This window comes from Tamandua tetradactyla, chromosome 7 (assembly GCF_023851605.1).
Source record: "Tamandua tetradactyla isolate mTamTet1 chromosome 7, mTamTet1.pri, whole genome shotgun sequence".
NCBI lineage: Eukaryota > Metazoa > Chordata > Mammalia > Pilosa > Myrmecophagidae > Tamandua > Tamandua tetradactyla.
Window position 1 is genome coordinate 153,550,715 of NC_135333.1, and position 288,358 is coordinate 153,839,072.

The window sequence follows — 288,358 nt, forward strand, 5'->3', positions numbered from 1 at the left end:
TTTTTTTCTCTATAAATTTACAGTAGCATCTTATATAATGCATAGCTGAAACACACAGCAGTACTTTTGGAGAAACTGGCACTGGGAACAGAAAAACTTACAGAAACATACATAGACAGTCAATCCTCCTTTCTAGGAAGCCACATATGTTATCATTTCTGACCTTTCTTGACACATATGCTTCATATTTTCTCTTGCATTTGTTGCAAAAAACAAATCAGAAGACCATGGAAAAGTACAAAAATATTTATAAATAGTAACGGCACCACGAGTTCCCACTTTGACCAAGGATTTAGTTCAAATCAAGTTAAACAGAAAGTAAATCTGAGTATTTTAATTTGTTCCACTTAACATTATCTGTTTGTAACCATCCAAAAGACAAAAATGATGCAAATGGAACTTCTCTTGTTTGAAGTGATCCTATCCCAGCACATCTGGAAGTTTGGTACTCCTGCAGGTAAAACCGTAATCTACATTATTCTGGTCACAGAAGGAAATCTTAATCGCTAACTAAATGTGTCAGGATGCCAACCTGTTCTACAGTCATGCACACAATGAGAGTTTAAACCCTAGATTTCTCTCCCAAAGAGAAGTTTCCAAATTAAAATGTATTTTTGACAGCCAAATATCAATATCTTATGAATATGTTTTATCAGGTTGAAGAGCAATGAAATGCAAAACACAATTATTTCAAGATGCTATTAAGATAACCATTCTAGCTAACCATTTCCCTCATCTAATCCCTTACAGAAATGGTTATACAAGGGAGGGAAGGAAAGAAACACAAATCAAAATTTAAATATGTCCTTGAGCATCAGTTCCACTTCCTAATACTGAAACTGTATGCTAGTCTGTACTATGCGTAGCATTCCTTTATCTGATTTCTTATTTGGATTGATCTTTACTATGAAATAAAAGTTTTCAGTAACTGATATCAAGATGTACGTAATCAGAAAAATATTTTGTTTTAAACCAAGTTTCTCACATGACAGATCCTAGAATCTGATCATTCCCATTAGAAATTAATCCCCTCATGAAAATGCTGACAAAAGAAGGTAAATTATTTCCATTCTGCACCTAGACTGCCTCTTCTATTCATTAAGGAAACCCATTAGTGGATAGACTCACAGAAACTTAAGTCTCCTTAAGGTAAAGATGGAGGGACCCCCAATTCTTACTATAGCCAGATATCTTCAGTGGCTCTACTTGCTGAGTCTCAAAGCCACTGCTGGAGAAACAGCCATGTTGGACTTTGGTAGGATAATGCAAAAACCTCTTTTATTCCATATTCGTCATGAGCTGGAATGGTTTTGCTTCGATAATTTACCGCTTCTCCTTGACACGTGTTTCCATTTTATTTTCTTAATATATTTGATGTAATATAGCATTTTTCCAACAGGTGTTCTAATTACTAGATGGATTATTTTATATATTATTCACACATTTCCACTGTAATCTATTTGCTTTGTTATATATTACAAGCTCATTAAACTAAGGTAGCTGATGAATATTTTCAATTTCCTTTTTAGTGACAGTCTGCAGTAACAAATTGACTTCACTGAACATCTGGAAAGCTGGATGAAAGGCAAACCAGCTAACTGGCCTAGCATCCCATTTTCAGTTCTCAGTGATGTGAGAATGCTTTGCTGGCTTATTAGAAAAGTGAATAATGATGTGTTCATTTCATGACTACACATATGCAAAATAACTTTCTTGCCCTCACAAATAAAAATACAAATGAATAGCTTCCTTCTATTTATCTATGTAAGATATTACATGATTTCCTCTATCTATGTGAGATATTACATGCTTCTCTTTTATCCTGAAATTGAATTGAAAAGAGAATGTACAAACTATACAAAAATTTAATTCAACATATTTTAGAGCATGATAAATTTATGTCCAACATCTATCTAATACACTTATTCAATTTGCTTTTATTCAGAAATAGTATTTTTCTCATAGTGATAAAATTTTATTGGAATGCGATTCTCAAAAAAATTTATCAATGCCTTCCTAATTTTGAAAGTCTATCACATATACTATTGAGAAAAAACATTATCTCTGCTTTTCAATGATCATTGTTAATGCTTCTTCCCAAAATGTTATCTGAAAATAGACTATCTCTACATCTTTTTCAACTACTACCCAGCTTATAATAAATAAATGCATTGCTTTTCAGGATAACATTGTGGTTATACTTAACAATTTTGACCGGCATCTCACCCCCTTGAATTGCTTTCTGCTATTATTTATACTGTTTGTGTTTTATGGTGAATTACAATACATACTCTAAGAGATTTGTATAACGTCACCCAAGTGGTCAGACTTGCTAAACACTACAGAACTCACTCAGAGTGACTGTATCCGATGGGAGTACAATTTGTATTGGTTTTATAATCTCATTTTGTTATGAAGTTACTAGAACACGTGCCTTTGTTTGTACATAGCAGCTTGGTTTTAGCAGGTAAACAAATTAAATAAAAGCCTCCAGTCCACAATGACATTGTAGCTTCAAATCACTTTAATAAACGAGTTTCCTAATTGTAAAAAAAATTTGGCAAAAACCTGATTTTTCAGGAATCTAAAAGTCAGAGATACAAAAGAATGATTTAAATATGGATCTGGAATTGCATAAATATTTATATAAATAAAAATTTATGCCAAAAGTTACAAACTCTTGATTTTATGCAATTAGCCTACACTTATTTTCTAAGAATATATCTTTACTTATGGATATGCAAACGTTTACAAATTTAATTGGTTATATATGCAGTTCTTTCCTTCTTTAATCAGAAAGGAAGCCAAACTTATTAGGCAATAGTCATCTGTTCATGCACACATATTTTTATAATGTTCACATATCATATAACTTTGTGGCAAGAAAGTTAAATATCATATTATAGCAAGATCTTCAATTGAGTGCTCATAACTCACATTGCAGTCCATTAGTCTCAGATAAAGCTTACAATAGTAGACATGATTACTTAAACAGTTCAGGAATATATGATGAGCGCATTATTCAGTCATCTACTATAAGTAATCATAAAAGATACATTGCAATTTATTATACTTAGATCAGCCAATGGGTCCTGACCTGCCAGCAAAATTATTTCCTTTTATATATATACCCAACTCATCTTTATAAGTGGGGTCTCAAGAAAAGAGTCACTGAGACAGAAAAAGATTACGGTTTTTCTAACCATAGTGTGGATATCTGATTCTATTATTCATATAAACTATAATTTAATGTCAGCAAAAAGCAGAGCTCGACTTTTCATTTTCCCCGATGAACAAGTAAAATGCCAAAACATCTTAGAAATTGGCTTTGATTCACCTGCAGGTGCGAAGAGTTGAATGTGAGTAGTCATGGTGATTGAATAAATAATAAAAAAAAATGTGGAAAAAGTATACCTTTGAGATTTGAAATTTGACATCAGCCAAAATATGCTGTAATATTTGTAAGAGGGATTTTTTTTAAAAATCAGAATTAAGGACGTAAAAGCTTAGATGTGAAATTATGTGTTTTTACAAAGCAACGGTTTGTATTTTTTTGGTAAAGAATTTACAAACCCTTTTATTTTTCTAAAGCCATGAGATTCTTTAGGTATCTTAAAATTACATTTTCTATGAAACATTTAAATACATGAACCATATTTATTTTCTAAGGATTTGCTTAAGAATGATACTAGATATTTGAATCATTTCTCCAGAGTGGGTATATAGACAGTGATTAAATGCAATTATTGACTTTTTAGGAAGTCATTTTACAGCCATTTAATCAAGTCAAACTTATATGAATCTGTTTTGCTAAATATAAATTCATGTAAACTTCAACTATTATTTGAATGGTCTTTCAATTACAAGTGACCTGTGATTGCCAGAAAATGCATATCTACAATACAGAACTTTCGAAATGGCTTATTTTACTTTCTAACATTTCCTTGCTATCAAACTTGATTCTAGTTTCTCTACCTTCACAGAATTTCTCATGAGATACAAATTTGTTTTATTAATGTTTAATATTAATAATTAGACATTAAATTTGTCAATCACCAAAAAATTTCAGACAAGAGAATCCTATCTACACTGGGCCAATATTTTCAAATATAAATGAGCTATATGGAAATATCGCTTGGACTAGAGGATAATTTAAACTTCCTTATCAAGCATACGGCAAGTCACAGTGGCTCAGCAGGCAAAGTTCTTGCCTGCCATGCTGGAGACCTGGGTGCAGTTCCCAGTGCCTGTCCATGTAAAGAAAAAAAAAAAAACAGTGTGAAAAGAATAATTTAATTTTGTAGATGGTAGTACAGAGGATAACAACAATCGTATTATTGTTACTCTTAATATGTTGACATTTTAATCTAAATTAAGGTCCTTAAGGATGATGGCTGGCATCCAAACTTGCTAAAACGTCTGTGGCAAGGCATTTGGTTACTCAGGTCCTCATGCTAAAACATATGCAGAAGGTCTTTGGCCTGCAGGTGTAAAATTTGATGTTGTCTGTGGAATAAATCCCCACAGCCTGCAGAAAATACCCCGGGCCAAAAATCCAGGTAAACTAAAATTTAAATCTGCTTGATAATTTCTCATTAGATGATAGTCAAACCTTGTCATATAACTGGAAGAACGGACTACGTAATCCAGGTTTGTTTAGTACAGCACCATGTAATCTTACAGCCTCATGATACGGCCACATACAGAGGCACACTCATTCCACATACATTCTGTTTTCCAAGTTCTATCTTTATCTCCTGCTCAAGGATGTCCAATATATTAACACTTTAAGGGGGCCCATTCTTCTTTTCCTGGACCAAGTTGTAAACCCATTGAAAATGTACACAGGTGTGGGAGGTTCATTTTTAAATATTCTGTGGACATTTTAAATTAATGTTCCCTTTTAGTGATAGAAATAATACAATGGACATTAATGGAGTAGCATAGGATGCAAAAAAAGTGGAAATGGAATAAAAATTAATGTTAAGGAATATTATTACCAAGAGTGGAAATAAAATATATATGACATCATATTTAACAGAGGTGGGGGAAATTCTGAGTTAACCTTTAAAGTTTTTGTAGAATTAGGTGAGGTCAATTAGGTTGAAAACACATTTGCTTGAGAGCTTTTTCTGTTTTTGACAGTCTTGCAATACTTTCATCAACGTGTAATTTTTTTTTGTATGCTATATGGCGGGTGTCACACAGTTCGTTCTTTTTCATAGTGAGTATTCCTTTATTGCAGCATCATTTGCTTAACTTTTTTTGTTTGTTTGGTTTTTCGTTTGTTTGCTTGTTTGTTTGTTTGTTTGTTTGGGAAATGCATGCATGGGCCAGGAACAGAACTTGGGTCTCCTGCATGGCAGGTGAGAATTCTACCACTGAACCACCCTTGCACCCCCTCTTTATTGATTACTTACTGTGTTTCAAGCTATACAATAGACAGATTGTGGAAGAATCAAATAGTTATTCTTTGAAGATGTTCATAGTCCAATGAAGAAGAGCTCATTACTAATGGATTATTTCTGTGTTAAAGGATTACCACAGAAACATACAATGACACTCAGGACAGCCTAAAGGATGAGAAAAAGCTCTGAGGTTGTATTGATGCCTAAGGTTAATCTAAAAGGGAGAGTGCTTTCATGTGATGCAGAAACAGCTGATTCCCATTCATTCTTTATTCTACACTTCTACAGTAAGAGCATGTTTAGATGGGTTCATGAAACTCAAAAGCAACTTTTCCAGCCTAATTTGTAGCTATCCAAAGCTATGTAACTAAGTTGTGAAACAAAAGCAATGCATGCAATTTCTAATGTTCTTCAAATAAAGGGACATTTCCCTCTGGCTGAATGAATGTAGGATGCGCATGCAGATGAGGAAGCAGATACAAATCAAATGTTGGTTTCATTACTGAGAAAATCTTATTAATGAAGTACTGAGGCAATACTCTAGCACAGCAAAGGAAGTGAGTATAATCCGGCCCCTCACAAGTTTCCAAATCAAACATAACATAGAACTCAGTGCCTATAAAAAAGAAAAATAAATTTAAATTCTTTTAGCAATTGCTATTTTGGGTCTGTCATGTGAAGACAAAAGCATATTCTTATTTAAGATCTTAATGAAATAAGAATGAAAGGGAATTCCAGGTAGAGAAAACAGTTAGCTCACTAAAGACTCGGCCTTAAGAAAGAGGATATTTTTGCTACAACTAAAATGTGTGATAAGTATGTAAATAATATCATCAAATTCATTGTAATTCACTCTGAAAACTTAAGATTGAAAAATGTTGAGAATCAAACTACTGAATAAAAATTAAACATAATAGCAACTGCTTATCCAGACATGTTAAACACACACATAAACAGACATACATAATGCCTAATGGCTAAACAAACCTACTTTGCAAATATTCAAATCAAAAAAAGGATTTCAGAAAATAATGAGGGTGGTTGCATTACAACCAGCTCGGGATATTAAAAGATTTTGGAAAATCTTAGGTTTTAGTTGGATCTTAGATGGAGTTAAGATGTAAACAGGCAATAAGAAAGGGTTTTAGAAAATGTGAAATAAGGTAACAATAGGAAAAAGATTCATTTGGTAGGGTATTATAAAATAATATTAAATTGATGGGGAAGGACCTGTGAAAAAATAGAGTAGGGCATATAACATACTATTTTTCACTTTTCACTAATGGTCACATTCCAGAAGAATTTATTCCTGTAGCAACATATTCAGTGCAGAAAAAGAAAGAAAAAAGGATTAGAGGACAAATTAAGGATAAAGTAGTGAAGTTATATGGAATATAATTTCAGAATTTTGATCCTAAGATGATTTGATCACGGTGATTCAATTATCAGGAATTTGAGAACCAAGAGTTCTGGTGACAATGATGAGCTCAGTTTCCTAAATGCAAATCAGTAAATTGGAATTACTTATAGGGATAGTATAATAGAATAGATACTTATAGGATGCAATTAGGTGAATGTATATATTCATTGTCATGTCATTTACTCTATTTTACTTACCTAGATAACAGTATATTTGTTGAAGAATAACGGACACTAAAAATAACCCACCACTTTTTATTTATTAGATATGAATAAACAATCCTCTATTGTATATTTTACCCTAAATAAAGATCTTTTATTTATATAATACAAGCATGAGAATAACTTGAGGATAATAAGCAAAAATATGTGATTTTGATGTTATTTTTGTCCTTTACTTAGAGCATACACTTATATTGGGGTACAACCTGGCTTAAGTTTCAGACTCTTTCTTACTCATAAAAACAATAAACCCTGGAACTTCTTGCAGTCAACTGTTTATTCAAGGTCTCAGGACATTTGCTTCTTATTTTATAAGAAGATGCTTCGTTCTATTATAGAAAATACGGAACTGCCATGATTAATGTGTATTACTAAAATATTCTCATTTTTCCCTTCATGAAACCTAATTCTAATACAGTTCAGAGATCTATCTCTCATCACAAGACAGTTTCATCTGGAATGATGATTTTCTAAATATTGTCCCACTACTCTTTTCTACTCTCAGACACTAATGCAAGCACACACATGCACACTCACAAAATAAATTTAAAGATGCCAGTTATTTTACTTGTTTTTTTTTTCAACAAGACAATAACATCAATAAAAATTATTTCCACTCTGCTTTTAGTTGGCCTATAGCTAGGTATCAGCCAGAAAATGCAAAGACATTCTGGTAATACTCCTAATTTTTTTTTCACAAATATGCTGCCAATTTTGATCAATGTGTAAATTTATTTTGGCAAGAATTGAGCACATGTATTTTGCTGTGATAACTGTCAGCCTGAAATTTAAGCAATGTAGATTTTGATAAAACTTACTTTGAATAAAATGCTAAAGGCATTGCATATTATTAATTCTTTGCCAAAGAACTATGGCGTGTCTTCTGAAAAGTGTGAAAACTTTGCCTGGTGAATATTTATATTTATGCCCCTTCAGGATAGTAAACAATAATCTCCTAACAGTAAGAATGATAAAAATTGGCTGACCAAATGAATGCACAAAATATAATGATAATGAATTAAACTAAATCCCTTCAAACTTGCCAAATCTATAAACATATCAGAAAACACATACATATTAAAGCAGTGAGAAGCACAAAATTCAATGATGCATTCTTAATTTATTCATTTATTTGTAATTTTAATATTTTAAAAAGCATGCGCTATCTCAGGTATCAGATATGGAAGGGTAACTAAATCACATCCCTATCATTGAGGAAAGAAGAGAATGGAAAACTTGAAACAATTCTAACACATTGTAAACAGTAGAAATTGAAACTTTTAATGAAATTGGTGCCAATTTTCTGAAAAAGACACCATTATTTATCATTGTTCTGCCTCCTTATGATGAAATAATAAAATAACATAATGAGTGTACCAGTTTGAAACTAATATGTACCCCAGAAAAACCATGATTTTAGCCCTAATCCAATTTTATGAGAACAAACCTATTATTTAGGGTGGGAATCATTAATCGGATTGTTTCATTGGAGATGTGACCCACCAAGTGTGCATGTGGCATATTGGTTAGATGGAGATGTGATTCCACCCATTCAAGGTGAGTTTTGATTAGTTTACTAGAGTTCTTTAAAAGGGGGAACATGTAGGATCCTCAGATGTGGATGCATAGATAGCTGACAGACCCAACTAGTGACCCAGATATTTGGAAATGCAGAGCCCAGCAGACATCACCATGGCCCTTCACATGAGATGCTAAGCAAGCCAGACCTGAAGAGAGCCAAGGGAAACCAAGAGATGACACGAAGAAGCAAATTGAGGAACCCCACAGGAAACAGGCTGAAAGCAACTGAGCCCAGGAGCAAGGGACCAGCAGATGCCAACCAGGTGCCTTCTCAGCTGACAGAGGTATTTCAGATGGCATCAGCCTTTCTTGAGTGAAGGTAACCTCTGTTGATGCCTAAACTTGCAATTTTGTTATACATCTCCTTTTTCAAACGTCATTCCATTTTTGGTGTATTGCATTCTGGCAGCTTTTGTAAACCAAAACAATGAGACAGTAAAGCAAAAATAATGAATATGAATCTTTAAATGGTTAAATAAATTATTCATTTCTTGGAGATTTATAATGACTTAAAGGGAATGCCACAAGACTTTAAAACTTATAATATTTAATTTAGGTCCTTTAAAATCAGAAATTCAAAACAAATATACAATAATAATATATTCTATATACCCTAAATAACTGATTACCATAATTTGTTTGTGTTAACAGCTAAAAGAATTAAAAGTTGGTAGAAAAATCTTACTAAAAATATCTGTGTGATATATAAAGAAGAACTACAAAATATATAAAACAGACAAAAAATTAAAAAGAAAATCACCTTCACAAAAACAAAATAAGGTGAAAATATTCTGAAAGTTTAATGTGAAAGAAAGACAAAGAAACTCAAATACATATAAATTATGTTTAAATGTAAAAACAGCAGCAACAACTTAAAAAATATAATAGTAGGTTATTGACCATTGTCATAAAGTAACATATTGGCATTTTGGAATAATAGGCAAAAAGCTAAGAAACAGACCAGGGTTTTGTGTAATATAATTAGATTTATAATGACAGTAGTGAGAAAAATCCAGTGGAAAATATTTGTTATTATTAGATAGATGATGTTGGAATGTCTGACTGTTAATTTGAAAACAAAAGATATAATAATATCTCATAGCATACACATAAATTGCAGATGCATTAGAGTCTATATATAAAGTAAAATCACTAAAATACAAGCAAATGGATATGTAATCTTTGATTATGGAAGGTTATCTCAACATAACTCCAAAGGCAAACACTGTGAAACAAATTGGTGACTAGAGTTGACTACATTTTTTGTACTAAAATTTGTATATAAATGTGTCAGAAATAAAATTAAAGCCAAATTACTGACTTGAGGTGATTTTTAAAGTTCTTTAAATATTTAAGAGTTGAACCTTTCTATTTTATGTCATTTGTTGATTAATAAATAATACTGTTTTTCATAGTTTGTATTCCGCTTTTCTTTAACTGTGCTATTGTTTAATTTGTTCTTCTATTTCCAATAATCTCTATAAATTTAATCTGGCTTTACCAGAATACTACATATGAGTTACAGAGTACTTCTTATTCCACAACATCAGGGAGCACGTATTGTCAAAAATGGATTCTTAGATTCATGAATTTTCCAATTAATATATCCACTGTAATTTATTCCTTCAATCTTTTCCTTATTAGTTTAGACAGTCATTAATAATCACTAACTAAATCTATTATATAATTACTGGTTGCAAATTTGTGGTTCCTTAATTCCTTCCTATGATTTTATGTGCTAATTCTTCTGTTAAAGGACAGCTTTCTCTTTTTGTCTCTCTTACATATACATTTTTCTCTCTGAAATATAGACCATAATGAGAAAAACAAAATGATTCTTTACTTTTATCCAATTTAAGATTAATGAGTTGGTTCTTTACCAATTCTCAATGTTGATGAATATAGGTATTTTAGTATTTTTATAAATTATTGGATGCTTATGTATTTGATGAATTTGCCTCCATTTTAACAATATTATTTTTATTCTTAATATATATTGTTTCTTTATTCAAATTATTCCACATTTGACCAGTGGGGTGCCTTGAGTTTGACTGCAATTTCTTTTGACATGAATGCTGAGCGGTTTTTGTTTGTTTCTACTGAGTAAATGCTTTTGTTGCTTAGTTATTTAAATTGGACATCTGTTTTCTGATTGGCAAATATTTATATATTTTTTTCAATATTAGAGATATCATTTATTATTGCTTATTATAAGAACAAAAATTATTATATGTATGGCTTCTGGAGTGACTTAATTCAATATAAGCTTGGATCTATTCCCCAGATGATTTCCTCCCTCTTCAATCATATGATTTTACTTTTTTTTTTTCTTGTGGAGACCAAACCTGGAGGAGAAGTCTTGATAAGACCCAGTGCCTACAGAATCAAATATGTTCCATTCAAGACACAAAATTGTAAATTATTGTGATATTTTTAAAACCTTTCTTACAACTACGTTTTGTGGGTTTTTTTCGCATCCCCTGACTTAAATGTTTTATTTTTCTTCTAGAATATGTCAAAATTTATCATTTTTTATTCATTCAGTAGTATTGTATGCAAAATTCATTATTATTTTTCTGTTTTTACTGTTTACTACTCTTTATTTGTTGCCATTGTCATTTCTATTATGTTCTATTCTTTTATCTCAACTCAATTTAAAAATTTCATAAGTATAAAATATAATCAATCATTAATATTTGAATTCGATTACATTGCTGTACTTTCTAGTTTTGAGAATTAGTTTAAATGAAATTTTAAACTCTTTCTGTTCTCATTATCATATTTTTTGGCCAGTGTGTATTGTTTATAGTCTACATTTTAATATACTGAAGAAAATATTGATTTTATAGAATAATCATGAATGTACTTATGCTTTAATCAAATGAGAGTTTTTCTATTACTTAGTGGGTGTTTCTGAATCGACCTTTCCATCTTTATATTTTGTCTTACCCCCCCATTTTAAAAATCATAACACCTTAGCTTCGAAGATCCTTTCTCTGAGGAACTCAGTTACTAATCAGTTGTATAATAGGCAAAATTTTATTTTTCCTATCAATAACAAATCTATTCCAGTGTTAGCTGGATAAATAGCTGGAATGTTGATTCTGGTGTCAGATTATTTAGTCCCTATATGAAGAGACACATAAAAGAACCCATGGTCTCTACACAATGCAGGCAATATAATTGATACAAATAAAAAACTTCACAATGCAATTTGTGTGGAAGCAGAACTTTTTTTTTTTGGCTGGGGAAAATAGGGAAAAATATGATATAATGTCTTATCTTTAACTTAACATAAAAAAGTGAAAGGTAAAACTCAGGAGATTAATCTGACCTGTCTATTAAAACCACATGGAAGGAGATTTAACAGAGCCTCTCTTGCCAGACTGTTAGAATTATTTTCTTAGCCTGAATCTAGCTAAACTCCCTTCCAGCTACATTTTCTTCATAGTTTTCAAGAGGGATTTTCCCCATCTTTTCTTCTTGATAATGAAAGCTAAGAGAGATTTGCCTATATCTAAAGGTATTCTCATGGGATACTTAAACGTGTTGCCTAAAATGCTTTATTTCAAAACAAAAAGCTAAAATCACCACATATAATGCAAAAGGGCTCTCATGAATAAGCCCAGCTGAGTTGATTCTCACAAGAAAAGGATACCTGTGCTGCTTTCAAATTAAACATTTCTTTAAGACAGAAGAAGAAAAATAACTCTGTTAAGAAGATGTGTTTGGGTAGAGACTTAAGTTAGACAAAATCATTTCAAGAATGGGACAGCTAGATGAGTAGAGAAATGTCGTAGGATCACAGATAGTACTCAAGAACCAATTATAGTAAAACAGTGCTCTGTTAGGGGAATTTTCTCTCGCAGTTCTCACCAAATATAGTGCAGGCAGATAGCCAGGATTTACATTTTTCCAGGGTTGTTTTGCTCTGAGAATGCGAAAAAGAACAACTTTGATATGGTGCTTAGGCGATCCGAAATAAAATATTTAAAGGGATGGAACTTTGACTTTAAGAAGGGTAATGCATGAGTGCTGGGTGAGGCAGAAAATAAGAGTCAGTGGATTAGATGGCCTGAGGCAATATAAGGAATAGGATTCAGTAAAACTGAGTGGAACAGACCTCAAAGAGGCTGAGTTTTATTAAAAGAGAAGCCACCATCTAGAAACTGCCTTGAGATTTGGGGTGAGGTAATAAATAAAAATGGAAATCCTCAAAAGAGGATTAAAAGTAGGATGTAGAGTTTTAACCAGTCAGGGAATGATTTCAGTTTCAAAAGACATGGAAAGATTTGAGAGAGAAGGTGGCAGTTTAAATCACCAGAGAGGAAGCTTCGAGCACTTTTTGGGTATAATTAATCAGGTTATAGACAATGTCATCATTTTAGGCACTGAATAAAAAACAATCACAATAAACTTCATTACATTGGGCATTATTGACTGATAACTTGTTATATAATAAATTACGTAAGTCCCTAGTGTCATAGCAAATGCTCAGAAGTAAGTAAGGATCTTCCTAAGAGGTCTGACGTCTGCAACAGGACCAGGAGAAGGGACCATATCAGGTGGCTGAGAGCAAATGTTATTCTTCTTTTTGCACTTGCTACTTTCATTTGAAGTCCTCGGGGAAGGCATAGTGATGGGCAGAGTAGCTGGGATGGCATATCATGACCTGGTATTTTGCGTGGAATCACATCACATTTTGAGTATGGCTTTCTTTGCTTTGCACTATGGGAAGATATGTCCATTAGAATGAAATTGCTAGGAACTAAGAGTCTTCTTCCAAAATGTATTTGGATGGTGGCATATATTTATAGCATTTCTATTAATTATATTCTCTACTTTCAAGAAATTTAGATAAAGAAAAACGCTAGTTCTATGGACCTTTTTCTATCATGTAATATAGGGCGGGGGTGGGGAGGGAAAGAAGGTTAGTAGAGGCGAAGCTGACTTCTTTTGTTAAGTACCAAAAACAAGTAATAATAACTGATTTCTCTATTTTAAATTTCAATAAAATTAATACGCTGTGATCTAGTGTTCAATCTTTTTAAACAAGATGCATGCAGATTGTTTTATTTCTGGACTATTGTTGACAGCATTATGATTTCTGTCTCCTAAAGATAGACATAATTATATGTGAAGTTTTAAACCACAGAAATGGAGATAAGAACGACTATTTTTTCCTTAGACTAAATGGGCAGAGATTATTTAACTATTTGCCTATATCAACAAGGAGGTTTTCTGCAGTTTTTCTTTTAACTATCATAACCTAAAATTAAATTTCCCAAGGCACAAGCCTAGAAAACTTTATTCATAATGGCAATACATTTGATTATTTGATTGACAATCTCTCATTGATTATCAAGAAGCCTAAGTTGTGAATATCTAGAAATTGTTTAATTTTTACTTTTCATTAAAAAATTTCCTAAAAACTGTTTTGAAGTGATGTGATCCGGAAGTTAAGAAGGCCAACCTGAATTTATGGGCCTCTTACTCTTTCAGTAATATTGCTCCGTCTACATAACTTTCAATGATTACCTTTTTTCCATTAGGCTCTATTAATAACAGACTCATCTCCTATGCTTAGACTAAAGTGAGAATTACTCATATCTTAAGTTTTTGTTTTTACAAGATCATCAAGAAACCATAAAGGAAAATAAGAGAAATAAAGAAGAAAAAAACAAACAAAAATCACATGCTTCCTTTTCTGGTTTTGTTTTTCACTTCATTCACTTTTTCACTACAACATCAAGTTTTTTTTCTTGCTTCTATAATTCCATACTCCTGGAAGACTCCACTGGCATCATTTACCAAAATTATTACTTCTAGGGCACTATTAATAAAACTGGGATATTGGATTAGTGAATTATTACCCATTGGTGGAGCTATGAAATCAATTTAGGATTCGGAATTTAATAGAATTTAATTGAAAATAAGAATGGTAGGTATTATTTCATGAAATCTGAATTTCAGTAATTATTGTATGTGCATGCATTTGCTTGTGTGTGTGTAATAGGTTGCAACGTGAAGTGTACTAATGGTCAAAAACATTTGAAAACCAATGTCCTAGGTAACACGTCCTCGTCTTCCAGGACATGCTTTCTAAAAAATCATGATTATAAAGCATTGCATGCTATCACTCATCTACATGAAAATAGCAGATTGCTTTTTTTGCAGCATATTACTGCCTATAATGTCATGTTGCATCTATTTGTTTATATGCATGTACTTATTTGAAGAGCTATATTCTTTTGATGGAACAGAATGATTATTAATTCTTCATATCCACCAATTTGAATCGTCTTGTATATAATAGACATATACATGCTTTTCAAATTCCTGGATAAAGCAGTGCATAATTAATAATATGTTCAATTCTGAATAAATTTATACTACTTTAAGTGAGTGCAATTCATAACTGACATAGCATTTCAACATTACAATCTAAGGTTTATTTACCTTTAGAACATACAAAACACATTTGGAAATGCTATACTACCAAGTGACATTCCTAAAATAAATAGATATTATTGCTTGATTAATAAAATAAACAACTAATGTGAGTTGCCACATTACTAACTGTAATATTTGAAAGCTTTATGGCCACAGTTAAACTAAACAATGAAGAAAGCGCCCATTTAAAGTGCAGATGTGACATTTGTGCCATGGTATCTATAGACAAGATTTAGCTGCCCAAACATCTTTGTAATATTACTTTCTAATATTTGTTTCTGTGAAGGATCTGCTGTGTTTGCGCAGGACGTCCCATACTGAAACTAGCAAAGCTCTTTGCCCTGGTAGCATCAAATTCAGTCAGCCTTTCTTTGGCCAACCAGGAATTAGTTGTTGTGAAGTGAGAAATAATGACTCTACTCTATGACATTCCTATTATGGTTTTTATTCAAGCTATTTTATTGATGCATTCTTTACACTTATACCATGAGGTAATACCTAAGTTTTCTATTAAATAAACATAAAAACACAAGATGACTCCATCTTGAAAATTTTGCAGAGGGTCTGGTTGGTTTACTGGTATTTTTGTGACCATCTCTTTCTAACATGACCAATCCCATACAGTTAAATTACTATTTAATGATTAATGAAGGAGTATAGACTGTGTGAAGATCGGGAAAAGCAAGCTTCAGAAATCAGTCCCTCCAAAAAACAATGATTGAACTGTCAGGAACTCTCTTAATCAACTATTTTGAAATCCCAGATCTACTGCTGTGCAGCATCCAGAGAAAAGTCAGAGGAAGAGGCTGGTAAATGGTAGTACACACCAGTGACTTTCACTCTCTTTGCAACTGCTCTATCCTGCATGCCCAGACTCATGGCTGTCAGCAGTGGGAACTGCAGCCCAAGAGCCAGGTACGACTTGCTGATGCTAAGCGAGAATGTAAATACCTAACCCCCCAAACTCTGAGAATGTGTGGTCAAATTAGCCTGGGGCAAAGATTTAGCTGCTTTAAATCACAGGATAGAGCAGCCAAGAGGAAATAAAATTCTATTTCAAAGGGAGTAGAGGGGATGTTCAATTCCTCTAAACTGTAAACACAGTTTACAGCACCAGTCCAGGAAAACAAAATGAAGGATCCAAGGCTCCACTGGGGCTCAGACAGGTCAGAGAGGACCCTTCATTTTGCATTCACCTCAGTCTGGCCTTCTTGATAGGCAGATGAGTTTTGCAGGAGACTGTCAGCCAAGGCAGAACCAGTTTTCAAGGGCTGTGAAAGGTGTTTTTTGTTTTGGTTTGTTTGTTTTGGTTGGCTTCACGTGCTGAAGAAAAACTTCCTATCAGTAGCTGGATACAAACATAAGGAAGTGACAGTTCAGGGACTAAGTCACAGAATAAATACTTTAAAATATTAAAATTCACATAAAGCAATGAAGACTTCTGGTAAATGGAGCCATATAGTAATTGTAAATACCAGTACTATTGTTCAGTACTTTTTTTATGTGTATCTCCATATTCTATATAGGTGCTAAGATCAAATGTACAAAAATAATTATAAATTTATGGTTTGGGATATAAAGTTTACAGAGATATAATTTGCCACAAAACAAAAAAGAGGTGGAGGGAAAGAGCATTTTTGGAACAGTGTACAGGCCTGCTATTGAAGTAAATTTGGTATCAAATAGTATATTATTTTTACACAACTAGGATCTTACATTTTTAATCCCAAGATAATGCAAAGAAAACATATGAACAGTGTATTAAGAAAGCAATGAGAAATGACTCAAAACAGTACAAATAAATGTGAAAGTTGGCATTAATGGAAGAATTGAGGGTCAGAAAAGGTTTAAGAGTTAAAAGACAAAAATGCAGAAAAAAAATCCTGCAGTGTCTCTAGTGACTTTAAATATAAACTAATTAAAATCTCCAGTCAAAAAGCAGAGAGTGGTAGAATGAAAAAAAAACATTGCCACACTACATAGTGTTTACAAAAGACTCACCTTAAATTCAAAAAGACTATGTAAGTTGAAAGTGAAATAATGAAAGAAATTAGACCATGCAAACAGCCAAAAGAGAACTGGGATAGCTTTACCAATATCAAATAAGTTTAAGTCAAAACTTTTATGAGGGACAGAGTCAATTCAATAAAAAGACATATCAATTATAAATATATATGTGCCGAATTGCAGAGCCCCAAAATATATGAAACAAATACTCTCAAATTTGAAGGAAGAAATAGACAATTCTTCAGTAATAGTAGAATTTCCTACATTAATAGTAGGAAACTTCAAAATTCCATTCTTAATGATGGGCAAAAAAATCTAAGCAGAATTAATAAGAAAACAGAAAAACCCTATGATACTCTAAACGTAAGGGACAGATATACATACATACATACATATATATATGAATCATATATAAATGGAATAAAGAAATAAATTCCATTTATAATAACAACGAAAAGAATCAAATATGTAGGAATAAATCTAACCAAGGACATGAAGGACTTGAACAACAGAATACTGTAAAACATTGCTTAAATGAATCAAAGTGATCTAAAGAAATTAAAGGATATTACATGTTCGTGAATTAGGAGACTATATATTATTGAGATGCCAATTATACCCAAAGTGATTTACAGATTCAATGCAATCACAATCAAAATTCCAAACAGACTTCTTTGCATAAATGTAAAACCAACCATTGAATTTATATGGAAATGTAAGGGGCCCACATAGACAAAACCATCTTGAAAAAAACAAAGTTCGAGAACTCACAGTGGCCAATCTTAAAATGTATAACAATGTCACAGTAATCAAAATAGCATGGTACTGGCACAAGGACAGACATACAGACCAACAGAATCTAACTGAGAGTTCAGAAATCAACCCAACTGACTTTTGACAAGGTTGCCAAATCCACTTAACTGAAAAGAATCAGTTCTTCAATAAATGGAGCTGGCAAACCATTTGCCCAAATGCAAAAGAATCTCTCACCATATGCCAAAGTCAACTCAAAATGGACCTGCATATAAGTACAAGAACTATAAAAATACTACAGGAAAACAGAAGGGAGCATCTTCAGATTTTTGTATTAAGTAATGGTTTCTTAAATTTTACATCCAAAATATGAACGTTAAAAGATAAATGAGATCGCATCTAAATTAAAAACTTTTGCACTTTTTATTATGAAATGAAAAAGATAATTTACACGGTGGTAGGAGAAAATATTTGGAAACCACATATCTCATGAGACTTTAATATACAAACTGTATAAAGAAATACTAAAATGTAGCCACAAAAACAAACCAATAAAAAAAAATAGTCCAAAGACTTTGATAAACATTTTCCAAAGAAGACATACAAATGGCCAAAAAGCACACAAAAAAATGTTCAATGTCATTAGCCATTAAGAAATGGCTAATTTTGTAAATCAAAAATCACAATGAGATACTGTTTCACATACACACAACGGCTACTATTAAAAACACAGAACATTCAAAGAGTTGGAAAAGATGCGGAGAAAAACAGGAACATTAATTCATTGTTGGAATGTAAAACGGTGCAGCTACTGTGAGACATTTTAGTAGTTCCTTAGAATGTTAATTATATGATTACCGTATGACCCTGCTATCCCAGTGGTAGGCATAAACCCAAAGAAATTGAAAGCAGGGACAAAAGCTTGTGCTTTCAAACTGATGCTAACAGTGGCATTATTCACAAAGGTGTAAGCAGCCCTAGTGTCCATCGACTGATGAATGGGTAGACAAAACGTGGTATATACATAGAATGAAACATTATTCATCTGCAAAATGGAATGAAATTCTGATATATGCAACAACACGGATGGACCTTGAAGAAACCATATTGAATGAAATAAGCCAGACATAAAAGGACAGATATTTTACCCTGTCACTGATATGAATAATTAGAATAAGCAAAGTCATAGAGCCAGAAACTAGAATATAGGTTACCAGGGGCTGGGGTGGGAGTAGGGGATGGAGGGAATTGTTGGTTAAATTATACACTTTCTACTTGGGGTGATGGAAACGTTTGGTTTTGAATGGTGGTGATGACAGAATATCATTTGAACATAATTCACAGCAGTGAATTACATATTTGAACGTAGTTAAAGAGGGAAGATTTTAGGTATTATATAGGTTTCTAGGATTAAAAATTAAAAAAGAAATAACAGTACTGTACAACACAAACAGGGAATCCTAATGTAAACCATAGACCACAGTTTGTAGTACAATTATAACAATTTCCTTTCATCATTTGTAGCAAAGGGACCACACTAATGTACAACAGGGATAACTTTGTATTTTGTGCAGGATTATTCTGTAAAGTGACAACGTCTCTAAAAAAATGTATTTAGTTTACTGAAGTAATATCTTGATTATATGCACAGCATCAAGAAATATATTATTTGTTTTTTCCAATATATTTTTCATATGAAAAATTATTTGTCAGATATTTTCAAAAGGGAAGCATACCCATTGTTTTGCAATGATTTGCTTACAATTTATTCTTTCACAATTAAAGAGAAAATTGAGAAAAGAGAAATTAAATTCATTCAAAAATATTCTTTACTTAAAGTTTTCATTAAAAATATGATTTATTATTTTATTTCTTATGAAACTAACAATCATTTGGGTATTAATAAATATTACTCATAATTTATGAATTGTGATCATATTTAATTATTAACATCTTATTAATGGTGAAAAGTGAAGACCTTCAATTAAAGCAATTCTACAGGTACTTAAAAAATAGTTTTATATAATTTACATGGAAAATGGCTTAACAGAATTAAAATTTACAATAACAATACTACCTAGATTATTTATCAAGCAAAGAGTATTTTGATTTGAAGTTAAATGATTCTTTTAGAGCCCTCTTGTTTTTTCTCTATCAAAAAGTTAAAAAAAAACTGATTATTTTATCTATACATAACATGAAATTACATTTATTTGGCATTTCAATTAAAACTATCAAAATTCATACTAAGGACAAAACGATATTTCTCTTCCAACTAAGCTTTCAATTTTCATGGATGAAATAAAACAAAGCCTGGTATATATGTATTAAATTATTAATACTCAGAATTCAATGGATAAACATTATAAAAATTAGCAAATAAGGGATTTTTATTTTAACTTGTCAACTAATATTTTGGGAAAGTATTATGATAACTTATATTAAATTCTCACTTGCTTTGGGGTATCCAATGCACTATGCAATTGGATACCTCAAAGCAAGTGAGAAGCAAGGTATTTTGGTGTAGTCAGATTGCTTTGTTATTTCAAGTATGACCAAACAATAACTTATTTTAGAAAAGGTATATTTCTATTGCTTCATTTCCGTGACAAACAGTTAATGCTAAAGATAAATTCTACCACAATTTCTGGCCAGATTAAAGAATGGCCAATGATTTATCAGAAGTTCAATAACCATAATCTAGCTTTAATTCTAAGATTTGAGAATAATAATTTTCAAGTTCACCCAACAGAAGAAATTGCAGTTTCCAAAATACTAGTTTTCTTAACAGAAATTGAGTTACACTGTTAATAATTATTACTTTTCTAATCCTCCCTGCTTAACAAAACAGAAACTAATCAGACTGTAGAAACTCTTTTTAAGTCTGGTTGCAGAGTCCTATAACCAAGCTGAGGAGCTGACACATCTAACATACTTATAAGACTATTCCTATAGATTTCTTTAATATTTTCAAAATGCAAAAATAAAATGTCGGTGTCAGTAAGGGCCAACTAGAAATGACTGTAATAATCCTAGTACCATTTGCAAAACATTTCCAATATTCATCATTCTAGACATAGGGTAGGATCATCCTGCCCTATGGTGACCTTGAGATGGCGGCTGCTTCATCAGCCTGAGTCACTGATGGATCAAGATGAGTCAAAATTCCTCCCCTAGAAAGTAGATAACATGAGCAAGAAATAAATATTTTAATAAAATTGGGGGACTATTACAGCATCACAACATTGCCATTTCTGATTGTTAAGATGACAAATAAACCTATGAACTTTGGCATTTTGCTGCATGTCCAGGGCTCTTTTACTATTACAAACATCATAGAGTGCATGTAGTAATCTGCACTGGGTCATGAAATGAACATAGCAGGCAAGATCTGGATTTTTTTAAGCAAACAAACAAAAAGAATAAAAAAGCAGTGTAACTAAATTCATCAGTATGCTTAAATATATGTATATGACTATATAACTCCATGTATAGTTGTGAGATTTCCTTTTCACTTATACATACATACAGTGTAAATTGTAGGTCACAGTAAAATACATAATGTAAATTATAAGATTTTTAATATAAAAAGAAAGAAATTATAAATATAAAAATGTGCATGTTGTAGGTAAAGTGGTGCTTAGAGGCAAATGTATAGTATTAACCACTTATATTAGAAAACAAGAAACATCTAATATGGAAGCTTAGACTATTGAATTACAGGAAGGAAATCAGTGAAGTAGCTTTAGCCCTCAGGCACATGCAAACCAAATCACAAGGAGATCCCATTGTAGACCCTCAAGGATGGCTAAAATTGAGAAAAAACAAAGAACAACAAAAAGAAAAACCCAGCCAGTATCAAATATTGGCAATGATGATATGACCCAGGTATTTCATTCCTAGTCTTACCCAATAAAAATAAAAATAAAAATATATGTCTGCAGCCATGTACCTGAAGATTTATAATAATGGTCATTATAATAGTAAAAAACTGGAAATAATTCAGGTGTCCATCAAGAGACACATGGAAAAACAAATTATGCCCTATGCATGTAAAGTATTCTATTTAGCACTAAAAAGGGACAAAGGAGCAAAACACTCAACAAAGTGGATGTATCTCAAAAATATGATGCTGAGAGACAAAAGACAAAACTCTGAATGCTATATGATCCCATTGATGAGAAATTTTAAAAATGCAGGAAATATTTTATATTGACTGAAGGCAGATGATTGCCTGCAGTCAGGGACAGAGCATGAGATGCTGCAAAATGCTAGAAGAGAGCTTTCCCAGATCACAAAAATCTAGTCTTCAGATGGTGACTACACGTGTATACATTTCTCAACACTCTTCATATTCTACATTTGAGTGCATTTTATTGTAAACAAACTATACCTCAAAAAAGCTAATTCTGAAATCCAATAAAATAATTGATTAAAATTTTAAAAGTAGGTTCATGATGGAATTTCCAAAATCTGAAAGTATTCCTGTGGGAGAAGCTGCCAGCTTTTTGCATTTCCTCCTCAGCTAAGATGCACAGCTAGGCTGCATGACTCTATTCCATGTCAGTTAGGCATGCCCGTGGGAATGATTCTAGCAGTTACAATAGGAGAGCAGTGATAGTTCTCACTTCCAGGACCGGCTTCTGAAAAAAGACTGTCACATGACATCCTTTAGGTTCTTTTTCCTTCTGCCAACTGGATGAAAATAGCTCCTGCAACTTGGAGGAAGTGTTTCAAAGATGGAATAGTCTTTAAGTCTGAATTCCTGAATGACTGTATAGCGATTACCTCCATATATATACATTGTCCTAGAAATCGTGGGCTTTTTATGTGAGTAAATAAAATGCATTTCTATTTTTTTTGTTCTCTTAAATCAACCAACCAATTCTGATATGATTTCATGGTAAAATCCTGCAGAAAATAATACTGAATACATACTCTTTTTTTGAACAGTTTCTAATCAACTTGAGAAAAAAATGAAATACTTATATTATGTAGAAGGTCTTGCTCAAGTTTCTGACTTCATTTTCTAACACTCTCTGCCTCTCTCACTATTTTTCAGCCACAATCACTTTCTGGTATTCCTCAAAAAAAAAAAAAAAAAAAATGCCAGCATGTTCTGTACCCAGAAATTTTGCAACTGTTCTTTCTTCTGCACAGAAAAAATAGCCCTCCAAGTAGTGACATGGCTCATTTGCTCATTTGATTAAATTACATTTTCCAATGCCACCTCCTAAGATAAGTTTTCCCTGCCCATATGCTCCATTGATAAAATAAGAGTGTAGTGCCTATCTCCTTTCATTTTACTTTAGACACTTAGGACTATACAGTTATCATATAATATATTTCTGTGTTAATGTGTTAATTTCTTGTCTCTACTACCAGAACGTAAATTTCATTAGGACATGAATAGCAACTAGATGAGGACCTAACACATACTATTTTCTCAATAAATGTTTGATGAAGAAATTAATTAATAAATGAATATATTCATTGAGAGTATTGATCTTAGAAATAAACAGAGCAGTCAAGTAAAAAAAGAATACATTTTAATACGTGTAGATCTTTTTTTTTTTTGGCATGGGCAGGCATGGGGAATCCAACCCAGGTCTCCGACATGCAAATGAGAACGCTGCCTGCTGAGCCACTGTGGCCAGCCCTAGTCATACTTTCACTGCAAGATCCTTACTTTTGATTAGTTTAGCCTACACTTTCACCGAAAGATCCTTACTTTTAATTGCTCAAAGCATAGTTATCAAGCTTATTTCATTTGATCTGCAATTAAGGATTGGAGAATCAGACAGCTAACATCAAATAATTAACATTTCATTAAATGTGAACAAATAAAGGATTTGCTATTATAAGGAAACTTGCCTTTGTTTAGGTAAAGTCTTAGGTTTAAAAGTTTCCAGATATTACATTTTAGATCTTAGAATACACTATTAAATTAAAGCAATACAGTGTGTATTAAGAAAAGCACAAGTCAGAACAATTTTCCTGGAAAACTTTTCATCAGTGTTGCACGTATTTAACTTCTTTGGTTACAAGGATATATTACTTATAACAGTAAATGAAATTTAAAATACTATAAATTAACTTATGAGGTCATGTTAATTAAAGGCTGACTTTGTTTACCTAAACATTATTTCTTGGTAAAGAATCATTTTTAGTTAATACGGGAGTCCAGATAAATGCATCACAATGATATATATATATATATATATATATATATATATATATATATATATATATATATATATATATGTATGTATATATATTTGCATGACTCTATCTTCTGTTTGTATGCAGCTTATTTAAAACCAAGAATGGTGTTCCAGTCATCATTGTATCTGCAGTGGCAAGCACAGATCATCAATCAATACATAGCATGTGCTAAATGGAAGTTTCTTGAATGGAGAGATAAAACATTCAATCAAATAATAAGTGAGTCAGAGCTTCTGGCATTCTCAGCATTCTGGGACTCAATTCTAAATCACACAGTGTGATCAAAAGAATTATAAATGCACTTCATTAAAGTGCTATGTTTATTTAGCCACTCATTTTCTATTTTAATGTGCATAGGAATAATCTGAGGTGCTGAAATTAGTTTGATATTTAAACTTCACCATTCAGTAAATCTAGGGCAATGCTTCGATTCTGCATTAGGTCTTTTTTCACAAGTTTTAATGATCATTATTTCTCATATATAATATTTAACAATATAAGTTACCTGGCTTTCTAACTCAAGGCAAATTAGCTTTGGCATTCCACAAAACCTAGAGTGCAGATAATATCTAATGCTCCACCATGAACATTTTTGCTAATATATGCGTTGGGTTTAAAACTTACAATAAGATAATCTTATTGCAAATTTTAAAGAACAATAAAGAATTATTTTAAAAAATCTACCAAACTCAGTTTATATATTTCTCAAAATGCCTAACTGTATCATTTGAGGTAAATCCATACCTCTAACAAATTATCTCTTGTTTCACCTCAATCATCTTTTTGGGACTCAACAGCTTTGCCTGAGATGTTTTTACCACCTGGGTGGTTCTAAATTTGGCAAGCCCGGCATCAAGTCTGCGTGATTTTATAATCCCTAAAGTATAAAAATTCAGCTTCCAATTTACAGCACATGAAATGTGCAGGAATTTGTTTGTAAACTCAAACCTCTTTTCTCTTGAAAAAACTGTTAAAGAAGGTAATAAAACTAGTCTCCCGAGTGGTCTCAGCTTTATCATTACAAAGCAAGTAACCAGCCATGGAGAGCCGTGTATTGCCTTCTATATGATTCTCCATATTTTGTTTTCCCTATGAATAATTTACTATCTAATCTAAGCTTCCTTTCTCTTTTATGATCCATACATTACTTCCAAATGAAGGAAATATTACTTATATTAATTAGTGTCATTATTTATAATAATAGTGTCATTAATCAGTGCCATTTTCACCAACTTTTACTCCTGCTTTTTACACTTTTTCTCAACAAACTTCTGGAATAACTTATCTTATATATAAATATATAAAAAACATAAAAGAGTCTTATAAAAATTTTATAACTAGCATTTAACAAAATAAACCAGAGACTTTTAAGTGATTCTAACATATTCTCCTTCCCTCTAAACAGTTCCATAATTGTGGGAGCATAAAAGGAGGAAGACTCTGAAAGGGATAAAGGTGAAACAAAGGATTTTAGAATTTTAGAAACATGTCTATGGAAGACAGATTCCATGACCCTATGAACAAGGAAAAAACTTTGCTGAAGTTTCCACATCTGTATAAGGTAATTATATTAAATGTTTTCCAATCATGTATAAAAGCAAAGCATTCTTGGTCTACTGGTGAGAGGCAACATTGAGAGTTCTATGTGAATATGTTTCTTTGTGTGTGTGTGTGTGTGTGTGTGTCTGTGTGTGCATGCACATATTAACTAAAGCCTTTGAAAACAACTTCTTCAGCTGGTAGAAATACAAATATTCCGAATAAAAGGGCAGTGTCAATACATTTTTCCCAGAAAATTATTGCTTTCCTAAAGGATAACTTTAAAACATTTTAATGATTATACACAGATTTTAAAAAATGCTTTATTTTATAATATGCAGTACTGCAATAATATATCTCATTTGATACTATAATTAAATTCTTCACTTTAATAAATTGTTTACAGCAAATTTTTTCTAATCATGAAAAAGCACATTTGAGATACTATTTTAAAGTATGTGTGGAAAGTTTTCTTCCTTAAAAGATAAAAAACACTACCCTGGATGGAAGCAGGAAAAAAAATTACAGAATGGCAAAACAAAAATTGAGAGAGTGTTACAATATTCTATGCCTCAATTTCAATATTTCTTATACTTACTTGTTTTTTTTAATTCCCTTTTCTTTTTGTTTTAAGAACATTTTTTTCATGCTGATCACTCACTCAACCACACACAGCAATTACTGAGAAAAAAAAATGTAATGAATCTTAAAGAATGTCCATGCAAAATTCAGCAAACTGGACCCAACAATATGTAACATTTAGGAAACAGAATGATCAAGTTAATTTTATCCCAGGAATAGAAGGATGGTTTACTTTATAATATATATGACCATAACTCCACAATTAGAAATTAACAGTGCAAATTCAATGCAATCATTTGATAGATACCTTAAAAGCGTTTGATCAATGTAACATTAATTTATGACTAAGAAAATAATAAAAACACACTAACAAACTAAAAGTAGTGCCATTATGCTGATAGAATTTAACAAAATTCTACCCCAAACATTTCTGGATAAGTAAAGCACAGACTTTACACCTGAAAAAAATATCAAGTACTCTCTAGCACATTGGCCAGAAAGAATGAACTTATCTAAGACTAATTCTTTGCCCCAGAAAAAAGTGTGGCCCATCAACATACCAGAGGGTAAGCCAGCGCTTTCTGGACTGGTTTAAGTCTGATTTGGCAATAACTGCTAGCCTGCATCTTTATACATTAGAGTTGAACTTCAGGCTCCTACTCCATCTCCATTATTCAGGGAAGTAGCTGGTGCTCTACCAGCTGCAGACATTGAGCTCAAAGGATATGACTGAAGCCAAAGTTCTGCTAATCATACTGCTATTTCATCCTAGCCCCTTTTTACATTAATAGATTGACCGTGCTTCTCTAATTGTGAAGCTTAAAAACCCCACTGCTCAACTGTCATAGTCCCTTTCCTACTTCTCCATCATCTAAACATCATCTGACATTGGTCTGAACAGATTGCTGGGTACTACCTCAGAGTGAAGTGGGCTGAGAGACCCAAACATCTGCACACACATAAACTGCTTGTAATTCCATGAGATTTCCCCCTAATAAACAAACACTGCTGCAGCAGGCTGTGTGCTTGTGGCATGACCATTTTCCCTTGTTTCCGTACCCTCCCTTTTTTTTTCTTTTTTAATATCATCCTGGAGGTCCTACCCTGTATAGGAGTACCAGAAACATAAATAAATGGTGTAAAGATTGGAAAATAAAAAATATATATATCTCATTATTAGCAGAAGATATGATAATAAACACAGAAAATATAAATGATTATAGAGATTGTATCAGAGAAAGTAAAGCTAGAGATTGTGTCAGGGGAAGCAAAGTTCAACAAATATTGCACCTGCTCTCCTATCTATCTTGTCACTTGCAGTTAGCCTTGGCCATGTGACTAGGTCTGGTCTATGTTATATGAATGGTTGTAACATGAACAAATTTTAGACTGAGGCAGTAAAAATTTCATGCATGATTCCCCAGTGTCTATCTTGCCCTGTTGTCTTGACTGAGAAATGAACATGTTCTAGAAGGTACAGCTACAGTTGGCAGAACTTCTATGAGCTTATGTCTTCATTGACTTTTGACTACACCCCCTGCGACCACAAAGAGACTAGTATCAGAGGTGGAAACAATGGCAATCTGATATGTAAAACAAAGGGTTAAACTGCAATAATTTGTGGCTTGCATGATATATCTGATAAATATGAGGTTCAGAAGAAAGCGTTTGGGAAATAAATAATACAGACTGGTTCACATTGGCTGCTCATCAAAGGATTGACTGTTAATATCAATTCTTTTTGTTATAGGGAAAATATAAATAAATAAATAAACAAATAAATACATAAATGCTCCAATGTCCACTAACAGTGAAATGGATGAATAGATTTTAGGCTATTTACACAGGGAATATAATACAGGATTGGAAAATGGAAGGACAACCACTGAACAGGTCATAAATGATAAATTTGTGATCCATAATATTCAGTTAATGAAGACCATATTGACATGAAGTCCAAATACAAATGAAATTAAATAATGCTTTATTAAGAAATCTACACAATTTGATAAAATGTGCAAAATGATTGAATTGATGACATTCAATTCATCATGGTGATTCACTCTAATGGAAGCAATAGGATAAGGATGTAAGAAAAGAACATATACATCGATGCTAAAATTCAGCAGTGTTCTAGTATATTAAGTCGTATAAGAATTCACAAATCCTAATTTGAGTATGTGTTTATTTTCCACTATGCACTATAACCTACACTTACTATAAACATATAAAACAATTATGATAAAATATTATAAATTTATCTTTATAACATATCCTCCTGAAAATAATTGTCTATGCCTCCTTGTAAATTTGCTATACATGACAAAATTGTCATGCTATATCATTGCACATATAGAAAGAGGACGAGACATTTTGCCACATATTTACAAATTATGCAGTCCTGAGCAAATTTTCTAGTACCTGTAGGACTTTGTTTTCTTATCTATAAAATGAAAGAGAGCAAAAATAACTCCCTTCTGCAGTTATCGTGATGATCATATAAAATGATGCATAGAAAGTATGTAACACAGTCCCTAGAAATAAACATCTCCTGGTGTTTTTGTTTTCATTCATACTACAAAAAATCAAAACTTATAGAGCAAAGACCGACATAAGGTAACTAGAAGGACATAGATAGAAGTCTCTGAATCTGGAATGTTTCAAAGACAAATAATAAAAAATAATAAAATAATAAAACTTGTGAGGGTGTTCATCCAGGGAACAGATAGATTATAAAGAAATGACCAATACTCAATAAAGACTGAGTATATAATTTGAATGCATATTCCCAAATTTCCTTCACTCCCATTTCATTAAGTTTAAATTCAGTATAAATATTTAGACTCATTTCTTTTCACAAATATATTGGATATTTTCATTTCTATTGCCATTTCTAGATACATGTGCTGTTTTGTTATAAAATTTTTATTGAAAGACTTCATAAACAAATCTATATTGCATGTGATTAGCTTTATATTTAAAGTTTCTTAAAAAATGAAGATGTATAACTCTTTCATAATTACATTTCTTCTCTTCTTTAAGTAATGAAATGAAATGATATAGAGTTTTGTTCTTAGAAAATACTAGATGTCCTATGGCTTTGGGCATATGTGGTGGTTTGAAGTTATGCATGCTCCGGGTAAAAAAGGTGGTTAAATAGCTAATTCATTCCTGTGGATGCAAGCCCATTGTAACTAGGACCTTTTGATGAGGCTACCACAGTTAAGGTGTGGCCCACTTCAATCAAGTGGGGTGGGGGGCTCTTAACCCTATTATTGGAGTCCTCTATAAACGGATTAAATTCAGCCATGAGCAAAAGAATAAAAAGCTACAAAAACAGAAAGCTGAAATCAACAAAACCTAGAAGAGGAGGGAGAGACTAGCAGATGCTGCCATGTTCTTTGCCATGTGGCAGGAGAGCCGAGGATCTCTGGCAGTCAGTCTTTGTGAAGAAAGCATTGCCTTGAGATGTTTTGCTTTGGACATTTTCCCAGCCTCAAAACCGTGAGCGAATAAATTTGCAATGTTTAACCTGACCCGTTTCATGGTATTTGCTTGAGCAGCCTAGGAAACTAAAAGAGCATGTAAATGAAAGGAAGGTTTTTCTGTTTCATTTAGTGAGACAGATGTAAAAAAACAATCTTATTGAGCTATGAAAATAAATTTCTGGATCAATGATGATACAAAGAATCAAGAGGTTTTTTCTGATTATGTATAATGTGATAATTTTACATTTTTAAAATATTGTCTCAGAGCAAGATGTTTGATGATATAAATGATTAAAAATTATAAATTTAAAAATATATAAAATATCAATCAGGATTTGTTTTGTCTAGTTAATATATGTAAATAATCCATTCTTTTTTTATTTCAAATCATGGTAATTTTGCCCTAGTACTTTTAGCATCATTAAATCTTCAGGGTATAAACAGAATTAATTTAGAATTAATTTTCTAAATATCAAATGCCACAAATTTTTCAGATAATTATTCCAAGGTTTTGACCAACAGATGATGTATACAAACATTTTTCAGAAAAACTTTTCAACATTTTTACATCTTGATTATTTTATATAATCATCCAAGCACTCTTATTTGATCTCATGTCCATGCAATTAGAATGTTCACAAAAAGCCAAAGAAACCAATTTGTTTTGGTTTTCCTAATTTCCTAAGCTTACATTTGACCATGGCTTTTCAACTTTCTGAGCAGCTGCCAAACTCTATTTGATTTAAATCACTTTGACAATTGTACCCCTTGCCTAAAGGAGATAAAGAAGAATTTGAATCACTCACATCAATTATGTCAGAGTAAATTACCATTGTCTTACCTTTCTCAAGCATTCCTTCACAGAATCACCACCCAAAATGTGTGATACCACAGGCAGTGACCACATGTGCAAAAGGATTCTTACTGCCCCTATTCTTTTCCTGTAGGGGGAAGCTAGTCTCAACGCAAAGGATATATTGCAGTTTCACACATTTTTATATTGAATCATGTACAGAGATGATTTCTGACTACTGACAAAGAAATCCTTGGATGAAATTTGAAGGTATATGAGATTAGAGTCTGCAAAAGTACTCTCGAATAAAAGTCAGTCAAATGTGTAGATACTAAAGAGTTTGCCACATTCCAACTGCAACATCTGATAGTCATAGTAACATTTCTGAATTTTAGTCACATTGTAACTGTTGACATTGATAAAAATGTTGTGTTGTGTGTAACTAACAGGATTATTGTACGGATTAAGCAAAGTGATAGAGTATACATTTAAACTGCATTGCAAAGTAGAATATACAATAGACATTGAGAAAGTGATGATTTATTCAAGTTAACTGATATTGAGATAACTAGATAATTAAATGTTTTTAAAATATTAAACACATGCTTCACTATTACTACTTTGATAAGAGTTTTTATCTTAAATGGATGATGAACATTATCTTCTTTTTTATCAACAAGACTATTATATATTACTTTTCCTATTAATGTGGTGAATTAATTAAACACTTTTCCAACTGAATCGACACTTCATTCCTGGAATGTCTGGGATAAAGCCAAATGGACCATTAGGGATTACTTTATTTAATATTTTTCTGGAGTCAAATTGTTATTTTGTCATTTAGAGTTTTGATACTTATAAATATGATTAGATTAAATGTTGTCTTTCTTTCATTAATTTTGTCAGGTTTTGGTATCACTTATCCTAGCTTCATAAAATGAGCTGGTAAAAGAGCTCTTTCTCTGTCTTCTGGAAGTGTTTATCAACGATTCTAATTTTGTGTTACTCAAATTCGGTTAGAAATTACTTTAAAGCAGTTTTTCTTTTTTGTGGTTGTGGTGGCGTTGTAATATAAAGGAGGGAACTAACTCTAGAATAAACTTTTTAAATTATTATGTGACTATTTGGCATTAAATTTCCTCTTCGTTCTTATATGGAGTGGATTTTTCTTGCCAGTTTTGATAAACTACCAGTTTCCTCCAAATTTTTGAATTAATTGTCATAAAGCTGACTGTGAATTTTTAAAATCTTTTGTTTTCATTTTAATATGAATGCCTTTTTTCTCTCTCTCTCTCCTCTCTTTTTTTTCTGTCAAATATTCTCAAAGATCTGTTGATTTTTTTAGCACAAGAGGCATAATATCAGGGGATTAGGTAAGAGGGATGTGTGTGTGTCTGGCTTGGGGAACGTAGTCATTGGGAGGCCATGACTGGCTTCCCAATGATGAAAACGGCTGTCTTTAACTCTGAGGGAAATGTGAAGACCCAGAGGGTTGGGAGAAGGTGTTTTCGGGCATATCAAGTTGGTCTTTTAGGTGGAAGGGCTGGCACAGTGAGGACAGGCAGAGTGGTTGGGAGGCTATTGCTGTAATCTTCAGGAGAGTTGTAGAGGACTGCACCCACATGGTAGTGGGAGAAGTGACAAGATCTGGATGAATTTGAGATATATTCTGCAAATATTGTCATTATCATTTGAGAGAAAGTTTTCACAGATGAATACAAAGTCTTTGGACTGTATAACTGAAATGTGAGTGGTAGCCAAGGGAGGAAATCTGCTGGAAGAGCAGGTTAGGGGCCACAGTGACAGCTACAGGAGAAATGCAGTTCGTAGGCATTGTGATTCTCTCGCTGTTGTTTGTATGTTTCTTTCGCATGTAACAGCAAGGTTTGTAATAACGAGAACAAATGCAAAACACATTTAAGATTTCTTTTTTTTAAGTTTTTCTTTTTTTTTCTTAAGGAAGGACTTCTGCCTTTTTGTCCACTTGACAATATAATATTTCTTAGACATGAGTGTTTCATGCTTTTCAAATTGTTTTTCCATTTTTTTTTAATCCCCTTTTACTTTTTTCTACTTCCAGCATATTTTACCCAGAAAACTATCTTTAAAATTTGGGTCTCAGTTGAAATGGATTTCCCCCATCATTGAGAAACTCAGATGTGTGGCATTCTTATTTAATACCACTAAATTGATCTCTTGGTTATAGTCCTTTATTTTTCAATTTAACCACATTTACTCAACTATTATCTCTCTTCTATCACGTTTCTTAGTCAAACAAATATATATATGTATTTTACCTACCACTCATCCCACATCCTAATACTTTCTTTCATTTTCTCATGATCCACTTGGGTCAAGGAGAAAAATATTAAACTGAGAACAAATTGATTAACTTTACTGTGTAAAGGCAATTGTTTTCAACATAGGAGTGACTCCAAACCTATGGTCTCAGTCTATAAATACAGATTTCCTGACCATATGAGGCAGGAAAAAATTACATAGCATTTATAACTTACATACTTTGGCAAAGCTAAGTAAAACACTTTCATATATACTCAATGGCATTTCAAAAGCCACTTCCCCAATTCACTTATTGATTTTAATTCAGCTCTTCTCACATTCAAATCTTGCCAACAAGCATAGAACCTAACAGGAACCTGACATGGCTTCTCAATGTGCCTTTCTCATCTCAATTTCTGCTTCCCTCAAAGATGCAAAAATACAATTTCAGGTACACAATTACTATGCTGCAGCTTCCATTATTTCTCCAAAGGCCATAGCTCACAAATATCTATTCCTGGATTTCTATCCACTTTATCTCTAGAGTCTCTTCCTAAATTTCTCTTCTCTCTTTCTGTAATCATTACCAACACACTGAACTTTCATTACAGACTAGGGGGTATTACAAAAATAATCTTTCTACAGAAATCCTAAACCAACATTCAATTCCACTGGGGACAGGGAATTATTTCAATTGGATAAAATGACTCCTCAGGTGATTCAAAAGTTTAATCTTTATGGTCTCAAGCAGACATAGACTTCATGTTTGACAGTTTTATGTAGAAATGGGAATAAAGCTATTTTCCTGGATAAGATCAGCTTCAAGTTAACCATGCCAACTAACACTAATAAATGTTCACAAGGTTTTGCTAGCTAAGCCTAAGTGAAAAAATATTTTCACTTTATTTATTTCCTTTTACAGACAATATGCTTTAAATACAAGTGGTATTTTGAAATATAAAGCCTATGAGATTTTAAAAACACCTCAGGAGAATAATACTTAGAAATATCATATGATTATCCTCAAAAATATGCACTTCAGTATGGTATACCTATGTAAACAACTTTATAGATTTTCAGTAAAGATTATAGTAAATCTTAATTTTAATGAAATTTCATCATTATTAATAATATCCAAAACAAAGGTAGAAGACCTATCTCAGATTATTGGAAAGAAATGACAAATAGCTGCTTTATTATACAATTTTATTAAGTGTTTAATCAATGAATTATTAAAACAGTACAGTTTGCAATGCCACCTAGTGGATTCCTGGGTGAAAATGGCCCTTGAGTATAACTGATACATAATATGAAACATATGCAAAAATAATGCTAACCCAAACTTCCTGTATGTTAACACAGGTACATGATAAATGATAGATAGATGGATAGATAGGTAGATAGATAGATAGACACACATTTAGTAATTAACTTTAAAATTTAAAGCAGTAAACATTTATGTGTTCTTTAAATTGGTACAGAAAGAAAAAAAGTATATTTCTGAAAAGTTTTTCTTTCCATTTTCTAGAGAAATAGAAGGTTTGGGTTGACTCTCAGAGACAATAGGTAAATGCTTTACACCGTTAAGATGATTAGAATGATGGAATGGCAAACTATATAATGATAATTGTATCACACCAAAGTGTCATAGTCTATTGAACATTTAATTTTCAGCCCCAAGAAAAATGATCTGAATAAGTAAAAGTGATTTGTAAACCTGGCTGTGTAGCAAAGTCTTCTGATTAGAAATCTCTAAGGATGAAACTCAAGAATGTGTAACTCTGCACAGCTCCACAAGTGATTATGATACACAATCATGGCTGATAATCGCTCATGTAAGTCATTATCTGGACTCAGAGACAAGTGTCCAGATTGCCAAAACTAGATAAATAAAATCTAATTTAGAATATTGTATTAGACAGGTTTATTTTGTGATTAGATATTTTTGTAGCATGGAAATAGCCATTAGGTCCAGTTTTCTGTCAGCTTTAAACGCCAGCATGCCCTATAATATTGAATCTTCTCTTGATCTCTGTTTGCATTCTCATGAGCTCGCCTAATTGTTTACCATGATTTCAAATACCATATTTATATTGATGTTTCTTCAAAGTTCATGAAACGAATCTGTATCTATATCTGGACCCCAAGCAAATATAAATAAAACTGCCTCCTGAATAGCCACACATATTCACACCAATTTTGAAGTGCCCAAAACTGAAGTCATGATATGCCACCCCGAACCTCCAAAGATTCAGCATAATCTGTGCCTTCTCTCATCTATTTAATGTAACTAGCACCCATCGAAATAAGCAGAAAACAAAGATTGAAACCTGAGACTCTTCCATTTATTGATGTCTCACAATTTAAAGTCCTTCAGGTCTATAAATTATACTTATTCCATCTTAAATGTACTTAATTGTCTTCTTGTACACTACACTACCTTAATTCAGGCCTCCCTAATCTCTTTTTCTCATCTCGGACCCAGTTCGTTTCCCTTTAGTCCATCTCCTCTTCATAGAGTGATACTCAAGTAATCATCTTAAAATATATTTTAATCTCTTACTTATCAACTTAAAACTCTTTAAATAGATTTCAAAATAGGTTCGTTCCCTTTTATCAACCATGCTCCTCAAACTTGCCTTAAAACCAACAAGGGGTGTCTTATGATAATACAGATTCAAAGGTCTAAGCTTAGACTATAGTGGGGATCTTCTGAGAGACCACCGAGAACTAAATGCTGGAGAAGACACATTTTTAGGGACATACCTGGTATTATAATAGTTAGGAGAGTTCTTCAAGGACACTCGCCAAAAGATAAGGAGTCAAAGTTGTGCCAGATCTAGAAGAACAGTCAAAGCTGCTATAAGTTGTTTCCTGTAGACTGGCCAACCAGACCATCACTAGTACTGGTACAGCTCCTGAGCTTGGCATTCTTGTATTGAGATGATAAATTTGAGAGCATTGGGAGTTGAAAGGGTCTCAGGTTAAATTTGTCTCCTGGCTTCCATTTAAAGCAGATGAAAATCCTCTCTGGACAAACATCACCCTAGGTTAGCCTGACAGGGGCCTGCCAGATGAAGTTAGAGCAATGTTCTTACAGTAAGACAACAGCAAGCATATACAAAGGCAAGTGACTATGTACACAAATCAAAGGAAAACAACTTTTAAAAATGTGTCCTCTTGGACTGCAGTTATTGAAATTGTCAGATACTCAATTTTAGCAAGCAAAAATTACATGAGAAGATCAAACAAATTTAGAAGAAAATGTACTTAGATAAATAAAAGATTATTTTTGAAATACAAAGATTCAACAGATTTGATGTCCATAAACATCCCTGGAGGGAATATATAAAAAGTAGAACCAACAACATATATTCATACCCTGAGAGATCATGATCTTCGTAGGCTGAGGCAAAGTGGAATTTGTTGATATTTTACTCCAAATTACTCCTTATTAGTTAAAAGTCATTCATTGATTTCCTAAAAGATTGCAAAATGAACTGCAATCTCCAGTAAAAGATATTTTTAAAGCTATATTAAAAATAGACTAAGTACATGAATGATAATTATGGACAGTTTATATTAAATATTATAGGCAACAGAGTATCATTCAAGTTGAGATAGTTATATCTTTTAGGAAATATTAGTTTGTTCTGAAGACAAGCAATTCCCAAAGAACAGTAGTTGCAAGAATCAACATTTATCTTTGTTCGTGCTCAGTGTTTTGCGTGTTAGCTGTGGGCCTGTCTGCTATCATCATCACCCTCACCTTAGGACCGGATGGGTATTGCCAACATCTGGGCCATTGTCAGTTACGGAGACAGAGAGAGAGAGAAGCACAGAAAAGCACTCACTAGTCTTCAAGTTTCCACCTGGGAGCGGCATACATCCTTCCTGCTCAGATTTTGTTAGCCAAGACAAATCTCATGGCCACCTCTTAATTTAAGTGGATCTGAAAGGAGGTATAAATGGAATATTTCTGCCTTACCTGAAATGTCTACCACAGTAGAATAATTTGGCTTATGGAAGAACTGGAAATTTGAAGCAACTGAATTATAACAATAACAGTTGCAATCCAACAAGTAACTCCCTCTTCCACCACTCTTTCCTCTCTCTCTCCCTTCTTTTTTTATTAAGATGGTAGTGTTTTAGTGTTTAGCAGCCTGTTTCTTTCTGCAACTGGACAGCAATCCCTTAATGAAAGCAGTTATATAAACACCACCCAATTACTGTTTCCCTAGATAGATTGGGCTTATCTATTAGAATGGAATAAAAACAAAACTATACCATCACTATTAAATAAAGCCCCAAGGAGAAAGAAAGCGTTCTTGAACAGAACTTGTGCAGAGCTAAAGAAATAAAGACAGGACAATTTAGACCCATGAGTTAGACAGAACAAGACAATTCTTAAAATGTTAAGAGCAATTTTGAATCCATCCCAAAGTAAATAAGGCTTCAAGGGAATTGTCTGAAGAGGAAGATGAGAGTGATGTGTTCCTGTTTCTTTGTCTTACTTAGGGCAGTAATGCACAGCCAAAAAAAATATTGTTAATCCAAGCATTAAATGTCACTAGTAAATATAACATGCACTGATCTAAAATGCAAAAAAAAAGGGAAGCAATTGTCAGTATTTGTGAGCACTGAGCTTAACTCTATTCTGCCAATTTGTCTTTAACTTATCACTTTATGCATATATTTAATAAAAGTGTTGATATTTGTCTAAAACTTAAAAATGCATTAAAAGTAAACTTACAAAGCAGAATAATTGAGCAAAACAGGCCTGATTTAACTATACTCTTAGCTTATGCCAAGCAATATTTTACTTTTAATAATATTGCCTCTGCCTGATGGACTTTAGTCAGGAGGAATTAATCATTGAAAATTGTTGTACTTATGTAAAATTATTTCATTTCTTTTGTTTCCATATATTGGTATGTTAATTTGGGAAATGATATATATGCATATTGCTTTTTTAAATTCATCCTTTAATACCCTGGGTGATAAAGAACAATTCAATACTTCTTTTTCTGTTTCACATTGGTCATTATTATGAATTGTTATTAATATTTGTGTGTTTAACTATTAATATACTTTGATTCCCATTCTTGTAGGTACTTCATAAATCTTTGTGCTCATTGTCTGAGAGAAGTGAATAAACAGGCCGGATACCGGAATGCTACTGTTAACTAGTCAGAGCACATTTACTATCAAATATGTCAAAGTCATCTTGATCTAGCTAAGAGTACAGGTGTGAAGAAATTGAATATGTAATGAAAGCTTAGGAAAGACAGCTATGTTCTCAAATACTTTAATGAATCATCATTCCATCTCATCTTTTTCATTCTTTGTGAAATGTTTACCCTCCACATACTCTTCATTCTCCTCTACAAGGAGAATGCTTGTTAATAGCCTCTAAAATGTATATATTAATGTTATTAACACGAGAGAAGAACCCGCTGGCTCTTTGATATAGATTGACAGTCTAGCAGAGCCTTCTGTTTGGTTAACCTGATTCAGGTGCCTTGCCTGGACAGCCTCATCATAGTAGAAGGATGTGTGCCTGGTGTGACTGGACTAACGTGGGTCAGATTGCACCACGTTTTGGGCCACAGAGCTATGGTGCTGTTAGTACAATAACATGCATAGGATCCAATCTTTGAGAAAGAGAGATCACTCTGAAATTGGTACTACCTAAGCTTATTATCCTTTCACTATTCAATTCCCACACTTTCTCCATCTTGAAATACTTCTTTATGTTAGGAATAAAAAATTATATTCTATTGATATTCTATAGATCTGAGGAAAGTGAATATATCTCCCTGACACATGATACAGAATAGAAATAAAAAATAAGTTGTAATCATTTATCTATATGATAGAGATTAGTTGATGAAATCTCACCAAGATCTTACAGTAAGGATCTCATGCATGGCTTTTACCCAAGGTAAGCCAATTGAGCTAGGGTATATCACTTTATATTATAAATAAGCCAAAACTTCAATCAAATCTATGCCAAAAAAAGAAAATGTATATATTTTCTTCATATATATGAAAAAATAAATGAATGATATGAAAAATATATGTAAAAATACATATATGAAAAATAAAAAATATATATATATATATAAAATCTTCAAACAAACAAATGAGAAAGGACATGAAAGTTATTAGGGAAAAAGGGCCTGGAAAAAGTAACAGAAATATTGAAGTTTTTCTTTTTTTTAACAGACAATGTGAAATCATGCAAACAAATAATAATTCTGCTTTTCATCCCACTTCTTCAATGCATGTCATGCAATACTCAGTGAATAATACATACAGGAAAGTCTAAATATTTTAACTGTATAAAATGAAGTGTGAAATAATGAATGTGAAAAACACTCCATTTGAATGTATTCCCTATACTCTTTTCAAATAACTCTTTTGTTTGTAGTGGTTATCATGTGTATTATGAAACATGGAACTTGTCATTCAAGGAAAAAAAAGGAACTATTCTTTCTGTAGAGAAATAACTCAAGGTCTGCAAATAATCATTGTAAGAAATATGTCTGCCCGTGATATATGTATTCAAAATATCACTCAGGTCTTTCCCATGAAGTATACATACAATTACACAGTCCAGTTGTTCTTCCTAGAGTTGGAAACAAGAATTTGGCCCAGCTTTTCTACTCTCAACTGTTGCCAGTATGATGGAAAATGCCAATCTACTAGGTAATGAGCACAAATTTCCATGACACCGATACCCAATATCGAAACGTTTTGAATGATTTGTTCCTAGCAACTGAACAGTTTTCTTGGTGTGTCGAAGAGGCAGTGTAGGCTAATATAAAGAGATTGTTTTCCCTTTTTCAAAAATGCTGATATTTTCTATCACTAATCATAAATTCAGATATAAAATCATATACTTATATGAATTATGGAATGTAAAAAAAAAATCCAGGCTTTAAGATCACTGGATTTGGAGGGCATTGATTTCTTTGGGAACAATATTTTAATAACAACATGAAACTTTTAATACAGTGTTATTTAATCCTATTTTAGTTGATGCCCCGACTGCTGAGCAGCATTTGTTAAGCTTTAATATCTAGAGTTTATGCAGCAAAAATGTATCTTCTTAATTTCTCAAATATGAAAGCATTTTAGTGTTTGGTGTAAATTTCTTAGTGCAACATTTCACCTTCTATTCACAGAAAATTTAATTTGCTCCCTTAGAAAAGTTTCCCCAGCTCATGACTAATGGGAATAACCCTAATATTTATTTCCTGCAAAATGAGAATAGTGCTTATGCTTCAGAGGTGGTGATGAGAAGTAACTCATTGCAATACAATACCCAAAAGTACCCAACACATGTCATATAAATAACAATCAGTCAATATTTTAAAATTATTGTTAAAATGACATCTTAGGGGTGTTTAATAAATATTTGAATATACATGATCAGTAATTATTTTTGACAAGTATAATAATGTAGGGATTAAGTTGTGTAATCAATATAAACTCCCAAGTTCTCAGGGTTGATTTCTCTAGCATTCTTTATACTTGAATAAGCTGTTATAAGAGTTACTGTACTCTCAATAATGGGATTTCAGTCTCTGAAGCCCTTTCTATAGTCCAGGGATTATTTAGCTGGAGGCGTCCGTGTATGGATTATGTACGGATGGTGTATAGAGGTAAAAATCTTGAGCTGTTGTTTAAAATGGCAAAAATGAGAGTTAGCAGATAAGGAAATTAAAAGTTATAATAACTGTATTTCATAAGTCCAAGAACCTAGAAGACTAGGATGTTAGAATAGAAATATGGACAAAATAAAAAATAATTGAATTAAATTTTCAGAGATATAAATTAGAGATATAAAACAGAGCTGAAGGGAAAAAAATAGTGAACTTGAAGATATAGCCATAGAAATGATCCAGAATGGAACATAAATAGAAAAGATTCAAGAAATAAATAAAATAAGAACAATATCAGTAACTGGTAGGACAATTTTCATGAGATAATATATGCAGTATATGTCACAAATGAAATTGCAGTCCCCAAAAGAGTTGATGGCCATAAAACATATTTGAGGAAATATTGGCCAAATATTTCACAAAATTGATAAAAATATAAACATGCAGTTTCAAGAAGCTCAAACCCCCCAACTTACTAAAAGTGGCAAATCATAAGGGGACATAAACACAGGGCACAATTGCATAGTTGTAATTTTTTAATGAGGCGGTACATTTGAGGCAATGCTTTACATGGGGATAACACTTAAAATGTCCAAAACATTTTACGTAATCAGATATATATTTTGTAATTTTTTAATAAAAAAATTTTTGTAAATTTTTTGATAAAATTCAGATACACATTTTATTGACAGATCAATTGATTTTGAGATGTGCAAGCTTTATCACATAATCCATATTAATTTCATATTCCTATAATAATATATTGATTTCATTTGATACTTGATACCAGACTTTGAAATTTAAACTTTGTTTCTTTCGGCAATCAGCAATTAAAGAGCAGCAAAGTATTTTCAACTTAATGTAAATTATCCAAGACATTCTTTCATGGCAGCAAAGGGAATTTAGAATTCCTAAATTAGAAATTCTGTGAGGGAGATGAGGGTAACCAGCAAAACTAAGTCTAGAATTAAAATCAAACATTCCCTTGTGTAGAAAGAATTACCCCCTCTCTCTAGTTCTGGTCTTCTGCCTCAGCCAGAAGAAGACATTGAAATTTTAGTAGAGAAGACTATTGCAGTTATAAATGTCTAAGAAATAGTAATCAAAGATTATTTGTATGCACCCTGAAACCCAGAAGGAAATGTTTTGGTAATGGATAGTGGTGATGACAACAAAACATTGCGAACATAATTAACATCATTGAAATATATATCTGATTAGTATTAAAAGGGGAAATTTTAGGTTGTAGATATGATAACATGAAAACTATTTTAAAAAATCCTTGAGGGCAGGCCACGGTGGCTCAGTTCTCTCCTGCCAGGCCAAAGACCTGGCTTCGTTTCCTGGTGCCTGCCCATGTTGCAAAAAAAAAAAAAAGGTCCTTGAAACTCTACTACATAAACAGTGACCTCTAATGTAATTAATGGATTTAATTAATAGTACAATTATAAAAATGTGTTATTATCAATTGTAACAAATGTTCCATACCAATGCAAGATGGTAGTGGTGGGGTGGGAATCCTCTATTTAATCCACACCTTCTATAATAAAAAGCATTAAAAGAAGAAATTATTGCTTGAAAAAAATCAAGAAATAAAGGATTTTGTTACATTTATTATTTACAGAAAAAAGTTATAATTATGTCAACCAAAATTCTGTATCTTGGTTGGAGTTCTTAAAAGGACAAAAAGGGAGAAAAAGAGAATGCTTATTAGCTCAAATGTGCTTTTATAAGCCTAAATCTGATATCATGAACAATTTATTGAAAGATACAGTTAAATGACTTTCTTTGGAAAATGAGTGAACTAAAACATACTCTTCATCAAGCAAATTGTTTAAGAGTTACTTTCCAGTTCAATGCTTTCATTCTAAAGTTCAAGTTACATAACAAATAGTTATAATGAGTTAAAATCTGTGGTGGCCCATAATATTTTTTAATATGTGCCAACGATCCTAGAATATTGCATACTATAAAGACTGTGTATACTATTTCATTCCATGCTGTATTTGGAAAGTGATGTGGTAAGGATGTTGCATTAGAGTCTAAGTTTTCCAAGCACCTTGCTTGGAAATGTAAACAGACTTGTGAAAGAAGGGTAGGGCTCAAGTTTCCCTAGTGAGGGTACCTTCGAATCAAGTCCCTGGGTAATTGGTTGTTTATCTTAGAATTCCTCATGTGGAGGGAATTCACTAGAGTAACACTTCAAGGATCATTCTCCACCAGTTATCCACTTCTCTCTGTGGAATGCAGAGTGAGTTTTCTGATTAGAGACTTAACAAAAAGGAGCTGGCCATGCTTAGCTAGTTCTTTCCTCTTTGACAGTCCAGGGGTCTCTCCAAACTATAAATTTTACAGAGGCAGCCCCAAAAGAGGAAGTTTGTGGTTTTCAAGCTATGTCTGTGTACCTAAAAGAATAAGGATAATTCTCTAATGAACTGTTAGCGAATCATGTCTCCCAACCTAGATTTTGTCATAAATAAAGATGACGTATTATTTTTCCTTCTGACTCCTGCATCTAAGTCACAGCATCCTCCTGTTGCACTCTTTGTATATATTTATGTAGGCTGATGTTTCATTCCATTACATTTCTGCTTTATCCATCTCTTCTACTACATTGTCAGCTCCACTATAAGCAAGGGACATCTACTCTATTAATCTAATTTAAATATCTAAAAAATCTTTAAACATAGGAATGAGGCAATACATGTTTGTGGAATAAATGGATGCAAAGTGCTGCAAGAATTCCAAATTCTAAAGTTTATCTTGCATATATATAACATAACAAGTACTAAAATAAAGCTCCAATAACCTGATTCAATGGGCCTTTTGCTGTTCAATAGAATGCAAGACATAAAAATGGTAGATTAGTTATAATTGGAACCATAACAGGGAGCCAGCCCTTACCTTAGCCTGCAGAACTACATAGAAACAAAAGGAACTCTCCAGGCAATTAAACACCCTTTGTAATACATGCATCTACATTTTCTGTTCCTTCTATTGGATCGTTCATCTCTTGATCTGTAGTTCTTCGAGATTCTTTCGACCTAGATAAAATCAGAGGAAATTGACAGTGAAAGAAGGTCCATTGGTCAACAACAAGAGAAAACCTTTGCAAATACACATATTTCTTCATTCTTCTAGCATGCCTATCTTTCTGGTCAATCCAACTGTTTAATTCTCTAGGATCCTGTCACTTAGAATATATCAATCTTGAAACTATTGCAGCATTGTTTTGTGCCTGTTTTTAAATAAATTGTAGTACAGATATAGAGCTGTTTGTTCTTTAAAGGTAAAATCCAGAAAGCAGAAATGTAAGAAGATCAAAGTATGTAAAGAAAAATTCATTGCTGAGTGTAAGGAATGCAAAAACAGTATATTAATATATATTTCTGCAGCATTAGCTCATGAAATAAAACAAAGACTAGCATTTTTTAAGCACTAAGTGAAAAAAAAATCACTTCTGGGCCACGTTATAATACCAAAACTTTGGGCAAGAATTTTTCCATTTCCGTAGTTTTCTGAGAGGAAAATAATAGTAATAACTATGATATTGAACCTCCTCTGAGATTTGGTGGGGTATTATAAAAGTCCAACCTGCACATTTTTTGGTTTTCATGACCTGAACTGAACATGACCTTAGCCCACATTTCCAACTTCCTTTCCAAAATTGAGAATTTAGTGATTTATAACATCATGTCATTTTTGGCTAAGGTAACATATCATAAATGCTGTTGCACGTTGTTACAACATGCAGAGTGTTGAGCAAATATTTCTCTTTTCTTACCTTTTTCTGTGTTGTTTGTTCACTTGTATTCCTAAGAGATGCCAACTCAACACAGAACTTTCTGGCATAGAAATCTCTAAATGGGTGGAACTACACAACTACATTTTGGGTTTAGGACTTCTGCTAGCTGTAGAACCACTCAAGCTTATGGGAAGAAGCTATTAAAATGGATTCCCTACATGTTCATTTAAAATGGGTCAAAAGGTTACATAACAGGATAAGACGGCACACTAGAGCTTTAAAAAATGATTTATACTTTGTCACATTTATTATTTCTAAAAAATCTGAACATTTTATAGGGGGAAGGAGGGAATTCACTTTACTCTTGAAAAATAGCATGCCCATCTGTGGACATATGGTATTTGTAAAGTATCCTTAATCAGAGCTTTATGTCCTCATTTTTAAATTTTCTGTGAAACTTGGTTTTGTCTCACATTTAGATCTTTACTCTTTGTCCTATTGAAAAAGTGATTCTCGGTATTAGCAGCAAAACAAAAATGTAGTTTTCATATATCATCACAGTATTGTCAAAAAATATACACGAGTACTTTAAAGGGAATATTTAAAGGAAAAGAGAAGACATGATTTTCAAGTAATTTTTACTATAAAATGCTTTACTTATTTACTTTATGTAACAAAACCTTCCTGCCTTTAATACTTACTGTGCCGGTTTGAAATTATTTGTACTCCAGAAAAGCCATGTTTTAATCCCGATCCAATCTTTTGGGGGCATCTGTTTCTTTTAATTCTGATCCAATACTGTAGGTTAGAAACTTTTGATCAGATTAAATCCATGGTGATGTGGCATGCCCAATTGTGGGTGTGAACTTTTGATTAGATGGAGATGTGACTCCACCCATTCTAGGTGGGTTTTGATTAGTTTACTGGAATCCTTTAAAAGAGGAAACGTTTTGGAGGGAGACAGAAATGACAAGCCTCAGAACCGATAGAGAGAGCAGATGCAGATGTTTAAAGAACAGTTGTTTCAGAGAACAAAGACACGGATGTTTGGAGATGCTTGGAGCTGAATAGATATCACCAGGAGATGTTAAGCAAGCCAGAACCTGGAGAGAGCCAAGGGAAGTCAAGAGATGAAAGCAAAGTGAGGAACCCCCACAGGAAGAGAGAAGTAAAGCAATAGAGCCCAGGAGCAAGGGACCAGCAGATGTCAGCCATGTAACCACCCAGCTGTCAGAGGTGTTCCTGTCCCATTGACCTTTCTTGAATGAAGGTAACCTCTTCTTGCCTTAATTTGGATACCTTTACTTCCTTGGAACTGTAAACTTGTAACTTATTAAATTACCCTCTAGAAAAGCTTTAACAGTTCTGTTCCAGCAGCTTGCAAACTAACACATTTGTCAAGCGTTGTTAGAAACTCTACGTTCACATATTAACTCAGGTAATTCTCATGCTTCTATGAGTTAGCTACTATAAGCATGCTAGATATGCAGTGCTTAAGAAACTTGTCCAAGGTGACTAAGCTAAACTGATGCAGCTGGTTTCAGTTTGGACTCCAAAGCGTGTGTCATTGCTCTTTTCTCAGTTTACTGAAACTCTAGAATGCCAAGGGGGTTTAAAAAACTCCAGAATGCTGCAAAATATTCTTACCTATTTACATTTTTCCCCATGCCTATACCAAGGAAGTGAATTTATATTTACAGATATATTCACAGTTACACTCATGATGTCTATTCATTTTACCTCATGTTTATTGTATAATTTTACCATCTGTTTTATTTTTTAATACAAAGCGTATACAACTATTAATTTGAATCATGCATGAAATATCATCTAGTGTATGAATCTATCCTTTTCTCCATTTATGGAGATATAGATCATATAATATTTCTCTTAGAGATATGAATCCTAATACTATTAATTGTGGTTAATATATATAAAGTATGGCCGAATGTCTCTATTTATTAACCCACTTAATACAACAACATTGAAAACATCTACAGTTGTCCATATTTTAATGAGTAGGAAATTGGGCACAGAAAGATCAAATAAATAATTGGATATCACACAGCTTTATGAACAAATGTTCAATGTGAATAAACAGTCTAACTAGAATCTCTGCTCTTATTTATACTTCATTCCCTTGCATTGAATAAACCTTTGTGCACAGGGAGCATTATGAGTCAAAGGGTATGAGTATTTTCGAGGCTATGGGTGCCTTTGGCCAGTGTGATATAAGAAAGGATTGCATTATTTCTTTATGAAGCTGGACTGGAAATTTCACCCAACATCTGCCAGAATTGGAATCTCTTTCTCTCCCTCTGGAAACATCTATTTTTATATTTCTAAAAATATATATATGAGTATATATATATATATATATATATATATATATATAGAGAGAGAGAGAGAGAGAGAGAGAGAGAGAACATTCAAGCAACAATAAAACATTATTTTAAAAGCAAGAATACAATATAGTGATTTAAATATGCACTTATTTTCGTTATATTAATGGAAGCTACATTCTACCACATACATATATTGACTACTCTTGTTTACAATTGAGTACTTTAATTTACTTTTATTACATATTTTTTCATGAGATATATTAATGTAAAAAACATTGTCCTATTCTAACTTATTTGCTGCTTCTTTTATTCTGTTCCCTCATTTTTGAAGAGGTTCTTGACACAATGGCCCCAGAAGTTTCTGTGTCACATCTTTTCAATTTTAATCCACAGAAAAGAGTTTATGCTTCAAGTTAAGAACATTCTGACTTTTATATGAGTTAGAATATTTTATAAAATTTGGAACTGTTAGTCAATCAGAAAGGATTGATATCAAGAAATGAATCACTTATACTGATCTTCGGGAGACACACAGTCCAACAGGAAAGAAAAGATATGTAAATATATTTATTTTTCAGTAATTTTTCACTTTATCTGTTTAAAGTTAGAATGATAAATTTTAATCATTATTGAAATAGAAAATGTTTATAGCCTCAAAAGTTCAGGCAGATTCCCCTTGAGATAAGACATATGAATAGTGTAAATTTTGAAGAAGAATATTATATGCCTGCCCAGCACAGACTAAACAATCTAAGTGAAAGAACTTTGTCATTTTGGAACAAACAGATGAGAATAATGACAAGTTAACCCAGTGCTTATATAAACAATGTGTATCTGGAGAAGGTATTTGACAATGTACAGTGGAATCATTATAACATTTCAATAATTGTTAATGTATATCTTACTTTAAACAACCTTGATAGGAATTTCCTAATTGTTTTAATTTTTTTTCTAGGCTTTAAAAAAATGACTTCCTTATAGAGTCTCCATTTTATGTAACATATAAAATAGCAAGTTTATAGAAGCATTTTGAAGTTTTTACTTTAAATTACTTTTTGATGAAACACTTTATATAATGGGCATAAAACTATCATAAAGATTTAGAGGTTAAAAAACAACACCACATTTGAAGGGGAAAACTATTACCTTGGTTATTGAAATGCATGTTTTATATAAATGACAAACACTTTCTGTCTACAATAAGGCAATTTGGGTTATCTCTTTGGTCCATACATTTGAGTCTGATCTGCAGATTTATCTTGTTCAAAAGTTGTTGACTTTTGTCCTCTCACTATTTTTCAGAACCACATAGTTTCTCTCAAGAAGTTAAAATCTCAATGTTCCTTGTTTATTGTACTGGCAAAAAATAAAGAATACCTGGACTTCTTTTCCATATGCTATGAGAATTTCTCATATGCTATAAGAATATTCCTGACACAAAAGACTTTAAAATCCTGGCTCAGTGTGGATAATATTTGTTAGAGGAACACTTTACTTGCAAGTGAATAAAGAAAATCCCTAGAGGCCAAAATATATATTTTTTTATTTAGAAGAAAAGAATCACATTTTAACTCTAGCTATGGTAACTAAGAATCCTGAGGTTTAATGCTGTACTTGGGTACAACTAGTGCCTCTGCGAAATTGTTGACAAAAATCCTCTTACACAACAAAGATAGCTGAAAAGGAGAATTGTTTGACACTTACAATATAGTCAAGCAATTTAACACTGAGAAAATTATATTAAATAGGTACAAAGTTCGTAACAGTCAGGAGAAACTGACCAAAGTAAAATAGGAAGATTCCCATAGATGATGTCTCACTAGATGAAAAACTCTATTCAACATGACTTAAAAATCCAAAACGCTGAAGAAATATCCATTAATAGCAGAATTAGAAATAAAGGAACGTCATTGGATGGAATTTCGATATATATATAAATATCAAAAGTCTTTTATTAAAAAATAAGAAGAACAAACAAGTCTCTTATTCTGTATTAAAATTATGAAGATACAGCACATAAATTTCTGCAGTCTGTGTGCCACCTTTGCAAAACAAAGGACCTTTTAAAAATGGAGGAAATGGCATTTTTATGGCAGTGAAATTTTTCTGTAGGTTACTGCAATAGTGGATACATGGCATTATGTGTGTGTCAAAGCCTATAGAATTTTAGAACACAAAATGAGTCCTTAGGTAAACTATAGTCTTAATCACTAATAATATATCAATACTGGCTCTTCTATTGCAACAAATGTACCATACTAATGCAAGATGTTAAAATAGGAGAAACTATGCATGTGGAGATGTATCTGAGAAATTTGTAATCTCTGTGAAATTGTTTGATAAATCTAAAACTACTTTAAAATAAAGTGAAAAAAAGAAAAAAATGGAAGAAACAGAAAGGATTTTATCATGAAAGTATAATGACAAATTACACAATGAGAGAAAATATTTGGAAACCAAATATCCAATAAAGATTTACATCTAGAATATATAAGAAATCCTCTATCTTAACAACAAAAGGACAAACAAACCAATTTTTGAAATGGGCAAAATACTTGAATAGGCATCCCTCCAAAGAAAATATACAAATGGGCAAAAGTATATGAAAAATGCAAATCAAAACAACAATAAGACATCGTTAAACACCCATTAGAATGGCTGCTATTGAAAAAAAAATTACAAGTGTTGGAGATGCAGGGACATTTATGCATTACTGGTTGCAATGTAAAATGACGCAGCTGCTGTGGAAGATGCTATACCTCAGAAAGCTAAGTATAGAATTACCACATAGCTTGGAGATCCCACTACTAGCAGGGTGTATAAAGTAGAGACTTGAATAGATATTTGCACCCCGATATTCATAGCAGCATTATTTACAGTTGTCAAAAGGTGGAAGCAGCCTAAATGTACATAAACCAATGAATGGAAAGACAAAATGTGGTATCTACGTATAGTGAGGTATTTTTCAATCGTAAGAAGGAACAAAGTCCTGAAACATGCAACCTCATGGATGAACCTTGAAGCTATCATATTGAATGAAACAGGCCAGACATGAAAGGACAAATATTGAGTGGTATGAAATAATTAGAATAAAAACTCATGGAGTTGGGGCAGTGCAACAGTGGCTCAGTGGCAGAATTCTCACCTGCCATGCTGGAGACCCAGGTTCTAGTCTCGGTGCTGCCCGTGCAAATAAAGAGCAAAAACAAAAACAAAAAGCTCACAGAGTCTGAATCTAGAGTATAGGCTGCAAGGGGACAGGGTGGGGATAGGAAACAGGAAGTGAGGCCTAAAATGCATAGGGTTCCTTTTAGGAAAAATGGAAATGTTTCGGTCATAGATGGTGGTGATGGTAGCACAACATATATATATAGTATGTGTATATATATATATGAATGTGGTTAAAAAGGGAAATATTAGGCTATATGTATGCTATATATGTATACATGTTAATAGAATAAATTTTTTTTTAAACATCCTGGAACTACATTACACAAACAATGAACCCTAAGTTAAACCATAGTCTATAGTTGATAGTAAAATTATAAAATATGCTGCCATCAATTGTAGCAAACATTCTGTACCAATGTGAAGTATTAATAATAGGGTGGTATATGGGAATCTTATACTTTAAGCATGATTATTGTGCAAACCCATAACTTTTCTAATAAAAGAAACCTTTCTAAGAAAGATAGAAGAAAGATCATAAAGGCTACTTTTCTTTTGTGTTTCCAAATGGTCACTAGTCACACGTCATTCTGCTTCTTTCCACATGTTCTTAGATCACAATACATTGAAAACTCATTGTATTAGTTTTCTAAACCTTCCAGAATGCAATACACCAGAAAAGGAATGACTTTTAAAAAAAGAATTTATTAAGTTGCACGTTTACAGTTCGAAAGCAAGAAAAATGTACAAAGACATACAGGAAAAGATACTTTGACTGAAGAAAGGCCAATGTCTGTCACATGGCAAGACATGTGGCTGGCATCTGCTGGTCCCTGTTCCCGGTTCCGATGTTTCCCGTTTCTGATACCAGTGGTTTCCTAAGTGTCTGTGGGACTTCACTTAGCTCCTCTAGGACACAACTCTTGGTTCTGGTTGCTTAGCATCTCATGGGAAGGCACATGATGACATCTGCTGGGTTCTGCCTATGTCCAGGCATCTACTATCTCTGTCAACACTCCAAGAATTTCCAAACATCCATGTCTTGATCACCTCTGAAGCAACTGTTCTCCAAGTGCCTGCATCTGAGATTTCTTCAAAATGTTCCCCCTTTTAAAGGACTCTAGTAAACTAATCATGTCCTACTTTGTAAGGGTGGAGTCATATCTCCATCTAACCAAAAGGTCACACCCACAACTGGGTGTGTCACTTGTTCACAGAAACAATCCAATCAAAGCTTCCCATCATAAACAGTAGGTTTGGCCCCACAAGATTGGATAAGGATTAAAACCATGGATTTTCTGGGCTACATAATAGTTTCAAACCATCACACTCACAGTGAACAAATATTGGAATACAATAGTGTTTTTCACTTTGATAAATCAGCCTTCATCTTTTTTTCTTTTTTGAGTAGCCAACAATATTTTTAATATCTTTAGAATTTGACTTAAAAAAAGATAGATTATAAAAACTACCTTATGACACATTTTGCTAGTTTGAGCTAAGATTTTTAATAAAAATGACAGTTAGGTGAAAAAAAAAATTGAGCCTATACAAGACCACAAATTCATGAAGTTATTCAAGTACATAAAGTTTGCAAGAGTGAAGTCACAGCAAGGTAAGTCAAGTGATTTTTATACAATTTCCTACATAGAGGAGGAAGGGTAATTCAACTGTTGAAGGAAGTTTTAATATAAAAATGAGTTTAGTGAACACACTATCTTCCAATCAAATAGACTAAAGAGTTGTTGCAAGGATGAATGAATAGTGATGGGTATATGTTATGCTTTATTCCCCTAGACTAAAAAAAAAAGACATCAAAGGTGGGAAAAAGTTTTAGGAGCATAAGAAATTAAAAACAAAATCTACTAACTCGATAACAAGAGCATGTCTTATTTCAGTGGTGGATTTCAGAAGTCCATCTCAGGCAGTTCTGAGATCTGTCCTATTATAAAAGGATATGTTTGAGAAATTGACCTATGATTCATCCAGACACTCAGGGAAAACTGGGGAATATTCGGGGGTTGGTTTGTAGCAGGCTCTTTCACCAATTAAACTGGCAGACAAATACTCAGTGTCTAAGAATAGTCAGAGAGGGTGAAGGGGAAAAACAACCAAACAAAAGAACCAAAACCAGAGTCATCCTTGTCAATGCTCTTTTTTCGTAAAATCATGAATTAGAATCCCTTTAAACGCTATAAAATTTTGCTGATGAGAAATATGTCAAAGGTGCCACAGTATTTATCTAGTAAAAGTAGTAAGCATTTATCATATTTTTTATAGCTTTATTACCTTACCTAACAGATTATATAGCATGCAATTCCATCTGTTGTGGAGTTGATTTCTTCATCAAGGAGGAGACTAGAACACCTTGGCTTTCTTCTTGTGTATTCTGGGCAAGGTCAAGCCAACCTCCTCTTTAGAAGTCTCAGCAGTCTAAGCAATTTTTCATCTGAGTCAATCAGACTGCACTCCTCTCATCTCCCGGGACTGAGAGAGGATAGCTACTTTGTTTTAAGTCAGATCCCTTTAGATTAACTCCTTTCAAGATATTTGCTCAAATTCACATCAATTTGTCTTGAGAACAGTTTAAACTTTTGGCATGGGAGTGGTCAGTCTCTTTCCTCACGGCTCAGAAATAATGAGTTTTAGCCAATGTTCTATAGGACCAAAGATGAGAGAGCAGCACTCTTTATTTTTTCTGCGCATATAACCACTTATCAATACACAGTGTGTGCCAGCTTCTGCCACTTTATTTTAATTTGTGCCAGTTTAGGGAGCAAACTTCCCTATACTAAATTATCTATTAAATTTAAGGTTGGTTATTTGGCAATAAAGTACTGGCATTGAGTCTAGAGCCATTCATTCCAAAATACCTAGGAACGATGGATCTTTCTCCAAATTATGAAACTTTGAATTATGAATTTTCAACTTCTTAGACACCTATAACATTATCTGACCAGAAACCATGCACACACTTATCCAACTTTTAAACAGAAGCATGAAAAAGAAACTCTTTTTGCACACATTTGCCAGTAAAAGTTTTATGGCTTATTAAAGGCCAATACATTTTTCGTTTGCAAAATGTTCTAAGGAGAACCTCATTTTTAATCCCAGTTCTCTGAGCAGCATGTTTGAGACCTTTCATCTGAATATCATTTTTTTAAATCCAATGAATATTCAAATATCATGGAGTTCACAAGTCACTGTTTTCTTTTGATTTGCTTGTTTGGCTTTTGTTTTTAATTTTCAAAAAGAAATACCTGCCCCAAAAAAGACTGCTGTCTCTTTCACATGATACAACACAGTTACTCATATTAAAACTACCCCTAAGAATTTTCTTCTTCCTTGTCATATATCTCCTTTTTTTTTTCCTTAGTGTTAAATGCTGATGCAAACGAATTTTTAGGACTAATTTCCTATCTTTCCACATTTAAACTTTAATGATTAACCATTATCTCTCTGTAAAGTTGCCAGCTTCTAATTGGGCAGAAATGCTCAATATTTTCCCTAACCCTGGAGTTACCAGTTCATTGTCTTAGTCCATAATTTCAGCTTTGAAGATTAAGGAAAGTTGCCAAGAGATACAGTTAAAGAACATAAAATTTAGTTTATATTAAATTAAATGAAACATTTGCTATGATGTAGGGATGTAGGGAGCACTGCATTATCACTTCAATTGTTATGTGCTTTTAGAGTTCCTCTCTCTCCACAAAGACACATAGCTGCCAATGCTGCCACCTACACAAAAGGAGGACTCTATCAGGCAATGTTTGCATTTGCTGTTCTGTGGGCTGTTATAAACTCATACCCCCACTTCAGGTTGTCCAAAAGACTCCAGTTATATACCTGCATATGAAGCGCATGGCATTAGCCTATGCTATTTAAAGATATCTATCTTGCATTTATAGGGGTTTTGTTTGGAGGGGTACAGAGGAGGAATTTAGGAGACTGACATGACTGAGTACATGTCCAATTGTGCTGACAGTGTCCTGACCTGGTCTGGGAAACATTCCATAGTGGTTTGGAACTTTCAGATATAGAGTAGAATTGCCTGGGTTCAAAGCCTTGGCTATAGCCTATTGTAGATTAATTGTGTATACTTTCTTAATCTTAATCCATTCTTGTGGGTGTGAACCCATTGTAACATCTTTTAAAGATGTTACATTTAGTTAAAGTGTTGCCCAACTGAATGAGGTCAGATCAAATCCTATTACTGGAGGCTGTATGAATGCAAAGACACATGATGGGGAAGAAGCCAGAAGTCAGTGGAACCGAAAAGGAAATAAGAACACATTGCTGTGTGCATTACCACATGAAAGAAAAGCCAATGACCCAAGGATCTCAGACAGCCAGCCTTAGAACTGCGCGGTCTTGGGGGAGATAACAGCACCTGGTTGGCACCTGGCTTTTGTATTTCTCCCAACACAAATCTATGAGAAAATAAAGTTTTATTTAAGCCAACTCGTCCTATGGTACTTGTTTTAGCAGCTGAAAAACTAAGCCAGTCTGTTTTGAGGTACGTAATGGTAAGTAATATACGTGACTCTCTGTGCATCAGCAATATCCTGTGCAAATGGAGTTTATGAGGCCGGTTATTACTATGCTGTAGTAATTATTAAATTTAAAAATATAGATAGATAACTGTGTAAGTGCATATATATATATATGTATATATATATATATATATATATACATATATAGAATAAGTGGCATAGAAGCAATAAATTTTTTTTATCTATTTTCTTGTCTTACTACAAATATGTGTGTGTGTGTGTGTGTGTGTGTGTGTAGGGTGTGCAGTGTGAGAGTAATAGTATAATAGTCACAGTAGAATAGGATTAATGGGTTTTAGATTTGCTTTGTGGTTAAAATTAACAGGAATTCTTGCAAGGTCAAACATATGCTTTAAGGGCTTAGGGAGGAACAAGACTGTTCCCTAGCCTTTATGATTAATGGTACTATTTATTAAGATGAGAAAGCCTGAAAAGAAGGTACAGAGACAGGATCAAGCAAAGCAAAGCAATCAGAGCCTCATTTGTCTATCGCCACAATTCATGCTTTAAGCAATTCCTATTAACCCTTCATTTCCAGTTATTTTGCTGCTTGCTTTGTGAAGAACTCACTTTTCTTTGAGAAATCTCCCTCAAGAATACTTCCTAATTACCAAAGGGACAGGGGTTTGCTTTGTTTAAAGCCCCTACACCCCCAAGGCACATCAAATAAACATGCAATCTAAGTGAAATGAGTGTGTTAATTATGCAAACATCCCTTCAAAATGAATTTCCTACCTTTCTCTGCAAACACAGAGCTACCTCGTAGCACTTTCTAGATAGCAATTTTGCATCATTCCTCATACAAAAATGAAAGATTCATGTAGAAAGCTCACTGGAATAAGGGCAATGGATTACAGAGAAGACAATGTCTTTAGGGTACATCAAGAACTCTAATTGGTGGATCATATGTAATTGTCAACATTTGAGCTTTTTTCGACTGGCAATGAAATGCAGTCTCAAATAGTTCAACCAAACAATAGACTTGACAGAAGCTCTGGGAATTTCTCTGAGAACTCTATTGGCTGCCATTGTAAATTTAAGAGTTTGTTCCTCTGAGAACCGTCATGAATATTATTCAGAAAATCTCTTTGACCCTATTTTTCTGCATATATTCTTCTACTTCCTCTGTCAACTAATGAAATATTTCTCCATATTTTTATGCATTTTCCTCCAAATAAAAACCTAGTTGGTCCAGTCATTTACCATTGCTCCTTTTGGGGCTGGAATTTCATACCAGATGTCACTATTTTCTAGAGTTTCAGAATATTTCAAATATATGGAGTTGATAATTGACAGGTATTTCAATGCAAAATTCTACAGTTATAAGAGTATCTCTTACAGATATGAGACAAATGGCTTTAGGAAAATTATAACATTGGTTCTGGACATAATTTTTATATCAGGTAACCTCACAGGAAAGGTTTTTGTCTGGGGACTCTATCCCAGACAAGTCTGTAAAGGAATCACATTGTACAGTTTTCCTTAGCAAGGGGTTTTGTCATGAGCCTGCTGGAAAAATGGCAGTTTGAGAATTCTGATAATTGATCTATTCAAATTGGAAATGTAAGAAAAAAATAAAAAGAAAGGGAAAAAGAAAAAAAAAACCCATGCTGAAGAGAAAAAAACAATATACAACATACTTTAAAAAGTAATGAGAATAATGGGCAGTGCTACGGTGGCTCAGTGGCAGAATTCTCACCTTCATGCCTGAAACCCAGGTTCAATTCCCAGTGCATGCCCATGCAAAAAAAAAGAAAAAAGAAGAACGAGAAAAGATTTATCAGCACTCCTTTTTAAAATATCAAACTGACTTTGAAAATTTCTAAATTGCTTAAAAATGTAGAAATTAACATAGTATTCAGTGAGAAATTATTTAGTGACTACAATAAGATGTAATGGCACACTTTAATATAATTATTTTTATAACAGGCCTATGGTATATATCATACATATATATATATTTGAATTACATCAAAATAAGCTTAAGATTTTATCAAGTAAATACATTAAAGCAAGGAACAATTGTCTTATTTGGTTGAAAATAAGATTTAAATAGTTGTTAAAAATGAATTTTAGGTAGTTTTCAAAAAAACATTTTCATCAATTTTCTTTCTCTTTTTCTTTTTGGCAAAAATAGGAAACTTCTTCCTCTAATCAGGGTCAGAAACACCATCAAGAGAAAGAATTAATCTTCAATCCTGAAAAAAATCTCAGAGTACTTATGACAACCACTTATATACCACTAGAGGAAACTGACAAATGAGCAAATTTGAAAACCAGAAATTATGTTGCTAATGACTTGATGGCATTTCATAAAAGCAAATAATGCTTGGTGAAACACATTTTCAGAATTTGTGTTTTATATATGACTAACGTGTCTGCATGCCAAGCTTTAAACAAATTAAACATTTTAACTTACTTCTTTTTTCAATTTTTAGTGTAACTATAAGGAAAAAGGACTTCACACTTATGCACGGCAGTTTTCCTATAGAAAATTTCACATTTCAAAATTTTCAGCCATCGCTATCATATAAAAGTCATAGTTCGCTTAATCAAATATTTCCTAGTACATTAGAAACAAGACTCTGCAAAATCCAAATTTACTAAAAAAATTTAGATAATCAATGAAATAAAAGAAACTATATTAAGCAAAATTAAACATAGTTTGCATTAAATTATTTAAGAGATTGAATTTGTCCCTGGGCAGTTCAGTTCTATCATTTTTAAGTTCAAGTGCTCTAAGAATCCTGGAAGCTAGACTGACATCCCTGAGAATGCCAAGAAATCCGAGTATCTGTTTCCTGACCCTGAAAATGGAGTTATGGATTTTTACCATATCTAATTCACAGAGTATTGTGTGGACAACAATGAAAACATTATTATGAAAGAACACTATTAACTTAGAACACTATTAACTTTAAATCATTATGAAACAGACTTAAATATCTATTATTCTCAGGTGAGGAAACCTAGACATAAAGAAGCTTCAAACTAACCCAGAAACATTTTCTGCGTTTTTCAAGATCTTAGCCTAAACTGTTTCTGTTGCTGTTTAGTTCAGTTCTCTGGTCCTGCACTGGAACAAATCGAGAACACCTGTAGTAGATCATTCATTTCATTTCATACAATACTATCATTAGTTATCTTCTGTGTTTATTTTTAACTTAAGGCAAGCAAATCTAATTATTTCAGTCTGTACTCATCAACTTAATTGTCTAGCCATTTAATCATCTCTTTTCCTTTTGTCTGAGCACTCTACAATTTTTCTTATTGCCATTATATTGTGGGGTACTGAATTTGGAAGCATTATTCATAAAATGATTTAGGCCAGTGAGGTGTTTAGTATAATAATTTCCTCATATTGTCTGGCTAATATTAATTTTGATTATTTCTGACACATTCTTGATAGTAACTCTAATAGGTATTAATTTACTGTTTCAAATAAATTGTGAACATCTGCTGACATCCATTCTCTTAAAGCAGGAGTATGTACATAATTCTCATATTGATGTTATTATAAAACATCACTTTTTTCCTGTTGCTTCACTATATAAATGCCTTATCATTTTTCCATTAACTTAGCTTCCTTTTATTTATTTATTTATCTTTTTACATGGGCAGACAGCAGGAATCGAACCCAGGTCCCCTGGCCTGGCAGGCAAGCATTCTTGCCTGCTGAGCTACCAGGGCCTGCCCAACTTAGCTTCCGTTTAGAGAGGGGATGAATGGTTAGCAATATATAAAAGAACCCACAGTTGTTTGTTTATGGTATGAAAAATATATAAATACAGTATAAAATAGAATTATATTCATTTTAATGAAAATATTTTTTTTTGAAATTTAGCACCATGATTATTGTTTTTTTCAAAATCTGAATGTCAACTCAATTGAAGGAGAAATAAATGGTCAATGTGGTCCTTCAAGTTTTCCTTGCAAGGTTATAGTTATTATTTCCAAGTCCTCTTTGAATTTTTCTGGCTGAATGAAATATCACCCACATACTTATAATTTGTTATTTTTTGCTTTGTTTTTTGCATGGGCAGGCACTGGGAATCTAACCCGGGTCTCTGACATGACAAGTGAGAACTCTGCCTGCTGAGCCACCGTTGCCTGTCCTTTTTTTGTTTGTTTATTTGTTTTGTTTTGTTTCATAATTATAATTTATAGACAAAAAGTTAAGCATGCACTTGGTGAATTCCAATATATAACCCATTCTATAAAGAAGCTAAACAAAAAATGTTGTTTCTTGTTAAGTAATGAAAAACAATGGTAAAAATATTTTGATATATTTGTAAAATATTGTACAATGACAATCAAATTTATCAACCTTAATCAATTTGTCTAGTACTGTCTTTTGCTCCAATTACAAAGAATTGTTTTGAAAAATAAATTAAATACAAAACTTTCCCCAATTATTCTTTAAGGAAATGCCATCCCAATAATAAAAATCCCATATAATTACCTGAATATTTATTAATTAGATCTGATCTATAGTTTAGCAGAATAGTAAGGATCTCTGCATTAAGTACTACTTGATAGAGAATAAAATGCATTTTTTATAATTATACGATTATGAAATTTCTACTTGAACCACAGTAAGGATAAGTTTGCAGGAAATAAAAATGTTCACCTGAGCCCTGAAAACAGCCATGATTGAGAAATCCCGCAACCTTTTATTTTCCCAGGAAATGGCTTACCACAAAAACCACCTTTCCCATATAACTTACCTGAACTTGTCCACTCTTTCTTATGATTCCCATTAGACTCACGTGTGCATTCCTTGTTTCCCTGTGAAAAGGCCAAATACAGATCATCCCCCTTTTGCCTAAACCTACTGATAAGGCAGACCCAGACTCTCCAAATTCCCATTATTTGCCTCATGAATAATTAACTGAAGTGCTTGCCCGTACACTCTCCACATCCCCTCCCCCAGCAAGACTAGGCAGAGAGATAAACATTCCCTGCTCAGATGACTGATTGACTCTTCCCCTGATAGAAAAACAATCTCCAACTGTGTCACCCCATCTATAACTTGTCTATCTCTCCCTACGGAAGTATAAAGCCATAGCACCCTGTCGAAATACCTTGATCGTCAGACCTCAGTTGTCTCTATTGAAATAGCCTGAATGAGATGAATTTCCTTACTTGTTCTATATTTGCATTTGACAGATGTGCACCTTATAAAAAGAAGAAAGAGGACCATATTCTGAAAGATTTACAGATTCATAGAATCTGTGGCCATTACTTCTAGAATACAACCCTATCTCTAAATCATAAAGGCTTTTTGATCTTGAGTAAATTTGCCTAATATTTTTGCTTCAGTTGTCCTAACTGTAAAAGTGGTATAAGTCTATTAGCTACCTCATAGTGTTATCATGAAAATGAGTATATATATATATATTAAATGTACTTGGAACAATGTTAGCCCTTTTAGATGTTTGCTTTTGCTGCTATTGTGATTATTGTAACTCTTATAATTTATTTCCTATCAAGTAAGATGCAAAACCCAAGGGAATAAACCAACAAACTCTGCTTTGAAAAATGGAATAAAATTGAACAGACTGGAATTGGGAACATCCCTAGATGCAGTTTGGCATGAAAGAGAAGCAGGGAATGTGGGGCCTAAACTAGGAATGGTCAAGAAAATCCATGTATGTCAGATGGAGCAAGTAAGTGGGCTAGGATAAAGAACTCTAAATTGTGAGTAGGGGTAGGGGTCTCAGTTTTAAGGACTAAGAATTAACTTATATGCATATATACACACATTGTTATAAAAAGAATCCCTGCTTCCTTTGAAGACCTTGGTCCACCTCTGTATGAACTTCATGCAAATAACTAGTACAAGAAGAATCAATATTATAAAAGCATGAATAACCAAATAAAAAAAATATACTACCCTTTTAGTCATATGTTCATTCATTCAACAAATGTTTCCTGAGAACTCACTGGTGCTAGGTTCCGTTATTTTTTAATACAGCAGTAAAACAGACAATGTTGCTGGCCCCCATGGAATTTTCTTTCTTTTTTTTTTCATGGAGATGAGTAAAGACAGTTTTAAATGAGCAACTTTTTGTTCTGTTACACAGTGATAGACACTGGAATTAAGAAAATAATTAAATAAAGTGAAGAGAATCAGGAATGGTTAGTAGTAAAAAGGGAAAGTTCATGGGATGCGGCATTAAATAGGGTGATAGAATGATCAGGATAATCTTCATTGTAAAAGAGAGAGATTTGGTCAAAGACTTAAAGAATGTGAAGCAGTTAGTTAAGTGAATCGTGGAAAGCACGCCAGGCAGAGGGCACAGCTGGAGCTAAAACTCTAAGGCAAAAATTAGCCAGGTGCATTTGCGGAAGAAAAAGAAAACTAATGTGGCTGAAGAAGAATGAATATTAGAGTCGTAGGAAAAGAAGTCTGAGAAAGAATGGGATCCGGTCATGTACAATTTAATAGACTCATAATGATTTTGGATTATCCCTCTGAATAATTAGAAGACACAACAGGGCTTTTTTTTTTTTTTATCCTTTTGGTATTGTATCAAAAGAAGGCAAGAATAGTTTAATATGAATATCTTATTAATGCTATTAAATATGTTGACACATCGAAGTGGAAAAGACATGATCTTTGAAGAGACTGAAAAGACCTTTGAGAAATTCACCACCTATTCTTAATCTTTAAAACTGTATTAGTTAAATCTGAAGAAATGGATAGTTTCTAAATAATTTAGCCAAAAGTTATCATGTTTAATGGTGAAACACTGGAAACATGCCTATCAAAGTCAGCAACAATAATTCTAGAAGTATAGTAGGAGATATTCAATGAGAGAAAGAAATGAGTGGTATAAAAACATAGAAGGGGGCAGGCCATGGTGGCTCAGAAGGCAGAGTTCTCGCTTGCCATGCTGGAGACCCGGGTCCGATTCCCGGTACCTGCCTATGAAAAATAATAATAATAATAACAATAATAATAAATAAATATATATATATAAAAGGCCAAATTGTCATTTTTGTGAACAATAAATTCAAAATAATCTATAAACTAGTAAATCTAGTTAGAGAGTTTAGCATGTCCATTAAATTGAGGTCAGTACATGCAAAAAATTCAACAATATTCTTGTCTATTATTATAATTAAAAATGTAACTTAAAAATGTATCATTTCAAAGAAGCACATGAAAAAAATATTCAACATAATTAGCCATTAGGGAAATGCAAAGCATAACCATGATATCACTACACACCCATCACAATGGCTAAATGAAAAAGAATGAGAATTGAAAACAAGGACTTGAACAGAATTTTGGACACAATTGTTCATGGTGGCTTCATTTGTAATAGCTCCAAACTGGTAACAACCCAACGTCCATCCATGGGTGAATGTTAAACAAAATGTGATATATATATATACATATATGTATATATATACACAATCTAACAGGATTCAGCATAAAAAGAAACTACCATTAAGCGCAACATCTTGGATGGATCTTAAGGATATTATGCTGGACAAAGAAAGCCAACCAGCCAACCCTGAAAGGCTTTATATATATATGATTCCATTTACATAAAATTGTTAAATGTTAAAATTTTAGATGGAGATGGAGAACAGATTGGTGGTTGCCAAGGGCTAGGGAAATCAGGGAAGAGTGAAGGTACAAAGGTGTAGCATGACGGAGTTCCTTTGTGGTGAGGGAATAGTTCTACATCTTGATTGTGCTGGTGTTTATACAAATCTACACGTGTGGTAAGATGTCACAGAGTAATACACAAAGACGTACCCAAAAATGACTGTGTGCAAAAACAGGTGAAATCCAAATAAGCTCTGTAATTTAATTAACTGTTTGGTGCTAATGTCTACATCTTTGTTTTGGTAATGCAGTTTTGTAAGATGTTACCATTGGGGGAATGGTGATGGGTAAAGGAGACCACTCTGTACTATTTAATTTTTTCATTTTGTAATGTTTTTGTGTGTGTGTGTAAAATATATGTACAAAAAAGCAATCAATTTCAAAACACATTTTAACAGGTATTTATAGAACACATTTTAAAGTTTGGTATGGGTTATAGTATCATGTTTTGTTGTTTTTCTTCTAGCTTCTCCAATCCTCATATTCAGCTTCATTCAGTGGACTTACATTATTGTGTTATCATCAGGTGGTATTGTGCTATCTGTTTTTGTAATTTTTACAGTCAGTCTTGGTATACAATCTGTATTCCTTCAACACCAAATGCCCAATCTCGCCCCCTTTCTATCTCCTGATAACTTGGTTCTTAACTTTAACTCTTAAGCTCACTCATTAAAAGTAGTTCATATTAGTGAGAGCATACAATATTTTTCCTTTTGTTTCTGGCTAATTTCACTCAGTATTATGTACTCAGAATTCATCTATGCTGTCACATGCTTCATGACTTTATTCTGTCTTACAGATGTGAAGTATTCCATTGGATGTATATACCACAGCCCATTCATCCACTTGTCTGTTAATGGTCATCTGGACTTCTTCCATTTCTTGGCAATCAAAAATAATGCTGACATAAACATCAGTGTGCAAATGTCTGTTTGTGTCCTTACCTTCAGTTCCTCTGAATATATACTTAGTAATGAGATTGCTGGATCATATGGCAGTTCTATACTTAGCTCCATGAGGAACAACCAAACTGTCTTCCTGAGCATTTGTACCATTTTACATTCCCACCAACAGTGGATAAGAGTGGCTTTTTTCATCACATCCTCTCCAGCACTTGCCATTTTCTGTCATTTTTTTTTTATAATGGCCATTCTAGTGGGTGTGAGATGATATCTCACTACAGTTCCAACTTGCATCTCTCTAATAGCCAGTGAAGTTGAGCATCCCCTCATGTGCCCTTTAGCTTTTTGTATTTCCTCTTCTGAAAGTGTTCATGTCTTTTGCCCATTTTTAAAGTGGGTTGTTTGTGTTTTGTTATAGAGTTGAAGAATCTCTTTGTATATTCTGGATCCTAAACGCTTACCTGATATGTGGTTTCCAAAGATCGTTTCCCGTTGTGCGAGCTACCTTTTTACTTTCCTGACAAAGTTCTTTGCACAAAAGTGTTTAATTTTGGCTTCGGGAAGATGATGGAGTGGAGTGAATTCACTCCTGCTCCATGAAACAAGATAGAAAACAGGGAGAAAATGTACAAGACTGCAGGTACTGAGGTGTGAGTTGTCAAGGAGCTCTTTAGGCAGTTTTTGAGGGGAGAAGGATTGAAAGAGAGCAAGTGGGTCTGGTGACTGGGATCCCCACTGCGTGGGCAAGCTGCAGTGCAATGGGGAGGTGCAATAGGAGGGAACTGACCCTTCTCAGCTCCAGCCTGCACAGCAGCCAGCTGGAGAAACTTTCCCCAAGTGGCGGGCAGAGCTTGCAGGGACCCCGGAGTCCAGTGAGAGGCCTGAGGGTGAAAGAAGTGATCACCCAGTCGGGTGCGGGAAAAGCTGCCCACAGTGGTGGTGTCTGGCAGGCCCACCAGTACTGCAGATTACCTGATCAGCTGATCCTCCACACGCTGGTCGGCTCCCTGGACCCCAGCAGAGACCCACCAGCTGGCGGCCCCTGGCAGAGTAGCTCCTCTACCCAAGAACGCCCCTTTGCTGAGCACACATCACTCCAACGGGGTGGGGGGTGGGGGGGCTAAGGCACGAAGAGACTCGAGCACCATTTGCTGGACAAATGCAGTAAGTGCAGGTTGGTTACTCCAGACAGGAAGGAGAGAGCTGGAGGGAGGCGGACCCTCGCAGTCGCCACCTGCTGGGGAGAAGGGGCTAGGATTCACCTTGGATAGCCTGCGTGGTAGTCAGTCATTCTGTCGCTGGAGTACCCGTGTACCCCAGCCTACCTTATAATAGACCCTTAAGTTGAATTGTATCCCCTACATGAGATCTGAACCTTGATTTGGCAGAGATTAACCAACAAACAAAAGGCAAAAGGAATCATTCAGCAAAATTAAAGTAAATACAAAGCTTAAGAAGAGTGAAGACACCAACTTGCATAATAGCCATATCAAGATAAACAAATGCCCAGAGCACGACAGAAAATCATAAAGAACACGAAGATCCATGCTGAAATGGCCCAGCCAAATGACCAAATCAAAATTCCAGAGGGGACACAGAATATGGAACAACTACTCAAAGGTATTTATAAAGAAATGAAGGATATCAGGAAGACAGTCAAGAGCATAAAGAAGAATCTGGAAGGTTAAATAGAAAAATGGCAGAAAAATGGCACAGAAATGAAAGATACAGTAGGCCAAATTAAAAAATATATACGGGAAACACGATAGCAGATTCAAAGAAGCAGAAGGAAGAATAAGTGAGCTAAAAGATAGAGCAATAGCACTAGACCTCACAAAAGAACAAATGGCAAGAAAGATGGAAAACATGCAACTGGATCTTAGAGAAATGATGGCAAACAGGAGGCACAAAAATGTAAGAATTATTGATGTCCCAGAAGGAGAAGAGAAGAATAAAGGATTGGGAAAGTTGTTTGAACATATAATCAGAGCAAACTTCCAAACCCTTAGAGGAAACACAAATATGCACATCAAAGAGGCCCAGTGAACTCCAAATAGAATAAATCTTAACTAGCCCACTCCGAGACACATACTAATCAGACTTTCAGGTGTTGAAGAGAAACAGAAAGTCCTGAGAGCAGCACGAGAAAAGCAATCTACTACATACAAGGGAAAATTCATAAGACTGACTTGAGACTACTCAACAGACACCATGGAAGCAAGAAAGCAGTGGTACAATATTTTTAAGGTACTGAATGAGAAAGGCTTTCAACCAAGAATTCTTTATGCAGCTAAACCATCCTTCAAAGTTGAGGGAGAGAGTAAAATCTTCAAAGATAAAGAAAGATTGAGAGAACTAGTCAATAAGAGACCAGCCCTACAAGAAATACTAAAGGGAGCCCTGTTAGCTAATGAAAAAAGACAAGGGAGGGAGGCCTGGAGGAGGGCACAGAATTGAAGAATATGAGTAAAAGGTAATTTAAAGAAAAAGAGAGAGAGAAGAAAAAGAATATACAGATCTGACAAATAAAAACTAAAGGACAAGATGGTAGAATCAAGAACTGCTTTTACAGTAATTACTTTGAGTGTTAATGGACTAACCTCACCAATTAAAAGAAACAGACTGACAGAATGGATCATTAAACATAACCCATATATATGCTGTATACAAGAGAAGCATCTTAGACTCAAGTGTCTAAGTTAGATTGAAAATGAAAGTATGGAAAAAGATCTTCTATGTAAGCTGTAACAAAAGGAAAGCAGTAGTAGCCATACTAATATCAGACATATTAGACTTTAAATATAAAAATGTCATAAGAGAAAAAAAAAGGATACTAAATGTTAATAAAAGAGACAATCACCAGGAAGAAATAACAATCATAAATGTGAATGCTCCCAATCAAGGAGTTCCAAAGTACATGAGGCACATATTGGAAAAACTGAAGGGAGCTATAGACATACCAATAGTAATAGTGGGAGACTTCAATACACCTCTCTCCACTATAGATAGAACACCTACACAGAGGATCGACAAAGAAATAGAGAATCTAAACAGCAAAATAAATGAATCAGATCTAGTAGATATATATAGATCATTACATCCCAAAACACCAGGATACCATTCTTCTCTAGTGCAAATGGAACATTCTTCAGGATAGATCACGTACTGGGACATAAACTAAGTCTCTATAAATTCAACAAGATTGAAATTATTCAAGTACTTTCTCTGATCACAATAGAATTAAGTTGTAAATTAATGATCACCAAAGAACCAGAGCTTTCACAAATATATGGAGATTAAACAAGACACTTAAATAATCAGTGGGTCAAAGAAGAAATTGCTAGAGAAATCAGTAAATATCTGGAGATGAATGATAATGAGAGTACAACATATTAAAATTTATAGGATGTGGCAAAAGCAGTGCTGAGAAGGAAATCTATTGGCCTAAATGCTTATATTAAAAAACAAGAATGAGCAAAACTTGAGGATTTAACTGCTCACCTGGAAAATTTTGAGAAAAAACAGCAAACTAACCCCAAAGCAATTAAAAGAAGAGAAATAATAAAGACTAAAGCAGAAAAAAAAAGGAGAACAATAAAACAACAGAAAGAATCAACAAAACTAAAAGTTGGTTCTTTGAGAAAATTAATAAAATTGATGGTCCCCTAGCTAAATTAACATAGAATAAAAGAGAGAGGACACAAATAAATAAAATCAGAAATGAGAGGCAGGTTATTACCACAGATCATGAAAAAATATTAAAAATCATAAGAGATATTATGGATTACTATATCCAACAAACTAGATAATTTAGATGAAATGAACAAATTCCTAGAAACACATGAATTACCTATGCTTACCTGAGAAAAAAATAGAAGATCTCAAAAAATCAATCACAAGTAAAGAGATCCAATCTATCATCAAAAATTTTCCCACAAAAAAAGCCCAGGACCTGATGGCTTCACAGGAGAATTTTATCAAATTTTTCACAAAGAACTGACACCAATTCTGCTCAAAGTCTTCCAAAAAATTGAAGAGAAAGGAATGTTACTAACTCATTTTAGAAAGCTAACATCACTAATATCAAAATCAGATAAAGATGACACAAGAAAAGAAAACTACAAACCAATCTCTCTAATGAACATAGATGCAAAAATTCTTAACAAAATACTGGCAAATTGTATCCAATATCACGTTAAAAGAATTACATATCATGACCAAGTGGGATTCATACCAGAAATGCAAGGGTGGTTCAACATAAGAAAATCAATCAACATAATACAGCACATTAACAAATTAAAAGGGAAAAATCACATGATCACATTGATTGATGCTGAAAAATCATTCAACAAAGTCCAGCATCCTTTTCTGATAAAAGTACTTCAAATTTAGGTATTGAAGGAAATTTTCTCAATATCATAAGGGCTTATATGAAAAACCCATAGCCAGCATCATACTTAATGGTGAGAAATTGAAAGTATTCCTCTTGAAATCGGGGATGAGACAAGGATACCCATTGCCACCACTATTATTCAAACATTGTATTAGAAGTACTAGCTGAACAATTAGACAGGAGGAAGAAATAAAAGGCATCCAAATAGAAAGAAGTAAAGCTTTCATTATTTGCAGAGGACATGATCCTATATTTAGAAAATCCTGAGAAATCTATAGTAAAACTACTTGAGCTAATAAGCAAATTCAGCAAAGTGGCAGAATACAAGATTAATTACAAAAATAATGTCTGTATACACAAAAAATGACCTATCTAGTGTGACAACTAAGGAAATAATTCCATTCAGAAGAATTAGTTATTTAGGAATAAGGCTAACCAGGGATGTCAAGGACTTATACACAGAAACTTATAAAAAAAATGCTAAAAGGAATAAAAAATTACCTAAATAGATGGAAAGGTATTCCATGATCATGGATAGGAAGGTGGAATATTGCAAAGGTGTCAATCCTACCCAAACTGATCTACAGATTCAATTCAATACTAATAAAAATCCCAACAACCTACTTTGAAGACTTGGAAAAACTGGTCATCAAATTCACATGGAAGGAAAATGGACCTTGAATAGCTAAAGATATCCTAAAAAAGAAGAGCAAACTGGCTTTAAAGTTTATTATAAAGCCACAGTGGTCAAAACAGCATGGCACTGGCACAAAGGCAGAAGGGTGACCAGGAGAACAGAATTGAGAGTGCAGAGATTGACCACCAAATTTATGGACATTTGATTTTCAATAAGGCTCCCAAATCCGCTGATTGGGACAGAATAGTCTTTTCAGTAAATGGGCATGGGAGAACTGGATTTCAGTAGCCTAATGAACGAAAGAGGGCCTCTACTTTACACCCTATATGAAAATTAATTCAAAATGAATCAAAGACCTAAATATAAGAGCCAGTATCATAAAACTTCTTGAAAAAAATGTTGGGAAACATCTTCAACATCTAGTAATAGGAGGCAGCTTCTTAAACTTTACACCTAAAGCACAAGCTGTGAAAGAAAAAATAAACAAATGGGAACTCCTTAAGATCAGAAGCTTCTGTGCCTCAAAGGACTTTGTCAAAAAAAGGTGAAGAGACAGCTAGCTCAATGGGAGAAAATATTTGGAAACCACATATTGAATAAAGGCTTGATATCTTATGTACATAAAGAAATTATACAGCTCACCAACAAAAGAACAAACAATCCAATTATAAAATGGTCTGAGGAAATGAATAGGCACTTCTCTGAAGAGCAAATGCAGATGGCTAAAAAGCACATGAAGAGCTGCTCATCTTCATTGGCTATAAGGGAAATGCAAATTAAGATGACAATGAGATATCACCTCACACCTATAAGAATGGCTGCTATTAAACAAACAGGAAATTATAAATGTTGGAAAGGTTGCACAAAAATTGGAACACTTATTCACTGTTGGTGGGAATGTAAAATGGTTCAGCTGCTGTGGAAATCAGTTTGGCAATTCCTCAGAAAACTAAATATTTAGTTGTCCTATGACCCACAATACTAATACTTGGTATATACCCAGAAGAGTTGAGGGCAGTGACTTGAACAGACATTTGCACACCAATGTTCAAAGCAGCACTATTCATGATTGCCAAGAGATGGAAACAATCCTGGTGCCCATCAACAGACATGTGAATAAATAAAAGGTGGTATGTACATACAGTGAAATATTATGCAGCATTTAGACAAAATGATGTCCCAGAACATATGACAATATAGATGAACCTTAAGGGCATAATTCTGAGTGAAATACATCAGATACAAAAGGAGAGATACTCTATGATTCCATTAGAATGACTGATAAAACTGCCAACAAGTAGCTAGAAGGAAAAATCTGAGCTGAGGGCATGGTAACCTATGACAAACTGTGGACGTTGTTCTGTAGCTGCTTGTTGAAATGTGTTTTGGAAATTATTGCTTTTTTTTCTTTATTCTGTGTGTGTGTGTGTGTATGTTTTATTTTACAACTAAAAGCAGTTTTAAAAAAGTGTTTAATTTTGAGGAGATCCTATTTCTTTCTTTCTTTTTTTTTTTTTTTTTTTCTTTTTACCTGGGCAGGTACCCAGAACTCAACCCAGGTCTCCGCTCTGGCACGGCAGGCAAGAACTCTGCCTGCTGAGCCACTGCGGTCAGCCCTATCTAATTCTTTTTTCAATGCTTGTGCTCTGGGCGTAAGAGCTAGGAAAATACATCGTATTGCAAAATTTATAAGATATTTTCCTATGTTTTCTTTTATAGTCTTAACTCTAATGTTTTTAGGTCTTTGATTCATTTTGAGTTTACTTTTGTATAAGGTGTGAGATATGGATGCTTTTTCATTCTTTTGCCTATGGATATCCAGTTCTCCAAGCACCATTTATTGAAGAGGCTGCTATTTTCCAGATGGTTGGCTTGACCACCTTATCAAAGATCAATTATCCGTAGATGAGAGGGTCTATTTCTGAACATTCAATTCAATTCCATTGGTCAGCATATCTATCTTTAGGCCAGTACCATGCTGTTTTGACTACTGTAGCTTTAGTAATATGCTTTAAAGTCAGGTAGTGTGAGACCTCACACTTCATTTTTCCTTCTCAAGATATTTGCAGCTATTCAGGGCACGCTGCCCTTCCAAATAAATTTGGTTTTTGGTTGTCCTATTTCTGCAAAGTCAGTTTTCATGATTTTAATTGATATTGCAGTGAATCTATAAATCAATTTGGGTAGAACTGACATCTTCACTGTGTTTAGTCTTCCAATCCATGAATACAGTATGTCTTTCCATTGATTTAGGTCTTCCATGATTTCTTTTAGCAATTTCTTGCAGTTTTCTGTGTGCAAGTCTTTTGTATCCTTAGTTAAATTTATTCCTAAATATTTTATTCTTTTTCTTGCTATTTTAAATAGGTTTTTTTTCTTGATTTCCTCCTTAGATTACTCATCACTCACTAGTGTATAAAAACACTGCTGAAATTTGGATGGTGGTCTTGTACCCTGCCACTTTGCTGTGCTCATTTATTAGCTCTAGAAGCTTTGCTGTAGATTTTTTGGGATTTTCAACAAATAATATCATGCACATCAGGTTGTTAAGCAGATAATTGACATCCTCTAACTTGTGTTTTAAGGATAATATTTAAGATTAGTATTTAACAATTAGTTTTAAGGTTGCTCTTTTGAAAATGAACTACAAGGACAAATGAACTAGATGATGGGAGACCTTTTAAAAGCTATTAAAGTAAAAGATAGCAGTCCTCATATCAGGATAATAATAACACATTAATAAGAAGAGTTCTGATCTGGATGTATTTTAAAGGTGAAGATGGGGGTTGCTTGTGCAGTGTGAGAGAAAGAGAGGAGTAAAGGATAAATGCAAGGTTATTTACTTTAGAAACTGGAAGGGTAGAATTACCATTGGTTGAAGGAGATGTTGGAGGACAGAGAAGGAGTTCCATTTGGATATATTGAGTTTTAGATGCCTATAAGTTATTCTGGGGAAATTTGCATAGGCCTTTCCATTATTGAGTCTGTATTTGGGAGAGAAGTCATGAGTAGGGATATATATTTTGAAGTGTTTGTCATAGTAATTGAGTTTAAACAAATAAAATCCAACAACCAAGGGATAAAAGAGGAGAGAGAGCAAAAGTATACAGAATCTCCACACTAGAAGGTAAATTAAATAATGCTAAGAAAAAAATGAAGACCTAAACAAAAAAGTTATATATATACATACATATGCACAAATAGATGTACATATAATATAGACAAATCCTGTTCATGGATTGGAAGACTCAATATTGTTAGGACACTAACTCTCCCAAATTGATATAGATTCAATGAAATGCCAATTGAAATACCAACAGACATGTGGCAGAAATTAATAAGCTGTATCTAAAACATACATATTAATAAAAAGTACTTATAATAGCCAAAATAATATCAAAAAAGAAGGGCAAAGTTAAAACATTTTCAGAGTAATTGTAATCATGTGATTACTGTCATAAATATAAATAGATCATTATAACAGCACAACAAGTTCATAAATAGCCTAATACCTCTACCATTAATTGTTTTCCAAGAACAATTATTAAGGCAATTCAATGGAAAAATCTCCTCAACAAATATTTCTGGAACAAATGAATCATCACATGGATAGCCAAATTCAAAAATTACTTTGAGATATGTCACAGTCCTAAAATTAAAACCTTGAGTAAACAGAAAAAAATATTTTTATGACCCTGGAATAAACAAAGATAGTTCATGTAAAGCACAAACTATAAAAGAGAGATACTGGATAATATAGCATCAAAAATAAAATCATCTGCTCACTAAAATATACCTAAAGAAAGTGAATAGTCTAGCCACAAACTAAGAAAAATATTTCAATACATAAAACTAACAAATGACTATCCAGAATATAGAGTTCCACAATTTTCAGTAAAATTTGAAATATCCAGTGAAAATGGACAATGGACTTGGGCAGTCATTTTGAGAAGAAGAAATGAACAATAAGCGTATATAAAAGTGCCTAACATCCATAATATTCAAGGAAATGCCTTGTATAACTACCATGAGATATCACTTTACCCTGATGAGAATAATTAAGATTAAAAGCATTAGTAGCATCAAATGTAACGGAACAGACAAGATTTTTGCATATCTCTGTCAAAGCAAAAATTGTACAACCCTACTGGCCAACTATTTGGAAGTTCCTTATAAAATTGGTCATCCCCTTACTTTAGGACCCAGCAATTCCAATCCTAGGTATTTCACTAAAATGTAAGTTAAATGTCCACAAAGATATTTGCACAAAAATGTTCATAGAAATTTTATTCATAAATCCAAGTTAGAAACAACTTAAACATCCACACTTCAAAATTAAAAGCATCTGCTCCATTATGATGCAAGTGTACAAAACAGAAAATTCTTAGAAATTAAAAATATGATCACTCAAAACTTATTATATTAGTTGCAAGAAAATTGGCAAATTGCCATAGAACTTTTTTTCACAAGAAAACTCAAATGGAAAGAAAATACGAGAAAAAAAGATAAAAGACACATAAGATGAACACAAAATATCTAATATCCAAGTAGTGTGAATATAAGAAACTGCAGAAGAGGTCATTATAAAAATAAAATACTAGAAACATTTTAGAATTGAATTGAGATATGACTTTTATAATTAATAAGTCTACAAGTATAACCAGGAAAACTGAAGTATAAAATGAAAGGGGTAGGAGACTGAGTCCCACGGAGCTAAAATTTTTAGGTATTCTCAATGTGGCATGCATCTCTGGATATATGTGTCGGCTTCAATTCCGGTCCTCTTCCAGCTGGAGGAAAGGAGAAAGTTTCAAGGCGAGTGCAGCCCGTTCCCCTTAAGTTTGTGATCCATAATTGCCCATCACTTCTGCTCACATCACAGTGGCAGCACCTAGTTTCTTTGGTCCTACTTAGCTACTGGGGAAGCTGAAAGTGTAGTTCTCAGGGGAACAGCAACATGCCCAGCTAAAACTTCGTTACTACAGAAGAAGGAGAGAATAAATAGAGTAACAATGAGGAGTTTCTTTGGCAAAGGGTCATTAAAGTGATCAGTGATAATTATGCTTAATGCTGATATGTGGTCAAGTAATTTCAGGACCAAGTGTTAAGTGAAAAACAGAGTCTGGAAACCAAAGTGCAGGAAAAATTTATTGAGCTAAGTGACACTCCTGGGAACAGAAGTAAAAGAAAGTTACTAGTCAAAGCAAAGGGGTGGAGAAACCGCTTATATATCTGCTTAGAACACAGAAAAGGTGTGGGGGAGCAAGCAGAGGAGGCAAGGAGGAAGTGAGCTCTGTGAGTTGTCTGGGACAGGTCATCTTTGGATACTATGAATCTGCAAAAGCTGCTTAGGCAGAATGTTAGTGTAGGAATGCGTTTATCTGGTGAAAATAAGCAGATTTGCAGGTGTCAGCTTGACTTGTTTATCACAGTTCCTCCTTTTCCATATAGGCAGGAGTCTTAGCACGGCAAAAGATTGTTGGTATGTCAGCCTGCCTCAGCTATTTTTTGTTTCTTCTTTGAAATTTGCTGAATAAAGATGGAAGTTTAAACAAATTAAACCAAAATTATTTTAAAGCTGTTTACCATTCTAACCTCACTGAAGAAACCACTGGATTTATCAAAACAGAGCTCACTAATGACATTGACCCAGTTGGTTTGAATGGAATGGAGGTAACATGAATCTGATTTCTGCGGTTTCAAGAGAGATTGTGAAGTTCAATAATGGAGACTATAAATATGGAAAGAAAGGTCTTAACTTTAAGATGGTATGTAGTAACTCTGGTCTCCAGTTAAAAGTACCCTTCTTAAAGCAAAACAAAAACATGACATAAGTAGAGACAAATGGTCACACAATACAGAGGGAAAAACTTTATGTGTATTTGGGAATATGAAGTATTTTCTTATGCTTTGTTTATAAGCTGTCTTTTTCCCAGAATGGTTTTATGACATAAAAACAATCTCATCAAGAATCAGAATGGCTATACAAAGACAAACAGGAGCTAGCAAAATTAAAAAAAAAAAGAAGCGAGAGAGAAAGGTTAATGTCAAAATTCTATGTGTATCTATAAAATATTTTTGAAAGTAACTAATGAGAAGAATCCCAACAAAAATCTGTTCCCTTGATAGGGGATTTTAACATTAAAAGGTGGCATAAACATAGATAATTTTAATATCATTGATTTATTTGCAAAAATATTCCATGCGTTTCTAGATGACTGGAAGCTGACCTAGCAGAACTGGAAAGGTTATAAGCCAAATTAAAATAAGAGACAAGAGATTCAATAGTCCCTAAATATCCTTGCTATATGAATATATCCAGCATTAAATGGTTCACACATAAGGGTATCAAGAAACTGGTCTGTTTTTAAATGTCAGATTTGTCAATTATTTTGACTGGAAAGTCAAAGAACAGAAAAACCCTGCAAGGAAGGTAAAACAAGAAAAGGATGTTTTTTGATAATGATTGATTCTTAGAGTTGCAAAACACCTAGCTCAGAATGATCCCTAGAAATGGATAATGTCTTAGATTCCCAGCTAAAGCAAACACATAAAATGTGTTGGCTTAAAAGCAAGAATTTATTGGCTCACTATTTGGAAGCTAGAAGCCCGAAATTGAGACATCAGCAAAGCGGTGTGTACTCCCCAAAGGCTGTGGCAATCTGGGGCTGAATGCCACCAGTCCTTGGGTCCCTGGCTTTTCTGCAAATGGCGATAGCCTCCTTTAGTTTCCAGTTCCTTTGATTTTCAATGTCTCTCCATGTGGCTTAGTATTTTTATGTATACATATTGTATGTGTGTAAGCCTCCATAACAGGAGTGAAACCAAACATCATTCAGTTGGGCCATACCTTCTTGAAAAATAACTACTTCAACAGGTCCTATTTATAATGGGTTCACACCCACAGAAATGGGTTATGAATATGTTTCTTTCCAAAGTACATAATTCGACATTTCACAGAGAGTGTGGTGAGGAACTGAAGAAAACAATTAGTACATGGAAGGTATTCAGGGCTTAAACGCAAATTATGTTTGATTTGGCACCTCTAATTGTCTTTCTTTAAAATTTTGAAAAAGAAAAAAAATTGAGAAGAGCACTTCTTTGATTCATATTGTTAAATACTTTTTGGAAACAATTTTTATCTCAAGTTTTCATACATTTAGTACCATTTCACAAAGACATTGAGAAGTGAAGAACTGATAAATTTATGAAACTCAGAACAGCAGAGATTTTTACTACAAAATCAGTCCTTATTTTATGGCATCCCATGTCTTTGAAAGAGCACATGGCTGATTCCTATTCTGTGAAATGTAATTGGCAGCTACTATGAAATGGGAGATATGTAAAACGTGAAAATAATTACTAATAGGTAAAAGAACCAAAAAAAAAAAATTAAGAAAGGATTTTCTTTGTAATCTCTCCTTCATTAATAAATGCTTTTCGACTACCACTGTGGAATGAGTCCATCTAAATTACTCAAGACTGCTGCTTTTGAAAATAGTCTATTTGAAATACAAATAAAATTTACCCAACTGTCTATTTGAAATTTTTGTGAAAAAGGGGATTTTATTGAAAACTTTACCCTTGAACTAATAAACTTCTATTATAGAAGAAAGCAAATTATGTCCAATTAAGAATGAGATGCTTATAAATACCAGAACAGTTGAAATTAAACATGTAGGAAACATTAATTTGCTCCAGAAACACTGTGTTATGATTATTGCAACATAGTCACAAAATTTATCTTCTTCTTAATGGCGACCATAAATTCCTTTTAGTAACAACAATAGCCTGCTTGATTCTTCTTTCATCTAAAGTTTCATTTTTTGTATATATGATGGAAAATATTAAATAAGCCAAACTCTGCTCCCACCTGAACATGTGATGTTACTTGTGAAAGCTCAATATACACCTAGGTGTCCCTGATGAGTCCCAGCTTTCATATGTCTGAATGAAAAGTCACAGGGCACTTGGAGTCTTGAGGTTGAGGCAAGTTCAGTCAAAACAAGTTGGAAGGCAGAAAGGAGGGATCTGGAGTGTAAATGTGAAAAACAGCAGAGCATATACATTATAGCGCAGACAGTTTATAAAAGACATTTGTTTCCCCCTTCTTTTTGAATGAACAGAGCTAAACTGCATCAAATTTATAAGAAAGATCTAATTAATACCCATGCTATTTTTATTTCCTTACTGTAGGTATGCCTGCTTTAGAACAGATAAACACACACACACACACACACATACACACACACATGCAAATGAACCCTCACATATACTTTTGGAGGAGAAACAGGCTGTATTATTTTCAAGTTTGTAAGGAAAACGTTTTTAATGAATGTGGCCTGGTAACAAAATTCATATTTAAATATATTTTGTTTAATTGTACTGAATTACTCTGCAATGTTAAAATTGTTTTAAAAATCCAAAAACAATTCAAGTAATCCTTCTGAATCACTTATGACTTTAAAAATGACTCGCAGAATTTCCCATCTAGTGCCCAATTAATAGGCAAATGTCACATTTCTCCTTTCCACAGTTAAAGAAAAATGTTTAGGAAATTAAGTTCACTGATTTATTACATGGTTGCTACCATATGCTGGGATTAATATCAAAATTTATTTCTTTCAACACATTAATGTTGGAAAATATGACTTCTCAAAAATTTTAAAAATACCCTTTCCTAATTATTCCTTAATACCTTGATTTTCTGTAAATAGGGACTAGTTCTCTGAAAGGAAGTCTATAAAAAGCCACAAATTTTATCAATATCAACATCACTATGCAAATTGATGTTGCATATATTAGCAATAAAGGAAATGATGAAAAATGCCAAGATATATTCTTGTGGCAAGTATGAGTAATGACCAATGAGACTCAGAATTTTGACTTATAGCATGGAAGCAAATATTATGTATCTGTTAAAGCAGAATTTATTAAATTTCTGAAATTAAAATAATTATCTAGAGGGTTGCAAAAAATGATGAATTACTGTGGTAGTTAGATTCAGTTGTCAACTTGGCCAGGTGAAGGCACCTAGTTCTGTTGCTGTGGCCATAAGCCAATGGTACGTGAACCTCATCTGTTGCCAATTTACATCTGCAGTCATCTAGGAGGCGTGCCTGCTGCAATGAAGGACGTTTGACTTAATTGGCTGGTGCTTAAATGAGAGAGCTCAATGTAGCACAGCCCAAGCAGCTTGGCATACCTCATCTCAGCACTCACAGCTCAGCCCAGGCTTTTGGAGATGCAGAAAGGAATCACCCCAGGGAAAGTTGTTGGAACTCAGAGGCCTGGAGAGAAGGCCAGCAGAGATTACCCTGAGCCTTCCAACGTAAGAAAAACCTCAGATGAAAGTTAGCTGCCTTTCCTCTGAAGAACTAATGAAATAAATCCCCTTTTATTAGAAGCCAATCTGTCTCTGGTGTGCTGCATTCCAGCAGCTAGCAAACTAGAACAATTACCATTCAGAATTCATGATTCAGAAACTTCTGAAAAAGAACATTGTATTTACATTTTTAGTAAACAAGCTCAGTGATTCATATAATTAGAAAAATTTGGGAAAGCAGTATTACAATATTTCAAATATTTCTTAAAGGTATAAAAGAATAAATTTAGTCATATGATCTTTTTTTTCTAAAAAATGTAATGGTAATTAGATGTGTGCTGAGTTTTGAGAACTGCACATACCTGAGTGGTATGGAGATGTGGAAGATTCACTCATCCTATGCCTTTACAATGAACCCCTGCCCTCACATGCTCTGAAGCAATGGCTATTCTGAATTTTTTCCACCATAGATAAAATTTGTTCTCTATCATAATGAACCAACATGAACTCTTTTAAGACTTCTTTCACCCAGCATAAGGGTTTTAATATTGACCCTTGTTGTTGAATGTACCAATTTTTTGCCATTTCTGAGAGTTGAGTTCAATTTTTATTAATGTATCAATACATATTTATCTATTCTCTTGTTGTAGACATATAGAATATTTCCAATTTGAGACTATTATGAATAAAGCTGTTGTGAATATTCTTGCACAAGTATTTTGTGGACACATGTTTTCATTATTCTGGATAATTACCTAGGTTTGGAATGCCAGGTTCATAGATCAGGTGTAGTTTTCATTTCATAAGAAACTTCCAGATCTTTCTCCGAAAGGGCCGTAGCATTTTACCTCCCCCCAATTATGTATGAGAGTTCCCATTACTCCAGAACCTTCCATCATTTCAGATGTTTTCAGTCTTTCTATTGTGGCTTTGCTATGCTTTCTTTTTTTTTTTCTGAATGATAGTGTAGCTTTTCACATACTTAATGATTTTTCAGAGACCTTTTCTAGTGACTTGTCTTTTTAAGTTTTGCCCATTTTTTATTGGGACATTTATTTTTTACTACTGAGTAGAAGTCTAGACCTTATTTTCCAGCAACAGTGCTCTTCCGAGTGACAGTACTGAGTCTTGGCCTTTTGCCCTCTTTCCAACTCAGAAAATGCTAAGTGAAAATGCATCATCAGGATGTTAACCAGTCTCTCATGAATCTGGGTTCCTCTAATCTGTTTGTTTTATTATTTTCCCATTGCCTTTAAGAGTTTTTTCTTTCTTGGTTGGTGCTTTGGGTTTTGTTGTTGTTTTTAAGCCTGGTCTTTCCTTTTATTCTCGGTGGACATTGATTGACCACAAGCTGTACCATCATAGAATAGAGAAAGTCTCAACAAACACACATTTAATAAATTGGACAGATTTATGTTACCTACCTGTTGGGGACTGAATCATTTCCTCCACCAAACGTCCTAACCCCTGGTTCTGGGGGTGTGAATCCATATGTAAATATGACCTTTGATGACATTATTAGATAAGGCAAGTCCAAATTGAATGAGGGTAGGCCTTAATAGGATATAGCTGAAGTCCTTATAAACAAGGGAATTGGACATAGAAAGGAGCCATGGGGAGCAACCAAAAGCTGGAAGTCAACAGAATTCAAAAGAGCAAAAAGATGTCACCATTAGTATTCCAGTGACAGAAAAGTCAATGGTCAAGGATTTCTGGCAGCCAGCCCCAAAATGCCTACCATCTTTAAAAAGAAAGCATCACTTTGCTGATGGTCATGACTTTGAACTTCTCCTAACCTAAAAACTATGAGCCAATTAATTCCTGTTGTAAGCCAATCCCTTGTATGATATTTATTTTAACAGCTAGGAAACTAAAACACTACCCTATGAGAATTAGCTTATCTGTCTTTTGCTTACATCTCTAACTGCATCTCCCACTGCCTTCTGTTCACTATGTTCAAACAGAACATACCTTCTTTTTTGTTCAATGATCATACCAAATCTATTCTTATCTGATGGCATTTGAACTTGCTTTATGCTTCTTCTGTTTGCAAAGCTCCTTTATAAGATATTTTTATTGCTGCCTCTTGCTCATCATTCTTCATTCAATTATATGAGTTGGTGTATTAGTTTCCTATGGCTTAAAACAACAGAAATGTACTCTCACAGTTATGGAGGCTAAATGGCCCAACATCAAGGTTTTGGCTGGGACATGAGCCCTCTGAAGTCTACAGGGGAGTATCCTTTCTTGAGTCTTCCAGTTTCTGGTAGTCCTGCACATTTCTTGGCTTGTGGCAGTCATAATATCAATCTTTGCCTCCATTATCATTTGAACCTTTTCCCTCCATGTCTCTATCTCTGCATCTAATTTTTTCTCTTCTATGGACACCAGTCATATTGGATTTAGATCCCAATATAATTCAACAGGACCTCATTTAACTCAACAATTTTATCTGCAAACAGTTATTTCCAAATTAGGTCACATACTGAGGTTTCAGGTGGACATGAATTTTGAGTAAACACTATTAACCCAGTACACATGGTTTGGGACACTGCAAGTAAGTGCTGCTAATATTGCAACTGGTTTATTAGAGAAAGTAATAGGCACTAAAGAGCTATGCATGGAAATAGATGAACTTTGTTAAATATTTGGAAAATGTATCTTAAATTCTGGCCTGCTTAATTTGGATATAATGCTGACCAGTTAAAAAACATAAATGTAAGATAATAATTGCTCTGCTATTATTCAGAAACTTTCTGCCTATGGCCAGCAATCCAAGTTGACTTCAAGAATATGATAATATTCCCTTTGCGAAGCTAAGAAAGCTGGAGACCATGCTAAAGTTAGTGCAAAGAAATATAGGAAAGCAATAAATTGTCAGTAACATGGTACAACCTGGAGCTATAAAGAACAATAGATAAGGGAGATCCCTCTAGCAATATATATTTTTTCAAATATTTTTGTATTATAACTTCCCTTCTGGGACTCCAACTGCATATGTTAGAGTATTGCATTTGTCTGATATTGTCTGACAGGTCACAGAAGCTTAGAAATTATTTTTTCAGCACTTTATTTCTCTGGAGTTCAGTTTTTATAGTTTACATAGCTATATCTTCAAGATCATTGATCTTTTCTCCTGCAAATTCTAAATTGCCCTTATGCTCATCCTTAGTATATTTTCCTCCATTGTCACTAAATTTTTATTTAATGTTGGACATTGTATCTGGACTTTGCTGACAAGGTTTAAAGATTGTTAAATGTCCTGGTTAGTAACATATACATGTTACTTATGAACCAGCTTGATATTTCTGAGGTTTAAGCATTAGTGGTGGTCTCTTGTAGTCTTTACTCAATTGTTAGTTTATACCTATTACTAAAGCCTGAATTTGTGGGCAAGGGCAATATTTATTGAATGTCAAGGAGGTTTCTCCACTGGAACTGGCTGGACCTTGGATTTATAAACTGAATTTGGAAAATCTAATAATTTTCTGTGGCCTATTATAATTTAAATAATACTGAACTATTTTATTTTAAAAAATCATTAAAGCTCAGCAGGTATCAAACCAGATCTAACTCAGCTTTCAATATATATTATTTAAACTTCCTAATTATTTGAGGGCAATTAGTCTATTCAAGATTTCCAACTCCTCTTAAATTAGTTTGATAATTTTCATGTCTCTAGGTAATTATATACTTATTTTATGAAATAACAGAAAGTATTTTCTTCAAAATAATTTAATCTGATTTAATCATTTATTAAATATTATTTAATATTGTATACATATTTCTTTATCTTTTTTTCTTATTGAAGCTGCTGAGACTTTAGTAAGCATTTTAAATTTAATGAATGTTTATTATTATATTTTTTGTTTTTGTTGGTAGTCTAATCTCACAAGTAAATTCTATATTATCTTCAACTTTTTATCTTTCTTCTTGAATGAATTATTGATGACTACAAATTTTCCATCCTAAAGCATTTAGTCCATCTCATCTGTTTTGGTAGAATTGTTTTCCTCCATCTCATATGTTTTGGTAGAAATCGTTTTCCTTTCTTTCCAGATAGTTTGAAGTTTCATTATTTTTAAAATTTTCTTTGATTCCAGTCACTTAGATATGTTTCCAGATTTCCAAGACACTAATTGATGGTTTCAATTAAACCTCTTTTAAATTATTTATATGTAACACTATTAAATTGTAAGCAGAGGAGATAATAAAATCTTAACATTCTAAGTTTTACTTGTGGCAGCAATTTGAGAGGTTATACTAACATATATTCATAGGTAGTTATATAATGTATGTATAGTATCTATCTGAAAAAGTTATTGTTCTCACTTCCTTCTCTTCTTTTCCATCCCTTCTTCTCTCCCTCCTAATCCATTTCTCTCTCTTTCTAGCTCTCAAACTATTATAATTTTATTTTGTTTCATTATGGAACTGAAAAATGTCATTATTTTATATCTGAAAGAGGTGATTGAAGGCTTCCAATGAAATTACATTTTCATTCAGTTCCACACCACAATATTTGCTGTATGCATGTTTATAATGATATATCTTCTTAATAAAGACTCTTCACTCTACCTTTGTCCTCAAATTTCATTATTTTTAACATCCTGTTCCCTATTTATACTAATTTTACTTACATTTGTCTGTATTTCTATCACCAAACTAACATTTTAAACCTTACTTTATCACTTGATTTAATCATATCCTTTTTTCTGAAATTGTATTTAATTGATTTTATTTATTTTGTGGTAACCTGAACTGAGAGCCTTTGTATTATAAAAGGAGAATTCAATGCAGCCACATTTCAAATAATGGTAAATATGAATTTTATTAGATATCTGTATTTTAGATATTAGATATTCCTATGTTTATGCTATGTTTACATTTACATTAGCCATGTACTTTGCATTTTTACTTTCCCTTTTCTCATTTACCATGTTATTTCTTGCATGACATTCATCTATTCTTTCCTTTGTTAAATGAGATAATTTACAACCATTTAAATTTTATTGATGAATTCAGTTTCTCCCTGCTCTTTTCTACTGAATTTCCCCATTCCTGTAAGTCTGACCTTCATAACAAATTTATTCTACCTCTCTCCTCTCTTGTTTACCTCTCTCCTTCCTTTCACAAATTTCAGTGACATTTTGAGAACCTTTTACTAACCTCCTCCTCCCCATAAACTTCAGTGTTTGTTGAAACTGTTTATGAAGTTTAAATGCAGTCTATTATTAGATTGCTGTAGTATAGCTCTTCTTTTTCAAAACCCCCCTTGTTTAGCATGTTCCCCCATAATGCTTCATTTTCCTTTTTGAATTAATGTTTACTGCTAACCCCAAATTTTCTCATGTTTTTCCCACTCTTTGGGGATTCTGATTCATTTGTTTTGTGATTAAAATTATTTTTCAATAGTCTTTTCAGATATTGTCTTTATGTAGTATCTCTGAATTCTTATTCATCTGCATCAATTTTTCTTTCCTTTTGATCTGAGTTATCTTGGTGGGACATTTGATAATTTGGTTGCAATCCTTGTCTTTCAGTTTTCTTCAAATATTATTAAATAATGTTCTAGCTTTTAAGGAAGGAAAAGAAATATCTATCTTTATATTCCTTGGCACTGAATCTTAAAAGAACATATAAAAAATGGAATAAGATAGCAATGATTAAAAATAGGATATAAAAAAAGATTGTGAGATTAAAAAGAAGCCAGACATGAAGTGGTGAGTGATATATACAGAGCACATGAAATATCTCTATATATGTATATTCTAATATTTTACTCTAAGTTTCTAGTACTGTCATAGTTTGCCAGGGCTGAAATAGCAAATACCATACAATAAGCTGGCTTACACCCATTATAGTTTCATGGTTTGGGAGACCAGAATTCCAGCATCAAGGCACTGGCAGGCCTTGCTTTCTCTAAAAGTCTGTAGTACTCTGACAATCCTTCGTCACAAAGTCATCTCTTTCTCCTCGTGTCAGCTCCTCTGATTTCCACCACTTGCTGCCTTCTTCTGACTTCTACTTCAGTAGAAGTTAAAATATCCCCTGGATTCCAAACATATGGGTTAAAGCTTACCTGATTCAACGGGGCCTTACCAAAATAAGATCTTTGAGATTCCTATTTACAAACGAGTCCACTTTAACTAATAATACCACCTTCAAACTTGCTACTTACTAATGAGTTCATACCTGCCAGACCATGGGTTAGGACTTGAACATGTCAACATGAGGAGCATGATTCAATTGCCAACTAGCAATTAAATTTAAAATATAAATATAAAACAAATGGAAATACTAGAACTGTAAACTATAACACCAACAATAAAAAATTCATTGGCTGAGCTCATTAACAGATTGAAGATAAATGATGAAAATTTCAGTGAACCTGAAGATACACAACTGAAATTATCCAATCTGAATAATGGGGAAAAATTGAACAAAATTTGCAATCTGTGAAACCAGTGGAAAAATACTAAATGTTCTAATATCTGTGTCATAAGGGTTCCATGAAGAAAAGAGAGAAGTGTGGTGTAGGAAAAAAAAATATTTGAAGAAATAATGGCTACCGTTATGGAAACAGTATGGTGGTTTCTCAGAAAGTTAACTATAGAATTATCACATGACCTGAAAAACCCACTGCTAGGTATATAACCAACAGAATTGAAAGCAGAGACTCAAACAGATATTTGCAAACCAATGTTAAATAGTGGCATTATCCACAATTGTCAAAAGATGGAAGCAACCAAAGCATCCACGAACACATGATGGATAATAAAATGTGATGTATATACACAATGGACTATTTTTAGCTGTGAAAAGGAATGAAGTTTTGATACATGTGATAACAAGGATGAACATTGAAGACATCATGTTGAGTGAAATAAGCCAGATACAAAAGGACGAATATGTTGTGATCTCACTGATATGAAATAATGAGAATAAGCAAATTCATTGAGTCAGAAACTAGAATAGAGTTTACCAAGGGCAGGGTTTGGGGACAGGGAATGATAAATTAATTTTCAATTGGCGCAGAGTTTCTGTTTTGGGTACTGGAATAGTTGTAGTGATGCGCAGTGATGAATGTAGTGAAACATTGTGATTGTAATTAACACCACTGAATTATAAATATGAATATGGTTAAAAGGAGAAAATTTTGTTATTTTATATGCTGCTAATATGAAAAATTGTAAAAACAGCCATAGGACTATACAAGATAAACAATAAGATAAACAAATAGTGACCTCTAATGTAAGCTGTGGATAATGGTTAATAGTAAAATTATAATATTCTTACATCAATTGTAACAAAGTTAACCACACTAATGCAAAATGTAAAAAAATGGAGGTGGGATATGGGGAACCTATAGCTTTACATGATTCTTCTGTAAATGTACAAATGTTCTAAGAAACATTTTCATAAATAATGCCTGAAAATTACCCAAATGTGATGAAAGGCATAAGTTTACAGAATTAAGAACTGAGAAAACCCCACGGAGGTAAAAGTCAAAGAAACCCACATACAGCCACATGATGCTTAATTTGAGAATTATAGACAAGAAAAATACATGAAAGCAGCAAGCAAATGGTAATACATCACTTACAATTAAATAAGGATGCATTTAACTGAATTTCTCTTCAGAAATCATGGAAACCAGAAGGAAATGGGAAAAATTTAAAAAGTATTGAAACAAAAAGAAACTGTCAACATACAATTCTATTTTCAGTAAAATGTACTTCAGACTGAAAGCAAAATAAAGACAATCTCAGATGAAGGAAAACTAAGATATCCACTGCCAGCAGCCCTAATCTAAAAGAAATGCTAAATAGCATTATGAGACCAGAGAGAAGCATGACACAGCAAGAATGAAGTAAGAAATGCAGAAATGGTTACTATCTGGGTAAGTAGATTTTACTTCTCAGCTTAAATTCTTTAAAATATGTTTGGAAGTTCAAGCCAAAAGTTAAACCTCATCTGTACAGATTAGAAGTAGTAAAACTTTACCTTGTCTATACAGATTAGAAGTAGTAAAACTGCCTCTACTTGTAGAAAACATGATTGCCTATCAAGAAAATCTAGTGACCTATAACGAATCTGCCAGAACTAATAAATTATGGCAGTATCTATTGGCCGAAAACTGAAAAGTGTTGAAGAAATAAATCAAATGGCATCAAAATAAATAGAAGGCCTAGAATGTTAAGGTATGATAAAACTCAATAGCATTAAGAATCAATTCTCCCCAAGTTGATCTGTAAATTCAATATAGTCTCAATCGAAATTCCAACAGAATTTTTGTAGGTATATAGAAATAAGTTCTAAAATGTATCTAAAAAGCAAGGAAATTAGAATAGCCAAAACAATTTTGAAAGAGAAGAATAAAAGTGGAGGAATCAAGCTATTGATTTTCATTTTTGTTTTAAAGATACAATGAAGACTGCAATATTGGTAAAGGGATAGACACATTAATCAATGGAACCAAATAGAGAGTCCAGAAACAGATCCAGACAATATGGCAAATTGATTTTTAATAGACTTTTTTTTATAGAGAGATTGCACAGAAAAAAGTACAGAGAGTTCTTTTCTATCTTCTCTTCCCTGTATCCCCACAGTTTCTCTATTATTAATATTTTGCATTAGTGTGATATAGCTGCTGCAATTAATGAAACTATACGTATACACATATTGCTTCATATATATAATTTATATATGATTATATATATAATTATTATATACTATATACATAATTATTAACTAAGATCCATAGTTTACATTAGGATTAACTCTGTGCTATACACTTTTATGGGTTTTGAGAAATGCATAAGTCAATTCATTCTTGACAGTTGTCATGGCCAGGTTCATGTGTCAACTTGCTTAGGTGGTGGTACCTGTTTACCTGGCTGGGCAAGTGCTGGCCTGTCTGTTGCTATGAGGACATTTCCGAGAATTAAATCATGATCATATCAGCTGCATCTACAGCTGATTCCATTTGTAATCAGCCAACGGGCGTGTCTTCTGCAATGAGTGATGCTTAATCTAATCACTGGGAGCCTTTTAAGGAAAATTCAGAAGAGACAGGCTCTCTTCCTGCTTCAGCCAGCAAGCCTCTCCTGTGGAGTTCGTTCAGACCCTCCATCGGAATCATTAACTTCACAGCCTGCCCTATGGATTTTGGAGTCTATGTTCCCACAGTTATGTGAGGCACTTTTATAAATTTTATATTTATGAATATTTCCTGTTGATTCTGTTTCTCTAGAGAACCCTAACTGATACAGCTTGGTACCAGGAGTGGTTCTTAAGAAACAGAATCTTAAAAATGGGTTTTTACGATTGGTTTTCTACTCTGACTGGACTCAGAGGCACTAAGGACTCTGATTCCTGTAATCAGAATGATACTGCCAATCCACGGGGTTAATTGACAAAAGAGATAGTCAAAATATCACCATTCGATTCTTCTAATGCTTTGCTTGTATGAAGCCAGGCTCTGGGAGATAATGTTTTTGACACCTTTATGGAGTTTTGTGGAAATAAGAGATATAGAGATGTTGACTGGCTGTTGTTAGATACACTGTATACATTAAGGAGTGAAAGGGATGGGCTTAAGTCTTCAAATGAGAAGCTTATGCATTGTCTGACAGATGTAAACATTTCTACGAGTGTCCTGAAGGAAAATCTTACTTCCTGTAGCCATAGACTTGAGACCTCCAAAAATCAGACTCAGAATCTTACTGTCAGAGTAGCAACTTTACATCATAAACTGAAATCTCAGTCTTGCATGGTGTCTGCCGTTAAAGTGAGGGCATTGATTGGAATGGGGACACATGGATTGATAATGATGTTGGGGGTGATGTTGAAACCCTAGGTCATGCTGAGACTTCTCTAGATAATCCTGTAATAGTCTGCCCTGAGGACACAGCTGCCCTACCTGTAGCCTGCCCTGAGGAGTTGGCCACCCAATCTCCACCTGAAGGAATTAGCCTTAGAGTGCTTAATTCTGTTTCACCAGATAAAACTGCAAATGAAGGCCCTGAAGCAAATGGCTTGGAAGATACTTCTAGCTCTTTTCATGACCCACCTCCACACACCTCATTTCTTCTAGACCTATAACTAGACCAAAATCCCAACAGGCCCCAAAAGATCAGGCTACAAAATATCACCCATGAGGAGGTACTGAGTGGTCAGCTTCACAGCCTACCCTAGGATTTTGGACTCTACATTCCCATGGTTATGTGAGACATTTTTATAAATTTTTATATTTATGGATATTTCCTATTGATTCTGTTTCTCTAGAGAACCCTAACTAATACAGTAGTTTTGCAAAGGCATGTCAATAGAGGAAGGATAGCCTTGTCAACAGTGTTAGAAGAACCGGGTATGCAAAAAAAAAAAAAAAAAAACTGACAAAAAACAAAACAAACAAGAAACACAATCCTTAACCTTATATTAAAATTAACTGTAAATGGGCCATAAATCTAAACTGAAATCTCGATCTTGCATGGTGTCTGCAAAAGACACATGAAAAAGAGCAAAACATAAAATAAAATATTTTTATGACAATGGGTTTAAGCAAAGTGTTTTTAGATATGATATGACAGAAAAAGCATGAGCCATTAAAGAAAAATAAATGATAAATCAAACTTTTAACAAGATATTGTAACTGAATAAAAATTTTAAGCATATGGTGGGAGAAAACACTTGTAAATTATACATCTGACAAAAACGTGTATATAGAATGTATGAAAAACACTTAAACCTTAACAATAAAATACCAAACAATCCGATTCATAAATGGGCAAATGACTTGAACAGATACTTCACCAAAGAGGAAATAAGATGCCAAACAAGCCCATGAAAAGATACTCAGCATCACTATGCAGTAGAGAATTGCACATTAAAATCATGATGATATCCTAATATTAAAATGTTAATATAACAACAACAATAAGATAAAAAAGAAAAATAATAATATCAAGTGCTGACAAGAGTATAGAGCCACTAGGAAACACACACACACACACACACACACACATATATATATATATATATATATATATATATATATATATTTTTTTTTTTTTTAACATGGGCAAGCACTGGGAATCGAACCCGGGTTCTCTGGCATGGCAGGCGAGCATTCTTGCCTGCTGAGCCACCGTGGCTCACCCAGAAAACATGTATATTGATAGTGAGAATGGAAAATGGGAGAGTCTAGCTGGAAAACTGATAATTTCTTATACAGTTAAACATCCACTTATTATAGGAATCAGCAACTGCATATTTACCCAAGTGATATGAAAGCCTATGTTCACAAGAATCCTGTGAAAAATAAAAAACTTTTATTACAGATCTATCCATACTTATTCAAACTGGAAACCACTCAAATGTGCTTCCATACATGAATCAGTAAACAAACTAATAGATCTGTTCAAAGGCATATATATATATATATATATTCAGCAAAATAAAGAAGCAAGCTATTGATTAATGCAAGATCATAGTTGAATAATAACTGCATTTAGGTGAAAGAAGCCAGTGTCAAATGCTCAGTCCTGCATGACTCAATTTATATGACATACTGTGGAAAACAAAACTATAGAGGTGGAGAATGATCAGTGGAAATCAAGGTTAGAGGAGGGGAACATGTGACTACAAAGGGACAAAATCACAAGAGAGGTGATTTTGTTTTATTTTAAATGACTGAACTTTCTGTATGTTGATTATGGTAGTTTACAAAAATTTACTTATGCATAAAATCTCAGAACTGTATACCAAAGAAAAAAATCAACTTTACGCTATGTTTAGCCAAAAAATATTTTTTTTAAAAATGTTAGCAGGTTCCTCTCTCTCTCTCTCCTTACCTCTTTTTCTGTTTCTCTAATTATATGCTTGATGCTTATTTCCACATTTAAGGGGCGAGTGATGTAGTGGATAAGAAAAGAAATGGCTTGTTAGTCTAAATTTTCTTATTAAATATTTCCAATTTGATGAATATTTTCTTGGCCATTTGCAGATGCAGCAACTATGATTGGAGATGAATAGGCTCTAGAATGGAGATTTGAAATGATATATATTTTTTAATTATGAAGAAAATCTGAGTCAACTACACTATCCTAAGGAAAGGATTAATCTTCATGGTACTTACTTGGTTTAGGAGCTTCTAATATAATTTCAATTCTTTATCGATATTCTAATTTTTATTGACTACCTCCTAGATGGAAATAAATGTGGTTAGTGTCTCTGGAATGTGTGTTAAAATTACCATGAAGCTAAATCTTAATTTTAGATTAAGATTTAAACTAAATCTTAATTTACCAAATATTTATATTTTCACTGTACATCATAGGTAAATATTTTATAGCAACCTGAGTTCCTAAGTATCCTTTTGCTTTACAAAAATTCTGTAAACTTTTATCTTATTTGATGTTCATAAAAATATAATCATATAAAACTGTGAGCTACAGTACCTGCTTAACATACCAAACACTTCTGCTTTTAATTCAAATCAACATCTGGTTCTGCTCTTGTTTTACTACTTAGGAAACCGAGATTGAATGACTAAAAAAAGATCAATCAATAGATGACAGCCAAATTAGAAATTACCATACAGATAAAATAGTATAGCCTCCTTATTCAAAGTAGTCAACTCTGATACTATGTTCAATATATATTTTTTTAATATTGCTTCTCCCGAAGTTTTGCTTTGCCAAAATAATTTTAAAACTCATTGTACAGGAGTGTGACTCATCTTTTAGCTTAAATATATAAGGATAAATAGATACAGAAATGAATATAGATACATGTAAATACATGGGTTAATATACATACATAAATATGTATGTATTATTTATATATATATATATATATATATATTACTTACACTGTCTGCTGAGATTTTAAAGACAATGAAACACTAGTAGAAACAAGCATTGCAATTACTCAGACCTTAGCTTATAAATACCATTTTCCAATAAAAGAGATCAGATATCCTCAGAATAATAGCTGATTCTAGGAAAGGACAAGAAAATACAAGATGAGCCTGAAACATCTTAGAGTACCAAATAGTAACACTGTCTCAAAGAAACAAGGAAAGTGGCATGTCAAAAGGATGCAGAAGCCAGCTGAAAGAGCTCCAAAGGGCTAAAGATGGAGCAAGTTGTACAATGAAATAAACAATGGTAATATATGAATTCTAATCCAAAGAATAAAATATACATCTATGAGCCTGTAATGATATAAATATATGATTAAACAAAATAAAATATCAGGAGAAACAGTAAATATTTTCTCTACTATATTATTCTGAGTAAATGTAGAAGGCATAGAGATTAAAATAAATAATTATCCCTAAAAAAACATAGAAATAATTATTGCATTTAAATTTCACTGATGAATGTTAAAATTAACTAGTTAAACTTTAAGAAGAAACAGAATATTTTCATAGCTTCATAGAAACATCCAAAATATTTATCAACTACTGTGCTGATTTTAATTTATGTCCACAAGAAGGATTTATATACACTTCTTCATGGGAGATGGAGTTTGATTCCTTTCCTTTTAAATATAGGCTAAACTTAGTGACTTGTGGCTGGGGAAATCACAGACATGCCTAGCAGCCATCTCACAGCGCTGATTTACACCCCCCTCCTTTTCTATTGTGCACAGATATTTCAATATTTTTCCACTCTGTAGCCATGAGGAGACCTTAGGTCTAATGGAACATATCTAAACTTAAACCCCAAACCAGGAACAAACAGCCCACGGCAGACACTCTAAGCAAAGGGTCTTGATGCATTCTTCATTCTCTGTGGCAGGGCCCCCACCCCTTGGGGTGTATAAACGTCTCACCCTCACACAACACAGACTTCTCTCATCTCTGACAGGAAGTGGGGCATGTGGAGTTGCCATGCACTGAGCCTGACCCAAGCAGTGGTCCACTCTGGTCGAATTGCCATAATAGGATTGCTTCCCCTATTCTTTTGGACCTTTTGTACTATGTAAGTCATAAAGCAGCCATTTGCCAAAAGTTTCTATTGTGTCTGAACTTGTATTCCCATGATGTAGCACAGCAATTTACTCCATAGAATTTTGGTACAGTGAGCGGGCTGCCCAGTGAAGTATGAAGTAGGATGGCTTTTTGGCACTCTTGCGTTCTTTTTTTACAGGACTGTCTTGGGCAACACAGTGCTCAATGGCTCTGTGGGCTGAACCAAAGGGTCATCCTCACCTCACCACCTAGGTAGAAGTACCGGCCTATGGGCAGGAGACTTAAGACATCCCCCCATGAATGCCAGGAAGTTGGCTAGCTGGTGCTGAACTGAAATCAGTGAGGTTGGGACTTTACCACCTGGTGTACAATCCCCTGCCTCATGGCTTTTTATATCTATTCTCATCCTAGAACTAGGCATTCCAGCACACAGGTCACCCAGAGGGTTCTTGAGGTTAGTGTGAGGTGGATATTATTCAGTAGACTATTAGAATAAAGATGGTGATCCAGAGGTGAAAATGAAAGTACTAGGTTTTACAGAGAAGGAGACCTGAGATATGAAAAATAGGTATGTACAGACACCTAGACAGGATCTTCTCTCATGGCTGGCTGACTTTATGATAATGCCATGATAACCCTGATCAACCAGTTTCAGCTGCCTTGTCTCCAAGTCCATACTCTAAGTATCCTTAGTTGAAGTGAATGGAGAAAAAGGTAGGTGGCAGTGAAAATGACTGACAGTGAAGCCCTCCCATCCCAAGGCTACAGTCTCTGTTTGGCTGGATACTTTGGGTAGTTGAAGAAGTGTGGATAGCTAGCTGGGCTTTGGTGTGGTGGATAGGGGCATGGTCAAGCTTTGACAACTGGGTCAAACAAGGGATTTAACCTCTCATCAGATTTTCATTTTGTGGTAGGACATTGATGGTTCTATTAGAAAGTGGCCTTCTGAATGTGGCAACAAACTAGTTCTCCTTCTTACCTCAGGACTTCCTCTGGGAGAGGCATTTGAGTGGGGTTATCCTCTCCTCCCTGTCTGGGGCAAGGGCTTTCATATTAGGAGGGTGGCCATCATAATAACTAAATGAGAAGCCAGACCTGTGGGCAGTGGGTGCTTCCTGTTACAAGTTCTGAGACCTGAAAGTTGAGTCAGTGGTCTCCACTTATTGAGTTATGTTCTTGTGGCTAATAGAGCAACAGGTCCCAGAGGACACTAGAAATTAGATCTCCAATGGAGAAATTTGGGAAAAATATAAATTAGAAAGAAGACTGCAGGCTTGATAAGAATAATCTGATAGGGTCAGATTCACAACCCTTGTCAACAATCCCCAGATATAGGCAGTAGAAGAAAAGAAAGCCCATGAAGGTCTCCCACCTCTCCCTTCCACTCTCTCCAGCTGAGGAGTCTGGTCCCTATGAAGGCCCTCTCTATCCAAACCTGACTAAATTGAAAATGGCCTATGGAGGAGACATAGGCTCCATCCAGCCCCCGGTGACTGAAGACCACACACCCCAGTGTGTGTATAATTTAGGGGCAGTGAACACCCTTGATGATCCTTTTGGAACTGCAGCCCAGGTCACCATCATTCTCAGAGACACAGAATAGAGGGTCTGGCACATAGAATTGGGAGGTTTCAGGCATTCCGCAAGGTATGGGGGTAGAAGTTTACTCCTACCCAGTAGGTTGGTTCCTTTGACAGTCATGGAGTCATGTTTCCCACAAGAGAATACATTATAGAGATTGATATCCTACACTACTGCATATCCCAGTAATGGCTGTGTGGATATGCTCCCCTATAACACCTCTGGCTAAGTGATAGATTACCCATAGCTCCCATCTCATCTTTCCAATGTTCAACAGCAAAAATATCACCTGTGCAGTGAGAGAAAATATATTACTGAACTCACAAAGGATCGTCAATCTATGGGTGTCTCCATTCTACCATTTCTGCCTATAATAGTATGATGTAGTCAGTGAAAAAGGTGGGTGGAGCATGGTGGTTGACTGTAGGTTATTGATGCTTAAATGCAGAAATGACCCCTTTGGTACCCACAGTCCAAGACATTGTGATAATTGCATATTGACATCAGTATAGTCCTCATCTTTGTATGCTCCTGATACCCCAAATTGTGTGACATGGAAAGCAGTTACTTTCCACTTTGGAATGGAAGAGGAGCAGGCTCTGAGTAGAGGTCATTTTAGTCATCCTACCTCTAGGATCTCTAGAAAATAGATCCCTCTTTGAGCTACAGGTTTCTGCTACCCAAATCCATATCATCTGGTTCCTTTGATAGAAAGAGGGAGCAACAGAAAATCACAGATTCCTGAGTTTTGGGGCCAGCAGATCCCATATGCAGTTAATGCCATGCCCCTTTGAGAGGCAACTCCTGACATACTATTGGGCCATGGTGGAAATGCAAAGTATCACCAAAAACTCAGGTCCTCCTGGGTTCAGAAATCCTCATCATGTCCTGGGTCCTGTATTATAAGAACGTTCATCAAGCAGGGCCCAACAAAAGAGCATCAGTAAATGGAAGTGGTATATTTAGGCCCCTAGGTAATGACTGATTTGCATGAGCAGGTGATGGAGGCCTCTTTAACAATAATCCTGTTGTAATATCAGATTATGGCTATTCCATCCCTGCATTGGCATCTTGAGGACCTCAATGCCCAAGACTAAAGGATGCCCCACCTGATGCTCAGCAAAGTTCACTGATGGATAGGCCAAGTTGAAGCCATACAGCATCATACTGGGCAGCAGCTCAATGGGCTGAACTGTGAGCAGTGCTCTTAGCCCTGAAACACTTGGACACAAGCACCCTTGTGTACCTATTTACTGACTCATGGGCTATTTCCAATGGCTTAGCAATCTAGTCAGGTTCATGGAGAGAAAGAGATTGAAAAATCAAATATTACCCAATGTGGGGAAGTGACTTTGGGGAACAACTGTCAGTATGGAATGGTATTTCAATGTTTTCCATGTTGATACACATGGCAAGGGCTCATATCATGATGAATAACATTGGAATGACCTACTCAATAATGGATGCACTGAGAATGTGGATGGAGATCCTCTTGGGAGAGAGGAAACAGATAAGCTTTGCCTGGGGAATGAGGATAATGAACATACCCTCGATGACATTTTTGAAATAGCTGTATTACCCATAGCTGCTTCCACTGCTGTGTGCATCCATCCCTGAAGTGGATATGAAAATTTTGACACCAGGAAATTATGAGCACAGAAACATGGAAAATCTCTTCCATTAAAAGGGGCTCAATCATCCACTTACCAATGTAAGAAATGTCAACTACAAACAGAGGCCAAAAAGGCATTTAGGGGCTGTTCTGGAGGGGATGCACCAGGTTATTCATGGCAAGTGGAATATATTAGCCCTCTTCTGCCATCCCAAAATAGATCTTATGCCTTGCTCACAGTAGACACCTGTTCAGGCTATGGCTTTGTCTGTCTAGTTCATCAGGAAGGTGCAGTATACACATGGGATACTCTAAAAAGTAGCTCTGCCACTCCTTCAGTTACCCAGATAATATCTTCTCTAGCCAAGGCAATGATGGGCTCAGATGCAAAGAATTATTTGGAAATTCCACATCAATCACTATTCATAGGTGGCCAGCATTGTGAAGAATTTCAGTAACTACCTAAAAAATAAGTGTCTGTGTCTATATCCTATCTACTCTCTTACTAGATGGACTGTCTACTTTACTGGGTGTTCTGGAAGCTAAACTCAGCAGTTCCCCAGAAGGGAAACACAACCTTAATATGCTTCCCAGCACAAGGAGGAGATGAGGATAGGAGAGGAACCCAGACTTTGCTATGCATCTATCCACATACACATCAAGATGAACATTGGCCCCAAAAGGGGGATCAAGGACACAACACTTAGGATTCTCCTTTTCACCCATTATCAGTGCATCATTTTGCTTTTTATACCATTAGTTCCTCCACACCATTTCAGGATGTTAGAAGGTAAGCCTGCCAGATGAAGGAGTGAGATGACAGAAATGGGTATAAAAGTGTTTTAACATATATGAGCTGATGATCCAGTGGGTTGGACCTGCAGGACCTGACATATAAATATTGGAAGTTAGTGAGTGATGCTTACCCATGTAGAGCCACCAGTCCACTTGGGAATGGTCATGGGACACCTTCACAGAGTCCTGACAACTCTTGCCAAACAGGAAGGTGGAAGAGGGCCAGAAGATAGGGGGAAGGCACTCAGAACAATGGGAAAGAGGTGTCATAGCTCAAGACAAGGGGCAGACAGACTGTGGGGCCTCAGAGGAAAAGATCAGTTAACACAAACAGTTTGAAAAAAGTATCTTGTATGGGAAGTGGTTACATGACCACCCTGTCAAGACTAGTTACTGCTCCTCCTTCCCCTTTACTACAGATTTTGCTTGCTGACACCGTTGAAAGAAAACACCTTCATTCAGCTGACCCAGGCCCTTGCAGTGGCAGAGACTTCCATGTCATCAACGCCATTCATCTTGTCTGTGAACAACTCATAATCATTGTCCTAGACTTCCTCCTAGCCCAACAAGGAGGTATATGTGTTGTTGCTAACATGGGTTAATACCTCAGGGGAGGTGGAACTAGAATTGAACTAAAATCCAATGGCAAGCCCACTGGCTATACAAACAGATTCTTTGTGAATCTCTTCAGTGCTCCAGGAGCATGGATGCAACCATTACCCCAGACAGTCCTTATTAACCTGCTTGGAAGAAAGGTATGCACAAGCTAAACTCTCCTAATGAGCTCAGGTATTGGTGTTCTCAAACCTTTAGTCAACATTGTTGAGAGCCACAGGCTAGTATTCCTGACACTACTCTGCATTTGTATCCAATGTGTGAGGTGGGTTTATGTTGTAAACTAATGTGGAGGACTAGGGAAATCCTGGTTGGACTGCTGGGAAAGTCAGACACATCTACTAGCCATCTCCCAGTCCTCACCTAATCCCCATCCTTTCTATTGTGTGCAAATTTTGCAATATTTATCCATTCCACACCCCAGGGGAAATGTTAGATCTAATAGAATGGGGTGACCATTACTTGAATGCAGAACCAGGAATTAGCAGTTCTAGCTGCCTATCAAAATGGGAACATTCAGTGGCAGGGATTCCTCCCTGCTGGGGTGTATAAATGTTCATTCAGGGGCAGCACGGACATCTCTCATCTCTGACATAAAGACACCATTCACCAACACTGATTCTAGCTGTTGACCTTTGTGGGGATCCAACTATGATTGGATCTCTTCCCCTGCTCTTCTGGACTCTTCGTGCTGTTTAAGGAATAAGTAGTCATTAGCCAAACGTTTTTGTTGTTCCTGAGTCTGTGTTCCCATGACACAACATGTAGTAACTCGCTCCACACTTGCTTCTAAGGAACAGAGGTTAGAAAGTGAAAAACAGTAGTAGAGAAGCTTGGAAGACAACACCTTAACCAAATTATTTAGAGTAATATCACCAGAAGCAATTCTTGTTGATATCATGTATACCTGTGACATGATCCAGTTAAAAGAATGCTTTAATCATATTACCCCACATCTATAACTCTTAGCTACTCATGAGAAAACATCAAACACAAACCTTAACTGAGGAACATTCTACAAAATAGCTTACTAATATTCTTTATAAATTTAAAGGTCATAAAATATCAAAACAAAACAAAAATACAACAAAGAGACTGAGAAAATGTGAGAGATTACAGGAGATATGATGATTAAATGCAGTTACATAACGTGGACTGGTCCTGGGATAGAAATAGGACGTTTGTATAAAAGTTGTTGAAATCCAAATAAAGTTTATAATTTTATTAATGTTGTAATACCAAAGTGAATTTTTTAGTTTTCATAAATTACTATGTGACACTGGGAGAAACTGTGTGAAGGGTATGGGGAAACTGTGCCCTATCTTCAAAATTTTTCTGTAACTCTAAAATTATTCCAAAATAAAAACAGATGAAATCCAAATGACCAATAAACATGAAATGGCAACAGACTCATTAACAGTCATGAAAATGCAGGGAAATACAACCACACACACACAAACACATACAGCAGACTGTAAGGAAAATAAAGAGCCTGGAAAAAAATATTCCTAAGAAATGGTGCAATTAGATCTTGAAACACTCCTGGTGGAAGTGTAAATAGATCAAACCTCTGAAAACAATTTCATTTTTTGAAGTAAAGCTGAGGATATTCATATTTGTGGCCTTATAATTTCATTCTGAGGTAGAAACTCTAGGAAAAAGCCATGCCCATAAGCAATAGAATAAATGTCAAGAACCTTAAAAGCAGCATTGTAAGTATTAGTCCAAACCTCGAAACAATTTTAATGTCTGTCAGAACTAGAATAATATAAATAAATTGTGATATAGCCATACAATGTATTAATATACAATTACATTTACTGGACTCCAGGGACATATGAATACACAGATATATCATGAAGCATAATGTTGATTGAAAAATTCAAGAATGAAAATGGTAAGTTAAAAAGAATTGCACTTATAAAAAGACAAAAAGAATATTTTACAGTATCTTAGGGATATAGACTTAGGTGGTAAAACAATGACTAAACACAAAGAACCAATCACTATAAAAGTCAACATACTAGTTATGTGGAATTGTTTGGATCCTATATATGTGATAAAAATATGAAGCAAAGTAAGAAGCTAATAATCATGAAAGCCGGCGTAGGGCTTACTCCTGTAAGTAAGGAGGATATTATTAGACAGGGACACAAGAGGAACTTCTGTCACGGTGGCAATTTTCTTCCCAGTTAAGGTGGTGGTCACATGGAATTTGGTTTACAGCTCTTTGCTACATTGCACAATTCAGTTTTATGCATTCTTTCCTGTATGCATGCTTTATTTCATAGATTTAAAAGCGAGAATACCTAAATGGATATATTTGTTTTCTTTAAGAAACCCAAAGTCCGAAGGAAGACTTCAGAATCTGTTTTATTTCAAAGACAGTATTTTAAGAATTAATAGATGAAATGCAATTTGGTTAAATAAAAGTTGTTACTAAAGTACTTAGGAAAGTTAAACTTTTACTACAAATTTGAAAATAAGGTATGGAATAGAGTCTACATTAATGTGGACCACATTTTCCCTAATATTCTGTAATGTAGAATCTTAAATTTGTGTGAAACTGGCAACAATGGTTTGGCTCACCAGCCAGTATTTGAAATTACTGCCAATCTGGGAGACTTGATATAATATACTCAGGCTAAGCTGACAGGCTAAAAATGCAAAGGTCAATTACAGGGTCACAACAAAATCATAAGGGAGGCAGAGGAAGAAGGAACACAATATTATAAGTTTCATGTGTGCATCTCTTCCAATAGCTTATTATGTGGGCAAATCATAACCCCAGAAAGATTATACCCTCTCTGTGGCTAACTAGAACGTCAAATAAAATATTTTGGCCCTTTACAGCTTAGGTTATATAACTGAAAAAAAGGCTAGTTTTTTACTAAACAGATCCTGTAAATCCCTGGGCAGATTCAACTCCTTCTCTCACCCATTGTAGAGATTTATTTAAAAAAAGAAAATCTCATATAATATCTAATTCCATTTCTTCTTGTTTGAATGTTCACTGACAACAGTTTAAGTACATCCAGACTAGGAGAAGTTATCCCGAACCCTTCACTTGGATGTTTTGTGGTATTGTTTTCTCTGTATTTTCACTTCTACAGCTTCCAGTTCATGGACTTTTTTCTGTCCGCTGAGCTTTTCTGTCACCACCAATCTTTCTTCATAGTTTATACTTTTCCAATTATGGCAGAAAAAGGTGTAAGTACCAGTGCACAAACTGTACCCTGACAGTTCTTTCAACACCATTTATGAGATCTAAAACAAAGGATTTCTGGATCATAGACTTCCTTTCTCCACTCCTAGATTTTTAATCTCACCCTGATGAATTTGTGCTAAGCAATTTATCTCTCCACTGGATATTTGCTTTTGTTTGAAGTCTGATTTATGGGGACATATAGTCACTCCAACTTTGATTAGAAAACCTGTTCTGATACTTCCCTTCAATACTATGGCATTTCACATTTTCATTGCAGTCTCTCAACAACCTTCAAACACATGAGGATTTTCTCCCTTCATAGATTCAGCTTTAGTTCATGGTTCCAGAATCCCAGATGATCTGATGCCATTTTGCCAGTATCTCTGCATGCCTTGGGTGATAGCAGCTCATGGTGATCTCACCCAAAGGCCAACAGACCAATTTGCAAGCAATAGACATGCTAGTTGTTCTGTGTATTCTAAACATAAACCTGGTAATGAGTCAGCCAGAGGTGGTTGAGTAGAACAGCACTCAGGCCTGTGACTGATATTGAGAAGGATCAGAGACAGGGCTTTTCTGAAAATATGGACAATTTTTTCCTCATAGTCACATAAGGAAACACGTGTTATTAAAAACAAACTAAAATTTCAGAAATCTTTTTAAAGAGCTCTATTATATAAAATTTAGATTTCCTTATTTTAAATGTAAATTTTAAGTTATATTACTCCTCTTAGGCTATTAATTGCTAAATAGTATAGTCTCAAAGGTAAATTAGGGTGGTATCGTGGCTCAGTGGCAGAATTCTTGACTGTCATGCCGGAGACCTGGGGTTCGATTCCCAGTGACTGCCCATGCCAAAAAAAAAAAAGAAAAAAAGAAAAACAAAGGTAAATTAAATTTGTAGGATAAATAGAATGAAAGTAACGTGTAGAGCACCCAAAATGATGTTCTACATTGAAAAACAGATTTTGATTATCAGTTTTCAGCTACCACAAAATTCAATTTTATTTTGAAATGAAACTTTTACACTAAAGCATAGCATTTAGCTTTCACAGTGATTTACTTCTAGAGTCTCTGTTTTGCCTTTTCCTCCCTCAAAATAAAAATTTATATGATATCTTGAGGGAGATAAATAAAAGGTTCTCTACTAGGTTGTAGTCTGTGGCTTTTGAGGGAAATTAATAACATCTATCATTTAAACTTGGTTGAAACAAAATCACAAACGAATGGCATCACAAATGCTGTTATTGACTTGGAAAATTTCTGTCTAAATAAGAATAAAAACCCATGTTTCAGACCATTTTCAATCCCCTGCCTCAAGTGAATTTCCTCTTTACCACCTTGTCCACTGATGGGATCCACTAGAGTTTAACTAATCACAAGCAATGCTATTGTTCAGATGCTACAAACAGCACAAAATATAACCATATTAGAAAACCCCTGAATGTAGCTCTGTTCTCATTCCAGGCTGAGAGTATTTTTTTCAGGATGATAAACAGAAAAGACAGTGAACTCTAGTAGCTTTCTGGAACACTTTATAAAATAGAGTATTTCAGTATAAATATCTTTAGCAATGTTTATTTAGCATTTAGGTCTTAAATGCATGTTCAGTAATGACTGTGAAAAAATGTTTATAAAACAGAAATTGTATGGAAATTAGCACAAAATATTTGGGAAGTAGACACACTGCAACCGCCCTGAGTGTTCTGACATATCTCTCACCTATAAAGCTGTCGAGACTCGAGACCATGAAAATTCATGAAGGAACATCCCATTTGTCAGGCTTCTTGGCCTCTTCCCTGGACACTTCTTAGTATTCTATTTAACTGAAAAAAGACACATTTGCAGATTAAGAACCTAAAGGTTTTACAGGATAACATTGTTTTAATGACAAGTAGAAACTGGTCATGAAAGAGCAAAGAAGTCAAAGCTGATCTACCTGAATCTAAAGTCTAGATATTTTTCCCAGCATTTATAGTTGCTCTTATCCCCTATTCTCATGAACATCTGACACACACACACAGTTCTCATTCCTGACACTTATGAAGGCTACACTGGTGGTGTCTTGTAGGATGAAATGAAGCAGTGTAAAGGTGCAGGTATCAAAATGAAGTAAAGCTATTATAATAGTTGGGCTAAAGGTCATGAGAATCTAAAATAGAGAGACAGCAAATATAACAAAGGAGAACAAGATCTAAAGGACATATATATCTGTAAACTATATAGGGCAAAATGACACTTTTAATATAAAGTATGAGAAGAAGGAGGGTGTTTCATTCTCTATGACTTTAAAGGCTCTGATAAAAATAATAGTGAAGTAAAGATTTCTTTCTTAGAAATCTGGCATTTGGAATCCCTGAGACTGAGACTGCTGCTATTGAGCATTTGTGATTAAACAAAACATAAGAAGTTCAGATTGGGCTGTGATGAAAGAAAGAATACTCTAAGCGCTCAGAGAGGAGCAGAGATGTAATGACTGAGAAGAATTTCACGCCATAAGAAAAGGAAACTTCCATTTCAGATGTCTTTCAGATTTCAAGTTGAAATAAATAACAGGCCTGCAAATATTTTAGTCTGTCTGTGGGTTTTTCTGGGATATCAGTGTACATTCTTATTTAAAATACACTTTTGTGAGCTGGTTCAAGTGGGTCTGACTTCATTGTTTCTAAAACTTTCCCCTCTGCTATTTGTAGGCATTTCTGAATCCGAAGGCATTTCTGCCAGTAAAAGTAATCACAGAGAAAAGGCCAGCTGCTGTTTCCTGCCCATTTGAATGGGCACATTACGAATATCACAAAATAAAAGACGCATTATCATGTAGCAGCAAACTCATTCCCTTGATTTGAGAAATGAAAAGGATCTATATGCTGATTTCTACCTTTCCCTTCATCTCAAAACAAACTAACCAATTTCTAAGATGCTATTTTCCTTTCTAATGCTAGGAAATTTTCTGGCAAATAGAGTTAGCAGTCCAAGAACTACTCTAAGTACTTTTCTTGCTGGAAAGTAGCATTGGCATGAAATGAGCCCGTAGAAAGGTGGCTATCATGGGCTGTCCACGGGGGCAAACAGGAGCCACCTCGTCGTTGCCGACCCACTTAAGCTCTGCTAACTCCTCAGGAAGATACCGTTCGCGCACAAATACCCAAAACACAGAGCCACTAAATTGTAAAATTGTATAGTTGTCTGCTATTGGAATTAACTGCAAGGAATATGGGGAAAAAACCCTAAATACTGGAAAGTATCAATCATGCTATTAGAAAATGAAAAACAAAACAAAAACATGTTGTTGGTTAGAAATAAAGTGAGACCACATAGAGGCAGTTCAAAACACTGCAGCCACAATAGCATAAGATTAACAGTGTGGCACCTGGACCCTGGGAGCTCAGATCTACCACTTCACATTTCTACTGAACTTTTTATTTAATTGCAGATTTATACGCAGTTGGAAGAAATACTAACAGACAAATCTCATGTATCTTTTATTCAGTTTCCCCAAGGAGTAATGTCTTGCAAAACTATGGCAAATATCACTGCCAGGGTATTGGCATTGAATCAGTCAGGAAACAGAACATTTTCACATGCTCAAATGGGCCTTTTATAGTCACACTCACTTTCCTCTGTCACCCACCAAACTCTGCCATCTCTGACTTGAGACCATTACCTTGTTCTCCATTTCTACAATGTCGTCATTTCATGAATTTTATGTAAATGGAAGCATGCATTATGTCTTTTGGAGTTAACTTTCTTTACTCAGCATAATTATCTGAAGACTTATCCAGGTTGCTCCTTGTAATTTGCTCTTTCCTTATTGCTGACTCGTATTCCACGGTATTGATGTGTCACAGTTTGTTTAACCTTCACCCATTGAAGGCCATCTGAATTGCTTCCAATTTGGGGCTATTGAAAAAAAAAAAGCTGTTCTGAACATTTGTGTACAGATTTTTGTGTGAATATAACTTTTCATTTCTCTAGGAGAAATGCAATTGCTGGGTTATTGCATATTTAACTTTTTAAGAAACTGCCGATCTCTTTTCCAGAGTGACTATAGATTTTACATTCCCAGCAACAATGCATGAGTGATTTAGTTTATTCATATAGTTTTCACATAGCATTTGGCGTTTTCACGATTTTTATTTTTTTGTCATTTTGACAGGTGTGTAATGATATCTAATTGTGGTTTATATTTGCATTTCTCTAAGGCCTAATAATGTTGAACATATTTTCATGTGTTTTTTCCATGTTTATATCCTATTCAATAAAATGATTATTTCTCATTGTTTAATTTCATTATTTTAAATACTGTTGGGTTTTGAGAGTTCTTTATATATTCTAGATACTAGCCCTTTGTTTGATATATGATTTGAAAATATTATCTCATGGTGTGCAGCTTATTTTATCATTCTTTTAACCCAGTCTTTTGCAAAGAAAAAGTTTTTAATTTTGATGAAATCAGTTTTATCAATTTTTCCTCCATGGATCATGCATTTTTTGTCCAGTCTAAAAACTCTGACCAGCCCAAGACTCTGAAGAGTTTCTCCATGCATTTTCCTAAAAGTTTTATAGTTTTACATTTAATTTTCACATTCCATTTTGAGGTAATTTATGTATAATGTGTGAGATTTTGATAGAGGGAATCATTTTTCTTTTGCTTTTGATTTTGTTTTATATATATTTGCCTATGGATGTCCAATTGTTCCAACACCATGTGTCAAAAAGTCGTTTTTCCTCCTGTGCTTGTTTGAAAGGATGTATGCCCCCTAGAAAAGCCATGTTTTAATCAAAATCCCATTTCGTAAAGGTAGAATAATTCCTATTCAATGCTATATGTTTGAAACTGTAATCAGATCATATCCCTGTATGATGTGATTTAGTCAAGAGTGGTTGTTAAATTGGATTACGTGATGACATGTCTCCACCCATTTGGATGGGTCTTGATTTGTTTATTGGAGTCCTATAAAAGAGGAAACAATTTGGAGAATGGAGGTTCAGAGAGAGCAGAGAAGAATGACATAGCCATGAGAGCAGAGAGCCCACAAGCCAGTGACCTTTGGAGATGAAGAAGGAAAATGTCTCACAGGGAGCTTCATGAAACAGAAAGCCAGGAGAGAAAGTAGCAGATGATGCCTTGCTCACCATGTGCCCTTCCAGCTGAGAGAGAAGCTGTGACTGTGTTTGTCATGTGCCTTTCCAGATGAGAGAGAAACCCTGAATACCATCGGCTTTCTTGAACCAAGGTATCTTTTCCTGGATGCCTTTGATTGGACATTTCTATAGACTTGTTTTAATTTAATTTTCTCGGTCTTAGAACTGTAAACTAGCAACTTATTAAATTCTCCTTTTTAAAATCCATTCCGATTCTGGTATACTGTATTCCAGCAGCTAGCAAACTAGAACACCTCCATTAATTTTTTTCACCTTTGTCAAAACTCACTTTGGCATATCTATGTATGTCTATTTCTAATTCTCCATGATATTCCATTGATCTGTGTATCCATCCTTCCACCAATATTAACACAAGATTAGCTACTGAAGCTATTTAATAAGTCTTGCTATCAGCTAGACTAACTCTTACCAGTTTCTTCTTCTTTTTCAAAATTCTTTTAGCTAGTCTAGCTACTTTTCCCAACTGTTAGAATAACATAAGTAATATCAGTTTGGAAACAGTTAATGTCTTCAATATTTTGAGGACTCTTATTCAAGTACACATTATTTCTCTCTCCATCTATTTAGACTTTTGACTTCTTTCAAAGTGTGTAGCCTTCAACATATAGTCCTGTACATATTTTATTAGATTTTCCCTAAGTATTTCACATTTTAGCAAGAGTAAATGCTATTTTTAATTTTGGTGTCCAGGAGCATATAATAGATTTTTGTATGCTGATATTGATGAGATCATCCTTGCTGAACTCATTAATTCTAGGAGGCTTTACAGATCCTTTGGGATTTTCTAATAGATAATCATGTCATCTATGAATAGGGGTAGTTTTATATGTTCATTTCCAATTTTTATGCCTTTTATTTCCTTTTGTATTTTATTTCACTGGTTAGAATTCCTAGTTCTATGTTGAATAAGAGTGGTGACAGAATTCATCTTTGCATTTTATCCCAACCTTAGGAAGAAACCATTCAGGCTTTAACCATTATGGATAATGTTACCTGTATATTTTGTATCTATACTTTTTATAAATTTGAAAAACTCCCTCCATTCCTATTTTTTCTGAAAGTTTTTTTATCATGAATGGTTCTTCAGTTTTCTCAAATGTAGGTATTTTTCTTTTTGCCTTGATTGATATGATCATGTGATATTTCTTCTTTACCTGCTAATAAAGTGGATTAACATTTATTGATTTTTCAATTACTGAACCAGCCTTTCATGCCTGGAATAAACCCCACTTGGTTATGGTATACAATTCTTTCTATATAAAGTTGAGTTATAGTTGCTCATATTTTGTAAATGAATTTTGTGTATATATTCATAAGAGATACTGGTCTATAGTTTTACTTTCTTTTGTGCTGTCTTTGTACTAAATTATTACTGCATTAATAGTTATAGGGTTATTAATTAATTATAGGGCTAATCAAATTAACTATTTCATATTGGGTTATTATGCAATTTGTGTTTTTGAGGAATTGGTCCATTCCATCTAACTTGTTAATTTTATGTGTGCAGCATTGGTTGTAGTATTCTCTTATCTTTTTGATGTCTGCAGGGTCTATAGTGATACCACCTCTTTTATTCCTAATATTGGCAATCTGTGTTTCTTCCATCTCTTTCTCCTCTCCTCTCTCTCTCTTTCTCTCTCTCCTTTTCAGTCTTGCTAGTGTGTTCTCATTTTTATTAATCTTTTCAATAAAACAAGCCTATGTTTCCTTAATTTTTTTCATTGTATTTGCTTTTAATTTCATTGATTTCTGCTCTTACCTTTATTATTCCCATATTCTTGTTCTTGCTTTGGGCTTATTTTACTCTTCTTTTTCTAAATTCTCGAGGTAGGAGTATAGATTATTTTTTAGTTACTTTCCACCTTTTGTAAGCATTTTTAGTGCTTTTTTTTTTTTTTACTCTCAAACGTCTTTAGTTGGGTGTCACAAATCTTTATATGTTGTATTTTAGTTTTCATTCAGTTCAATTTATTTTTTATTTCCCTTGAGAGTTTATCTTTGCTCCATGACTTGTTTAGATAAATGTTGTTCAATTTCTAATGTCAGCAGCATTCTCTTTGCAGAAATTAAAAAGCCAATACTCAAATTCACATGGGCTTGCAAGGGGCCCTGAACACCCAAAACAATTTTGAAATAGAACAAAGTTGGGAGATCACACTCCCTGATTTCAAAATATTCTACAAAGTTGCAGTAAACAAAACACTGTGATACTGGCAGAAGGATAGATGCTTGACTCAATGGAATAGAATTTTAGAAATAGACCCATACCTCTATGGCCAACTGAAATTCAGCAAGGGTTCCAACTACATGCCATGGGGAAGTAGAATCTCTTGAACAAATGGTGCTGAGAAGATTGGATAACCATATGGAAAAGAATGAATTTGGAAACCCTATCTCATACCATTTACAAAAAATAACTCAAAATGGAACAAAGACTTAAATATAAGAGCTAAAGCAGGGTGGGCCACGGTGGCTCAGCAGGCAAGAATGCTTGCCTGCTATGCCAGAGGACCCGGGTTTGATTCCCGGTGCCTGCCCATGTAAAAAAAAAAAAAAAGGGAAATAGCTTCAGAGGACTGTATTAAGTAATGTATTCTTAGTTGTGATACCAAAAACATGAGCAGCAATGAAAACAAATAGATAAATATAATTTGTCAAAATTAAAAATTTTAATGTCTTTTTTAATCAAAAGACATTATCAAGAAAATGAAAAGACAACCTACAGGATGGGAAATAGTAGTTACTAAACCATATTTTTGATAAAGGCTTAATACCCCAAATATATAAAGAACTTTCACAATGTAAAAAAAAAAAGACAAACAAATCAATTAAAACATGGGCAAAGGACTTGAACAGACATTTTCCCAAAGAGTGGATAAAAATAGTCAATAAGTATAAGACAGGATGCTCAACATCATTAGCCATTAGGAAAATGCAAATCAAATCCACAATGTGATACTACTATATACCCACAAGGATAGATATAAAGAAGTGGGAAATAACAAGTGCTGAAAGGATGTGGAAAAATTAGAACTCTGTGCATTGCTGGTGGGAATAAAAAATGGTCCAGCCACAAGAAAAGCAGTGTGGTAATTCCTCAAAAAGTTAAATATAGAATTACCATATGACAGGGGAATTCCCTAGCTTTCCCATCACATGGCAATGTCCTCTTTTATAAGTTCCACTGACTTCCAGCTTCTCACTCCTCTATATAAGGCCTCAAGTAATAGGACTGCCATCCATTCTGATTCATTTAGCTACATCTTAACTAGAATAAAATTTTCAAATGGTACTACTTATAATGGGTTCAAGTCCATAGGAAAGGGATGAAAATTAAGAACACATGTTTTTCTAGGTACAGTATTAGAGTTCCCACAATACATTTAGGTATTTCACAGAAAAGAAATCACTAATATCAGTAAACATATGCATAATGGTTTATATTCACCAGTAATTAGTTAAAACTTAAAGCATATAGAGAAGCATAAATTCACACTAATTAAACTGGCAAAATTTAAAGTACAGAAATACCAAGTACCTTCCAATTATTTTGAGCCATAGAAACTTTCATATATGGTCAGTATAACTATAAATTAGCACAGGAAAGAAATTTAGCATTGTCTAACAAAGGAAAACTTTAGTTATCCCTTCTGCCCATTGACTATATTTCAGGTATAAATCCCAGAAAAGTTTCACATGTGCACAAAATATGTTCAGGAATCTTAACGGTAGTATTAAACATAATGATTAAACCTTGGAAACAAACTAAATGTCTATAAATTTTATATAATAATTTTATTTTGGTGTGTCACTGAAATGTAATAAAATATAATTAAAATGTGTGAATTAGAGATTGTGTATCAATGCAGGTAAGTCTCAAAACATTATACTAAGGAAAATAAAATTTTAGAAGTAATTTTGTAGAATAATAACACATATAAAATTTGCAAACTGTTTACATAATGCTTGCAGATGTATACACGTGTGGACATACATATATCACCAGATAAGAAAATAGTGAATCCATAGAGTACAAATATCTAAGTGTAGAACCAGAGAATGAAGTTGTAAAAGAGCCTAAGATATTATAAGTTCATGGTTAGTCCATTTTGAAGAAGCAGGGTGCACCTGTATGATTTCTCTGTTACAGAAGGCTAGCCATGGAAATGTGAGTGAATTATAAGAAAGCAATACCTAATTCATACGCCTCAGAGCATCAATGCTGTCTCTAAGCTCAGATCTCCTAAGAATCATTTTCTTAAGCTCGTTTAAGTTTGAATTTGATATTTCTACAGAACTAATTTCTGAGCTCAATTCTTTAGGGTCTGCATTTGTAATACACACTCAAATAAGCTTTTCCATCATTTCAACATCCTTTCCAGAAGTTGACCTTACCCTGTGTTCTGTATCATTATATTATCAACTTGGATTTTCCAGGAAACATATTTCCTAAGATTTACCTTTCCTTTAAGGTGCCAGGATGGATGCCAGTTTCCTGACATGGGAAACAAATTAATACAAACTGAGTGGCTTATAACAATAGAAATGTGTTGCATCACTCACAGTTCTCAACTTGTGGCATAATGTGGTCTCTGCCTCATCACATGGCTGTCTTTGCTCGCTGTCTGACTGACCAAATTTCCTCTCTGTATAAGGACACCAGCCATAAGGTTTTAGGATCCACCTTATCCAGTTTGGCCGCATCTTAACTAATAACATCTTCAAAGATCCTATCTCCAAATAGTTATCCTATTTGGAAATGGTTAGAATGTGAACATATATTTTTAGAGGACACAATTCAATCCATAAAAAAATGTAAATCTGCACAAGATTGGAAAAATGAAAATGCAGTAGCACCCTTTATTCTCTGAAGCTCATTGTTGCTTAGAAGTTGTCACAGTTTGCTAGGATGCTAGGCACCTCAGATATATTGCAGGTTTAGTTCCAGAAAACTGCAATAAAGTGAGTCACATGAATTTTTAATTTCCCAGTGCATATAAAACTTATTGTTACACTATACTGTAGTCTAATAAGTGTACAATATCATTATGTCTAAAAAACAGTGAACATACCTTAATTTAAAAGTACTTTATTGCTAAAAATACTTTATAGCCTAATGCAAGTCATCTTTTTGCTGGTGGAGGGACTTTCCTCAATGTTGATGGTTGCTGACTGCTAAGATTAGGGTAGCTGTGGCAATTTCTTAAAATAAAACAACAGTGAAGGTTGCCACATTGATTGATTCTTCCTTTTAAGAAAGATTTTTCTGTAGCATGTAATGCTGTTTGATAGCATTTTACCCACAGTAGAGCATCTATCAAAATTGGAGTCAATCCCTTCAAACCCTGAAGCTGCTTCATCAACTATTTTTATGTAATATTCTAAACTGTTCATTCTCATTTCAACAATGTTCAAACATCTTCACAAGGAATAGATTCCATCTCAATAAACAACTTTTTTTGTTCATCCAGAAGAAGCAATTCCTCATCTATCTAAGTTTTACCATGAGATTGCAGTAATTTAGTCTCTGGCTCACTTCTAATTCTGCTTCTCTTTTGAGTGAGTATTGATGAGTCATTTCCATAGGTTTTCAATTAACTTTGCGAAGATCCATCAGAGGAAGTCCATCTATGGCAGCTATCGTCATACAAAATGTATTTGTTCAAGATTAAGATTTAAAAGTCAAAATAACTCCTTGATCAATGGGCAGCAGAAAGTATATTGTATTTGCAGACATTAAAACAATATTAATCTTGCTGTACATCTCCAACAGAACTGCTGGGTCAGTAGGTGCATTGCCAATGAGTAGTAATATTTTGAAAAGAACATTTATTTTCTGAGCACTAGGTCTCAATAGTGCATTTAAAATATTCAATATTCAATAAATCAGGTTGTCAAAATATGTGCTGTCATGCAGGCTTTGCTGTTTCATGATAGAGCATGAGCAGAGTAGATTGAGCAAAATTCTAAAGAGACAATGACTTCTCCTCTCTAACTATGAAAGTCCCAGATGACATCTTCTTCCAATTGAAGACTATTTTATCTACATTGAAAATATGTTCTTTAGTGCCACCACCTTCATCAATTATCTTAGCTACATCTACTGGATAGCTTGTTGCAGCTTTGCACTTTGATGTTATGGACATAGCTTCTTACCTCAACCCTGCTACCTTCAAAGTTTTTCTATAGTTTCCTCAACTCTCTCAGCATTCATAAGATTGAAGTGTGTCAGGATTTTGCTCTGGATTAGGCTTTAGTTTAAGGGAATGTTCTGATTACTTTGATCTTCTATCCAGACCACTAAAACTTTCTCCATATCAGGAATAAAACTATTTCACTTTCTTATTATTCATGTATTCACTGGAGTAGCTCTTTTATTTCTTTCAAGAACTTTTTCTTTGCATTCACAACTTGGCTGTTTGATTCAAGAGGTCAAACTTTTGGCCTGTTTCAACTTTCAACATGCCTTCTTCATTAAGCTTAATTATTTCTAGCTCTCAATTTAAAGTGAGAGATTGCTATCCCTCCTGACACAAGACCACCCCCAGACATTTTGCTGTAATCTCACAGAGGCAGTTACCATGAAGAGTCAGCAACTTTACAAAGACTACTCCATCAACCTCCTTCTCTGGTTTTAATAAAGCACCTGGAAATAGATATGCCAAATTTCCAGGTTTCCCTGAAAGCTCCAGTGCTTTCTCCTTATCAAGATTGGTATTAGTTTTAGTTCGTAAAAGCTGTCAGAATGCAGTATACCAGAAACAGAATGGCCTTTAAAAAGGGAATTTATTAAGTTGAAAATTTACAGTTCTAAGGTCATGAAAATGTACAAACTAAAGTACCAAGGGAAAGATTCCTTGATTCAAGAAAAACCATTGGGTCCAGAACGCATCTGTCAGCTGGGAAGGGACATGGTGCCATTTGTCAGCTATCTCTTCTTATTTCATAAAGCTTCCCCAGTGGTGTTCTTCTTATGCATCTCCAAAGGTCTCTAGCTATGTGGGCTTTGTCCACACTGAACTTTTTCCAAAATGATTCCCTTTTAAAGGGCTCCAGTAAGCAACTCCAAATTGAATGGGTGGAGACACATCTCCACGGAAACCATCTAATCAAAAGTTACCACCCACAATTAGGTGGGTCACATCTCCGTGGAAACAGTAAAAATATCCTACCCACCAATATAGAATGAGGATTAACCAACATGGCTTTTCTGAGGTACACAACACCTGCTTCAAACCGCCACAGTAACTATTCTTTCTCTGATCCTTCAACTCCCTTTTAAGACCTTATCTCTTACCTCACCCTGCATATTATAAATACTAATCCTTAATGTATTTCATGTTCTACAATAGTCACCGTAGTTGTGTTTTCCTGGTTGAATCCCATTGATATATCCAGCATTTCCAAACTTAACTGTGTCCTCTCCTCTGGCCCATCATTACAAGATTCTCAAAACTTCTGTTTAACCAAGATATGCAATATTTCATGTAACACTCATGCTTACAATAAAAAACACATTGGTTGACTGTACCTGTTCTAGAGTTAAACTTTACTTCTTATTCAGAAAAAAAATCACAATGGTGATCATTATAAACAACTAGAATGGCCTTTCACTATTAAGGGTTCTGTAAACATTTTTTTTTTTGTCATATTCCAGTATATCTGATGAAGAGATTACCACACTTCAGTGTTTATATTGGAGCATGTTTCTATAAGTAGGACAAGGAACTCATCTTGGATACATGACAAATGTCCTCCTGGGGAAAGCAAAATGCTAATAATTTCTAAAGGTCTTAACTTCCTGATGGTGTTCTTCAAAACATGTTGGATAAAATAGTTTTTTTTTTTTGCAAGAACAGTTCTCATAAACACACAAGATTGTATATGGTAACTGAATAACTATAAGGATTAAATTTAGAAAGCATTTTTCATTCCATTTGAATAAGAGTTGGCTGAACTTTCTGGATATGCATTAGCCACCCTAGAAACAAAGGTTAATTATTATAGCCACTGTCAAGACTTAGATACTCTTCTGTACTCCCAGGAAGCAATAACCATTGTTTGGAACTTTGCCCTAAAGCAAACAAAACTCACCAAAGTTATAACCTTTTTTTTTTTCAAATGAATTAATACACATATGAATGTGCAAATAAACTTGTACAACTTGTTATACTTGTGGCAAGTTATTTTAAACAAGCTAGGATTACTGAATGATGGGAACAAGGAAGGGACTACTTGGAATTTTGGTAAGAAGAATTGTAGCTTTGCCAATTCAAGACCCACTACACTTTCACCCATCTCATGGCTGTATCTCTTCCTTTAGGTGTCAAACAACCTACTGTTAACAATCAACATATTTCCATTCCTGTTGAGTGAAATAAGCCAGACACAAAAGACAAATATTGTATGTTCTCACTGATTTGGAACGATTAGAAAAGGAAAAATCATAGAATCAGAATCTAGAATATGGATTACCAGGGTACATGATGGGGATAGCAGATGGAAATTTAAGGCTTAACAAGATTTAAGGATTTAAATTTAAGATTCCTATTTGGAATGATGGAAATGTTTTGGTAATGGATGGTGGTGACAATAGCACAACTTTGTGCATAAAATTAACAGCACTGAAATATATATCAGCACATGATTAAAAAGGGAACTGTTAGGTTGTATAAAGGGTAACAGAATAAAAATACAATACGAACAGTGAACTCCAAGTGAAACAATGGACTTTTGCTAATATTACAGTTATGGAAATGTACTATCATCAATTGTAACATATTTTGCACACCACTTCATGGTGTTCGTGGTGGGATAGTGTGTAGGAATCCTGTATTTTACATGTTTGTTCTGTAAACCGTGAGCTTCTCTAATAATGAAAATCAAATCTAAAAATACACACCAAATGAAAGAGAGAACAGCACAACTGATCCTATGCATGCTAAAATGACATTAACGAGATACTATGAAAAACCTTATGCCTATACCTAATGAACATATTGACTGAGCAATTAATAACCTTCTAAAACAGGAAGCATTAGGCCAAATTGGTTTCACTGATAAGTCCACCAAACAATTTTTAAAAATATCAATTATCAGCAATTTCTTCTACAAAATAGAAGTAGAGGGAACATTCCCTAACTCATTACCTGAGGCTTGCTTTATTACCCAATACCAGACAACAAAGACATTACAAAGAAGGAAAAATATAGACCAATATCTCTCATGAACATGCATGCAAAAATCATCAACAAGATATCAGCAAATCAAATATGACAAGGTGAAATGAGAATCACACAGTGTAACCGAGTGGAATTTATTTCGGATTCATAAGCCTGGTATAATATTCAAAAGTTAAGTAAATAGGGTGGGCACCGTGGCTCAGCAGGCAGAGTTCTCGCCTGCCTTGTTGGAGACCCAGGTTCTGTTCCTGGTGCTTGCCCATTCCAAAAAAAAAAAAAAAAAAAATTGAATAAATCTAAGCATTTGATAAAATCCAATACTCGTGATAAAAGCTCTCAGAAAACTAAGAATAGAGGGCAATTTCTTCAATGGAATAGCGAACATCTACAAAGACCTATAACCAACGTCAACAATCTTAAGAAACCAAAGTGAATGTATCATTTTACCACGAACAGTATATAAGAGTTCCAGGCATCCCTGTATCCTCTCCTATGTTTAGTGTTTTCAATCTTTTTCATTTTACTTTTGTCACAGTAAGTTGTGGTATCTTATTATAGTTTTAATTTACAGTTCTTTGATATCGTCAAACATGCTTCCCTATTCTTTGACCAGTTGTATATAATATTTTGAGAAGTTTCTGGTTAAGTCTTTTGCAGTTTTTAAAAATTGGGTCTTTTTTTTTTATTATTGGATTGTAGATATTACATATATGTTTTGGAAAAAATTCCATTGCCAGACAGAGGTGTTTCAAATATTTTCTCCAAGTTCATAAATTTCCAATTTATATTCATGATTGTTTTCTTTGATGAGCACAATTTTTAATCTTGAGGAAGCCTAATTATTTTTTAATTTTTGTAATTCTTGTTTTCTTTGTTTCCTAAAAGAATTCTTTTATAGCCCGGGGTCTTAAATATCCTCTCCTGTGTTTTATTCTAGAAGTTCTATTGTTTTGGATCTTATGTTTAGGTCCACAAATTCATAATGCGATAATTTTTCTTGCATATGGTATGAGGTAATAGGGAGGAATTCTTTATATTCATAAGATATCCTGCTCTTAGAGTACTCTTAATGATTTCTTTCTTTTTCCATCATATTGCTTTGATACCACTGTTATTGCTTACGCTACTTTTACAGTTCATATTTGGTTTCCTATTATCGGGCTGTATTTCCGAACTTGGAGGTATGCAGGATGATTGATTTAAAATGTAACAATTTAATAATTTACTAAATATTATAAACACCTCGAGATTTAGACAGCCTTCAATGCCCCTGGTCCTAAAATTTATACTCTGCCCTTAAGGATGAGAAAAAGACTAATATAGTGGTTGTTTCAAATGTCAGTTTCAGTTAAGGGAATTAAAGTATAAGGGCTAGAAGCCTTCATACCAATGATAGTTTGTCACATCTGTTTGCCTCAATTGTCCCTTCATTCTTTAATTTTCTTAATTCATGTAGCATGCAATGTATTTTATTGAATTCCTATGGTGTGCAAGGAACTATGCAGTCATGGGGTATAAAAATGATGAAAGAATAATCCCTGCCCATATGGTAGTGGTTACATAAAATAAGCTACATGATTTTTTTCCTAAAATATTTGAGGTACATAACATTTTTATATGACTTCCCTATCTCAACCTAAGTTCTAATACTTAAGGAGAATTAGTCTTAATAACTAAACAGAGCTTATTCAGAGAACCAAAAGAGATAAATTGAAAAAAAAGGTGCTCTTACAAAAGCAATGTTTCGGAAAGCAAGATGCATGTTTTTGAGGAAGCATCAATAATCAAAAGAATCAAATAGAGAGAGAAAAAAAAACCCACAACAAAAGAAAAAGAACAATGAAACAAAGGGTGGTAGGGCTAGTTCAATTGCAATATGATAGTAATTTAGTAATTGTGAAAATATTATCTGTAGAATAAGGGCGAGAAGTATGATAACTACTTTTCCCAGAATCTTTTCTAGCAGTGTACCTGGTAAGAATCTATTACAGCCACTCTTTTGATATTTGGAAGACATTAATCTTTCTCCAGAAGCAGTAGATAAGCACATGATCTTGAAAAGCTTTGAGGCATCCCCTGTGTCTAGTATAACTTTGTTCTTTAATAGCTGTGAACATCTTTTGCTTGGGATCTGGTGTCTTTCAAATTCCCTAAAAGCTAGTGGTAAATGGAAAGATAACAGCTGACTGGCTTGCCTTTACCTCTGTATTAGTTAGGGTTCTCTAGAGAAACAGAATCAACAGGGAACACTTGCAAATATAAAATTTATGAAAGTGTCTCATGTGACCGTAGGAATGCAGAGTCCAAAATCCACAGGGCAGGCTGCGAAGCCGATGACTCCAATGGATGGCCTGGATGAACTCCACAGGAGAGGCTCACCAGCCAAAGCAGGAATGGAACCTGTCTCCTCTGAGTCCTCCTTAAAAGGCTTCCCAAGATTGGATTTAGCATCACTAATTACAGAAGACACTCCCCTTTGGCTGATTACAAATGGAATCAGCTGTGGATGTAGCTGACGTGATCATGACCTAATCCTATGAAATGTTCTCATTGCAACAGACAGGCCAGCGCTTGCCCAATCAGATGAACAGGTACCACAACTTGGCCAAGTTGACACCTGTCCCTAACCATGACAGTCCACCCCTTGTCAACTTGGCACATATAGATATATATATATATATCTATATATATCACCTTAGACCATACTTAATTTCCAAATGAAAACAAATAAGCACACATTTTTTCTTTTACCTGACAATACTCAACTGTCCTGCATATAACTGGAAACACATTAAATCTCTCCAGAATAGCGTGCAAATCCTTGGGCAACATTCATTCTTAAACTTGATATCTTACAACTTAAATAGTATAACACAAACAAAACAGCATTACAGTCCTCGTTTCTGTAACTGATCACGTGGTCGAAGTTCATATTTATCACTACCTTCTTCCACTACCCATTCCATGTTCCCTTTCCCCTCAGCAAGCACTTCAGCTGGCCATGGTTCTTTGCCTGGTGGGGTGACCCAAACCTTCATTCCTGAAGTCTCAGAGCCATTAGTGGTCCTGCCTGGATTGTGTTGTTGCAGTTTTCCATTGATTTTAATCACAGGGCATGGTAGTACTAATAGACGCCCCAGGGGATCTCCTATATTCCAAGAAAACTCTTCTTTACCTCCATTATGTAGTTGCAGTCCTACTTCCTTCTGATAGTCAGGATAAATTACCCCAGACAATAATGTAATCCCCTTCTTGGTGTGTTGATCCAGAGGCATAAGTAGCCCAAAGTGGCCAGGTGGCAATCTTAACTTCCAGTTCAGTGGTATCACTGCTGTTTCCCCTGGAGAAAGCACACCCCGTTTTGGAACTAAAACCTGTAGACCAGCAGAACTCAGGGTAGCAGGGACAGGAAGCAAAAATTTTCCTAGTGGATCACTAGGAGTAATAGTGAGTGGCACCACACCCATTTCCACCCCTTGGTTCCTGGACCCATGGATCCTGGCTATGGGAGAAACAGCACCATACTGTGGACGCTGATTCAGAGCATATACAGCTTCCTGGAGAACATTACCCCAGCCTTTCAAGTTTTTGCCACCTAGTTGGCACCGTAATTCAGTTTTCAAAAGGCCATTCCACCGTTCTATCAATCCAGCTGCTTCTGGATGATGGGGAACATGGTAAGACCAGAGAATTCCATGAGCATGTGCCCATTCCCACACTTCATTTGCTGTGAAGTGTGTTCCTTGATCCGAAGCAATGCTATGTGGAATACCATGACGATGGATAAGGCATTCTGTAAGCCCACGGATAGTAGTTTTGGCAGAAGCATTGCGTGCAGGGAAAGCAAACCCATATCCAGAATATGTGTCTATTCCAGTTAGAACAAATCGCTGCCCCTTCCATGAAGGGAGTGGTCCAATGTAATCAACCTGCCACCATGTAGCTGGCTGGTCACCTCGGGGAATGGTGCCATATCGGGGGCTGAGTGTGGGTCTCTGCTGCTGGCAGATTGGGCACTCAGCAGTGGCTGTAGCCAGGTCAGCCTTGGTGAGTGGAAGTCCATGTTGCTGAGCCCATGCATAACCTCCATCCCTACCACCATGACCACTTTGTTCATGAGCCCATTGGGCAATAACAGGAGTTGCTGGGGAAAGAGGCTGACTGGTATCCATAGAACGGGTCATCTTATCCACTTGATTATTAAAATCTTCCTCTGCTGAAGTCACCCTCTGGTGTGCATTCACATGGGACAAAAATATCTTCATGTTTTTAGCCCACTCAGAAAGGTCTATTCACATACTTCTTCCCCAGACCTCTTTGTCACCAATTTTCCAATTATGGTCTTTCCAAGTCCCTGACCATCCAGCCAAACCATTAGCAACAGCCCATGAGTCAGTATACAAACGCACCTCTGGCCAGTTTTCCTTCCAAGCAAAATGAACAACCAGGTGCACTGCTCGAAGTTCTGCCCACTGGGAGGATTTCCCCTCACCACTGTCCTTCAAGGACACCCCAGAAATGGGTTATAATGCTGCAGCTGTCCACTTTCGGGTGGTACCTGCATATCGTGCTGAACCATCTGTAAACCAGGCCCGAGTTTTCTCTTCCTCAGTCAATTCACTGTAAAGAACACCCCAAGAGGCCATAGCTCTGGTCTGGGAAAGAGAAGGTAATGTGGCAGCAGGAGTGGAAACCATGGGCATTTGTGCCACTTCTTCATGTAACTTACTTGTGCCTTCAGGACCTGCTCTGGCTCTATCTCATATATACCATTTCCACTTTACAATAGAGTGCTGCTGTGCATGCCCAACTTTATGGCTTGGTGGGTCAGACAACACCCAACTCATGATAGGCAACTCAGGTCTCATGGTAACTTGGTGGCCCATGGTTAAGCGTTCAGTCTCTACTAAGGCCCAGTAGCAGGCCAAAAGCTGTTTCTAAAAAGGAGAGTAGTTATCTGCAGCAGATGGTAAGGCTTTGCTCCAAAATCCTAAGGGTCTGCATTGTGATTCTCCTATAGGGGCCTGCCAAAGGCTCCAGACAGCATCTCTATTTGCCACTGACACTTCCAGCACCATTGGATCTGCTGGATCATATGGCCCAAGTGGCAGAGCAGCTTGCACAGCAGCCTGGACCTGTCGCAGAGCCTCCTCTTGTTCAGGTCCCCACTCAAAATTAGCAGCTTTTCTGGTCACTTGATAAATGGGCCAGAGTAGCACACCCAAATGAGGAATATGTTGTCGCCAAAATCCAAAAAGACCAACTAGGCGTTGTGCCTCTTTTTTGGATGTGGGAGGGGCCAGATGCAGCAATTTATCCTTCACCTTAGAAGGGATATCTCGACATGCCCCACACCACTGGACACCTAAAAATTTTACTGAGGTGGAAGGCCCCTGTATTTTTGTTGGATTTATCTCCCATCCTCTGACACGCAAATGCCTTATGAGTAAATCTAGAGTAGTTGCTACTTCTTGCTCACTAGGTCCAATCAACATGATATCATCAATATAATGGACCAGTGTGATGTCTTGTGGGAGGGAGAAACGATCAAGGTCTCTACGAACAAGATTGTGACATAGGGCTGGAGAGTTGATATACCCCTGAGGTAGGACAGTGAAAGTATATTGCTGACCTTGCCAGCTGAAAGCAAACTGTTTCTGGTGGTCCTTACTAATAGCTATTAAGAAAAAAGCATTTGCCAGATCAATAGTTGCATACCAGGTACCAGTGGATGTATTGATTTGCTCAAGCAATGATACTACATCTGGAACAGCAGCTGCAATTGGAGTTACCACCTGGTTGAGTTTACGATAATCCGCTGTCATTCTCCAAGACCCATCTGTTTTCTGCACAGGCCAAATAGGAGAGTTGAACGGGGATGTGGTGGGAATCACCACCCCTGCATCTTTCAAGTCCTTAAGAGTGGCAGTAATCTCTGCAATCCCTCCAGGAATACGGTATTGCTTTTGATTTACTATTTTGCTTGGTAGGGGCAGTTCTAGTGGCTTCCACTTGGCCTTTCCCACCATAATAACCCTCACTGCATGAGTTAGAGAACCAACGTGGGGATTCTGCCAGTTGCTCAGTATGTCTATGCCAATTATACATTCCGGAACTGGGGAAATAACTACAGGATGGGTCCGGGGGCCCACTGGACCCACTGTGAGATGGACCTGAGCTAAAACTCCATTGATCACCTGGCCTCCATAAGCCCCCACTCTGACTGGTGGTCCAGAGTGACGTTTTGGGTCCCCTGGAATTAATGTCACTTCTGAACCAGTGTCTAATAATCCCCGAAATATCTGATCATTTCCTTTTCCCCAATGCACAGTTACCCTGGTAAAAGGCTGTCGTGCTCCTTGGGGAAGACTTAGACGAAGGTTAACAGTATAAATCTGTGGCAGTGTAACAGGTTTCTCCCCCATAGGGACCTGGCCTCCCCTTCATTCAAGGGGCTCAGGGTCTGTAAACTGTTTCAAGTCTGGAAATTGGTTAAGGGGCCATGACTCTGTGTTTTTGTAATTCAGGTTAGACTTCTGTTCCCTTGACCTAGAACTCTTTTGTTTATACAGCTCCAACAAGAATTTAGTAGACTGCCCTTCTATTGTATTTCTAGGCACCCCATGATTTACTAGCCAATGCCACAAATCTCTGCGTGTCATATAATTTTGATGCCTCCTTTGAGTTTGTTGTCTATTATAATACCCACGTCTACCCTGTCTTTGGTGATTAAGTGCTGCCACCTGGCTTCTGCCAACTCGGGATCCTGTCATCCCCATTGTGTTTAAGGATTCCAGCTCAGTGACAGCAGTTCCTACAGTAATATCTGACCTACAGAGAAGTGCAACCACAGAGCTCTTGAGGGATGATGGTGCTAGTCTCACAAATTTATTTCTCACTGTTCTGGTAAAAGATGCATCCTCTGGACATTCCTGGGGTGTAAGAGCAGGCTTTGCATGATAAATCCACTCTAACATCCCAATCTCTCTAAGCCTCTGGATCCCCTCATCTACATTATACCAAGGCAGTTCTGGCATTTCAACCTCAGGTAATGTTGGCCACCTTTTGATCCATGTTTCAACCAACCACCCAAACAAGCTGTTAACACCTTTTCTAACTGCTCTAGCTATAACATTGAATGCAGAATCTCTGCTTAGTAGGCCCATATCAATAAATTCAGCCTGATCCAGCCTTATATTCCTCCCACCATTATCCCACACTCTTAAGATCCATTGCCACACATATTCCCCTGATTTCTGTCTATATAAATTGGAAAACTCACACAGTTCTTTTGGAGTATAACGTACCTCCTCATGTGTGATACTTTGTACCTCACCTTTAGGGGCCTGTTGGGACTTTAGTCTAGTTATAGGTCTAGAAGAAATGAGGGGTGGTGGGGGTGGGTCATGAAAAGAATTAGAAATATCTTCCAAGCCATTTGCTTCAGGGCTTTCATTTGCAGTTTCATCTGGTGAAACAGGATTAATAACTCTAGGGCTAATCACTTCAGGAGGAGGTTGGGTGGCCAATTCCTCGAGGCAGGCTGGAGGTGGGGCAGCTATGTCCTCAGGGCAGACTATTACAGGGTTATCTAAAGAAGGCTCAGCATGGTCTAGGGTTTCAACCTCACCCCCAACATCATTATCAATCCATATGTCACCATCCCATTTTTCAGGGTCCCACTCCTTTCCAATCAATGCCCTCACTTTAATGGCAGACACCATGCAAGACTGAGATTTCAGTTTACGTTGTAAAGTTGCTACTCTAACAATAAGATTCTGAGCCTGATTTTCAGAGATCTCAAGTCTACGGCTACAGGAAATAAAATTTTCCTTCAGGATACTCATAGAAACCTCTACGTCTTTCAGACGGCACTTAAGCTTCTTGTTTGAAGCCTTAAGCCCATCCCTTTCACCCTTTAATGTAGACAGTGTATCTAACAACAACCAACCAACATCTCTATAACTCTTATTCCTACAAAACTCTGTAAAGGTGTCAAAAACATTATCCCCCAGAGTCTGGCTTCATACAAGCGAAGCATTAGGAGAATCGAATGATGATATTTTGACTATCTCCTTTGCCAACTCAGTCCATGGATTGGGAGTGTCATTCTGATTACGGGAATCAGAGTCCTTAGTGTCTCTGAGCCCAGTCAGAGTAGAAAACCATTCATAAAAACCCATTTTTAAGATTCTGTTCCTTAAGAACCACTCCTGGTACCAAGATGTATTAGTTAGGGTTCTCTAGAGAAAAAGAATCAACAGGGATCACTTGCAAATATAAAATTTATGAAAGTGTCTCACGTGACCGTAGGAATGCAGAGTCCAAAATCCACAGGGCAGGCTGCGAAGCCGATGACTCCAATGGATGGCCTGGATGAACTCCACAGGAGAGGCTCACCAGCCAAAGCAGGAATGGAACCTGTCTCCTCTGAGTCCTCCTTAAAAGGCTTCCCATGATTGGATTTAGCATCACTAATTACAGAAGACACTCCCTTTTGGCTGATTACAAATGGAATCAGCTGTGGATGTAGCTGACATTATCATGACCTAATCCTATGAAATGTCCTCATTGCAACAGACAGGCCAGCGCTTGCCCAATCAGATGAACAGGTACCACAACTTGGCCAAGTTGACACCTGTCCCTAACTATGACAACCTCCTTCAGCCCTTCCAACAGTTTGCAAGTAAATAATTTTTTGCTTAAATCACTTTTTAAATGCATGAGATGTGCACTGTTTCATTGACAAACTATGAAGAAAACTGGGGCAAAAGATAATTTTTTTAAATGGAGAAACCAAACATATAGAATTCTTCTATCAAGCATAAATGAATAGGTATGACAAATTAAAAGTTCAACATGCTTTAAAAGAAAACAGTTGAATTCAGACAGTCTTCAACTTATCATCACTAATGTTGGTGCAGGGGAAGTTATGGACAATCCTAGTGAACATCTCCCAGTGCTCACCTATCCCTTCTTTTCTGTTGTGTGTACTTGTTTCAGTATGTTTCCCTTCCACAGCCCAGAGGAGATGGAAGGTCTAATGAAAAAGCCTGTGTCAATAGGGTCATCTCATAATGACAAAATCATGAAAACATCAGGAATACATAGCAATCCTTAAAATGTACACACCCAAAAATAGTGTATATATTTTAAAGATTGTTAACTACAGAGCTAAAAATAGAGCTCCAAAACACATGAGTAAAAAAAACAGACTGAACTGAAGGAAGAAATAGACAAATTTGTAATCTTAGAGAATTTTTAAAATATGTCATAGTGTGATTAACAGAACAAGAAAACAAAAATCAGAAATGAAAAAGAGTTTGGAAACTATTGCAGTAAGTTAACCTAATTGATATTGGAAATGATCACTTTCTATAAACACAAAAATCATATTAGCCATTGTTATAATTAACATGAAACTATTACCTTGACAGGACATTTGCTGGGCAAAAGATCAGTATGAATACATTTCAAAACAGCTTGGTTGAACTACTAAGCGAGGCAAAGAAGATATGCCTGAAATAAAAAGATCTCTGGACATCTTAATACTTCCATTTCCTGTGATTAAAGTCAAAAGATACCTTAAAAATGTCAATGCCTCACCCCTCACTAAGATAGACAGTATACTGGAATTCTTATGGGCTGGATCATTCCAGAATGAAGATTGGGTCACCCCACAAGGTTAAAAATCATGACTAGCTGAGATACGTGCAGAGGGCAAAGGGAATAAGCAATGACTTATGTAAGAAAATAGCTATAAACAGCAGCTATGACTACACTGACAGTTGGAGAAACATGGACCCTGAAAGTTAAGAACATTGAGGTCTGTGAAAAGATGCAGAGATAGGGAGCTCCAACACTCTGTCCTTCAACCAAACAACTAGGGGACAGGCAGGAACTGTCTGCAGAAACACTCTCCAGTATCAAGGAAGAGTAGGAGGAAGAGGTTGATAAATAACAGTCTCTGTATATACTGAGAATAACAGTAAGTTACTCTCACTGTGCATTGAAAACTGGTGCCCATTCATCCACTTTCGTAGCAGGCCACCATAGACTCCAGCCCCTGGCTAGTTGCTAGTTACAGAAAAGGACATACAATTCCGCTTTCCTAAGAAAAGGAGATTATAGCTGATCACTGACGACACTTTTGATTAGTGAATTTGGAATACTGTGCTCTGATGGGAGCATTGTTTTACCCAACCCTGCACATCTGTGGGTCTGTGGTAGTGGAAAATTAAAGATGCTACCCTTCTTCAAGATGGCAGGGGAGAGTTAACAGAAGGGCTGCAATGCTGGGCTGGCCAGGAAAGTTCAACTTGGAAAAGCCATTGCAGAAGATCATCACCTCCCCGCTTTTGGAGCCAATTTGTGCCCCTTTAAGGGTCCCAAATGTCCTGTATTGGCCAAGAAAGAGAAATTAGGGAAAATTCTCTCTACTGAGCCCCCCATCTGAGAATTTACCCTCCAAGCAAAAGCAGCCTGACACAAAAAAGGGAGTATAAAACTATAGAGGCAGTCTGTGGCAAAGGCACGCTGGCTTCGACCACTTGGAAGGGGGAGGTCTGACCCCTAGGAAACAAAAGGGACAACCAAACTCCTGTAAGCAGTGAAATGCCAAAACAACTAACAAGCAAAAGTCCAAGGCAGTCAGAAGTCCAAAAAGACCGGGAAAACCCCATACACTGTATTCAACTTGGGAAGACCTTTCTAATAGGAGGGCTATCAGAAAGGTCAAAAAAATCTCTGTCTTATCTGCAGCTGGTTACAAAACAAAGAAACAGACATCTCAGGGAATAAATCAGAGAATTAACATCTTAAAAATATTAAAATATTCAGTGTGAAACAAAATATTACAAGACAAACATAGAAGCAAGAAATGGTGGCCCATCCAAAGGGATAAAATGAAAAACCAACCAAGAGGACAATATGGACATACCAAATTCTTAAAAAGAAAAAGGTCTTAAAAATGCTCAAGTGGATGAAGAAAAATACAGAGAATGAACTAATGGATATAGGGAAAACAATGAGTGAACAGTATAAGATTCTTCATAAAGAAACAGAAATTTTTAAGAGGAACCAAACAGAACTACTGGAGTTGAAGACCACAATAACTGTCTTGAAAAATGTCCGGTAAGGTTTCAAGAATACATTGAATGGGCAGAAGTGAAAAACAGTGAACTTGAAGACAAGAGACTTGAAATAATGCAGGCAGAGGAGCAGAAAGAAAAAAGAAATATTAAAAGCAAAAGTAGACTAAGATAACTCTGGGACACTATCAAGGGCGTCAATATGTGTATCATGGAAGTTCCAGAAGGAGAAGAAAAAGAGATAGGAGCAAAAAGAATATTAAAAAAAAAATTGACAAAAAACTTTCCAAACTTAGCAAAAGAGGTGAACACACACATTCAAGAATCCCAGAGAATACTAAATAGGATAAACACGAAGAAAAATATACCCCATCATATACTAATCATGCGACTGGATGCAGAAGACAAGACAAAAGTTCTGAAATCTGAAAGAGAAAAGCTATGTGTTATTATGCTGGTTTGAAAGGAAGTATGACCCCTAGAAAAGCCATGTTTTAATCAAATTCCCATTTCATAAAGGTAGAATAATCCCTATTCAATACTGTATGTTTGAAATGGTAATAAGATCATCTCCATGGATGATGTGATTTAGTCAAGGGTGGTTGTTAAACTGGATTAGGTGATGACATGTCTCCATGGGTCTTGATTGGTTTACTGGAGTCCTATAAAAGAAGAAACGTTCTGGAGAATAACAGACTCAGAGAGAGCAGAGAATGCTGCAGCACCACGAAGCAGAGAGTCTACCAGCCAGTGACCTTTGGAGATGAAGAAGGAAAACGCTTCCAAGGGAGATTAATGAAACTGGAAGCCAGGAGAGAAAGCAAGCAGATGACGCTGTGTTCACCATGTGCCCTTCCAGCTGAGAGAGAAACCCTGACTGTGTTCACCATGTGCCTTCTCACTTGAGAGAGAAACCCTGAACTTCATCGGCCTTCTTGAACCAAGGTATCTTTCTCTGGATGCCTTTGATTGAACATTTCTACAGAATTGTTTTAATTGGGACATTTTCTTGGCCTTAGAACTATAAACTAGCAACTCATTTAATTCCCTTTTTTAATAGCCATTCTGTTTCTGGTATATTGCATTCTGGCAGCTAGCAAAGTAGAACAGTTATGTACAGTGGAGCCTCTATAAGATTGAGTGCCAACTTCTTATCAAAAACCCGAGGCAAGAAGGCAATGGGTTGAAATACTTAAGTGCTGAAAGAAAATAACTGACAGCCAAGAATTTTATATCCAGGGAGACTTTCTTTCAAAAATAAAGGAAGAGAGTAAGACATTCTCAGATAAATGAGAGTTTAGGGTGTTCATCACAACTAAACCTGCCCTACAAACAATTCAAAGGGAGTTCTTTGAAATGAAAGGACACTTGGCAGAGATTCAAAGTGGCATAAAGCAATAAAGTCCAGAGATAAAGGTAACCATTTGGGTAATTAAAAATGCCAGCATTATTTTGCTCTATTATCTGGCATCTAACTCCACTTCTTACTTTCCACATGTGCTAAAATATGTAAGTCCATAAAAAGTAAGGATAAATCTGATTTTCGACATATAATATACAAAGATATGTGTTGACAAATACAAAAAATGGTTGGTATACAGAAGATTATAGAGTAAGTATGTGTACATATTATTGCAGTTAAGTTGGTATCAAACCAAAAATGGTTGTAATATATTTATTTTTGATGAAAACTTTTAACCCTAAGGTAACCACAAAGAAAAGAAATGGTAAAGATACCCAGTTAGAAATGTGAAGGCACTCAACATAGTACAACACACAAAAAAATCAAATAAATATATAAAAGTAGGCTTTAATGGAAATGGGGGACAAAAAAGGTATGAGTTCCAAAGGTTAAATAGCAAAATGGCAGAAGAAAGTCCTGTATTATCAGTAGTGACTTTAAATGTAAATGAATTAACTTTCCAGTCAAAACGCAGAGACTGGAAAAATGGATAAAATATCATAACCAAATTATACGATGGCTGCAGTAAATTCACCTTAAATTTAAAATGCAAGTAGGTTGAGGGTAAAAAAATGGAAAAATAATATATTCATGCAATTAGTTACCATAAAGGAGCTGGCATGGCTATGCTAATATCTGATAAAATGGACTTTAAGTCAAAAACTTTATGAGGAAGAAAGATGGAAAATTCACAAATATGTGGAAATCAAACAATGTACTCTTAACCAACCAATGGTTTAAAGTATAATTAGGAAATTATATAAGCATAGTTATATAATAATTATATATATATATATATATTTTCTTTACATAGGCAGGCACCAGAAATCGAATCCAGTCTCCAGCATGGCAGGCGAGAATTCTTCCACTGAATCAACATTGCCAGCCCCGTATTTTTATAATTATAATAAGTATAATTCTAAGTACATAATTACATAAGTATAATTAGGAAATATCTTGAGGCAAATGAAAATGAAGATACAACATACCCAAATCCATAGGATGAAGGGCAAGCAAAGCTGGAGAATGAATTTACAGCTCTAAATGCTTATATCAAAAAGAAGAAAGACTTCAAATCAGAGACCTAAGTGCAAAACTGGAAGATCTAGAAAAGAAGGGCAAACCACACACAAAGCAAGCAAAAGGAAGGAAATAACAAAGATTAGAGGGGAAAAAAATCAAATAGAGAATAAAATCAATAGAGCAATAAAATAAAAATTGGTTCTTTCAAAAGACAAGTAAGTGAAAAACCTTAACCAGACTGATGAAGGGAAAAAAAAAAAAAATAGAGAGAGGGTATGAGTAACCAAAATCAGAAATGAAAAGGACGTTCCTACCAACTCTGCTGAAATAAAAAGAACTACAAGAGGATACTATAAACAACTATATGCCAATAAATTAGATAACCTGGATGAAATGGAGAAATTCTTAGAAATACACAATCTACATATAAGATTTCAACAAATCAATTACTAGTAAAGAGGTTGAATGACTAATCAAAAACTTCCCAACAAAGAAAATCCCAGGATTGCATGGTTTGACAGGGGATTCAACAAAACAATCCTCTTCAAGAAAAAATAAAAGTATCTTTATTTACAAACAAGAAAATAATAGAAAATTATAAGCAGTTAAAACTTGCCACAGGCAGAATACTTCATAAATTCATAGGACACAGGTTCCATATATCATAATAAATTGTACTTCCACATACTAGGTGAAAAATGGAAAATAAAATTTTAAAAATGATCAGTAATAACTTCATTTTGTTAAATTTTTCTTAATATGAAGATTTAAGTTAAAAATATGAAGTACATAATCAAAAGATGATTTTATATACATGAAAATGGAGATTAAAATAGGATTAATTTTTCAGTTTTTACGTACGACATGCCATAAATTATGTTTGTTTCTATTTTTCCTAAAAATAAACATAACTGTATATGTTTTATAAACATCACCAAACATGGTTAAGTAACTCAATTCTCATATATACAAAGAATTGAGCTTTACATGAAATGAGTGATCCATACAAATTTACGTTGCAAACAATGAATGCACTGATAGCTAACTTTGTAGCATTCATGTGTACACACACATACATATATACATATACACACACACCATATAAATGATTGATTACATTTGTGGAAATGTGTTTTCCATTATTTTACCTTAGTTTTACTGTGTGTAAGTTCTGTCATTCTTACTGTCATGGAAACATTGATTCCCCATTGTAATTGCTGCTGGTGTAAAACACAGCTGCCTAACAAATGTACACTAGATTGGGTTCTCTTAGCATCTGTTAAATCTCAATATAGCGTATAACTGCTCTTTTTAGAGTGCATCAATCATAGAAGAGTGAGACAAAATTAAAGAGTTGAGCCCTGCTTGGCTCCCTTTGTATCTAATTTAGGCTTGTATGACCCATCGCATTCATTGTTGTGCTTACAACAGCTGTTTCTTATTATTAAGAAAAGCAGCTATGCATGCAGAGCATAAAACAATAAATGCTAGCCATGTGGATAAAGTACATTTGCTTCTAAGGGTTATAAATACACACTTATTAAAAAAGTAAGGTGACACTAACCATATTTCTTAGAAAACAAATTGTACCACTTCAAGCAATGAAGTCTAACACCTCCTGATCAAAAGTAAAGAAAATATTGAATCCTACAGGTCATACCAGTGCAAATAACTGTACAACTAATAAAATAAAGTTACTTAGGGTAAGTGCAAAGAAGGATTTGGGGTGTTTAAGGTATAATTAGGAAATTATATAAGTATACTTATATAATAATTATATATATATATATATTTTATCATGAAAAAGAAAGAGCATCTCTAGGGTTATACCTAGGAAGGCACATAATTTAGTCTCTAGAGATTATTGAAAAGTATGGAAATTATAGGAATTCTGTACCTGAATGCAGAGCATGAACTTAATTTTGCTTGTATATACACATATTTATAGAAAAATTTTGGAAATACTTTTTGGCCTTTTCTAATTGTCCATATGCAGCACTATTACATTAACATTTATAAAAAAATGAGTACTGATAAAAATGTTGATAATTAATGCTATACCTTTAAAATTCTCTGCAAGTTGGAAACTTTAAGGTAATTTTGAGATCTTATGGGAGAATATTATCAATAAGTCAAAATAAAAAAGAGATGTTTAAAATTATATATATTTTTTTTAAATAATGAATGTTTTCAGAATTCAGACTGAAAGACAGGATGTCTCCAAGAGATCTTTGCTTATACTGATAGGTGAGGTACATATATAAGGAGACAATTCTTTTGACATTCTGGTAAAAAAAAAAGTTCTGGCAGTTCCAAGGGGTTCAATAAGCCCATAATTTCTTTTCTTTTTTTTTTTTTGTTAAACAATGGTTATCTGCTAGAGTAGTCTTATATTTCTGAATTCCTTCCAAAATGTAATGCTCCACCAAGGTATTTCTCTACATTCTCTTATGATAACGGTTTTACTTTTAACTATCCAGTTGTACCTTATTTATCACAATTTCTTTTTTTTCATTTATGTTTTCTAAACACCCTAGTAAATGAATTTGTAAAATTAATACCTATTATTGAAATAATTCAGGACCTCATATACGCTTTAACAAACTAGCAGATGAGTTAGCCAAATCTTATATGAAACCCTGAGTCATACTAGCCTGGAAATTCAACTGGGGTTATATTTATGGTAAAAATCAAAATTTTTCTTTCCTACCCATTATCAAAAATTGAGTATTTCTTAAAATCTTCCATCTTAACTTTTGGAGCCCAAAGAGGCTCTCCTGAGTGTCCTAAGAAGAAGACAAAATCCTGAGCTTCCTCTGCCAGTCAAGATGCCTATTCTCCGGATGAATAATTGGGTTTTGCCCAATTGGCTGCCAAAGTCTCTCTGTATCCTAAGCCTGCTCTAACTGAAGCAAGGAAACTACTTCTACCTTCTCTAATCTTCAGAGCATCCCGTAATATTTTTCCCAAAGCCATGCTGTTTTTGATCCCATAGAAGTTTGTCTGAAAACAATTACATCAGTCTTAACTTTTTACCCCTATCGCTCTTCTCCTAAGATTCAAAAGTTAGTCATGTATATTGGGGCTGGGAAAAAATTTGAATGGGAACACCAAGCTTTATTTCTTATGACAAAAAGAATCTGGCCACTGAGGCTTCTTTTTTTACTATGTGTAAAAAAAAGAAGTTACAACATCCATCCCCTTCTACAGGAAGTTTCTAAATTCTTGATTCAAAGCAAATCCTGGTGACTCATCCTATTGATCTTCCTATATATGCAATACAGAGTGAAGCTGGAACTGATTGCTACACATTAAATTGAGCTTTGATATTTTTATAGTTGAAAATGAATATTTAATATATGAAAATGAAATAGAAGTTTATTTCTTAAAAGAAACTGCTTTAAAAATAAAGCAATTATTTATTCTAAACCAAGTTATTAATAACTATCATTGATTTATGAATGTATTTTAAAACTCTATATTGATACTCTAATATATGGTAGATACCATACTAGGCCCCAGTGAAATGATGACTATAATATTATGCCATGAGAATGGAGTTTACATTCTTGAAGACACAAACCTAAAAATGTGGACAGTACAAAAAAAAATGTGAACAGTAAAAAAACAAAACAATGCACTTTGAAAAGTGCTCAGAAAGAATAAACACTCATCTAAAGAGACAAAATAAAGGAATTGAGAATATGAATTAATGGTCAGGAAAATACAACTCGTGAACTAAGGAAAAAGGTAGTCCTGCAAAGAACTACAGGGAAAATGTCACAAGTTGAGCAAAATAGCACGTAAACTCTGTAACTGAACAGGGCTTCTGTGCTCTTCTAAGTCGTGACAGAAGGATGGATCAGTAGAGCGAAGTAAGAAAGGAAGGCCTGAGGTTGGAAAACTTGAGAAGAGCCAGGCATGGAAGGCCGAGCTGATGAGAAGTTCAGATTATATTGAAAGTACAATAGGAAGACATGATGAATTTTAAGCAAAAAGAAGCAAAGAACATTATTTTCATTCTCTTTTGTTACTTGTTATAAATAAAATGTATTTGACAGTTCATCATATGTGATACTATGCATATTTTTAAAAGCAATACTCCGTTTTGTCCATGCAATTAAGAAATATTACTTTTTGTCCTACATACAATTTGAAAAAAGAATTCTGTTACAGTTTTAACAATTTTCAAGTGAGTTGGTGTCACTGGCTTAATAGATTTGACAAATAGCTCATTAGGAATCTTCAAAATAAAAAGGAGCTTTCAAATAAAATGTTCCATAATACACAGTTCTAAACTCACTTACATAAAATGGTTTATGTCTATGGATTTTCTATCAAATAGGTATTGAAATTTCAGTGAAAAGAAGTTTCCATCGGACTAAAACCTTTTTTTTCCCAAAGAAATGCCTTTTCTTTGCCCTTCTCCCACTTTTCCATTATTAAAAATGATAACACAAAAGTGTTAGCATAAAAAATGTCTTGAAGATTTTATTTTGAGTTGGTGTACTAAAATCAATCTGTCATTTTTCATTTTGAAGTCCCTATTTTGCCAATGGGAGCTTTTTAATCTGGCTCCTGTGTCTCTTCGGCAGAGCTCCATCAGTTTGGAAGCATTTTCGTACATTCTGGACAAAACATACCCTAACTCATCTTGTAATTCCCCGACCCAGAACTGAAATCAGCCATTTATACAAGGGACACTAGTTCCTTTTAGTTGGGAATTGGATTTAAAGTTGTATAAAGTGCCTTCATTGCTAATGAAGAGACTGCCTTCATGCTTTTTAATAATTTTATTTCAATACTTCTAATTTCGGTTCTCATATTCTATATTTGTATCTTTCTTCACCTACATTGATAATGGTTGATCCCAAGATTATTGACACATGTATTAACTTACTTATTACCCCAGTAGATAAATTTAATTTAAATTTACAATGTGTAAAATATTAATGTGGTTCAAATTTCAAAGTATGAGAAAAGATATATTTGGGAAAATTGCATATAATTTCCTATCACGTTCAACCTACCTCTTGTAGGCAACTATTTTCATTAGTTTCAAAAGTTTATTATTTCTGGGTAAAACTCTTCTTTAAAAATATCTACTCCTTTCCATTTCTTCCGTAAAAACTAGTGTATTGTAAATATTCTAATGCTCCTTACTTTTTTAACCTCACAATATAGCCTGGAAACATTCCATTCATATTCACAGATCTCTTGTTGATTCTTTTTCTTTTTTTATTGTGGATATATTTAAATGTATAGTGTTCCAGATTTTTCCAATTCAATATCCTTTGTAGGGTAGTAAATTATTTTCCTTATATTGCTATTAAAATTGCATCTATGAATAAATTTGTATATATTTTTTCCTTGTTTGCTTTTTCAGTGTTCAAATTAGGAGAGGTGTATCTCCAGGGTAAATTCCTAGAAATATGATTGCTGGGGTAAAAAGCCAAATGCAAGAGTAGTTTGGTAAGAAGTTTGCAAATTCCCTCCACAGGGATTGTATCATTTTTCATCAACACTAGCAAAATATGAAAATTTCTTTACTCTCACTGTCTTGCCAGAAAAATATGTAGCCACGTTTTTGAAATTTTGCCAACGTAGAAGGTGAAAAACATGTCTCTCAAAATAGTTTTAGTTTACATTTATTTTACTATAGGGAGGAGTATTGAGCCACTTTATTTTTTAGAACCATTTGTATTTATTCATATTTTTAAAATAAGCTTTTGGCCTTCTGTCAAAAATCCTGTAGCATTACCTTTTATTTTGAATATAACACATATTAAATGAAATACCTAGATCTGACTTACAGTTTGATGAGGCTTGAGGAATGTATTTAATAATAACCACCACCCCAGAAGAGATAACGTACGTTCCCATCACCAGCGAAATTTCCCCCATGCCCTTTACGGTCAATACAAAACCCTGCACCCCAAGGAAAACTGTTTTGACTTTAAATAGCATATGCTACATTTGTATGCTTGTGAACATCATATGAATACAATCACATTGTATAAAAAAATACATTGTTTTGGTCTAGCATTTTCACTCAATATTGTGCCAGTTTCATCCATTTTAGTTGTATGGATCGGTATCTCTTTCCTTTTAATTGCTGAATAATGTTTCACATCCTTGTTCAAATCTAGACTATTGCAAATTAAGCTGCCATGAACATCCTTAGATATATATTTCGGAATTTTATTGTTATTTCTTTTTTTTGGATGCTGTACTTCATTCTTTTTCCACGTGCGTACCTGTTATCGAAGCATCATTTGTTGAATTTTTTGCTATTTGTTTTTTCTTTTGTTTATTTTGCTTGTTTGTTTTTGGGAAGCGCATGGGCCAGAAATCGAACCCAGGTCTCCCACGCAGCAGCCAAGAATTCTACCACTGAACCACCCTTGCACCCCCCCATTCTTATTCCTTTTTGATAAATACTTAGGAAAGCAGGTATCAGAAACCTGTAAGAAAACGCAGGACAGTTTTCCAAAATAATTGTATTAATTTACAAACCAACCAGCAATGTATGAGAATTTTATTTGTTCTACATCCTTGCCAACTTTTTTGTCAATTGTCATTCCATTCATTCCGGAGGCTGATGATTTGTATCTCAGCATAGTTTTACCTCACCTTTCCATGATGACTAATGATGCTGAACACCCTTTTAAGGGATAATTGGCCATTTGAATATCTTCTTTTGTAAAATGTCTGTTCAAATTTTTGCCTATTTTTTATGGAGTTTTTTCTTCTAATTATCTGTAATGACTATCTTCATATTCTGAATAGTAACCCTTTGCTTATACATTTATTGTGAATATTTTCACAATGCCCTATCATTTTCTAAACATCTTCTGATGTGGAAAAATTTTTACATTTGTTAAAATGTAATATGTCATTTTTATAATCTTATACTTAGTGCTTTTAGTATCCTGTCTAAAATATATTTGCCTACAACAGTACACTAAAATATTCTTCTAAGTTTTCTTTGAGAAGTTTTATAGTTACAGCTTTTACAACTAAGTCTATGGACAGTCTTCAATTTTTGGTATGGTGAAATGAGTTAAGAGTCTTTATTTACCCTAGTTGTTCAGGGACAATTTGTGCAAAGAAATTGTATCTCCCAATTGAATTTCTTTGGGGCCTTTGTAGAAAGTAAAATGGCCACATATGTGCATGTCTTTTCCTTGCCTCTATGCTGCTCCAGTGATCTGTCTTTCTATTCTATGACAATGCCATCCTTTCTTAATCATTGGAGATTTTTACTAAGTCTTGAAATCGGGCATTGAAAATTCACCAACTTTTCTTTTTCAAAATTGTCTTGACAACTGCAAATCCTTTTCACGTCAGTATGAAATTTAGAATCAGCTTATCAGTTTCTACACAGATTTGACTGGGACAATATTTAGTTCACAGATAAATTTAGAGAGGACTGATTGTTTAACAATAATTAGTCTTCCAGCTCATGTCCATGGAATAGTCACAGAAGCAGAGTTATAATTTATTATGAAGAGAGAGAGAAAGATTTATTATAGGAGTTTTTCATGTGACCATGGGAATTTGCAAGCCTGAACCAGGCCACAAGTTGGAAACTCTAAGAAGGTGATGTTGAATTCTCCAGGAGAAGCCACAAGTTGGGAATTCTGATGAAGGTGATGATGATGAATTCCCCAGAAGCTACCTGAGTGGAGGATAGATAGAAATTCTTTTTCTGACTGCTGAAATCATCAGTTCTCGCTTTAAGGCCTTCGTCTTGTAAGACAAGATTTCTCACACTATTGAACATAATCATCTTTGTTAACTGTGTATATAATCAGTCATAGAAACAATCAACAGACCAATGATTTAAATCCAAAAATTACAGTCACAATAATTATCAGGGCAGTGCTTAGTTGACCTAACAACTGGATACCATAATCTAGCCAAGTTGACACATGAAACTAGCCATCACAGCATATTTCATATTTATTTACATCTTCTTTAATGTCTTTCATATAGTTTTCAATGTAGAGATTTTGTATATGATTTATTAAGTTTATTCCTCAGAATATTGTTTTTGATGATACATTTACAGCTTTTCTTCAGTTTTTTTATGCTTCAGTTGTTTGTTATCTATATAGGAATGAATCAGAACTGTTGGCCTTGTATGACCTTGCTCAATTCATTCATTAGTTCTTGTACATTTTCATATATTAGTAAGAATTTTCTACTTGTACAGTTAGATTCTTGGTAAATAATGAAACCCCCTAGAGCAAAAACAACTTAGAGGAAGCACTCCTGAAGAAATACATCACATTCCCTTGGATTTTCTAAGTGTATGATCATATTATACTGACGCAAGACTCACATTTGCTACTCATGGCATTTTTGTCCCATCTGTACAATCATTTCTGCTTCTATTTTTCTTTTGATCTAACTGCATTGACTAGAACCTCCTCTTCAATGTTGAATGGTAGTAATTTATCTTTGTTAAATTCTTAAATTAATTTTGATGCTTTATAAACATCAAATGTTTTTAAGTATCTTAACCATCAGCTACAGCTTTTGCTATGAATATCCTACATATATCTTTTGAAATTCAGCATGATCATTTATATCCAGTCTCATAGGCTTTCCACATGGGCATGGGGTGAATTTTATTAAATTATTTGTATGAATCTACTTAATTTCACATTACAATGTCTACATGGTAGTGGTCATCCTTTTAGAGAGACAATCTGACCTAAATAATATGTTTCACAGAACACAAAGTGTATTTAATCAGAAGAAAAGATACAGTATAAGAAACAACACTTATGCCCAGGGACATATGATGAGCTAAATAGGTTCCTATTGCAAAATTAACTCAAAGAATATTTAGGAAGATAATCATGCCAGATCCAAAATAAATGATAATCTGAGTGAAGACTATATCTCAGACCAATTATATATGCCTCATTGTCAGGACTGTTTATTGTAAAAGGTTTTTATATCATACAGCTGCATTGAAAATGAAATGTCGTGAGATTCCTGAGGAGGTTATGTAACTGCTTATTTAAGCCACCTGACTAGTTGGCAATAAGAAGCGAAGAGACAGAATTGCTGGCATGCTCTTACTTCATCGCTCATGACCACACATATCCCACATGAAAATGAGTGGAGCATTAGAAGCTGGTTCTGGAATTCATGACACTTTAGCTCTGCTCTTGGTAAGCAAGTAACGCTGTTTCCTTTAAGGGTAAGTAAGTTCAGTGCTGGATGAACTCTTTCATGCTTCAAGAATTTGTCAACCTGAATGCAATAACACTACTGCTACTACAGTAAATTACATTGACAGTGATTATATTAGGATATTTACCATTGGCATTAATTTTATAATCCTGAAATAAATCTTGTATGATAGATTTTTGTAACTATATTATGATTTTCACTCCATGAGTTATTTTTGCTATCATTCATTTGTTTATTTTGAGCATCTATGATCAGAGATGAGATTAGAAAGTAGTTTTCTTCGTATGTTGATTTGTTGTTGGTTTGTTGGTATCTGTGTACTCTTTCTGTTTTAGGGAAATTTATCCCAGGGTGCTGCAAGCCTTTTAAATTGTGTTGGGTAAGCTTCTTTGTTTTCTTTTTTCCCTCCAGAACATTTTATAGAAGGTGAAAATGATCTCTTTTTTGAATACTTACTAAAATATTCTCTAAAACTGCCTTGGCACTATCTTTCTTAGCAAGTGGAAAATTTACTACCTTTCTGCGTCTACTGCAGTTATTGATCTCTTGAGGTTTTCTGCTTGTTTTTGAGTCAGTTTTAAAAATACATAATGTTCCTAAAAAAGTGAGCATTTGTCTATGTTGTCAAATTTACAGCAAGAACTTGAGCATAGCACACTTGCTACTTTATCTCTCTTCCTTAAAGCTTAAGTTATGCCCTTTTTTGTTTCCATTTTGCTTATGAATGCACATAACTTTGTTGGTTAATGATATTTCTAAAGAATAGAAAATTTTATTATTTATTAATTTTCTGTAATTTTTCTATTTTATTAGCTTTGATTTAATCTCTAGTTATATCCCTCTTCTACGTTCTTTGTACTAATCTTTTTTATTTAAAAATAAACACCTTTAAAATTATGTGTTTTCCTATGAATACTCCTTAGGCTCTATCACATTGTTTTGATATGTGTTTGGATCTCCTCTCTAATGATGATGCTTGTCTTTAAGCATTTGTCTGTTTTTGGCTCCATGCTTATCCTTGTGCTGTTCATTTCCTATTATTTTGACTGAAGGCTATAGAAAGATGTGATGTTGCCAGGTTCTATATCATTATGTCCTCAGGGACTGGGCAGGAGGTGAAGTACAACTGCCTGTGATTGAACTGAGCCAGGGTTATCTCATTCTTTCTCCTAGCCATCTTGACCATCTTTTTTATTTTTGTTTTTCTTTAGTGCAGTTGTACATGTTCACTGCTCCCAACTGCTTTTTGTCTCTTAATGAGCCTTCCAATTTAAAGGCCCATTTCTTTACACTGAAAATATATATATATATCTGCTTGTGTGTGCGCATGTGTGTATGCATTGGGGTGGATATTTATGTACATGTCTTCCCTTTGCATTCCATGAACGTGCAGTGGAAGAGGGAAGGTGTGTTTAGTGTCCTATTTTGTAACAAGGTTTTATTTATTTCCAAATCATGTTTGAGTACACACTTTAGAAGTGCAATACCTATGGCTGTATTCTTCAATTAGACAGGTTATTCATCTGTCTAAAATTAGGTGGTATTGGAAAATGCTGTCCTTTCCTCACATGAAAGAGACTACATAGGGCAGCAACACAGCTGGTATGCTCTACGGAGGCAGGAAGATCCAAAGTGATAAGGGAAAGGGAAAGACCTGAAGAACACATTCCAAGTTTCTTTTCACTACTTACCATTCAGATGATCACTCCCACTTAGGGGAAGAATGGGTGAGTGAGCAGAGAAAGGCCACGTTTGTTTAATACTGGATGGTCCCTCATCTAGAAATAGGATTTGAGAAGAAATATATTGCCCTCCTCTTTCAATCAATCATGGATCAAGAAGAAGCATATGTCTAGAAGAATATGGATAACCCATCTAATCCACTGGTTTGCAGTGGGTGGAGGGATTACAAGAGCCAACATACTCTTCTTATACCAATAGCTCTGATTCAGAAGCACTAATCTAATGACTTCCTTAGTTGTCTTGAGATTCTATCACAAGTACCATACAATGGGTTTGGCTTAAACAATGAGAATATATTGGTTGATAGTTTTGAGGGTAGGAGAAGTCCAAAATTGAGTATAAGTGAAGTGATACTTTATCCCTAAAGCCTGTAACATTCTGTGCAGGCTACCGGCAATCTTGGCATTCCTGGACTTGTGTCCCTACCTTGTATCACATGAAGATGTCTTCTGCTTTCTCTTCCAGGTTCTTTTGACTTCCAGCTTCCAGCTTCTCTCCTGGCTCTCTCCCTCAATGTCTGAAATTCCTGTTTATAAAGGAATCCAGGAATCCAGATTAAGACCTAACCTAATTCAAGTGGGTGACAATTTAGCTAAAACTACCAACCTTAAGAATCCTATTTACAATGGATTCATACCTACAGGAATGTAAATTAAGATTATAAACATATCTGAATTGGTGCATAATTTAAGCTATCACAATAACCTATCATTACTTTCAATAATGTACCTAGAAATTATTAAGAACTTACAAATCATTTTTACATGTTAATATATTTACGTTAAGCATCCTTTACAGTTTACAATGGTGGAAATTGATGCTTATTAAATATATCTGACTTATCCAAAATTTTATACCAAATAAGTGGTTAAATGTGGATTTTGATACATAAGCCTCACTTTTATAATTTTGTCTCATTGCACAAGCAATAGATTTGTTTTTAATCAGCCAGTATGCTTCAGTAACAATCTAGAACCAATAATGATTTTGTTTAGATTATTGAAACAATTATGGAAAAGAACAGGAGGGGATGAGACAAGTTTAGAAGAATCCTATAGTGCCTTTGGGCCAAATCATAATACAAACCAAAAAAGCAGAAGAAATAGAGGTAGATAACTGCAAGTCCTAGCCCAAGATTTGGGGAAGACAGTGGTGCAACTAAAATCATTTGATGGTTACTATAAAGGAGTCAATTTGATACCAAATAAAGTAAGCATTTGTGAAACCTTGTTACTTCTGTTGAATTTTTGTTCATAAAGAATGAAGGGAGAAAATAATGAGAAACAAAGAAAAATTACATAAATAATTTACAGAAATTCAATACTACATCTTCAATAGTTATGAGTCAAAGAATGATTAAGGAAAATTAGGACTAAAAAATACTATTGAATTTTGAAAGGAATTCACTGGTAAGTTTTGCTAGAACAGATGATATATCAAAAGGCTGCAAGGGATTAAGAAGAGACTATGTACAAAACAATTGACCATCACCTTCCAATATATTTTATAAATAAGTGATATACTCACAGGCAACACAGGTTGTAGTTTGAATTATTTCCCTTTTAATGGAAATACTTTTTATTGTCATGTACATTTTCTTTATGATGAAATTATATCTTCAAATGATAGCACATTTTTGTAAAATATCTTATTATGACTCATATCAATCAATAATCTAGATTGTCCAGGAAATGATTTTACAATCACTTAGTTTGTATATGGCCAAAAGAATTCCTCCCTTTCTTCTTTCTTTCTTTCTTTCCTTTCCTTGCACAACAGTTATTTATAGGAAAAGACACTTCTCACAAATAATTGGATTCATAAACTTTGTGCCTTCCAAATCAATTTGTGACAGTTGATATGGCAGTGAGTTTTCCTCAAGGAATATTTTGGTGAAGCAAATAAGGTATAGAATAGTGGATATGACAAATGCATTGAAAATATTGTAGTAGAATTTAACTGAAAACCTAGTTCAATGCCTACGTGCTATCAAAATATTTTTGCATTGCAATGTTGGTACTCCACCCAGACACTCTATGATTCCTTTTACTATTTTGTGTGTTTCAGGAGAAGGATCCCCAGGCCACGGGACTCCACTTTGCTGGCATTCTCTGAAGGTGAGACCATGCCTAGTAATTTATTCTTCTCTGAGGATCCGTTTAACCAATAACTGATAAGAATGTAACAGAAGACCGTGTTCCACTGTCTTAAGACAGCTCACCTTAGAAGCAATCCAGTTTCATATAGGATTAGGCTGAAGTAGCCCTTTGTATGACTTAATTTGATACCACATCTTTGCTTGGTGCCCTTCTAATTTTTGTTCTGTTTCCTCTTTTTCTTAGTGGTTTACTTTTGGAGCACTTACTTAACATAACTTTGTAAATTTATCCTCAACTCAGAAGTCTGCTTCTAGGTAAATCAGCCTAAAACAATGTTTCTTGGGATATCTGGGTGCCCAATGTCTAGCATATAAAACATCCTACAATGAATTCTTCAGAGGATTTATCTAACCAAACGACATATCCTTAAGGAATTAAATAGTTAATCATTATAATAATATTCTTTTATTTAAACATATTTATTGAGCACCTATATATATATGACACTATTTATAGAAGCATCAAGACAATAAATGCCATATTCCAAAGTAAGATGCAAGACTATGAATTGGAATTTTCAAAGAATATGTTTTAAAAAAAAAGCCTAAATGTTCAATATTCAAGGCTCACTCACAGCCTAAGGATCAAATTTCTGGAATTGGAGAGGTCGCATAGTATTTACAGAGAATGCTAGGAGATGTCCTAAGTTTCACTTCTCCTACAAGAGAGAAGAACTGTAAGAACACTCATAGGACTTAGCTAATGTCCTTTGAAGAGTACACTTGGGTTTTATTCATATAGGAATATCTAAAGGGAGAGCAATGATATGACTAGTAGCTTTGACATGCAAGTGAAAGAAATATGGCTGCTCTGGATGGCCTGCCTTCCCAGAGCTTTTTGGAATAAAGTATCTACTTTTACCAAGTACCAGACTTGTGCCATGCCACAAACGAGATGATACAATTTTGGCTTGGCTATTCTCCAATTTAACTGCCCTGTGGTGTGAAAAGATCTCAAAAGAGGGAATTTAGAGAGGATACTAGATACCCTATGCCTGAAGGAGAAAACAATGGAAAAGTTTTGAGATGCATTTGCCCATATAGTGGCATCAATAAATGACTTATTACGAGTTCTTGAATGATGGAAAACATCACAACATTTTCCGAAAGAGAGAGATTAATATATCTGTTAAGACCATAGGTCCCTGATGTTGTATGAGCACAAGAATAAGTTGAGTTATAACTTTCCTCCCACTCCATGTTCTTTTTCTTTACACCAAAACCCTGAAAAGGTCATCAACCTTGATTATCATGATAGGAAAGGGTGGGGCATTCACTTTTCATGACTCCTGAAGGCTTCATTTCCATTAAATAAGATGTGAATGCTGTCTTAAGGTGTGCGACACTGCAGTACTGGATAAGAGTAATAAAAGTGTCAGATGAGAAAAAAGAAAAGTCAACCTGTCACCTCAGTCAATAGACCTTAGTGGGGAAAAGGTAGATTTACAACTTAAATTAAAATGGAAATTTTGGGAAAGACACTTGACTAAGCATTCCAACACTCTTTCTCTGCCCTCTTGCATGCTCATATGATGAAGCCAGCTAGAATGTTGAGAACTGTTATGTAAAAAGGTCCATGCAGCAAGGAAATAAGGGAGGTTGCTTGGCCACAGTTTGTAAGAAACTGAGGCCCTCAGTCCAACAGCCCATAAGAAAATAAATCCTGTAACAACCACTATAGTGAGACTGGAAGTGGGTCCACTCCCACATAAGCCTAAAAATGAGCCCGAACTAATCCTGGATTGAAGCTCTGTGAAAGACCTGGAGACAGAAAATCCAGTTTAGCCTGGATTCCGACACACTTACACACCCACGCATACACACACAATCATGTGCACACCTCCAGGTAAATGTAGAATATCACACTCAAGATTGAAATGGGGGTGGGAAGAATGAAAGATATATTTACATACAAACAGCATACATGGATTCAATTTCTGTGGCAAATGAAATTGTGAAAAAGTAAATGCTCTTGTTTTAAGCCACTAATATTTGAGGTAATTTGTTACCCAGTAATAGATAACTAAACATAAGCAGTGCCTTACATTTCAGCCACAGGGAAGTTAGGATATAACCTCAGCAACCAAATGTAAACAGTAGGATAAAAGTTTTTGTTTTCTCATTATATACCAGGGGACCAGCTTGGTCAAAATAACCATTACACAATATTAATAAAACGCATTATCAGAGTTTAAGCAGCTTAAACTCTCACAAGGGAGATTTGGACCTCAGCAGTTAAGTCCTAAAGAAAAACAAAAACACAATGTACTGCAGCATCTCAAGGCCCTTTTTATAGATTACATAAAATCCTAGGGGAAACTATGTTCTCTTCATCATCTTTATTTTATAACTCTCACTACCAATTCATTACCTCCATTTAAGAATCATCTCACTGTCCTACAGTGTTTGTATCTGTTCCCCCTTCTATTGACATACACACACACACACACACACACACACATATACACATACTTCTAGGAAGCATTTAAATGTAGACCTATCACGCTAAAGAGTGAAATGGGAGAGGTCAGAATGGAAGATATATTTATGCATAAACAACATACATGGATTCAAATAGAACTTTAAAGTGCTCAAAATTACAATTCTGGTTTTCTCCAAAAAGACATTTTTATCGGCTGCTTCAAAGGAATATTGGGAATATCCCACAACATTTCAGGATTTGGCTATCTTTCCATGCAATTGCCTTCCCATTATAATTTGGTATTTCTGCTGTCTTAAGAACAAAAATAAATGTCTCTATTTTCTCAGAGCACACTGTATGTCTTCTGATGGCCTTAGCTAATACAATGTTTTAAAGGTTAACACCTCTACTCTAACTACATATTAAAATATTTTCCTATAAAAACATAAATATTTTAAGTAAAAGAAATTACATTTAATCTCATACTTTTCACAAGATACTTGAATTGGATAGTGCTCTAATTGACCATACTAAACTCAAAGCAAGCAGGAAGGAAATAACTAAGATTCAAAGGGAGAAAAAATAAAATAGAGAACAAAAATACAAGAGAGAATTGATAAAACCAAAAATCAGTCCTTTGAAAAGATCAATAAAATTGGCAAATGTTTAACTAGACTGACAAAGAAGAAGACAGACAGGATACAAATAGTGAAAATCAGAAATGAAAAAGGGACATTACTATATTACATTATTTCAACCCTGCTGAAATAAAAGGACTATAAAATGATAAATAAACAACTGTGCAGCAATAAATTAAATAATCTAGATGAAATGGGCAAATACTTAGAAAAACACAAACTACCTACATTAATTCAGGAATAAATAGAAGATCCCAATAAACCAATTAATAGTAAACAAATTGAATCAACAATCAGAGTCTTCCCAACACAGAAACACCCAGGACCAGATAGATTAATAGGGGAATTTTAATAAACATTCCAATTCTGCTCAAACTCTTCCACAAAATTAAAGAGGAGAGAGCACACCCTAAATCATACCTAGGCTGTGGTAGTTAGATTCAGGTGACAACTTGGCTAGGTGAAGGTGCCTAGTTCTATTGCTGGACATGAGCCAATGACATGTGAACCTCATCTGTTACTGATTACATCTGTAGTTGGCTAGGAGGTGTGCCTGCTGTAATTAATGATTTTTTAATTTAATTGGCTGGTCCTTAAACGAGAGAGTTCAATGTAGCACAGCCCAAGCAGCTCAGCATACCTCATCTCAGCACTCGCAGCTCAGCCCAGGCCTTTGGAGATGCAGAAAGGAACCACCCCAGGGAAAGTTGTTGGAAGAGGCCTGGAGAGAAGGCCAGCAGAGATCATCTTGTGCTTTCCCACGTAAGAAAAAACTTCAGTTGAAAGTTAGCTGCCTTTCCTCTGAAGAAGTATATGTTGACTAAATAAATCCCCTTTTATTGAAAGCCAATCTGTCTCTGGTGTGTTGCATTCCGGCAGCTAGCAAACTACAACAGATTTGGTACTGAGAGTGGGGTGCTGCTGCAGTTTGCAAATACCAGATATTTTGGAGCAGGTTTTTGGATGGATAAGGGGAAGATTTTGGAGGAACTGTGAAGAGAATGATGGAGAAGTCCTGGAGTGCTTGAAGAGACTGTTGGTGTAAACAGAATCACTGTCAATCTGGACAAAGGGGGACACAAAAGGGATAAATTGGAGTTTGCAGGGTGAGAACTCTGCATGGAAGTTCAGGTCTGAAGCCAAGAAACCTTGGCCAGCAGAGTGGACCCACCCATATACATGGAAAGGGTGAGTCTCCCACCTCGTTGCAGTGGAAGAGTTGTGCCTCCTCAGGCCTTGGAAAAGGTACAGCACACTCCTTGGGGACTGAGAAGAGCTGGCAGCCACCACATGGAGGGGTTGAGTGTATGCCCCAGAAATGGCAGAGAGCCCATGTTGTGGCCCTGATGCCTGGAGAGGGTGGAGCCGAGAAAAAGGTGGTCTCTTCAATGTCTCCCAAGGTTGATTTGGAAAGAGGTGGGCCACTGCATAGGCCCGTGGAAAGGGTGGGACTGCCACTTTCTAAAGCAGAAAGATAAATGACTTTCAGACTTTGAAATCCAATGGTGTTTGCCCTGCAGGTTTTCAGAATAGTTTCGGTCTTGTAACCCCTGTGTTTCTTCCAATTTCTCCCTATGGAAATGAAAACCTGCATCTGTGAATGCCCTCCTTTGCATATTGGCACCAGATAACTTGTTTTGAGATTCATAGGTCCACAGCTAGAAGAGAATTATTTGCACTTTAATATTGTTTAAGGTGATGCATGTAGTTTTGCCAAGTTGACAAGGGGTGGATATGTGGTAGTTAGATTCAGGTGACAACTTGGCTAGGTGAAGATGCCTAGTTCTATTGCTGTGGACATGAGTCAATGGCATGTGAACCTCATCTGTTCCTGATTACATCTGCAGTCAGCTAGGAGACCTGCTGTAATTAATGATGTGCTTAAATGAGACAGCTCAACATAGCACAGCCCAAGCAGCTCAGCATTCCTCATCTCAGCACTCACAGCTCAGCCCAGGCCTTTGGAGATGCAGAAAGGAATCACTCTGGGGAAAATTGTTGGAACCCAGAGGCCTGGAGAGAAGGCCAGCAGAGATCACCTTGTGCCTTCCCACATAAGAAAGAACCTCAGTCGAAAGTTAGCTGCCTTTCCTCTGAAGAACTAAACATTAACTAAACAAATTCCCTTTTTTTGAAAGCCAATCCACATTGCAACACACATCTCTGGTGTGTTGCAATCTGGCAGCTAGCAAACTACAACAGAGGCCAACTGCACCCCTATAGCAAAGCCAGATAAAGATAACACAAGAAAAGAAAACTACAAATCAATATCTCTTTTGAATATAGATACAAAAATCCTCAATAAAATATTTGCAAACCAAATACAGCAACATATTAAAAGAATTAGATACCATGATCACGTGTGATTTATTCCTGGTATGCAGGAGTGGTAAAACATAGGAAAATTAATTAATAAAATGCATCACATTAAAGAATGAAGGAAGAAAACACATGATCATCTCAATTGATGCAGGAGACCTTTGACAAAATCTAGCATCAATTCTTGATAAAATCTCTTAGAACACTAGGAATAGAGAAAACTTCCTCAACATGGTAGAGGGTATATATGAAAATCCCACAGCTAACATCCTACATAATGATGAAAAACTGAAATATTTCCTTCTGAGTTCAGAAAGAAGGCACACATGTTCATTCACACCAACACATGACCACTCACACCACCGTTACTCACATTGTATTAGAAGTTCTTACCAGAGCAATTAGGCAAGAAAGAATGAAAGGAAGGAAGGGAAAGCATCCATCTTGGAAAGGAAGAAGTAAAAGTTCCCTATTTGCAGGTGACATAATCTTATTTACAGAAAATCCTAAACAATCCACAATAAACTACTAGAGCTAATAAATGAATTCAGCAAAGTGACAGGGTATAAGAGCAATACCCCCAAATCTGTAGTGTTGCTATACATAAGCAAAGAAAAACTGGAAGAGAAAATCAAGAAAAATTCATTTTAAAATTCCAAATACACTAATCAAATATCTAGAATTAAATCTAACCAAAGGAACAAAAGACTTATACAAAGAAAACTCCAAAATACTGCTTAAAGAAATCAAAGAAGACCTAAATAAATTGAAGGACATTCCATGTTTATGGATGGAAAAATTAATATCATTAAAATGTCAGTCCTACTCAAAGCAATTTATAGATTCAACACAATCCTAATAAAAATCCCAACAAACTTCTTTGTGGAAATGGAAAAGCCAGTCATCAAATTTAAATTGAAGGGGTAGGGGCCTAGATAGCTAAAGCAACCTGGAAAAAGAACGAAGTTGGAGGATTCATGTTTCCTGATCTTAAAACTTACTTCAAAGCCACAGTAATCAAAATAGCATGGTACTGGCACATATAGACATACAGACCAATGGAATGAAATTGAGAGTTCAAAAAGCCACCCTTACATTTATGATGAATTGCTTTTTTGACAAAGGGGCAAAGAGTACTCAATTGGGGAAAAAAAAATCTTTTCAGCAAATGGTGCTCAGAAAACTGAATCTCACACCCGTATACAAAATAAACTCAAAAGGGATCAAAGGCCTAGTATAATGGACAAAACTATCAAATTCCTAGAATAAAACATAGGGAGGCATCTTCAGAACCTTGCACTAGGCAGGCATTTCTTAGATTTTACAACAAAAGGAAAAAATAGATAAATGGAACCTCATCAAAATGAAAAGAAATTGCGCCTCAAAGGACTTTATAATGAAAATAAAATGACAACATATACACAATGAGAGAAAATATTTGGAAAACAAATCCGATAGAAGTTTAATATCCAGAATATATAAAGAGATCCTTCAAATTAACAGGAAGAAAAACCACCAAACAAACAACCCAATTAAACAAGGCAAAAGGCTTGAATGGACATTTCTCAAGAAAATCCAGATGAATGACCAGAAAGCACATGAAAAGATGCTCAACATCACTAGCCATCAGAGAAACACAAATCAAAACCACAATGAGAAATCATTTCACACCCATTAAAATGGCTGCTATTAAAAAAAAAAACAAAACAAAAACAGAATAACAAGTACTGGAGAGGACATGGAGAAATGTGAACACTCATTCATTTCTAGTGGCAATGTAAAATGGTGCAGCCTCTGTGGAAGACATTTGGCAGTTCCTTAAAAAGTTAAGTACAGAATTACTGTATGACCTGGCAATACTACTATTAAGTATATATCCAAATAATTGAAAGCAGGGACTTAAGTACGTATTTACACACCTTTGTTCATAGCAGCATTTTTCATAGTTGCCAAAAATGGAAGCAACCCAAGTGTCCTTCAACCATGAATGCTTAAACAAAATGAGGTAACACATACAATGAAATAATATTTAGCCGGGAAAAGAAATGAAGTTCTGATACATGCAGCAGCATGGATGAACCTAATACACATCATCTTGAGTGAAATAAGCCAGGTACAAAAAGACAAATATGATCCCACTGATATGAAATAATTACAAAAGCAAATTTCTAGTGTCAGATTCTAGAATATTGGTTACCATGGGTCGAGGGCAGTACAGGGAATGGGAAGTTAAGCCTATACCCTCCGATGTTCAGGCCTCCTATTTGGAATGGTGCAAATGTTATGGTAATGCATGGTGAAAATGGCGGCAAAATATTGTGAACTCAATTAATAGTACTAAAACATGTATTAATATGGTTAAAGGGAAAATGTTAGGTTGTACATATGGTAATAGGATAAAAATTGTATATAAAAAATCCATGGCATTATACCACACAAATGGTAAACCCCAAGTTAAACCAGGGATTAAAGTTAATAGTTCAATTATAAAAATGTGCTTTCATCAATTGTAACAAATGTGCCACACAAAAGTAAGGTATTAATAACAGGGTATGGAACTGTATTTTACTCATGATTGACCTATAGTCAACAACTTCAATAAAGAAGATAAGTTATATTTAAAAAAAAAACGTATTGAGCACTTGTCCTATGCCACTTCATATTTTTTGGTGCTGGGGTTTTAATGGTGAACAAAACATATATCATGTCAATCTTGCATCATATAATCTGGGTGAAAATGGGTAATAAATAATCAGATTATTGTACAATAAATTATCAGGTAGTGATGAAACCCCATGCAAACAAGTAAAGCATGATAAGGGAATAGAGACTGAGAAAGAATATTAATTTAGAATAGGTGATCAGAGAAGGTTTTGAGAATAGACCTGAATAAAGAAAACTTAAGCACAGTTATACTTATTACAATCATAGTTATACTCTATTAGAGATTGAATCATTTTACCCACAAAAGACATGTTCAAGTCTTAATCCATCTTCCTGTGTGTGTGTAAGCCCATTTGTAAATAGAAGCATTGAAGACTTATTATTCGTTAGGTGTGGGCTTACTTGTGAATAGGATCTTCAAATACCCTATTTAGATAAGACCAAATTGATACACGGTGAGCCTTATTCCAAAAGGCTGAATTCCTTATAGACAAAAGAAATTCTCCATGGAAGGAGAAGCCAGAAATGAGCAGATATCAAGAACACAGAACGGGAGATTGACATGTGACAGAGCAAATATATAATCCAATGAACCCCAAGGATCAAGGTAAGCCAGCACCAAAGTACTAACTCTAGGAGAAAGCATAGCCTATCAAGACCTGGTTTTGGACTTTCCTCCTTCAAAATTATGAAACAATAAATTCCATCGTTTGAGCTAGCCTATTGTGTGTTACTTGTCATAGAAGCCCTGGAAAACTAAGGAATAATCTAAAATGAAGACAAAGATTTGAGAGGCCTAAGCAAAGAATGACACTGGATGAATTTAACTAAAGTCTAGAAAGAAAAGAAAAATGGAGAGAGCCAAAGAAACTTTTACAAAAGGCTTTCAGTTGAGAGGAAAGAAGAAAGTCCAATTGAATAGGTTGAGAAGAGTTTAAGTGGTGAAAAGTATGAATCTGAAAGTATGGACGATACTTTGGCAAAATTTTCCTGGGAAAGACATTTATGTGGGATCCATGCAGTTCTTTTAGATGGTTCTAGTGTGCATTTTGTTTGCTGGTAAAATGTATTCTTAATGGTGGAAAACTTGGTGATGTGGCAAAGAGAAACAATTTTGGGAGCAAAACTCTTAATTGTGGATGACAGAGTATGAGCCAGGGCAGAAATAAAAGAATTGGCCACGGACAGAAAGAGGGAAATTATTTCCACTGTAATAGGAGAGACACCTCTGATTAAAATAAGACTCCATTTTCAAAACTAACAGATACAAAATGAACTCAGATGATTTCCCACAATGTTCCTCTCCTTCTGTGTTCCCTCCCCCAGTTAGTTGCAATCAACTTTTCTATCCAAGAGAAGAAAAAAAAAAAAGATTATAACGTGAAATCTGTTTTCCTTGTCACCCAAACCCAATAAAATTATCTAATCTATCTCCAAATGCTCTGCCATTAAGAAGCCAGTCCAGGGAGCGAGTCCGTTGGAATGGAACTCTCCAACAGGTTCTGGTCTCAGCACTGGAGGGAGACTTCCTTGGGAACTTATTAGGCATAGGTGATATTCCTTATATCTGGTGTTCCTAAATTCCTTATTGTTATCTTTATTTCTTAAAAGTTAATTCTTCATTACTCCAATTTCTTGATTTCATTACTAATTCTTTAGATCAATCTTTCCCTGGTCAAATTACAATGGGGTTCTCTCCCCCATTGACTTTGGCTGATACACCTCCATAAGTTATCAAGAAGTGGACCCAAAAATTGAAACCAAATCTACTGACAGCAGATTCACTTTTCTTTTCACTATATTAGAGGTTTTATGAAACTTTATTTCTCAACGTTCTATATAGTTATTGAACAATGGCCCATGATTTTCATGAGATTATTTAGTGATCAGAACTTTCCAAATGATAGCATTGATTACCTATGGGAATTTAAGTTCTCTCAGGCAAGTTAGTAGATGATTAGAAGAATAATTCATTTAACAAATATTGTGTGGGGACTTTCCATGTTTGAGATTCTGCTCTAGCACCCAGGCATACAGGAATCAATTAAACTAATTAAACATACAGGAATCAATTAAACTAACAAAGACTCTACCTTCATTAACCACTACCTATAAAATAAAATCAGCTACCATCAGTTCTACTACAAGGATTTTGGGCATTATTTTATAAGAAGAAATGAATGAGTTTATGCTTTGACTTCTTAGGATTAAAATTAATGATGTTGTACAATTTGGACATTTTAATAGACTGACTATATTATTATTTTATTCATGCTATACTTATTAAATTTATATATATTGCTGGTAGAAAAAAAAGAAACTAAGATAAAATGTCTATGTTGAAATTCCATTGGAACTTGTTAAATCTTACATTATGAATATAAAAAGAGAGGTGGTGCCTCTACTTTAAAGAGAGTAAGATTTGAATACATTTTCTGTTCACCCAAACTCACATTCAAAATTCATCATTTCAAATTAAGTCACTACTTCATAAGATTCCCCTCTGGCAAGTTAGAACTCCTAGTGGATTGATAGCTCTTATGGCTACTTCCATCCCTTCCCACTTCCTTTTTGAAATACAACCGAGGCATTCTGCTCAGAACTATTAGAAAATTTAAAATATATTTTCTGAAAATATATTTTTCATAAATGTTCCTTATTTGTATGGAAGCTATAAAAAAATGCCTTCCTTTTTACATATACTGTCATCTTGGTTTGCCAGAGCTGTTACCACAAATACTACATAATGGGTTGGCTTAAACAATGGGAATTTATTGGCTCACAGTTTTGAATGTAGAAGAAGCCCAAAATCTAGACACCAAAAGTCTGCTTTCCTTTCAAAGACTACAATATTCTAGTGCTGGCTGCCAGCAATCCCTGGTCTTCCTTAGCTTCACCGTCACATGCCAATGTCCTCTCCTTTCTCTTTTGTGTCTTATAGGTTCTCTTTACAAAGTCATTAATAATTGGGGTTAAGGCTCATACCCTGATTCTTTTGGCCATACCTTAATTAAAAACGACACTTTCAAAAAGTTTTATTTACAATGGGATTACACCCATAGGGACACAAAAGACATATGTGTTTTCGGGTACATAATTCAACCTACTACAACCATTCACACCGAGAGTTATATTTTTCCAAGGGAAAATAGCTTTTTATCTTAATTAGTTTTTTATTCAACACATCCCAATCTTGGCTTTATGCATACAACCTAAATATTACTCATCAAAATATTGAATACTGTAACTAAAACTAACTGCTGCTAATTATATCAAGGTCATTACAAATTAGAAAACCACAGAACACACACACATACCTATAAATCAAGTATTATTTTAAAATACAGTCATTGATTTGTCTACTTAATAGTCAACACATCCATCATTTCCTATTTTAAGAATGTATATATATCATTAGCACCCCCCTATTTATAATCTTAGGTTCCTGAATCTTTTAGAGAGTCACACAATAGACAAAATGTGATAAAATATCTGTTGCAGAATACACAACAAATTGAAACCCAAGAATGCCTTGGCTCTTCATGGTTGTCACTACTATACATCAATATCATTAATACTCATCATAGACCAGTGAATGAATGAATAAATGAAAATCACTCATATTATCATTTTAATACATTTAATTTTTTTTTTTTTTGATATGGGCAAGCTCCAGGAATCGAACCCAGGTCTCTGGCATGGCAGGCCAGAACTCTGCCACTGAGCCACTGTTGCCCGCCCATAATACATTTAATTTTAATACATTTTTTCACAATTTCATAAAAGGAGTAAAAAAAAAAAAAATATCAAGACATTCTCAAACCGGAACTAAAATGTCTTGTATTTGTGTCACAAAATTAATTCTGAAAATATACTATTTTTTAAAAAGTATTTATTAATTAGGTCTTTTTTACTAAGGGAAATAGTTACAGAAAGATTTAATTGCTCATTTGAAAAGAATATAAATTGCAGTAAATGAAAACAGTTCAAACATATTAAAAATTTTATATATACATATATATGTTATAATAACCAAATCTATTGGTAGTGAAATATTAGACTTAGGTTGAAATAATATAATATAGTTTGATAAACCTGTTTATCAAAACAGGTTTTATAGCAGAAATACCAGCTTTCTAAACAACAAAACCTATATTTAATGTTAATTCTTGTTTCAAATGTACAAACTACATATGCATTAGATAATATATCATTTTATCAAGAGGAAATTGAATTTTTACACCAAATAAAAATTCAACTGTGTCAAGAAAAAAATGCTTCCTGTCTTCATTTACACATTCATTCAACATATTTTTCCATGAAAAATGTGTACCATTGACAATCCTAGTCAGTGAGAATGTAAATTATCAGTTCCACCCAGTTGGCTCATTTGGTCTCTGTTTTCTGTGCTAAGAGGCATTACTCTCCCCATGCAATAGATGAGCAAATTAGAAATATAGAAGAAAAAAGTTACAAAGTGTAAATTACCACCCCTAGTTCTTGGAAACAATGGATAATTCAGGACAACCCCAATTCACTATATTTATTAATAGAAAAACACATAATTAAAATTCAGCCTTCAAAACATAGTTCTATAGTACAACCTGCTGGAGATAGGTTACGTTAATAAAAGTGATATCATGAACAATTGACATTCATTCACTGGTCTATGATGAGTACTGATTAATTTAGATCCCCTGTAAGCAAGGTTCTCCTTTTTCATTAAGAGCACTTCACAATTTTAAACATTTATACTGAGTAAAGAAGGGACCACATTTTTTCAAGTTAAAATCAGTAAGAGCATGATTTAAAAGAGATGCTTTTTTCATAGAGTTAGATCAGGCAAGAACTGACATAAAGAAGTTTGCTTGTGCTTGTTAAGTCTAATAGGACTGAAGATGTAACAGAATTATAAGATTTAAAAAGAATATAAATCATAATCTTTATAATATCTGGTACAAAGAAACTTTCAATCTTTTCAATTTAAGGTAATAATAGTTCATAACATTATTTTGTATTATATATTTTTATTTAAATGATTTCAATATTTGCATTCAGTTTTGCAATCACATATGTAACAAGAAAAATCTGTGGTTAATCAGTTTCAGAGCTCAGTGCTCATTCTTTTGCACTAGGTTTCCTGTTCTTAAACTTTTCTTGCTGAAATCAATCTTTTATCTTATCATAAAATTTATTCCTTTCTCCTAGAAGCTGCCTTTTTACATCACATAGTGAACACAAAACCATTGTCAAATATATTTTTTCTTATTCCTATAATAAGCACTGTCCAAGTTTACTAAAGAACAGTATCAAAAAAAAATAGGTGATGTTCCTTTTAAATAAGAAAATAATAGAACATTCCCTAACTTTTTTCAGTCAGAAGTCATCCCAATTTTTTAAACAGTATAAATATTGAATGGGTTTATTTTCCTTTTCTTTTGAAGATTCCATTAAATAGTTTAGTTATTTACAATGTCATCTGCTTTTTCCCTTTCATTTTTAGGACACTAAAATAGTAACATATTTAGAAACTTTAAATTAAAAAAAGAAAGAGAGAGGGAGACAGAGAGTAAAAGCAGATGAATATATAGAATGTACAGCTGTGTTTGCTTTCTTTTGCATCTTTAAACATCAGTTTAATATTAAATTTCTTTTTTAACATGAATGCTGTCATAGTTTGACAACAGGGCATTTGTGGACCAGTTTTAAAGAATAATAGGAAAATATGCCTATGTTGGCAAATCTACTTCTTTTCTTTAGCCCTAGTTATTTCATTTGTAACCTTAAGCATCACAATAAAAGCACATATTTCAAAGAAAATATAATTTGTGCTTTTATGAAGATATGACCATAATTGGTTCCTCTTTTTCATATGAAAAAAGCCAACATGTTGTTTCATAAAAAAAATATTAAAACCTTAGAAATAATTATTTTAAAAATGTAAAATATCAAAGAGTATAAATAACTACATTATAGACAACTTTACTAAAAATACACATAGATATTTTCATCTGTTTAATGTCTAATATAGACATAAAATATATGATACAATCCCAAGGAAATAGCTCATGGTGGCTTTCCAGAACAATTCTGATAAAATAAGGTGTGTGCAATTAAGAGAATATCCTTAAGAGAGAGTGAACAAGTCACATCATTAGAGGGCTTGTGTTTTGGGATCATCAAATAAAAAGAGATACAAATCGATGATGCTCAGGCAAAATAGGAAGTTGTATTTTTTTTAAATTATATAGCTATTTTAACATCACTTATTTTCTTAATTTTCTCCTTTATTTTTATATTTAATATGTAACCAACTAATGATTCTTGACCTAAATGTGGTAGCAAAGGCAATCTGTCAGAATATAAAAACCATTTTAGTGCATTAGTTTTAATGTAGTTAAAAACTATTTAAAAATGCAATCATAATGCCTTGATGTTTTAACATATGTATAATATTTAATCATTGCAGAAAATTTAGAACATATAAATACAAGTTTAAGAAATGCTCATTTTTTTAAGAAAATCCAAGAAAACAAATTTACAAGATTGTGATTTTCTGATTTAATTCTCTATTCAATATACCAATTACATTGCAGATAGTGAATAAGCAATCCTTGAACTATTAAAAAATTAATAAAATGCATCCACAATAGTTTATTTTGAAAATTCACTTCATCTACAAAGTCTTCCAGTTTTATTTTTCATCTTTTACACTAATGTACTTAGAAAACAAGAACTGAATAAAATAAATTAAAACTATAATCATAATAGTATTGACATAGCAACATGTGCCAGGTACCTTTTAAGTGTTTATACCAACCCAATGGGCTAAAATTTGTCCAAGTTTACACAACTATTCTGTATTAGAGTCAGGTTTGAATTTAGGAGTCTGACTCAGTTTGTCCATTTAATCAGTATTTATTTTGAAACAGAGATAATTACAGTAAGCACAAAAAATTAGAACAAAGAAGGCATGAGAATAAAATATACTTACCTTCAGTTTACCATTATCTTTTGAAAAGTAAATGAGCCCACAGTTGATCCTGAAGCTATGTTCCACAGAGTCTTCAAGGACATCTATTTCTTTTTCTTCCACTATGCAGAATCATATTTTCCAAATCTGTTCCAGATCAAGCTGGATGCTCCAGCCATCGTATCTCCATTTTAGCCTGTTATAAATAGAAAGGGACAAAGATAAGACATATGCTGGACCTCACCAGTACCATCCTGAAATTTACACATATCACTGTCCCTACAAGTCAGTGGCCAGATATTCTTAGATTCTTGGCTAGTTGCAAAGTAAATTGGAAAATGTAGTTTTATTCTGCTAACATCAAAGATCATCTCATTCTAAATGAAAGTGGAAAAAAGATATTGGGGCAAAGTTAGCAGACTTTTAGCAATTCCAGGGAGACACAGGCATACCAGAGAGATATTGCAGATTTGATTCCAAACCACGGCAATAAAGTGAATATCACAATAAAGTGGACCACATGAATATTTTGGTTTCCCAGTGCATATAAATGTTATATTTATATTATACTGTAGTCAATTAAGTGTACAATAACATTAAGTCTATAAAACAATTAGCATAACTTAATCTAACAATAGTTTATCGCTAAAAATGCTAACCATTATCTGAGACTAATGCAAGTTGTAATCTTTTTTGCTGGTGAAGGGACCCGCCTCAATGTGTGACTGCTGAATGATGAAACTGGTGGCTCATGAACGCTGGGGTTACTGTGGCAATTTCCTAAAATAAAACAGCACTGCAAGTTGCCGCATCGATTGACTCTTCCTTTCACAAGATTTCTTTGTAACACGTGATGAAGCTTGATAACATCTTGCCCATGGTGGAATTTCTTTCAAAATTGGAGTCAGTCCTCTCAAATCCTATCACTGCTTTTACAAAATAGTTTGTGTAATATTCTAATCCTTTGTTGTCATTTCAACAATGTTCAAAACATCTTTACCATCTTTACAGTTTCCATCATAACAAACCACTTTCTTTGCACATCCATAAAAATCGACTCTTCACCCATTCAAGTTTTAGCATGAGATTGCAGTAATTCAGTCACATCTTGAAGCTCCACTTCCAATTAATTCTTTTTCTACCCCATCTGTAATTACTTCCTCCACCGAAGACTTGAAACACTCAGAGTCATACATGAGGGTTGGAATCAACTTCTTCCTGTTAAGGTTGATATGTTGACCTTCTGTGAATCACAAATGTTCTCGATGACATCTAGATGGGTGTGCTGGTTTGAAAGGAAGCATGCCCCCTAAGAAAAGCCATGTTTTAATATAAATCCCATTTCTTAAAGGTAGAATAATCTCTATTCAATATTGTATGTTTGAAACTGTAATGAGATCATCTCCGTGGTTGATGTGATTTAGTCAAGAATGGTTGTTAAACTGGATTAGGGGATGACATGTCTCCACCCATTTGAGTGGGTCTTGATTGGTTTACTGGAGTCCTATAAAAGAGGAAATATTTTGGAGACTCAGAGAGACTCGGAGAGAGCAGAGAATGCTGCAGCACCACGAAGTGGCGAGTCCATTGGAGATGAAGAAGGAAAATGCCTCCCGGGGAACTTCATGAAACCAGAAGCCAGGAGAGTAAGCTAGCAGATGATGCCATATTTGCCATGTGCCCTTCCAGCTGAGAGAGAAGCCCTGCCTGTGTTCGCCATGTGCCTTTCCAGAAGAGAGAGAAACCGTGAACTTTATCGGCCTTCTTGAACCAAGGTATCTTTCCCTGGATGCCTTTGATTGGACTTTTCTATAGACTTGTTTTAATTCTCGGCCTTAGAACTATAAACTAGCAACTCATTAAATTCCCCTTGTTAAAAGCCATTCCGTTTCTGGTATATTGCATTCCAGCAGCTAGCAAACTAGAACAATGGGTGAATCCTTAACAGAGGTTTTTTTTTGTTTATTCATTTTTTGCTTTTTGGTTTTTATCTACTTTGCCTGGATCTATCAGAGGAATCACTATCTATGGTAGTTAGTAATGAGACTTCAACATTGAAAGTTGAAATGATTCCTTGATCCATGAGTTGCAGAATGGGTACTGTGCTAGCAGGTATGAAAACAACATTAATCTTGTACATCTCTGTCAGAGTTCTTGGGTGAACAAGTGCATTGTCAGGAAGTGGTCATATTTTGGAAGGAATTTTTTTTTTTTTTGAGAAGTCTCAACAGTGGACCTAAAATATTTAGTAAACCATGTTGTCAAAAGATGCACTATCATCCAGGCTTTGCTGTTTCATTTACAGAGCATGAGTTGAGTAGATTTAGCATAATTCTTAAGGTTCCTTCCTAGGATTTTCAGAATGGTAAAGGATCATTAGTTCAACTTAATGTCACCAGCTGCATTCACTCCAAATGAGAGAGTCAGCATGTCTTTTGAAGCTTTAAAGCAAGACATTGATTTTCCCCCATAGCTGTCAAAGTCCTAGATGGCAAGTTCTTCCATTAGAAGGCTATTTCATCTACATTGAAAATATGTTGTTTAGGGCAGCCACCTTCATCAGTTGTCTTAGATCTTTTGGATAACTTGCTGCATTTCCTATACCAGCACTTGCTTCACCTTCCACTTTGATGTTATGGAGATGGCTTCTTCCTTTAAACTTCATGAACCAATTTCTGCTAGCTTCAAACCTTTTTTTTTCTGCAGCTTTCCTACTGCTTTCAGCCTTCACAGAATTGAAGAGAGTTAGGACCTTGCTCTGGATTAGGTTTTGGCTTAAGTGATGTTGTGGACAGCTTGACCTTCTATGCAGAACTCTAAAACTTTCTCTATAAGCAATAGGCTATTTTGCTTTCTTATCACTCATATGTTCACTGGAGTAGCACTATTTTTTCCTAAATATTTTTTCTTTATTAGAGAATTTATGGGTTTACAGGAAAATCATGCATAAAGCACAGGATTCCTATTCACCACTCTACCAGCAAGACTTTACACTAGTGTGGAACATTTGTTAAAATTGATGATAACACATTTTCATAACTGTATTATTAAAGGCCATGGCTTAACTTGGGGTTTACTATTTCGTAGTGTATTTCCATAGTTAAAAAAATGTTCTACTACCATATATACAATCTAACTTTTCCCCTTTTCATCATATTCAGATATATATTTCAGTGCTGTTAATTGCACTCACTAGCCTTTTTAATTTCCTTCAAGAACTTTCCTTTTGCATTCACATCTTGGCTGATTGTTTGGCACAAGAGGCCTAGCTTTTAGCTCTCTTGGTTTTTGACATTCTTCACTAAACTTAATCATTTCTAGCTTTTGATTTAAAATGAGCACGTGTGACTCTTCCTTTCGCTTGAACACTTGGAGGCCATTAATTGGCCTAATTTCAATATCGTTGGGTCTCAAGGAATAAGGAGGCCCAAGGAAAAATGAGAGATAGGAGAATATCTAGTTGGTGGAATAGAAAACACACATTTATCGATTAAGTTCACAATTTTACATGTGCATGGTTTGTGCACCCCAAACCAATTACAATAGTAACATCAAAGATGACTGATCACAAATGACCATTATAAATACTGTAATAATGAAGAAGTTCGAAATTGTGAGAATTATCATAAAGTGACATAGAGACATGAACTGATCACATGCTGTTGGAAACATGGTGGCAATAGACTTGTTCCATACAGGGTTGCCTCAAACCTTCAATTTGCAAAAAAAAAAATGCAGTATCTGTGAAGCACAATAAAACAATGTATGTCTGCACATTAATATTATCAAAGCCAGTGTTAACAAAAAAATTCCTTGCCCAATCCTGGAGCCAGGATTTGAATTTAGCAAGCCTGTGTCAAAGTCAATTCTGTAGCAGGAAGAGGCAATAATAGAGGAAAAAAGTGGACTGAAATTAGTCTGAGATGAGGAAAGCTTTGGAATAAAAATGAAATGTACATTCACCTATAATACTGAAGAGACTCAAGAAAAATTAAGACTAATGTAAAATTAATATGTCTTTTAGCTTTAAGTAAAATTTTTCATGAAAGAAAGATGTCTAACTTTTACTCAATAGAAATTATGCATGTGGCCCAGGGTTTGCTGAGAAATCATTAAATGTCTGCTGTAGTACCCGCGGGGAAGTTTCCACCGATAGTTAGAAATCACCCTAACGATGAATAAATTACACTTCAGCCATCTTTTAAAATCGGAGAAAAGGAGCTAAAATCAGTATTTAATTTTATAATTATAATTTATAATTAAATTATAATTATAAAATTATAGTTTTGGAAGAGTTTATAATTAAAATTTTCAAGTTTAAAGTTTATAACAGACTAGTTCTAATACTTTTTTGGGGATATACCATAAAATAATATTACTGTAATTAAAAACTAATGAAAAGTCAGAGATCACATATTATTAAACCAAAGTAGTCTTTAAAAATCAATACAGATATACAATTTACATTATATCTAAGATAATTTATACAATAGTCAAATCCTATCAGAAGGAAATACATTTTTATTAACCACCTTTTTAATGTTTTGTCTTACTTTTTATAGGAAACCCTTCTATAATACTTAAAAAAAAGAGGAGTAGAAGGCATTTATTAAACATTATAGTAACCTTTTATGTCCAATTAATTCACTCAAGTTCATTAAGATAAAATCGAGGAAAACTCTGGCACTACGAAGATGACAGGAGGAAATACCATTTAGGAAGGGGAAGAGAAAGGTTCATACAAAAGTTCAGAGAAATAATAAAGGTAAATCTTAAGTATCCAGAGATAGTTTTAAGTCTTTGCAAGAATTCTAGGCATTTGGTACTTATATAACAAGAAAAAAGTCAGCATATGAAACAAAAAAAAGAAGCAACAAATATTCTTCCAATTTATCATCTACAAAAGAAATGAAAACATTTCAGGAGAAGTAGAGACCTTCTTTTTAGAGGAAGAAAATATTTCTCTGTGACACATGTTGAGCAGAGACCATGAAAATGCTCCACTCAGATCTGCTGCAGGAAACACCAACTACCTCCCCTCTGTATCTACCACCATGTATGTGCCGAGATCGCCTTTTTCCTGGCCTCCTCCCAGCCATTTGCTGAGCAGTGAAGTTCACTGTTGCTGACCCCTTCCCGTGGAAAGCTGGAATCCTCTGACAGGTGACTTTGGCACAGGAAACCCCTGTTATCTTGGTCAAAATTTTCTCAGAAAGCCTTCATACTCAAGCCTCCTTTCTACTCATTCTCCTTCCTTAGTGTCAGAACTTCATTGTGTTCTGAAGTGTCTGCTGCTTTTCCTTAAGCCTATATAGGATATTCTCTCCCACATTTAATTTCATCTGGGCATCTACTTCTTGGAGGAGCAGAACTAATAAACTTTGTACAGCAAGTTACATCAGGAAGTGAAAACCAAAATCCAAGGTGCAGAGTGGTACAAACACTTTCAGGATAATTCTCCACTTATTGTTAAATTTTGTAAATGCTGTCAATACCAAATAGCTGATTTTTCCAAGGTCTTTGGAGATGATCTTAAAGAGTATGAATAACATGAATACAGCATGTGCATGAATTCTCATTTAATGTTTCTTCAATTAACTTCCATGTAAATTTTGTTTGATAGAGTACAGAACTACTTATGTAGAAATCCTTTAAAGCTAGGAACTATTTATTCTAGCTAAATTTCCTTTGGTAACTCCAAATCTAAGTTCTTAAAAAGAGTCAGTGAAAATACAGTAAACAAGTGACAAATAAGTGATCCATGAGACCCTTATTTGGTTAGATAAGGGACATTTATGTTCTTTAAGCAGATTCCCTTTTTCCCTCACCATTTACTCCATTATATTAAATTAATCTATATGGAAATCTTGGCTCATTTCATACAGCATTGCACCTTTACTGTTTTACACTTAAGATGATAATTTTATCAGCAAAGCACAGACACATGAAAACATTTATTGGACCCCTAGGGTTACTGTAAAAATAAAGTATTAAAATATCCATACATAGACTGAACTGATGTCATTAAGTAGCTCAAGAAAAAAATTGGAATCAATCGTAGGAAAAACAAATTATGTCATCTAAAATAATCTTTTCTTTTACTTTCAAATGATCATAATCTATTTCATATGAAATTCCCTTTCACTGATAAGCACAATAAATGGCTTTCCATATCAAGAAAAAGGCCAATTAAGAGACAGTTACGCCTTCATCACTGTATATCAATTATCACCCATCCATCTGTCTGTTGTTTGAATTATAAAGCAATCATTAGAAAATATGATGCTATCAGTTAAAAAGCTGTAGCATCTAGACCAGTGAAAAGATAGTGCTAAATAAGCAAATTCCATAAATAGAGTCATTGAATGATGCCTTCCTACTAACAAAAATCACTCAGTCATAAACAAAGGACTCTTCCTTATATCATTCACAGATTATTTTACCTTATTTACAATGGATAGGTAGATTAGAAACATGGAACTTTCTCTATAATCTGCCACCATATTCAAAAGTGAACATTTTTCTGAACATACAGAAACAGTATTCTCTTTGTATCAAATACACATATGAAACATTCTCTGTAAGCTGTCATTATCACCAAAAGTGAAAGTTTTACTTTTGGTGGAGCAACAGCATTTTCTATGTATTTAACACGCATACTGATAATGTTTTTCACATTCAATGTAACTGAAACAAAAAAATAAAATAAAAGGGAATTAATTAACTAAAGCATTAACCAACACACAGGAAATAGTATAAGTAATCTCTGATTTTGTAGTAGCAGGAAATATAATCATCCTTTTTTTAAGAGGCTTTTAAAATGATAATCTATGTTCATATAAGCATTTGACAAATGCTGAGTTTTCCTTCATTTAAATAATTGAAAAGTGCAAAATTATTTTACTGTCTTGGAACTAGCATATAAGAATAGGCATGCATCAACAAGAACTAGTTATGCTTGGCTTGGGAAGAACAAATTTGAACTAACAGGATTTATGTTTATTTTATTTTCCTGATTAGCACTAGAGGAAAACAAACACTTCTGTAGGTGATTTGAACATCTAATAACTTAGAACAATAAATAAAAAGAAGGAAAAGCCCAACAGTGTGAACCAGATGTAATTACCCACTACAGAACAATCAGAACTGCCATAAGAAAAATTAAACAATATATTTAAAATGTTGTAAAAATAATTTTGAAATGGCAGAGCTAGCCCAGAGATTTAATGATGTAATATAAAGCTGATTCATTGCAAGTTACTGATTTGGGTACAATAAAACGAATTAATAAATGTGTCTTTCGATTGTGTTTTTTTTTCTGCAAAAAGCTTTATTGTTTACACTTGGTTCACAGCTGTGAGGGGGCTGCAAGGTGGTTGATTACAAGGTATCTCCTGACCAGAGGGAGGGGCTCAGGCAGAAGGAGGATGCAGAGGGACCCTCAAAGGTCTCTGGGCTCCTGAGGCTTCTAGTCGTGCTTGAGGGTGAGTCTTTGGAAGAGATACTTACCCAGACCAGCCTGCAGCAGTTTTTTGGGGGGTGGCCCATCTTCTTGACGAGTTCCACCTTCCGTCTAGGAAATGGCTCTCCAGGAAGTCACGGAGGTGGGGGTATGGATTCAAAAGACTCTAGTTCAGGCTCTTCTCCAGGACCTTAATGGCTTTCGTGGCACACAGAGTTTTACCCAGCTTGCACACATCCTTTTGAGAACACGGCCTCAGTGCTCATTTTGCACCTTTAAATCCTGCTGACACCATCGCGCTTTTCCTTCGTCAACTTGCGGAAGAAATGGTCCACAGATTTCAGGGCCACAGCCACTGAGGGGACAATAGATCCAGAGAGGGTAGGGGTGCAGATGCAGCGTGACAGGGCGGTTGACGGAGGCCCTTCACTTCGTGGGAACATTCTGAGGGAACTGGGGGCCCATGGCTGGTGGACAAGGAGGAGCTAACCACAAAAAAACGGTGTTCACTAATACCAGAAGCATGGTGGAGAAACCGTCCCGGCGGTGAGGCAGTTGGAGGGCGGCTCGAGGCTGAAGAGGAGGGGAGAGTCCTCTGGTCTGTTCCACCCAAACACTGTTGAAGCAAGAGACAGATCAAGGGACTACTTTACAATAAATGCTGAGAATAAAGCTAGCACTTACCACCGCATTAAGTGTACTTATCTCCTCCAGTCCTCACAAAATCTCAAGAAGCAGTTGCTTCACCCTGGGTTGCCTTAGAAAGTAACAGCAAGCCATGTGCAGGGGAGAGTGGAGTTTTCCTCCTTTTTTCCAGTTTTTCTCTAGCGTCCTCTTATCGGTGGATCCCAATGGAAAGTCAGCTGATAAAAGAGAAATGAAATCTGTAGACTCCCAGCCTGAGAATCACAAAGCGGAGTATAGGAGACAATAATTGAAAGCCTGACATCCTATTCATATGCAAATCCGTACACCAGTGAAGACAGAGGACACTGAAGTTTAGAAAGACCAGTCTCTTGCACAAGACAAATATTTAATAAAAGGTGGAATCAGTATTCAATACCAGGATGCCAAATCTCAAAGATTGGGTTCGTCAAAGATTGCACACAGCACAATGGGTCTTCTGCAGGTCTGTTTGCCTCTCAGAGTGAAGAAAGACTAACCTAGTCAATCTTTGAACTCTTTCTGATTACCTCAATCATGATTACTGCATGATATCTTAGCCATTTCTAACATGGAGCAAATTCTAGATGCATAGAATACCTTCCTCAGGGTGGGGTGGTTGCTTCTTTGCTGTTAAGAAACAGTGGGTTAAATTAAAAGATACAGAAAGATACAATGATATGATATGTGAATGTCGATAGTTTGAACCTTTATCATATTTATTTCCAATATGCTTTATACAATGTAAGCATTCTTGAAATAATAATAAAAAAGATATGTTTTTCTGAAAATATTTTAATCTTAAGAGGAAATGTCTTCTTAAAAAGCATCTATAATGTTCCAGTAATATTTTTTACTATTAGTTATTATTTTAGCAAGTGTTTAGAGACAAAAGATTATTCAAATAAACTAATTTCACAGTATGACATAAGCCTATGTCTAATGCTTAAATTTTAATTTGACCAAATTGCACATGGGACCACCTATATTATAAAGCACTGTCATGTTTTGAAAGATCATTTTCTTTCAGTGTTTATATAATGCAAATTCTTCTGCTTGGGTGTACCTAGTGATGTTTATTCATTTACAAGTGCTTGTTGAACTCATTTTACATCATTCAGAACCCCTTTATTTCAAAGCACAACTGTTAAAAAATATTTGGATAATGTTTATATTCCCTTAGGCTCCATACAATTATTATTGAAGTTTACAATGAGTTTTTTTTTTCATATTAACACACAAAGTATACAAATGTAAAGCACAGTATTTGTAAACTTGAGCCTTTCCTACCTCCCTGTATATGTTTAAGTACAGGGTTGGTTCAAAATCCTTAAAGTGAATTCTGTTTATATCATAGATACCTGGAAATCTTTCATACCTCATGATAACATCTAGATTAATATTTTTAAAATGTCTGTTATTTGGTATTAAAATTAAAAGGCTGCATGACTGTGGAAAATGCTACATAATGGCTACCATGATTATTGTCGCTGCAAGAAAGATCCACTGTAAATCAACATGCAAGGTGCGTGTGTATGTGTGTGCACATGTATTTTCCTGTATTCCTAGTCTGTTAAGTATTTTATTTGGAATAAATATGGAATTTTATTAAATATCATTTTAAATGTAGCATGTATCGAAATGATCACATTTTCTTCTCACCTAATTGGGTTAACGAAGGGCTTTGATTAGAGGATTTTCTAATGTTCTTCAATTTTTACATTTCCAAGATATGCTCTCTAAGAGTATCTAAGCAATTCTCTACTTGTAATTACAAATATATATTGCCGGATTCAATTTGCTACTATTTTATGTAGCTTTTTGAAGCTAAGTTCAGGAATTTGATTAGCTTATTGTTGACTATTTTGTGCTATGGTTTTCTGGGTTGTGCTTATTTTGTAGAAAAAGTTGGACACTTCAATCATTTTTACTATGTCCCAAATCATTGATATTATCCATTCCTTGAACATTTGGTAAGGTTTACCCTAAAGAAAGTGTAGGGTGATATTACTAAACTTTAATAGTTAGATGATTGGCTGCATTTCAGATTTCTTTGTTTATTATTTATTTAACTCAATTTTAAGGCTCTGTGTTGGTAATTAGATTATCTTGGGAAAATATATGTAGATGACATAAGGGAAGTCCCTCTGTATCTCAAATCTCAGAAGCAGCAAGAGCACATTCCTTGTACTCTTGGAATGTACAGGGAAAATGCACCAAAAAAGCTGGGACCTTCTTAGGCAAGAGCTAAGCCAAATTTTGCCTTCAAACTTCATCCTTCTTGTTAGGATTGTGTTTCTTTCTGTAATTGTATCTAGTGCAAATAGCAAATAACAACAGCCCTCCAGAGCTACTTGTCTCATCTTTCCATATTCAAATATTGGTAAGTTTGATTGGGGGCTTCAGTAGAAGGCCATGCTTTCCCCACTTGCAAATCTCTCCTCCATCCTCCATGCACAGCATGCATGCATTTTCTGTGTTACTGCTGGGTCACCTGAAATGTTGGGTCATAAACAGAATAAGACAAAGTCACTCAAGTCACCTCATTAACAGAACTTTAACCATATGGTTTTCCATATAACCCCCATTACCCAAAATATCCTCTTTCAATGGATTCAATAGGTTCTTTAAATTCCACCTGCTTATGCAGAGATTTCCAAGTCCTGAATGAATGAGAATTCTCTTATATATATATATAAATATATATAATATATTTTCTCATATGTACATACACATATTGTGCTGGTTTGAAAGGATGTATGGACCCTAGAAAAGCCATGTTTTAATCAAAATCCCATTTTGTAAAGGCAGAATACTCCCTATTCAATACTGTATGTTTGAAACTGTAATCAGATCATCTCCCTGGAGATGTGATTTAATCAAGTGTGGTTGTTACAGTGGATTAGGTGATGACATGTCTCCACCTGTTTGGGTGGGTCTTGATAAATTTCTGGAGTGATATAAAAGAGGAAACATTTTGGAGAATGAAAGAGATTCGGAGAGAGCAGAGAATGCTGCAGCACCACAAAGCAGAGGGTCCACGAGCTAGCGACCTTTGGAGATGAAGGAAAACACCTCCCAGGGAGCTTCATGAAACCAGAAGCCAGGAGAGAAAGCTAGCAGATGACGCCATGTTCGCCATGTGCCCTTCCAGCTGAGAGAGAAGCCCTGACCATGTTCACCATGTGCCTTCTCACTTGAGAGAGAAACTGTTAACTTCATCAGCCTTCTTGAACCAAGATATCTTTCCCTGGATGCCTTAGATTGGACATTTCTATAGACTTAATTGGAACATTTTCTTGGCCTTAGAACTATAAACTAGCAACTTATTAAATTCCCCTTTTTAAAAGTCATTCTGTTTCTGGTATATTGCATTCCGATAGCTAGCAAACTAGAACACATGCACACGCACACACACATATATATTTCATTGACAAATCTCTGGTTTTTGGGGATTGAATTTTCTGGGTATTGAATTTACATTATTTCTACCATTACTTCGTAGAGTCTATTTTTACATGGGGTGGAAATTATACATTTTTAAAATGACCGATTAGTATTAGGAACACGGTGTGTGATATAAAGATGTCACAGTTAGGAATAAGCAGGGGAAAACCTAGTGAGCTGAGCTTATGTCTAGAATTCATTATAAAATGACAGCCAAGAGTGAAACAAATGGGAGTCTGCCCAAAGTTGGGTGCATGCCAGGGTGTCAAAGACCATCATAATAGAAACTGTGCTCCAGAGTGATTATCAAAACTAGATCCCAGGGTCTCTTTATCATGTAGTGATTCCAGTTTTTATGAGTTAATTGTACTGGCTTCATTATTGAATCTTCTGTCTGAAAGGAATGTTTCTAGTATTTTAACATTAAATCATATTTTTGTGAGAGGTTTAGATAGATAATATTTCTACTTATTAAGCTCTTTTCTGTTTCTAGTTTACTAAGAAGAGCTTTTGTTATTTTTAATTTAATAAAGGTTTTAGTATTTTCAATTGTTTTCCTTTAATCAGTTAAAATAATCATATGGTTTTATTCCTTTAATTTCATGTAGTGATTAAATGTATAAACTTTAAAGAGCAACCGAATTCATTTGTATTGTGTTTCCAAATAACTTAAATGTTCAAATATTTTAAGTAGAATTTCTGCCTCTATATACATGAATCAAATTGAGTGTAACTTTTCTTTTGCATAGTTTATTGTCTCAAAATTTTATCTATAATCATAAAATGATGTGGGGATGCTCTCTCTCTTATCTTACTTTCTGAATCAGTTGTATATTTGATAGGAGTTACGAATATTTTAATGTTTGCTAGAACTCTCTTTAAAGCCATATGAATCTAATGTTTATTGTGCCATTATATTCCACATTGACTCATAGATAATAGTATAAATACCTGTTTTCTATTATTGACTTAGTTTCTGTGATTATGTTTTTCCTAAGAACTTTTTCATTTCATCCAGGTTACCAATGTCATGAACTACTGCATCCATAAATGTGTTTACTTTTTCCTCTTCCTAAGATGGTTTATGTATAACTTCACTGTTTTTTCTTGATTGGTCTTACCTGAATATCGTCAATTTCACAGTTTTCAAAGACAAGATTTGGTTTTGTCAATCTCTATTTTTTATCAGTTTTATGCATTTCTGTCATTACTTTTATTTATTTCCTTCATTCTAATTATTTTAGAAATATTTCTGATGTGTATAGTTCTAACTCAATAATTTCTTAAGTGGTTTGCTTATTAATTATCAGTATTTATGTTTCTTACATATTTTAGTAGTTCTAGGTATCATCAATGCTACTTATATACATTTCGTAAGTTTTGATATATGGGTGTTCCCTTCAAAATATTTCTTGAATTTCAGCTTGATTGTATATATATATTTGGAAAGATTTTCTGTTTGTTTGTTTTTAATTTAACTGAAATTATCCCAGAATATATGAACTTTGTATCAATTTTTTTATATTTGCTGATATACATGTATTTAAAATTCAATATTTAAATATGTTCAATGTGTATCTGAAAATATTACACACTTTTTAATTGTTGGTTAAGAATTCTAAAACAAACTTGTAAGTGTATGATTCTAATACTCTACAGAAATATTTGAAACAAGTGTGAATTTTTCATTTTCTCTTATAATTCTGTCAAGTTTTTGCTTTAAACAGGTAACAATATGTTAGACATCAAAAGTTCAGAAAACTTATTTCTCCTTAATGAATATTCTTTTTATCATTATTGTAAGTATCTTTATTTTCCCTGTTTTTGCTTGTTTTCTTGAAGTATATTAAATTATTGCTTTTTCTGTTAACTTTTGGTTAACATTGATAAAAGATTTTCTATATATTTTCAATTTGAAGTCTATATTAATATAACTATATATATATTCCGTTTTTAGACTAAGTGTAGCTGGATTTTTTTTATGTGAAATTTTACAGTATATGGCCTTTGCAAGTTATATTTACATTTGTTATGATTACTTTTGATTAAGTTGTTTCCATGGAGATCATTATTTCATTCTGTTTTCTTTTGTCTTTGATTGAATTTAAAGTTTTCTCTCATTTTTTCTATTGATTTTAAAGTTCCAAATTTTATTTCTATTTGTGCTGGTTTGAGGCTGTTGTGCGCCCCAGAAAAGCTGTGTTATTTTTCCTAATCCACTCTTGTGGGGGCAGACTTATTATTTGGGTGGGAACTTTTGATTAAGTTGTTTCCATGGAGATCTGACCCGCCCAATTGTGGGTGGGATCTTTTGATTGGGTGGTTTCCATGGAGATGCATCTCTGCCCATTCAAGGTGGGTCTTAATCCACTTACTGGAATCGGAATCCTTTAAGAGGGAACCATCTTAGAAAAAGCTGAATTGATACAGACAGAGGCGTTTGGAGATGCAGAAAGAGAATGCCCCTGGGGAAGGTGTTTGAACCAGAAGCCAACAGCCCAGCAAACACCAGCCACGTGACTTTCCGACTGACAGGTGTTCCAGACACAATCAGCCTTTCTCCCACCAAGGTATCTTTATCTGGATGGCTAAGTGTGGACATTTTTATGGTCTTAGAACTGTAAATTTATAACCTAATAAATCCTCTTTATAAAAGCCAACCCATTTCTGGTATATCACATTGTGACAGCATTAGCAAACAAAAACACCATTCTTTTAGTAATTATTTAAAATCTTTAGCAAAAATATTTTACTTAGCCAAAATGTAAATTTATTAATTATTTCTACCATCCAGAGCCATTTAAAGTTTGTATATTCATCATATTTTTTGTCCATAAAAATAATCATTATTATTACTGTTTTACAATTGATGTGTTTTGGGATATACAAATATGCTTAGTGGTTCATTTACTCTCCATCGTTTTATTATTTGTTTATATCTTCCTTCTGCATCCATTCCTGTTTCCTCAAGTACATTTCTTTTCAACTCTTTCAACTAGGGTGTGAATATGGTAATTGCTATCAGTATTGTCTTAAATTGTCTTTTCTTTGTACCCTTGGAGCTAGAATATGGAATACAAAATTGATAATTTGTCCTTTCCTTCAAAATTTGCAAAACATTCTGCTGACTTCAGAAATCTATCATTGCTTTTGTGATGTATATTATTGTCCTTTTGTGAAGTCTGTTATTGTTCTTTGGCAGATAAAATATTTTCTGTTTTCCTCCTAATCTTTACTCCTGTTATTCTAAATTTTTACTATGAGTATTCCATGAATGGATTTATTTGCATTTCTTTTCAAGTTGCATTTCTTTTCAAGTTGCATTTGTCTAACAGTTCAACTTATCTGTTGATTATTTAACTTCAATGACTATTTTTTTAATTATGTTTTCTTTCTTTTTTTCCTAATTTGTTAATTTTTCACATTATTTCTTTTAGGCATTTGATTTATTCATTTATGACTTTAAAATATTTAAATATACTCATTTTATAAATTATTCAGATTGCTTTATAAGTACCTTAATTTCTTTGATTGATAATCTTAATGTTCTAGTATATATTGATAGTTGCTAAAGATGGATTTTTGCTTCCTATGTTTTGTAATTTTAAATTATGACTTCACTTTTAAGGGATCTCTTAATTTTATTACATTTACATTTGTCTGCAAAACGACAATAATAGACATCACAAAAGCAATGATAGATTTCTGAAGTCAGTAGAATGTTTTCAAATTTTGAAAATAAGGATGAATTATCAATTTTGTATTCTATATTCTAGCTCCAAGGGTACAAACTAATTTCTGGATACATGATTGAAGTCAAATTGACAATAATGTAATGCTTATGTTTATGTTTGTTTGTGAAGTTGTGGGTCTTTGGACCGTGAGGGGTCCAAATAATAGAAAGCTTTAATTTTTCATGGAAGATTAAGCTTCACTCTGAATTCAGGCAGAGAGCATGACAAATTTCCAGTTATCTCTCTGTGAGTTTAGATGCACTCTTTTTTTTTTGTCTATTTATCCTTTAAAATGCAGTCCTTTAAGGATCCAAGATGTATAGTAATTTCTCAGTTCTAACTCCTTATCTTGGGGATATAAGTAGCCATGTCCTTTCCTTCTAAGATATTGAATGTGATAACCACAGGTCCCTAAGTTACTTGGGATCATACATTTTTATCTGCCCCATCCTTGGAGGCTACGGTAGCAGAAATCTCAGTTCTTGTGTTTCCTGCACTGTTTTCAGCATTCTAGTTGCTTCATTATCTGGAAATTCTCAATCCTATGAAATCCTTTTTTTTTTTTTTTTGGTGTAGTACCTCAGGATTTCTAAATGGTATTAGCAGAAATTACATTTTAAATTATTTAGCCTATCATCAGACTGGGAAGGGACATCTCTGTATAAGAATGTTTAACTTAATTTTCAAAGAACTCAAGCAAATACACGCCTACTTACAACCTAATACAACCATTTTTTATTTAAAACCCAAATGAGTAAGAAACAACCTAATTTATTTGTATGTATGTGTATGGGATATAACACAAATATTTACAATTATCTCTAACTTTAGCACTCTCTACCCCTAATCACTGCACTTTTTTTCTTCTGTATCCAAAGCATTTATCATACTCAAACGTATTATATAATTTATTCATTTCTTATCTATTTGTTCATTTTGTTTACCATCTTATATTAAAAATTGAGGTCCGTGAGAGTAGTGTCTGTGCTGGTTTGAAGCTGTTATGTTCTTTTAATCCATTCCTGTGAGTTCATGCCTATTTTGGATGGGATCTTTTGATTAAGTTGTTTCAATTGAGATGTGACCCACTTAATTCAAGGTGGGTATTAAACTTATACTGCAGTCCTTTAGGAGAGGATAAAAGAAAGAACAACCTGAGAAAGCTCAGAGAGGAAAACCCAGAGAGAGCTTACAGAAAAGAAAACTCCCGCAGGTCTGAGAGATCCATGAAAACTGGGACCCAGAAGAGATGGATCAGAAGATGTCACCATGTGCCTTCCCATGTGACAGAGGTGTCCTATAGGCTGGCAGCCTGTCTTCAAAGTCCAGGTGTCATTCCACTGATGCCTTAATGAAGTTTTCATGGCCTAAGAACTATAAATTGTAAGATAATAAATCCCCACTATAAAAGCCAACCCAATTCTGGTGTACTGCATTCCCGCAGCTAGCAAACTGAAACTTGATCTTGTCTGTATAAAACAAAATTATGGAGTAATAAACACCTTTGAACAGTATCTGGAAATAGTGGATGAAAAAGAAATATTTGAATAAATATCTCCAAGTGACTACCCAAGATTTAAAGTCTTGGAAAAACTTTAGATTCTTACTTTAGTTAAAAAAGAAAAGAAAAGAAAAGAAAGGAGCACATCAGAAAATATAGTTCTATATCAATGATTTCAAAATATGAAGTTTTGTGTTAGACTATACAAATGGGCAATTCTTAAAATAAATCTTTTATTTTAGCATAATTTTAGATTCATATTTTCCTGGGCTTCTCTTGCTTGTTAAAAGCTTCTCAGATTTCCTGTGATGTTGATGACCTTGACAGTTTTGAGATGTACTGGTAAGGTACTTTGCTGCATGTCCTCCTACTGAAATTTGTCTGATGTTTTTCAGATGCTTGGACTAGAGTTTTGGATCAACGTCACAAAGATAAAGTGCCATTTTCATCCCATGACCAAGGATACACGATTTATATGATTGATCACTGTTGAAGCTAACCTTGACTGCGTGACCGAGGCAGTGTTCTTCAGGTCTCTTCATTATCTAGTTACTCTTTTTTAACCTTCTTTCCATATTGTACTCTAGGAAAAAAGTCACTGTGTACAGCCCGCACTGAAAAAGTGGGAGTTACGCGCACCTCCATTGTGGGTGAGGTAACTCCATAATTTTTATGGAAATCTATGGCGTGGAGATTTGTCTCTTCATATCCACTTATCTTTTTAAAACCACTTATCTATCTCAGTATAGAGTCATGCATGTTTATTTATACTTTGTGTTATAATCCAGTGCTACTTTATTTATTTTCCTGATCAAATTGTTCCATCCTTGACCATTGGGAGGTCTTTTAATTGGCTCATGTGTCCATTTAGAATACCCCAACATTGTGGATATTGTTGTATTGTGTTTTTTTTTTTTGAGCCCTTACTAACTTTCTGGCACTACATGGTGCTCCAAGCTCACCTTGTATATTTCCCACCACAATTTTAGAATCAGCCATTTTTCCAAGGAGTGCTTGTTCCCTTTGTCATACAATGGTATTAGAAAAAAAAAATATTGGGACACTAGTTTTGTTCATACATGGAGTTCACAATGAGCAGAGTTTTATATCCTAAAGGAATTAAGGAGTCCTTATCTATATTTGAATTAAGAAATTTATTAATGATAATACTTAGAAATTAATGGCAGAATGGATTATTTCTTATGCATAAAGTGTAGTTTAGAGGGGGAATTAGGGAAGGTTGAATTTGAAGATTCTCAGATTCAGATCTTAAAATAATTGAAGGAGAATTAGAGAGAACTATTGATGAAAATAATGTGGTTTTTTATAATGAGTTTTTAGCTAAAAAGAAATAGAAATACTTATAATTTTCTACATATACACTTAAGTCTATATTAATATCTATTTAGGTGTTAGTCTCCAAAATAAGCTTAAAATTAATTGAGGGCACTAACTGTGTCTTATTCCATCAGTTTTCATTTGTCCATGATATTATTTAATGCAAAATGGACAATAGGGGCTTGTTAAAGTGGTGACAGTGAGACTTCTGGGAAGACCGTGGGTTAGGATAGACAGAACTCACGTTGCCACCATAAAACAACTAGAGAACAGTCAGAAAATAACCAAAGCAGCTGCTCTGGAGTCCGGGTGAATAAAAGGACATCACCTAAGGAAGACCTGGATGGAAAAATGGAGAAACTAGGACTGAGAAATGGGGTGAATGTACTCAGTCGTGATCATTCCTAAGATTCTCTGCCACACAACAGCCAGATCAGACAACCGAAAATCGGCAAAATAGTGCTCCCAAGAGGTGGGGAAGGCGACCCTCTCAGACCTGCAGGCTAGCCTTCTCGTGCAGGAGCCCAGGTGTCAGTAGACTCATTTTAGCCACATACAGAGACCCTGCTGCAGAACCCAGTGCCTAGCCCTCAGCCCTGAGGCAGGCCACTGCGGGTGCCTGGACTTGGAGGAGTCTGGGAAGCCGTTCCCTTTGGGGGGAGAGGTGAACACAGAGCAGAGCTGATCTGACAATTGGCAGGCAGGGAGACACTCTGAGTCCTGTTACCTCAATCCTTTATACACAAGGACTTGGGGAGCTCACTCTGTTCACAGAGAGGTTGGGGTGAGGGAGCTGCATTGCAATACCAGGCACCCTTCCCCCATTCCCAAGGGGGACTTGCTGGCCAGTAAATAGCCGAGCATTTCTGTGCCAGCTGCTAGCTGGTGAAGCTGATCCTCCCAGTATTGCATGGGACCCACCAGACCATTGCACCTACAAGCCAGTCTTTGCCGTGGTGCACAGTGTCCATCCCCCACCCCCATAGCCAGTGGCTTCTAGCACACCTGGGGGTCTGCAGTGTTGAAGGGACTGGTCCGGACCCTGGTCTGGACCCTGTCCATCAGGCAGTCAAGTCAGGGAAAGGTAAGACTGTAGGGAAGTGGTGGCCCAACAGTGCCATCTGCTGGGGAGATGGGAAAATGAAGACTGGTAAGCTGCCTCTGAAAGGCTTTTAAAATGGGCTGCTCCCCCTGAGATAGACCCTGACCTAGATTTGGCTGGAAATTACTGAAAAACCAACCGCCAAAGGAGACCACCAATGAAAACCCAAGCAGAAACAAAATATTAGATGAACTAGGGAAACTGACTTTCAAAATTATCTTATCAAGTAATCAAATGCCAAGAAATCAACAACAAAAAAACACAAACCGTATGAAGGAGAAAGAAGATATGGCCAAGCCAAATAATCACATTAAAAAGCCAAGGAGACACAATTTGGAAGAACTAAGCAAAAATATTCATACAAATCTCCTTAATAATTTCAATGAATTGGTTAAAGGGAAAGGATATCAAGAAGGCACTAGAAGAGGTGGGGCAAAGATACCAGTGTAGAGAGGTAAGAAATTCAGTTACTCTCCTGAGGCAGCTAGGAAATAACCAGGAGCTGTTTGGAACAACTCTTTGGGGACATCCATGACTGGACACATAATGTACACCAGTCTGGAAGTGGGGGCAGAGCTTGGATCACAGGGTAAAACTGTAAGTAAAGCCTCTCTTTCAGTTTGCTAATGCTGCTGGAATTCAGAAATGGATTGACTTTTACAAAAGGGAATTACTGGATTACAAATTTATAGATCTAAGGCCATGAAAATGCCAAATGAAGGCATAAGTGGGTGCCTTCACTTAGGAAAGGCTGATCATACCTGGGGTTTTCTGCATATGGGAAGGTACTTGGACATGTCTGCTAGCCCTTCTCTCCTGGATTGGTTTCCAAAATGGCTCTCTCAGCTCCTGTAGGTCTTTCTGGCCTCTTCTGGAGCATTTTTCCTCTCTAAGTGTCTGTAATTCTCTGAGCTTCTCCAGGGCAAACTCTGGATTTTATGCCTTAGCTTATCATCTCCCAGGGCATTTTCTGTCTCCAAGCATATGTGCTTTCTCCAAAAGATCTCCCTCTTTTACAGCTCCAATAAGCATATTAAAATCCACCCTGAATGATTAGTGTCACATCTCCATAGAAATAACTTTATCAAGAGGTCCCACCCAACAATGGGCCTGCCCCTTTAAGATAGGAATAAAGGAACATGGCTTTTCTGGAGTACATAGCAGTTTTCAAACCAACATAACCCCCAAACTTCAAAGGCCAGCACCTCTCTCCAACTGGCATGGCAGACTGTGTGGGAGACACTTCTCTAGGGGAAAAATAAGTTATCTCTACTAGGAGAAAGGGAAGGTGGCTCCACCAAGCTCCAATTACAATTTTAAAGAACAAATTTGGACTGCTGAATATAAGTTCTAAAAACAGATAAACCCAGAGCAAACTGGAACACTGAGGACTCTCCAAGAACAGAGGAGGTGAGACTGAAAAAAAGAAAAACTGAGGCTTTTGGAGTCAGCCAAGTTCACAATACAGTAGGAAGGCTAGGCCCCAAGAAAAGAGGCATCTAGAGCCAGGTATCAACTCCAGCTCTTGACTGGCAAACTTGGGTGCTAGGGACTGATTCTGAAAAGGGATTTCTTTCTTTCCTTTTTCTTTTTTTTTTTTAACTCTTCTAAGTAGCTCATTAGTGAAAACCTCAGGCATTTTTAATTATCAGTACTGACCCAGCAAGGTAGAGATAAGATACTTTTGAGAGACATAGTATCAGGTCAAGGGAAGGAGAAAATTCCTTAAAGGGTGTATATTCTCCAAGAAAAAGGGGACAGGATCAACTCAAGTGGCAGCCCTCATTCAGAGAATTCAGACCCCAGAGGCTAGAAAACAGAAACATCTCAGCCTTTTCTTCAACCTCAACCTTTGTCTCAGCCATGCCCCTGGCAGTGACAGGGTCTGCTGAGAACTAAAAGCACTGCACCACTTTACACCAGAGGAGAGCTATGGGTTGGCAACCCTTACCTGCTGTGGAGGATAGGAAAAGCACAAAGTCTAGAGGCTTCACAGGTAAGCCTGACAACTGGCTGGATCTCATCTTCAGGGAAACTTGATATTGCTTATACCCTCCTCTTGAGACTGGGCCTGTCTCTGGCCTGTGAAAATCTGATGGTGGTCAGTAATATCTGGGTAGACCTCCCTAAAAAAAAAAAAAAAAAAAAAAAAGTTACGTATAGGCAGGTCAAGAACCAGAAAAACTGAGAATTTCTGATCAGTTAAACAGCACTGTGCGAGTTTGAAATTACTACATACCCAGAAAAGCCATGTTTTACTCCTGATCCAATCTTATAGGGACAGCCGTTTATTTTAATCTTGATACAACATTGCAGAGTGGAGACTTTTGATTAGTTATCTCCACAGAGATGTGATATGCCCAATTGTCAACCTTTTGATTAGAGGGAGATGTGACTCCACCCATTCAGGATGGGTCTTGATTAGTTTGCTAGAATAATTTAAAAGGGGAAACATTTTGACAAAACCTCAGATTCAGACAGTTGGAGAAAAGCTGCCTCAGAGCCGACAAATTCATGGATATTTGGAGATGCTGGGAGTGCCAACAAAGTGAGCAGATGCCTAGGCATGGGCAGAGTGCAGCAGACATCACCATGTGCCTTCCCCTGAGATGCTAAGCAAGCCAGAATCTAGCCTTGTGTCCCAGAAGAGCTAAGTGAAGACCCACAGATGCTTAGAGAGGAAACCATTGGCATCAGAAGCAGGAAGCAATGGAACTGGGAACAAGGACCAGTAGATGTCAGCCACATATCTTCCCAGGTCAGCCTTACTTAAACCAAGATATCTTTCTTTGGATGCCCTAGTTAGGACATGTTTATGGCCTTAGGACTGTAAACTTGTAACTTATTAAATTCCCTTTTTAAAAGCCATTCCATTTCTGGTATGTTGCATTCTGGCAGTGTTTAGCAAACTAATACACAGAAGCTATGCTAGAGGTTTAGGATAAGTTGAGCTGAATGGCAAAGAACAAATAGACTGAAGCCAATCAACCAAAAAAGCCAAGGCAAAAGATAGAAAACAACCTCCAGAATAAACTAATCAAGGAAATCAGATGCCTAAACACTAGCAAAAAATTATGAGTCATACTAGGAAAAATGAAGAAACAAACCAGCACTTCAAATGAGATACAGGAGTTGAAACAACTAATTAACAATGTTCAAATGAACATGTTAAATCAAATTTAAAAATCAAATCAATAAGTTAATGGAAGATATGGCAAAAAAGATGAAAGACATACAGAAGAACTTGGGCAACCATAAAGAACTCAAAAGCTTGGGAAAAAAAGAAAAACAGATGGCAGAATTTATGGGGATGAAAAGCACAATAGAAGAGATAAAAAAAAACACAAGGGAGACTTACAACAGAAAATATGAAGAGGCAGAAGAAAAGATTAGTGAACTAGAGGACAGGACATCTGAAATCCTACACACAAAAGAATATATAGGGAAAAGAATGGAAAAATACAAGCAGGGTTTCAGTGGATTGAAGGACAACATGAAGCACACAAATGTACATGTTTTGTGTGTCCCAGAAGAAGAGAATGGAAAAGGAGCAGAAAGAATAATGGAGGAAATAATCACTGAAAATTTCCTATCTCTTATGAAAAACAAAATTACAGATCCAAGAAGTGCAGCATACTGCAAAAAGAATTTATCTGTAATCCCTACTCCAAGACCCTTACTAATCATATTGGTAAATGTCAAAACCAGAAAAAGAAGAGTGATCTACCATGTACAAGGGAAACTCGATAAGACTGTATGCAGATTTCTCAACAGAAGCCACGGAGATGAGAGAACAGTGGTGTGATATATTTAAGATATTGAAAGAGAAAAACTTCAAAACAATAATTCTATATCCAACAAAACTTTCCTTCAAAAACTAGGAGTGTCTAAAATATTTTCAGACAGATAGTAAGCAAGTTCATAAAAAAGAGGCCAGCTCTACAAAAATTACCAAAGGGAATTCTACAGGCAGATAAGAAGAAAAAACATGAAAGAACAGCTTGGAGATGAGTTTAGAAATAAAGACTATCTGTTAGGGTACAGAATAAACCCATGATATATGCAATAACAAGGATGAACCTTGAAGATATTATGTTGAGTGAAATTAGTCAGGATTAATTGGACAAATGCTTTATGGTTTCATTAATATGAACTAACATTTATGAGCAAATGTGGAGAGTAAAGTTGAGAATGCAGGTAATCTGGAAATAGAAAGAGGGTAGAGATTAGGCATTTAATGTTGAAGGAGTACACAATGTTCAATAGGATTGATTGCAAATATCCTGAAATTGATAGCACAGTACTATCTGGTGGCATCACATTACTGTAGGTACACTGAACAGAGCTGAATGCAAGTATGGTAGAAGAAGATGACTAGGGTATGAATGGCACCAGAGGGTAAGATAGAAGATAAAGACTGGGGCTGTATAGCTTTGTGAAACCTAGAATGGACAATGATGGTGATTAAATGTACAAATATAATATTTATATATTAAGGGGAACAAATGAATATCAACATTGCAAGATGTTAAAAATGGAATGGTATATGGAAAAATACAATCATTACAAACTAGACTCTATAATTAACCGTAACATTGTAATATGCTTCCACTAAATGTAACAAAGTCAATATGTAAAGACTAAATAAGAGGGGGCTATAAGACAGGGGTATGGGATTCTGGGTAGTTGTTGTTGTCTCTCCTTTTTATTTTATTTTATTTTACTGTATTTTTTTTCCTCTTCTTTTTTTTGTGGAAGAAATGGAAATGTTCTTAGGTTGTGGTGGTGAATATGTAACTATGTGATTATACTGAGAACCACTGATTGTTTACTTAGGATGATTGTATAGTGTGAATAAAAGGGTCTAAAAATAAGCAGAAAGATACAAGTGCAGGATAAAATGTGGAAAGAAAGATGTACCTATTCACTGTTGGTAGGAAAGTAGAATGGTTCACGCCTTCTGAAGGACAGTGTGATGGTTCAAGTGGAAGCTAAATATAGGGTTACAGTATGACCCTGCAACCCCATTATTAGGTATATACTTGTGTTTTAGTCTTCATCCTTTCCAGAGTTCTGGCTTCAAATGCATCTCTTAGCCCCAGTTGATCCTTCTGGCTTCTGGTTTGCTTAGCATCTCTTTGGAAGCCACATAGCAATGTCTGTTGGGCTCTGCATTTCCAAACTTCTGTTTCTGGGCATCTTGTCTCTGTGTCAGCACTCCAAGCATCTCCTTTGGTACCACATGCATCTCCAGATGTCTGCATCTATTTCTCCAAAATAATTCCCCTTTTAAAGGACGAGGATTTACTAGGTATTTATTGACTGTATTTTAAACTTCAACTTCTGAGTGAGACCAAAGGAAGAGATGTTTATTTGGTGCAAAATTTATATTTTCTGTAGCACACTATTTAATTTAACTTGTATGGTTAGTTTATTCGAACACCGTTAATTACATAGAACCTTGAATTGGGAGTGAGATCTTTTTGTTTTCTAAAGGTTAGTTTGATGCCCTGATACATCCAAAAGTAATTTGGGCAGAAAATAAAAAAGTGTTAGCAAAGTGCCCTAGAGACACAGGGGAAAAATTGGTGATATTAAAATACTCTACTTGGGGAATTCTTGATATTCTCACAAACACTGAGGATTACCAATTTAATAGGCCAAGCCCTTAATCCTGAAGTTCGCCCCTACGAAATATATTTCTGCAAGGGAGCAGCTAAGTCTACTTATAATTTTGCCTAAGAGTCACCCCCAAAGAACCTCTTTTGTTTACAAAATGTGGCCTCTTGTCTCTAAGCCAATTCTGCAGGTTAACTCACTGCTCTTTCCCCAAGGGTATAAATCTCCCTGGCAACATGGGACATGATCTTGGAAATGAGACTGGTCCTGACATCACAGGGACTGAGAAAGGGTTCTTGACCAAAAAGACTGAGAAATGAAGCAAAATAAAGTTTCAGTGACTGAGAGATTTCAAATAGATTTGAGAAGACATTCTGAGGTTATTCTTAAGCATTACATAGATATTCCTTTTTAGTTTTAACTATATTAGAATAGTCAGAAGGAAATACCTGAAACTGTTGAACTGTAATCCAGGAGCCTTTATTCTTGAAGATGATTGTATAACTATATAGCTTTCATGGTGTGACCAGACAATGGTGAAAATCTTGTGACTGACACTGCCTTTGTCCAGTGTATGGACAGATGAGTACAAAAACTAAGACAGAAAATAAATAAATAATAGAGGTATGATAAGGGGTATGGGATGCTTCAGGCATTTTTTTAAAATTCTTTTTCTAATTCTTATTTTGAGGGGAGTAATGAAAATGTTTAAAAAATTGATTATGGTGATGAATACCCAACTATATGATATACTGTGACTCATTGATTGTATACTTTAGATTATTACATGGTATGTAAATATATCTTGATAAAATTGCATTAAAAAGAAGACTAGAAGAGCATAAATAAGAATTTGAAAGAATGAATAGAAAAATAGAATTTACAGAAATGAAAGCTGCTGTAGATCATGTTAAAATATATCAGAGACACACAATAGCAGATTTGAGGAGGCAGACAAGAGTAAGAACTGGAGAACAGAGCAACTGAATGTGAATCTGCAAAGTAACAAATGGTGAAAATGATGGAAAAATTTGAACTGTATCTCAGGGAAATGATGGACAACACAAAGCACAAAAATATAAAAATTTTTGTTGTCCCAGAAGTAGAAAAGAAGAGTTAAAGCCTAGTAAGATTATTTGAGGAGATAACCAGAGAAAAACTTCCCAATCCTTATAAAAGATATAAATATGCAAATCAAAGAAGCCCACCAGACTCCAAATAAAACAAATCCAAATAGACCCACTTCAAGACATACCAATTAGACTATCCAATGCTGTTGAGAAGGAGAGAGTCCTGAAAGCAGCAAGAGAAAAGTGATTCACCACATTGAATGGAAGTCACAGAAGACTAAATGTGAACTACTTGTTGGGAACCATGGACCATAGAGGCAAGGCAGTGGTATGACATATTGAAGATTCTGGAAGAAAATAATTGTCAGCCAGTAATTTTTTACCCAGGAAAGCTGTCCTTCAAAAGTGAGGAAAAGTTTAAAATTTTCACAAACATATGCTGAGAGAATTTGTTAACAAGAGACACTCCCTGCAAGAAATACTAAAGGGAGTTCTGTCAGGTGAAAAAAAAAAGACTGGAGGAGAGTATAGAAATGATGATTAACATTAATGGCAACTAAAAGAATAAAAAGAGAGAAAAATACTAGACCTGATAGATAAAAGCCAAGGGATAAAATAGATGAAACAGGGTGAGTTTTTGCAGTAATAATATTGCATATTAATGGATTAAAATCCCCAATTAAAAGACACAGATTGGCAGAATGGATAAAAAAACATATGATACATCTATATGCTGTTTACAAGAGACTCACTTTAGATCCAAAGATACAAATACATTGAAAGAGAATGGAGGGAAAAAGATATTCCACGCAAGCAATAACCAAAAAAAAAGTAGGAGTAGCCATACTAATATCAGATACTATAGATTTTAAATGCAAAGGTGTTATAAGAAACAAGATGGCTACTACATAATGAAAAGGATACTCCAGCTCAACTCTTGAAGGTCTCAGGTTTGTGCAGTCCCAAGACCAAAGAACATGCTAGGTACAGAGTCAAATATGAATTTTATTAGGACTTACAAACAGAAGAGGGTCTTTGATGGTGGCCATATGAAGAAAAATGGAATTCACATTCTGCAAAGGCAGGGGTGGAAGGGGCAGTTTATAAGAGGTTAGGATAAGGACATTCATAGAGTATGAGAACAAACTTTCAGCAAGGTCTAATGACACAGGTATTTGGAAATTTGTTATCAAATATTAGAGGAAGGAGTTTTAATGCTCTATAAGAGAAGTGGTTTAACATACTATGCTGATTTGGTACCCTTATGTACTTCAAGAAAGCCATGTGCTCTTTCCTAATCCAATCTTGTGGGGCAGACCTATTGTTTAGGATGTAAACTTTGATTAGCTTGTTTCCATGGATATGTGATACACCCAACTGAGGGTGTGAAATTTTGATTAAATGGGAATATGATCTCTCCCAGTCAAGGTGTGCCTTGATTAGTTTACTTAAGTCCATAAAAATGGGAGACATTTTGGAAAAGCACAGTTCCTTCAGTGCAAACAGAGGCAGATACAGATATTTGGAGACGCTGAGAGCACTGACAGAGAGAGAAGATGCCTAGACACTAATGTTTGGAGGTGAAGAGCCTAGTAGACATTTTTGTGTCCCTTCTCATAGGATGCTAAGCAAGGCAGAACCCAGAGTTTTGCCCCAGAGATGCTATGTTAAGGCCCACAGTCACGTAGAAAGAAAGTCACTGGAACAGAAGCTGGAAACTTTGGAACCAGGAACAAGGACCAGCAACACGAGCCATGTACCTTTCCATGTGACAGACCTCAGCTTTTCTTTGGAGTCAAGGTGTCTTTTTTTGGATGCCTTAGTTTGGATGGTTGTATTAGTTAGTGTTCTCTAGAGAAAAAGACTAAACAGGGAATACTCGCAAATATAAAATTTATAAAAGTGTCTCACGTGTCCGCAGGAACACAGAGTCCAAAATCCGCAGGGCAGGCTGTGAAGCCGACAATTCCGATGGATGGTCTGGATGAACTCCACAGGAGAAGCTTGCTGGCTGAAGCAGGAAGAGAGCCTGTCTCTTCCAAATCCTCCCCAAAAGGCCTCCAGTGATTAGATTGAGCATCACCCACTGCAGAAGACACTTGCCATGAATGATTAGAAATGGAATCAGCTGTGGATGCAGCAGATGTGATCATGATCTAATTCTATGAAATGTCCTCATTGCAACAGACAGGCCAGCACTTGCACAACCAGACAAACATGTACCACCACTCGGCCAGGTTGACACATGAACCTGACCATGACAACGGTTTTAAGGCCTTAGAATGGTAAACTTGTAACTTAATAAATCTCCTTTATAAAATCTGTTCCATTCCTGGTATATTGCATTCTAGCAGCATTAACAAACTAAAACAGATACCATCTGCACATTCTTTTCCTCTCTATGGAGATTTGTTGATCTTTAACTTCTGTCCATGTCATGAGGGAGGCTACATGCAGTAACTTACTCTCAATATGGAGGGGGAGCCTAGGCCTTGCGTCTCCACAAGGGATAATCCACAACAATCAAGGTGTTCCAAAGTACATGAGGCAAACACTGGCAAAGCTGCAAGGAACGATAGATGTTTAATGGGACACTTCAAGACACCACTCCATTTAATAGATAGAACAACTAGATGGTGGGTCAATAACAAATAGTGAATGTAAATGTAGTAGTTAGATTCAGGTGTCCACTTGGCCTAGTGATGGTGCCCTGTTGTTCTGTTGCTGTGGACTTAAATCATCAGCACATGAAATTCATCTAATGGGTGACTACATCTGCAGTCGCCTAAGGGGAGTACCTTCTGCAATGAGTGATGTTTTAATTTAACTAGTTGGAGGCTTAAAAGGAAGAGTTAGAAGAGAGAAAGCTCAGCACAGCACAGCACAAATCAGCTTATCGTTCAGAGTCAATACAGACCCAGATATTTGGAGATGCAGAAATGAATTGCTCCATGGAAAGCCATTTGACCCCAAAAGCTGGGAGGAAACTGTATGCCTTCCCATATGGCAGAGAAACCCATCTGCCTCTCCTCTGAAGAGCAATAAATTTGCAGCTAAACAAATCCCCTTTATGAAAGCCAGTACATTTCTGGTGCATGCATTCCAGCAGCATTAGCAGACTAAAACACTGAATAACATGAAAATGAATTATACCTAATAGACATTTATAGATTGTTGCACCAGTATATACATTTTTCACTAGTGCTCATGGAACATTTTCTATGATAGATCAAATGCTGAGACACAAAGCAATTCTTAATCATTTTAAAACAACCAAAGTCATTCAAAGCACATTCTTCAATCACAATGGAATGAAGTTTGATATCAATAACCATAAAAGAACTGGAATTTCACAAGTATAAGGAGGTTAGACAACACACTCTCAAGCAGCCAGTGGGCCAAAGTAGAAGTTGCAAGAGAAATCAGTAAGTTTCTGGAGACAAATGAAAACAAAGACACAACATATCCCCATCTTAGGGGATGTAGTGAAGGCAAAGCTGATAGGAAAATTTATAGTTATAAAGGCTTAAATTAAAAAGTAAGAGCAAAAATAAAGGCCAACTGACCAACTGAAGAAACTAAAGAAAGAGCAGAAAACTAATCCTAAAGCAAGTAGAAGAAAAGTAATAAGAAAGATTAAAGAAGAAATAAATGAATTGGAGAACAACAACAAAAGCAATAGAAAGAATCAATAAAACTAAAAGTTACTACTTTGAAAAGATCAACGAGATTGACAAACCCTTACCTAGACTGACAAAGTCAGAAAGTGAGAAAATGCAAATAAATAAAATCAGAAATGAGAGGGGGATCATTACCATGGATTCCCTCCAAATAATAAAGATCATGAAAGTATATGAGCTGCAACTCTATGCCAACAAATTAGACAATTTAGATAAAATGGACAATTTATTGAAAACACATGAACATCCTATACTGACTCAAGAAGAAACAGGTGACCTCAACAATAGAATCACAAGTAAAGAGATTCAATCAGACATCAAAAACCTCCCTACAAAGAAAAGCCCCGTCCAGATGGCTTCACAGGGGGATTTTAGCAAATATTCCAAAAAGAATTAATGTCATTCTTGGTCAAACTCCCCCATATAAATTGAACAAAAGGGCAAAATTTCCTAAATCATTCCATGAAGCTGATATCACTCTAATATCAAAACCTAATAAAGATATAATAAGAAAGGAAAAGTATAGGCCAATTTCCCTAATAAACATAGATGAAAATATTCTCTACAAGATACTTGCAAATCACATCCAATAGCTCATTAAAAAATTGTACACCACGACCAAGTAAAGGTTACTCTAGGCATGCATGGGTGGTTCAACACAAGGAAATCAATTAATGTAGTATACCACATTAATCAATCAAAAGGGAAAAATCACATGATCATCTGGATTGATGCTGAAAAGGCATTTGACAAGATTCAGCATCCCTTCTTGATAAAAACACTTCAAAAGAGAAATTGAAGGAAAGTTCCTTATTATGATCAAGGATGTAGATGAAAAACCCACAGCCAACATCATCTTCAGTGGAAAGAGACTGAAAGCCTTCCCTCTGAGTTCAGGAATGAGACAATGATGCCCACTGTCACTACTGTTATTCAACATTGTTCTAGAAGTTCTAGCGAGAGCAATTAGGGAAGAAAAAGAGATAAAAACATCCAAATTGGAAAGGAAGAAGTAAAATCTCATTGTTTGCAGATGACATCACCCTATATTTGGAAAACCCTGAGAAAAATAAACAGATCAACTTGAACTAATAAACAAATTCTGAAAAATGTCAGGATACGAGATCAATATGCAAAAGTCGGTAGTGTTCCCATACGCTAGGAATGAGCTAACTGTAGAGGCAACCATGAAAAAAATTCCATTCACAAAATCAGCTACAAAAATCAAGTACCTAGGAATAAATTTAATCAAGGATGTAAAGACACATACTTGGAAAACTACAAAACATTGCTTAAAAATAAAAAAGAAGAACCTAAATGGGTGTAAAGACATTCCATGCTCATAGATAGGAAAGCTAACTGTCATTAAGACATGGTTCTACCCAAATTGATCTATTGATTCAATGCATAGTAATCAAATTCCAACAACCTTATTTCCTGAAAAGTCATCAAATTTATTTGAAAGGCAAAGGAGTTACAAGTAGACACTAATAATCTGAAAAAGAAGAATGAAGGTCTTACATTTCCTGACTTTAAAGGTTATTATAAAGCCACAGTAGTCAAAACAGTATTAGCACAAAGATAGAAATATTGACCAATGAAATTGACCTGGGAATTTGGAAATAGATCCTCAGATCTATGGTCATTTGATTTTTGACAAGGACCCTGAGTCCACTGAAGTGGAACAGAATAATCTCTTCAATAAATAGTACTGGGAGAACTGTATTCCACATCCAAAGGAATGAAAAAGACACCTGCCTCACACACCCTATACAAAAATTAAATCAAAATGGATCACAGACCTAAATATAAGAACCAATTCTATAAAACTCCTAGAAGAAAATGTAAGGCAACATCTTTAAGTCTTAGTGATAGGAACAAGCTTCTTAGATCTTATACCCAGAGCACAAGCAATGAATGAATAAATAGATAAATAGGAACTCCTCAAAACTGAACACTTCTGTGCTTCAAAGAACTTTGTCAAAAGGGTGTAAAGGCAGCCAACTCAATGAGAGAGAATATTTGATAAACATACTTCTGACAAGGGTTTGATATCCAATGTGTTTAAAGAAATCTTACAAGTCAACAACAAAAGGACAAACAACCCAACTATAAAATGTGCAAAATAAATAGATATTTCTCCAAAAAGAAAAACAAATGGCTTAAAAAGCATGTAAATAGATGTTAATTTTCATTAGCTATTAGGCAAATGTAATTCAAAAGCACAATGACATATCATCTCACATATATATGAATGGCTGTTATTAAACAAACAGGAAACTACAAGTGTTGGAGAGGATGTAGAGAAATAGGAAAACATTCATTGCTGGTGAAAGTGTAATATGGTACAGCTGCTGTGGAAGACAGTTGTTCATTCCTCAGAAAACTAAATATTGAATTGCCATATGACCCAGCAATTCCACCATTTGGTATATACCCAGAAAATCTAAAAGCAGGGCTGCAAACGGACATCTGCACACCGACTTTCATATTGGCATTGTTCACAATTGCCAAAAGGTGGAAACAATCCAAAAGCCCATCAACAGATGAATGGATAAACAAAATGTGGTATATATATATTTGATGGAATATTTTGAAGCAGTAAGAAAAAATAAGGTTCTGAATCATGAGACAATGTGGATGAATCTTGAGGACATAATGGTGAGTGGAACAAGTCAGACACAAAAGAACAGATATTGTATGATATCATTAAAATGAGCTAAAAAAGATATGCAAACTCAGGGTCTTCAAATATGGAATATATGATACCAAAAAAAAATTAGAGAATGGTGTTGGTAACCCAATATGTTCACAATGTATCGCAAGATTGAACGTAAAAGGTTTGAAACTCAATATAGGGTGAGGGTAGCTCGTTAGTGGGAATGTAAAGAATGATGCTATATTGTAGGTGATTTGGGCTGGAAGGGGTTGTTTAAAGTCATGTATGTCATGGATTAATACTACAAATTAAAATAATTACTTGCATGTACTGGTACAAAGTACGAGACTGGTAGAGGTAGTTAATAATAGAGTGGTATGCGGTGGAAAATACTATAATGGTCTAAAGTTAACAGTAATACCTTAAAATTCTTCCATCAACACTAACTGGTATATCATACCAGTTACTACGGCTCAATAGTAGGGAGAGATAAGGGATATGGTGCGTTTTGTGTTTTCCTTTGTGTGTGTCTATCTGATAATTTGCTTTTTGGAGTAAAGAAAATGGTTTAAAATTGAGTATGATGATGATTGCACAACTATGTGATGATACTGTGAGATATCTAATTAACCCATGTTTGTTTTAGAAGAATAAATATTAAAATGGCAAATAGTTAATGGATAAACTTTTGAAAATTATATAAAATTTATTATTGTCCATATTTTTCATTATAAAATAATAAGTGGAAAATTTATTCTTCTTGTTATAGTGATGTAACTTTTATCAGACACCATTAAAACAGAAAATTATAAATGCTGAACGCATTTTTTAAACCACATTAGAAGACGTTTGTTAGTAAAAATAGCAGACAAATCTGGAGAAATTGAAGCATTTTAATAAAAAGCTGTCTGCTTGCTAAGATTCATCTTTGTATAGGTTTTCACCTGAGGGCCCGGGATATACTGCACCAGGCAATTAAAAATCAAAGATATACCTGAAGTTTTTCTGGTTTGTAAATTTAGAAAATGGAACATTGTGTCTTCTAGAGCTGCTAGAAATTGAGGGGGTATTAAACAAGGATAGAGACAAAGGGAACCCCCAAAGTTTGCACATATTTGAAATCAAAGTTTTGTAGACATCTGAACCCATGAACACAACTAATGGAAGGATTAAATAACTCATCTGAAAGCTCTTCATGAGCACATCAGAGACAGCTTCTAGTTTGAATCCATCGAAATTAACCATCAACTAAGACAAAATACCCTCCAAAGAAAGATAAGAATCTTGAGTCAACTAAACTTGTCACATGATGTCTAATATGCAATAACAAATTATTAGACATGCAAAAAATAGGAAAATATGATCAATAGAAAAGACAAAACAACAACAAAAGCAATCAATAGAAAAACAACCCCAGATGTTGGAATTAACAACCTAGGACTCTAAAGCAGCTGTTATAAATATTATAAAGGATATTTCATAGATGTTCATACATTAGAAACATATCAATCACAAGTGTGTATTTTCAATCACAAAGTTTCAAAACATATGAAGTAAAAACTGACAATGCTAAAGGGATGAATATACAAATGCATAGCAGCAATTGAACATTTTAATAGCCACCTTGCAGTAACTGATAGAGGAAAGAAATAGAATATAAATTATTTCTTAAATGCTAATGACCTTGACCTAACTGGCATTCATAGAACCCTACACCCAACAACCACATAATGCACTATATTGTCAATTTCACAGGAAATGTTAACAAATATATAACATAGACTGTAACATGAAGTAAATTTAACTCAATTTTACAGGGCTGAAATTTATGAGTTATATCCCCTGACCACATGGAATTCAATTTAAAATGAAGAGAAATAAGAACACCCCCAATTCTCACTGAATAAAGGAGAATTATCAGAAAATTAGAATATAATTCATACTGAGTCATAGAATACATTTCAGTAAAAATTGGTGGAAAGCTGGTAAATCAGTGTTTAGAGAAATATTTATGACTTTGAATATTTATGTTATGTGAAAAGCATTTAAAAAGTCAAAAAATAGATGAGTATATTAAATTCAAAATAAGCTAAAAAGTTGATAACAGTTTTATTGAAATATAATTACTATATCATACAATTCGGTCATTTAATGAGTACCACTTAATGTTTTTAGTATATTTTCAGAGTTTTGCAACTGTCACCACAATAAATTTTAGAATATTTTCATCAGCCTGCAAAAGTCTAGTACCATTTAGTAGTCAGTTACTCCTCATTTCACATTAAGCCACACAGCCATTGGCAACCACCAGTGTTCTTTCTGACAATACAGACTTGCCTATTTCTGGACAATTCATATAAACAGAGTCACACAATATGTCACACATAAGTCCACTTATGATTGGCTGCTTTCCCTTAACATGTCCTTAAGGCTAACCTATGTTGTACAGTGTATTAACACTTTAATTATTTTTATTGCCACATAATATTCTATTGTATGTGTATACAGTTATTTTTCTATTTATCAGCTGATTGACCTTCAGGTTGTTTCCATTTATTGGCGATTGTGAATAATTATGATATAAACTTTAGTGTTCCAGTTTTCATGCTGACATGACATATGTTTCTATTTCTAGAATTAGAATCTCTGGGTCATATAGTAACTCTATGTTTAAATATATGAGGAACCTTGAGCCTTTTTCTGAAGCAATGCACTATTTTACACTGTTGTTCTGGTTTGCTAGCTGCTGGAATGCAACACACCAGAAACGGATTGGCTTTTAATAAAAGGGGATTTATTTTGTTAGTTCTTCAGAGGAAAGGCAGCTAACTTTTCACTGAGGTTCTTTCTTACGTGGGAAGGCACAGGATGGTCTCTGCCGAACTTCTCTCCAGGCCCCTGGGTTTCAACAACTTTCCCCGGGGTGAGTTCTTTCTGCATCTCCAAAGGCCTGGGGTGAGCTGCAAGTGCTGAGATGAGGAATGCCGAACTGCTTAGGCTGTGCTACATTGCGGCCTCTCATTTAAGCACCAGCCAATTAAGTCAAACAGCAGGCACGCCTCCTAACCGACTGCAGTTGTAAATCAGCAACAGATGAGGTTCAGGTACCACTGGCTCATGTCCGCAGCAACAAAACTAGGTACGCTCACCTGGCCAAGTTGACAACTGAATCTAACTACCACAACTATCACCAACAATTTATGAGGATTACAATTTTTCCATATCATTGCCAACACTTGTTATTTTCTGTCTTTGTTATAGTTATCCTAGTACATATGAAGTGGTATGTCGTTTTAGTTTGATATGCATTCCCTGATGTATAATTATTTCGTCTATCTGTTCATGTTTTTATTGGCCATTTGTACATCTTATTCAGGAAAATATCTTTTCAAATCATTTGCCCAATTTTTTACTATTAATTTATTGGTGTTGCCTGTATATTCTAAATAAAAGCTTCATATCAGATATATGATTTGCAAAACTTTTCTTCCATTCTTTGGATTGTCTCTTCATTTTCTTGATGGTGTCATTTGAGGAACAATTATTTTTTTCTTTTGATGATGGTCAATTTATCTATTTTTTTCTTGTTATTTTTGGTTTTGTTGTTATATGTAAGGAACCACTTCCTGAATCAAGTTTGTGAAGATTTACTTCTAGGATTTCTTCTCAGTTGTTTAAGTTTTAGCTCTTACATCTAGGTCTTTAATTAATTCTAAGTTAATTTTTGCATATGGTGGGAGGTAGGGTTCAATTCTGTCTTTTTATAGGAAAATGCAGTTGTCCCAGCACCACTAGATGAAGGACTGTTCTTTCACCACTGAATTGTCTTTGCACACATGTATTCTAACAATTGACTATAAATTTGGGCATTTATTCCTGGATTCTGAACTCTTTTCAATTGATCTACTTTCCTATCTTTATGACAGTCACACACTACCTTGATTACTGTAGTAAGTTTTGAATAAAAAAAAAAACCCTTTTGCTTGTTTCAAAACAAATCTCAGGGCTACCTTGCTCTAGTATGTAACTAATTAAAAAGCAATTTTTTAATGATTTTAAGCCATTGTTAGAGAATTTATGTTACTTATTTTTTAATGCACACTCTCACTCATAAAGAAATGAACAATAAATCATCTTTTAAGATTTAATTGTAAAACTAAATTCAAATTTTAATCATAATTATTGTTTTTATATTGCATATGCAAATTCATTATAATTAGCCTTCTATTTAGAATAAGTTGAATTACACTTGATAAAGACTGCTGCAAAAAAAAATGTTCTCATACGCACATGAAAATGGACACCGAATTCGAATTGTAGCTTCATATATTCTTGTAATCACCTTATTTATCTGTAGAATTGTATTCTGTAATCACAGCTATGAAAAGCATCATAGGCAATTAGAGTGTTTTCATCCCAACAGCATTACATTTCACTAATACCAGCTGCTATAGAAGCAAACATAATTCTTTATTCCTGCTAATTGTTTGTTTTATAAGAAATATTAAACCTATGGAAAAGTTATAGGAGGGAAAATCTATAGGACAGAAAAGCTGTGTTTATTTTGCCAACCTTGAAGGATCCTAAATAATAATTTAGTAGTTATAAGGATTACTTACCTAATGGATAAGATAAATTCAAGTACTTTAGTGTTTATGTGCTATTTTATGAAATACAGATAATTTCCTACCAATGAAAAGTGCTTTTTATAAAATGATTTACTCCAAAGTTCCTTTAGATAGATAATTCATCTAGTGAATTAAAAAATTCATTTCACTTTAAAAATGTCATATACATGTACATTTTCAGTGGCATGTATTTTTCAATACAAGGTATATAGGTGCATAGAATGCTTCTTCTCTATTTTGTGTGTGTGCCATGCCTGAATGCTCTGGAAAATTGAGACAGCTCATGCCTTTGCAAAGTCCATGGGCCACTAAGGATTCAAAAATTATACATTGGAATATATTCCAGGCCAATGAATTCACTTTTACCATATTGAACACACCATGTACATCTGCCCAACAAGGTCTTTGAAGACAGAAATAAATATCAGAATAGCTTCAGCTTGCTTTTCCAGAAGATGGGCAAAGAACACAGTCAAGTACAACAAAGTTAACTTATTCAAAAGTTTTCTAGTTATTCATCCAAAAACAACGGTGTGGATCAAGTTGCTGCAAATGACCACCTTATTACTTTACCCAGCACAAAAGTTCCAAAAGAGATCCCATCAGGATAGATTTCCAACTGCTGGGGTATGTGGAGAGGGGAGAAAACTTTTAATATTGAACTTGTATTAAGACCATGTTGGTGATTTAAAGTAATTGTCTTATTTTTTATTACCTAAGCATGAGCAAAAGCAGCCTTAGTTCTCAGTAACAGGCAAAACAAAATAAGAGATGGTGAGAGATTAAAAACAAAATTTAAATTATAACACATGCTTGATGCTTCTTTGTGTGTGTGTGTGTGTGTGTGTGTGTGTGTGTGTGTGTGTGTGTGTGGCACGTTCAGGATTGCTCTACATGATCACACTGATCTGGACTCAGCCTAATAGTTATTGGTCATCTTTGCTTCAACCTCCACCTCCAAAGAAATGTCTCCCTGAGCCCCTTCCCAGAATTTGATACAAACAAGGAAACAATAGGAAAGAGGAAGGCCAAAGCAAGCTTGGAGCACTGTGGAGCTGCTGAGCATATAGATAGGCACCGTATGTAAGAAGGGCTGGAAATGATTTCCCATCAAGTTTGTAGTTGATCCTTGTTTAGAGAAACAAGATGCCTTAGTGAGACCTCAAACTGTACAGGTCCCAGAAAACATTTCTTTTTATTTTTTGTTATTTTCCCTTTCAATTTTTAAAATTTTTTTACAAAAACTCCACCTTCTGTCTCCCTACACCCCCTGCTCTAGGAAGCTCTAATCTGCCCTTTACCTATATGAATTTGCTATTTCCAGTCATCTTTTATAAGGATTTCATAATTTTTATCCTTATGGGTCTTATTAGTTTCATCAACCGCAGTTTCAAGGTTTTTCCATGTTGCAGCATGTCTCATAACTTCATTTTTGTCTATGCCTAATAATATTCCATTGTGTATATACCACACTTTCTTTATTCGTTTGTTGAAGTACATTTGAGTTGTTACCAGCTTTTTGACTATTGTAAATAATGCTGCTATAAACACTGGCATGCAAGTATCTATTTGCAACCCTGTTTTTAATCTCTTAGCTACATGCCTATGTTTTAGTTTGCAAGATGCCAGAAAGCAATACACCAGACACAGAACAGCTTTTACAAAGTGAATTTATTAAGTTGCAAATTTACAGTTGTAAGGCCATGAAAATGTCCAAATTAAGGCAAGGTTATAAAAATGTCCAAACTAAGGCATCCAGGTACATAGACTTTGGCTCAAGAAGACCCGTGCCATTCAGGGTTTCTATCTTAACTGGAAAGGCACATTGTGATGTCTACTAGCTTTCTCTTAACGCTTCTTCAATGGGTCCCCAGGGTGTTTTCTTTATACATTTCTAAAGATCTCTAGCTCTGTGGGCTCTGTCAGTTCTGAAGTTTTTCCAAAACAATTCCCTCTTAAAGGGCTCCCATAAGCAACACCACTTGAATGGGCACAGACACATCTCCATGGATGGTTTTTCTGGGGTACATAATAACTTCAAACAGGCACAGCCTACTAATGATGTTGCCAGGTCAATGAAAATTCTATATTTCATTATTTGAGGAAAATATTTGAAAAAGATTGCTGGCCAATGAATCCATCTGGTCCTGGAGATTTCTCTGCTGGATAGTTTTTAAATTATCAAATCAATCTCCATTCTTGTCAGAGGTTTGTTTTCTACTTTTAAAATCAATTTGCATAATTGATGTATTTCTCAAAAAAAATTCTATTATTTCTAGATTGTTTAGTTTGGTGACACATAGTTGTTCATAATATTATCTTACAATCCTTTTAATTTCTACAGTGTCAGTAGTGATATCAACATTTTCCTTTCTGATTTTTGTTATTTGAATTTTGTTCTCTTTTTTCTTTCACTTTTGCTTAAATGTTGTTAATTCTGTTGAATTTTTCAAAGAAGCATCTTTTTTTTTTTCTGCGTGGACAGGCACTGGGAATCAAACCCGGGCCTCTGACATGGCAGTGCGAATTCTGCCAGTGAGCCACTGTAGCCCACCCAAAGAAACATCTTTTCATTATGTTTATTCTCTAAATTGATTTCTATTCTTTATAACATTTAAATCTGCTTTACTCTTAATTATTTACTCTCTGTTCACTTTGGTTTTACTTTGCTCTTGTTTTTCTAGTTACTCAAGAAATAAAATTAGGTTATTAATTTGGATTTTTTCTTCTTTTTTAATTTAACCATTTACAGCTATAAATTTACCTATGAGCCCTGTCTTTACTGAGTCCTAATGGTTTTCATTTGTAGTGTCTTTGCATTTGTCTCGGAATATTCTCTAATTTCTTCTTACATTATTAAAGAACTTTTAGGTTTATAAAATAATCATGAATAAAATACAGAGTCTGCATATATTATATATCACCCTATTATAATACCTTGCATTAGTGTGGTACATTTGTTACAATTGATGGACGAACATTCCAATAATTGTACTATTTACTGGTTCAATTACAGTTTGGAAACCTCTCTGCCCATCCAGACATCATGCTCTGAGACAAGGGCCAGAACTGGCCCTATCAGGCTTCTATCTGAGCTCCTAAGAGATGAGACCCCAGAAGATGGAGTGCCATGCAAAGGTGTAGCTACCACTCTTCACTAAGAAAATTAGGCATATGCGGAAGCACTGCCAGCCTAGACTGAAAAGGACTGAGAAGGAACAAATTAAAGGAAGAATGATTTCAAAGGCTGAACCATAGCAAAAGAGATCTTGGCTTATGCCAGGTCCAATGTGTTTCTTAAAATAATTTTTTTTATTCTAGTAATGTATATACAACCTACATTTTCCGCTTTTAACAACATTTAAATGTATAATTCAGTACTTTTAATTAGATTCACAATGTTGTGCTACCAATATCGCCATCACATAACTGTGTTCTCTCCCTTCCTGACGTATGCAGCTTCCAAATTCTTTTTATAAGACCTTCAGTAATCCAGATCAAGGCCCAATTTTCTTCAGTTGGCCAAACCTTAATTAAAATAATATTTTCAAAAAATCCTGTTTTTAATGGTTCACACCCATAGGGACACAGACATGTGTTTGCTGGGGTGCATAACTCAAACTACAACAGTCTTCCTTTTTGGGCTCCAGAAGGACATGTTCTTCCTACATGCAAAATACATCAATCCATCCTAATATTCCAAAGCCTCAAGTCATTTGGAACAACTTTAAGTAAAAAGTCTCATCAAAATCAGTTATGGGTGTGGTCCATCTAGGGAAAGATCCATCTCTGTCTGTGACCTGTGAAATCTAGAAAAATTGAAAACACAGTGGTGGGACAGGCCTAGACTAGATATTCCTATTCAAGAAAGGAGAAATTGGAAGGACAACTGAGATCACTCATCCCAAGCAAGTCCAAAACCTAGCAAGACAAACTCTATTAGACTTCAAGATCTGACAATCATCTACTGATTGATGTTTTGCCCTGTAGGTCTTCTGCAGTGGCAGTCCCCCCTCTCCAAGAGTGGGGCAATGTCCATGCTTTCTTGAAATAATGGGGACTATGTCCTACCCTCTCCAAACACTGGAGTGGAGGCTGAGATCTCTCCAAACACTTGGGCATAGGCCCCACCCTCTCTGATATTAAGGTAGCAGCTGAACTCTCCTTGAATATTAATGTGGAAGACCTGGCCCCTTTGAGCACCTGGGCAGAAGGCATGCTGTCTTCAAGCACAGGGACAGACCCGCCCTTCCCTGTGTTTGAGTTGGCCTTCTCTTTTCGACCAAAGAGATCTCTTCAGTCAAGGTCTTTGCTTCCATGGTTCTGCTCTTGAAGACATTCTTCCTTCAATTTGTTCCTTCTCTGTCCCCTTCAGTCCAGGCTGGTGGTGCTTCTGCATATGGCTAATTTTTTAGCTACACCTTTGTATGGAACTCAATCCTCTGAGGTCTCATCTTTTAGGATCTCAGGTAGGGGCCTGATAGGCCCTTGTCTTAGAGAATTATATCTGAGTAGGCTGAGAGGTTTCCATAGTATAAATTTCTGGTTCATTTGTGCAGAAGAATTCAGTTATCAGTTTATCCTTTACCTCTCACATTTTACTATAAACTGCAAGGAGAAAACAGGCTTCCCCTTTCACACTTAGCTTGGAAATATCCTAAGCTAAAGATCCAACTTCATTACTCACAAGTTCTGCCTTTCACTCAACATCAGAATACAATTTCAGCAAGTTGTCTGGCACTTTTAACAAGGATAGCTTTTCCTTCAGTTTCCAATATACATTATTTCCTTCAAAGGACTCCTTGGAAGTCTCTTTAATGTCTGTATTTTCACTAACAGTCTCTTCTGAGCAATTTAGGTTTTTTCCTATCAAGTGCTTCACAATCCTTCTAGCTTCTTATCATTATTCATTTCCAAAGCTGCTTCCATATTTGCAGGTAGTTTTAGTAGTAGCACTCTACCCTGTTACCAAAACTATCTTAGTTTGCTAGAGCTGCTCCCATAAATACCACACAGTAGTTTGGCTTAAACAATATAACTTTTATTGGCTCAGGGAGTTGGAGGCTAGAAGTACAAAATCAAGGTATTGATAAGGCTTGCTTTCACCCTAAAGATTGTAGCATTTTGGTGCTAGTTGCCAGCATCCCTTAGGGTCTTTGGTACATTTCTGTTCCCCTTCGCTTGGCAATGTCCTCTTCTTTCCGGCTTCTGTAACTTCCAAGTTCTCTTTGTAAGTCCTCCAATAATCCAGAATAAAACCCTGTCTGCTTCAACTGGCCAACACAAAACTAAAAGTAACATCTTCAAAAGGTCCTATTTATAGTGGGTTCATACCCGTAAGGATGCAGGCTGTGATTAAGAACATGTATTTTGGTGTAACATATTTCGACCAACCACACTTACCAGTCTTCTGTTATTTTGTAGGCCTGGTTAATGTCTTAAATCATTTTCCTTCTGTTTGGAGAAGTTCTTTTAACATGTTTTTTTAAGGAAGATCTGGCAGTGATGAGTTCCCTGCTTTTGTTTTTCAGAAAAAAATCTACGACTCCATCAGCTTTGAAGGATGATTTCACTGGGTCTGGAATTCCTGGTTAGTGGAGTTTTTTTCTTCAGCACTTTCAATATTTCACTCCAGTCTCTTCTGCCTTCTTTGGTTTCTGATGAGATGTCCACTGTGATCATTTGCCTGCTTCCTGTATAGGCAAAGCATTATCTTTCCTCTGACTTTTCTTTTTTTTCTGAGATTTTTCTTTTGTCTTAGTTTGCCTTCAGTTGTAATATTATACCAATAAGTTTGCTTCTGTTGTTGTTATTGTTGTTTTGGGTTTTTGTATTTATCCTGCTTGCCATTCTCTAAACTTCCTGTGTTGCATTTTGATGTCTGTAACTAATTAATTTTGGAACGTTCTCAGCCATTTCATCAAATATTCCTTCAGTTCTCGTATTCCAGTTATGCGTATTATACTTTAAAAAAAAAATGGTTCTGCAATTTTAAATGCTCCATTCTGTTTTTCACATTTTTTCATTCATTTTACTCTTTGCATTTCAACTTGGGAAATTTATATTGACTATTTTCAAGCTTACTAATTATTTACTCAGTTGTGTAAATAATCTGTTTACTGATATTTACAGTTTACTGATAAGCCCATCAAAGGCATTCTTTTCAATGAAAAGCAGACCTTTGTGAACAACATGCTCTCTGTATATTTAGATTCCCTCAAGGAGTACAATGGTTTTATCCTATAACGATTTTTTTTATAGCTGATTTTATCTAAGTCTTAAGAAATCCTCAGTTACTCCAGTTAAAATGAATGAAGCATAAGGGTATTCACCATTTCTCTGCTTCTGATATCAAGCTGAATAAATATTAATATATGTGAATGAATTGAACCCTAGGTTTTAGATATTTAAAGAAAACAATTGATGTTCTAAGTTTTGTAATCTTGTTGGGGAGAGAATTTGTAAGATAAATGAAGAAAACTGATATAATTTTGGTGGGGATTTTAGCTATGTTCTCCTTTTTTACAAAAACTTTTTAATGAAGCAAGCATTTTCTATTATAAAATGCACAAATTGTAAGTGTACAGATTGACAAATTTTAAGAGTAAACAAACCTGTGCAACTAGCATTGTTTTTGTTTTTGTTTTGCAAAGTATACACCACTCCAGGGGAATGCATCATTTTTAGCATAGCAGTCATGGAGCATATTATAGGATAACGTGGAGACCCTGGGGAAGTCCAAACTGGAGAGGTTCAATTTACCTTTAAGCACAACTCAAAAAATAATTAAACATTATTTAATTATTGAAATGTAAAGCAAAACCCTCTTTCAGAATGGACTTATCTTAGGTGGAGTAGGCCAAAGGATACTGTGGTTAAATCAAACAAAAACAATTCATAAATCTCAATGGCTCAAAGAAGGAGACTTTTATTTCTCAAATGAGGAATGACTTGAAGGAAATCTAGAGATATGAGGTTCTTGCAGATTTCATCTTTATCTTTACGTTAAAGCAAATTTGTGAAAAGTAATCTGGACTGTTTGGTTTACTTTTAATAGCTTAGTGGATGGATGACTATGTTATGACTTTTGGGGGGAGGAGGACAAATGGTGCCACACACTTGTGGGCATGGGTGTGATTTCCCATAAAAATGAGGTATTGTCTCACGGTAAATCTTCTTATTAATCCTTACACAGGAGATTGGACTCAGATAGCAGATATTGGTCTTGGGTTTCAGAAAACATTATGCTCCTACTATGTTGGGCATATGCTTTTAGGCATTGAGACTCCTGTTGTTTTCTTTTTGGAATAGTTTTTAAGACACTTTTCTTTCTTAATATTGTAAAAGCTGAAACTGAAAATACAACCGCTTGGCCTAAAGTGTCTGCAGTAGAGTGAGTTGCTGTATGGTGTGTCATGGGATTCAGGCTCAAGCACAACAGAGACTTTCAACAAAAGACTGTTTTATTACTTCCATGAAACAAGTGTCCCAAAGAGCAGAGAAGACATCCTATTGTGGCCAATCCTCTGGGGAGACCAACTGATTGAGTCAGGGTCAGCAGCTCAACATAACCTAATCCATGTCACTTGAGGTACGCTTGTGCTGCTTGAGCATTGGGTTTCTATGCATCCAAGGAGCAGGGGTTCTTGCCAAGGAGCAAAAGGCATGTCAAGCAATGTTGGTGCCCTGGCAAGTGGCTGGAGCTGGTTGGTGTTTCACATTACCCCCAAGTTGCTTGCCATCATTTGTCAAATGGAAATGTACTGAACCCCTACACTCAAGCAAGCTAAAATGGAAAACATATTGATCACCTGCACAGCCAAAGCAAGAGAGGAAAGGAAGAGGAGTAGGCAAGGACTGGGATACGGCCACTGAATGTGTCCATGGCTTCCCTAATATCTGCTAAGTAGAAGGCATGGAAAAAAGGAACCCAACCCAGGCCAACAGATTGAACTCAGCATTGATTCACATATAAAAAAATGAAAAGATTTTGACTCCTCTGCTACACATGCATGCACACAGCCACAAATGTAGAAATGCATTATCCACCTAAAAAATTCATGTTTATAATATATTTAAAATTAAATTAGCTGTGTGATTCTGATGTTACATATTGTATTAAGCCCTCCCTATTCTACATGCAATATAATAATACAGAATGAGGTGGGAAAAGAAGGCAAAGTTTATAATTTCTAAATAACTAAGTCCTGGACTAGCCTTTACCATTCACTGGCTGTGATGCCTCAAGTACTACATTGAACCTGTCTGAATGCACGTTCTCATTTCCTCATTGATTTACTCACTGATTTCCAAACTTGAATAATCATCACTTATGAAAGCTTTTTTTTTTCCCCCAAATAACCAGGTTTCACTCTTAGTGATTTTGTTTTGGAGTAACCATGTGACATGAAGAGAGGCCGTGTTGGACAGCTCTGACCCAGTCATACTGCTAATGAGAAACCATACATGAGACTAACAGTAAAAAACAGCTAGCCTCAGCCAACCCAAACAATTATGCAAAATAATCATTGAAAGATACTTTTAAAATCATTAAATTGGGGGATGGTTTTATGCACTACCAAATAACAGAAAGAATATGTGTGTTTCAGGTCCTCTGGATCTCTAAAAAATCTCTCCAAGTGATTGTGATGCTCAGCCAGACTTGAAAATGGCAGAAGTAGAAGATGATATCTTTTTTATCTTCAGTATTTGAGAAGTCTAGGGTCATAGTTGGCCCAGGAATTAATCAAAGTCTTAATGTAAGCCAAACAATCAGATTCTCCACATCACCTCAGTTCAGTGCTCTATTACTAGTGGCTTCGATAGACACTGGCACAAATTCAGACTCATTACCTGACATGACAGTGATAAATAAAAGAAATATCACAAAATACTGAGCTTCTGCAACCCAATTTTTATGTTCCAATTGGCAGCATAGCCGCTGATTTTCAGGTATCATGGGAAATATTAGATGCTAGAATGCAGCTCAGGAAAACTGATCCTACCATTTTAGGATTCCTACTTTAAACTTAATCCATTTTTTCAGTAGTGATTTCATGAATTAAAACTAAACAAAAGAAAATATCAGTGCAGAATTATTTTACCAGTCTCAGTGGTGAATTTAAGCCAATGTGGCTAGTATGTGAATGCACTTCAGAGCCAATGGTTTTAAGAAACATTCGCAACTGGTTCAGGGTTAGAGGACTGTGCCAAAACTCATAAACGTATGATGTTGGAGAGAAAGGTAAAGAGAATTTTGGCCACAGAGAAAAAAGGCTTGATTTTACTATTGCCTGAGTGTGAGTACTAGAATTTTTGGCAACAATCAGTGCTATGAGAAATATATTCAAAGCAGTGAAATACTAGTTTTTATTTTTTATAAACTCCCTCATAAAGCATAAGGATAGAAATGTTCTTCTTTACTTCTCTACCAAAAAAAATTCCCATGTACTTAGCCAGACCAAAAAAAGAGAGGATTTCTCTGTTTTAAGGGCTTCCAAATCAACTTCGCACCTGGGCCCATTTTTACTATTTATGCCTCTCCCCAGACTTTTGGCTTTTTGGATGAGTATTTTATTCACCCTACCTCCCAACCACAGTTTGAGATTCAATTCTATGCAAAAAAAAACTGTATCTTTTCTTACATTTTATTAACTTTTGAAAACAAAAAATAATAAATGTTTCAATACTTGCTGAGTGTGCATGAAAATTGAGAGTAGGCTACATGAACTCAATTTATCCTCTGAAATTGTGAATTATAGATGTATTTTCACCATTTCACAAAATGTTCAGCTCTGACTTCTGTTTGTAATTAGTTACTTTGGAACGAACTAAGCAGATATTTTACAAAATTTCTTTGAATTATCAGCAAATATTTAAGATAAACTATAATCTTCTAAAGAAACTGTACCCTCAGTGGAATTACATATCTTGTGCTAACCTACTTTTATTTGAGATGTGGAGTTAGTTTTAGGTTTAGGATCTGCTGGCCAAAATTTGTATAGCTAACAGTTATAAATTTTTGAATTGACAAGATCATCACACTTGGTTCTGACACTGATTTCTTAGGAAGAAATGTATTCTCAGGTATTCACAGCTGGAAGCTCTATCTGTACAAGGATTTGCAGCAATTAGAATTGATACAATAAATTTGAAGAGTTAAAAGTAGCTGGAAGAAAGTTTTAAGATAATTGAAAAGCCTTCCCTATAATGCATCATAGGCTCTTTCTATTGTAGTTGATTTTTACAGAGAAAAAAATGTTCAGGACATAAACATATAGCCCATTAAATAAAACAAAAAATTCTCTTAAAGCCTTCAGAACAATAGTATTTTTCATAGTTTGGGAAAAAATTTAGTTTTGGGGAAAAGGTGATTTAATCTATTAATTGCATTTTGTTTAATAGGAATATTTGGCAATTTTTATTTTTGAAAATGGGGATACAAAGGGTGATTTTACATTTCTGTAATAATTTAATTCTTATAAATAAACAGGTATTCCTCCTTTGATCAGAAATAGAAGAAAAGTAACATTTTAAAATGTAACAAATTAGACATATATTTTTAAAATTGAGATTATATGATTTGATATCTTCTCATCTATCTGACCTAGGCTGATATATATTAACTGTGTGTTGTCTGTGATGGATTATGTATAAATAAATTATGATCATTATATGGTTTGGTTAATGTAGTCTGGAAAATTCTATCTCTGAAAGGGATTCATTAACTATTTTTAGAACCTAAATTGATTAATTACTATTTTCTTGCTTTCATTTCTTTTTTAAACAGATCTATCTGTGGCAAAAAATTAATCTCTAAATCAATTAAGTCTGTCCAAGACTGTTGTTTATTTTTATTTTGTCCTTTTGTATATATTCTATGATCATTAGATAATTTTAATGTTCATTTTTCTCTGTCTTCAATATCAGAGAATTTTAGAACCTTTTTTTAATAGAAAATTGTCAACAGAAAATGTTATAAGAAGCCATTGAAAGTTAAAATTAGAAAAGTAAATTAAATTTTGAAGATTATGGTTTCTTGCTCTTGACAAAATATGCCTCTCTGGAAAAAAGTCTGCAATTCTAGGAAACATTTTTTTAAAATTCATATCACTATGTAACCATAAACAGTAATTATTTCTATTCTGTCTTATGACATAATCATGAGGAAAAGTAAATTACCTGCATTAATTTGAATACATATTTGTTTCAAATAAACACAACAGTGTTTGTCATTAAACATATCAATTGCGGAAGCAAGTGTTGCAAAATGGTGTATTTTAATTTCCTGATTTTACACATGTATCAGGTTTCTAAACACACTTGTCCAGGAAGCTTAAACAGTTGGAATAAAAGAATTAACCATCGTCCCACAGTTTTAATTCAATATTTCAATTTTATTAGTTGTTGGCATGGTAACGTGATATGAAATAATTCAAGAGAAAGGTGTATTCATTTTATTATTCACTTGACCATAACTCCAATATATCACCTATCAATCAGAAAATAATAATTTCTCCTACGTTGCCAATTTATAGATCACTTTTCTAATTTATTATTTTATTTAACAACTTTAAAATTCCATAAACTTTTCAGTGATCTCTTTATTCCTTTTGGCTAAAATAGTACTCCAGAAATAACATTATGCTGTTTCTGCTTTATAATTGACTTGGTTCCTTAACTTCACGCAAATAAAGCAGATAAACAAATAACCATTTTGTCTTGCAAATGCATTGAAAATTGCATACTAATAAGGGTACCTACTTGTTTGATGTTGAATGTCAATCCGTTTTGTTTTATCTAAATAGTTTTCTCATATAGTTTATTCTAAAGTTATTGTATCTGGGGAGGGTCGCAGTGGCTCAGCAGGCAGACTTCTCGCCTGCCATGCCGGAGACCCGCGTTCGATTCCCGGTGCCTGTCCATGCAAGAAAAATCATTGATGATAAAGTTATTGTATCTAAAGCCATATAGTTTATTCTAAAATGACTGCATGTAAATCCAAATGTTACCAAGTTTAAATGGAATGATTAAAAGCATTTAATATTTGTAAAAATGAATATCATAATGCCTTGAATATATCACAGCTTAAATTTTTAAGCATTTCTCAAACTCTGGCTTTCATAAATTATTGTTAATAAGAGTTCTATATTTGAAATTTTGCTCTAAGCTTTTGTCTATATTTGACCATCTTACTTACGACAAAAATATGACTTCCCATCAAAAAATATATTTTATTATACTCTCAGAAAGAATATTTGATGTTATGACTTCAACTTTTGAGGCTTTAAAAAATAAGCATGATTGATATTTTAAGAAAATATTAATGCACATGCTAATTCACTCTGAAGTAATTTGATGCAATTTTGATTTATAGTTGATTGTTTAAAATGGATTTATGTTTAGTGTTCATTCTAAATCAAATGTTTGATTCAGTAAGGCCATTAACTTAGTTATGAAATCTTCAGAAAATAAAAATAAGAAACCGTTTTACCTAAGAAACAACATCTTCTTCAAGCATTCTCCTAAGAAGAGTAAGATTACTGTTCATATGTTATATACTTTTGTTTCATGAAGTATTAAAAAATGTATACACAGCTGAAAATATGGTTAAACTATTAAAGCCCCTCATCTCACTCCTGAGTGATACCACCTGCACACAGTAAATCCTTTTTTTTTTTTTTTTTTCATTCTGTTTTAAAAAGAAGGCCTTGATTCTAATTTGGGAAACCATCAAAACTGTGAAAATGATTAATGACTACACTTTGGTCCCAATCAGCAATCTTTACCTTCACATAACTCCCGCTGAAACTAATTATTTTGTTGTTGTTGTTCAACCTATGCTAGCAGGAGGTGGGCATGCAGAGGTTTCAATTAAATTGTCCATACTGAAGTCAATGAGAGTTCACTGATGTGGTTGGGAGTTATGTGACTGAAACAGATAGAAAATAAGATATCAATATTTGTTCAGGTTAGATTCTGTAAGCAAAGATATGCATTGTGTAAAATTAAGAGTTTATCAGTCTTGTAAATTGATGTTGAAATTTTATATTTCCTAAATTGCCAAACTTAAAATGATTAAGAAAAACATTTGAAAGGAGCTTCTATAAATATCTTAATTATTTAAATTCATCATATATGATTTTCTTACCCTCCTGGAGAAAAGTCACTTTTTTCCCATTTGAATTCCTTATTAATGTGTACCTCACCCTCTGTTGAATGAAATGTAATTTAAAATTTGTTGCAAAGGTGCTTAAAAAGGGGAAAAAACTGAGTACTGGATAACCACAAAGCCAATTTATGCATAATGATTTTGCTGGCTGAATACTGTGCATCTCAGGAAGATAAGGGACTCCTAGTGAAACTTACCTGAGTACAAGACAATGATAGATAAATAGGGATAAATATGTGATAGATGATAGGAGAGATTGATTAGATATATAGATGATAGGTAGGTAGATAGAGAGACAGACAGACAGATAGATAGACTATAAAGAATTTTGGTTTAGTATGTTAAGTGTTAACACACAAAAACTCCATAGATATTGTTGATTCAGAGACAACTTCACAGAACATGCACTTCGGAAGGTGTCTTGTAAGCATTTTAATGTATTTTACTAACAATGCTCAAAACAATCCTAAGGAATACAGGTCAATATCTCGATTATATAAATAAAAGCTGAGGCTTAGAGAATAGCCAGAATAGGATTTGAACTTTTGTTCTCTGATTTCAGTTCCAGTTATCTTTGCATTGTGCCATATTTGTTCCTAAAGCTTCTTCAAAATTATTTTACAAATGTAAATACATCAATATAATATTAATAAGTGTGTCATTTCCCATTTTGCTGGATTTCAATTGATTCTGAATATTTTCAGTGCTCTCATACTTCAAATCCCAATTCCCACTTAAAATGTTATAAAAAGCTTAGAAAAGGGATGTAACTCATAAATTTACACAGAATTAGTAAATTTTATACCAATATTTTGCTAAAATAGTGACTAATTTTAACCATATGTTTTAAATTTTATTTAACAAGATGGAGCAATGAGAAATGCTGCTTGACAAAATATTTTGCCTAGACCAAGCCACTCAACATAATTTTTGAGACTTTTTTATCAAACTATAACTCCCAAGTTCGTTCACCCATAGATTTTGTTCATTTCATATTTAATACTAAGGTACTTTATTTTCCTCTTAAAGAAGTGGTGATAATCAGCAAAAATATTTTCAAGTGTTTTCCCTTTCCTTGTTTTCCAGGAAATGACAAATACAGACTGTATTTGCTGAAATTTTTTGTAATAATACAGTATTGCACCAACTGGAAACCCAAACAAAGGGAAACAGATGACTATAGACATATCCATTTGTCTGTGATACTCAACTTTATTTTGTTCCAAAAAGCTTTTCTCAGTTTAGTAAATCCTCCCATTGGATAGCGGGGTTGGATACCCATCCTTTATACCTTAATTACAGCTTTTACGTAACTCTTTAGCAGGTCATTTAACCATCGTGCTGATTTGAAACGATGTATGCCCCCTAGAAAAGCCATGTTTTAATCTAAATCCCATTTTGTAAAGGCAGAATAATTCCTATTCAATACTGTATGTTTGAAACTGTAATCAGATCATCTTCTTGGATGATGTGATTTAGTCAAGAGTGGTTGTTAAACTAGATTAGGTGACGACATGTCTCCACCCATTTGGATCAGTGGTTTATTGGAGTCCTATAAAAAAAAGAGGAAACATTTTGGAGACTGGAGGATTCAGAGAGAGCAGAGCATAATAACACAGCCACAAGAAGCAGAATCCACCAGCCAGTGACCCTTGGAGATAAAGAAGGAAAATGTCTCCTATTCTAGTTTGCTAGCTTCCAGAATGCAACACACCAGAGACGGATGGGCTTTTAATAAAATGGGATTTATTTTGTTGGTTCTTCAGAGGAAAGGCAGCTAACTTTCCACTGAGGTTCTTTCTTACGTGGAAGGCACAAGATGGTCTCTGCTGGTCTTCTCTCCAGGCCCCTGGGTTCCAACAACTTTCCCCGGGGTGACTTCTTTCTGCATCTCCAAAGGCCCTGGGCTGAGCTGCGAGTGCTGAGATCAGGAATGCCGAGCTGCTTAGCTGTGCTACCTTGCGATCTCTCATTTAAGCACCAGCCAATTAAGTCAAATATCACTCCTCCTAGCCAACTGCAGATGTAATTAGCAACAGATGAGATTTACGTACCATTGGCTTATGTCCACAGCAACAAGACTAGGTATGCTCATCTGGCCAAGTTGACAACTGAATCTAACTAACACATCTCCCAAGGAACTTCCTGAAACAGGAAGCCAGAAGAAGTGAGCAGATGACGCTGTGTTTGCCATGTGCCCTTCCAGATGAGAGAGGAACCCTAACTGTGTTCACCGTGTGCTTTTCCAGATGAGAGGAAAATTCTGGCTGTGTTTACCATGAGCCTTCTCAGATGAGAGAGAGACCCTGAACTTCATCAGCCTTCATGAACCAAGGTATCTTTCCCTGGGTTCCTTTGATTGGACATTTCTATAGACTTGTTGCAATTGGGACATTTTCTTGGGCTTAGAACTGCAAACTAACAATTTATTAAATTCCCTTCTTTAAAAGACCTTCCATTTCTGGTATATTGCATTCCAGCAGCTAGCAAGCTAGAACAACCATGTTGCCTTTATATAAAGCGTGAGATTATGATTACACCAAGTCTTACTTTTTTTGTAACCTCTTCAGATGACATAATGTGCTACACATGGTAACAACTAAAGAAATATTTACTGAATTAAATTATATAATTTTCTATGCTTCAGACTTGAATAAACAGGTTTATAAGTCCTGGATGCACTGTATATTCCTTGAAGAATTGTGGATGAAATATATTCATTCTGATAATGAGAATGGCAATTAAATACTAGTAATTGTCACCAGAGCACCTACTATGTCTTAATACTATGTTCTAACATGTAAAATAAGTGTATTGCATATTACACAAATTGCCATATTTAATTTTCATAATCTAAAGGCAACCACATTCTATAAGGCAATCAAATATTAACACACATTTCAGAGATGATAACTGAGGTATAAAGAGTTTGAATACATTTGTCAAAGGTTCACACATCTAGTAAAAGGCGTAAGCATTTACATCCATACTTTCCAGCCCTAAGCCCTTTCAAATAGTTATCTAACTGTACTCTTAAGATAGTATGCTAACTCCAAATGCTTTGATTATGTTTTCCAGGAAATCATTTTATTTCCTTCAGTAATAGTAGAAGTGGAAGACCTTGTGGCGTCTTCATCTAAGTATTTAATAGAATTGCACTACCTATCCGCTTTGAAGCTAAGCTAAAGTAAAACATTTGTTTTGACAAAAAGATGCAAAAAAACACAACAGTGGTGTAATGTGTACCACATGTGTACATAATTTACCATCTGGCAAAGTATGATAATGAACCAAATAGTGGAGTTCTGGTTACTGACCAGGCTATATGTGAAGCACCCACCTACCACCTACAGTCATTGTACACATAACATGGGGGAGAATCTTTTTTCTGCCATTTGTTACGCCGACATGACCTAACTTACCCGACTATTTCAAAGGTTTTATACATAATAAAAACTCCATTGAGACATTTTTAGCTTGCATTTTTTGTAAGTCCATTGGAAAACAGAGATAGCCAAGAAAGGTCATGGCATAAGGACCCTAATTCTTCTTTTTTTTTTTTATTAATTAAAGAAAAAAAAGAAATTAACACAACATTTAGAAATCATTCCATTCTACATATGCAATCAGTAATTCTTAATATCATCACATAGATGCATGATCATCATTTCTTAGTACATTTGCATCGATTTAGGAAAAGAACTAGCAAAACAGCAGAAAAAGATATAGAATGTTAATATAGAGAAAAAAATAAAAATAATAATAATAGTAAAAAAAAGAAAAGGAAAAAAGAAAAAATAAGACACAAACAAACAAAAAAACAGACAAACAAACAAAAAAACCTATAGCTCAGATACAGCTTCATTCAGTGTTTTAACATGATTACTTTACAATTAGGTAGTATTGTGCTGTCCATTTTTGAGTTTTTGTATCTAGTCCTGTTGCACAGTCTGTATCCCTTCAGCCCCAATTACCCATTATCTTACCCTGTTTCTAACTCCTGCTGGTCTCTGTTACCAATGACATATTCCAAGTTTATTCTCGAATGTCGGTTCACATCAGTGGGACCATACAGTATTTGCCCTTTAGTTTTTGGCTAGACTCACTCAGCATAATGTTCTCTAGGTCCATCCATGCTATTACATGCTTCATAAGTTTATTCTGTCTTAAAGCTGCATAATATTCCATCGTATGTATATACCACAGTTTGTTTAGCCACTCGTCTGTTGATGGACATTTTGACTGTTCCCATCTCTTTGCAATTGTAAATAACGCTGCTATAAACATTGGTGTGCAAATGTCCGTTTGTGTCTTTGCCCTTAAGTCCTTTGAGTAGATACCTAGCAATGGTATTGCTGGGTCGTATGGCAATTCTATATTCAGTTTTTTGAGGAACCGCCAAACTGCCTTCCACAGTGGTTGCACCATTTGACATTCCCACCAACAGTGGATAAGTGTGCCTCTTTCTCCGCATCCTCTCCAGCACTTGTCATTTTCTGTTTTGTTGATAATGGCCATTCTGGTGGGTGTGAGATGATATCTCATTGTGGTTTTGATTTGCATTTCTCTAATGGCCAGGGACAGGACCCTAATTCTTAAAAAAAGAACATAGTATAATTTCAGGTGATGGCAATTATTTTCTAATCAAGTTTTCTCACCTGTAGTAAAAATGAATAAAATGTTGCCAGAACACTAAAAAAAATGTATATGGAAAAAATAATGGAAAACCTCTATTAAAAACAGTAAACAGCTGTTTTCTAAACATGTGATAGAAAGGAAAGGTCTTGGATTATAAAACAGAAAATAAGACTTCTTTTTTCCCATCTAAATAAAAATTTGTTTCATTCTTAAGTGTGTGTGTGTGTGTGTGTGTGTGTGTGATTTATATTATAGCCTTCGAACCATTCTAATAGAATCCCTATGAAATTATAACAATGTAATGAAATGGGTGTAGCATAGACAAATTCATTTGCTGAGGAGAGATTTGGAGCTCCATTTGATATTATACTCATATTTTGTGTGACAAAACATTTCTTTGTGTATTATTTGTTCACCAACCACTTAATGGCTAAAATTAATTTAATTTAGAAATTGCAAAAGATGCCGCAAGATATTTCCACTTTATAAGTTAAAACATGAAATCTGAGGTCAAGATCACAAAGGATTAAAACTTAAACCAATGGAAAATTACACATATGTAAATATTCATATAATCAAATTCTTGAATATTTTAATAGCAAAAGACTAATATTAGTGTTCTCATTTAAGGAACAACTTCAAACCTTTCCTATATATTTAAAATAAAGCAAACCAATATTTATTTCCTAAAACCAACACCAAAATACTTGACTATAAAATTTATTCATTCGACAGTGACTTTGGCTATATCACATAAATTAATATGCTGATTTTTACATTTTATTTTCTGATTGTATTAGTGCCCTGGTTAAAGTGTCTGCAGACTGTTTTCCTTACATTTTTGTTGTTATGCTTTCTATAATGCAAAATATTGAAATATAAAATCAGTAATATGTTAAAGGAAAATATTTGAGTTAAACAAGAGAAAAATATTTATATTAAACAAGACAAATTTGCAAAAGGAAATGAAAATAAATATATACAAATTAGTTAATATGCAAATATCCTAGAAAATAAATTTGTATAATAAAATTAACTGTCAAAATATACTTTTAATACAATAAAGATAAACACATTAAGAATTATAAGGCAACAGCATAGAACTCAAAACTTGTAAATCCTTATATTCTTTGCTCTTGGTCTTTCCTTGTTTGTTTATAGTTTTCTAATGAAGTGAGATATCAGTTCTTATAAAAACAAACAAAAAAACTGAATATAGTCAAGCTAAATTATTGCAGTATAATGAAAATATTATTAGATTCAGAGGTATAGATTTTTGGACAGATCCCTCAAAATAGTGGTTGCAATGTCTTCATTTGTAAAATAGGATTTGAGATTAGGTGAGCTCTAGGCATTTCTTTTAGTTCACAACTTTTTAATGAAGTGCTAAAATTACATGCTATTTATTAAAAATCATTCTCCTTTGAGAGTAATTCTGATGTGTTTGGGAATGAGATCTTTAGTAAATAAATTAGTATTGGCCATTACAGTCATTATATTGGAAAGATAATATTGAAACTCTTAAAATTATTTACTCTTAATACTCACTCTTTTCATACACATCAGAGTAAAATAAAAATCAGTGACTGTCAGCAGACATTAACATTTTTCAGTATTTTACACTCCAAATATCTGGGGCAACATTCCCATGATGATGTCACCTTTTTTGTACAGTACAAAACATTTCATACTCCCCTAGAGCATTTCACTTTCAGAGTTGGTGCTCTTTCAAATAATAAGTACACTAATGGTTTTTCTCCAAACAGTGACTGAAGCCTTAAGAAGTTATATTCAGATTTCAACACTGAATGATATTATGACAAAGTAAAGGAGACATAAAATATATATTAAATGTCTCAAGGAAGAAAAAGCATTCTAGAAATAGCTATGAAGATGATTAAGTTAAAACTAAACTATTATAAAGTATTATTTCAGTAAACATTCCCTTTAGACAAAATCATAACTTTTAAAAAAGGCTAGTGGAAAATGTGAATTCAGATGTCCATTCATCCTTTTTAAATACCATCTTACAGCAAGTAGCATTCTCACCTGCTATGCAGGAGACCCAGGTTCGATTCCTGGTGCCTGCCCATTAAAAAAAAAAAAAAGATCATATTACAAAGATTTTTTACTATGAAGAATGTAACAACATAATTTATTTGCATCCGTAAGTAAATGTGTTGTTCCATATAAACTCATTGGCATGCTTAAAGACTATTTTAAAGCAGCAACTTGGCTTAATTTTTAAATAAAATAACACATTTTCTGCTCTCTTAAAAAAGACAAAATCTCCATACATGGCTGAAGTTTTTCTTAGCAATTGTAGTCCACGACACTTAAGCCTATTTGCAAGCCTTTTAGGGATTCCAACTTGTGTGTGGCGAGCTAAGAGTCCCCTCACTGAATGACATCAAGAACAATGACCTTTGTCTTATTTTGCTGCTTATTGAAAGTAACAAACCCTCAAAAATAAAATATTGGAAATTATAAAGTAAGAAAAAAAGGCACTGACCATTCCATTACCTACAACCGTGTTTCCTTTAGGACTTTTTTTAGTACAGTTCTCAAATGGTTAAAATTATATTTCTATTAAAGTTTGTGGCCAATATTTTCCATTTTACATGATATAATAAAGTTTTTTCATTATAAATATAAAAAATAAGCATGTGAACTTTGATTCTAAGTTCTTATTGACAGTTTTTGTTCCCTTGGTGCACCTTCCTTTATTGGTGGTAACTCCTTCTATGCTGGTTTGAATCTGTTCTGTAACCCAGAAAAGCCTACATTTTTATTTGAATGGACAGGCACCAGGAATCAATCCAAGTCTCAGGCAAGGCAGATGAAAACTCTGCCTGCTGAGCTACCATGGCCCTATGTTCTTTTCATCTATCCCAATGGCTGCAAACCTAGGTTGTTTCTATGAAGATGTGACCCACCCCATTCAAGGTGGGTCTTATTCCCCTTGCTGGAATTTTTAATGAGAGGATAAAAGAAAGACAATTTGGAGAGAGCTCAGAGAAGCTAAGAGAGAAATGCTCAGGCATTTCAGAGAGAAGGACCAGCAATGTAGCCATGTGCCTCCCAGGTGACACGGGATGCCAGCAGCCTTTCCTGAGAGAAGGGTAAATTCTGCCTGATGCCTTAACTTGGACATATTCATGGCCTTAGAATTGTGAATTTCTAACCTAATAAATTCCCTTTGTAAAAGCCCACTCATTTCTGATATATTGCATTCTGATAGCTTTGTTACAATCCATGATAGCACATTTTTATAATTGTATTATTAACTATAGTACATGGATTGATTTAGTGTTCATTGTGTAGTATAGTTCCACGGATTTTTATTTTTAGATTTTTGTTTTGTTACTATATGTGCAATCTAACATTTCCCATTCTAATCATATTCAGATTACATTTCCGGGCTGTTAATTATGTTCTCAGTATTGTACTACCATCGCCACTACCAATTACCAAGACATTTCCATCATTCCAAAAGGTGCACTGCACACTTTAAGCTTTAACTTTCTACTCCCTACCCCTATACAATCCACAAGTAACCTATATTCTAGATTCTCACTCTATGAGTTTGTTTATTCTGATTATTTCATATCAATGAGAGCATACAATATCTGTCCTTTTATGTCTGGCTTTTCTCACTCAACATGATGTCTTCAGGCTTCACTCATGTTGTTGCATGTATCAGGACTTCATTCCCTTTATGACTGAATAATATCCCATTGTATGTTGTATGTATATGCCACATTTAATTTCTCCTTCCATTGGTCGATGGACATTCAGTTGCTTCTATTTTTTTTTTTTTTTTGGCAATCATAAATTATGCTGCTATGAACACTGATATCTGCAGATATCTGAGTTTCTGCTTTCAATTCTCTGGTGTGTAAACCTAGTAGTGGGATTGCCGGATCATATAGTTATACATTCTATACTTAGCTTTCCAAGGACCTGCCAGACTGTATTCCACAGCAGCTGCACCATTTTACATTGCCACCAATAGTGAGTGAGTGTTCCTATTTCTCTGCATCCTCTCCAACACTTATTATTTTCTATTTTTTTAACAGCAGCAATTCCAATAGGTGTGAAATGGTATCCACTTGTGGTTTTGATTTTCATTTCACAGATGGCTAGTGATGCTGAGCATTTTTTCGTGTGCTTTCTGACCATTTGTATATCTTTGGAGAGATGGTCTCTTCAAGTTTTTTACCCACTTATAAATTGTTTGTTTGTCTTTTTGTTGTTAAGTTGTAGGATTTCTTTACATTTTCTGGGTAATAAACTTTTATCAGATATGTGGTTTCCAAATATTTTCTCTCATTGTTTAAGTTGTCATTCTACTTTCATGACAAAGTCCTATGAAGCACAGAAGTTTTTAATTTTGATAAGACCTCATTTATTTGTGGCCTGTGCTTTGGATATAAAGTCTAAGAAATCTGCCTACTATAAGGTCCTGAAGATGATTCACTATCTTTTCTTCTATGAGTTTGATCGTTTGTCTCTTATAATTATGGCTTTGATCCATTTGGAGTTGACTTTTGTATAAGGTGTGAGGTAGCAGTTCTCTTTCTTTTTTTTCTGTGAATCGAAATACAGTTTTCCCAGCACCAATTTTTTGAGACATTATTTTTCCCAATTAATTGCCTCTTTGCCCCTTGTCAAAAAACAGTTGGCCATAAATGTGATGGCTGATTTTTGAACTCTAAGTTTGATTCCACTGGTCCACAAATGCCCACCTTTGTGTCAGTACCATGCTGTTTTGATGTTTATGGCTTTGTAATAAGTGTTAAGATCAGGAAGTTTGAGTACTCTAACTTTGCTGTTTTTTGTTTTTTTTTTTTCTAGATTGCTTTGACTATCTGGGGCCCCTTACCTTCCATATAAATTTGTTTGGAAATTTTCTCTGCTAAATATCCAAGTTCATCACTGTCAAATTCTACCCTACATCCACAAGTGTCTTCCCTCCAGTTCTTAATGACACATTCATCATTTCTGCCTAAAGCCCTATCCAAAGCATCCCTAGAGTCCACATTTCTACCAATAGTCTCTTCAGAGCAATTCAGGCCTTCTCTATCAAAATCCTCATAACTATTCCAAAATATTCCCCTAATCCATTAAAAAAAAACTATCCCAACAAGTTCGGTATTCACAAATTGCAGCAACATCCTATGCCTCCAGCACTAAAATATGTTTTAGTTTGCTAAAGATTACAGAACGCAACACACTAGAGATGGATTGGCTTCCAATAAGGGGATTTACTTAGTTACAAATTTATAGTCCTTCAGAGGAAAGGCAGCTAGCTTTCATCTGAATTTCTCTGTCAATGGGAAGGCACACGGTGACGTCTGTTGATCTTCTCTCCTGGCTTCTGTGTTCCAACAACTTTTTCCTTTCTGTAACTCCAAACATCTGGGCTGAGCTGCTAAATGAGATGAGGCATGCTGAACTGCTGAGCTCTCTGTTAAGCTTCCTTCTAACTAAATTAAACCTCATTCATTGTGGAAGGTACTTCCCTTAGCTGACTGCAAATGTAATCAGCTATAGCTAAATTTCCCATACTGATGATTTAAGTCCACAGCAACAGAATAACAGGGCACCACCATCTGGCTAAGTTGACCCCTGACCCTAACTACCCCACCTTCTGTTCTAAGCTTTTTCCCAAGAACATTGCTAGATTTTGTGAAATGTCTTTTCTGACCAATTGAGATGAACATGTGATCTTTTTCCTTCACTTTGTTAATGTAATGCATTACATTAATTGATTTCCTTATGTTGAATCAACTTTGCATAACATGAATACATTCCACATGAAAATGGTGTATAATTTTTTAATATTCTTTTGGATTTGGATTGCTGGTATTTTATGGAGGATTTTTGCATCTAGATTCACAAGAGTTATTGGCTTATAGTTTTATTTACTTGCATTATCTCTGTCTGGCTTTGGTATGGGGGTGATATTGTGAATTAAGCGAATTAAGGAGGATACTCACCTCTTTAATTGAAGTCTACTTGGAATGTTTGGTGAAATTCCCCTGTGAAGCTCTCTGTCCTGGGTTTCTCTTTGTGTGGTGATTTTGATTACTGATTCAAACTCTTTACTAGTAATTGGTTTGTTGAGATCTTTTATTTCTTTTTAGTCAATATAGGTAGTTCATGTGTTTCTAAGAATTTGTCCATTTTATCTAGGTTATCTAAATGGTATACAAGTTGTTTGTAGTATCCTGCTATAGTCCTTTTTATTCCATGGCGTCAGCAAGCATGCCCCCTTTTCAGTTTTGAATTTTCATTATTTGTTTCCTCTCTCTTTTCTCTTTTGTCAGTCTAGCTAAAGAATGCCTTCTATTTTGGTTTTGTTGACTATCTCTATTATTCTTTGGTTTTGTTTAGTTTTGTTTCATTTATCTCCATTAAAATCTTTGTCATTTCCTTCTTTCTGTTCACTTGGGTTTACTTTACTCTTTTTGTTTTTCCTAATTCTTCTAGTTTTGAAGTTAGGTATCTGATTTGAAGTCTTTCTTCTTCTTTTAATGTAAGTATTTAGAGCTATATATAAATTTACCCCTCAGCACTGTCTTCATTGCATCCCATAAATTCTGATGTATTGTATTTTTATTTTAATTCACCTCAATATATTTCTGAATTTTGCTTGTGATTTCCTCTTTAACCCATTGATTGTTTAAAGTCTGCTGTTTAATTTCCACATGTTCATGAATTTTCTATTTCTCTCTCTGCAATTGATTTCTAGCTTCATTCCATTGTGGTTGGAAAATGTGTATTGTATGACTTCAATATTTTTTAATTTATTGAGGCTTGCTCTGTAATATAACATCTGGTCTATCCTAGAGAATGACTCATGTGTACTAAAGAAGAATGTGCATTCTTTTTTTATTTGATGAAGTGTTCTATATAGATCTAGTTAGTTTAGAGTGTTATTCAAGTCTTGTATTTCCTTATTGATCTTATTGACTAGATGCTCTACCCATTATTAAAAGTGATGTATTCAAATCTCCTATTAGTAATGCAAGACTATCAGTTCCTCCCTCCAAATCTGTCAGTATTTGCTTCATATATTTTGTGTTTCTACTATTAGAGGTAGATATCTTTATAATTGTTTTATCTTCTTCTTGAATTGTCCCCTTTATCAATATATGGTGACCCTTTTTTCCCTTGTAACCTCTTTTACTTAAAATCTATTTTAACTGATATTAGTATATCTACCCGAGTTTTCTTTTGGTTGCTACTTGCATGCTGTATATATTTTTTTCATCCTTTCATTTTCAGCTTACTTGTACCTTCAAATTTAAGGTTTGGCTCTTGCAGGCTTCATATGACTGCGTGATCATTTTTATCCATTCTGCTAATCTCTCTTTTGACTGGAGAATTTTATCGATTAACATTTAAAGTCACTACTGACAATTCAAATTTCTTCTACTGTTTTGCTATTTAGCTTTTATGCCTTATACCATTTTTGTCCCTTACTTCTTCCATTAATACCTACATTTATTTGATTTGGGAGGACTGTACCATATTTAGTGCTTTCTATTTTCCATCTGAATTATTTTTTAATCTACTTTCCTTGTGGCTATCATAGGGTTAAAATTCAATATCATAAATATATAGCAATCATATTTGGTCTGTTGCTAACCTAACTTCAATAGTGTATTACTTTTTTATAATTGGTTGAAATTGTGATGCTTTGCAAACTTCTCTTGTTTTTACTCTTATGTACTTGAATGTGTCCCATTGTATTAAGTTTTCTGGATGGATACTATTTGAAAAAATAAGATTCAACCAAAATAGCCAGCTTTTTAGAAGAGGTCGGAACACTAAGGAAGCCCTCCTATTGCCCTGCTTGTAACACAGGGCTAGGGAATTAATTGATGATAATAAAAGTGTGGTCACAAATGTTTTCACACGTTAAACCTGATGAGCCCATGAACACACTTCGGGAGTGACTGCTATCCAGGGAGAGATATTTCACTCAAAGATGCAAAGCAAGAAAATTCTTATAGACTTTGAGGTTGTTTGTTTAACATTAATGGGACAAATTCTGGCATGTTTGGAGAGAAAACATCTCTCTTTAATGACCAAGGAGCTCAGAGGGTAGATGTAGTGGACCAAGCAGGTCTAAAATATTAATATATTACTTAAGCATATATTAAAATTTTTCACAAAAATAGTAGTCCCATAGTCTTATCTGAAACACTGTCTAAATTTTCTGGTCCAGTTGACCAGAGCTCTTGGTCTTTGTGCCTTGATATTTTCTTTCTAACGCTAATTATAATTGACTTAATTGAAACAGGACTGGCTGCCCTTGACTAACTCCTAATTATACTTAAACTTTTATTGATCTTGCAAATCTACATTTTTAAGGCAAAGTGTCAAGATTATTTCTCATACAATAAGAGTACTGTAAAAAAATGTGTAATTTATTTACACATTCCTAACTCTGTGGCCTCTTAAGTAAGAGGGTAAAAATCAATTCATTTGACTATAATCAGAACAATTACAGGAAGAAATAAAATAGTGGAGAATATTAAGACAGGTATGTAGACATAATACCAACTTCTAATTTAGGTGAAAGAATAATAAATTTTTCAATTAAGAATAATAATGGTCAGTGATACTAGATGATGACAATGGTAGCATATTTTCTGCTTATTATAGGCCTGTTTCCTTGAGTTTACCTATAATCCAATTTAATAGATAGGAAAATGGCTATGGGTGGTCAAGTAAATTTCCTAAGATACCTAGTTGCTACATAAAGGAGATTGTATTAAAATAAAAATCTGTTTGATTTTAGAATCTATTAGTAAAATCTTGAGTGAGAAAGAAAATAGCAAGTGTAAGATGACCAAATATGAAAGCAAACGATAGAAAAGTAAAAGAAAAATGAGAAAAATCTAGAATATAGAGGTTTTCAGTATATCAAGTTCTACTAAAACCAAGAGCATTTCTCACTTTTAAATGAATTGGAAATGTCAGCTTTAAAAAAAAAGTAAGCTACACCAATTATAAACACCATTGCCTTTACAATCAGTAAAATCAACAACTCATGAACTTGTTAGTAATACAATAATAAAGAATCCCCAATAATAATATTGTTATTTAAATATTGTACCACATACTAGTAGTGTTTTGAAGCATTTCAATGTCTTCATATGAAAACCAATAAACATAAATTGGTTTTATAAATATATATATAAATATATATATAAATATATATTTATAATATAAATATATAAATATAAATATATAAATATATATATAAATATATAAATAAAAATATAATTATTGTAAATATATTATTTCTGAATAACTGGGTCTCATAAGTTTCATCAAATCTATATATACGTGTATGTCTATATCTATATATATATCCTGTTATATATATATAGGAAATACAGAGAGAGACAGAGAGACTGAGAGTGATTGAGATACTTTTTCATACCGCAATTCTAGCTAGAGGCAAGAGTAAATCATCATTGAATCATGACAAGTTAACATGCTTTGGGAACAGAACTAAGGGATCCAAATTTCAGTTGGTTTATTTATTAACTGTGATACCCAATTATCAATTAGCCTGACACTGGAACTTAAACTGTATTAATGCCTCTACTCTCCTTCCTTTGGTTTAAGATTTAAATTATATTAAAAACTGCTCTTCCACTGGAAAAGATTTAAGGACCCTGTATATAAGAAGTAACAAAACGTGACATATAGTACAAAATGAAGCTATGGGCTAAAAAACAATGTACTTAGACTCCAAATATTTTTTGGTACACAAAGAGAAATTTAAGTTCCATAGTAGATGTAGATCCATTCACTTTTAAACAAAAATGAGATATGCTACTTTGTTCTCATTCCATTAATATAAATATGCATAACTTAAAACAATAAATCTTAAAGCATATCCTCTTTTCCAAACTGTTTTTCAATTCTCACTTAACTAATTGCCTGTGCTGATGAAATTGATTACATATGTGCAGGAGCTGGCAATTAAATTTGTCAAAATAAGAAAGTCAAAGCCATAAAGAAAATGAAATTATGCCATGAATTAAATTATTAGAGATGGAAATAAGAATAGTTTCCAGTGATCAATTTAGGTAGTTATTTAAAAAAGATCCATGAAATATTCCCTGAATAGTTAAACTTACAAAAATATTAAGTGTAAATGATTTTTTAAAAGACACAACACGCAAATGAGTTCAATATGATTTCTCTATCAATGAAATAACAAAAAATAAAATCACAGGATAAGTATATGTTATAACACTGTTTGAAAATGATTACATGTCAATTCTTTCATTCAATTCCAAGTGTAAATTTAACCAAACTTCAATTTCAGTTCCTTATGTTTCAAGCCATTTACTCAATTTCTGTACATGAATTTCTTGTCCTATTCTCTCCACAGAATGCAGTTTATCGTTCTCATAAATACAGTGCTGTTCTTCAGTGTCACATTGGTTTATATATAAGATTGCTTGCTTTGTTATAGTAAGAAAGTATAGAATTTAATCAGATTGTAATATATTGTCATGGGCTTAAAGCCATCATACGCTTATGTAAGGAACTGCTTACATAGAGGATGCCACCTGTGCTTTTATGCTTGATTGTTCCTCTGTTGGCAATTGTGTTCATTTCTTACATGATGCTTGTACAAAGAAATAGAAGCTGTCAGTCATTAAAATGGATGGCATACAGGATCATGCCTGTCTGAGGATAAAATTGGATTTCTCTGTCTGGGTACTGCTGATTCCTTTTTATTCCACAAAGCAAATTGCTTTTCCAAAGTGTCAGTATTAACGGAAAAACCCTGCTAGGACAGGTAGTACTAAAAGCTTATTAGGGACAATACATTGTATTTTCCATAATATCATACCACTGAGGAGATTTACACAATACAAAACTCATTTACAAAGTTTTGTACAATTTCATGTGCTTTACTATTTTTTCTCTATTTTATTTCCATTTTCTTCTCATCTTGTTTGTGTCTAAGAAGTCACATTTTTTTTTTTCACATTTATTAACAGTGCACATTTTCATTTTGGAAGCAATACATAGCTTTAGCAACTGGCTGCATTTGAGATGAAAGAGAGAAAGAGAAAGACAGAGAGAGAGAAAAAGAAGAGCTTTAGTGCCAAAAATAAGATATCATTTTATAACCTTTAGTGAGAAATTTGAGATGCTGTTTCTGTCATACCAATTTTGTGTGTGGCATTTTTTGAATAATTGATTGCGTTAACTATAAACCAGCAGTATTTCCCTTTGGAATTACTATACTTTTCTATCATATTTATTCAAACAAGGGAAATTTTTAATGCAGCAGTATGATTTAAACAGAACATGATTAAATTAAATTTGACTTAAAAGGTTTGTAAAACATTCTGTACTTTGATATCTTACATGATATATGTTTATCAATATCACAATTATTTCCCAAGGGAGTTTAGTGTAAATGAAGTTGCAACTAAGATTAATTGGATTTTTAGTTTCATTTTTTCCAATATTGTAATGCCATTTCTGGATAAATGATAATTTGCCATTTGCAAGTCAATGGGAGATGAAGTTTACAATGCTTCGTACCACATACACCACAAACATATACCTCTCTCTATGAAAATAATTCATGGTTGACTTATCCATGCTGTGAATTTGCATGAAAGAAAGAATATATAAATTGGATAGCTTCTTGGATTTTTATGTTGGAAAAACCTTTTAAATTTTTTCCAACACTGTTCTAGTTTGCTAGCTGCCAGAATGCAATATACCAGAAACGGGATGGCTTTTAAAAAGGGGAATTTAATGAGTTGCAAGGTTTACAGTTCTAAGGTAGAGAAAATATCCCAATTAAACCAAGTCTATAGAAACATCCAATCTAAGGCATCCAGGGAAAGATACCCTGGTTCAAGAAGGCTGATGAAGTTCAGCCTTCTCTCTCTACTGGGGAGGCACAGGGTAAACATGGCAACATCTGCTAGCTTTATCTCCTGGCTTCCTACTTCATTAAACTCCCCAGAAGACATTTTCCTTCTTCCCCTACAAAAGTCACTGGCTGGTGGACTCTCTTCTTCATGGTTCTGCAGAATTCTGAAGCTTTCTCCAAAACACTTCTTTTATAGAATTTCAGTAAACTAAGCAAGACTCATGTAGAATGGGTGGAGACACATCTCCATCTAATCAAGTTTAATACCCACGATTGATTGAGTTATATCTCTGTGGAGATGACCTAATCAAGTTTTCAAACTATAATACCGAATAGGAATTAGAAGAAACCATTGCTCCCACAAGGTTAATTATGATTAAAATATGGCTTTTCTAGGGTACATAAACCTTTTCAAACCAGCACAAACACTATTTGGAGAAAAGGAATTATATGCTATTGGTGGATGAATGGAAACAAAATTCCAGTCATAAGCATAAGCTTCATTGCTTAAACTAATGTTTTTTAAAATTTATTATCAATTATGTAAATTATAGGAAACTTTTTTCAAATATTTATTTGTAACATGTGTAAATTTTAGCAATTTGTTGAATATATAAGACAAATGTCTTCAGCAAAGTTATCTCTGATTTGTCTTTTCTTATTAATAATGATTGAAAAGAAAATAAGGGGAATATCTTGGGTAGCATCAAATATTTCAAAAGATTATATCTAATAATTTCATCATAACCATTAATGAAATACCAAGACAATATAATAAGTGGTTTGTTTAAAAATGTGGAGGAGTAATTATGTAGCAAAATGGTATTTCCAACTGCCATTGCAATATATTTCTACTTTTTATTTTTATAACACTAGCTTTTGGGTTAATTTATATATTCAATGTTTTACTAACTTTCTGTAACAGTTTCATTTCTTTTTATCACATTCCTTTCGACCATTTCATTTTAAATTTAAGAAGTTTCACTTAAACTGTCTGCATGGTTAATTCCATTCAATAAAACACCTGGAAAGAAATGGAAACTTCAGCTCTCAAACACTTCTTCACACTTCCAAACATCAGTGTCATGTAGACAATGATTTGTATGCTTAACTGAATGCTGTGTTCCCAGTCATATATTTGCATCACAGACTTTAGTAGATAATTGTTTTGGGTTTACATTAGTTTATTTTTTTAACAATTTTATTGAGATATTATTGAAACAAAATAAATTACACATTTTAAAATGTACGATTTGAAGGCTTTGACATATATGCACACCTGTGGAACAATCACCACAATCAAGATAGTGAACACATCTCCCATTTCCAAAAATGTCTCCATGTCCCTTTAGGATACCTCCCTTCCTTCTGTTTCTAACCACACCTCATCCAGTTCCCATACAACCACCCATTTGCATTCTATCACTATAGATTAGTTCGAGTATTTTCGTAGAGATTTTATAATTGGGATCATATGATGGGTACTCCTTTTTGTTCTGACCTCTTTCACTTAGCATAACTATGTTGATATTTATCAGTTTTTGTGTGTATCAATACTCAATTCCTTTGAATTGCTGAATAATATTTCACTGCATGGATATACTACAATTTGTTTATCCATGCACATTTAATAAATATTTGGGTTGTATACAGTTGTGGGCTATTACAAAGGAAGCTGCTGTAAACTTTGATATACAAATATTTGTATGGACATATGCTTTCATTTATCTTGGGTAAACACTTATGAATGGAATAGCTTGGTCATATGGTACTTTCAAAATTTTTTTTAAAAATGCTTCCAAACTGTTTTCTATAAAAGTTGTACATTTCCATCCCCAAATCAGTGTATGGGAGTTCTAACTCTTCCATATCCTTGCAATAATGGGTTTGATCAGTCTTTTAAATTTTAGCCAGTCTAACTGGTGTATGGCAGTATATTACTGGGTTTTAATCAGCAGTTTCTCTAATAGCTAATGATGTTGATTCTCCCTGCCAATACATATTTCCAAACTTTACATATTCTTTGATGCATTGTTTGTACAAATATTTCAGCCATTTTTCCCGGTTATTGCATTCTGAGAGGATTTTTTTTTTACATATACTAGATCCAAGTCCTTTATCTGATTTAAGTGTGATATTTTCATGTTTTTCTTGCCTGATTGCACTGTATAGCTGCCCTACTACAATATTGAATCGATAAGGTCATAGTGGACAGACTTGTATTATTCCTGTTCTTAAAAAGGAAGCATTCAGTCATTCATGATTAAGTAGGAAAAAAACAGGTTTTTCATAGAAGAATTTTAGTAGAGAATGTCCCTGGCTATTTCTTCTTTTCTAAGAGTATTGACCATGAGTGGATGTTAGATTTCATTAAATGTTTTCTCTGCACTATTAAGATTATATGGTTATTCTTTTTAGTTTCTTAACATGAATAATTTGTGATTAATTTTTAAATAATAGATCATGTCTTTCAATGAATTTGCCCATTTTATCAAGATTTTTTTTCTGGTTTATGACTTGCATTTTTTCATTTTCATATCTCTACAGAATTATCTAGCTCTTCAGTTACCATATACACCTTTCCATGTAAATTCTTAGCATGTTAAAATAGCTATTGTAAACCCTTTATTTGTTAATTCCAAAAATCAGTTAATCTGTGGGTCTGCTCCTATTGACCATTTTACCACTTGCTTATGTATCACATTTTCCTGCTTCATTGCATAGGTCACAATTTTTTTTATCATATACCAAATATTGTGGATGATACATTACAGAAATTAGGTTCTTTATCTTCCTGGGAGGAATACTGAGTTTAATCATGGAAGGCACTTAGATTATTGGCAAGTCACTTTGATCCAATTCAGACTTGATGTTAGTGTATTGTGGCGTATCTATTTTGCTTAGTACTTACTCCTAGGAAATAGCCAGTTTAGACTGGCTAAAATTTAAAAGACTGAGCAAACCCATTATTGCAAGGATATGGAAGAGCCTCAATCCATTTGGTAGACCCTAAACTCATTTATAATCTCCATATTTTCATGATACTGTTAAAAGCATTGCTTTTGGACTTCTTAGCAGTTCCTTTCTTTGTCAGTATCAGAGTCAGTAAATGGCTCAAAGGGAAATTTTGCCCATAATACCAAAACCCTGCCTCCACTGTTAGCACTGAAACCCCCTTTCACTCAAAACATACTGAGAGCACCACAGTCTCTAGATTCTGGCTTCTGATCCCACATTCGGGGAATCAGAAAATGTCCTGAATGGAAATTTTTATTTGTTCAATGCCTTGCACTTAAATCATATGTATTTGCATACACACAGATACCACCTTATTAACTTCTTCAATGATATTATTATTCATTTTTGAAATATAAGTAAAGTGAGGATTGATGTGTACACAGTTATCTGATTTTTGAACCCAATTTTCATATAGTTTCATATAGCCTGTATTGTTATTAATCTTTAAGCATAATAATAGCAATGAAGTATCCTCTTTTCAGAGATTATCATAATACCTAGGATAAAATAAGCATTCTAGAAACATATCCTGCCTATATGCAAATTTAATCCAAAATCTTGACATTATTTATAAAACATTCTGACCAATTAAACTATTGGCTACTTCATGCTCAGCCATTTTACCTGAAGACTCCTCACCTTCTTCTCCCATCTGCATACACCATATTTTACTAGGATATACTCACTTATCAGCACTAATTAAATGCCCCTCAAAAATATCCACTAATGTGCTTGCTTCGGCGGCACATACACTAAAATTGGAACAATACAGAGAAGATTGGCATAACCCCTGTGCAAGAAAGAGTTCCTTACTTGCATTTCCAATTGTACTCTGGGATAATTTTACAATAAAATTTATGACAGTCTCCTTATATGTTTTTTCATAGATTAAATATAGAATTCTATGAATTTGGCAGCATATTAAACAAGTAGGGACTGCTTTTAACCAAAGCTGAATATGCTGGGCTCTAAGAATATAAACATGAATAAAATTGCTGCTTTTCTGTATTAAAGTCTAGAAGAGGAGACTAATTATAATTTTGGATCACATCTGAGCAATGAGTTGCATATTTTTAGTTATACTTGTTTTCTCTAATGTTCATGGAACTCTGGGCTCTGTATAAATCCATAACACTAGGATTATTAACTTCAATTCTAAGTTATTAAAAATATGAATACATCATTTTTCATGCTATTTTCATTAGATTTACTAACTCATGAGGTTTTATACCTTTAAAGTTTTTTTCTGAAAATTTAAGGCTGTTGAATAATTTGACTATTATCAGAGATGAACTCCCAGTATTTAAAGCCCTTGGTTTTAAAACTCTATTTTCCTATAATGTTCAATTATATTTTTATGCTTTATGTCTTAATAAAGACATATTCTGATGTAAACATCACTGATGTCTTTGGTTATCTATACTGATGAAATGGCATTGGGATTAAAGTTGTCAAATGAGGCATCATCTCCATCTGTTGACAGAGAACTAAATTTTTGGCAGAGCCTCAAAGAAAAGCTAATGAGACTGCAGAGAGAATGAACATTTTTGCCTTTTAGCTGAGATAAAATAGAGTATGGAAAAGGTAATCTGAAGATTTGTAAAGGTCTTCAAAACCTTCAAGGTCGCATCTGCTTTGTTTGGTTGTAAGAGGATTTCACAACATTCAAAGAGCATGGGACACAGCTGGCTTCCAGCTGGTTCATTGTACTATTTCACTGGAGTGGAATGTTTGTTACAGATGACTTCATTAAAATTTAGTTTCACCTTCACTCTATTTACCATGAAAATTAGTAAATTTATAAGCCATCACTCACACTTCTATAAGGTGTAGTATTAGAATAAGTAAAATGGAGTATGTTAGAATATCTAGACTTTAAGAGAGCAAAAGAAGAGGACTGAAAGAACTACTTAAAGGAAAGTTCACATTTACTAATTAATCATATCTAAGGTTTGATGAAATTAATTCATGATGCTGAGAGTCTCTTAATCATTCAAGCTGGTTAAGTATAGGATCAATTGGGAAAGTAACGATTAATACACACACACACACACACACACACACACACACAAACAGGAACAAACCCTAAGCTATAAAAAGGAAATTATCTAATAATAATAATAAGGGAAATGCAATATGAGTAATACAAATAATAAGGTCTGATCCAGAAAAAATGGGGGGAATGGTAAAAGATAAAGAAAGAGAAAGCAGCAAAAAAGTGGAGTTAAGATTGCTTTCATTATGTCTGGCTTTTGACTGGCACTCATCATGATATTTTGGCTGTAAATTATAGAATACTAATATAAGGATGGCTTAAACAATTCAGACTTTTATTACATAAATTAATAAGAAGGTGGGAGGTGAGCCATTTGTACAGTTAGGACAGTGGATTAATGATTTCATTGAAGACCCAGGCTTTTCTTATCTTTTTTCTTTGCCATTATCTGGATAAGAGTCATTTTCACATGATAGCTGCAGGGGTTTTAAACATCAATTAATATGCAATGCTCTCCCAATAAGAAAGGAAGATGGTTACAAATGAAAAAAAAAAAAAAGAAAGAAAGACACTTTCTCCTTCCTAGTTCTAATTCAAATGGCGATACATTTTTGTCCTAGAAACATGCAATAAACATCCCCTTTGAGGACGCATGCTCAGAACGTGGTGCTTTGTTCCCCAAGAGGCAAATCACTGGAAATGGGGACAGGATTTCCATGATTGCCCTGTATCAGTGGATATAATTTTTTTACTATATCCCACAATAAGGAAGTCATTTTTCCATCAGGATCTTAATGTGAAAACATTTTTAACTGAAATAAAAATTCCATGAAAATGTACTGACTATATAATGCACAAAAGCACATTGATACTTTCTTTTCAGTTTGCTAGTTTTGACCCATTAAGTTGATTGTAGGACTCACTAGGGAGTCGTATTCTACAACTTGAGAAATGTTAGCACGTAAATCATAATTTGTTTCCCGAGGCTAGCGTTTTGCTATACAGATTTCTGTGAACCAGGAAGGTGAACGAATAGGATTCAACAATACCCCACTCCCGCAGTTCCAATTTGGTAAAGCAGCTTTTTTCAGGCCTCTGTCCTTTCCTTTTGCTAACTCTCCCTATCACCCGCTTCATTCCCCTGCTCCCTTCTATATAAGGTCCCCAAGGTCCAAATCATTGGGATTGTGCCCTGCCAGGATTAGCAAAGATGCTTTGAAATTACCCAAATTCTCCATCCTTGACTGGAAAGAAACCACAGGCATTAGCTCAATGAAGAGAAGAAAGCAGCCTGTTTTTATTAATTCACGCAATGTGTGAAAGACTACTAGACCATCACGACATCAGCATTTAAAAAATAAGATCATTTCTAAACCAACCAAATATCTGCATGGTGTGATGTCAACTAGTACAACCAACTAAAACAAAAGCAAAAATCAAAGAGTAGAAAGAAATACCCTGCTGCAGGATTGTATACCCTTAAGCAAATGAACTTCATCTGGGAGTCTTAGCTTGGATCTGCTTTTTAGCAATTTTTTTATTTCACAGGTAGTTTTTTCCTCTCTTTGGGCACACTAATGTTTTATAAAACATGGTTAATTAGAAGAGCAAGAAATGAGACTGTGGTGGGGGTACATTGATAAGGAAGGAAAAAAATGTGTTCCACTTATATGTACATGTATATTTCTTATATGCCTGAATTATTAGTCAAGACATCATCTTTCTCCTTTGAAAACAAGTGATTTCTAGAAGTATTTTATTCCAAATGTGTGGAACATAGGAAACCAGGATGGGAAAGAATTTCTCTGACCTAATTGTTAGCTTTATGAGCCATATGGTTGATAAAGATCAAGTATTAAAAACATCCCAATATAAGACATAACTATTTTACCATCGAGATAAAAGGATTACCCTTGTAGAAACTGCCTATTAAACTTGATTTATTTTTACTTAATGCTATATTTTGCAAGTGCATTGGGGAAAATGACATGATTCCTGCTTGGGAGTAATAGAAGAGGCAAAAAAAGCCAAATAATCCCATAAACCAGCTAAGATAGGCCACCTAACCATCTTTAATTAGCCCATCTCTAATTTAAGACAGTTCCTTCTCAGAAACATCCTTCGTATTTGTAGAGTTATTGAGTTCTAAATTTTCAGAGGTATTTCATATAAAAGCCTAATAAATGTAAAAACATTACTTGTGATAGTTATTGATTAAATATATAAATACTGGGATATATGCTTTTATATCTTTGTAAGATGTTTCCTGTATAAAAAGTTACATGTAAAAATTTTAAAATATGTATCTTCAGGCTTTGTTTTAAAACATGATTAATATTCATTTTGTACTCTAACTCATATTAGGGCATACATTTTAGAAACACATTATTTTTTGGCATATATCGGTGGCTTATAATGTCACTCTAACTATAAGGTTATATTCCAAAGCCCCCGGTTCTTTTGCCTGAGACAAAGTTCTATATTGTTATTCTAGTTTTGTTGCCAGCCTCCTGAGTTCACACCCATTGCTAAATATTTTACATGCATTACTTCATTTTTTTTACACAACACGTAAGCTAGATATTATTTTATTCTGTTCATGAAAAAAACTGAGCAGAACTCTTCATTATGATGCTCTAGTATCTCAAACAGATATAAATCTTCCTTCCACAGTGGTATATAGAGCACTTGCCCTACAACATATGTGGAAACATAGTACCAACAAGCTAAAAACCTATTTTCAAGTAGAAATGATAAAAGAAGTGAGTCACTTTAGATGATGTGGACAGAATCTGCTTATTCTTTTAGCAAGCAGTTTTGGACAACTAAAATTTATGAGATACTGTAGTAAATAAGGTGAGATAATCAAGCCCTTAGCTTCAAAGAACAAACAGGCTAAGACAAAATAGGTAAAACTAGCTTCACCACAGGACATTATCAGACTAGGGGCCTAGCTGCAATGAATCTCCATAGATGGGGAATGATTGAAATGAAGGACGTACAAAGTAGAGGGAATGAATTGATTGAAGACTGAAATGCACACTTCTTCTTCTGGAAAGAGCAAATTGCTTTTGTTGAACAGAAAATAAATATAAATCAATAGAAATATATATCCACATAGATAGGTGTGTATATATAGATACATAAAGATACAGCCATATACATAGACATTAACAGCTGTGCAAAAGAGAAAACAGGGCACTGAGGGCTCTGTGACCCCTTTTTATATATGATTCTGTAAAATTCTAATATTATGCTGTATTTCTACTTCCTGAACTTATTTGGAATCTGAGATGCACAAACTCTTCCTCTAACATATTCAATCATCAAACTTCCCTCTTATAGAAATCATATGTATGTTATTTGTGTAAAAGGAAACATAAAATTCCCTTGACACTTTCCCCCAAATTTCTAAGGGAATCTTTATATTTGTCACTGCATTTTCAGGACATTTTACAACAAAGAGTAAAGCTGTAAATCAGAAGGCTCAGGCTAATATATGTGCTCTTTTGAAATAATGAAAGACACATTCAGGAAGCTGCATCTGTGGAGAATGTGTTTTTCACAAAGTGATATATTTTATAGCTCAACTTCAAAAAAAGAAAACCAGGCTGGTAAATGTATGTGTTCATCTATTTAAAATGACATTTTGAAGCTGAGTAGAAAAGAAGAGAGAGCTATGTTTTCGAATATGCTCTTCAGTATTGGGAAATAAACAGTGTGCGCCTGTTTGGCTTAAATTTGACATGTTTTGTTGGAGTGCTAAGGTCTAACCTCACTCAAACAAATTAGACTGTGAGGACCATTATTATATGACTTTGTTTCTTTAGTTTTTAGCATTCCATAAGCATCCCTTTTTTTATCCCTGCAAATTTTTTACCAATCTTTAAAAAATTGGGAAATTTTCTACTTACTTAATATTTTATGCCTACTTGCCTTAAAATTCCAATGTACTAAACTTTTCTTCATGACACAGAACTATATATATGTGTCTTCATTTCATTTTAAGTTATTTTATTTGATTCTCATAAGTATTACGAACTTCGTTTATCAGTTACATTGAGATTTTGGTTGGTTATTCATTTGGATACAATTTTTTTCAAAGAGATACTGCAAAATGTAATAGAAAAAATGTTAGTAGCCAGGAAATTAAAATTGCATGCAAAATTGTGAAAACCCTTTTGATAATACTTGGAAATCAAATATAAAGTGATTAGAATCTTGATTTCTTCACACCACTTGTCTTTCTGGTGTTTCAATGTGGGTGGAAACATTAACTAAAACAATTAATAAAATAAATTATTCTAGGGCAAGTGATTTTTCATGTGACATTATTTGCTGCCTCTTGCCAAGAACCTTGCTTCCTGCATTTTTTCCTTCTTTATTAGAGAAGTTGCGGGCTTATAGAACAATCATACATAAAATACAGGATTCCCATATAGCTTTCATTACTTGGAACATTCGTTGCAATTCATGATGACACATTTTTTTTTTTAAACATGGGTAGGCACCAGGAATCGAACCCAGGTCCTCTGGCATGGCCACCATAGCCCTCCTGATAACACATTTTTATAATTGTACTATTAACTATAGTACATGATTTAACTTAGGACTCATTGTTTGTGTAGTATAGTTCCACAGATTATTTTTAAAAGTTTTATTCTATTACCATACTTACAATCTAACACTCACATAATTCAGTGCTGTTAATTTTGGTCATAAAATGTTGTGTTATCATCACCACCATCCATTATCAAAGCATTCCCATAATTCCAAATAGGTAAGCTAATAGAGTACAATCTGTTCTGTTTCCATTTATAATACGGTCAACATATTATAAATACTGCATTTCACTATTCTCAGAATTATATACTTAGCATGCCTAGTGGTAATGTGCTTTTACCATAATAATATGATTTAACATGTTTATCCCACATGGATTGAAATGGTAAAAATGTGGATGAATAAATGTTTGAATTATCCAAACAAAACTTAGCATCTCTCAAATGACATTTATTGGTCATGTTATATTGGAACACTTGGTTAAGGTGGCTTCCTCCAAGTTTCTCCAAATATGCATTAGTAGTTATCATTTATAAACCACTAGATATTTACATTGAGAAACTAAGCGAATATTCTTTTCCTCATTAAATTTCTCAGTATGTCAGTATTCATTGATGCATATTACCTGAATCAAATATTATTATGATGCAAAGTCCAAACGGTGGTGTTCTAATCCCATCATTCCTTCTATGTATATTAGTTAGCATAATATACTGCGTATCATGGTAAAGAAGAGTTTCCCTTCACATTACTTTTTTTTTATGCCTAATACTATCAGTAGAACTCATAGAATTCTCTTTTTATCCATTTATATCACTCTATTTTGATGCTCAAATATTATACTTGACTGATGAAAGATCTATGCTAACTCCTGTGTCTTCTGGATATGTCATTGTCATTCCCTGAGAACTTCTTTATTTTATGACACAATACAATGTTCCAGTTTCATGTTGAACTTTTGCTTCCCCAACCATGAACCAAGTCAAATATTTCTGATAGCTATGTGTAGCACCTGCTTAGTAGCATCTAGCATCCCTCACAAACTCATAAAAATATTAGAACATGGTTTTCTATAGTCCAGATTGGTTTTAACTATCCCAAATGAGTAGTCAGAGCAATTTTAAGGAATGTTCTCGCTTTTTCATATGGGGAAACTTTTTTTTTTTAAATTTTTTTTTAAAGCTGTAAATGAGCTACTTATATGAATCAATTTGGTGGCTTTGTTACCTAAGCTAAACTGAAATGAATAGTACAGCAAAACTTATAAGGATAAGCAAATAATAGCACTTAGCAGATTAAACAATTTATAGTAGACATACATTAAAATTGGTTTATTCTGAAGTGGCAAATTTATTAAATATAGAGTTTTTATATGAAACTGTTGTCAGGGAAGTTATAGGCATCTGTTAAGTGACCATTGCTCAGACCTCACCTACCCCCACTTCTTCTCTGGGAAAGTCATGAAACACTCAACAAGCACCCTCCTCTGACCTTCAAATACCCCACCTCCTTTTGTATTGTGTACTGTCACACAAAGTCGGGGAGATGTTTGAGTAATGCAAAGGTCTGGCCAGACTTTAAACCCAGAAATCAGGAACATGCAGCCCCAGATGCTTATCAGAACAGGAATTTTCAGTGGTAGGAACGCTTCCCCTGCCCCAACAGTGCATTAAAAAAAAAAAAAAAAAAAACTACACCTTGATGCAAAGTAGGATGTGCTGAACTACCATCTGTCAAACCCAACACAGAGCAGTTTGTCAGCCACTTTGATTGTTCAGTAATGAAGCAGGAACTTCTCTCTCTTTCTCTCTCTGGCTTCTTACCTTTATACAGCTTAGGTTTGAATCATCTTCCTAAGGATACATGCCAGGATCTCCAATGTTTTTCTCTTAAAATCTCTCTCACCTTTCCTGAGGTGACTCCAGCATCAAAAACTCTCTCTAAAGCATTCTTTACTCCCAACACCTCAAATATTTTTTTTTGAAAATCTCCAGATAGGTGACCACTTAAAGGTAGCTTAAGTATATTAGAAGTATTTTAGCTTGCTCTGCAATAGCTGATCTGATGTCAATATATTTTTATCAGCATTACAGACTCAGCCAAAACTAAAAAGCAGGAGGCATATTTTAAAACCCTATTATATTGTGTATGTGGTATATTTATTTTGACATACCCATAAATGAAGCCAAATGAAATGGGACATTACCTATAGCCTCTAATGAAAGGTGCTCTTTAAAGAAACATTAAAAATGCCACATTCCCATTTTTGTTACACTCTAATAGGATGGTACCTAAGCACCACTGACAGCTTTACTAATACTTTATAGAACTTTAAGTAAAAACAGCATTTTATTTTTACTCAAAGTTTCTCTTTCCATATAAATTATACAGGATTCTACAGAGCAGTATATTTCAAACTTCAGCATGAATAGGAACTATGTGGAAAGGTTTTTAAAAATAAGATTTCAGGAATGTACTATGCCAGTTTGAAAGTATTATGTCCCCCAGAAAAGCCATGTTTTTAATCCTGACCCAATCTTGTGAAAGCAGCCATTCATTATAATCCTGATGCCAGCCTATTTTGGAAATTTTTGATTAGATTATATATACAGAGATGTGATCTTTGATTAGATGGAAATGTGACTCTAACCATTCCAGGTGGCTCTTTTTTTTTTTTTTTTTTTGGCATGGCCAGGCTCCGGGAATCAAACCCAGGTCTCCGGCATGGCAGGTGAGAATTCTACCACTGAGCCACCAGGTGGATAGGTGGATGTTGATTAGTTTACTGGAATCCTTTAAACGAGAAAACATTTTGGAGAGAGCAAGAAATGACAGAAGCCTTAGAGCCAACAGAAACAGCAAATGTAGATGTTGGGAGAACAGTTGCTTCAGAGAACAGAGACAAGGATGTTTGGAGATGCTTGGAGCCCAGCAGATGTCACCATAAGATGTTAAGCAAGCAAGAACCAGGAGAGAGCCAAGGGAAGCCAAGAAATGAAATCCAGCCCTGGAAGAGCAAAGTGAGGAACCCCACAAAGGTTGAAAACAATGGTGTCCAGGAGCAAGGGACCAGCTGATGCCAGCCACATGACTACCCAGCTGACAGAGGTGTTCCTGACCCATGGACCATCCCTGGATGAAGGTATCCATCACTGAATGCCTTAGTTTGGACATTCTTATAAGCTTAGAGCTGTAAACTTGTAATTTTTTAAATTTCCCTTTCTAAAAGCCTTTTCAGTTCTGGTATATCACCTTCTGACAGCTAACAAACACACCTGCCTTTTGAGATTCTGCTTCAGAATATCTAACTGGGGTAGGGCATAGGTATCTCTACTTTGAACAAGTTCTCCAGATGGTACTAATTTAAGTGGCCAATTCTTTCAAGCATAGAAGACAAAGGCTAGAGAAAGAATTATTTCCAAGTGGGACTCGACTTTTTTTATACCACCAGCTTATGCATTAGTAGTGGACTAAATGTCTGTGTCTTTTGCTTCTTGACGTAATGGTATCTGTCTTACAAAGATCCTTACACAACTAATTACACTTCTAAGCCCTACCCATTGGGTACAGACCAAGTATCCTAATTACATTCATATATACTGCTCAGGATGTAATTCTCAGTATTCATTATATTATCTCATTTGTTATTCAGAATACCTAGATGTAAACATTCTTGCCATTTATGCTAAAGGAGAAAGTGAGTGATCATGATAATGAACAATTTCATAAAGGTCATGCCCCTGCTGGATTCCAAATTCTGAATCCCTTCGTTTTTATAGTCCTCTCTCTTCAGTGCCTTCTGAAATTATTATAAAGATTTAACAAATATCAGTCCACAATACCTGTGATTGTTATATGTTCATTTTTTCCTCTGATTTGAAATCCTAAATAGACACTAGCATCATATTTCAAAATGCATGAATTTTCTCAAAAGAATATAATCTGTATACTATTTTGCTAAAAGTATCGAATACATTTTGGCAAACTTAATGGAGGAAAAATATGGTTGTGATGGTTTTAAAAAATGAGAAAAATTCTCGCCTACTATCTAGCTTCTATATGTAAAGTAATCTCTAGGAATGAGTCGTTTGCTCCTGTAGAATATTTCTGAGAATTCCTATTCAATATGTGTATTTTATGAAGCTGTTTCCCAACATTAATGAGATAACTACCTTTGAATTGTTTTCTAATTAAATTTAAGGCATTTCTTTTCACAGACATACTCTCCTGGGTTAGATTAACCACCCAGTTTTCAGGGACATATTTATAATAATGAGGGCCAGGCAAACTCTGTTGTGATTGGTCATTCATCAGAAACCAAGAAGAGAAGAGATATTAGTTAGTATTCAGAGATTTTCTCCTTCTTTACCTTTTTTTTTTTTTTTAACCTACCCTGCTGGGTGTACTAAAACTTTCACAATTTTCCACTCATGTAAGATGGATTTGGAAATAGTCTTCTCACTCCACATCTCAGTATTTGGAGGGCTGGAATTAAAAATGGGTTAAATGTATTTTCCTCAGCCCCCTAAGGAGCATTGGGTTACAGCATTCCTATTTACTTCCTGGGGTACAGCCAAGTTGTTGACTAAATTGTTGGCATAAATTTCTCTCTCCAGCCCACTTGTAGGTCTGGCATTCAGCTTGAGATTCTGGCATAGCCAGATACAGGTTCTGATTCCCTCTTGTAGTCTCTGCCAGTACTTTACTTCAGTGTCAAAATTTCCTTCTGGTTTCCTCTGTATCAAACACAGTGTTTTCAACACAATATTTTGGAAGGGTAATATAGGTCTTTCGCTATATTCTCTATGTCATTTGATAATTTATTCTAGGCTTCCTGTTGAAATTTGTCTCAGTCCTTATTAACTTTAGTTTTCTTTTCATGATACTGATTCTTTTTCTTTGGGTTCTCTCATGAAAAGTATGAAAAAATTGTATTTTTATCATCTTTAGCTGCTCTCTGTGAGCCTTCCATAGCTGTTCCCACGTTAATCCTGTGCCTTCCCATCTTCCTTCCCTCCCTAGAATCCCTAATCCTTAAGACTGGATATTTTTTACTCACCCTATTCTCAAAAGCCACTACGAAAAGGACGAGATGAATTTATTTTCACAATACAAGTTTAAGAGATTTTTACTGAAAAACAACAAAGCTTGGGACAAAGGAAGAAAGCTGTAAAAACACAATATGTATTACTCTTTGATTGAGTTTTGTCCTACAAATCAAACCAAGGGCCTTCAACCCTTCATTGAATAGAGATAATGTTGCTTTCAGGGAATCATCAGTTTCTCATCCTGAGAATAATCTGATTTTAGGCACTTTTAAAGAAATAAAGATGGATCAACAGCAACCATCATCTTAGAAAATTTTCTCGGTGGGCTTTTGGCTTTTTCAGTGAAGAGATGCCTGCTTTCTTGTTCCAGTTGCTATTCTGACTCAATAACATGAGTTCTTTACAAGCAAAGAATCCTAGATTTAAACAGCCCTTTTGGGGACCAAGATAATTTATTGGTCTCCAATTACTAGTTGTTCTGACCTCAGAGTAAATTGGTTCTTTATTTTGGTTCATTATGATATCCGCCAGCTTTTCCTAAAAAGAACCTGTAGGTGATAAAACTAATAAGTCAAGGGAAAGGACAACTGTGACATTTAACAAGGACAAAATAAATGGTTCAATTTAAGGCTGATACTGCTTTGTAGAATATGAAATGCCATACCCTTAGCAGTCCCAAAAGGCCAACATTTTTCAAAACCTCTCTGAAATGTTATGGAATACTTGATAAGAGACTACAATCTTTGTGAAGTATAATTTTATAGTAAATAGGTCCTGACTTTCCATTTAACATGTGTTTTCAAAGTCAAAGATTTCAAGAATGAAATATTCTTGAGCATTCCACTTATATTTCAAAGATTTGCTCTTTTTTCTAAAGTTGTAAATACAAATCTACTCCCTTTCTCAACAAGATTACATCATTTTCCATGAAGTTCAAACCAATTAATCATCTCACTTCATTTGATTGCTCTAAGTTTCTCATTTTCATGAAAGCAAAAACCAAATCTAAAGAAACTTTTAAAATTTACCAATATGTTTATACCAACATGCAATGGACCCTAACCAGTCACTCATCCTTTATGAGCTCATTTTTGTAATTAAAATACTTTAAAATTATTATCCCAATATTTTATTCCAGTATTAGCTCTTAAATAGAAGCAAACTTTCAGCACAGAGTGACTTCCTTCCAAAATGTGCAGCATAAAGTAGGGGAATAAAAGAGTTATTTTGCTATGGAGAAGCCTGAAAACATTATCTCAAGCCAGGTGATCAAGCAACATTGACAGTGATAAGTCAGGTCAAAGGTGTCCCCCACTTAGTCTGTTGTGATGAAATTGGTACCTCCCTTTTGTGTTCCTTAACTGCATCTTCATCGTGAAAAAAATCAGACAAATCCCAGTTGAGGGACATCCTACTAAACACCTGATCAGTAATCCTCAAAAAAAGTAAAGGCAGGTCATCAAAAACAAGGAAAGCCTGTGAATCTGCCACACCCAAGAAGAGCATAAGCAAAATAACCCCTAAATTTATGATGTGGTAATTTGGATAGGGTACTGAAACAGTAGAAAATGTTAGTTAAACAGGCATCTGGCATGTAGCAGAGTCCAGATTTGATCCTGGGCAGTCTGACCTTGAAGTCCCATCTTTTACTACCAAATAATACTAACTGCAAAAAGAATGATATAGATAAAAGGCTATAAAGAGAAATACATTTAAAAGCATTGGGCTAACAAAGCTAAACAGGCTTCCCTACCAGACAAAAAGATTGCTAGGCACCTTTAGTGGGTTAATGTAAGTGTAGCTAACCAATGAATGAATGGCTGTCAACTATGGAATTACTTTCTCTTCCCAGACCTTTGTTCTTAGAGCAAATCCTGGGACTTAAGTTCCTTAAAATTCATACTTTAGGAAATTATGATATACCACTCTCACCTATCTGGGAACTGAATAAACATTACTCTGAGGTAAACCCAAGGCATTGCAGATAACATGTTAGTTTTAGCATGTGTATTTGTCTGCATCATTTGCTTAAAGCAGGGGAGGGAACAAATGCTAAAACAAGAATATCTTGCTTATATTATTTATCCACATTATATAGGAAAACTGAGAGAAAAAACACAAAATGAAATATTACATATTCATTCTTGGTATATTTCTCTCTAATTGAACTGATCTAAGAATAAAGATTTGTGTTTTTATATAATTAATCTGTTTGTCATTCTATTTTCCTTGGCACCACTTTGTTCTTTTTCTTCTGATTGCTGTTACAATGACCACAGCCCAAATATGCTGTGATTATAGGAGAGGAAAAAGGTCCTCATATCTCTTTCACGTTAATATATTAAAAGCACTATTAGCAAGCTAGTTTTGTAGCATATGAAGTATTTGCCCAAGCATTCATTCTTAGAATCTTTCAGGGTCTTTCTTCTCTGTATCCTACAGCTCACTGGTGGGACAAGATAGAAAAGTCTATTTTGATTCCTCCTCTTCTTAAAATATGAGATAAAACAACCTCATATTCTTAAAATATGAGATGAAACATAAAATCAATTTATGTTATGTTATAACATAAATGTAAACATACTATGAATAAATGGCAAGAATATGATTAACATGAGGGATGCATTTAATGCCTACCCTGAATTATGAATTCATATTTCAAAGCTTAAAATGACCTTACTTTGTACAATTAAATATCTTTATGCTTATTCCAGTAATCAGAAGTGAACTTTCCATAGCTGTCAAAATAAAATAATGGATTTTCCAAACTATAAAACACAAGAAATTTGAAACCATTCATTCTGACATTTTGAAGTTGAAAACTGAAGTAGTTATTCCAGCCTTTTACATACCATCATACAGGTAATTTTTTCCACGACAGAGAGAAATATTGCTAAATAATATATGTTTATATTCAAATATAGTTTGTGACTCAATTGCATTCTAAATTACTTTTATTTGTTTACCCAAATTACTCCTAATTTTAAGTTCTAAACTTTTATACTATTTAGCTCATTTTAAGCATGGTCAATGATGTTAGATTGATAAGTATAAGTACGTAGGATTTTAAAATTTTGTATGTAAGTACAATATAATAGAGCTTATCATGATATTTAATACAAAGGGAAAATGCATTTGTCTTATAGGAATAAAACAATAAACCTATATCCTACTAATGAAAATAAATTAGGAAAAAAAATCCTCCAGGCATAATTTAAATATAGCTCAATAATTTTTGTTTGCCTTTCCATAGACTTTTATCTTTCAAATTTTATTAATATTTATCAGTCTGAAGGCTGATATTGAGAATGATAATGATGACAGTTTCTTAGTGTCTGTTAGATCTTGAGAATCATTGTGTTTATTTGGCTTATGTTAGTTCATTTAACCATTAGAAGAGTCATATGATCCAGGCATGATTATCTCGATTGCACAGATTTAAAGATGCTGTTTAAGAAGAGTTCATTAAACTCTCCCAGAGTCTTATGGCTATTTAGTGGGTAGAGCCAGTGTCCAAGTACAAATATCTGAATATAAAGCCCATGCACTTCATTTGCTATGCTTCTAATTGTTTCTTTAATTTACAGATTAGGAGGAGTTTTATTTATACATTACTTTATTTTATTCACCCAAAAACTTGCAAAATGGTATATTTTTTAATTCTCATTTTATGGATGAAGAAACCCAAGTTTCACAAAGTTATTAAATTGTCCCAAGCCCATAAATTGAAGTGGGCTTCTCTATCCCTGTCCTGTTCTGCCACCAGTGCCATGTCTTTTCATGGATGCTTCCCTTTGCCTCTTAAGACTTAAATGAAAGATATTTAATTTATCAAATTTGCATTCATATATCAAAATATTTTAAATTCATAGTTAAATATATTAGTTGATTGCAGATATAATAAGCCACAGCTGCAATAAATTGCTGATGATTTAATAAAACAGCTTTCCATTTTATCAACCAGCCATGAAACATCCTTGCAGCAAGGTCAGGCCAGTGCTCACCTGATCAGATAACTGTGTCCACGCTGACACTAAAACCTAATGATCACACCAATAGACAGGCAAACCGAGGTTGAAAGAGATGGAGTTGGAGGAATAGCAACATAAATATTGAAGCAAAGAAAAATTTGAATAGAAAAAAAATAAGCTTGCTTAGCACCTCTTAGCATTACACAAGTAAATACTTAATACCCAGAAAGAAAAAAATATAACATTTAGGAAATTAAGCATTAATTCATCATAAATAAAGAATATGTTCTTCTCTTCTTCTAGAAGGTTAGCAGGGACCTCTTTCCATCTTGGTAGCTGCAGAGTTTTCAAAAGTCACCCAAGTGATAAAATCTCAGTTGCAAGATTTTTAATGTTTCTCCTTGAATTATGTTGGTTATTGTCCCACTGGTCAAAACAAGTCATAGGTTGTTACTTTCCAGGCACAAAGTGAACATAGGAGGGAACTACCCAAGGGTGTGGATATGGGGAGGAGAATTACTGCAACCATTTTACAAGCAATCTACAATAAGCCTGTGCCCTGTCCCATAAAGGGCCCATGTCTGCAAACCACGCAAAGTTAACTATGGCAAGATCACAGGACTCAGACCTCTTCGGCCTTGTATTAGGGTTCTCTAGAGTTAGGGTTCTCTAGAGAAACAGAATCAACAGGGAACACTTGCAAATATAAAATTTATAAAAGTGTCTCATATGACTGTGGGAACGCAGAGTCCAAAATCCTCAGGACAGGCTGTGAAGCCGACGATTCTGATGGAGGGTCTGGATGAACTCCACAGGAGAGGCTCACCAGCTGAAGCAGGAAGAGCCTGCCTCTTCTGAATCACCCTTAAAAGGTGTTCAGTGATTAGATTAAGCATCACTCATTGCAGAAGAGACTCCCCTTTGGCTGATTACAAATGGAATCAGCTGTGGATGCAACTGATGTGATCATGATTTGATTCTATGAAATGTCCTAATCAAAACAGATAGGCCAACACTTGCCCAACCAAACAAACAGGTACCACCACTTGGCTAAGGTGACACATGAACCTGACCATGACAAGCCTCAAGTGAATTGTTTACCCTCAAACTCTCAACTGACACATAGGACTAATTCCATTATGTCTCATATCCCATTTTAGCCAAAGTGCACGTCCATCAGATGACCCATCCTGCATCTCGCTGGCATCTACACATTGCTCAAGAAATAACTTTATTTATTTCCCCTATATTCTCTTCTAATATACCTGTACAACTAATGCTGAGATTGGAATCCTTTGTCCTCCCCATTACTGTTTCACTTACTCTATTAACACTCATGTAATTCACTTTTAACATCCAGTATAAGTGGTAAGAAGTAAAAATACATGAGCTCAAATTCTATCTATGTGACTTTTGGCAAGATATTTGATCACTCCATTATAAATTTTGATTTCCTCATCTAATAAATATATATATATAAAATCAAAAGAATAAAGTACTTACCTGATATGGGAAGTACTTACCTGAAGTGACTCTTAATAAAAATAGTGTACATAGATAGAACTCTTAGCATTTGACTTTTACTTAATAAGCGTTCAATAATAATTAGCTATAAATACTTTTAAATAATGCTATATTTATAGTAAAATATTCCATTTTTTAATACTAGGCATCTGCTCTTTTTTATTTTCCCACTTGGCATAGTTTTTTATAAAGATGTATCTAATTATTTATATATATATATATATATATATATATATTTTACAAACACATCATGTCCACGGGCTTAGTTTTCAGGCTGCTGTGATAAATACCACACAATGGATTGGTGGAGGCTAGAAAGCTTTCTTACTCCAGAGTTCGGTAGCATTCTGGCTGACTGGCAATGCTTGGAGTTCCTTATCTTTCCTGTTTGTTATATGGGTGATGTCCTCTCCTTTCTTGGCACCCACTCACTAACTGCTTTCAGCTCTTTCCTGTGGCTTTTTCTCTATAAAGCCTCCAGTAAAAGGATAAATCCTATTCTGATAGAATTGACAACACCTTAACTAAAAATAACATCTTCAAAAGGCCCTATTTTCAAACCTATTTACAATAGGTTCAGACCCACAAGAATGAGATTAATATCAAGAACACAGATGTTCATAGTGGTACTATTCACAATTGCCAAAAGATGGAAAAATCCAACTACCCATAAACAGACAAGTGGATAAACTAAATGTGGTATACAGATGCAATGGAATATTATGCAGCACTAGGACAAAATGAGGTCCTGAAGCACATGACAAAGTGGATGAAACTTGAGGACATAAAGCAGAGTGAAATAAGCCAGCCACTAAAGGACAGATGCTGTATGATTCTGCAATGTTACCTTGGTAAAGGTAAACTCAGAGGCTTATAACATAGACTATAGGGAACCTAGAGATTTACAGAAGCTAGAGATGAGTGAACAGTTATAGCGCTATTGAGGTTGAACTTGAATATGAGGGAATAGATAGAAGTGAAGGCAGTTCATTAGTGGGTTGGTAAGTAATATTGCCATATTGAAGGTGAACATTATAGAAATGGGGTTGTACAGAGCCATGTATCCCAAGAAATTAACACTGTAAGTATAAATAAGTTAGTACATGAACTACTTCAAAGGTATAAATCTTGTACAAAGAGTAAATAATAGAGGGGTACAGGGGGAAAACTACTATTGCATGCTTTGGTCTATATTTAACAGGAAGACATCAGCAGTACCACAGCAATACCAGGGATAAATAATTGGGAGGAAGGATAAGAGTTAAGGGGAGGTTTGGATTTTCTATTTGGTGAGGGTGTGTTTGTCGGGTATTTTTCTCTTGGAAGCAATGAAAATTGTCTAAAATTGAAAGTGCTAATGATTGTACAACTAAGTGAGGATAATCTGAGACATGACTGTTGACTTTGGACATTACGTGTGATGTTCAATGGATGGAGGTGGCTGAAGATACATTGACTGAGAAGTAGAATGGCAAACATGATCTAATGTTGTGTGGTTATAGAAAGGAACAAAGTTATGAGGCATGCAATGAGGTGAATGAATCTGGGGGACATTGTGTGATGCCAAACAAGGCAGAAACCAAAAACAAATATTGTTTGATTTCTTTTAGAAAATATTTGTAAGAAAATTGGAGCTTAAATTGTAAGCTCTTATAGCAGTCACATTTAGTCCAGAGCTGCAATTGTTATTTATAGATTTTGAAATGCTGTGTTATATATGTATTATCTGGTATTTCCCTGGAACTTTGGGTACTTATGTGGTACATAAGACACTGGGTAAGAATTCTGCAGCTCTGAAAATCAGCATTGCAGCACACAACAACTGTTAAAGAAAACAAAAAAGATATCAGGTTTCAATGAAAGATAAAAAATGAAGCCAATTGTATCATGGGGCAAGGAGGACATTGTCTGTATTTTAAAACTTCATTTACCGTATGAGAGCAAAGGAAGATGGATTTATTTTGTCCATAACTTTAATTTTCTGTAACACTTAATCTAACTCAATCTGTCAGGATAGCTCATTTTTAAACAACCCAAACACATAGAGCCCAGAATGGGAATGAGGGCTTGTAATCCTGTAAAGCTTAATGTAATGCCCAGCTGCATCCCAGAGTATATTGAGCATATAATTTAAAAAATATTGGCAAAGTCCCTTAAAGGATGGGAGAAAAAATGCGGACCTACTAAGCTTCATCACAGGGGAAACCCCTGATACTGTCTCAAATATTAGGGACTACCAAGTCAATAGGCCAAGCCTTTGATCTTGAGGCTTGCTCTTGTGAAGTTTATTTCTTTAGTGGAGAAGCTAAGCCTACCTATAGTTAAATCTAAGAGTTCCAAACAACCTCTTTTGTTGCTAAGAAATGGCCTCTTTCTCTCTAAGCCCAACTCTGCAAGTCAAATAGCTACCTTCCCACCTACATGGGACATGACACAAGGGTGAAAGTCTCCCTGGCAATGTGGAATATGAATCCCAGTGTTGAATCTGGCCCTGGCACCATGGGATTGACCATACCTTCTGGACCAAAAGAGGGAAAAGAATTGTAACAAATAGTTTATCAGTGACTGAGAGAGTTCAAATAGAGTTGAGAGTTTTTTTGGGAGACTACTCTTATGCAAGCTTCATCTAGATATTGCTATTAACCATGGTTTGCCAAACCCCAACTAAAACCATTCCTTCCAACCCTAGAGAATACCTAGGGCTTTATATTACATTGCACAAAGGTTCCATACATTGTAATTACTTTCCAGAAACCTACAACCTCCAGGTGGTTTCCTAGACCAGATAAATCCTGGAACCCAGAGAGGCCAGCCTCTCCAGATCATCAACTAATTCCATTCTCCGTCCTGTCTTTTCAACAACCCTTTCCAACATGAAAAAGTGAGGATGGACATAGTCCAAATACCCCTACAGATTGGGGGAAAGAGCAAAGGAAAATGTGGAGTTACAACAGAGAAGATAAGATTAAACAAATCAATATGATTGCTGAATCATTATATTGATATTTCTTTTAGTTTCCAGGGCCTTGGAGCAGCTAGAAGGAAAACTCTAAAATTGAGGAACTGTAACCCATACCAAACTCTGAAATCTGTTCTTTAACTACTTGTACAATGTACTTCGAAATTTATTGTTTTTTTTATATATGTTATATTTCATAACAAAAAGTGTTTGAAAAAGTCCCCATTTACAAGAGGTTCACACCCACAGGAATGGGATTAATATTAAGAACAGGTTTTTTTCTGGGTTAGCTAACTTAATCTGCCATATTCAACAAATTTACAATCCCCCCATTCCCTAGTAATTTCTAATCTACTTTCTGTCTCATCTGATTTATTCTTTCTAGTCATCACTTCAAGGAGATATCATTATAATATTTGTTCTTATATGACTTTATTTCACCGAGCATAATGTTTTCAAGGAGATTCCATGTTGCAACATGTCTCAAAATTTCATTCTTTCTTAATGCCAAACAGTAGTTCACCCTATGTACATACCACATTTTATTTATCTATGCATTTGTTGATAGACCCTTGGGCTGTGTCTAGTTTTTGGCTATTGTGAAAGTGCTGCTATAAACATTGATATAAAAGTACCAATTTGAGACACTGTCTTCATTTTCTTTTGGTTTATTCCTAGAAATGAAATCTCTGGGTCATATGGTAATTCTACGTTTTTCTTCTAGAGGACCTGCCATATGCTTTCCACAGTGACTGTGCCACTTTACATTCCCATGGACAATGCACTATATTTCTGATTTCTCTGCATCTTATTCAATATCTATTTTGCATTTTTAATTTTCCATCCTTGTGAGTGTGAAGTGGTATCTACTTTTTTTTTTTTTTTTTTTGGCATGGGCAGGCTCCAGGAAACAAAACCAGGGCTCTGGCATGGCAGGTGAAAATTCTGCCACTGAGTCACTATTGCATCGCCCTCTAATTGTATTTTTAATTTGCATTTCCCTAATGGTTAATGATGTTGAATATATTTTCATGTGACTTTTAGCCATCTTTATATCCTCTTTGGAAAAATGTGAATTCAAGCCATTTTTAAATTAGGTTGTTTACGTTTTTGTTGTTGCATTTTAAAAGTTCTTTATATATTCTTTTAAAAATGGAATGGAACTTCAAATACTGAAAAGGAAGAAAAAGTGGGGGAAACCATAATTTCCAATTTCACATTGAAAACAAAGCTATAGTAACCAAAATAGTGTGGTACTAGCACAAAGATAGACGTATAAACAAATGGAATAGAACTGAAAGTCCAGAAATAAGACCACACATCCATAGCCAACTGATTTTGACAAGGGTGCTAAATGCTTGCAATGTAGAAAGAAGAGTCATTTCAACAAATGATGCTGAGAAAACTGGATATCAATGTGAAAAGAAATGAAATTAGATCCCTCCTTTACACTATATACAAAAACTAACTCAAAATGGGTCAAGAACTTAAACGTAAGAGTAAAACTATAAAACTTGTAGAAGAAACAAGGTGGGATTTGCAGTAGATTTTTAAATATGGCATCAAAAAAGCACTAGTAACCGAAGAAAGAATAGATTAATTTGACTTCACCAAAATTAAAACCTTTTGTACAACAGAGGTTTTTCATTATAAAGTGAAAAGACATCCTACAGAATGGAAGAAAATATTCATAAACCATATATCAGTTAAGAACTTAATGTTCAGAATATGTTAACCTGTACTGTTGCAATTCAGTTCCTACTTTCACTCTTATCCATCCTTCTGGATTGCTATGTTTCCTATTCTACAACTTTGTTGGGACCTCCTGGCCTTTTATCCTTCTTCTTGTCTATCTACTTGTAGTCTACTGACCTTCCTTACCTCCCTAAACAGATTATTTGACCCAGCAGGTCAATGTCTCCTTTGCAAGTAACTTTCACTCCCTTTTCATCATTGCAACTCAGCTACATTGGGATTTCAAATCCTTTAAAGCTACTCTTTCTTTATTGGCTCAAGCTTCAGTTCTCATGATCCCGTCACCCCCATTCTTCTAAGTTTACTCCTCATATTCTTTGGTGGCAGCTCTAAGACCAGTTATTCAGGTGTGCCTTCCACGTGTATTCATTGTATAATTTATCTCTCTTCCTGTAATTAAATAATTCATCAAAACTATGCTTATTTATTTAATTAGTTATTGTCTTTGATAAATAAGCTCCCTGAGTGCAGGGAAACATATTTGACTTCATCGTCGTTATAAACATCTGATGTATAAATATTATTGCTAATATTTCAATGCCAGTGCAGACCTGAGTATTCTTTCCAGCTCCTACCCACCCTATTCCACCTCCATCTTCAAACTATTTTCCATTTTCTATACAAAACTTAACTCCTTTTCTTATAAATCTTGAGTTTTAAAGCTAGTCATATAAACTGGGTTTCTTCTGGGTCGCTATATTCAAGCCATCTGTTTTGTATTGGTTAATATTATTTCTTACAGATGACAGGAAATGCAATTCAAACCGGCTTAAACAACAATGCAAAAAAATTGTATTGCCTCACGGAACTGAAATGTCTAGCTCTAAGTTTCAGGTGCAGCTTAATCCAGAGCCTCATGTGCTATCATCAGGACTTATTTTTGCTCCATATCTTGGCTTTAGATACAGTATTCTGTCTTTGTTCTCATCCCCAACCTTCCAGGCTCAAGTCCAGCTGGGAAGAATCTGTGTCTCTCTTTCAGTGGCCACAGGAAGCATCACATTGTGTCCCAGTGGTTTCGTATGGGTGCTCATCACTTAGCCATCACAGTATGTAAGAAAAAAGTGTCCTCCATTTGGTCAGACTTCAGTCTCCTACCTGCTTGCCTGCCCTACCCTGATGTGAGGGGTGGAATCTCATATGAAGCATCTGAACAGAGACTTTCTCAAAAGGATGTAACAGAACCATTTTATATGGCTACCAGATTAAGAACATATGGCAAGCACCCCCCCGCCACATACACACAAACACACATATGCTCACATACAAACATTCACAATAAGACACATAAGTATGACCATATTTATACCATCTATTCACCTACTCATCATTTGGCCACATAAATAGGAAAAAAAGGTCAAGCAATGAAACTGGGCAAGATCAATTTCTCTATTTAAAGAGCATTTAATAATATTTATTAGCTATGTTCTTTTTTCCCAAAGACCTGAAGATAAAACCCAAACCATGGACTTGTTGATATTTATTCTTATCTTATACACCTGTGTAGGCATATGCAAAGCTTACTGGGTGTTTTTCAGAAAAATTTTTATTTACATTGTCTCACTTCCCAAACTAACAAAGTAAAGAAAGAAATCCTGTGCTTTATGAAACATCCAATATGGTGATTTTTATAAGAAAAAAACATAAGGTAGAGAATCATGTGCTGGCACTATGTGAGGTAAAGTCTATCTCCATGAGCGAATATATTTAGACAGTGTAAAGAGAAAAGGGAGGGGTCCAGGGCAGAGGGTTTTGCGGCAGGGTGCTGTGTGCACTGAAAGGTAACACAAATCTCAAAAGATAATTCCTTTATACTAATTGGAAAAATAGTGTAACTAGTAGAAGAACTGAAAATTCTTGGTTGGCAAAAGACTCATAAAGCTAAGGGGAAAGCGACACTGATCCTGCCTTTGCCACTTGCAGCCTGACTTTGGTAAGTTCCTTAAACTCTGTGGTCTCTGTTTCTTATCTACGAAATGGGCATAATAAATTCTAGATCTCAGGTGGTGATAAAGATGTAAATAACAAAAAAAAAATTGGGGAAAATTATTACTCCACCTTGAAGGTAAAGTACTGATTTATAAGTTGGAAGAGGAAAGAAAGGATGACTGTAAAGAAGAAAAAAAGCTCAAAATGAAGGTTTCTATGCACAAAAGTAAATGAACTACAAAGCAATGAAATTTACTTTCTCATACAGTCCTTCTTCCAATTTTACACCTTATAACTGAAGAAATATAATCTTAACTCATTTTCTTGGACATCATTCTTCCTACTTTATATGATCCTGCTAACACTTTTTCTCTAATATTGAATAGCAAGTGTGCCTGCCAACAGGATGCACTCTTACACTATAACAGCATCAGTCACTTTCACAACTGGAGTTGTGGAAGAATATCCAAATTACTCACTTTTTAATAGTTTCTTCATGTCTTTCAATGCCCCAGTTTTCAAATCGTCTTTAAGTGTGTTGGCTCTACTGCCACAGCAAGATGTTAAATGAAAGTCGTGATAAACTACATCTGATCACTCTTGGCAGCAGAGAAGCCTTAGCTTCATTATACATTTGATAATTTATTTGGTGAATTATAAATAATTTCCTCCCACCTCCCTTGAGTCAATGTTGAACATGTTCACGTTGTCTCTAACTAAAAATTATTAATTGGTCAAATAAACATATCAAAGTTTGATGAAGTGTACAATTCACTAAATTTTTTGTGAAATCAGTTTAAAAAACAATGGTATAGATATACAGAATAATTTCCAGGTCCACAGGTTTTTATCCATTAATAGTAGTATTATTAAACCACTAGAAAAATTATATGCCAAATCATATCTTTTTTAAGAGCATCTAATTTTCTTTTTGAGAGTAGGCATATAATTTTTTGTTGTTGTTTTTGCATGGGCAGGCACCTGGAATTGAACCCGGGTCTCCAGCATGGCAGCCAAGAACTCTGCCTGCTGAGCCACTAGGGTCTGCCTAAATCTATTATCTTTTATCCTGGATTCTCTTTGTTTTATGACCATGAAGTCTAAGTAGGGATCCTGTTTTTATTCCTCACTCTCTCAAACTAGAATGTGTTTTCAAGTTTTTAAAATTGCACATGTGATTAACTTGATTTTTAGCGCCACAATCCAATAATTTAGGGAATGATTTAAACAGAATCAAATAGTATGCTACCATCCTTGGTCTTATGTACAGAAAAATGCAGTCTTCCGACTGCATTTATATAGAAATAACACGTAAATAGAATACGTGTATATACATCCGTATATAGAAATAACACGTCTATGCATGTTCATAAATCTTCTATGGACCTCTGTATGTGTTCCTCATTCCAGCCCCTACCCCCACACCTCAGGGCTTTTTCTCCTCACAAGTAAGAAGGAGGCTGAAAAGCCTCTGTGTTTTTTACCTCTGTTCCCTTTAGTGCAAATATTCTACCCCCTCTCCTTCGAACAATATATCTACTTTTTCCATTTTCAATTATTCCCAGTAGCCTAATCTCTGGGATTTCTACATACTTTCACATTGAGTTTCAGGATAATTTTTTAAAATGCTATCATTATAAATATCATTGATTTTACAGGCTTGGTATTTAACTTTCACAAACTTAGTTTGATGAAACAAGTAAAATAATATTTAGAATAAAAATACAAATGATTATTTGGTCTGGAGTTTCAAAAAATATGACTGTAATGAATCATTGGATATTGAATATTGAGGTTGTTATATTATTTTCTAGTGAGAAAATATCAACCTTTCTTATATTTCCATATGTTCTTGAACTCTTTTATAACATTGCTTCAACAGATATTATTAGTTCAATGTCAATTTTTCTGACTATACTATAGACTTATTAAGGGTTGGAATCATATTTATCTTCTTTCTGTGGCATAGAGATGTCTGAAGTATATGGGTACTTATTAATGTTGGTTGAATAATTGAATTTATTTTTTTGCAAAAAGAACTGTGATTTTAATACTATCTTTCTATAATAGCCATCATTTGATCACAGAACTTTTTTTTTTTTACACACAAAAGTTGGGCTATTTTTCACCCCAAGTTATATCATGCATTATTCTTTCACTCTAACCTTCAGAATAATTAGCAGGCCATTTGAAATCTTCCATTATACCAGCCTTCATCTCCCCAAATATTCTTTACCATACTTCTATGCCTTTGTATTTCTGCTGACATAATTATCTTCAGCCATAACGGTATCCCCCTCCTTACATATCTATCAAAACCTTATGTCATCATATGGCCTATGATGTCAGCCCCAAATTCCAACATTGGATTGTTGGAATTTGTTGATTAAAAAAATTCCACCATGATATTTTTCTGATCATGTTATGACCCAGAGACTAAGTGAAGAAAAAATAGACTTGAAGAACGCCCATATCATGGGGATGTCTGAACTTTAAGCAAGTGATTTCTAGTAACTTTCAGTCAACCATACATGGCCAGGTAACACATTGTAATCTCCCTATAAAATGAGGGATTGTGCAAATAGAAGTACCCAGTGATCATGGCTGTTGAGGTTGCATTTTGACATGTAGCTATGTTGCTGCAGAGACTATCTGAATGAAGCTCTGATTCTAATTGATGAAAGACCCATGTATCAAGCTCTTCAGTGGAGATAGCCGAGCAATGGATATCCCATACTTGAACAAATCTTCAAACTAAGGTCGCAGCTACTGAATCATAGAGGTGATAACTAACCATCTTAATATTTCCCTCGTAATGTTCACTGTCTGTGTTCTTTATTGTTCTCTATTTTTTTTTATCTTTTACTTCAAATATGGTTCCCTCTCATTTTCTATTCTTTCAACCTTCCTCAAATCTTACCTTCTCTCTCTAATTTTTTTCCTATTTTATTAATCTTTATTGAACCTTCCTTCACAGAGATTCTACGACATCTGTGTTTAGTATAAAATAGGATAGTACTTGACGAAATAGCTTGAGAATCACAAAATAAAGTGGTTGAGAGGATGTTTGTAGTCATACAGACATTGTAATACACATCAGCATTTTTCTTTCCCTGTTGTGTGATCATAGATAGATCGTTTAAGCTCTCTGAGCCCTTTTCCCTACACACAAAATTCGGGTCAATAGCCATACATGCCCTTAGCTTTGTTGACGAAAACTAAGCACCATTCCTGGTGTGTATTAGAAGTTCATTAAATATTTGCCATGAGGACAGTAAGAACCTTGGGGCCTGGAAATTGCTCTGCCACCAGCAACATGATTTTCAAAATATTGCTTACCCACTTTGAAACCCAACGCCATCACTTCTAAATTGAAAATTAAATTACATATTGCAGTCTGACTTATATAGTGGTTTTGAAGAGTAATAAAAATCAAGTCAATCATTGAATCACAAGTCTATTATGATTTCATCTTAATGTTATTTTAATTATAATAATTTGATAATTCAGGTAATTAGAAAAGAGTATAGCAAGATGGAAGACATGGTGAAGAAACTATACAGAGACTTTTCACATGGTGTTCTTTCAATCACAGTTGGAGGTAAGTAACAGATGCTTAATAACAAGTTAGTGATCAGGAAACAATAAACCAAAATTCAGGAATATGGTTAACTCTAGGGGTAACAGGAATATGACAAAAGAAAGGAGTAAGATGGAAGGGACAGGTTTATGTTGGTTAGACTAGCTCATGTTGGGTAATGGGTCATCCAGGGTTCAGTTTACTAATATACTTCAAAATTTTCATATATGTTACATACATACATATTTATTCTTTTAAATTTCAAGTATTATATAAAATTTTATAAACTATAAAAAGTTATTGATTAAATATTCTTTTCTAGTATGTATATATGAAATATTTGACGTATTTTACCTTTGATAAACACAACACAGACAGACACACAAATTTTCATCTCAAGGAACATTTTTCCTGGAAATGAAGCCAGTCATCACTGGGAGTTCTTGAAGAAATTGAGACCTCAACAAAGGGCTGGCACTGTGAGGGTTCTTGATTCAGTTTCAGGAAAAAATTCAAGGGCTAGTCAGTGTGTATAGCCAAATAGTTTAATAAGCTCAATGCCAGAGAACCTAAGGAGTTCTGGGAAGAACAATTCACATGTGAAAGACTCATGGCTTAAAGTTTAATAGTCCAAGTGAATTTCTGTGAACAGAGTCCCACAATGATTCTGGTGTATAAGCAAGGACAGGGGATAAAGCAGCCTGGGGAATTCTCTGCTGGATTCAAGAGCCCTGGGAATTCTCCATGAAGTCGAGACCTGGGCCAAGGCCTGATGCTGTGAAGTTTCTTTACTCAGCTGCAGGAAAGAACTTGAGGACTAGCCAGTGTGTCCAGCCAATGAATCCAAAGATTAGCCCATGATTACAGCTCAAAACTTTAATGCATAGTGAAAGTATATGTCTAAGGAAGATGATCATAGGCATTCACTGAAGGAAGAGAAGCAACTTGCGGTTGGGATCCTGGAGTTATAAGGACTTGGGAGGGCCCTTCCCTCTCTGGCTGTGCTAATCAGGGATTAGCTCTTTTCAGGTGCTGATCTGAGTGAGGGCTAGATATGTAGGTGGAAGTGATGGTGGGGTAGGGACAGCTAGGTAGGTGTACACGGTGCTAAAAGGAACTTTTATGATAGGTCTTAGGGTCACTTGCCCCACCCTCTCTAACCTGCTTCAGAAAGACATGCATGGCAGAGCATACGGCTACAATAGCGCATTGTGGGGACACAGGTTTAGGACACAATAAAAACTTTCAGCAATTGATATATTTATTACTGGCACAGAATAAAGAGTCCAGAAAAGCCAAATGATCTCTTCCTCACTTAGTCCAGAGTCCAAATGATCAGAGGAAGAAGTTCCATTAAAGCAAGTCCCCAGGGGTGGCCCAAACAGTTCTGGGTTAGAGTTGATAAATGGCAGCTCCTTATATCCCACTTGTGTTGAAGAGAGACAAATCTCTACTATTTGAGTGCTGTGTTTATCCCCTTCAGGGGAAGGGGGCACTGCCACTGCTCTAATAAGAAATTCATTAGTTGGACTCTACCATTCAAATGTGAATAGTTGTGGGGTTTTTTCCCCCACAATGAGCTACTTACCTTAAAATCTTACCTTTAAAGTCTGCCTGGGCCATTTCTCATTAGACTGAACCTCTCCATCAGGCTGTGGAATAGCATACAACAGAAAACAAGGTAGGGCTCATGAAAGGCCTGAGGATGACCATTTAATATGTGTTCCTCACTTCCCTGAAGAAGGAGATGGGGCTAGATGAGGCCTGGGCAATGGCTGCTTAAAATGTATCTGTAATTTCCCTGGTACAAATGTTTGCAGAAGACATTAAAGAGTAATAAAAGTACAAGATGAGATAAAAGCTCTGACATGATCCTACTCTTCTTCCTCTCTCTGTTCAGCTTCTATCTGAAACTGAACTTTCTGTCCGCTTTCCCCATGTGTTTATTCTGATCACTGAGTTTTACTAAGGTTTTTATTCCCTTGTTCATTCCCAAGGACATAATTAAACTTTTTTTTTTCATTCTAACATTCAGTAACATAATAAAAATTAGCTGAGGACAAAGTGGCTTTATAAATGTCAAACTTTTTTTTTGCACAACATGTTAAATATTGCTTTTGGTTAAAGGTACAACTTGGCACATGCTGGCAAACAAAGAAGCATGTTATTTGAATCAATTGTGCATTGGCCTCTGAGGATGGACTTTGAAGTATAGCTCATAGAAATTCTTTCTGCTGGACGTTGTATGCGTTGTTTCATGCTGTTTTATCCCCTGTACTTGCTTATACACTAGAATCATTGTGGGACTCTGTTCACAGAAATTCATTAGTTGGACTCTACCATTCAAATGTGAATGGTTGTGGGGTTTTTTCCCCCACAATGAGCTACTTACCTTAAAATCTATGAAGTTTAAAAGAGTATTTTAAAGGTTTGAACTGACTCAATGTAATAGGAGTATAGCTTCCTGAGCCACATTAAATTGTGACAGTTTGTTCAAATTTACATCTTCCTTTTCATCACAGTGCTATGCATCTGCAAAAAGTGTCTCTGAAGAGTGGAAATACACTAAATAAACAGATGTGAGAAAGTGTGAGTTTGGCTTGAATAAAAACATATTATAAGAAACATGGGCAAGATGCCAAGTATTCTTCAGACATCTGCATTCTGTATTTTCTTTGTAGTAATAATGTAATATTTCTAGATCTCATTGATTTCCTTATGAGTTAAATTTGTTTTAGTAGAATATCAGAAATGTACAATCAGTTTTGATGACTCACCTTTTGTCTGTAAACTTCTTGAGGTCAGGAACTGTATTAGTCAGCTTTTGTGGTAACAGTCCCACAATTTCAGTGGCACTATATTTTGAATTTACATTTGGATGGTTTGTTACACAGCAAAAGCTAACTGATGCAAAGGAGTTACTGTTAAGTGATAGCGATGGTTTTGAAGGTTCATTTTGTGAAGATGAAGACTAGAAGCTTATTTTCTGTCATATTAAATGGGAATTGTATGCTATGCATCCAAGTTGAAGAAGTGATCAGGGAAAGATAGCACAACAGCCAAAGGGGCCATATGGGCTATATTTAAGTAAGTGACTTATCAATTTGTTTATATTTGTTCCTCTAGCGGTGTGTGCATAGAAGAGGAGGAAGCAGAGAACTAGACTTACAAAATATCTGTTAGCTATTGAGCTGTGGAACGTTGGCAGTCATTAATGAAATCCATTTAATACAAACAAACAGACAACAACAACAAAAAACACTTCAGAGGTTTTCAGTGTCTTCTAGTGTATTCCCTCCTTTTAAAATGTATTGGGGGATTGCAGGGGTAGTTCAGTGGTAGAATTCTCACCTGCCATGAGGGAGACCCGGGTTTGATTTCTGGTCCATGCACTTCCCAAAAACAAACAAACAAACAAGCAAAAACACCAAACAAACAAAAAATTCAACAAATGGTGTTGCAATAACAAGCTACTCACAAGGAAAAAATAATTAAATGTGACCCCGCCGTACAGCATACCAAAAAATAAAAAAAGTGTTGGTCAAGTACTAATACTTTATGCTCTGAGAGATACAAAAAAAAAAAAAAAATGAAAGAAAGAAAGAAAAAGAAGGCAGGGTAATTTCCACTTATTTGGGAAAAAAAATTCACATACACGAAACCTAGTGAAATGGATTAAAAGAAAAACTGCATGATACCAACTGTAGAATTAGAAGAAATAAATGAAGATAGTGAAAACCATAAATGAAAGCAGTTGGAGAAAATGTCTGGCAAGGAATAAGTAGGATTTGTGTTGGGAAGCACAGGCAGAGGGACAAAGAAGATTCACAAATGCATAGAAGAAAGAAGAATGGAACTAAATTACTGACTGGAATAAGAGATTAACAATACAGTTAAACCTGATTATTGCACAACATTGGTGACTCACCAATCACACATTCCCAAGGGCAGTGGCATACTGATAAATATTTAGCAACTGACTTTTCTAAAGGGTGATGGTTGGTTTTTGGTGATTTTGCTGCTTTCCATGATATAAATATTTCTACCAAGGTTGATTTCAAGCTACCAATGAGGGTCAAAGTGGCTTGCAAATTGCCTGAAAATTAAACAATCATCTCTTGCAAGCTAGTATATGCCAGTTCCAGTGTCAGTACATGCCAATGCTAAGGAGTATTACAACTAAAGCCGAGATATCTTTTTTACTTTGAGAATGCCATATCCTGGGATATTAAATCTTCTAGATCATTTGAAAAGTGACTAGTTTTTATTCAATTCAGGAACATTTCTAAGAAGTGAAAATTATTTAGGTACTTCATTAAGTGTGATTGTTCTTTTCCTTTTTGTTAAGAGGCACACTCAAAACATTCAGATTTGTCATCTGTAGGTCAACTACTCGGTGAGCTCTCCTTATGGGGAAGTTCTTGAATGCCTCTGGTGCCCACCTAAAGTTGCCAACTGTTCCACAGAGAGGACTTCTCCCTCACCCCAGTGGTCCATCCTTAAATTTAAGGAATTCAGTGTCCTGGTAGGCAGTCATAAAGAGAAAAGGAACAGAATTTTAAGTCAGAGCTGAGTTTACTTATGAATTCATTTGCCTGGTTCACCCATACTATGCCCAGGATTCTGGGGCTCAGGGTTATACATTGCTCCAGCATATTATTGTGTTCTTTGCTTAAATCCACTGTTATGTTAGCAGCCATGGCATCTAGAATTTTGTCTGCAGTTTGTGGTCTCCAAATGTTTCCTGCCATTTTCCCTAGCATGACCGTCTTTTCTACCCAAAGGTAAGCTCTTCAGTGCTGGGGTATCCAATATGAGAGCCACTAATCCCAGCGGCTATTTAAATTAAAATTAATGAGATTAAATAAAATTAAAAATTCAGATCCTCAGTTGTACTAGCCCCATTTCAATTACTGAACAGCCACATGTGGCTAGGGCTTATGGCATGAGACAGTGAGAATATAGAAAACACCCATAATTACAGAAAATTCTGACAGTGGTTCTCCAAAACATTGATGGGATACCACAGCTCCTTCAAACGTAGAATATCAAGTCAGAAATCTGGTGGTGGTCGGGGAGGGTTGTAGAGCAAGTTGCTGAAACAGTGTGTCATAAGAACACAGGTTCAGGGAAAAGAGAAGCTTTCAGAAATTATTCCTTTATTACTTGCACAAAATAAAGGTTCCAGAAAGGAAAATTAATGTCCTTCTCATGTACATTGCTCAAAAAGTCCAAGAGAGCAGGAGAACCAGCCCCGTTCTGGTTGGTCTCCCACAGTGGCCAAAACCTGCTCCATGTTGCTGTTGGTAAATGGCAGCTCCATATGTCCCATTTGGTATCAGAGAAGAGGGACAAATCTATCCTGTTGGAGTGTTGTTTTTAGTCACCTCAGTGGGGGTGGGGGGCTGTCACTGAGAATTCTTGATCTGATATACTCCAGTTTCAGGGTTTAAGGTCTGACCTGGCCTTTTTATTAACCTTACCGTCTCCCCTAGATTGTGGAATGTCACACAATAGAAAAGGAGGTGGGGTTGGTAGAAGATTGGAGGAGGGCCACTTAGTTTAGTGACTTCTGAAAGATGGCCACTTAATGGGTATCTGTGATTTCCCACACAAGGGTGGTTAGGGCAAAAATCACAAGTCAAATTAGTTATTTCTTATACTTTCACTTATCGATGCTTGTTCGAGTTTACTAGCTGCCAGAATGCAATATACCAGAAACAGAATGGCTTTTAAAAAGGGGAATTTAATAAGTTGCTAGTTTGCAATTCTAAGACTAAGAAAATATCCCAATTAAAACAAGTCTATAGAAATGTCCAATCTAAGGCATCCATCCAGGGAAAGATACCCTAGTTCAAGAAAGCCGACGAGGTTCAGGGTTTCTCTCTCAAGTGAGAAGGCACATGGCGTACAGGGTCAGGGCTTCTCTCTCAGCTGGAAGGGCATGTGGCAAACATGGCATCATCTGCTAGCTTTCTCTCCTGGCTTCTGGTTTCATGAAGCTCCCTGGGAGGTGTTTTCCTTCTTCATCTCCAAAGGTCGCTGGCTCATGGACTCTCTGCGTCATGGTGCTGCAGCATTCTCTGCTCTCTCTGAATCTCTTTCATTCTCCAAAATGTTTCCTCTTTTATAGCACTCCAGAAACTAATCAAGACCCACCCAAATGGGTGGAGAGATGTCATCACCTAATCCAGTTTAACAGCCACTCTTATTCAAATCACATCTCCAGGGAGATGATCTCATTACAGTTTCAAACATGTAATATTGAATAGGATTATTCTGCCTTTATGAAATGGGATTTAGATTAAAGCATGGCTTTTCTAGGGGACATATATCCTTTCAAACCAGCACAATGCTCTATGGTTATAATGTGTCTTCTCTACTGTCCCTAGTCTCAGACATCCATAACAACAAAAAAGTTATCATTGTTCACAAGAACTTTTGAGATAGTAATTGTAAGTACTTGGTGCATTTGTTGTTTGCAGGGGAGGAAACTGTGGGTCAGAAATGTGAAGTGATTGTCCTGTGTTCACTACCAATCACCCTCTCCTCCTTATATAGCTGCACTATGATGAAAACTTGGCTGGTCTTTGTCCTCAGTTCCTGGGGAGACAAAGACCTTTTGAATTTCCTGTAATAGAGACTTTTGTTCTCCATGGTGGACCCAGAACCATACTTGATATTTCATATGCTATTTTGACAATAGGGAGGGGCCAACCATACCTGCAGTCTTAGAGTGGGAGCTGGCCCCACCAGAAAGCACAATCATGTGATTAGTGGGTTGGGGCTCTAAACCAGGTAATATCAGTCCATCTCCTCAGCCACTGGGAGGAAAGAAGTTCTGCAAACTGAGTTCAACCACTGGGCAGTAAGTCTATCAATCATGCCTATGTGCTGGGAAATATTCACAATCATTATGAAATTTGTAGGGGTTTATAAATACCCTACACAATAACTGTGGTGGATAATTTGAAAATTAAGAACAGAAAAAAATTCTGGTTTATATTTCTTAAGGAACTATGAAAGTTAACCTAATAAATATAATGTTAATGAGCATTGCTCATTAATGAAATATATTTTGCCTCTTCGATTAAATAAAAATCTTTTCATTCCTCTTTTCCTGCATGTCACAAGAGCAATATTAAGAACTGTCTGATCTTAAATCTGATATGTAATGTAAGTTATATCTTCTATAACAGAATAGGTCTTCAGGATATAGCCATATTGGTCTTACAAAGAAATGCATAGTTTTATTACATATGTTCCTTTTATTGGTAATAGAAATAAATCGGACTGTTTTCCTTGAAAAAACAATTCTATCAAAAAGTTTTACTGCCCTAACAAGCTAGAGATACCCATCAAAGACATTGTACATAAACTACTTATTAATTTCAACCTACAATGGGTACTAGTTTCATAAGCAGATCTTGTAAAAGGAGAACCACCCCTAGTTTGTAGGATTTATTTTCGTCTGCAACAGAAATGTAAGTAGAGAACTGGGAACAAGGATATCTGTTACATTATGAGTAATGTTATAATTTAAAAAAAAAGTAATTGTCTTCTTATAAAAGGTTAATAACATGGATTTTCTTTGTATATATTCCTGTCTATTTAGAGGAAATAGACTATCATCTAAAATGATGAGTATGTTAGTCCTGTTGATTCTTATGTTCAGGCATAGACCACTTTTCATAGTGTCTGCTTGGGTGGGGAACAGCCTATTAGATTATTGATTAAGGAGCCAGCCTGCCTACATTTGGCTAAAAGATCCACAATCTATGTGATGTTCGGCTAGTGGTGTAACCTTTCTGTGCCTCCATTTCTTCATTTTTAGGACAGGAATAATAATAATCTTACCTGAGAAGAGTCACTGAATTAATATATGAGAAATGGGTTTAGAACTATAACAGATAGTAAACCCTCTGTGTTAGATAAGCCATGTAGAGAGGTTTATGGGGAAAAAAAGTATAAAAATGATCACAAGGGCATAGAAGTTCAACCAATTTTTAGTAGATTGAGAGCAGTGGCTATTGTGCTGTATTTTTTAATTGTGTGAAAACAAGAGAAAATCTTTTATATATTTTTTTTATTTTTCCCTTTATATTTAGAGTAATAAATGGTAAATTAGATACATTATTTTAATGTGCTTTTGAAAATTTTAGCTCATCATTATAAAGAGGATAAAAATTCTTTAAGTAGTCTTTCTTTATATTTTCTAATAAATTAGCAAATTTCATTTTACTGGTAAGATAAAAGGCATTTCATTAAATTTTATTTTCTTCTATATGTAAATATATGATGAAATTTTAGTCGTAGAGTTGGTCTTCCCTAAATTAGGACCTCTTTGTTGTTAGTTGTTTATCAGAAAATCATAATCATATTTGGAAAAAAACTGACATTGTAACCAATCTTGTTAAAGATAATTGTTTTACAATGTTTGATTTAGTTTTTGTTACAGAGCCTATTTAATAACATTTATTATAGAAGTTTTTATTTTTAATTTTAAACTACTGCTGGCATCAGTCAAGATTTAGGTGGAGAAAAAGAAATCACAAAGTATTACAAAGAGAGAATTTAATATAGTGATTTGGTTCCATGGGCTTTGAAGGGCTGAAAAAGGCAGAAAGGAACATGGAACTAACTACAGGAAGCAGCAAGCAGCCCTAAATCTGGAAAAATGAGGTTAGGATTACCAGAGTTTAGAAGCTTGTGGGAGTGGACACACAGAGTTGGGACTCAGACCTCTGAGAAGGAAACGGGCACTTTCTGGTTGACATTAGTAATTTAAGATCTCAGAGAAAGGGTGCTATAGTGTTGGAAGCTAACGTTGTTCAGCGGCAGTGTTTTCTAGTTATGCAATATCTGTGACAGGGCATGATGAGACAGGTGCCGGGAGGGCCAAAATTTTGGAGTTGGAATAAGCTGTTTTTGCCCAGGTTGAGTGCCAATGTTTGAGCTATACTGACGAAAACAACCATAAATAGAAAGGAGAAAGTTATTTCACTCCTCCTCCTGCTTCCAGTGTCCTTCTAGTTCTCCCCTCCCCTTAACAGAAAGTAACTGATGAAGGGGAAATGTAATCCTCAGAGTCCCAGACTCAAGGTCACAAAGCTGAGAATGAAAGGGTAAACAAAGTCTTTTTAACTGAAAGACACTTAAACATAAAATTATAATCAATTTGAAGGTTCCCAATGTGAAGGGCTCTCATTCCATCACATGGGTCACACTGGTTACAGTATAGAACTATAACCACATCAAACTTTGAAAACTGTTCCATAACTACTTGTTAGAATATACTTTGAAATTTATTGATTTTTTTGTATATATCTTATATTTCACAATTTAAAAAGAAAAGAAAGACCTTAGTCCTGGGAAAACCAGAATGTTTGCTCATCTTATCCTAGAAATTAATATGTAAGTTTTTGTATATGAAGGGGAAAGAAAAGTTCCACAATGGCAAAAGGAGCATAAAGAAAACTGATGATACTGTAGGAGATTTAAGAAGACAAGTTTGAACTCTATTCTCACTTGGCAGAGCTGCAAATCGTCACCCCCTGAGTGCTACTTGGAGCTTACTTCTCCACGTAGCACAAGTCTATAAATTGGCATTCTACTGTGTGCTAAAAACCAGAAGTGCTCTCTGAAAATCAAGGTGGTCAATTTAATAGATTACTATTAGAATTACTATTGTGGGCAGAAACTATACTTGTTACCACATTATCCTTGGGTGCCAGTCCCTTTCATTATATTGAAAGGCATTTGAAAGATCTCCTAAGTTTAGCGTGGGAACTGGTAGTATCACACTGACCACTTCATGGTTCCGCCATCCTATAAATCTCTGGTTGAGCTATCATTTGACCTCCAAAATAGAATATTTTTACCATTTTAAGCAATTTGCAACAGAAAACAAAAACAAACATCCTTCTGTAGTAAAATTGTATTCTCATCTTTGATCTCATTTTCCTGCACAATAGTTATAATGAAATATAAGCCTCTTCAGGGGCTGATTTTGTACTACCCTCAATCTCAGTCCCACTATTCTGCTGTTCATCCTCTGCCATTTGGTAATAGTAGACCCAGTTCGAATGTTGCATTAATTAAGACGAAAGCTCAATCAGGGTAATCATAACCAAGAGATGCAAATAAGAGCAGCTCGTAGGGCATATTCTTAAGAGAAGAGAACAGATTTGAGGGTACACCCAGCAGCCTCTCAAAACTTTCATTCATTTTATAGAATCTTTTCAGAATACCTACCTAAGCAGACAGACTTCATTGCTTTGTCTTCTATACATTGAATGCAAGGATATTATTGCAGCTATCACATTATATTGTGAATTTCAATGTCTAATTCAAATAAGAAACTGAAGTCCTTAAAATAGAGTAGAGTTATTTTCCATTTATGTAGTTCCTAAATCTTGTACATGGTAGATGATCACTTCATGTTACTGAATTGATTTGAATAGGCTGCATTATTGTGACAGTTAATTAAGAAGAGAGATTATTAAAACCTCCACTTTATAGATGGGAGCCCCACAAGAGAATCAAATGACTCTCAAAATCAAGTTCATGATGAAACCAGGATTAGATGAACTTTTTTATTCCTAGCACTGTTTTATTAAATCAAGCTAAGTAATGCTGCAAGTCTACTCTGGCATAGTAATCATTCATTTTAAAAAGCTAAACACTTACCATTGAAATGACATTGCGTTTATTGCACGTGTGAGGTTCTTTTTTTCTGTCAACATTCAGAGATAATTCTTGTGAATCCTCATGCTTCTTGATAACTTACAAAACCTATTCCTTTCTTTAGCATCGCATCCTCTTACAATGACCGTCTGGCCTTTTCCTAAGTGAATATTGCTGACCCCAAACATCATACTGATTCTTAATGGTCCTAAAATTGAGAGTGTTGATATGATGCAAAATGAAAAATGTGCTAAAGAAATAAAGACTGTTTTATAACTAATAAGATGTATTTATTTAAAAGGATTGCATATATAGGCTGGTGTTGAGGAGTTTGAAGGTGATGCTGAAATTTAAAGAAAAAATATGTTGTAAATTCAGTGGTAAATACAGTATGATTAGGTTATATAGTCAAATACACTTTGGTGACCTCCTGGCTCTACCATTTAGTAGCCCCACAACTTCCAGAAAATCACTCTTTCAAAGCCCCAACTGCCACATCCCTAAAATAGGGTAAATCCATAAGACTGGTTTTATAAGATTATTGATTCAGTACCCTTCTTGGAATAGATTAAGCAATTAATAAATGATATCTATTATTACTGAAAGTAATAACAGAACTAAGTGCTCTGTGAGACATGCCTGTAAGTAATATAAGATTTTAAGGTAGCTTTATTTAAATTAGCTAATAGTTTTGAATTGGCCAACAAGAATAATTGTTTATTTCTTTGAATTCTAGGGATTAGCATTCCTATTAGGTTTTCCATTTTCACTAGCATACAAAGAAAAATGACACAGCTTTTTAATTAGTCCACATTATGCTTAAGGCAATAGAGCAAAGCATGACAGTCAGGGGCACTCGAGTGGGAAAACAAGCAATTGTTAGAAGGGGTAATCCCAAAGAAATGCAGAAATTGGCAAACGTCTTAAAAGTGATAGAAAACAACTACATATGAGAAGGCTATTTTTAAAAGGGAGGAAAATGAAGGCATTTTCTTAGCCAAAAGTTAAAGAATAAGATAAACAAAAGAGGACAGATGAAAAGAGAAAATAGCTTTCACTTGTAAATCTCTGAAAGTAAAGCATTTTTATCATCTGCTTCTTTCATTACCAATCTAGCATCAACCTTTGAGCACCACACTTCTTATCAAAATAACAGCCTGAAAGAGATTTTCATTTAGACAGAGTACAAGTTCTTTCAGTTAGCTATGAAATTTATTACAGGTTGAGTTTATCGAAATAAGGTTATTTCTGCAATCAGTTGACCTGAATAAATGTATGCAACTGTTTGTATCATCATGGAATTATAGGACTTTATACTAATTAGTGTTGTCACCAATTTGCAGTTTAGGGTTTAAAGGAAAGACTTCTAACAGATTAATTGTGAATATCTTCTTAGAATATTGTAAGAAGAAATTTTGCAATTACAGATTTCATATGACATAGAGGAGGATAGCTCCAAAGTTAAAAGTGAGGTACAAATGAGAAGCCCCATGATTCTTGGTTCATAAAACTTTAATTGCATTTTATGCCATTTTAGTCTATCATCTTGAGTATTTGTGATTATATTTTTATTTTATTCTTATATAAATGGAATAAGGTGAATTTAATTCAGCTTTATGTTAGTTGTATTTTTAATTTTTAATAAAAACCTGAAGATATACACATCAGTACCATTTAATACTGTCTAGGATAGAAAAATGCTTTAGTAAAAACAAATGTAAATTAAGGATAAACTGTCCTGGGCTTTAGCAAAATAATTTGTTTTATTTAAACAATGATGATTGTGGTCACAGAAAATCTTTTGTGATTGTTTATAGGGTTGTTTTTTGCATTTTTCTTATATCACTAATTCATTTCATCCTTTGCTAATGAGTTATTACTAGGTTGTTCAAGTACAAATCATTGAGACATATTATGAAACAGTAGCTATAAATATGATTCAACTCAGCATTGGAAGTAAAGAAATCTATATTAATAGTCTACATTTAATTAGTTTGAAGCACTCCAAACCCCCAATATCTTAAGATAGATTTTGAAAAGGATTTAAATAATTTTTAAATTAGCTATCTAAGGCCAAAACAATCATGCATAACAAATGATCACAAAACCCAGTGGAACACTACAATAAGTATGTATTGTTCAGTCATCTGCAGTTGTAGATTAGGCAGTGTTGCTGACCTCAGCTAGGCCCATTCATGTTTCTGAAGGTTAGCTGGCCATTGGATGATGTAGGCTGGATTATGCTGAGACAACTGGGTGAATCAGTTCTGCTCCTAAAGTTTCTTTTTTGCAGCAGGCTGGCCTAGCCGTGTTCTCAGAGCAGCAATGGCAGAGACACAGGAGACTAAACAGAAACACAACCATTAACGTATCTCCTTGGAATTAGAATATCATGGGTTACTAGGCCAGGTCAACTTTAACGTGTATGAAACATTCCACCTTTTAAGTGACAAAAAGCGAAAATTCACGTGAAAAAGGACATGGGTACAGGGAGTGTATGATGACTGTTTTGAGATTCTACAATATATTTTTTTCATATTTTACAATATATTTATGTTACTTTTACACCCATTTTTCTACTAAATCACCTATATGGAGGAATTCTGCTATAACAGTTGAATTATTTACCATCTTTGCCTTTCTGAACTATCAGGCAACAATACATACTATTTCCTCAAACTAAAAAAAGAATTTAGACTTTGTTCATTTTGATAAGATATATTGAGCATCAGCCAAACAAGCTTCAATGACCTAGACAGTCTCTATCATTCCACAGAGCATAGAATAGTAGTCCAGAATCACACTAATCATCCTGCTGCTTAGACAGCATCTTTCCAGTTGGAAGCAGAGTCACAGACATAGCTGAGCAATATGTATTTGCCTCCCTGGGAATTCATAAAAATTATGGCAATAAGAATGGAAAGTACAAGCAGGTATTAAAATCCTCTTATGACTCCTCTAGGAACTTCCTAGAAACTAGGAAGAAACATGATTCTCCTACATGGGGCAGAAAGTTAATTTGTGTTATTAGTATTTCAATTGTTTACTATTATTTTAAATTCATTTCTCAAATCTATGCTTTCAGAATGATGCCTGTAATAATTCATGACTCTTGAATTGGACAGTCTGGGTCCCAAGCCTATTTCTTAAATATACTTAAAGCAATAGTTTCTTCTGAAATGCATTACTCAATAAATGACTTAATGGTTCCAACGTAATTATTGGCCCTATATAGAGGTAATTTTATATTTTGTCATCATAATATTAATTATTCTGATGAAAAGTTAAAAGAAAAATGATATTTCCTACTTGGAAGTTATATGACACTTTTAATGCAGGACTTTACAAAAGCACCAGGTTAGTTGCTGATGCAAGCAGATCTACTAGTAGATATACTCCATGGGGTGGAAAATTTGTCTTTTTCATTACTATTGCACCAAACTTGGAATAGAGCCTGGTACAGAGTACAGGCTCAATAAATATTTAATATTTTTTGAATAAAGTATTTACTGACTGAATGAATGATGTTATTATGTAATTGAATAACATTGTTCCTTCACGGCTTGGGAGTAATCAGTGGAGGATTTTCCACAATCCACATAATTGGAAAATAATAAAGATGTGTTGCAAATACTATCAGATCCTTCATAGATTACATGAGGGTGACATGAATAATCCCAAGATGAAGATCAGAGCTAGAAAGGATTCCATTTCATTTTCCAGTTTCATGTATTTCTGCAGACTTCTCTTTAGATGCATGGCTGTATGAACTTCCCAAACCAGAATGGTTGCTTAGAGTTACTTTGGCAGACAAAATAGAACATATTGTAGATTAAAAATCAAAGACTGTTTAAATTGAACCACTTTATACACTTAGTATATAATTTTTGAGGGAAATTTTATTTGAACTAAACCAGGAGCTGCATATCTATTAAATTTGCAGAGGAACATCCATAAGTAATGTAACTCAGAAAAGTAATGCATTTTCCAATATTTCAATTTTTGCTGCATTTATGAGATCTCCCAAGGTCAACAGAAAATCATTGTTGTGCCATTATGTTATTATAAAATCCAGAGTTGGATATAATATGTAGAGAAAGATAAATTATGGATTTTCTATTATTTAAAAAAGTGGTGTTCTGGTAAAAGAAAAAAAAATCTTTTAAGTGCATTTTTATTAAAGCTAAATTCACTGCATTCTGTCGTTTCTATCCACCATTTAATAGTTTTTGAAAAAGAATCATCACAATAAAACATCATTTTTACTGCTTTCTTAGGCAAAATAAATTCAGAAAATCATTTAGGGGTAGGTAGAGGAAAGGATTAAGGAACGACACATTGTTCGAATAAAATCATTGCACATTTTCTAGGTTGTAGGTTTAAGTAGAGAATTCTTCATGACTATTAATTATATTAATGTGCTTCATAATAGTATTATGACTTATAAATTACACATGCTACAAATTAGCAAGTATCAAATATTAGTAATAAATGAATTCATTTTCAAAGACACAAAATGTAGTTAAAATAAAATGTAAATACCAATTTTGCAAGACTATTTTCAATTGTAAAGATATCTTGCTGAAAACATATCAGGAGAAACACACTTTAGGTCTGCATTTTGATGACAAACAAAAATTTTAATAGTTTTATATGAGATGTCAATATAGTATCTAATCCAGGTATGAATAATTATGGTTAATTAATAACCTAGAGAAATAAGTGGATTTCTACAATCCATATATCTATATCTATTAGATATAGATATGCTGTTCATTTATTTTGATTGAAAGCAAATACCCATTTATTTTGTTTGTAGTTAAATTTTAAGGGAATTTAAAATTAGGAATAATACACTTTAAAGAATAAAACATATTTGTTAGTTTTAACGATGCTTGTTTCTAAATATAGATTTATATATATATGTATGTATATACATATTTTTTTTCTGTGTAGATATAGCGTACCAAAAAGGAAACTGAAAGTAATTAGTAGTGTTCAATTTAGGTATTAAATAACTCAACAATTTAAACAGATTACCAAAAATAATAAATGTAAACTACAATATGCAATTTAATATGACTGGTAAAATATAATAATGTGATGTATACATAAAATACAGTTGGTGTTGAAAAAATGATAATATGGAATTGGTGAAAATACATCTGGGTCATGCTATGATAGAAAAGAAGCAGGCTTCAGGTATATAGGAAATTCAACTTTCTAATGCAAAGAAAACTGGTATTAAATTGTCAATATGAGCCATATTTAAAAATTTTAAATAATGTTGATAAGCCACAGTAAGAAGTATATTAAAATTACATGGCATTATTCAGAAATATTATTGTAAACTATAAATTATGCATGAGTTCCACCAAATTGTTCTATATTGTCACTCATGCTTTTCTTCTTATTTCAGAGAATTAATTGTCATTTCTCCACCCCTATCCACCCCTTACTCCCCATGGACAGATCTATACTGGTTGCAAATGATAAAAAAAAAAAAAAAAACTTATGCTATTTTAAGAAAAAAACACTTACATTGTGTAGATTACAAGTAAGTCAAAATGGTGCATCTGACTTTACATATTGCTGGGTCCAAAAATTAAAACAATGTCAGAAGGGTATCAAGCCTCTCTGTCCTTTGATTCAGTTTTATTGTCTGCAACAATATTATCAAGCAGAATTGGCCCAGAGAGTGATGGCAAAGGCTATTGGTAGATCAGCAGATCCAGGCTTAAATTCTCTCAAGTTGATGAATCTGACAAAAAGTAGAGACATTTACTCAATAATTATGAAGAAACTCCCAGAGTTAATCCCCATTGGCGGGTCCTCAGTCACATATGAATCTCTGAACCAATCACTGTGTGAAAGATTCTCCTTACTGGCCATCCTGAGCTATGAATACATGGTTTATGGTGGGGAGAAAAATGTTTCTCAAAAGAAAAATAAAAAGTAACAACCAAAATAAAGATGAAGGAATTCTAGGCATAAAAACAACACGTATAAATTCCCATGTAGTGCTTAGCACCTAATTCTCAAACATACACTATTCCTCATATGGACAATTTTAAAAATGACCTTCCTGTAATATAATGTACTCATCCCCTTCCTATGCAGAGATACATTCAATGTAATAAATGCAATCAGCAAAAATTCTGGAGTGCCCAGGTGTTATGCTTTTCTTTGTATTCAAGGTTAAAGGAAATATTTAGCTACATCAGATTATCTGTTACACAATGTGTGGAAAGAAGATTGCTACAATAAAAATTTTCACACACAACATGGAAGAATGGCAAGTAGTATATGGTGGTCATTGGTTTACAACCGATAACATATTCTCCTAATAATTGGAAGCATTCCTAATTATAGCAATGGAGTGAATCATCTTTCAATATATACACACATTCTGTAGTCTTCCTACCTCCTCAGTTTCCCTCTCTTGCACTCTTCATACATGATTGCACTTATTCCATTTAAGAAGTTTATATCACACTAAACTACCTCTAGCAAATATCCTCATTTAGTGCGTGCCTTTGCTGCCAGATCTTGAGATAGCATCCCATTCCCTGCCTGCATTTCTCTGACAATTAATTCTCATCATAATGACTTAAATTGTACATCCCAACCCTGCCAGTCTTCGGAAATAACTCTTTAAAGGTCCATCAAGTTCAAAATTCTATTATCAAACGTTATCCTGTCTCTTCTTTCTTCAGTCTTCATCACTGTTGGGATGCCCATGATCCTTGAACAGCTTTTCATCATCAGGGTTTCTTTTTCCAAGATTCTCCTCCAAACGAAAAGCATTTTTTCTGTCTCCATTTCCAACACATTTACCCTTTAAGTTGCATTAAAGTTTAATGTGTGAGAGCTAAGCAAGATTTATATCAATTTTAACTCAATTTACCAATACATTTGAAAAATTTGATAAGGAATAAATCTAGAAGGTACACTGCTAACTGTCTAGCATTGGCATTGCCTTGGTTTTTAGTTCACTGATGAATCCACAGTCCTTGATGGTTCATAGCATATCCTATAACCCCAAAACATTTTTTACATTGCAGAGAATGTATTGAATAAGCAGAGAAAAGGACTAAAGATTAAACCTTGCAAATCCTTATACCTGGATGCTGCTATACGAGATAATAGGTACTTCTTCTGATTTGTCATAAGGAAATACAATTGTTGAGAGTTCAAGTAAAATGCAAAAGTATAAAAACATGCCTTACATAAAGATAAACTCCAAATCCATATGTCTAGGTATAAATAACATTTATCTGAAGCTCTAGACCAAAATTCTAACTGCATGCTGATGACATCACTTGGAAGTTCCATAAGATACTTCCAACTCCACACAATCAATGCCCATTATCTTCCTCATAAAGTATTTTGTTTTTCCTTCTAGATCAACAGCATGAGCTTCCATTCAAATTTAAAAATTTGGGAATCTTTCTCACGTCATTTATAAGTCCTAACTGTTCAACTCTAAAAATGCTTCTCAATTCAACATCCTGCTGTCTATTTCGAACATTACCATCTGACCCAGGCCATCATTACCTCTTTTCTAGAATATCCCAAGAGCTATTTATGTATTTCTATTGCCACAAGTCCTCATCCCCTCCTTTTTTTTTTCCCAACTTAAAAGTTCTTCTTCCAAAATTCAGATCCATGCATCTGAATGACCATCTCATAGCTACCTTTATTCAGAAAATAGCAGTCCTTCATTCAAAAATATTTATCTAGGGCCTACCATAACTAGATTATCATACTCACATGGGGAATCATAATGAAATTATTAATTATCATAATGGAATTATTAATTATCATAATGGAATAATGGAAATATTAGACCAGGTCTCTATCCCCAAAGATTGTTAGGTCCAGGAAGGACACAATTTACCATGCAATTGCAGGACAAATGTAGCAAGTGCCATGAAAGGAGACTAGAGAGTACTATGCTAGCTCAGACTAAGACATATATAATTGAGGTCTGAAAGTGAAAAAGAATGTCAGAGAGAATTTCCCAGAGAAAGTGACACCTAAAGTGAACCTAGATGGATGATTAAGAATTATGTTGGTGTCTGTGGGAAGAAAATATACCAGTAAAGGGGACAGCAGTTGCAAAGCCCCAGAATTAAGAGAGTAAAGGGCTCATTTGAGGAACTGAAAGAAGTTCAGTGTAGTACGATCATGGAGTGAAATACAAGTGGATTCACAGAGGATGAGGCTAGATGACTAAAGAGGACAGTCTATGAAAAGGCATTTAAATGCTCCATAATTAGACTTCCTACCTATAACACCTACAACCTCTTGTTTCATATGTTTTCCATGGCATCTAGCCTAATACTGTGTTAATGTGAATATACTATACATTTCCTCTTGAAAAATTTTAACTAAATCCAGACATCCAAGATAAAATAAATATGAAATTCAAAATATCAGTCACACACATATGCACTCCACACATGTATCAATATAAACCAATGAAAAAATGTTCCTTTCGTTTTGATCTCTAGTTATAAGTGTCTGACTCTGAAAGACTGGTCAAAACTTAGATTGGTCTGCCCTATAATCAAATGATTAATTCCTCAAATCCATAGTAAAAACTTGGTGTAAAGAGAAAACATTATTAAAGATTAAAGAATAAAATGCTTTTTAAATGCTTCTGGAAATGCTCTTAGAATCAAATTAGTTAGTTTCAATAAACAAGGAGATGCAAGCAGTGCTTAAGATTTTACTTCACCGCACTTATTTCAGTTGACTCCTATCTTAGCATTCAAATAGGATTTGAGTTCAAGAAAGTATATAACACTTTCTTGAACTCAAAGTGAAAAATGTTAACTACCATTTCTATATATCATAAATAATCCATTTAATTAATTCAACTACTCCTTAAATAAATACTTAAATACTGCTGTGCATATGGTAAGCACTAACCTAAACACTTTAGGTGAATAATTTCATTTCATCCTCAAAACATCATTGCCACTATTATTACCATTTTACAGGTGAGGAAATTGGACCAAAGGGAAGTTAAACAACTTTCTTGATGCTCAGACCACCATTAAAACACGGAGCCAATATCCTGATCCAGACAGTTTGGCTCCAGAGTACAGACTCTAAAATGCTGTGCTATACTGCCTCTGATGTTTAAGGGTATATCTAATGTAGAAAATGGAAAAAAAAATCCAGAACAAGACAATGAAAGATGCCACATTCCCAAATTTTATTTCAACTAGAATATGATATTGATATATATACACATTTACATCATTTGAAGTTAGAACTGCTGCCTTCCCATATGTCAGAAATCTGTCATTTGATCTGATTTTGATAACTTGGATATTCTTTGACATCTGGTTATAAGATTATAAGCAATTTTGTCACATCATTCTAAATGTTGGTTTTTTTTTTAATGTTACCTCCTACCAGAGACTGTTGCAACTTCAAGGAATAAGTATTCTCTTTAAACCTGTGATAGTTATTTATTAAAGGCAATGTACAGATAAGACTCTTTTCTTGGTACATAATAGTTAATATCAACTGGTGTATACATGGGGTTATTTTTCTGTGTCACTGAAGATGACTGATAGATTAACGTGTGTGTTTGTGTACCTATTGTGAACATGTTTAAGCTAAACTCCCTTAATATTATCTCCCAGATAAAACAAATCCCTCCCACTCACAATGTCCAAAGCCGAAAACATATACATTCACTTGAAAATGATAGATTATAGAATCAATACTTTCATTTCTTTGTTTTTGTATCATTCTTTTTTTGTTGTTTTTCTACTTGCTCACTTTTAAATTTGTTAAAGTTCTGTTCCTTTAATGCTTTCATATGTACACATCAAAGAAGGTGATCATGGTTCCTAAATCAAGACAGAGTAGGAAAGGACTTCCAAACTATAGCACCCAAAGTTGTAGTTCCCTTTTCTTATTATTAGTTGATGCACATGACTATAAGGGGAAGGAAAAAAAAAAAAAAAACGTTTTGCATGTGTTTCTATGTGATTCATAAGAAACTGTTTAAGATTTAGAGTTCAAAGTGCTGAGAGGGTAACGTGCGATGAGAACAGAGGAAAAAGGAAAAGAGTACAATAAGAAAGAGATAAGAAAAAAAGGCTTTTTATTAAAAACATGCTATAGACTGTTTGCAAGAGGCCTTATGCTTTTTAGGCACGTTTGAAAGCTATACAATAAAAAGCATTTCTTGACTTGCTCTTCGTTAGTGAGTGCTACAATTTCTACATTAGTCAGCCAGCCAACTGATGGCCAGTGTTTCTTAATCCTAATAATGGATGATCATTGAAGACTCAATTACAATATAGTACATTGATGTACTTATATCAAGATAGTTGGAAAAGTTACTATTATGGAGCAACAGAAAAGCACACTAAAAATCTGTTTGGCAATTACAACTTCAGAAGAGATCAAATTAATTATACAAAGGTGTTTGAAAAGTTCATATGAAATGGTGCTGAGACACTGATGTTCAGAAGTGCATTCCTTTCTAAAAGAATCTGAAGCAATTGTCACTTTAAAAAATTATACTGCAATCCTAAATTTGTCAAAGCTAGTATTTACAATAATTTATGAATTCTATTATTGTTCTTGAATTTCTTTCAAAGGATTTAAAAATTATGACGATTATTCCCTCAGAAGCTGTCCAAGTTAAAATATTGTGTACTTCCATTATAGAATATTTTAGTGCCCTCTAGTGTGCAGATATTAATAGTAGCATTTCATTTTCTAAACTATGCCTTGTAAAAACAAACAAAAAAAAATGGCAACATTGGATTAGTATGAATTGGGTAAAATAAATTTAGCTTGGAAAGAAAATTAGAATCAGATATAAGTTCAATCCAAATATAAAAACCAACAAAAACCAGCAACATTTTTTTCCCATTTCTATTCAGATTATAAAGCTCCTCCTCCACTTCTTTTTGAATAACCAAGTAGGATGCCTCCGTTTGCATAAATCTGTCTTCAGATTTCAGAATTCCAGTAAGCTAGACTATATCTGCCATTCTTTTTAGTAACATGAGTTCCATGTACTCTCTGGGTGCAAGTGTGAAACATTGTATGCATATTATTAAAATCGGTGCATTTTCTGAATTGCTAGCCTTTAGACACACAGAAACAGACGATTTGTAATTAGGGCAAATGGTTAGTGCCAAGTAAATGGAATCTAATCTAAAGTCTCCTGCCACTCCCACAGAGAGACTGTTTTTAAGATAAGGATAGCAAATTAAAGAGATTCAGATATCAAAAGAAATTCATTAACTGTAATGGATCAACAGAAGGGATTTGAACCAAAAGGAAAAAAAAAAGAGTCTAAGCTAAGTTTGCAAATCATTTTTAAGGAGGATATCTGAAATTAACTTTTCAAATCCAGTAATGGATATGAACTAACAGCATTAAAAGGAAAATTATCCTTTATCTACCAATGGCCAATATCAAACAACAGATTTCTCCATTGAAAAAATGTGGTGGAGCATGATTCCCAGCATTGTTTAAATTTTCTATGGTGAATTTATTACTTCTATGTTTGAATGCATTCTGATAGAAACTATGGTGCAGCACATCCTATAAGTTCATCTCTGAATGCTTCTTAGAACTGGCTTGCATCACCTTCTTTATATATTTATTTATTTATTTATTCTGAAAAGTGAATAACAGCAAATTTGAGTGATTTGAAATTGCTTTGTGTTTTTCAATACCAGAAAAGTTCAAAATTGAGAGCCATTCTTGGATATTCATGGGAACATCCAAAATGTCAGGTAATGGTATTTTATTTGGCAATAAAATGATATTTGATTTGGCAGCATTCTTAACATGATCTGAAGTGCATGAGCAATAATGTCTGTAAAAATCAGAGAGAATTATCTTACTTCTCTATTTTGGCAAGTCTCCTACATATTTCCTATGTGTAGCTTAGGGATGAAGTCATAAAGCTTAGAGTATTGTAGCATTGGAGGAAAACTAAACATTTCCACTCACTTTAGGATTTAAATTCAACTTGAGTTTATATTTTTAATATTTTAAGATAATATGTTAATAAGCATGTTATTTTGCCAGCTTCCTAGTTATACTGAATCTAATATACTTGATACTTACTGTACATTTTATTTGCCTTAGCCAGAAGTCTGAGCTTTCCTAATTTGTATAAAAATTCATACAAATTGTTGCAGCTATAGCAAGTAACTTAAATATCCTAGTTATTTCACTCAACACCTTGGATAAATGTTGAATTACAACTATATTCACTCATATTTCATAGTAGCTATGTTAGCATCAGTAACCACTTCCATGAATTCCCTGAGGCAATAGTTTCATGTACTCTTGCATTTGTTTACATATACTATTTCCTCTACTTCCATGGGTATATGTGAAATATTGACAGCCATGAATGCAGCCATTGTTTATATACCCTAAGCATAAAAGAGGAGCGTTTTATGTTATTTGAGCATCTACCACACACCAGGAACTACTGTGCTCGGTGCCTTGGCAGCCTTAATCTCCTTTGTTCTTTACAATAGTCTTTTGAGATGGACAAAATTATCTTTATTTTAAAGAAGAAAATCAAAGGTTCAGAAAAAAAGTCTTTCTACATAATAGAAGGTGTTCTAAAATAATTTCATATACAGTTAAATTTAGTTCTTCTGACAATACAAGGAGGTGGGTTTTATGACTCCCTATTGTCAACTGAAACAACTAAAGTTTAGAGGCATTATGTAGCTTGACTGTGTTTAAATAGCACAGGTCAGTCTGATCCCAAGATCTGCTCTCCTAGCTAGCATTCACAGCATGAGTTAGTAAAAATAATTTGATGGTACCAGCATAGTTTTCTTCATCCTTATGCCCAAGGAAAAAGAGGGAAGCATTTCTTTGCTTTGCTTTCCTAAAGGCACTTTGAGGTCAGATACCAAATTGACAGCTCATGTTTGTGGAGGCCAAACCTGAAACAGGAATCCTTTATGTAGTGCCAAAACCAGGAGAGAGCAAGCAGCCCCAGCTGCTTATCAGGGCGGGAACTCTCAGTAGCAGGGGACCCTGCCCCCGGGGGTACACAAATACTCAACACAAACAGCAACCAATATGGGGCATGTGGAACTGCTATCCAACAACCCTGATGAGAGCAGCTGGTCTCCCCAGGGAATGAGACCCAATAGGATCTCCTTCCTGGCTCTGTTGGACCTTTTTTGCTATGTATGTAATAAAGCAGTCATTTGCTGAAAGTTTTTGTTGTGCCTGAGCCTGTGTACTTATACTGTACCTTATAGCAACTCACTGCACAAGCTTGATATGAAGTTACAATGTCATTCATCCTAAAAGGAACTATGCATTGATGTGGAAATGATGTGAGTCTCTTAATGAAGAGCCAGATCAACATAAGCATAAGAGGAATAAAAAGATGAATAGTGAAGGAAAAGGAGGGTATGCTGCAGAAATCTCAGTTCTGCAAGAAATGAAAAGACTTTATGCATCACTGTATAGCTCATTTCCAATTTGTATTCTACTTGCCATCATTGCTAGATGGCTTTTACTGTCTGTAAAGAGATGTGTTTTGTCAAGTTTCTGAGACATTAGTTATGATACACCTTTATCTGGGACCCTTTGCCTCACAATTCTCTCCACGACTTTACTTTGCTAATTTCTATTCATTTTTCAAGTTTTAATTTGTAATCACTTACCAAAGGAAGCTTTCTTTTATCCCAAGTTCACATCACTTCCCACCTCTTAAATTTACTAGAGTACATGGACTTCCACAGTCATAACTCTATCCAGCAACATAATTTCCTCCTTACATGGCTGTCTCTTGACCACTCTGAAAGCTCCATGAAAATAGGGTTGACCAACATTTCACTGTTTTTAGTATGCTGTTGAGTAGATGAATGAATGCTAATCTGCCTTACCCACTTTCATAGTGAATCATAGTTACAATTCCAATATGTGTAGAAGTACATAAGCACATAAGGATACAGAAGAATGAGCTTGAAGGTCTTGTTCGGTTTTTAGACATTCAGGTCTAGTTGCATAAATAAAATAAACACATATAAAATATGACATAATGAAAGTGAATACAAAGCAATGTTGTCCAGACCATATATAAGTTCTGGATTGCTCCTAAGTTCCTTTTTTGTTCAGGCTACTTTTTATTATTTTTATTTTTTAGCTAAATAAGAACAGAAAACATTTTTAGTAGGTCTTTACTGAATCCATTAATTCTTTTAAAACAGAGTCAAATCTTCTTGCTGTTAATGTTCTTCTAGTGGTCAAAAAAAAAATTATAGTTCTTAACTCATTCAGATATAAAAGAACACCTTAATGTGTAAAGCATTCTGAACAAACTAAAAGGTTGGCATAGAACATATGAAGAACACATACTTAGGAAATCTTTAGTACTATTTTCTCATTGATACAATTTACATCTGGTCTTAAAATGTGCTTTAAGTTATATACCATAGATTGCCTCATTTAAAAAATATATAGCTATTTATTCTCTACAATGGGTTTATGATCTACAATTGAAAACACAATGTGCAAGTTTAATTGAATGCTTTTGTAGTAACAGCATATTCAAACAATTTGCCAAAAAATACACTTCAAAGGATATATTTTCTTGACTTTCGAGTTCTCAAATTATTTTATAGCATCTCTGTCTGTCAAAAACAAAATGAATCTGTGCCTATATAAGTCTTTTGTGAAAAAAAATGATCCAACCCAATTTATTCTTAAAGTAATTTTACTAAATTTATTCATTATCTATTTATATTTATAAATCCCCAGCCATTAAATGGAATAAAAATAATGATTGCATTAGGTTGCAGATTTTTTGGCTGCATTTTAATCTTATTGTCTATACTTATTCTTCCTGCTTGTCCAAGCTCAACTGGGCTCTCTCTACCAGCTGATGGATACAGATAGTATCTTTTGACTCTGAGCCAAAATAAATCCTGGTTTTAAATTACAGTGAATCATGTAAGTCTCAGATCTTAGTAGTGGGAAGCAAGGACATTCACTGGACTAACTAGACAGAGACAACAGGTAATAGGAAAAAAGTACTATGATGTCTTAAACAGATAAGGGTTTATTTTTCCACGTAACAAGAATTCAACATGTAAGCAGTCCAGGGATTGTACAGCTGTTCAAGAATATTAAATAGGATCCGTAGTCTTTTCATTTCTTTCCTACATGATATTTATCGTATGGCTTTTGTCCTAAGGTCGCAAGGATAGCTGCATACCGAGAGGCATTGTGACTTAATTCTCAGCAAGAGGGAAGATCAATGCGCCAAAATGAAAGAACTTCTTCCAGTCAGGCTTCTCTTTTTTCTATAGGAAGGGTTGTCCTCCCCATGAATTTTCTCTTATGAAATTTCACTTATGAACTTTTCATTAATTTTATGAGTTTGATGTGTGTAACATACAACAATTATTTGCAAGAAAAGCTCAGATCGAGGTTTGTTTGTGTGTGCGTATGTGTGTGTGTGTGTGTGTTTTACATTTGTAGCCTTGCTGTCTCCATTGATTGCAGGCAATGAAGAGAGAATTGAACATCAAGATCTCATTGGCCAAATGGTAAACTATGAATTAATTGGCCAAATACACACACACACGCACACACTTGCCTCTCCAGGTGGTGATGTTCGAGTTAAACATTATCACCAAATTCTATAATGTCTCTGTTTTAGTCTATTTTCTACGATCATTTTACTATACTCCCACATCCTATTCTCACACCGTCAATTATGTAATTGGTTAGTTTGATATGTATACCTTTGGTTTATATGCTTTCCTATAAAATCCCTATATAAAAATAATTTATGGATGTGATGTCATGATACATGTACATTTATACATATATAAATACCCCACCTCCATGCTTTGCAGAGGGCGGGGTCACCGACAGAAGTACATCTTACACACTATGGAAAAATGCTTTCTTCACAGAGAGAAGAGACAGAATAAAGTTAGCTTCAGAAGCGAGTTTTGGTTCCCCATAGCCAGCAGGTCTTAAACTGTGGCCAATGCAGAGAGGTGACCTACATGTATCACCCCTCCTTGTGTGCATGTGTGTGTGTGCACCCTGGAGGAGTAATCCTGTTCCTTCCTCCACCAGGGACAGAATTATCACCAGGGGTGGGAGGTGGAGCCCATGAACCATGCCTGCTTTAATCAGAGTCTCTCCAATCTGCTCAGGGCAATAGGGGAGGGAATACATCAACAGTCCTCATTACTAAGAGACTGGGTCACCAGGCAGACTCATCTGGTTCTAGGCATGACGTATATTCTAGGGGAAGGCATCAGGTCACGTTAAGACTCTCCCCTACCACAAACTAGATTTGGGGTATAAAAATAAAGAGGTGTCAAAAAATGACCTCAACCTTTTGGGTCTGAGCCAAAATGAATGATATGACTGTTTAAGGAGAGGAAAAATTTGACAATATCTGGAGATCATTTGGGGCATGCTAGGTTTGATATGTCTAGAATAAAAACCAACTGAAGATTGTTGATTAGACAGACATATAAACAGGTCAGTTACTCTTAGCTGTGTAATACATGACTAGGATCTTAGAGTGCTGAGTAATATCTGATTTTATTTAATGCTATTTGAGAATAAAACTAAAATAAGCTCACTTTTTTTTTTTCAATAAAAGCTCTGCCAATTAGCTGGGGTTAGTCTTTTGACCTTCCAAACATTTTATTTCTTGCCTTCCAAAAATTAAATCAGTAGAAAAGTAACAGTGTGGCAAGAAGCAAGGACCCTATCAATCTTTGGCCAAACATCGCACCTAAATAAATATGTAAGAATTTTGCACGCAAAAAGGCAGAGTCAGAAAAATTAACACTCCTAAAATGGTGGCATGTTCTCCAGTGCAAATAAGTGGATAGTGTGTTAATGAGGAGACAATTTATCCCTCCAGGTATACCACCAAAAATACAATATTGGTAAAACAGCTCAAACACATTTACAAAATTGAAATTACATCCCCTAAACAAACTCATTCTGTATTATTAGCTTCAGCTTTTATCTCAAAGCCAGGAAGAATATTTTAATCCTAAACTAGAAGCAGTCCTAATAATCTGTCCTTTAGCCATCTGGACTTTATGACTCATTGTAATGGAATAAAGAAGTAAAAAATGTTAAATGTGAGTCAAATTCTTTGAAGCAAAACTGTCAGTTCTGGACATGGCAAGAGTTAGAAGAATTTCCAAACTGGAAAGAGTCTTCTAATTCACTATAGCTCACTGCTTCATGGAAAGAAAGAGAAACACCTCACAAAAGACAAGAAACACAGTAGGAATATTTGTGATGGTAATGGTCTCTAAATTTTGTACTATTTTATGATCACTTTACTCCTTCCATTAAGCGCTTATTCAGTCTTAAGGGAAGACAGCAGAATTGCCTGTGGAGCCTCCATACACTAATGAGTTCCAGTCATACGAGCGTGTTTTAATTCTTCCTTTTTTCAAGCTCTACAGTAGACTCCTATAGAACCCTTACATGAGTATCGCACTGTGGTTTCCTAATTGTATGCCTCAGGGGACCATTTCCTCCAGACTTCTATATTAAGGGAATGAGATAAGCAGTTTTTTGGGAAAATGCCATTAATTCTTCTTAGACATTTGTACAGTGTGCCCTACAGTTACAAAACCTTAATAATAATAATTTTTTAGAAAGCCTGATAAGCTCCCGGTTCACCATTATCTCCTCTCCTCAGAAAAAACTATTTGTATGTTTTAACTATGATGTCTCTAATGAGGAGCAGAGAATAGAGACGTGTGTCGATGAGTGAATGCTGAGCAAAGTTCAGTTCACAAATACTGAAGGAATTTACTCTCTCTCACCCATTTCTCAGCCTCACATGTAATTATGTTCAATTTGTTATACAACACACATTCAGGTTTGCTCACAAAATGCTAAAACTGCACACCAAAACCTTGCTTATCTGGGGTGTGTCCTATGTGATATACTAATTTTAAAAGCAACCACATTAAATATCAATGTATGTGATACAGGCTTTGCTCAGGGTTAGAGATGCAAAGAACAAGATAGAACCCCAGCTATCGAACAACTATTTATAAAATTTCAAGCAAAATCCCAATTTATTATTTATAAATATTATCTTCATCATAAACTGAGATAGAGTAGGATTTTAAACTTTTTTTTAAGGCACTCACGGTCTTTTAACATCTGGACTCAGTGCAGCCTTATCTTCTGTTGCTCCCTTCACGTTATATTCATTCTCTGTCACCCCACCATCCATCTAGACCATAACTCCTTTAACCCATGTTTGAATTGCAACTTTCATCTTTAAATAGCCTCTCTTCTCCATCCGAAAGCAACCTACTTATGTTTTTAGGTTCCTACCCAAATACTACATAGTTTGGGGAAAAAATGCCCAATTCCAACCGGCACTGTTTCAGTTACCCACATAATATTAGTGCTTCTGATAATAGTTCTGGAAATTGTGATCCATTTATAAATGTCCTTTGCTTCTAGAATTTTGCCTTTACTTAATAAAATACAAGTTGTGGACATTCTGCTTGCTTCCATTTATATCTGTTTGGGGGTAAAAGGAATATGCCCTTAACTAGTTCTCTATATAGACTGATATGTAAGGGCTAACACTGCATAACTCTGGCATTTTAAGTAACATGGAGAAGGCCAATTTTTTTGTTTGTTGAAGGCTCCCAAAGCGCCTTGAAATACAGTAAAATGTAAAAGATATGCATGGAATTATTCACCACTTAGTGCTTCAACAAAGTAATATGGTTCCAAGTAGTGAAAGCTTCTAGGAAAGAAAAAGAAATCTGTTGAAATATCTGCCTTATTGCATCAGTAGAAAAAACCAAGATGATGATGGCCTTCAGAATTTTTAAGTAATACACTTATCTTACTCTGTTGGAATAGTCTCAAGATATAATCTAAAGATTTTCTTAATGGTCCCCATGAGCAAGAATATAACTGAAATATTCACCATGTTTTCTGCGTGCCTTGTATAAAAGCATGACTACTAAAGCTGAATGTGGTTTAACTAAACAAATGGTACACCAGCCACTCTTCTTGTTTCTTATTTGTTTTCTTCTTCCTTCTCTTTTCCACCAACTTCACATTTCCTCATAATCAAATTAGGTTTTTATGCACTCTTTGGAAAAGGTTTACATTCTGAAGGCTTAAATTAAACCACAGATGTAACTGAGGAAATCACTTACTGGAAATACACATGTAATAAAATATTTAAACTGGAATTCACTATAAATTGAGTCAGAAATAGAGTTCATATATTTAAAAATAAGATACTTTAGTTATGCTTAGAATTATTCAGTCTGAGTATAGTTCTCAGCCTTTAGAAATCTGGAAACAACCGAAAAAAAAACTTAGAAGGAAAGTAATAACATTGCTTCAAGTTTGCATTATTTTTTACTCATCTACTAGCTAAGCAATAAATTCAATGACCTATTTTCACAAATATAAAAATCTCAATAAATCAGGATAGGCAGTTGTCTACTCTTGTTTTGTAATACCCTGTAGATTCTTACATTATTTATGTGATATTATTTAGATCTTTTCTTTTTTAAAAAATTTTGTCACCTCTACCACTGCCAGCTACTTCTTCTATAATACTCAAATGTGAAGGAACCTGCAAGCTTCTTCTGAGTTGGGTCTGCTGTAGTTGGGAGCTCTGAGGTGGGAAAACTGTCGGTCATTGGCTTCCTCTCTATTCCTCAGCTTGACCTTCTTCCTAATTCACTAAGGCCTATGGTTCCTCCAGAGTTGAAGATTGGGAGAGGAAAGAAGAAGGACTTTCCTTACTCTGGAGTGCTTATCTCGGCTGTGGGGGGTAGTTAAAATTTACTCTCTCTAGGTTCGGCTCATGCTCTCCTGGTGTTTTCACAAGGCTTTGGAGGCCATGTCAAAAAATAATTCAAAGATTATGCAATTTAATTTGGTTGGCCTCTTACTGTTCTTCCTCAACTCTTAGGATTTGTGTTGCTTATGCTTATTTGGGGTCACTAACACCCCACCTGTGGACAGCCCTTTGGCAAGGTGCTACAGGAATGGCTTTCTCTCCTGGAAGCTCACATCTGATTCTCAAGTAAATAAAAACACCCTTGCCAGTACAATTACTAAAAATGAGACTTCCAAAGCAAATCAATTTCTTTTTTGCCTTGCTGCCTCATATCAACTTCCACAGCTTCACATCTTTAATTTCCTCCTTTCTAATTGCAACACAACTCCGCTCTGCTGCTCAAACAACAAGGAACACACCTTGTGAGGCTCTCGGGGTGAAGTGGGTGTGGGGTTCTTCAATCATTTCTCATTTGGCTTGCGCTAAAGAAGGGTGGTGTGACATAGGAGTACATTTTTCTCCAAACAAATTTGTTCTCCAAACAAATGCTCATTCCCACCCCTAACATGATGGGTGCTTCCACCCACCCATTGTACCCAAGTGGAGTGTGGGGAGTAAACGATTTCACCCACCTTCTTCTCTAGTCCTGTAGAGGTGGCCTTGCAGAGCACTTTGAAATCGGGAAATATTGGTTACATTTGTTATGTTTTGGACCACTGGGTCTCAGTTGATTCTGAGACAGAATTTCACTTTGACATTATAATACTTAAGACAAGTTCTAGAGAATCAGTTCATTTCAAAATTACCTTTATGCTATTATAATATATCTGTCGCCAATATATTTGTTTAATGAACAGGTAAAACACAAACACTACTCTCCGTGTAGTTTGACAGTTATTAATGCAAATTAAGATGGAAACAAGGAGGGACATATATTAAATTATTCATGCAGGTATAACCTAGCCTATTACCAGACAAAGTTTCTGAAGGATATGACGTTTAAGCTGAGAATGAAGAATGACTAGAAGATACGAGCTTTGTAAAGGTAACAACTACTAGTGTGAATGTGATGAAGGAAGAAAGGGCACAGTGTGTTCAAGGAAAGGAAAGAAATCCTCTGTAAATAAAGCATTAGGATGAAGGAGAAGAGTAGCCTGAGATAAGGCTAAAGACATGGGCAGTAACCACATTGTTTAAAGCTTTTATTTAAAAATCTATGTTACGGATTTTAGTTTTCATTAAAGGATGATGGAAAGCCATTAACAGGTTTCAAACAAGGAAATGACATAATCAGATTTGTGTTTCTAAAATATGACTCTGCCCATTAGTGATATGTTCACTAAAAATTAGATTCAGGAGGACAGGTAGTTCATATTGGAGATGATACTGGCTTATAGTTGGGTTACAGCAGAGGAAGAAGAGGACTAGAATCAACGAGACTTAGGGCTGGACTGCATATGCGGTATAAGACTCAGAGGTGCTCAACAGGAAGGTTACTCAATTAATAAGTCATGGAAAGAAAGCAGATCACCACATTTGTAGAATCACAAAATTATAGATTTTGTGGAAATACCTTAAGAACCACTCAATCTAACTCTGTCTTTTAACAGGAGAAAAATGTAGCTCCTCTTTTTAAGCCCTTTGAAAATTCACTTTCTTCACCTTCTTGGTCTACTAGACAGCAGGCTTGCACCCAGAGACCTGCTTCCCCAGTAGCCCCCCCAAAAGCCGGCTGCACTCTCTGCTGACTCCCCAGACCAGTAGTGAAATGTCTCCCCCTAAACGCACCACATCTCCTCCCTGTAAACACTTAGCTTATTAATCATTTTCTTCTATTAACAAAAAGAAGTCATTTACCAGCCCCTACATAATGCATTTGAATTTTCTGAATAGTTTAGTTTCTAAACTATGGTCAATTTCTCCTTCACTAATTTTATTTTAAATAAAGTATTGATGTAGATAAATAGGTTCTGAATGACTTGATACCTTTAAAAATCTTCTCTTCCATTCCCACAGTCGTCCCCTCTAGATTTTGTCAGTTAACAGTAACTACAACTTTTCCAAAATCTTCATCTCAAGCATGCCAATTCTGTCTGCCACTTCCTACATTTTCCACTCACTCCCTCTAGTCTTCCAACTGCAACAATCCTTCTGGTTCACCAGGACCTGGAATATAGCGCTCCAACCACCGTTTCCATGTTTCTCATTCCCTCCTGTCTTCACTCTACTTACTGAGCATAAATTCTATGGTTACATTGCAATTATATTATAATTGCGCCCTTGCTTGCATCCTTATCCCTTTGCCCTTCTCCCACTTTGTCTCTCTTTTACATGGCTAGCAAAATCACAACCGTGGTTAAATCCAACTCTCTATGCAACTGAATTTGGCTGGAAAAAGAACACACAATTGTGCTAAATGATCACATGATCACTAACTTCAAGGGGGCCTGAAAAACTCCTCCCAAATCACAAGACATTCCACAGTCTGTTCTCTGCCCTACCTCTATTCTTATTCTCAGCTGATGACCTCACTTCCTATCTCATGTCAAAAGAGCTATAATCAAAGACCTTCAAATATTCCACAAGCTCACAATTCTATATCTATCTACCTGTGAGCTACTCTATCCAGTTACTCCTTCTTTTCTCCTATTACAATTTTCCATGACCTAGAGCTATATATCCCATCTATTCTTACCTATTCAAACACCTTGTCCAGCAATTCTTCCCCTCTATTTCACCCTCAGTCTGTTCAACAGAATACAAATATACTGTTATTTCTCCAATCGTTACCAAAAAAGCCTTCACTTGGCCCCTTTTCTCTTCCTGTTATCAACATATTCCTCTCCTTTCCTGGAAAGAGTTGTCTGTACATACTGTATTCCCTCTCTCTTCTCCCATTTTCTTATGAATCACTCCTAGGAGATTTTCATTTTCACTACTCTACAGAAACTGCTCCTTTCAAGGCCACTAGTGACTTCCACTTTGCTAAGTTATCTGGTTATTTCTCAGGTCACCTCCTATTTCACCTACGGACTTATGTTATCTGAACCATTTGATCATTTCCTCCTCCTTCTAATACATTCTTCATTTGGTTTCCAGGACAACACAGTCACATGGTTTTCATTCTATCTTACTAGCTGTTCCTACTGTCTTTTTCAGGCTTTTCCTCCTAAGCTTCCCTGCCTTTAATGTTACAGTGTCTGAGGGGCCCAGATCTTGGACCTTTCCCCTCTTCTATTTTCACTCCCTAGATCTCACCCAGCCTCACGTCTTTAAAGTCCACCTATGCTGATGATATTTGTGTCTCCAGCCCAGACTTCTCTGAGCTCTTGAAACACACCTCAACTGCATACTCAACATCTCTGTTTGGATTCTAATAAGTCTAATAAGTCCTTTTAACTTAATGGATCCAAAAACAGTGTCCTCAGAGTGCTTCTTCCTTTACTGCTTTATGGCAACTTCATTCTTCTAATTGCTTATATGTTGTCAAAAACCTTGGAGTCATCACTGACTTTTTCTCTCACACCTCACCTTTAATCTGCCAACAAATACTGGTAGCAATCTATTCAAAATATGCCCAAATCCAAGCACATTTCACTATTCCATACTGTATCAAGCAAATATCAGTAATCACCTGAACTATTGTTTCATTAGCCTTCTAACTGCTTTCCCAGCTCGTATGCATTTCTATTTTCCTTCTTTTTCTCAACACAGCAGCTACAACTGCTAATCAATCTACAATAGCATATTTTGTTAAAATAAAAATCATGTCTCTCTTCTACTTGAAATGATCCAGACTCCCCATGGGAAAAAATTAAAAGCTAAATTATTTACCATTACCTACAGACTCTGCACAAGCTGGTCCTCCAAAATCCTTTGTTCCCATATTCTACCACTTCTCCCCGTTACTACATACTAACCTCACTGATCTCCTTCCTGTTTTTCATAGCAGGCACCCACCATTTTAGGCCCTTTAATACTTCTTGCCTCCTCTGCCCAGAGCACGTTTTCTTTCAGATATCCACAGGGCTGTCATAACTGCCTCTGAACATGTTGCTAAAATTATAGTCATGTCAACCCTTCTTATTTACTATCCCTTTTTATTTTCTCCCTAATATCATCATCTAACATATCGTGTATTTTAAAGTTTTATTATTTATCCCCCCCATAATATAATTTAAGCTCCGTGAGTATAGAGTATAAAAAGTTTTGCCTGAATTTGAATGCTATCTAGCACAAAGGACTTTATCTGGTCTATGGTCTATATATACTTGATGCATTAATTAAAAAAAAAAATAAAATGTTCCAGCAACACCAAACCACCCATGTTCTTTCTAAATGTCCCATACTGACATTTTCCTCTGATTTAGGTCATGTTCTCTCTGACTAGAAAGTTACCCGCATCTCTTAGCTAGCTCCTTTTAGATTAAGGTAAGTTATCCTCTCTGCATACTTTTGCTGATTTCACCAGGTTTAATCAGACCTTGTGAATACTTCTATTGATGAACTCACCAAGCTGTATTAAAATTTATGATGCGAATACAAATCAGAACTTTGCTTATTTATCTTTATATCACTGGTAACTGGTCTACTAGGTAAAACAACAAAAATATGTTAAGAGAATCAATAAATAAGAAAACAAATTAATGACATGTATATCTTCCTTAACTCTGTAAACACACTTAACAATTCTACATTCAAATGAACATTTCCCCAGTTTGAATAATAGAATATCAAAAGATAAAATTTAAAGGTACAAATGAGACCACCTTATCAAATGCATCTTATGCCTTCTGGCTCAATAATTTCCTCCTGGCAAGATAGAGAGCTCATGTTAAAGATTGTGTGTGGAGCAGACATACATTGCAACACACAGGAGTGAGAAATATCTGCTGGACCTTCACAGGTTATCTAATCAGTAGTTAGTATCGACCTGAATAACAAAGGTACTAATAACTATTTTTGTACACACCTTTTCCTCTTTTCTGAAGACGACAGCAACAGCTACCCTTTGTTGAGCAATTTTCAGGGAATTTTGTCATTTAATCTTTCTTAAAAATTGTGTTTAGAAGCCATATAATGGTGTACAGGGATTATCAAATACCCTCAAACATAAAATGGATATTATTTAAATTGCTATTTTGCACTCATCCTACATTTCTAGATAGCCCTTAGCTTTTCTATTCCGTATTTATGTTGGCCTTCCAGCCTTCTGTCACAGCTTGTTGCAGTCTACTCATCAAAATGTAGCTATTCTTTCCTGCCACACAGTGGTAAAGGTAAAAATTAAAGGTTAATCCCTGCAAAAGCTAAGCTACAGAATGACCAAATGAACATCTCCACATTTATAACCAGTTTAAATAAGGAGAAGAACTAGTGCACTTGTTCTGCAACCCCACAAATGCAAAAATAGCCAAGGGAAAAGTTTTATTAAATAGAAGGTAGTGATGGTAACACAAAATTGTAAAATAAGACAATGCCACTTAATTATACATTTTAAAGTGACCACAGTACAAAAAAAAAAAAAGAAGAAGAAAAAAATAGTCCAGAATATCACTAAGGAAAGATTCACAGGGCCACAATTAGGAGACAACCAGGTTTTATGCCCCGGAGCTTATAAAAAAACCTCAAAGTTAAAATGAGAGCCTAGAGAGAGAGAAAAGGGGAAAAAAGGCTTTATGGAGACTAATAGAAAGAATCATTTTCCCTATGTGCCTCTAAGACTAAAAAATGTACCATGTTCTATTGCTTAATAATGTTCAAAGGTCAAGGTAATGAATTCAAACATATGATGTGAGAGTAAAGATAGCACAGGATTCAGGGAATCTATTTCAGCCTCAGGTTAATCTTGGCTTACATAC

At 34.6% G+C, this 288,358-nt stretch overlaps 1 long non-coding RNA gene and 1 other non-coding gene across 6 annotated transcripts; one reads left to right on the forward strand and one right to left on the reverse strand.

Moving 5' to 3' along the window:
• Window positions 1-41,877: 41,877 nt before the first annotated feature.
• LOC143642760 (uncharacterized) lies at window positions 41,878-162,970 on the reverse strand. Of its 5 annotated transcripts, XR_013155849.1 has the most exons (8): window positions 162,467-162,970; window positions 154,979-155,153; window positions 138,210-138,309; window positions 137,732-137,818; window positions 102,572-102,807; window positions 100,630-100,733; window positions 43,325-43,464; window positions 41,878-41,960 (listed from the first exon to the last, which is right to left on the reverse strand). It is a non-coding gene; the product is annotated as an uncharacterized LOC143642760 (long non-coding RNA). The 5 variants fall into 5 exon arrangements; XR_013155853.1 differs by lacking the exon at window positions 102,572-102,807; XR_013155852.1 differs by lacking the exons at window positions 41,878-41,960; window positions 43,325-43,464 and adding an exon at window positions 58,782-59,019.
• Window positions 162,971-225,353: 62,383 nt separating this feature from the next.
• LOC143643022 (U6 spliceosomal RNA) lies at window positions 225,354-225,455 on the forward strand. Its single transcript, XR_013156073.1, has one exon. It is a non-coding gene; the product is annotated as a U6 spliceosomal RNA (small nuclear RNA).
• Window positions 225,456-288,358: the final 62,903 nt, after the last annotated feature.